This window comes from Sorex araneus, chromosome 3, assembly GCF_027595985.1.
Source record: "Sorex araneus isolate mSorAra2 chromosome 3, mSorAra2.pri, whole genome shotgun sequence".
NCBI lineage: Eukaryota > Metazoa > Chordata > Mammalia > Eulipotyphla > Soricidae > Sorex > Sorex araneus.
In genome coordinates this window covers 27,536,518-27,739,359 of record NC_073304.1, presented here as the reverse complement: position 1 = coordinate 27,739,359, position 202,842 = coordinate 27,536,518, and the positions used below count along the sequence as shown (strand labels likewise).

The 202,842-nt window shown below is 43.7% G+C and overlaps 2 protein-coding genes across 8 annotated transcripts; one reads left to right on the top strand and one right to left on the bottom strand.

The window, feature by feature from the left end:
• Positions 1-9,664: 9,664 nt before the first annotated feature.
• On the top strand, positions 9,665-41,067 carry PAPLN (papilin, proteoglycan like sulfated glycoprotein). The gene is made up of 28 exons (XM_055130741.1): positions 9,665-9,763; positions 10,730-10,877; positions 12,702-12,761; positions 19,090-19,205; positions 19,786-19,846; positions 20,014-20,116; positions 22,995-23,125; positions 23,761-23,884; positions 24,382-24,462; positions 24,559-24,731; positions 24,850-24,973; positions 25,294-25,420; positions 26,914-27,121; positions 27,500-27,682; positions 27,766-27,907; positions 29,293-29,373; positions 29,527-29,767; positions 30,714-30,834; positions 31,046-31,187; positions 31,993-32,293; positions 33,309-33,446; positions 33,566-33,687; positions 33,930-34,050; positions 34,553-34,690; positions 35,345-35,472; positions 35,565-35,673; positions 37,550-37,716; positions 38,666-41,067. The coding sequence occupies exons 3-28, from the start codon at positions 12,708-12,710 to the stop codon at positions 38,833-38,835; spliced, it is 3,606 nt and encodes a 1,201-aa protein (XP_054986716.1). The 5' UTR covers positions 9,665-9,763; positions 10,730-10,877; positions 12,702-12,707; the 3' UTR covers positions 38,836-41,067.
• NUMB (NUMB endocytic adaptor protein) lies at positions 40,490-187,737 on the bottom strand. Of its 7 annotated transcripts, none has more exons than XM_004612293.2 (12): positions 187,658-187,737; positions 148,676-148,806; positions 99,564-99,705; positions 85,889-85,963; positions 79,477-79,509; positions 58,641-58,715; positions 55,624-55,764; positions 54,616-54,820; positions 49,401-49,694; positions 47,060-47,209; positions 44,445-44,591; positions 40,490-42,933 (listed from the first exon to the last, which is right to left on the bottom strand). In XM_004612293.2, the coding sequence occupies exons 3-12, from the start codon at positions 99,687-99,689 to the stop codon at positions 42,218-42,220; spliced, it is 1,962 nt and encodes a 653-aa protein (XP_004612350.1). In that variant the 5' UTR covers positions 99,690-99,705; positions 148,676-148,806; positions 187,658-187,737; the 3' UTR covers positions 40,490-42,217. The 7 variants fall into 7 exon arrangements, with proteins under 7 accessions (XP_004612350.1, XP_054986712.1, XP_054986714.1 ...); XM_055130736.1 differs by lacking the exon at positions 44,445-44,591 and adding an exon at positions 113,930-114,014 and having other exon boundaries at positions 40,499-42,933; XM_055130737.1 differs by lacking the exon at positions 44,445-44,591 and having other exon boundaries at positions 40,494-42,933; positions 49,401-49,685.
• Between the last annotated feature and the right edge of the window lie 15,105 nt (positions 187,738-202,842).

Genomic DNA, 202,842 nt, shown 5'->3' with positions numbered 1-202,842 from the left:
AATAATCAAGAGATATCAGGGAGAATTCACATTCCTAAACACACATGCACTTAATTACGGACCAGCAAAATACTTAAGACAATTGCTAATAAGCCTGAAGGAAGACATTAGCAGAAAAATAATAATTGGAGACTTCAAACTGCTCTGTCGCCTCTTGAAGCTCAGTGACCTAAAAATTCACAAAGAAATACAAGATTTGAAGGAAGGAATGGAAGAAAGAGGCTTAGTAGAAAATGTCTAGGGCTTTTCATCCCCCACACATTATTCACATTATTCCCCAATGCACAAGGAACATTTTTCAAGATTCTGGACCACAAAATATGCATACACAAAATGAAGAGGATAGAAGTCATATCAGCTATCTTCTCAGACCAGCATGCACTGAAAATAGAACTTAATCACAAACATAATGGAGAAATAACTCAAATACCTAGAAATTAAACAGCTCACTACCAAACAACCAGTAGGTCAAAAAAATAAATAAATAAAAAGATTCCTGGAAACAAATGAGAATGAAGACACAAGCTGCCAGAATTTAGGGGACACAGCAAACTGGGTCTTAAGAGGAAAGGTCAAACCTTTCATCAGGAAAGAAGAAAGAGCCCACATAAATAACCTAACTGCACAGCTTAAGAAACTGGAAAATGACCCCCAAATGAGCCCAAAGCAGACAGGAAAAGGAAACAGTAAAACTTAGAGCAGAAATTAATGACTTGGAATTTTAAAAATCCAAAAGATTAATGGAACCAAGAACTGGTCCTTTGAAACAATAAAATAGGGGCTGCAGTGATAGTACAGTGGATGGGGTGTTTGCAGGCAGTCAACCTGGGTTTGATCCCCAGCATTCCTTATGGTTCCCCAAGTACTGCCAGGAGTGATTCATGAGTGCAGAGCCAGGAGCAACCCCTGACCATCGCTGAGTGTGGCTCTCCCAAAAAAAAAAAAAAATTTTTTTTTAATTAACAAGATTGATGGGCTGAAGCCATAGCACAGCAGGTAGGGTGTTTGCCTTGCACACGGCCAACCTCGGTTCGATTCCTCCACCCCTCTCGAAGAGCCCGGCATGCTACCAAGAGTATCTCGCCCTCACAGCAGAGCCGGGCAAGCTCCCCGTGGCATATTCGGTATGCCAAAGACAGTAACAACAAGTCTCACAATGGAGATGTTACTGGTGCCCGCTCAAGCAAATCGATGAGCAACGGGATGACAGTGACAGTGACAGAACAAGATTGATAAACCACTAGCAAGACTCAAAGAGAAAGAGAGAGGAGAGGCCCATCTCCCACAGTCACCGCCATGCTGACTCACCCACAGGCCCTGCTCCACCGATTTATGACAATTCGGGGAGATGAGCCAAGCAGCTGAAGTTCATAGACAAGCCGTTCTCCCTGGCAGAGAACTCCTGGGTGCTCACGAGAGGGAGGAACACCGAGCACCCACTCTGCCAAAGCCCTGGCAGCCACACCCATACTGCTGCAGCTACGCCAAGGCTCACCTCCACTGCTCCACTGATAATCTCTGCAGAAACACCAAACTGCGAATAAGTGTAGGTACCCTGGTGCCTAGGCTGAAAACTCTGATGTCTCCTCAGAGTGGGGGTGGGCAGCCTTCCCCACCTCACCTGTACTTCCAGCATCCCCGACAGCCACACACACCTCCCGTAGCTGTAACCTTGTCGTCGGCCCAGACCACAGCTCCTGAAGTCTCTGGACTGCACAGCCAAATATGTGGCTGTCAACATCACCTAACTCCTCAGTACTGAAATTCCAGTAAGAACACACCAAATTAGGTGAAAGATAACATAGAAGCCAGCTAACCTCAACAAAAACAGTAACACAGCAGGCTCAATCACATCAAACAGCTTAGTAAATCCTTTGATAAGGGCTTAAGGACCCCATGATGAGGATGAGATATAATAATTTTCACATAACAAAACTGAGTTTTTAAATGTATTGATTTTATTGATTTAGTATAGGAACTTTGTTATGCAATCAATTTCAACTCTAGAATTGTATTAACAGTTGTAGGTTTTGTCTACATTAAAAAATTAATTATTCAATTAAAAAAGAGGAAAAGAGTGAAACCTAACTAACCAAATAAGAAATGAAAGGGGGTATTTCACTGCATATATCACAGATATTCAAAGGATCTTTGGGGATTGATTTGAAAATCTTTATGCCATGTAATGTGAGAACCTAGAAGAAATGGATAAATTCTTGGACTCTTATGACCTCCCAAGGTTGAATCAAGAAGATATGAAATACCTGAACAGACCTATCACTGCGGAGGAAACCAAAACAGTGATCAAAAGTCTCCCCATAACACAAGTCCATGTTCAAATAGATTCACTAGTGAGTTCTTTCAAACTGTTAGACTTCCTGCCGGACCTTTTCAGCCTCTTTCATGAAATGGAAGAAACAAAAACAATTCCAAACAGTTTCTATGAACAAACATTACCCAGATACCAAAAGCAGCACAAAAAAAGAGTTACAGACACCCATTCATGATAAAGACTCCTAATAACATGAGGATTAAAGGCCATTTACCACAAGTTCACAGCAAACATTATAGTCAATAGGGAAAACCAAGACCCTTCCCTCTAATCGGACACAAAACAAGTTCCCACTCTCACCACTTCCATTCAGTATAGTATTGGAAGAGAAAGATATTATGGGTATCAAGGTAGGAAACAGTCAAGCTTTCACTATTTGGAGATGACATGATACTGTTACTAGAAACCCCCGAAGGCTCTACTAAAAAGCTCCTAAAAACAGTAAATTTGTATAGTATAGTAGCATTCTACAAAATTAACATGCAGAAGTCCTTAGCTTTTCTATATGCAAATAACAGAAGAGAGAGAAAAAAACTATTTGGTTTTGGGACCACACTCAGCAGTGCTCAGGGCTTACTCCTGGCTCTGTGCTCAGGGATCATTCCTGTTAGGCTCGAGGGACCATATGGGGTGCCGGATGTTGAACCCTGGTTGATTGAATTCAGGGCAAACTCCTTATTCACTGTACTATTGCTCTGGACCCTAGAAGAGAGAGAAATTTGAAAAAAAAAAAGATTTGAAAGAAAAAAAGATTTCATTCACAACAGTGCCTCAGAAAAACCAGGTATCAGCCTAACAAAAGAGTTTCACCTACATAAGGAAAATTACAAAACACTGTAGCACTGTTGTCCCATTGTTCATTGATTTGCTTGAGAGGGCAACAGTAACGTCTCCATTGTGAGACTTTTTGTTACTGTTTTTGGCATAACCACAGGTAGCTTGCCAGGCTTTGCTGTGCGGGCGGGATACTCTCGGTAGCTTGCCGGGCTCTCTGAGAGGGGCAGAGGAATTGAACCTGGATTGGCTGCACTCAAAGCAACACCCTACCTGCTGTGCTATCACTCCAGCCCTATAAAACACAACTAAAAGAAATAAGAGGACACAAGGGAATGGAAACACATCCCCTGCTCATGGTCTGGGAAGATAAACATCGTTTAAAATGGCAATACTCCCCAAAGCATTATACAGATTTAATATAGTTCCTTTGAGGATACCCATGACATTTTTCAAAGAAATAGATAAAAAAAAAAACCTCCTGAAATTCACATGAAATGATAAATCTCCACAAATAGTCAAAATAATCCTTGGGAAGAGGAATATGGGAGGCATCATTTTCCCCAAATTCAAACTGCACTACAAAGCAGTGGTAATTAAAAGAGGCATAGTACTGAACTAAAGACAGGCCCTCAGATCAATGGAGTAGAATAGAAAAGCCAGAGACAGACCCTCAGGTATCTGCCAGTTAATCTTAGATGAAGGGGAAAAAAATGATGTGCAAGAAAAGCCTCTTCAGCAAGTGGTGTTATAAAAACTAGTCAGCCACATGCCAAAAAATGAAATCATATGTCTTTCTAACACCATGTACAAATGTAAAATCAAGATAGATTAGAGACCTTGATATCAGACCTGAATCTATAAGGTACATAGAGGAAACAACCCAAGTGTCCAAGAACAGATGAATGGATAAAGAAGCGATGGTACATCCACACAATGGAATACTACTCAGCCGTATGAAAAGATGAAATCATGCAATTTGTTGAGACACGGATGGATCTGAGAGTAGCACGTGCAGTGAAATGAGGGAGAAAAACAGACACAGAATGATCTCTCACGTGTGGGATGTAACGAAACACAGTAGGGGAATAACTGGAAACAATAGAAACAGAGTGCGCTTTGCTAAGAAGCTTTCCCCTGCAGGAAGAAGGGACAGGTCAGGGAAAGGACCAGTAGACAATGACAGAGGGCGGTGGTCACTCTGGACGGGGACTGAGTGCCCAAAGGAGGTAAAGTGATATGCAGGATACCCTATCAGTAACAGTATTATAAACCAAGGTGCCCAAAAGGAAAAATGAAAAAAGTGCCTGTCATAAAGGTAGGCTGGGGGGGTGGGCAGAACTGGGTGGACGGAAGTGGACACTGGTGCAGGGATGGGTATTGGAACATTGTAGACCTGAAAAAACAATCATGAATAACTTTGTAATTTTTGGTGATTCAACCTGTGCCCCATACAGGCCCTCCCGGTGCTCTCCGCCCGCGTGGAGGCATGACTTCCAGGGAGAGAGTCACTGGGCTCCTGGAAGGTCTCCTGCAGGAGGTGTGACGGAACCCCAGACCACTTAGGATTTGTCCCTCTGCTCCAGTTTGTCACCCAACCCAGTCTCACAACATAGCTGGACTTTCTGCTGTCTCTCCTCTCCTCTCCTCTCCTCTCCTCTCCCCTCCTCTCCTCTCCTCTCCTCTCCTCTCCCCTCCTCTCCTCTCCCCTCCCCTCCCCTCCCCTCCCCTCCCCTCCCCTCCCCTCCCTCCCCTCCCCTCCCCCCCTCCCCTCTCCTCCCCTCTCCTCCCGTCCTCTCCCCTCCTCCCTCCCCTCCCCTCCCCTCCTCTCCCTCCTCCCCTCCCCTCACTCTCCTCCCCTCCTCTCTCCCTCCCCCTCCCCTCTCCTCCCCTCCTCTTCTCTTCTCTTTCCTTTTTTTCTTTCCCTTTCTTTTCTTTCTTTTTTTCTCTTTCTTTCTTTCTTTCTTTCTTTCTTTCTTTCTTTCTTTCTTTCTTTCTTTCTTTCTTTCTTTCTTTCTTCTTTGGTTTTCTTTTTCCTTCTTTTCTTTTTCTCTTTTTCCTTTCTCTCTCTTTTCATTTTTTTTGAGGGGGAATGGGGGGTACATCAGCCAGTGTTCAGGGCTGACTCCTGCCTCAGAGATCACTCCTGGCAGGGCTCAGGGGGGGATCATATGTGGTCCTCTGAGGACGAAACCTTGATCGACTGCATGCAAGGCAAGTTCCCTATTCACTGTACTATCTCTCTGGTACAGGCCATTTCTTTCTTTTGTGTTATTGTTGTGGACACTATTCCCATCAGAGCTGGATCGCAGAGGTACCTGGGAGTAAACAGGGCACACCCAGCTGTGCTTGGAGGGACCATGGATGCTGGGGTTCAAATCCAGGGCCTCGAACATGCAAGGCACATGCTCCACCGCCTGAGCCATATCCCGGCACTGGCCTTTTTTTTTTTTTTTTTTTTTTTGCTTTTTGGGTCACACCCAGCAATGCTCAGGGGTTACTCCTGGCTTTGCACTCAGGAATTACTCCTGGCAGTGCTTGGGGGACATATGGGATGCCGGGGAATCGAACCCGGGTCGGCCGCGTGCAAGGCAAACGCCCTACCTGCTGTGCTATCGCTCCGGCCCCGGCACTGGCCTTTTATGTCTCAGATTGAGAAGACCTAGATGTAGGAAATTCAGGATGTGTGTGCAGGAATCGTGGGGTAAAGGAATTAATTTCTACAGCGCCCTCAGACTCTTAAAGATCTTTAAGCTGCCAAAATCGGAAGCAGGAGACACCACTGAATGGCTGGATTCCGAAGACTATTTATCTGTTTTGTTTTGGGGGCCACACGGAGGGGTGCTCAGAGGCTGTTCTGGTTCTGTGCCTAGGAGTGACCCTGATGGTCCTCAGTTGACCATACGCAGTGTCAAGGATCAAGCCATCGCTGGTCCCGTACACTAGAGATAGTGCATTTATACCCTGCACTATCTCTCTGGCCCAAGGGATTTTATTTAAAAAGACAGAAAGAGGGAAAGGGAAGGAAGGCTCCTGGGGTATGGGAGGGGTCTCGCGAGCAGGACTCCAGAGAAAGGCGGATTTCCCTTCTCCTCTAACTAGGGGTCCGGCTGAGCCACTTCAGTATGATTCAAGCAGGAAGGCGGCAAGAGGGGCAGGAGGCTGGTTGGTGCTGGCTATAGGGGCCCGTCCTGACGTTCCACCTTCCACATGCTTGGGGTTCCTTTCTTTGGGGCGACTCTCCCTTTATCTGACCTGCCTGACCTCTTTGCCCCTCTCCCATGGAGGGCCCAGGAGGAGCTTTCTGGAAAGTCCCTGCCTGCTCCAGTGAAGAGGCGGAGGGCCCGGGGCCTGATGTGCCCTCGTGTGTGCATGGGGGAGGCATGGGAGAGCACCGCCCGCTGGGCTGTCTGCCCCCAGGACTGGGGCTCCGGCTCTGCCCAGCCTCCAGGGCCAGCGCAGGGGGAGGTTGCCAGGGTGTTAGTTGCCTTACACTTTGCCTGAATCTTCTTTCTAATCTGCCATGTTCTGGGTGGCCCTTTTAGATTCTGGGCCCTGACCCACCATGTCCATCTTCGGTGGCAGGTGACAATGTGAGGTTTAAAGAGAAGGACTTGAGGCCCAGAGTGATAGTACAATGGCTAGGGCATTTACCTTGCTCGAGGCTGACCCGGAGTTGGTCCCTGGCATCCCATATGGCTCGCCCTACCCTACCTAGGAGTGATTCCTGAGCGCAGAGCCTGGACTAAGGTTTGAACACTGCCAAGTGTGGCCCAAAACAAGAGAGAGGGAGGGGAGAGAGAGAGAGAGAGGGAGAGAGGGAGGGAGGGAGGGAGAGGGGGGAGGGAGGGAGAGAGAGAGAGGGAGGGAGGGAGGGAGAGAGAGAGGAGGGAGGGAGGGAGAGAGAGAGGGAGGGAGGGAGAGAGAGGGGGAGAGAGAGGGAGAGAGAGAGGGAGGGAGAGGGAGAAAGAGAGAGGGAGGGAGAGAGAGGGAGAGAGGAAGGGAGAGGGAGAGAGGGAGAGAGAGAGGGAGGGAGAGGGAGAAAGAGAGAGAGGGAGGGAGAGAGACAGGGATGGAGGGAGAGAGAGAGGGAGGAGAGGGAGAGAGAAGAAGGGAGAGGGAGAGAGAGGGAGGGAGGGAGAGAGAGAGGGGAGGGAGGGAGAGAGAGAGGGAGGGAGAGGGAGAGAGAGGGAGGGAGAGGGAGAGAGAGGGAGGGAGAGACTTACAGAGCTAGTAAGAACAGAAGCCCCTCGGTGCATCTGTGTCAGAGGAGGGAACTTAGAGGAAGTACAGGACCAGTGTGGAAGGACTCCAGGAGGGGCTGTTCTGGGATTCAGGCCCCCATCAGCCATTGTGCTGCATGCAGGGCAAGTGCCTTAACCTCTGTACGGTTTCTCAGCCCAGTAGCAGGGTTTTAGGATGGCCGAAACTATTTTCCATCTGTGCATGGATAATTTCACGCCCCACTTTCTGCCAAACCTTATCTTTCAAGAATTCTCACAACTCCTCCTCGGCCCCCGCTGCACAGCTGCTGTTTTACTCCCTCCGTTGGTGGTGAGAAATGGCCTATTTAAGACTCTTTAAAAAAAATCTAAGGGGCTGGAGCAATAGCACAGCGGGTAGGGCGTTTGCCTTGCACGCGGCTGACTCGGGTTCGATTCCCAGCATCCCATATGGTCCTCTGAGCACCACCAGGAGTAATCCTGAATGCAGAGCGAGGAGTAACCCCTGAGCATCGCCGGGTGTGACCCCCCCCAAAAAAAATCAAAGCATATTTGCAAGGGTGGAGGTGGGGCAGCAGGGAAATAGTGTAGGCAACCAGTCCAGGTGTGATCCCCAGCACCCCGCATGGTCCTCCAAGCCCCTGCAGGAGTGACCCCCCGAGTGCAGTCTGGAGGGAAATCTTGAGCACAGCCAGGTGTGGCACACAAAGAAACAACAACAACAACAACAAAAAGCATTTTGGACCAGGAGACAGATCGGGCGGGCTGAGTGCAAGCTTACATCCAGACAGCCCACGTTTAGTCCCTCACCTCATGGTCCCCTGAGCATTGCTGGAAGTAACCCCCAAGAAGAGAGCAGGGAGTGGCCCAGCTGGGTGTGGCCCTAAAACCAAAATCACATTATCACTGTCATCCCGTTGCTCATCGGTTTGCTCAAGCAAGCCACCAGTAACGTCTCCCTTGTGAGACTTGTTACTGTTTTTGCATATCAATGCGCCACAGGTAGCTTGCCAGGCTCTGCCGTGCGGCGGGATACTCTCAGTAGCTTGCCTGGGGTGGAGGAATCGAACGTGAGTCGTCCGCATGCAAGGCGAATGCCCTACCCACTGTGCTATTGCTCCAGCCCAAAACCAAAATAAAAAATCATATTTTGGGGGTTTGGTTTTGGTGGGCCACACGCAGTGATGCTCATGGGTTCGCTCTGGCTCCGTGCCCAAGGAATCACTCTTGGTGGTGCTCATATGAGGTGCCGGGGATCGAGCAGTGCGGGCTGCATGCAAGGCAAGCGCCCTGCTCACTGTGCTATTGTGCCGGCCCCAACAATGATAATGAGCATTTCCCCCTGAACATCAGTGACCGGAGAAATGAACTGCAAGAGCTGAGGGGCTTCAGGGGGGAGAGTGGTGGGAGATTGCCCCTAAAGCTAGTGGAGAAAATGGGCCAGTGGCCAGGGGTGAACAGGGGTCTGAAGACAGAAAGGGAGTCACCAGCCTGGGGTCACCCCCGCTTGCCCCAGGGCAGGTGTGATTTTTGCCTGGAGATAATTTCGAGTTCCCCCCAAAAGGATGGCAGCCAAGGGAGCACCGTGATTGAGAGAAAGAACCACAGAGAGGAGTGTCAAACTCATCACGCTGTCTCAAGGTCTGTGGCTGCTGGGCACAGGCAGCGGAAGATGCTGGGCTGGACACTGGGGTTCAAAGTGAGCATCAGCAGACAGGGACTGAGGGCAAACCTGAGCCCTCAAGGGTAGAGCTCGCTAAGGACAGCAACTCTGGGAATGGAGCCATAGCACAGCAGGTAGGGAGCTTCTGCCTTGCATGCGGCTGACCCGGGTTCGATTCCCAGCATCCTCTATAGTCCCCAAAGCACCACCAGGAGTAATTCCTGAGTGCATGAGCCAGGAGTAACCCCTGTGCATCGCCGGGTGTGACCCAAAAAGGAAAAATAAGAGAAGGATAGCAACTCTGCCTCTTGTGTGGGAAAGTTTCCAGGGCTTTGAGGCATGAGTAGGAGTTTGCAAGGTTGTTGAGATTTTTCCAGAGTGCTTCCAGGTGTGCAGAGAAGCTCCCCTGTGCAGGGCTGCATACCAGAAGGCAGCAGGACTCCTGGGGCAGGCTGTGTGCCCGGTGGGTATGGAGGGGTGATGGCACAGACAGACGGCAAGCCTGGGACTGGAGAGGTGAGTGGGGTGGGCTTGGGCTTGGGGGAGAAAAAACCTGGTTCTGCAGAGGGGAGGACAGGCCACATGGCCACGGCTCCAGGGCTGGTGGGGAGAGACGCGCGGGGGAGAGAAAGTCCCACCCCTACCCCCACCCCCTTGGGTAGGGTGGGGCCAGGCGGCTGGGCCCAGCGAGCCTGCGGAGAGAGGTAGGAAGGGGACGCGGCACGCTGGATCCCGCAGGATTCTGCCTCGCCGGGCTCCCGGGAAGACCAGGTGGGACGAAGTGGGGGACCCGGCAGGAGCCCCCACCCCACCCCCAGCTCACCGCCGTCCCCGCCTCCGTTCGCTCGGGTCGCGATGGAGGGAAGCGCCCGCCGCTCATGCCCGCCCACCTCCCCAGCGAGCGCGCCCGTGAGACCACCCACCCCGCCGATTCCGCTCAGCGGGGGCGTTTGGGGACTCACGGGCTCGACCCCCGGCCGGGCGGAAGCCGGGGGACCGGCCGCGGGGCTGACCGGGGGAGGACCCTGATGTGTCCAGACAAGGGGTGTCCGCTGGGGACCCTGCGGGGACGTCCCGGGCAGCGGGCAGCCAGAGCAGCGTTCCTGATGTGCTCCAGGGCTGCGGGGGGGGGGGGGGGGGGAGAGGGGGGTGCGGGGAGGGAGAATGGGGGTGTTGGAGTGTTGTCGGGGACGGCTGGGCCCTTTAATCGGGGTGTTTACCAACCAGGATGAGTTAAGTGACTTTTCTGGCTCCAGAGACTTGGGGGTTACAGGTGAGATGTGCTGTGGGGTCTGTGGGGATGGTACTAGTAGAAATTCTTTTTTTTATTTGAAAGGTGGGAGTGGTCCGAAATTACAGAGAGAGTAAGAAGGATTGTACCTGTCACAGAGGCAGGGAGTAGGGTGTGTGTGGGTGAGGGTGGCGGGTGGGACACTGGGAATGATGGTGGAAAATGTGCACTGGGGGAGGGATGGGTGCTCGAGCGTTATTTGACTGAAAGGCAGTCATGCAAGTTTGTAACTGTATCTCAGGGTGATCCAATAAAACTTCTTTAAAAAAAAAAGGAAAAAAGGAAAGGTGGGGGTGGGAGGCATTTTATCACTAGGAACTACTCCTAGTTCTGTGCTCAGGAGTGAGCCCAGGAGGCTTTCTGGCGTGCTGGGCCTGGGGCAGACCCCCTGGTGCCCATCTCTCCAGCTCGTTTTGGGGGTTTGTGTGTGTTTATTTTTATTTTAGGGCCACACTCAGCGGTGCTGGAGCTTCCTTCTGACTCTGTGTTCAGGGATCACTCCGGGGGGAACTTGGGGCGCCATACGTGTTGCGGGGGATTGAACTGGCGCATGCAAGGCAAGCGCCTTTAACCCCGGCGCTGTCTTTCCTCCAGGTACTGCAGAAACTCTCAATGAAGTTCATTCTTCCTGACTTTCCTCCATTCTCTCCCTGGGGGTGCTTGGCCCACCCTAAAGGCAATGAAAATAACTTGTCCTTAAGGGGTCCTGAGCCCCAGCAATGCTTGGTGCCCTTCCCCTTGCTGCAGAGGCTGGAGCACTCCCCCTCCGCCCCCCTCCACACCCCACCGCCCCAGAAATCCCTGATGTGACGGTAAAAATAATGAGTTAGTGAGTCACTAAGCCGAAGTGATGGGGCCCGTGTGTCGTTAAACGCACCAGGTTAAATCCTGCTGAACTGTGCTCGTGCATGCTCTGTTTTGTCCTTGGAAACAAAAGTCTTTTTTTAAAAAAATGAGAGCATTGGTAGAATTAACACTTTTTAACATGGACGCATACAGGTCACTGCCTGTTTCATAGTATGTGTCAAAAGGGGCACACCACTGTCATTCTCTTATCCAGTGACATGTGTATACATGTACGAGTACTGCACACACACACACACACACACACACTGTACACAAACACATACACAGCACCGCGTGAACGCGCTCACGTTCCACACACACAGGCGCTGCACAACACTGCGCTCTAGTGCACATGCTCCCCCTGCAGTCTGGGTAGCAACACAGTTACAGTATGACCCCTCCCCCTGCACCCCTCCCTCAAACTACCACATGGAGTATGCACGCATGCGCGAGCGCACACACACACACACACACACACACACACACACACACACACACACACACACACACACACACATGGCCCAGAGTCTGCACTCCCCCAACGCACAGAAATGCTGGCCTACAGCTGACATTTTGGACATTTAAGTTGAATTTCATTATCCTTGTTTGTTTGGGGGAGGGGCCCCATCCAAATGTGTGTGACCCTGCGCTCTAGTCCCTTGAGCTATACCTCACCCCCCTTTTAAAAGTGTGTATTGGGGGGGCTGGAGCGATAGCACAGCGGGTAGGGCTTTTGCCTTGCATGCGGCCGACCCGGGTTCAAATCCCAGCATCCCATATGGTCCCCTGAGCACCGCCAGGGGTGATTCCTGAGTGCATGAGCCAGGAGTGACCCCTGTGCATTGCTGGGTGTGACCCAAAAAGCAAAAAAAAAAAAAACAAAAACAAAAAACCAAAAGTGTGTATTGGGGCCAGAGAAATAGTACACGGGTAAGACACTTGTCCCGCATGCAATTAATAACACTTCCTGAGCATGGAGCCAGGAGTAAGTCTGAGCAAGCTGGGTGCATCTCCAACACAAACAGGCAAAGAAGTGCCTTCTGAGACTTTAAAATAAAAAGGGGGGCCTGACCCCATTTTTAGTGAAGAGGGCACTTGATTTTCATGCAGCAGACTTGAGTTCGACCCGGCAAGGCATCCTGTATGGTCCCCTGAACACTGCCAGGAGTAATTCCTGAGTGCAGAGCCAGGAATGAGGTCACACCCGGTGATGCACAGGGGTTACTCCTGGCTCTGCACTCAGGAATTACTCCTGGTGGTGCTCAGGGGACCATATGGGAATCAAACCCGGGTCGGCGGCGTGCAAGGCAAACACCCTACCTGCTGTGCTATCACTCCAGCCCCCATAGAAGTATTTTTAATTTTATTTCTTTCCTGTCCCATCTGAAACCCCGGAAGAAGTTATTTCTGATTTGTTTAGAAGCTCTTCCTCCCCCTTGGGCGCCAACTGCTCAGTTGTGTCCCTCTGAGTTGCCCATCCCTCCCCCCTCTGCTTGGGAACACCCCTAGCATGGGGTGGGGCGAGAGACAGGCCCCTCGTGCTGAGTGACCCCACCCTGTTCTCTCCTGCAGGCTGAGATGCAGTTACTCCTGCTCCTGCCCCTACTGCTGGCCCCGGCGCCGGGCTCTGCGGTGAGTGTGGCCCTGGCCAGACCCGGGCACCTTGCTGGGGTATGTGTGTCGGGGGGGCCAAGATCTGGGGGCAGAGGCAAAATCTGGGTGCAGAGGACTCTGAGCTTAGCACTCAGGGCTGCCCCTCTGCAGACCTGACGTCTGTACAGGCAACAGCCCAGGCGAGGGACAATGTTGAAGAAGATGGGGTGGGAAGAGCTGAACCCGGGACCCCGAACACCTTTAAAAAGAAATAACGCTGGACCAGAGCCATAGTGCAGCAAGTAGGGCGCTTGCCTTGCACGCGTCCCACCTGGGCTCCATCCCTGGCATCCCATATAGTCAGCACCAGGTGTGATCTTGAAGCACAGAGCCAGGAGTGAACCCCTGAGCACCGCCGGTGTGGCCCCTCCTCCCCCCAAGAATAAAGAAGTCATGCTTGGATGTCATCTGGCCAAGGCACCTCCAGAAGCTGCCCCACTTATTGCTGGAATAGCAACTTCCCCCACCCCCTGACGCTTTGAAGGTGCAAGAAATTGAGAGGTAGCTGCTAATTCTGGACAAGGCACCTCCTGGGGTGTCCTACGGTGGAAGAAGCGGGGTGCAATCGTGAGGCCAGCCGATGCACAGGGCCAGGGCGCTGTACCAGCAGACACCTGCCCGGGCTGTGTCGATGGCCTGCAAAGGGACTGAGGGTCCATGGTGCCACATCGGGCTGATGTTGGTGCTTTGTAAAGATTTGACTTTTTGTTTGTTTTGTTTTACTTTTCGGGCCACAGCCAGTGATGCTCAGGGCTTGCTCCTGATTCTACACTCAGAAATGACTTCTGGCAGTGCTCAGGGAACCGTATGGAGTGAGGGGGGGATTGAACCCAGGTTGGCCGTGGATAAGGCAAATGCCCTCCCCTCTGGACTGTCGCGGTAGCTCCTAGAGATTTGACTTTAGTCCACTGAAATGGGAAGAGCTCAGAGGGCTGCTGGCTGGGCCTGAGCACAAGTCTGAGAGCGACACCGGAAGTCAATGGATGGGCAGAGTCATTTCTGTGCAGGGCCTGGGGTCTTCCCTGAGAACTTGTGGGTCCTGAGTTCCTTCCCCTCAGTACCCCCTCAGGGATGGTGCTCTGTGCAGAGCTGGGCTGAGTCCTGTGCTGCCCCCGGGAGGCGGCGTTCGCCCACCTGACCCCGGAGAGAACGTCTCTCTTTACAGGCAGGCAGGAGGCTCTTATTATTATTTTTTTCACTTTTTTTCTTTAATTGAATCACCATGAGCTATAGTTATAAAGCTTTCATGTTTGAGTTTCCATCATACAGTGATCAAACACCCATCCTTCCACCCATGCACATTTTCCACCACCAATGTCCCCAGTATCCCCCCCATCCGACCCCTCCCCCTGCCTCTATGGCAGAAAAATTCCCCCATACTCTTATACTCTCTCTCTACTTTTGGGCATTATGGTTTGCAATACAGATACTGAGAGGCCATCATGTTTGGTCCTGTATCTACTTTCAGCACACATCTCCCATCCCGAGTGATCCCTCCAACCATCATTGACTTAGTGATCCCTTCTCTATCCCAGTTGCCTTCTCCCCCAGCTCATGAGGCAGGCTTCTATCCGTGGAACAATCTTCCTGGCCCTTGTCTCTACTGTCCTTGGGTGTTAGTCTCGTATTATGTTATTTTATATTCCACAGGTGAGTGCAGTTCTTCTATTCTGTCCCTCTCTTTCTGACTCATTTCACTTAGCATGCTACTCTCCATGACCATCCACTTATAAGCAAATTTCACTTCATTTTTGGCAGGAGACTCTTGAGCAAACCCCAGCTACTACCCTGGGGAGGGCAGGGGTGCAGCACTTGCGTGGAAAGCAGGGAAGAATCAGGGACAAGGGCATCAGGGCTGGGACAGAGCCCTGCATGAGACCCAAAGCCGTTTCCCCCACCTGCCCCCACTACAAGTCAAAGGCCTTCCGATCCTTCCTGATGGCCCAGCCCCTGGAGGGCCATGAGTGAAGTCAGGACCTTGGGGGACCTTTGTCCCCAGGAATACCTGAGAGGCCTCCCCTGTCTGGGACTGACCCCCCTGGGCCAGAGCAGCGCTTCTCACCCTGGACCTTACGGTGACAGTCACCTGGGTGAATGGGGAGCCATAAGGCAGGAGACTAAGAGACCAGCCAGTGGGACCGGGGACTATGGGAAGGGAGCAAGGTCAGAAGGGACCACAGGTGGAATCAGGCTGGGAACCCTGGTCTAGGCATCCCTAGACACCTAGTCTCTGAGAGACTGCAGTGAACGAGGTTGCGGGGTCCGGCTGCAGGGCCCTGGGAAGCTCTGTGTTGTGGGGCTGGTAGCTGAGGTGAGCAGAGGTTTGTTAGACTTGACACGGCCCGGTTTTTGGCCAGCCCTCCTCCTGCAAGACGGTCAGTCGGCAGGGGTCACTCTACCTTGCCCCACTCCAGAAAACTGTGGGAAACTGTGGGTGGGGGGTGCCAGTAGGGTCACTGTGCTTCAGGAACCAGTCTGGCATCCAAACAGGGATGGAGGATGAAGAGAGACCCTTAGGGGTGAGTTCAGGGTGAGGACTGCAGGCCCAGAAAGTCACAATGCTCGAGGGCTACCTACCGACAAAGGTGGGATGATGCTCTTTCGCTCTCTCGCTCTCTCCCTCCCTTTCTCTCTCTCTCCCTCTATCTCTCTCTGTCTCTGTCTCTCCCTCTGTCTCTCTCTGTCTCTGTCTCTCCCTGTCTCTATCTCTCTCTCCCTCTCTCTGTCTCTCTCTGTCTCTCTCTCCCTCTACCTCTGTTTCTCTGTCTCTCTCTGTCTCTCTGTCTCTCTCTCTCCCTCTGTCTCTGTCTCTGTCTCTGTCTCTCTCCCTCTGTCTCTCTGTCTCTCTGTCTCTCTCTCTCTGTATTTGGGATCAGGGTGCTGGTAATACTCCAAAAGTCATTTTCTAGCTCGACATTCAATATTTTTCCTCTTCAAATAGGAACTTGAGGGCCAGAGCGAGAGTACAGCAAGTAGGGCACTTGCCTTGCATGCAGTTGACCCAGGTTCAATCCCTGGCACCACATATAGTCCCCCAAGCCCCTCCAGGAGTAATTCCTGAGCACAGAGCCAGGAGTGACCCCTGAGCAACTTTGAGTGTGGTTCCCTGCCCCCCGCAAAAAAATAGGAACTAGATCCAAATCCGTTTTATTTATTTTTTTTTTAATTTTTATTTTATCACCATGTGGAAAGTTACAAAGTTCTCAGGTTTATGTCTCAGTTATACAATTCCAAATCCGTTTTAATTTCAGTCTCCTTGGGAGAAGACCGGTATTCTGGGGGGTGGGTTTTCAGAAGTGTGGCCACGTGACTCCCATAAGCATGGTGGGTGCTGATGTGGGGTCAAGCTTCAGCCCGTAAACTGTGTTCTGGGCCCTCAGACAGGAGTGATTTGATCCTGGGGAGTCTCATGAGGTGGTGCTAAGTTCCATTCAGGGGCCACAGAGATTGCCTAGTGGTTATTAAGGCATATGCCTTGCATGTGCCAGCCCTGATTCTCTTCCCAGCACCAAGCGCCGCTGAGTCCAGCCTGGAAGACCCCCAAACACTTCTGGGATGGCCCAGGATCTCTGGCACGTTCGGCCCAGTTAGCTGAGAATCACCAGGAATGGCCCCGGATTCCTTGAGCACTGCTTTGGGGCCCCCCCTCAAGTAAAGACCAAAGTCTTCCCAGCACACAGGTGTTCCGGCAGACCTGTGGAGTCAGGACTTTCGGGAGCCCCCTCCCACCTCCTTCCTCACAGCCCAGATAAGCCCAGGGGCTGCGGCTGACACAGATCCTCTGTCACGTCACACTCTCCTATTCCTCCCCTCCATCTGCCCCACTCATTTTTTTTTCATTTTATAAAGTCACAAAATTTGATTATGTCTAGTATTCAAACGCCAATCCCACCACCATTACACCTTCCCACCACCATATTTCGGGTGTTTCCATCCCGAACCCCAATCCCTGCCCCAAAGCAGAACCGAAATAATATATTTTGTATTGTTTGTTATGAAGAAATGGCTGAAAATGCTACACAAAAGTATCCTAGAGGAAAGAGTGTGAAGGACGTTGTCTTTCAACCAGGGGCCATTAAGCCCTTCTATAAGAGATCAGTAACATGTTGTTAAAGGTTGAGACTTGTGTGCTTTTATATGCATACCTGTAAAAAAAAACCATATATATATATGTATATATATACATATGGGGCTGAAGCGATAGCACAGCGGGTAGGGTGTTTGCCTTGCACGTGGCCGACCAAGGTTCGATTCCCAGCATCCCATATGGTCTCCTGAGCACCGCCAGGGGTAATTCCTGAATGCAGAGCCAGGAATAACCCATGTGCATTGCTGGGTGTGACCCAAAAGCAAAAAAAAAAAAAAATTCCTGCTAAGATTGTTTGCCTCCTACTTTAAACCCCATTTAATGTGGTGTGGTACTCTTGGAGTATGGGTAGGGCGTGTCCTATGAAGTGTCCTCTGCCGAGCGGTCCAGGGATAGGTTGATTTTTGGGTGAGGCTCAGCCCGAGTGTGTGGAGAGCATCCAAGTGTGGCGGTGGTTGAGTTCTGGAGGTTTTCAGCTGCCGGGGCTGGGTCTGACCCGCCCCGCTCTGGGGGGTGCCCCAGTGAAACAGCCTGGCGTGGGGTTTATCGGCATGGTTTATGGCGAGCGTCATGTTATGCTCCCTCAGGGAGAGAAGGTCCTGCTGCCTGGATGGTGGCTGATGACCAGATTATCTGGCGCCAGCCAGAGCTGGTTTATGGCCATGACTGCTGAGCTGCCTGAGACCAGGGTGGGGGAGGGGAGGGTACTGCAGAAGATCTTCGTTCCTGGTCCCATTGAACCCAGAGTTCTCAGTCACAAAGTCCCGCATACCTGGGTTTTCTGGGGATTCCCTCTTGGCTGAGGCTCCTCTGCCGCACTCTTGCCTGCACACTGGGGTCTGTGGATGAAACAAAGTTCATACATAGTATAGGTGAACCTTCATTATTTGCCACACCTGGTGGGGATCTGAGGTTACTTCTGGCTCCATGCTGGTGGGGGGGGGGGGGAGTCACTCCTGATGGTGCTCAGGGGACCCTACAGTGCCAGGGAGCAAATGTGGGCACGAAGGATGACTCAGTGGGCTGCATGCAGGCTTTGCATGTGGGGGACCTGGGTTTGATCCCCGCATTGCATGTCAGGAGCAGCCCGAGAGAGAAGAGCCTCCAGCATGACTGGGGGTGACCCCTGAAACGACAAGAACGACAAAACCTGGATCCCAGCCTGTGGAGCGGTTGCTGCAGCCCAGTTTATGACTGTCCGGCTCCAGCTGCAGGGGGACGGGTCTCCTGGGTGGGACTCGCACTGTGCATTAGGATTATATTCCTAGTATAGAATCCCAAATTACAGGTTTGCAGACTGGGCCCCTCTCCTGTAAACACCAAACGTCAGAAGTCCAGGGATGGCCATGCGCACAATTCCTCCAGGCTCCAGGATCCTTCTAGCTCTGCTCTGCTGTCTGACCTTTGTCCAGAATGACCTCAGAGTCCAGGCTGCCCCAGCTCCTGCCTTTAGGCCCGCCTCCAGCAGCAGGAAGGAGGAAGAGGAGAGGGCAGTGGGAGCTCTCTCTCCTGGGGACCCTGAGGCTGCTGCCCGCCCTTCACTTACCTCATCTTGGAGCCCGGGAGGGGCTCAGTTCCTGGCAGCTGTGGGGAGTCTGGGAACTGGCTTGTTTACTGTGTGGGAGCCACACCCAGTGGTGGGGGGTTCCTGCTGTGTTGGAGGGCAAACCCAGAGCCCGGTACCTGCAAGGCTGTGTCCTACCACCTGCAACAAGGGCAGGGGGGGTCAGCATAGTGGGGCGCACTCCTGGGGGCCTCCGCACAGACTGATGGAATCATCTCGCTGTCCTCACTGCCCCACTGAGGATCGGAGGAAGCTCCGAAATTTAATCGACCAGGTGTGGCTTTTCCACTCTAGGGCCTGGGCTAGGGTGTCTCTGAGGACACCCTGGCCTGTCCCCTGCCCCTACATCTCCCTCTACCCATCCCGGAGCTCCCAAGCTGGATGTGGGCCTGCTCTTCGAGGAGTTTCTCTGCTTCTATGCACAGACGGTGGGGGACAGGGCGAGCGGGCCTGCCCCTCCACCCCCCACCCCAGCCCAGCTCCCCAGGGGACAGCAGACAAGCTCTGAAAGGACCCGTATTGGTGCCAGCAGTCCCAGGCTCCTTGACCTGAGAGGCTGAGAACCTCTGAGTACATCTGGGGTGCATGCGTGCGTGTGTGCGTGCGTGTGTGTGTGGGGAGGGGGGATCAGTCCCAACACCTGTTATCTCTTCCAGGCCCCTAAGGGGAGGCAGCCCAGGGACACTTGGGGCGTCTGGGGTGCCTGGAGCACCTGCAGCCGGACGTGTGGCGTGGGTGTCCGCTTCCGAGAGCGCCCCTGCTACTCCCAGAGGTAGGGCTGGCGGGTCCGGAGGTCAGAAGTCAGGGTAAGCTGGTTCTTTCCAGGAGTAGCATGGATGGAGGATTTGCAATCGGGTTATCCCTTGCCCCCACACTCGGGCCACCTGTCAGGGGGATCAGAAGTTGGCAGGTGCAGGATGAGCTGGGGGTGCCCATCAGCAACACTTCTGTACCTCCAGGCTCCGTGGCCTCCCCTCTTTGTCCAGTGCTGAGGTTCCCTTTCCAGAACCTTACCAAGCACCTGCCGGCCCCGGGGAGGTGTTGGGGCAGGGGCTCCACCAAAGGGGCCTGTGGTGGGTTTAGAGTCACTGCAGAGACCCCGATGGGAGATGCTCCCTTTCTGGGAGTAGTCGGATCCCCTCCTTGGCCTTGTCCACCCCCCAGTCACATTCAGAGGCAGAGTGACCCTGAGTTAGACAAATGCCGCATGTGTTAAACTTCTAAGCTGGCTTCTCCCAAGTGAGCCCTCGGAGGGGGTTTCTGGGTGGGTGCGTGCACCCCCTCATCTGGCTGCCCCCGGAGAGGGCAGTGGTGTTGAGTGGTGTGGGGTCCCCCTGCTCTCTATCCCGCAGGCGAGATGGGGGCTCCAGCTGCGTGGGCCCTGTCCGGATCCACCGCACTTGCCACACGGAGGTAAGGTCCCCAGTGGGGGGTTACCCCGACTTCCCAGACCACCTGCCCAGCTGACAGCCCCTGTGCCACTAGTGTGGGGGTCCGCAGCCAGGGCTGCACGGGGAGTCACGCACCCCACCCCAGCCTGCTGGGGGTGGGCTCATAACTCCCCACTCTCCCCTCTGTAGAGCTGTCCCGAGGGTGCCCGTGACTTCCGGGCAGTGCAGTGCTCGGAGCTGGATGCCCAGGAGTTCCAGGGGAGACGCTACACATGGCTGCCCTACTACGGGGGTAAGGGGGTCACTCCTTCATGGGTGCTGCTCCGTCCCTACCCCCATCATTCGGGGTCTCTTTAGTACACTGGTCTCACTCGCCATCCTTAGTGCTGTGTTGTGGGTGCTTGGTAGAAGTTGGCTGGACCCAGAGGATCGAGTCTGCTCCTGCCGTCCTTCCCCTACTGCGGGCATTGCCAAAGCTGCGGCTGGGCCATGCTGGTGCCGTGTGCGCACCCTTCTTGTGGGGCACGGGGGGGGGGGTGCGAGGGGCAGTTTCCCAGATGGGAGCAGGACCCCCCATTGCTTTGCTGCTGGGGTCTGAGGGAGGGTGTGTCCAAGGAGGCTGTTCTAAGCCTTTGTTTATTCATTTGTTTGGGGGCCACATCCAGCTGGCTCAGGGCTTCTGACTCTGTGCTCAGAGATCACTCCTGGCAGGGCTGTGTGTGGGGTGGGGGGGAGGGGAACACGTGGGATGTTGAGGATTGAACCCGGGTTGGTTTTGTGCAAGGTAAACACATTACCCACTGTACTATCTCTCCAGTCCCCTAAGCCGCATGCTTATTAAATAACATAAAATTAAATTCGTAGGAGTGAAGTTATTATGTTACAGCAGCACCAAGAGGAGTGGAGGCCCCTCAGGGCTCAGGGGCGTCAGACTTTGCAGGCGTAACACCCAAGTTCTGTAACGCCCTGGCACATATGCCCTCCCAACACCACCAGCCGTGACTCTGGTGTCACCCTGGTGGTCCCCAAGCCCTGTTGGGCCTGAGCATTGAGCAGGCCAGCCGTGTTGGCCAAGAGGCACTGGGAGTGACCCCCAGGTACTGTTTGGGAGCAGGTGGTCACTGGGGGCACGGCCAGCAGTGCTGCTCGGGTCCTGCAGTATAAGGGACCAACCATGGCCTCTGCCACTGCAGCCACAGCCCCGGCCCTGCTGATTTGCAAAATGAGAGAATTAAAACAGCAAACAGGCCCACACTAGCTTGTGTGTAATTAAGTCATCTAGATGCGTCAGAAGCTGCTCAGGATAATCCTTTCTAGTGTCACTTTCTCCATTCACTGCGAAGGATGCCTGGAAATGTGACAGCTTTAGTTTCTCAATCAGTGAGGGTCCCTCTCCTTCCCATAATTGGTTAGAGATATTAATTTTTTTCTTTGATGATTTGTACTTTTTATTACACTGTAGTCATGTAGCTACAGTAGTGTTAGCATTTGGGATGTTGATGTACAAAGTTACAGCCCCCACTACCAGAGTGCCCAGGACCCCTCTCATCACCTCTAGTCCCCCTCGTCCTCCTCTTCAGTCCCCTGCATCCCTCTCCACAGGGCTCTGTGATCTCAGCTTTGTGATCCGAGGCCAAGGGTACTCCCTTATTTTATCTCTGCATGCCCGTCTGACTTATTTCACTTAGCATGATTTCATCTTTTCCTACGACTGCATAGTGTTCCATTATGTATATGTACAACAACTTTTTTTGTTGTTGTTTTTGGGTCACACCTGGCAATGCACAGGGGTTACTCCTGGCTCTGCACTCAGGAATTACTCCTGGCGGTGGTCAGGGGACCATATGGGATGCTGGGAATCGAACCCGGGTCGGCCACGTGCAAGGCAAATGCCCTACCCGCTGTGCCATCGCTCCAGCCCCTGTACAACAACTTTTGTTGTTGTTGTTGTTTTTGGACCCCACCTGGCGATGTTCAGTACTTACTCCCGCCTCTGCACTTAGGAAATCACTTCCTGGCAGTGCTCGGGGAATCATACGGGATGCCGGGATTGAACCCAGGTCAGCCAGGTGCAAGGCCTTACCCAGTGTACCCATTGTATTGCTCCAGCCCCATGTCCTGTGAGTGGAGAGGTGGGGCAACCCTTTAAGATTCATTCCTTCTGGAGCCTGAGTGCCGCAGTGCCACAGAATGACGCTGTCCCCCATATTATGGCAGTACTGGAATCCCGGGGTCAGAGGGAGCATGGGGGAACATTTCTCAGCCACCAGGGGGCACAGTCCCCAGTTCTGTGCTTAAACTGCATTTACTACACCAGTATAAATAAAAATAAAAAGTCAACACAAGAGATAAATGACTAGTGTGCCCTTCCTTAGGATCACTGCTAGCATTTTATTTTTGTCCTGGTTGCAGCATTTTCTCTCTGCAGGCTTGCATGCTTGGGACTATTTCACAGGACTGTTTTGCATTCTGTGATTTGTGTCTCCTCACCTCACGGTCTGGTCTTTCTGCTTGTAGATATATTACCTCATGGGTTTATTTTGGCAGTGCTGGGGACCAGTCCCAGGGCCTTAGCCCTTAAGGACTCTGTGTTCTGCCATGGAGCCACAAAATCACACGCCCTTTTGATTTTGGGCCACCTCTGGCTTGGAGGACCATGTGGTGTTGGGGATCAGATCTGAGCCTCCGGCACGCCAAGCCTGTGCCAGCCTCTTGGGCAATCTCCCCAGCCTCTGGTGGTTCTTTACCATATCATGAACACCGGGCATGCTCCGTCAGTGTTTGGCTTGGAGAGAAGCTGGGTGATCACCCTTGGGCCCTTATAAGCAGAGCAAACAGCTCAGAGACCTCTTCAGGCCTGTATCTCTTTCCTTAGGGGGTATACCTGGCAGTGCTTGGGGGGACCGTTTGGTGTCAGGGCTCAGGCCTGGGGGTCCCGCATGCAGAGTACGAACCATCTCCCTGACACCTTATTCTGGGGAGTTCCTTCCTTTCTTCCCTGGAGATGAGGCAGTTCTGTGAACAATCCCTTGCTTGCTGGGACTGGGTGGGACCTCCTGACACCCAGGGTTTGGGGGGTTGGTGGCGAGGAGCAGGCAGGGATTTTTCTAACCATTAAGGAGTCCTGGACCCTGGCCCTCACTGCGGCTCCCAACTCTCCCCTCCCTCAGCCCCAAACAAGTGTGAGCTGAACTGCATCCCACAGGGGGAGAGCTTCTACCACACGCACAGGGAGGCTGTGCTGGACGGGACGCCGTGTGAGCCTGGCCGGCGGGACGTGTGTGTGGAGGGGCATTGCCGGGTGAGCATCCCCTGACCACACCGGGCCAATCGGTGACCCAGAAGTCACCGTGCCATTGCAAGAAGACTCGAGTGTCCCCTCACCCCCAAGAGCAGCCCCTGAGGCGGCCAGTTCAGAAACCCAGCAGTGTCCAGCTGAGGGGGCAGGCTCTGAGGCTAAAGGAGGGGCCGCGGGGTGCTCAGGCCATGCTGAGTCAGGCAAGCTGGGAAATGTCCCCGTGTGCGGTGGGGGCAAGTCACAGGGGTTGGGAGACACTTGTTGGCAGTATCAGCTGAGCGCTTCTTCCACCGTGCCCCTGCGAAGGACACCCGGGAATGTGGTGGCACCTAGACCCACGTGTTCTCTGTCCCCTGTGGCTGCTGTCCCAGCTCCAATCCCAGCACTGCCGGCTGCCTGGCCTGACCTCTGACTTGGCGTGGGGTCTCCCCGAATCACCCTTGGAGCAAGGGGCTTACCCCACAGCTCGCCCACAGTCTGGGGTGCCCCATGCAAAGACAGGGGAGAGACACGGTCCCCCCGCATCTGGCGGGTTGCTGTGGGAGAAGGGGGCTGGTCGTGACTCCAGCGAGGTCCGGGAGACTCACCCCTGCCTGGCGAGTGGTCCAGTGACGCCCCTCTGCTCTCTCATCCTGCAGGCTGTTGGCTGTGACCTTAATCTGGACTCGTCCGTGCAGGAGGACAAGTGTCTGCAGTGTGGGGGGCACGGCACGACCTGCTACCCCGTCACAGGTGTCTTTGATGCCAAGGACCTCAGCAGAGGTGGGGCCTGCCTGGGGTACAAAGAGAGAGGAGGCCTCGGGCTGCCTGCCCGCTCCTCGCCTGGTTCCCACTCTGGCTGCAGGTCACAGCCAGGTGACCCCAGGAAACTCACAGGATTTGGTGGGAGGGTGTTGAGGTGAGGGGCGAGGGTCAGACTCAAAGTCCAGAGGTCAGGCAGCGCAGGTGGAGACAAACCCCCCCCCAGGAGCCTGGCTGTCCTGGCTCGTTAGGACCCTGCCATGGCCCCTCGTGGCACCACTGGGTGCCCCCTTTGCATCTCCTCTGTGGTCCCCGTCTGTCCCCTTCCCTCCAGTCTTTGCTGATGTCCAAGCCTGCCCGGCCCCGTGGCCTTCAGGGGGCTCTTTCCTCCTTCAAGAGCTTCTTCCCCGGCAGCCCGGCCCCGCCCGCGTCCGTCTGGCCTTGCCCCAGCTGCACGCCGGCACTGGCCTTCTGGGCTGGCTCCTTCCCTGGCTTCCCCACTGTCTTCTGTCCCTCAGGCTACAACCAGATGCTGGTCATTCCCGTGGGGGCCACCAGCATCCGCATCGAGGAGGTGGCCGCCAGCAGGAACTTCCTGGGTGAGGCAGAGACGGGGCTCGGGAGGCTTTGGAGCCTGTGGGTAGGTGGTTCCTGTCCAGGAGGCTGACGGGGTGTCCCCGCTCACCCCTGCACAGCGGTGAGGGGAGTCCACGGCGAATACTACCTCAATGGGCACTGGACCATCGAGGCTGCCCGGGCCCTGCCCGTGGCCAGCACCATCCTGCACTATGAGCGGGGCACCGAGGGGGACCTGGCCCCGGAGCGGCTCCATGCGCGAGGCCCCACCTCGGAGCCGCTGGTCATCGAGGTGAGCGTGGCAGGAGAAGAGGGTCTGGTGGGTGCCTCTGAGGCTGCCGGGGGTGGGGGGAGGCGGGCCAGGGGTCTCTCCGGGTCTCGTCTCATCTCAGCGAGCCCCTCCTGTACAGATCATCAGTCAGGAGCCCAGCCCCGGCATGCACTACGAGTACCACCTGCCCCTGGGAGCCCCCCAACCCCGCTTCAGCTGGAGCCACGGTTCCTGGGAGCCCTGCAATGCCCAGTGTGGAGGAGGTGAGGCCTGTCCTGGAGGGGTGCCCCAAGTCCATGGGAGAGGGCAGTCACGGAGGTCACCCTGGGGAAACCCAGCGATGGGAGAGGACTAAGGTGAAGCCCCCTCTCCAAACAAGAAAACCAGAGAGGACTTCCCGGAGGCCGTGGCGTCGCTGAGGGCCTGAAGCTGGTGCCCAGGTCTCCTGGCTGGGTCACTCACACATAAAATGCTGAGCTTCAGTGTCCTCTTCTGTAAGGGGGCTAAGGGGGCTACGCCTGGCCGAGTGGACATGCATGTGGGGTCTGTGGGCCAACCGGCACCTGCTGTGGCTGCCCCACAGGCCACCAGTCCCGTGCTGTGTTCTGCACCTCGGACAATGAGGCCTACCCAGACCACATGTGCCAGCAGCAGACCCGGCCAGCTGGCCGCCGCCCCTGCAGCCTTCAGCCCTGCCCTCAGACCCGACGGTGAGCCCATGCCAGTCCTGCCCTTGGCACTGGGGGACGTGGGGTATGGACCGCAGCGGGGTGAGGGGCGCCCTAGGCTGTCCTGGGTGTAAAGGAAAGAGGGCCTGCGGCCAAGGGCTTCCCACAACTCTCCACCCTGAGGAAAAAGCAGAGGAGGCACCAGAGCGTGACTGTCCACCCTCAATATGTCCATGTAGCACCCAGAAGGTCCAGACCTTGGTGCGGCTAGAGTGTATGTGGTAGGGCTAGAGTGGGCGTGGCAGGGGCAGTGTGGGCGTGGCAGGGCAGTGTAGGCGTGGCAGGGCTAGAGTGGGCGTGGCAGGGCATTGTGGGCGTGACAGGGACAGTGTGGGCGTGGCAGGGAAAGTGTGGGTGTGTCAGGGCAGTGTAGGCGTGGCAGGGACAGTGTGGGCGTGTCAGGGAAAGTGTGGGTGTGTCAGGGCAGTGTAGGCGTGGCAGGGCTAGAGTGGGCGTGGCAGGGCATTGTGGGCGTGGCAGGGACAGTGTGGGCGTGGTGGGGCTAGAGTGGGCGTGTCAGGGACAGTGTGGGCGTGTCAGAGCAGTGTGGGTGTGGCAGAGATAGCTTGGGCGTGGCAGGGCTAGAGTGGGCGTGATCATGCAAATTCCTTTCTCTAGAATCTGGTACCTTGATGGGGGCGGGGTGGGGGGGGCAGTTGGCCTTCTTGGGTGGTGGGGAAGGCTCTTACTCCTGGGCCCTGCACTCCCCAGCACCAGGCAGGGCCACATCTCACGTGGAGAAGCACAGCCCCTCTGGGGGTGGCACCCCCTTCTTGATGTCAGACTCAATGGGAATGGAGTCCACTGGCGTGACAGGGGCCCTGGGGAGCAGGGGAAAGGGGGTCCAGGTGAGGACAGAAAATTGAGTAGAGCAACGGGCTCTGGGGGGTGAGGGGGGGCAGGGAGCAATCAGAGTCATTGCAGGGGGGAAAGATGGATGGGGCTTGGTCTGTTTTTTGGGGGATGAGAGGTTGGGTCTCCCCAGCAGTGCTGAGGTGGGGGGTTGGGGGCCACTCCTGGGACTGTGGCCAGGCCCTGCGAGATTGTGATGTTCAGGTTTGGGGGTCAGACTCAGGGCCCTGTGTATGCCAGGTGCTGCCCCCTCCTCCAGCCCTTGCCTCCTTGGGGCTGGTCTTTGAGGATGGCTCCACCCCAGCCCTGACCGTGGAGAGGATGGGCGTGTGCGGGCGGGTGCAGGGGTATATAGGGTGGGCATGTGAGGGGTGTGCGTGTGCTGGGAGTGTGTGAGTGTGGGTGTGGGTGGACATGTGTGTGTGGGGAGATGCTGGCATGTGCAGCCATGAGCCATGTGCAGGCACGTGCGGGGTGGGGGCTTGTGTATGTGTTGCAGGTGTGGCCCTGTGTCCGTGTCTGTGTCCAGGGTCACCCTTCCTGTGCCGTGAGAGCCAGGCCCCGCGTCCGGCCTCACTTCCCCAGCCCTGGGCCAGCCTGACGGGATTCCTGGTCCCCTCTAGCTGGGAGACTGGCCCCTGGACACCCTGCTCGGCCTCCTGTGGGGGCGGCTCCCAGTCCCGCTCTGTCTTCTGCGTCTCATCTGACGGGGCTGGTGGCCAGGAGGCGGCCAGCGAGGCCGAGTGTGCGGGCCTGCCCGAGAAGCCCCCCGCCACGCAGGCTTGCCAGCTGCAGCGCTGCGCATTCTGGCATGCAGAGCCCTGGGGAGAGGTGAGGCCTTGGGGTGGGGGTGGAGGGCCGAGCCGGGACTGGGGCGGGGGGCAAGAGAGCAGACCTGGCCCAGCCGGCCCTCGAGTGGTGGCTGACCCTGGACGACGCTCTTCAGCCTGGGCAGGGCTGGAAGAAGGGCAGGAGGAAAAGCCGGCATGCATGTCACTCGGGCAGGGGTCAGGGCGGGCGCTGGCTGGCCACTCGCCCCTGCTTCTAGCCCCCTGACCGCTCACCGTGCCAGCGAGAGGGTCTGGTCAGCTCCACCTGGCCTGGTGACCGCACCCACAGCCAGGCCGCGTGCCCCGGGGAGCAAGGCCCTGTGTCTGGCCTGGGAGCGGTCCAGCAGGCGAGGGGCTCGTCGGCCCCCTGTTCTTGCAGTGCTCTGTGAGCTGTGGCCTTGGGGTGCGGGTGAGACGTGTCACCTGCAGGGCTGAGCAGGGCTCCCTGCTCCATGCCCCAGCCTGCTCCGCGGACGAGCAGCCGCCCCTCACGGAGGCCTGCGTGCTTGAGGACTGCCCCCACCACAGTGACCAGCCGTGGCTCGTGGGTGCCTGGGGTCTGGTGAGTGCTCCCTCCCCACACCCTATGCCCAGGCACGCCCTCCACGGGTATCTCCGCCCCTCACTCTCTTCGGGGGTCCCCAGTGCTCCAAGAGCTGCAACTCAGGTTCCCGGAGGCGCCAGGTCATCTGTGCCATTGGCCCCCCCGGCCACTGCCGGAGCCTGCAGCTGTCCAAGCCCGTGGACACCGAGCCCTGTAACACGCAGCCCTGCCACCTGCCCCCAGGTAAGGAGAGGCAGAGCCTGGCCAGCCCCCTCCCTGCTGCACACCCCTGCAAGGCTATCCGTGCCTGCCCCCATGCGTGGTCAGCCACCCGGAATGTTCCCTCAAATCTCTGCGTGCTAAAGCCTTTGCCACACATTCTGCCCAAGCCCGGGTACCATCCCTCAGGAACCAGCCTGTTCTGCCTCTCCTGAGTGACAGCCTTTCCCTCCCTGTCACACTGGCCTTGTCGCTGTCCTTCCTCACTCACTCTTGTTTTCACTTTGGGCACTTGTGGCTGTACTTGGGGGTCACTCCTGGCAGTGCTTGGGGACCATGTGGTACTGGGATCAAGCCCACCCCTTCCACATGCAAAGCCTGTGCTCACTCAGCCCGTTGAGTCATCTCTCAGGCCCACAAGTCATGAGTTTAAACATACAGTAATCGAAGAACCATGTGATGAGCAGTTAAGAACCCACAATCTGGGACTGGAGCAATAGCACAGCGGGTAGGGCATTTGCCTTGCACACGGCCGACCCGGGTTCAATTCCCAGCATCCCATATGGTCCCCGAACACCACCAGGGGTGATTCCTGAGATGCAGAGCCAGGAGTAATACCTGAGCATTGCCGGGTGTGACCCCTCCCCCCAAAATAAAAAAAAAACCCACAATCTAAATTCTACTATCAGTGTTTTCTTCTCCTGGCTTTTCCATGATCTACACTCTCCCTTTGTCAATCAATTCCTTTCTTTTTTTCTTGTTTTGTTTTTGGGTCACACCTGCCAATGCTCAGGGGTTCCTCCTGGCTCTGCACTCAGGAATTACTCCTGGCGGTGCTCAGGGGACCATATGGGATGCTGAGGATCCAATTCGGTGGGGCATATGGGGTCCTGGGGATTCAAACTAGGTATCTTCAAGTGCCTTAATCTCTGGACTATCTCTGGACTATCTCTCAGCCCTCGGTGTTAATCCTTATTAGAGGCACCTTAGTGGCTTAACGTGGAGTCTCATTGTGACTGACCCGTGTCCCTTCGTGACTGGTGGTGTTCTTGAACCTCTCTCCGTGTGCTTGTTTGGCCACATGTCTGTCTTGTCTGTTCCAGATCTTTGTCCATTTTCCAATTTTTTTGGTCTTCCCACTCCATCACAAACATCTCACACATACTTCTTTCCTATCTGCCTACCTGTGAGCGGCAGGCAGGCGCCCCCTTAACACTTTCTCCCCGCCCGATCCCCTCTAGCTGGGCAGGGGGGGACATGGGGTGGGGGGTGGGGTTGCAGAATGCTTACTCTCACTTCTCTGTCCCACCTCCCCTCTGCACCCCGGGCAGGGGTGGGGTGGTCAGGGCTGCCCCTGCCACCCTTCCCTCCTTCCCTCTGTGCCCCTCTCCCTCCATCTGCCCCTGCAGGGGTCCCCAGTGTGCCAGCTATGCACTCCAGCCCCAGAGACCCCCGGGTGTCTCTGAGTCCTCGGGCGGCCTCTGTCTCAGGTGAGCGAGCCCCCAAGGCCAGCCCAGCGCCTTCTGGTCTTGCGTCTCCAAGTGAGATGGAGGCGGGTTTGGGGTTATGGCCTGGTTTGGGGTCACAGAGGTAGGGAGAGGTGCCTGGTGGACACTATAGGACTCTCCGCTTCTTCGTCTTAGACCCCAGAGACCCGTGGTGGGCACCGAGAGAGCGAATCTCCACTCAGGGCGACCCCGCAGGAGACTGGGGCCCCCACCCGCCGCCCTCTCTGCAGCCGTCCCCCCGACGACAGTCCCCGGGGCCTGGATCGGGGGCCCAGGACTGCAGGCACAGCCCCCACGGGTGCTGCCCGGATGGCCACTCGGCCTCCCTGGGGCCGCAGTGGCAAGGCTGCCCCGGGACATTCTGTGAGCAGAGCAGGTGGGAGCCTGCAGGTCGAGGGCTGGGTGCATGGGGGCACCCTGGGTGGAGTTGGGCTGGTGGGCGGGGCAGGAGCGGCCCCCAGCGCTGTCCCTCTCTGATGGGGGGGGCCCCGGGCTCAGCTGGAGGAGGCACTGCACCTCAGGGCCGGAGAAGGCTGGCCAGCAGGGCGGCGGGCTCTCGCCTCCTCTCCCAGTCCCTGCCAGGCCTGCCCGCTGGGCTGTCCCCAGCTCCCTGCTGCCCTGTGTCCCCCACAATCCCACCCCGCCCTGACTTCCCGAGCTGGCCCTGGCTGCCCCCACAGGGCCTCTGCTATCAAACGGGGGTGCTAGAACCCAGCATGGAGGTCAGCTGCCCGCAGTGAGGTCCAACCACTGAACCGCTGCATGCTGGTGACCTGGGGCACGTGACTTCCCTTCTCTGATCCTGGCTTCTCTTTCTGAGAACTGGGGACAGTGACAGCCTCCACAGGGGCCCCCTGAGGGTGGAAGAGCTCAGGTCTTCCTCCTGAGGAGCTCTGATCACTCCCCACTCACTCACCTTCCGATTCCTGGTTGGAGGAGGTGAGGAAAGAGGGTGGGGGTTCTTACCACGCCTCCTTCTGCCCCATCTCCCTTGTCACTATTCTACTGGCCTCCCTGGGGGCTGGGCCCTGGGGCAAGCCCCGGTGGGTGTCCGTCTGTTTCCAGCTTTGGGCTGGGATATGAGTGGGGCATTTGTCTATTTCTAGGGGTGCAATTGCTCCTGTGGCTGTTGGAGGTGGGCAGAGACTGGAGTGCAGAGAGGGGTGCCCTGCATATGTGTGGGGGGGTGTTCAGACACCCTCGCCTCCTCACCTGGTTGGCCAGTATGGGGAGCCTCAGATCTGGGTACTGGCAGCTTTGGAGGGGCCCGGAAGGGAGGGCTGGGGCCGGGGGGGTGAGGCTGTCGGGTGATGTCTGTGCAGGTTTGGGTGCTGCCCTGATGGAGAATCTGCGGCTGAGGGGCCCCGCCAGGCTGGCTGCCCGCGCTCGGACCAAGGCGTCCCCCGGGGGAGCAGGCCGGGGCCCCGAGCACTGTCTCCTGAGGTACGTGCCCTGTGTCCCTTCCTCAACTCCACCATCACGCAGACTCCTAGCAGCTCTGGCTTGGAGAAGGGCCACGTGAGGGGCACAGCCAACTCTCTCCTGGTGCCCAGCCCCTCCGCTGCCGGTGGATTCCCTGCTCTTCTGTTGCCCCCACCCTATTGGCAGCCCGAACCTCCAGCGGGAGCCAGACCTCCCCGCAACCAACTTCCAGGTGCCCCAGGCCCAGCGGCCCCAGGCCCAGCAGAGCGAGGAGCCCCGTGAGTGCCGCAGCTCCCAGTTCGGCTGCTGCTATGACAACTCAGCCCCTGCGGCCGGCCCCCAGGGGGAAGGCTGTGTGGGCCAGCCCAGCTATGGTGAGAGGGCGCCCCCTTCCTGCCCACTGCGGGCTCTGCGCCCACAGGCTACCCACCCAGCACCCAGGGCCCCATTGGTGGGGGTGGGGGTGGGGGCGGGGGGAGGGATTCTAGTTCCCCAAATAGGGTGGTGGATCTCTATGTCTGTATTTCACTGCATCGGTGTAGAATTTGCCGAAGTTCTTTTTTTGAGTGTGTGTGTGTGTGTGTGTGTGTGTGTGTGTGTGTGTGTGTGTGTGTGTGTGTGTGTGGTTTTTCTTTCTTTTTTCTTTTTTGCAAGAAAGCAAGCAGGGTATGACTGTTATGTGAAGATTTTGGAGGGGAGAAAAGCAAAAGTTGTAGTGATGTTACTGAAAACAAAATAGAACAAAACCAACACAACAGTGAGGCAGTGACGCTAATGCAGGGAAATAGGGTTGGGCCAGATTGTTCTTGTTTCCAGGTTGGTCCTTGAGACCTTTCAGGAGAAGGGAAGTGGTGGTGGGGGGAGGAGAGGGGAGACTGGGGGGTGGGGATGGGGAGGTCCCGAGGCCAGAAGCACAGCCTGCTCCGGAGGACTCGCTCGAGGCTTCTGGTGTGGGGTGCTCAGTGGACAGGGTGTTCCCCGAGCGTTCCTGGGTGGGCCTGGACAAAGGTCACTGCGAGGCCGACATGGGGTCAGGGAGAGCCAGGCCAGGCTGGAGTGTGGGGACTGTGGGAGCTGGGTGCCTGGCTGGAGGGGGTCCTGGGGACAAGGGGGTCTTGAAGAGACGTGGTCTTGGGCCCTGAGGCATGGCCCAGCGTGACCCCCGTCCCCCGCCCTCAGCGTACCCGGTGCGGTGCCTGCTGCCCAGCGCCCTCGGCTCCTGCACGCACTGGGCCGCCCGCTGGTACTTCGTGGCCTCCGTGGGCAGATGCAACCGCTTTTGGTATGGCGGCTGCCACGGCAATGCCAACAACTTTGCCACGGAAGAGGAGTGCATGAGGAGCTGCCAGGGGTCCCAGCAGCCTTCGTCTTCCGGAGAGATGCCTCGCACCCCGGCCTTGGGGGGAGGGGCCTGGAACCAGGAGCTGGGGCACCGAGGCTCCGGGCAGCCAGCACCCCCTCCCCACGGCTCGTCCCACAGGTGAGGCCCACCATGTCCAGGCAGGGGGCTGATGCCGTGGGCGCAGAAGCCTGGACCACGCCTCAGAGATGGGCCCTGCCTTGACTCAGGCAGCCAGGAATGGGGGAGCATGATTCTGGGTCAGATTCTGCCTTTTGGGATTTATGATTTTGGGGGGGTGGGGCTTGAAGGCAGCACCCAGTGATGCCCAGGGGCTGATCCTGACTCAGTGCTCAGGTGCTGGGGTTGAACAAGCATCTGACCCGCTATACTGTCTCTCCAGCCCAGTGTGTGGGTGTGTTTGGGCCCTGTAGGCAGGGGTTACTCACTGCTGGCTGCTCAGACGTTACATCCGGCTCTGCGCTTAGGGGCCACTCGGGGTGCAGGGCTGGGGACCAGCCCAGGCTCCTGCGTGCAGTGCATGGGTTCCGCTGAGCTTTCCAGCCCGGCCTCTGGCCTCCCTAACCGCGCAGCCTGTCTAGCGGGTAATCCATTTTGTGGCCCATGAAATGGTGGAAATAGTTTTAGAGATTTGTGTTATCACTTTCAGGACTGAGTCACATGAGTGACATTTGGGAAGTTGCATTTTTTTGGGGGGGGTGTGCCCGCCGATAGAACCTAGGCCTAATGCAGGCTTCTACTTTGCGGCTGAGCCCCAGCCCCAGGTTTGGGAAGGCTTATAGTGAAATAGAGCAAAGCTTGACATTGCGAAGAGGCTGGTGTGGGGTGGGGCTGAGCCCATGCCTGGTATGCTTGAGGCCCTGGGTCCCGCCATCGCAGCGAGACCAGACAAGCAGGAGCCGCCCACTGTGCACCACCAGGAGCCCCCCGTGTGTGTCTCCGCCTGTCTCTCCACGCTGGCTCTGTGCCATGCCACAGGCTGAGGGAGGAGCAATGGAGGCGTTGTGGGGGGCAGGTCCCCGAGTCCAAGACTGCAAGTGCCCGTGAGGCGGCAGGAGGGCCTCCAAGCTCCCGGGGGAGGAAGGAGGTCCTGGCTCTCCCGCTAGTGGGGCTGCTCCCGCCGTCTCCTCTCTAGGGTGGACCTGGCTGGTGCAGAGCCATCTCTGGTGCAAGCGGTTGCAGGCCAGTGGGTGCATCTCAACTGCCCAGATGACTCCCCGTCGGACCCCCGTGCAGTGTGGTGGAAAGACGGGCGACCCCTCTCCTCTGAAAGGTGTGTTTGGTGGCCCTCGGAGCCCCTTCCCCACCCTCCACCTCTGCCCACAGGGAGTGTCCTGGGGCTGGGGTCTGCTCTGGTTGGGTCTGATGTGGCCCCCGAACCTCTCCCTGAAGGCACATGAAGCAGCCCGATGGCTCCCTCATCATCAGCCCGCTGCGGAGGGAGGACACGGGCACCTACAGCTGCGGCCCCGCTGGGCCCGGCAGGGACTCGAGTCTCCAGCTGCGTGTCACAGGTTGGTCCCCATCGCCAGGCGGCCACCGGGTTCTCATGGGCTGCAGGCCGGGGTGGGGGCTCCTTGGGCCCTGTGATCCCGTGGAGCTGGGGGTGCAGGGAGGAGGGTGCTTGCCCTGTGCACAGCCGACCCAGACGGGTCCCCACAGATGGTCCGGGGGGCCCACCGGGGGAGCCCTGAGCACAGCTGGGCTGGGGGTGGGGATGCCTTACCCCCGCCCTCTCACCGTGGTTTCCTGACAGGGGGTGATGGGGCAGTGCTGATTGAAGCTGAGCCCAGGTACCCTCAGACTGGAGACTCCAACCGCGCGGAGAATTCTGGGGGCCGGAGGGTCATCTCCTCACACCCCGGGCCCACAACCAGGTAACAGCGTGCCCCCTACCAGCTGCTCTCAATGGGACAGAGTCCCCGGGGTTTGGAGCCCCCTCCCCACCCTGTGGAGCTGTCAGTGGCTGCAGCCTGAGGCAGAGAGCACCGCACAGGCCCCTGGGCCCACCTAACAGTTGGGGAGAAGAAGCCCCGCTCCTTACAGCCCCCTTCGGGTGGGAAGGGAGAATGGGTGCGGACCTGGCTGGCTTGCCCCAGCCGTGAGGGTGGGAAAGCGTGGGCTCTGGCCTCTGGAGGAATGGGGCGCTCCCAGCGGGTGGGGGATAAAGCAGCTCTGGGCCTAGGAAGTGAGCCAGGAGGGGGAAGAATGCCAGAGCGAGGGGCTGACTCCTTCTGGGGAGCACTGAGGGGGGCATTTTCACCCAAAGGGGGGATTAGGGAGCCGGATCTGGCTGGGGCAGCTGTTCCAGGCACAGAGGGAATGGGGGCATGTGCCAGCAAGAGCCCCTTCACGCGTGGGGTGCTTCTTTTTCTGCAGGCTGCGTCTGGACCGGAACCAGCCTGGGGTGGTAGACGCCCACCCGGGAGAGCAGATCCTCTTGCCCTGCCGTGCCGAGGGTGACCCACCCCCAACCATCGAGTGGCAGCGGGACGGACAGACCCTGTATCCCCCCAGGTCGGTTCTCTCCTCTCTCCTGCCCCCATCCCGGGCAGGCCCGGGGGCGTGGGGGGAGTGCTGACGACGGGTGCTGTGGTCAACTGCCCTCTGGGCCTCTGGGGTGAGGTCAGCGGGTGGAGGATTCACAGGGGAGCCCAGGGAGGGCGTGCAGTCGGTGCTTTGCTGTGGGGCCCCTCACTGGGAACCTCCGCTGAGCCCCCGGTGAGGGGTTCACCCCAGCACTGCACGCAGGAGGTCCACGTCACTCAGCTCACAAAGGCGTGAGCCACCCGTGGCAGTGTGAAAGCACGGGTGTTGGTATCAGGACTCAGTCTTTATTGCCAGGCGTTCCTTTGTGTTTCTCTTTTTGGTTTGGGGGCCAAACGTGGCGGTGCTCAGGTCTCACTCCTAGTGGGGCTAAGGGGGACCATGTGGGATGCCAGGAATCGAACGTGGGTCGGCTGTGTGCAAGGCAAGTGCCCTCTCCTCTGTTATACGGTCACTCCGGCCCATATTGCCGGGCATTTCTGAGTACGTGGAGGTGTCAGTGGCTGCGGCCTGAGGTAGAGAGCACCCCACTGGCCCCTGAGCCCACCTGACAGGTGGGGAGAGGAAGCCCCGCTCCTTGCAGCCCCCTTGGGGTGAAGCCAACACAGTGTGCTTGGTCCCCAGATACCAGCTGCAGCTCGACGGCTCTCTGCTCGTCAGGGACGTGGCGCCGGAGGACGGGGGCTTCTACGCCTGCGTGGCTTCCGACGGGCGCGACCGGGACCAGCGGTGGGTCCAGCTGCGAGTTCTGGGTGAGGCACCAGTCCTGGGGTTGGGAGGATGTGGAGGTGCAGGGTGGGGACCAGGGGACACGGTGACTGACTGGGACCTCTCCTGGCCGCAGGGGAGCTGACCATCACAGGGCTGCCCTCTGCTCTGACGGTGCCAGAGGGTGACACGGCCAGGCTGCTGTGTGTGGTGGCAGGAGACAGCGCCAACGTCAGGTGGTCTCGGTGAGGTGCTCCCCGATGGTCTACCTCTCGCTCCTGCTGTCATCACCTCGCCCCTTCTGCTGCTCTTGCCTCCTGGGGTGCCGGAGGATGGGCTGTGGCCCCCTCGTCTCCTACAGTGGGGCGAGGACCCCTGGCTCCATTGATGAGGCCACATCAGGCTTCCTGAGTCTCCCTGTGAGCTTCCGGCCCGGCTGCTTCGGTTGTGGTGGTGGTGTTGATGGTTGGGGGTGGGCAGTCCTCCTGTGCCCCTCGGGCTGCTCACTGCGTCCAGGCCTTTGCCCAGAGGCCACAGTGCTCCCTGGGACTGAGCGCCCCATGGTAGGAACTGCACAGGACTTTGACTCAGTGGCACTCGTGTCCTCTTCCTCCTCACAGTTCCAGGGCGAGGCTGGGCTCGGGGGCTCGGGGGCTCTGGGGAACGAGCCCCTGAGACTCACTCCCAGGCAGGAAGTGGCTCTGGAGGTGACGGGGGAGCCTCGAAGGCTGAGGAAGGATGTCCTTGATGAGGCTTCTGGGAGAGGAGCCGGTTGCTCTGGGGAGGAACGGAGGGGGCTGCCTTCGTCCCTCCGGGAACCCCCGCTTTGTCTGGGTCCTGCCCTGCTCTTGCCAGGTCTCCACCCTCAGTCCCTCCCAGCAGTGAACATGGCTGAGGGTCCCCCACAAAACAAAACAGAACAGCAGCCTCGTTCTCCCCCTTGCCAGACCCTCAGCTGGATGCACTGTCTCCTCACATCTCCCACTGCTCGGAGAACCTGCCCTGCTTTGCCGCCCCCCGGTGCCCTGCTCAGTCGCCTGCCGACTCCCCGAAACGTTCCTCGAGGTCTCAGGAACCACACGTCTGCTCTCCTTGTCCTGGCTGCTTTCTCAGCCCCGTCACCCCTTCGTTGTTGCCTTAGGAGTCCACCACAGACTCTGTTCTCAGTCCTGTTTGTGTCACTTTTGTGTCACTTTTGTGTCATTTCACGGTGGGCAGATATACAGCTTCTGGGACCCACCAGTTTGGATAAACTATTCGAATAGGCCCACCAGTTTGGATAGACTATTCGGACCCAGACCTCAAATTCCAATGCCTTCTGGCATCACCACACAAGTGTGGGGGAACTGTAACCTCACCCCCACCCTGGGTTTTGCCAGGTGGGATGGGCACCCCCTTACCCTGGTTGCCCAAGTAGAATCTGTTGCCATTGGGGGTGTTGCGGATGTGTTATCGGGGACCAAACGGGTCACAGCATGCAAGGCTTGCCTTAGCCCTTGAACTGTCTCTGCACCCCCAGATTCTGATTTCTTCTTCCCAATATCTGACCTCACCAGTTTCATGCCACCTGTGTCCCCTGTGGCAGCCACTCAGCTCCCTGGTCTCAGCTCTCAGGCCCCATCCTGTGGGCCTTTCAGAGTACGGCCATTAGGACAGTACCTGCTTCCCTTGTGTCCCACCACACAGCCCTGCTCTGTGCCAGAGCCGGCCAGAGCCTCAGACGCCTCCGGCTTTTCGCCTGCCGTAGTCCATTTTCTCCTCCCGAACCCCGCTTCTTCCTCAGCCCCGGGTCCAGAGGCAGCATCTTCCATGAGAGAGAGACCCCTGACCAGAGTCCTGGAGACCAGAGTGCTTCTGTCGTGCACCCACACAGGGCCTGGCCCCTCCTGGCTGCTTATGAGAAGGGAGGCTGGGGTCCCCCTGTGGATACCGGGCAGGTTCTCCGTAACTGCTGAGCTCACCTCCCTTGGGAGTTATTTCGCTTTATGTTCTTTCTCACTCCAGTTCCCTTTAATGTTCCTTGAAGCGAGGGGTCAAGGAACCATTTCCTGACCTCTCTTTGCCCCAGAGGAGAGGAAGTGGTTGGCTCTGAAAGGTCTCTACCACCTTCCTCTCCCCCAGCAACGGGCTTCCGGTGATGGCCGACGGGCAGCGTGTGTACCAGTCTCCGGATGGCACGCTGCTCATCCACAACCTGCGGGCCAGGGACGAGGGCTCCTACACGTGCAGCGCCTACCGGGGGAGCCAGGCTGTCAGCCGCAGCACCGAGGTGAAGGTGGTCCCACCAGGTAACTGCCGACCCTGGGCATTTGCTTGATCTCCAGGGCTGGCTGTGTGCCATGGGGCGTGGATAAGGGCGCAGTCCCAGACTCGAGTCCAAATCCTGGCTTGCTTGGCCGTTACTGCCCAAGTGTGTGATGGGGGGGGGGGGGGGGGCAAGGGTTCTCCCTTTCCTCATCTTCCTGTGTCCTCCATGGTCTGACAACTACAGGGAGAGTGGCCAAGGGTGGGCCACTGGGATAGCTAAACAGGGGACATTGTTAATGGTCTGCAGATTTTTGTCTTGAGAAAGACTGGCGGGGATTTCTCTACAGTCCTTAAGGAGACCGTTAAAATGTCCGTATTCTTCCCGTGGCAGAGTGAATGCTCGCCGGCAGCTCGAAGGCTCAGATGCTGCCAGTAAGCTCTGAGGTTGCCAGATTGGAGGCCTGGTTCCCCACGCTGTTGTCCTATCTTCTGGCCCCAAGCTGTGTTTCCCCTGCTGGGGGAGGGAGAAGCAAAGCGAAAGGGGCTGCGATGACAGGGGCCCCTGCAGGTCTACCTGCCACCTGGAGGTTGCCAGGAACCAGCAAGCAGACAGCTCTCCCCAACTCCGAATCATGCCCCGGGCTGCGCCTCTCCCCGCTCCCCACCCTGTGGCCAGGCAGGCAGGTGCACTCAGCTTTGCAGTCTGGAAATCCTAGGTCTGCGCTGGGCTGAGGCCATGCACAGGACAAGTGGGAGACCCACTGCCTGCTGGGGCCAGGCCAGCGAAATGGTGAAGTCATGCCCCTGGTGCAGCTGGTCACTCATGCCGGGAGGGTGCGGAGTAAGCGCTCTTCTTCCCTGGCACTGGGACCCACAGAGCTGCTCTCCCTGCAAGACTCCACAGCACAGCGTATGGACCTTCCCTCTCACTCCCTTAAGGCTCCGGTGTGCATGGGACTGTTGTCACTTTTGTCTCCTGTTGTTTTGCAGCTGCCCGGCCCTGGGACTCCAGCAGGGACTGCACTGACCAGCCAGAGCTGGCCAACTGCGGCCTGATCCTGCAGGCCCAGCTCTGCGGCAATGAGTATTACTCCAGCTTCTGCTGCGCCAGCTGTTCCCGAGTCCAGCCCCACGCGCAGCCTGTCTGGCAGCAAGGCTGAAGGCTTGCTCAGCTCCGGCCCCAAACAACGTCTAGGGCCTAGGAGAGAAGGGAAGCCGGACTCTTGGCTACTCTGGCCCTAGCTGGCAGGCACTGGTCCTTTCCTCTTCCCCCACCCCACCCCACCCGAGTGGCTGCTGCAGCCCTGCCAGCTTCCTTGTGTTGCCCCCAGTGGCACCTCCTCTTGGACAAAAGTGCCACACAGAGATAGCTGTTGAGGTGCCGAGAAGAACATCTGGACAAGACGTGCCTTTCTTTACAGCCTCTCCCCTCCCCTTGATTTCTGTCATGCAGGATTAGCTCACTGCACTCTACAACATGCTGTCAGGGTTCTGACTTCATCTGGGGCAGGGTGGGGAGGTGTGTGCTGGGTTCACACCTATCTCATCCTGGGAACGCCCAGTGCTGCTGTGCCAGGGACTTACTCTTTGCTAAACTAGATGGGCTAAGCTGGGGTCACGCAGGGCCCACTGCACTCGTCTCTTCCTCTCTGGACAGAGCAGCGTCCAGATGTCTGGACATCTGCACCAGCGTCCAGCACCTCTCTGGACATTTCCAAGTCCCATCTGTGGTTGCAGTTACTGGCAGGCTTGCTCAGCGAAGCGGAATTGAGACTCGATGACTTGGGAGAAAGGGTGGCAGTCGCATTAGGATCCCAGCATGAAGCCACTAGACATGCTCCTCTGCTAGGAGCGGGAGCCCCGGGCCCTCGTGAGGCCGACACACAGCCTGGCTGTGGGGCTTGTCTCAGTGCCGCCAGCTGGTAGGCTCACTTCTGAGTGAGGCGGTGCTTCTCCTCCAGTAAGACTCTGAAGCAAAGTGTCTGCTGCCCAAAGCACTCTGTGACTGAAAACAGCATTAGCTGGGCTGGGGTGGTCACTGTTATCACTGAGCCGTGGCCTCAGCAGCGCTGGAATTGGAGGAACTCATCCTTCATTTCCTCAAACCTCACGACTCTTCACTCGGAAACAATGGGCCGCCATGCGACAAGCTTCCAAGTTGCTTTCCGCTTCCGCAGATCCTCTGGAGACTGGCAGGGCTGCACAGCAAAGGTCATTCTTGGACACAGGCAGGAGAGGGAATAAAGCTTTGCAACTGTACTCTTATTACTAACACACTGACTGGAAAAGTGAGAAACAGAACTGTACTTCTTGGTCTCTGTCGCAGTCCATGAAGGAACACGGTCCAGGGGCTGAGTTCTTTTTCTCTTTCCATTTAAAAAATGACTGAGAGCAGCTCCTGGCATTTACTGAGGCTGCCTTTGTTCCAAGTCCGTTTACTTGGATCTCCCAGTCCTGTAATTACACCAGAATCTAGCCTATCAGTGACCCACTTCAGAAAGGAAGCTGGCAGGCACTAAGCCAGCTCACTCTTCACAGGTAACCTGATCTACGGTTAGTGATGAGGCTGGAGAGAGAGCAAAATGTGCTGAGCACATGCCTTGCACGGAGGAGGCCTGGGCACCACATGGTCCCCAGCACCACCAGAAGCAACACCCAAGCACTTGCTCGGTACAGTTCCCCTAAGAGAACTGAGTAACACTTGCTTAAATCAATGGTTCTTGGCCCTTTTCTGCACTGGGAGCTTTTTTTTTTTTTTTTTTTTTAAACTGAACTGGTGTCCACAGAGATTTGGATTGATTAGAGTGTGGGCCAGACACAGATACGTATTTACTAGGGATGGATCCATGGCTGAGAGCCATCACTTCACAGACCGATTTCTCAGGAAGTGAATTCCAAGTGACTTAGCAGGGCTAGGGCTGGGCAGAGAGAGCGACTCTGTGCTTGGCCCCTAGGTGGAGTCCACACCCACTCGGAGCAGCAAGAACATGACATTAGAGACACGCTCAGGATCAGTGGAAGCCTGAAGTATACATATTAGAGAACAGAGGCAGCAGGATCAGAATGGAGGGAAACCAAAAGAACTACACATAAACTCATTTTGCTAATAAAGGGGAAAAACAGTTCTTCATAGCTAAAGGCTTCTACCACGAACATTTATTTTTGTTAAAGCAGATTATAAATTCTCATCAGTACAAATATATATATATATATATATAACTTACATTTGATTGTAAGGCCAACGTTCAAAAGTGAAAATGAGATGGGTTTGCACGTTGCTACCAGAGGTCAAGTGGCTGCAACTGGCCACGGGACATTGCTCCCTGGGAGGGGGAGTAGAAACGGACACACACACACACACACACACACACACACACACACACACACACACACACACCTAAGAAAACATAGCTTCCATCCCCACAGAACTCATGGGAACAAAGGACAGAACAAATCCCACCAAGACCCATATGACAAACCAGCACAGTGACCCAAGCTCCCTCTGTGGTATGATTCGTGTGTCATTGTCATCTTAGGGTTAACACAAAGGATTAACAGAAGGAAACTGCAGCCATATATAAAGGAAATACAGAGCCTCTAGAGAGCATATTTAGCTTGATTCCATTAAAATAATGACATTAGAATTCTGTCACAGGTTTTAAACCAGAACAATACTGCTCTTTCATTCTTATTTAAAACTACAACCTAGTGGTCATAAGCATGATTGTTGTTGCAATGAGCTACTTACAATGAATGACACCAAAGACGCTGGGGATCCTGTCTGCCACTTTCAACCTTCCCCCTTCATTTCAATAGGCATCAATGATAAATCAATCTTATGTACAATTTCTTACAGCTAACCCTTTTACCTTTGGCAAGATTACTTACAACTCATATGACTTTTTATTATTGAGAACTATTTAAAATATTCTAAATGCATAAAAATAAAGATTTGGCTTTTTTGATATATATTTATAATATTTATTTTGTTACTCAAAATGGAAGCTCAACTTTACCCCTAAAATATAGCTCTGCAGGAGGCTGCGGCCATGCCCTCCCAGAATTCTGGCGTCTGGCAGCATAACCCCAGCCTCAGCCGCCTCTCCTGACCTCTAAGACAGGCTGGCGGAGAGGAGGCAGGCGCGGGCCTGAGAAACAAAGATCATCTGGCTTCCTCGTTTTTTTCAGTTTCAGTAAATGTGCTTTGAGTACAGGTTTCTGTTGAGATACATCTGCCTCTCTGTTGCCAGAGATTTGTAAGGGACTGAGGAAGGGAGGGGGTGGGGAGGCAGGGGGCACCGTTTCCTTGAATTCTTTAGCCTAACGGCAAGACACCTCTTCCTGAAAAAAGGAATGTTTTCTTTTTCAGTCTTTCCCCTCCCCAAATAACACCTGACTGCACTCTGCCTAGTCACGCTCCTTTGAGACCTTTGGGTTTTATAGAGTATTGACCAGGAACACCTCGGTCCCTCTGCTCTTTTATCTCCCCACCCCTGCCCTTGCCTTAAGTGCAGACAAAAATACGTGAGCCACAGGGGCCCCTTAAAGTTCAATTTCAAACGTTTTCTGTAAGTCACTGGAGAAAGGGTTGGTGGGGGAAGGGTTGGTACGCTGCTTGGCCTTGCTCTCTAAGGCAGCCCACTGGGCCTCGAAAGGGTCCACCGGGCCGGTCCCCGCAGATGCCTCAGCGTGCTTGTCTCCTGAGGCCAGTCTGCTCGCATCTACCCCATTGAAGGCTGCAGACCCGTTGAGGTGCTGAGCAGGCGGCTTAAAGAAGGGACTGGCAGCAGCACCGCTTGGCTCGTATTGAGGGAATGTCTGCTGCTTGGCCAGGCTGGGTGACTGATGGGGGTGGGTGGTCTGAGGGTGGCCTGCAGTGCCAAATACATTGGCTACCATCTGGGATGGAGTGATGCCCACCACAGGCACATTAGGGGCTGGATAGGGCATCCCGTTGGTCACAGGATAGGGCTGGGCAGGGACAAAGGCTGGCTGCAGGGGTGGGACCACCCCCACTGGCACGGACTGAGCGGTGAGGAATGCGTTCCCTTGGAAAGGTGGCGCTGGCTGAGAGATGGCAGTGGGGTGAGGCGGCTGGAGAACGGGCTGCAGAGGGGCAGCTGGGGTCTGCGGCTGCTGGGCCCGGACACTCTTGGACACCTCTTCTAACCAGCGGTCAGCCTCAGAGGGTGTGCGTCTGTGACCAGCCTGCAAGAGACCTGGGGAGGCAGCACCGGAAGATTGGCCCCACTCGGTCCCTGGAACAAGAGGAAGAGAAGAGACTCATCAGAGGCTGCATTGCTCAACTGAGAACCGTGGTTATTTGAATGACCCCAAGGTGGAACAAGTCCCCTCAAGGGACATTTGGTGACCTGGGGAGGTGGGAGGGAAACCTCCATTACCAGTGGTGGAGGTTTGACAGAGATCCTCTCAGGCCACACTGAGTTGCTAAAGGAGGGGTCTACACACAGCTCCATGCACAGAACTGAAGCTGTGTCACCCGAGACCCTTGCCCGCTTGCAGTGGTTGCTCCAGAGTACAGAAACCAGCCTGCAGACTCGGAATGGTCTGAGGATCCTCTTTCTGACAGCATGAAAATAATCAATGGGGTGCCTGGGAGATAGCACAGCTTGTTAATGGGCTTGCCTTGCATCTTGCCAATCCTGGTTTGGCCCAGCCGCCTACAAGGTTCCCTGAACAGTAGCCAGGGATCACTCCTGGGCAGGCATGAAAAACTTTTGAGCACCACTGTTGTAACAAAATAAAGACGAAAACAAAAAACACCAAAAAAAAAAAGAGAAGAATCAATGACTTGGTGCCAATCTGTGGCCCTGCTGACCTCCAGACACATAATGCCTTCCTGGTGCACTGTCTTTATTACTCTTTCTAAAATGCTTGTTTTTATTTTTAGTTAACATGTTCATCATAGAGAAACTAGGAAGTACAGAAGAGCAAAACATAGAGTGCTTTCTGTAGGCCTGCCATGGTAGGAGAAAGACTCCCTCTGCCTCCAGGCATGCCACAAATCTCTAAATTCAGTGACTAACCCCCAGGTGAGGTCCAGGAATCTACAAAAGTTTGTGGGTGGGCTCTGTTCAGAGTGCTAAGGACTATTTAAGTTCTTCAGTCTCACTTCTTCCACCCTTTCATGATAGTACTTATTTCCAGGAAAGAAATACTTTTGTTTGTTTTCTAGCCACACACAACTTGGGGGCTACTCCTGGCATGGTGCTTGGGGGTGGCTCCTAGAGACACTCAGGGGACCATACAGTTCTGGGACTCAACCCTGGTCTCTGGCACACACAGCATGTGCTACAGTTTATTCAGTCTCTCCATGTATCAACTGAATTCTTTTTTTTTTTTTTTTGCTGTGGTGGGGGATCAAACCCAGAGTCTCACATTTGCGAGGCAACAGTTACATTGCCAAACTGAGAATATAACGTGTGTGTGTGTGTGTGTGTGTGTGTGTGTGTGTGTGAGAGTGTGTGAGATAGGTGCCCACACCCAGCAGTGCTCAGGGTTGAGTCCTAGTTCTGCACTCAGGAATCGCTTCTGGCAGGTTCAGGGGACATTATGGGATGCTGGGGGTTGAACCTGGGTCAGCTGAATGCAAGGCAAGCGCCTTACTTGCTATACTATCATTCTAGCTTCACATAACTTTTCTTACAAAGGCCTCTTCCTAGTCCCCACTCAGGTGAATAGCTGAATTTTCAAACCAGAGTCACTTTTCTGATCCCAGAATCCTCACCATCATCTGTGGCCACCTTACCCGAATGTGTGGCTGCAATTTCCTTGTTAGCAGGATCAGGGGTATGGGCCCAAGGGTTGGTGTCACGCACAGGCATTGCTACGGGAGCTAGAGCAGTATGAACTGGCTTAGCAGCAAGCACATGGAAGGCTGAGTCAGTGCCATTAGCTACAATGGGAGCAGACAACATCAATGGAGTTAATTCATGCAGGACGCACAGGTGACCCCTGAGTGCTGGGCCAACAGGCTGATGTGCAATACTGTGAAACAGCTAAGACAGAGAAATTGGGGTTTGGGTAATCATGCCATCTTGCAGTGGATATGCAAACCTGTGGGCAAAGAGGGAGAAAGAGATGGTGGCTAAATGGCCATGCTGACACTGTGGAATGGCTGTGTGAAGGACATATGTATGTGGGCAGAAAGGAAATGGAGTCGTGAAAACAATTTTAAATTAGGTTGAACGGAACTGCTTTGTCTTACTGGCAGCAAAAATCTAGCTGTTTTGATACAGCTTAGCCTTTGGCATAATGACATAAAGCATTTTCCTCATTTCCAAAAGACCAAATTATGCCTACGTCAAATTACACCAACAATAAATAACTCTGTTAGAGTTAATCTGATTCCTTATCATGCACTAAGCATCTTATTAATAGTGTTTTAGCATACATCATCTCATTTAATTCTCACTAAAGTCCTGTAAGGCTGATATTATCCTTGTATTTCAGTATTACAGATGAGCAATCAAATTTGATGTGAATCTTCATTTGCTTACAAAATCTGCAATGTGCTATAAATCAATCTTTCCTCCCCTTCCCCTTCGCTCAGGGTGGAGCCAGGTATCAATCTCAGGGTTTCTATATGCAAAGCATGCTCTAGTGCTGGGAGTTCCCTCTGGGGCTCACCTCTTTTCTATTTTTTTATGGTTTCCACTCCTCGGTAATGCTTTTAATACCTCAAAGTACCTACCTGTTATTTCCTCACCTTCCTTTATTAAAATGTAAGCCTTACTCTTTGGGGGTCGAGGTGCTATTTCACAGTCCAGCTCTCTACCTTAGTTATACAGAACAGACCAGCACCTTTCCCTCCCTGCACAATAATCATTCCCCCATGAGGGCTGGGCAGCCATCCTTTTGGTGCTGGTACTATTTTCCCAAGGCTTATCTTAAAGATTAGCTTGCCATACACTAGGAGCCCCCTAGACAGGGAAAGAACTATATTCTAGTCAGTTTTGCGTACTCACCGCCCAGTAAACAGGCATAGAAAATAATAGATACTAGTTAAAAAAGACCTGACTTTAAATTGTGTCATGTGATTTTAGGTAATTTACCTACCTTTTCTGACCTTTACTTAGCTTATCAATGATATCAACCATAACAAGACTTTTGTGGGGATTAAATGAGATGAGAAAATGCATGCCTCCTTACTGTGATGCGGTAGATGATTTGTCAAGTGCTTAATAAATCTGGTTTATTTAGTATTGGTATTTGCATATATTTGTTAGATGGCATGTGGTCATTGGCACATATGACTCTAAAAGCTTCTTAATTTTCAAAATGGGACTTCCTGGAGAAGAAGCTTCCTTCCGCTTCCTCCGAAGAACCAGGTACTATCTCTACAACAAGACTTTTTTTCTGAGCTCTCCCTCAAAAGAAATGGAGAAACAATGACTACAGGAGTTCACATTCTAAAAGTCAGTGATTTAAAAGTTATATAAACAATTTGCTCAGTGCCACCCATTATCCTCATAACTCTAAAAACAGAAACTTTTAGCTATTCTTTGATATTACAGAATCAGTTATTTTCCTTCCCTTTCACTAAGGCAAATTTTTTTTTTTTTTTTTTGCGTTTTTGGGTCACACCCAGCAATGCTCAGGGGTTACTCCTGGCTTTGCACTCAGGAATTACTCCTGGCAGTGCTTGGGGGACCATATGGGATGCCGGGGATCGAACCTGGGTCGGCCGAGTGCAAGGCAAACGCCCTACCGCTGTGCTATCGCTCCGGCCCCAAGGCAAAATTTTAAGACAGTTGCTACAGAAGATGAAATGAGCCTTTCTCTTTATAATACTCTTTGCCAGACCTTCTCAACCTTGGCACCGTGCTACTGTGAGCCAGGTAGTTCTCTGCTGGGAGGATATGCGTGGAAGAACAGTTAATAACATTCCTATCTCTACCCAGATGTCAGTGTATCATCAGCAGTTGCCAGATACACCCTATGTTGTAAAACCCAATGTCTCCAAGCAATAAATGGCTCATTTTCCCAGAGGGGGCAAATCACCGCAGGTGAAGAAACACAGTGCTAAGGAAACAATGCTGAAATTAATTCTCATGACTTGCTTGCAGGGACCTGGATGAAAACTCTAATCCTTGACAGGCAAGTGATAAATAAAGTGGGACTAAAGAAGATACTAAAAGAATAGGATGGAAGATGAGTGGGTACATGTAAAATGACAGACTTAGGAAACAAAAATGCATAAAGACTCTATCCTATAGGACTCTGTCCTACAGGGAGATAAACGCCTATGAGACACTCTCACACCAAGAAATTAAGTGATCTGACTAGTTCTTGGGAAAGCTAAGGACGACAACTTACAGTCAGTAATCAGCATCAAGCTGAGTGGCCTAAGAGGGCACCAACCTTGGAAAGCAGGAGACTGGGGGGCCACTGCTGTCACTGGTTTGGTCATTGGGGCCGATGAGAAGGGATCCTCAGAGGGTGTGCTGAAGGCATTGGTGATCTGTGAGCATAGGGAGCTGATACTCTCTGCTTCCCCTTCTACTTCTGGCACTGCAAGAAAAACAGGAAATGGCTCAAGACAAACTGAATAAACATGAATTATAAGAGCATGGCACTATGCAATTTATACTGCATCCCTAAAACTGACGAAGTTTCAATACACTATAAGGTAGGGCTACAAAAGCAACGTCAAAACAAAGAGAAACAGTATGATCATGATTTCACTGGCTTTCAGATGGGAAGGTATGACATAAACAATTCTTGTTCTGAGGGCTATCTGTCTCCCTTGTATATCTTGAGATTGCTTTATTTCCTCTTCTAGATGATACTGTTGAGAACTTGATATTCTTTTTTGGTGCCAAGATAATTCATTTACCTCAATCTTTTTGGAAGGTAATCTGCAATTTGTTTTCTGATCAGGTCCCAAGGCTATGGTTTGAGTAAATTCTGGAGCCATTAAGTAACAAAAAAATGAATTAAAGTCAGAGACCCGGCTAAGATGATAGTACAGTGGATAGGGCACTTGCCTTGCATGAAGGCCAATCCATGTTTGACCCCCAGCAACCAAGAGCCCACCAGAGTAAGGAGTAAGCCCTGAGCACTGCTGGGTACGCCCCCTACCCAGTCCCCATAAACAAACAGCAAGAAAGAGGCACAGTGCATGCTCAATCCATTTCATGGTATTAAATTAAAACAAAGTGAGTATCACTCATTTTTCTCTAAGATACCAAAATATGAAATATATACATTTTCTATATGTGAACTGAGTGAACTGAGGGGCCGGGATATGGCTCAGAAGGCTCAGTCTTTTTGTCAGGGGCATACCCAGAATATTTTAGGAACTATTTTTGGCTCAGTGCTTAGGGGACCATGAGGTACCAGGGGATCTAATGAAGACCTCCCAAAACATGTGCTTCAGCTATTGACCTATCTCTATAGCTCAAGAAATCTATTTAAATTGTATTTGTTTTGGGCCACATACTGTGTCACTCAGGGATCACTCCTGGCAGTGCTTAGTGGACCATAAATGGTGTCAAACCCAGGTTGGCCATATGTAAGGCAAGCACCTTACCTGTTATACTATTGTTCTGGCCCAAGAATCCTGGACTTTATCCCTGGTACCACATGGTCCCTGGAGCACACTGCATGTGACCCCCTGAAGTCCACAAAAAACCCAGAATCCCAAAAGAAGTGTGCAATTCAGGCCCTGTTTTTCACACTGATGCTGGGACAGAAATCTCTGTCACTGAGGAAGCTCATGATGTATGCCAAATCTTTGTTTGCTCAATTGTAAAGAGATGAATAGTTTTTGCTCCCCATCTGCTCCACGGGAGACTGAAAAAGAGATATCTGAGCATCAGGGGTTTCAGTTTTGTTTTTTTTTTTAAGTTGAGAGCTGGAAAAAGAGCCTCAGTATACATCTAGTTCATATGTTCTTAGTTCTATTTCAGCCATCAAAAGAATTCTGTGTTTTTCTGCCACAGTCAGTGAGAGTGCCCTATTGAGAAAGAGTTTCCTCAGACCAGTTACAGTACTGGCTCCACATGTCTCCGAGAGAAGAAAAGTAGGGCCCATAAAAGCAGAGCAGATCTGACACTTTAGCTCCAGATCTTAGGATACGGATAGAACTACCTGGGCTGGCTCAGTTATACAGAAGCCACACAAAGGCCTGTGTGGCAGTTCTGAAAGGTAATGAATATGTGTTAGCAAGCCCACTGTCTCTCATGAACAGATCTTAGATAAATACAGGACGTGGGTTTAGAGTTTCCTCCCCATGGAACTAACTGGCAACAAGTACAATGAGCATTTATCCATTTTGTGGGGTGCATCTGACAGTATGCTATTTAATTGACTATATTTCCAAAACCTTTTAAATTAATTTCCAGCTAAGTCCTAAATGGCAGAATAAGAAAGGAAACTTAAGACTCTTGATGTTAGGAAGCAGGCTAGCAATGAGGCAGTACACTTCAATGAAAACAAACCAAAATCCTGTAGTTCAGGCTAGGAGTTACTATCATGGCTCTTATTCTATTTATTGAAAAGAAATTACTGAGTCATTACCCCTCCACCCCCCACCCTCATGTACTTAGTTTTTTCCCAGTGGGAAATGGATGCAAGGTAGAACTGTCAATCAGCCTTAGAGAGAGGAGGCTAGTGTGATGGGATTAGTGTCTCCATTTGAAAGTGATGATAGCCCTTCAGTGCTAGTGCACTTAAGTAAATCAGTCAAATGCTGCATTACCTGCATTTTTAATAGGGAAATCAGTCTTCCTCTGCATAGTGGAAGGCAACTCATTGATGCGCAGGGAGAGCTGGCGTTTAAAGGGTGACATCTTCTGGCTAAGAGCAGGAAATCCTCGGAAAGAGCCTTGGCGAGCAAGTTGTTCAATAGGTGCATGCCGACGAGGAATGGCATGAGGGTTGTTCATCTCCAGAGAGGCAGTGGCATCCAAAGTGGGAGAGGTGGGAGAAGACGGGGATGGAGCTGTGTTGCCTGGGGTCACAGATGAACCAACAACTGTCTTATCTGCTTCAGCTCAAGAAAGTCAAGAGAAAGACGACCTTAGCAATGTCTTCAAACAATCTGAGCTCACACAGCTGAGGAACTCAAAAATCCTCTAGGTCCATTTAGTCACCTCCTTTCCAATGTCTCTTAAAAGATACATTAGTAGTAGTCTCAGGTTTCCCATTTTTTCAGGCAAGTAAATAATTTATTAACTAATTCTGTGTATATATACTACTTATTCACATGGTATATATACCTACTAAGACACAAATCATAGATCTAAGATTTTCATGCAGTGATTCAAAACTTAAGTCTTTGGATTAGTTTTTAAAAGTTTTCTTACAAACTCTGAATGTGAGGTGCTTTAAAAAATGGTATTCCCAGCCACTGCTTGCTGATTCACCCACAGGCCTTGCACTACCAAATCATGACTACATCTCCAAAGAGATATAAGCCAAACAGCTAAAATCTGGTCCTCAGGGCTGAAAACCGGGGCACCCTAAGGAGGAGGGTGGGCTGAGCACCTGCCCTACTGAAGCCCCAGCAGCCACAGCCACACTCCACCCACACCCCAATGCTGCAGCCATGCCAAGGGCTCAGCCCCACTGATTCACAACTATTCTCTGCAGAGACACCAAACTGCAAATAATTTCAGGTACCTAGTGCCAGACTGACAATTCTGGTATCATCTTGGAGTGGGGTGGGCCACTTCCCCTCATGCCCCCTACTTCCGGAAGCCCCAGCAGCCAGGCCCACCTCTCACAGCTGCTGCCATGTCAACTCATTGGTCTACATCAAGATCCTCAAGCCTCTGGACAGAGAAGCTGTGACACCTCCTAATTCTTCCATACTGAAACTCCAGTAGGAGCACACCAAATCAGACGGGAGAGCAACACAGAAACCAACTAGCCTCAATAAACAAAAACAATAACACAGAAGGCTCAATTAGCAACAAGCAGCTTAGTAAATTCTTAGAGAAAGACTGAACAACCCCGTGATGATGTAACAGTTTTCACATAAAAAAACTGATTTTTAAAAATATTTAACAACTTTAATACTGAAGCTTTGTTATCTAATCAATTTCAACTCTAAAACTGTATCAACATTTGTGGCTTTGGTCTACATTAAAATAAAAACAAAAGAATGGTAATTCATGGTTTTCAACGTTTGTTTGCTTATTTATTTAAAGTGGTAGCAATATTGAGTGTTAAAAGTAAGTAAAGGGTGGGGCTGGTGCAATAGCACAGCGGGTAGGGCATTTGCCTTGCACACAGCCGATCTAGGTTTGATTCCCAGCATCCCATATGGTCCCCTGAGCATGGCCAGGGGTAATTCCTGAGTGCAGAGCCAGGAGTGACCCCTGTGCATTGCCGGGTGTGACCCAAAAAGCAAAAAAAAAAAAAAAAAAAAGTAAATAAAGGGATATATCAGATATCCCTTTCAGTATCTGTATACCAAATTACAATGCCCAAAAGGAGGGAAAGAGGGTGAAGGGGAGAGAGGGAGAGGGGAAGGGGGAGAGAAAGAGGTGGGGGAGAGAGATGGGGAGAGGGAGAGAGAAAACTGCCTGCTATAGAAGCAGGCTAGAAGCGGGGTGGTGGAAGGAAAATTGGGAGCACTGGTGCTGGGACACAGACACTGGTGGAGGGATGGGTGGTGGAACACTGTCTGACTGAAACCTAATCATAAACAGCTTTGTAGGGGTCTATCTCACAGTGACTCAATAAATCTTAAAAAAAAAGTGACAACATCAGAAAGACTGAAGCAAGGATAAGTTTCATTAGATATCAAAGAACGTAATAAAGCAAAGACTTTAAATCATGCACAATATGCATTTGTGGCTCATTTGAATAAAAACATACAGAAGCAGGAGCGAGGGATATATGCCTTGCACACACAAGGCCTTGAGTTTGAAACCCGGTGCTACGTGCACCCCGCCTCACCCACAAGCACTCTTGGGTGTGGGACACTCAGCAGAGCCACATCACTGGGCCATGACATGGAACCAAATGATGTGTTTGGGTGAGTACTGCAGGGTATCTTGCCATCCATCAAACCTCACTTCCCTTGCCCAGAAAAAGCGTACAAATGTTAAACAAAAGTATTGGGGGAGGGACCATACCCAGCTCTATGCTAGGCTGGTATTTCTGGCTCTGTGCTTTGGGGTTGTTCCCGGCAGTGCTCAGGAGGCCATGTGGTGCTGGGGGCAAGCACCTTAACCTCTGGAATTTCTCTCCTATCCCAAGAAGTAAAGTTTTAAATGGAATTAAACAGAAACATATAAAACTGTTTGCATGTGAGTACCAGCTGAGCCCAACTGTGAATGTGCTAAAATCTCAACCCCCACAACTTTCATCATCCTCTGTAGGTATTAGGCTTTGACCACTCTGGCAGTTGCTGTACATAGTAAAATAATTATTTGATGTCTTTAAAGAATATGCTTCCAGGGCAGGAAGATAGCTCAATAAGCTGAGTACATGCTTTGCTAGCTTGGCTTGACCCTGACACTACTGGTCCCCCAAGCACTGAGCTGGGAGTAATGACTGAGAACAATGGGTATAGTCCAAACACACACACACACACACACACACACACACGCGCGCGCGCGCGCGTTTTCAGTTTGGAACTCTCTCTAGTATATTTTATGTACATATAAACATTATGTACACATATACACACATATATAAAATACATACTATAAACTGCATTATTTTTAAAATTAAATTGTATTTTTTTTGGTTTGTTTTTGGGGCACACCTTGTCTTGTTCAGATCTTACTCCTAGCTTTGTGCTCAGGGATCACTCCTGGTGGGCTCAGGGATCATATGAGGTACCAGGGATTGAGCCGGAGTCTTCTGTGTGTAAGGCAATCTCTACCCACTACTATCTCTCTAGTTCCCAGCTCTAATTCTTAAGCACAGAAATAATTACCCAAAATTAAATTACTGATGATGATTTCTCTCATCCTTTTACTTGGAAGGTGTTTGGGCCACACTCAGCAGTGCTCAGGGGACTCTCCTGACAGTGTTCAAGGGACCATAAGCAATGTCAGGGATCAGATTCTTTTTATCTATAAACATTTATACTAGAATATCAAAGAATAAAAAAATTCCATTTTGGGGACCAGACAGATAATACAGCGAGTAGGGTGCTTGCCTTGTATGTGGTTGAACAAGGTTCAATCCTCAGCAACCCATAAGGTCCCCCGAGCCCTACCAGAAGGGATCCTTGAGCACAGAGCCAGGAGTAAGCCCCAGAGCATGCCAAGTGTGCCCCCCTACCAAAAGAAGAAAAAAAAGAATTAGAGCTGTATTAGTCAGCAGATTAATATGTTATCTAAAAATGGCTGTTCAGAATCTGGAAACAACCCAAGTGCCCAAGAACAGAAGAATGGATAAAGAAACTATGGCACACCTACTCAGTGGAATACTATGCAGCTGTCAGGAAAAATTAAATCATGAGATTTGCCTATAAGTGGATGGACATGGAGAGTATCATGCTGAGTGAAATAAGTCAAAAGGAAAGGGGCAGATATAGAATGACTGCATTCATTAGTGATATATAAAAAATATATACAGCAGAAGAACAATATCCATGGCCAGGGAAAATGGGGGGTTAGGAGGACCGGTCAATGGTTGGAACTAACCATAAGTCTGTGTGGGGCTGAGGGTAGATGGAGAAGAGACCACTATGACAAAAATAGCTGGGAATGATCACACTGGACAAGACTTGAGGGTTAAAAGTACGTAAGGGATATTCTTAATAACCTTTCAGTATCAATATTGCAAACCACAATCCACAATGCCCAAAAGTGGGGGGAGGAGAGAGAGAGAGAGAGAGAGAGAGAGAGAGAGAGAGAGAGAGAGAGAGAGAGAGAGAGAGAGAGAAGAGAAGAGAGGAGAGAAGAGAGAGAGAAGAGAGAAGAGAGAGAGAGAGAGAGAGAGAGAGAGAAAGTACCTGCCACAGAGGCAGGCAGGGGGTGAGAGGGTGATGGGAGGGAACCTGGGGATACTGATGGTGGAAATGTACACTGGTGGAGGGATGGGTGTTGGAATACTGTATGACTGAAATCCAATCATGAACAGCTTTGTAATGGTCTATCTCACAGTGATTCAGTAAAAGCTAAAAAGAAAAGAAATTGAAAGTAAAATAAATAAAATAAAATCTCTAGAGAAAAAAAATGGCTGTCTTGGAATTAAAAAGATATAGTAGAAATTTAGCAAAGTTATATTAATTTTAACTGAACTATTTAATTCTAAAAAATTCCCTATTGGTTTTAACTCTAGCATATATAAGAATACAAAAAATTTCCTCAAACTCTATAACTTAGTTCTAAAATATGTCCATCCAGTTTCAAAAAACAGATTCCTGAGTAATTTGAGTGCTTGTACAGACATTTTTGCTATGCTACCTTATGTACCTGGAAAAACTCACATTCTGCAAAATCACCAAAATCTAGACATTTCTGAAATTAAAGCATCAAAACCAAACACCACACAAAAACCCCTGTGATGTCTAGTAAGCACAGCATCTCACTGAAATATCTGTCTACACTTGCACCAAGCATCAGTCAGCAAACCTCTGCAGGCCATCCCTGGGACTGTACTTCTTCCTTCAAGATGAAGGCATTTACTTCTCACAAATATCAGATGCATCAGAATTAAAGATGTCATTGCATACAGAACTTCTCAATTTTGTTTTAAAACACTGAATTTGTGTATTTTTATAGTTTCACCAACTGCACTCAGTTTTCCCAAATAGTCTGATATTATGGAAAGAATAACAAAGTTGAAAAAAGTAAGAAAAAGAAAAGAAGGATGCTGATTGATAGTTCTCGATGTTGCTGATAGTTCTCTCTGTGGGAAAACTTGCCTTTAATAACTCTGGAATATTAACCTGTTAGGAAAACCTACATTAAATCAACACAAGGTTGTGGTAGAACAGGATTTACCTTTCTTGGCTTCCTGGAGTTGTTTCATAATCTCTTCTCTTTCTGCTTGCTCGGTGGCTGTTGTGACACGGAAGGATCCTTCTCTGGTAAAAGTTGTTCGACTGGCATCAAAAGTAGCAGTCACTCCACATTCCTTCTCCCGCTTCTGCTTACGTTCTAAACAAGCTGCAAAAGCACAGCCCACTGCATGGCTCAATCTTTCACCCTGTATAGAACAGGAGTTTAAAATACCTTTTTAGGGTTATGGCATAGTAATTACAAATTAACATGGATCACAAGTTCATTTTCACATAAGGCACAATGTTTGGAATTCTAGGTTAAAATAAGACTTTAACATACTGATGACAAATTAATGTAAATGAGCTACCTTACATAATGCTTATGCTTTGTCACTGTGCCAAGCATGGGGTAAAGTGTACCCTTTCCAGGAAAAAAAAAACAACATTTGTTCACTGTCTCTAAATTATACCTGAAAGATACTAGATCTCACCACTGGGGCTGGAGAGATAGTACAGTGGGTAGTACGTTTGCCTTGCATGCGCCAGACCCAGGTTCGATCCCCAGTATCCCAGATGGCCCCCTAAGCACCACTAGGAGTGATCCCTGAGAGAGCTAGGAGTAACCCCTGAGCATTGCTAGATGTGGCTAAAAAAGAAAAATTATCCCTCTGTCCCCATACGGCTTTGAACAAGTTATTTCACTGGATATTACTTGCCAGTCAGCCCACTTTGGGAGCTGCAGGGCCACACCAAGAGTGTGAATGTCCTGAACTGAAGGAGTGAAAGAACCAGAGCAAGCTAGTTTAAGAACTTCCAAATGCTGTAACAGTACAAGCTTGATAAAAGCATAGGAAGATCAGGAATGAACCGCAGCGGTGAAGCTCATGCCTTGAAGTATATCATCTCTGGAACCAAAATCAAAGCAACAATATGCAGTAGAAACTGAGTCAACAAGGAAGAGGCGTAGCTAACCAAATTAGTCCTGGTGAAATCCACAGTAGGGACTTACCGTGTCCTTGACAGCCATGAAGCAATGGCAGATCCAACGTCGAGTGGTGCCATCCCGGCATATGTAAGAGAAAGCTCTATCGAAGTTCCTATCTGGAGCACAGAAAGAAACCTTTTCTATTGTCTGGTCAACGATGAGGTCCTAGAAAAGGGAAAGCACAAAGGAACAGAGGAATTAGGTTATTCAAGCTTCTCAAAGACATATGATATTCACAACATTACACAGAATCCCAAAGGCATAGCCGGATTCTGGTCTAGCAGTTTGATTACGGCACATGTGACCTAGGAGAGAGCCCCAGGGGTACTCTGCTCAGTTGCCTCCCTCCTCTCATGTGCAAGTTCTAAAGCATGTTTCCTGATTCTAGGTTATTGTGGTAGAGTCCATTTTCAACTTGTCAATATACTTAATCCATTATGTATATTTAGTAACACCCTTCCCAGAACATTCTATATATTAACTTAATAATCATTTAATTTTTTGTTTTTGGGCCGCACTCGGCAGTGCCCAGGTCTTACTCCTGGCTCTGCGCTCAGGAACCTCTCCAGATAAAACTTAGGGGACTATATGGGGTGCTGGGATTGAATCCAAATCAGTCATCTGCAAGGCAAGTGCCCTACCTGCTGTACTATTGCTCTGGTCCCTGATCATTTTTTAATTTTAAGTATGACTTTCTTGATAGAATACTTACTTGAAGGCACACAAAATACAAAGTGTTCTTGAAAATTTAGAAGTTCTGAGGCACTTTCTTAAGATACTTCAGTGGACTAGAACTCCCAGAGGTTATTGAAGGGTTAAGTGCCAAGATACAAAATCAAACAAAATATTATTTATATAGCATTCTTATAGAAATACCTATTGTTCCACAAACTTGTACATTTATTTAAAATATTTTACAGTCAAAAAAGAATTTTGCAGTTCTTGGTGGCTCATCATGATGTTATTACATGTGGTTACCATATATTCTTCAGTAAAGCGACTCTCCCTTTTATTACTTAAATACAAAAACTCTGTATTTTTTTAATATTAACCCTTTATAGGCTACATGACAATTTTTGGCAAATTTTTTTTTCTCTACTCATGACTGGTCCAAGGGACACAAGGCACCAATGACTATTGTTGAACATAGAACTAAACTAAATAATGTCAGTGCTAGATGGAGCCACCAGAGGGCAACATCATTTTCTAATCACATTATAAAACAAAACCCTCCATCCACAATGAATTTTATCCAAAACACTTAACAAAAATGATACAATTAAAGAAAAAGGTAATTAAAAAGATTATTTCAAATAGAAATATACATTTAAGATTACCACTTCCCTTGAACTTAAAAGAAGTTTTATTTAGATGGAAGAGAGATTTTGCCTTGCATGCAGGGGACCTGACCCTGGACGGTTCCCCAGCACTGCATATGGTTCCTCAGAGCCCTGCCAGAGTAACCTTTGGGTACGGAGCCAGAAGTAAACATTGAGCATGGCTGGTGTAGCTCCAAAAATCCCCAAATTAAAAACTCTATCAGGCAAGTTATCCATCATAATTGCTCTTTAATACCTGCCAGACTTTTTTCTTCTTTGTAGTTAACTGTGAAAAATTACCTTATTAAAAACTGATTCATAGTTTAGGTCTCTTGGGAAACTTGAATGATTAAATACCTCTCTCTGTCTGTCTCTCCTGGAGGCTCCTGTAGTATTTCTATAGGTCACTTTTTTCATAAATGCACGCTGCCCCTATGATTTTATATATTGTGTGGATGTTTATATAAATGTCCATCAGTGAATTAATTACTAGTCCTTAAGATTTTGAATATGGGCCAGAGTGATAAGGCATTTGTCTTGTATGCAGCCAATCTGGATTCGATCCCCTGCACCACATAATCTCCTGCTCTGCACCAGGGGTGATCCCTGAGCGCATAACCAGGACTAAGCACTGGGAACTGCAAGGTGTAATGTGGTGCCAAAACCAAAAAGAAAAAAAGGAAAAGGAGAAAATTCACTTAAATTGAATTTTCCATTAAATAGCAGGTAGCAATTTTTTGATAAGGTGAGGATTGGGTTTGGGGGCCATACCCAAGTATTTAGGGGCTCGTGCTTAGAGGGGACTCCTGGTGGAGCTTGAGGGCATTATAGGCAGTGCTGAGAATTTAGACCAAGGCTGTGGGCACTGCAGCACTGTAATGTAAGTGCCTTTATCTTCCTTCTTGTACTTGCTCTCTGGATCCAATCGTGTGTGTGTGTGTGTGTGTGTGTGTGTGTATGTGTGTGTGTGTGTGTGTGTGTGTGTGGTTGTGGGTATGTTGTAGGATCAGGGATGGGAACTGCATGCCATAGCAAACTATGGCATGCACTTTGCTACTGAGTCATATCCCTTTGTTCTAACTAGCAGTTTTATCAGTTCAACTCTTGAAAATACAGTACTTTGAGATTGGAGAGAAAGCTCAATGTTCTGAGTGCATTCTTCTTATACCGGAGACTTGGATTTGATCTCTAGCACTGCACAGTACCTGAAGCACTGGCAGGAATGACTGTCAAACCCAGAGCCCCCAAGCCCCATACTGCTGAGTATGGCCCCAAATGCCATTAAAAAAAAAAGTGAAATACAATATATTATTACAGAACCAGAAGAAATGTCATATATTGTTCATAATCTCACTATGTTTCTACTTTTTAACTGTGGCAAAGAGCCATCATTTTTTATATCAAATATGTGGGGCTAAACCATTTAAACATGTAAGAACAAAAATAGAAGTTAGATCTTAACACTAAATGCAAACGCTTAATATGCTAAACATGCAGTGTCATGTAGAGCAAAATGTTGAGAAAATTCTCTTCTATTTTTTTATAGTAAATGAGTAACCAAATTGGTTTTCTGAGTATTAATCTTTTAGAATACTTTAATTTGGACAAGTGAAGATAGAGTAACTGCAAGAGCTTAATGGGATTATATTTGATTATAAGGGATTTTTAAACAATTTTTTTTTAAAAAAAGAACAGTAACATTTAAATTTACAAAAATTTTACCTTAGTTTTTTCATCCACAACTCTGAGTCCATCTGCAGATACCCAAAGGACTGCCTTTACTGCTTTCTTTCCAGTCTTTGGAGAGATATAAAAAAAAAAAGGGGGTGGGGGAAAGAGATACACAAACATAATATTAAAAAAAGGTCATCTTCCATAGAAAACATCGATTTCTGCCTCCCCTAAACACAAGTACAGATGTCTGTCCAAGTTCAGTAGGGACACCCAAAGCCAGATATTCAAACTGCAGATACATTCAGGAAAAAACAAGCCAAAGCCATTAATTGAGAAACACAATGCAAAACAATAAAATTAAGGAGAGGGACAGATGGACTCAAAACCAAGATATCACATTCCATATGGGGCAAAGAATTCATAATTAGATTCTTCACCCACTTAAAAGACCAACTGAAAAACCAAGAGTGAGATAAATATTTAATACATAAGGAGTTACACCACAAGTAGCTTCTATGAGTGTATTTAGGGTAGAGAGTAACATGTCTGAATTAAGATGCTGACCATTCTACTATCCTTTGACCCAATGAGTAGCAAATTGTAGGAAGCTGGCCACCTGGAATTTTCACATTGAAGACTCAAGAAGTCTTCATAATTTTATCTTTTGGGCTTATTTTGGGGCCATATTTTGGTGGTGCTCAAGGATTACTCCTGGCTCTGTGCTCAGGAATCACTGCCAACAAGGCTTAGGGGACCATAAAGTGATGACAATGATTTAACCTGCGTCAGCCACCTGAAAGGCAAGCACTCTACCCAGTGAACTATCTTTTCATTCCTTCATCCTTCTATTATGAAAACATTAATCATTATTCTTTAAGAATTAACACAAAACTGGTTTAATCTTTAATTTGACATTAAATGCAGAGAGACATTTTGGGGACACAGGGGGATTAAAAATTATTGAAAAATAATAATTGCAACATGTATTCCTTTCACTGAAAAACAGAAGGTTTCTTTTGGAAAGCAGAATCATGTAAGAATAAGCTGATGTTTGATTTTATCTTGTGATGGACTGAAAATGGGTCGGGGGAGTTTGTAACAATAACAGTTTCCTTTACAAAAAAAGAATTATCCAAAGATCAAGCAAAATAAAACAAAAGCATAGTGAAGGCTGAGAACAGGTATCAGAACATGTCATCATTAAAAAGATAAAAAAAAAAGTTGGTACTAAAAATAACAGCAGCAGCCTTTAAAAGGGACAGAGGAGGATAAAGAAATGTCTACCATTCTCTCTGTTGTCCAGAAGCCCAGCACTCCCCTGCATGGAATGCATGGCTTTATTTAGACAAATTGTATGAAATCCACTCTGCACCAATCATCTCCACCAGTGGCACATAGTTGAGACCTGCCACTGTATCACTGTCATCTTGTTCACTGATTTGCTTGAGCGGGTGCCAGTAATGTCTCCATTCGTCCCTGTTGCATACTAGTATAGCCCAATGGCATATTGGGGGCTCTTTCAGGGTCAGGGGAATGAGGACCGTTGTTGTTACTGTTTTTGGCATATCGAGTACGCCACGGGTAGCTCTAGGAGTTCATAACGCATTGAAAGGTGACAGGTAAAAAATAATACACAGTAAGGGCCATAGTAGAATTGAAATGTCTACAAATGTTAGAACAATAACACAGTGGGTAGGGTGTTTGTCTTGCACGCGGCCGACCTGGGTTCAATTCCTCCGCCTCCGTCCCTCTCGGACAGCCTGACAAGCTACCGAGAGTATTCCGCCCACACGGCAGAGCCTGGCAAGCTACCCATGGCATATACGATATGCCAAAAACAGTAACAAGTCTCACAATGGATATGTTACTGGTGCCTGCTCGAGCAAATCGATGAACAACGGATGACAGTGCTACAGTGCTACTAATGTTAGAAAGAAGGCATGGTCAGATACATTTTGTGAACTTAGTTATTCCGAGGAGAAGATGAAACAGGGTACAAAATAATTTTCCTAGAGGCATCGAGGTGGATAGTGAGGCAAAGTAATGAAAGTAGCGGGCATGGCAGCAGAAGGAAAGTAGAGGACAAAAAACTCAACAATATAGCAAGCATGACTCTAAAAATATTTTGTTATGGCCTAAAAGTCTGGTTGCAACAAGGCGCGGTGGAAGACCAAAAGTGGGAAAGGTTTAGCAAGAAGGACTTGTATACCTGCTATGAAATGGACAACTAGGAACTACTACACGAATTTAAAAACCATTAGACAGACCAACAGTATGGTTGAGGGTTTGAAAAGAGACTATGAAGAGGCAGAAAGACTATAAGATCACAAGGGAGGCAAAGTGAAGGTTGATTGAGTTCTCTTGGTTGAGATAAGAATGGATATGAGAAAGTCTTAAAAGGTAAACGTAAGGGAGAAGTTCTGTATTTCTCTCTGGTTCCTGATTTCTATTACTGGCGGAACAGATGAGGGTGGAAGAGCTGCAAATCAAGTTTGAAAAGGGAAGAATAAAATTTCAATTTTAGACAAGCAAAGTTTGAGATGTTTATGCAGCACCGAAGTGGATAATAATGGGATATATAGGTCTCAGGATTGGTAGAAAAGTCTACAATGGAATTTTAGATTTAAGACATGAAGTTGTATAAGTCCTAGAAATAAGAGGAAAAATAGCCAGTGAGTCAGAATGAGGAAGAACTAGGGTTATGAAATGCCCAATGTCTAAGGTCTCTGGCAAGAGAAAACTGAAACAAGTAAGATACCAAACGCTGTAAAATGGTCAAGTAAAGAAAAATGTGAAGTGTCCATTTGGATTGATCAATTAATTATTAGGTTTCTTGGGTCACAACTGGCGATGCTCAGGTTCTGCACTCAGATATTACTCTTGGCTGTGCTTGGGGGACCATATGGGATCCTGGGGACCAAGCCTGGCTCGAAACACCCTACATGCTATACTATCACTCCAGCCCCATCTATTTAGATTTAGTAATAAAAATGAAGGCAGAGTGAGAGAGAACATGATGATTAATTTCATATTTCAAATCAGCTAGCCTATGGCTGCTCAGCTGCTTATTCAAATACTAGTCTAGATGTTGCTGTGAAGCTCTTTGTGGGTAAGAATAACATTTAAAATCAATTAACTTTCTATAAAGGAGATCACCTATAATAAGACAGTGGATCTAATCCAATCATTTGATGGAAGCTAGTGGAAATCTGTTTCTCCTGGAGTTTTCGTCCAGAAGAAATTCTGCCTGAGTTTCCAGTCTACTAGTAAGCCCTACAACCACATAAATCAATCATAGTAGTCTATTTGTTAACAGGACCCTGAATAATAGAGGTGAAAGTAGACTAGAATGGGTTGAGAAGTAAATAAAAATTAAGAAGCATGCATTATTAAATACAAATACTCTTATGAGGAGACTAAATCTGGCAGTGCTCAGGGCTTATTCCTGGCTCTGCACTCAGGAATCATTCCTGGAAGGCTTGGGGGATGATATGCACTGCTGGGAACTGAACTCAGGTTAGTCACGCACAAGGCAAGCACCCTACCCACTTTACTATTACTCTGGTCTTCAATTCTCAATCATATACATATACATCCATATATGTATGTGTATAAGATTAAAACCAAATGTATGTATGTATATGTGTATATTATATGTATATATATTTGGTTTTAGGGCCACATCTGGCAGTGCTCAGGGGTTACTCCTGGCTTGGCACTCAGGAATCACTCCTGGCAGGCCAAGAGGCCATATGGAATGCTGGGGATAGAATCCAGGTTAGTCATGTGCTTCTGCCTGAGTGCCTCAGGCAAGTGCCTTACCTGCAATATCTTCAGCCCTACCTTCACCCCTATCCTCCTGCCATACTCTCTTTTAAAAAGATTTTCTAGGGTCCAGATAGGTAGCACAACGGGCACTTGCACATGCTGACCCATTTTGATCCCCGGCACGGGATCCTCAGAGAATTGCAAGTACAATCCCTGAGCACAGAGCCAGAACTATAGAAAGCCCTGAGCCCATCCAGGTTTAGCTCCAAAAGCAAAAGCAAAAAAAAATTTTTTTTTCTAAAACACAGGAGCTACAGGGCAATGGGAAATAGAGGATCAATAAATCTATGATAAACAAGTTTGATATATTAGAAACATAATGGACTTTGGAGTAAGACATACATAAGTTTCAATGTCACAATTCATAAGCTAAAAGCAGTTACATAACTCTCAGATTATATTTTTCATCAGTAAAGAATATGAAATACAGGTATTTTCCTGGAAGTTAAGGATAAATTTAGACAATAAACTACTGGCAGTCATTTATTACTATATTCTTGTTTAAAAATGTTGTTTGATTTTGGGTCACATCTGGCAGCACTTCTGGTGGGGTGGGGTGGGTGGGCTACTTTTGATATCGTGTTCAAGAGTTGCTCCTGGCATCGGAACCAAGTGAACCAAATGGTGTTAGGAATGGAATTCATGACTCCAGCATGCAAAACCCTTTTGGACTTTCTCCACAGCCGTGTGTGTGTGTGTGTGTGTGTATGTGGTGTGTGTGTGTGTGCGTGTGCATGTGTGTGTGTGTTTGGTCCATGCCTGACAATGTTCAGGGCTTACTCCTGGTTCTATACTCTGGATCATTCCTGGCAAATACCTTTGCCCTATACTATCACTCTGGCACCCAGCCTTAATTATTTAGAAAACTTTTAAAATCTACTCCCAAGAGTAAAGTTTCTTGAAAGTGTGTCCACACAATAATAGGCTTTTAATGTTGAACAGAAAGTCTGTGGAAAGAGAGGAAGATCAAGAAAGAGAGAAATTCAGAGAACAAAATCTTCCATGAAGTGGAATGGGATGAGGCTAAAACAGAATTTTCAGACAGGGAGAGGGACATCCCTCCTTTGAAATGGAGGGATGACATGAAGCCAGGCAGAAATTAAAATAAGCTTATAAGGAGTGGTAGCTGAGGGATTTCATTTTGGAGAACCATAAATTCATCTGTGAAAGAAATGAAATTATCTATTTACTTTGCTTGGAAGGGTAGGGAAACAAGCAGAGTAAGTACTGACGATCAGAACAGCAGTACAGGAGTAGCATAGCACAGTGACTCAACTTTGGAACCAGGTCTGTCTGAACTTGCATTCTGGTTCTGCTACTTACTCGTATCACCCAGGGAAAATTACTTAACTTCTCTATGCATTAATTTCCATACCTATATTAAGAGGCTAGTAATCTCTCAAACTCAAGGAATTGTTAGAATTAACTGAATAAATTATATAAGAAATTTTGAACTAGGATGGGCATAGAATTTACTGCCCAAACTGGGATCCCATTTGAAAATGAGAGATGGCTACCACAACCCAGACACAGAGACTGTTTCTGGCAAACTAAGATGAGAGTCACCCCATCATCTACAGAACTGCCTATATCTAATCAACATTTATGTAGCATTAATTTTTTTCGTGAAACCTTGAGGGGAAGGTTTTTTTCCATATACATGGTTTGCTATTTAAAACTTAGATCAGTATCTGGCACAGATCAAAAGTTTAATATATTATTTATTTGGGGGCTGGAGTGATAGCACAGTGGGTAGGGCGTTTGCCTTGCACGCGGCCGACCCGGGTTCGATTCCCAGCATCCCATATGGTCCCCTGAGCACCGCCAGGGGTAATTCCTGAGTGCAGAGCCAGGAGTGACCCTTGTGCATCGCCAGGTGTGACCCAAAAAGCAAAAAAAATATATATATATATATATATATTATTTATTCAATAAACTACTTATTTAGTTGGAATTTTGAGTCACTGCTCGATACTAAGCCTGGTTATGCTTAGGGTCCATATGTGCCAACTGGAACTGGGGTCTGCTGCATGCAAAAGTGCCTTAACTCCTGTACTCTTTCCAGTTCAGTTTAAGAAATCTTTGGAAGAAATAAATTTGCTAAATATCTGCTATAGGTTACAGGAGAAAATGAACTAATGACATAGAAGACTGACAGCCCTGAAAATCCTATACTAAAAATTCAAATTTTTAGTTTTATTTTTGGGAGGACTTGGGGCCACACCTGGCTGTTGCCTTGGGTCTACTCTGGGTTCTGTGGGAGGGGGGGACACCATGTGATGCCAACGTTGAACAGGGATTAGCTGCTTAATTTAAGACAAGTGCCTTAACCCTTGTACTCCCTCTCTCTCTCTGGCTCCCTTTTTATTGATTGACTGCAGTGCCAGGGATCCAATCCAGGTATCCTACATATAAAACATGTACTTTATCACCAAGCCACATCATCAGTCAGCTCGCTCTCTGTCAGCCACAGACTTCAACATCTGAGGCAAAACGAAACTCTTCAAGGTAGGAAGGCTTAAGACAAATAAAAGGGCATTATAAGGGCCACACCTTGAAGCATTCAGGGCCACGTAGTACCAGGGATCAAGTTCAGGGACACACACATGCCCAGTATGTGTGCTACTACTTAAACCACTATCTATGTACCCAAAAGGCCATTTTAATAGACTGTTTTCTCAGTCTTCTCACTGAGTCAGGTAAATAAAACACTTCCTTGGTGGATTGTACTTTTATGAAAATATACCTGTTTTTTTTGAGGTGTGTTTTACAATTTTTATGATGTTATGTCAGTGTATCAGAGAGACATTGTATTTGTCGTAATTTACGGCCTATGAATTGATTGATTGTAGTGCCAGGGATCCAAACAGAGGAAGAAAACAGTTAATATGATTTAAAAATTTTTTAAAAATTTGTTTTGAGGTACCATGATTTATAAAGTTATTCATAGTTGGGTTTCAAGCACGCAATTTTCAACACCATCCCTCTACCAATATCTCCAGTTAGCTTCCTACTCCCCAGGATACCTCCTTAAAAACTAATGTTTTTAGTTAACATGATTTCTTCTTGTATTTGTTCATAAGTTGGGTGCTGGCTCTCAAATATCATAGCTGTTTGACACATTACAGTTACTCTGATCAAGTACCAGGCAATTAACATTCAAGGTGCATGAAGCTGAAAAGTAAGTCCAACATGCCCCTTACCTTCTTAAATATTCTCTGTAGCAATGTTATTTTTGTATATCTTAGGTCATTCAGTTAAACTAAATGGAGTATGAACACTTTTTAGAAAGTAGAGTTTTAGCTTTTATTTTCCCTAAAATTTTCTACTCAACTCAGTACCTTACCAGATAAATTGAAATGTATTTAACTAAAAGATACATGTTATATGTATGTATATATAAACTCAAAGAAAAAATCTGAAATGTAAAATTTACACATATCTTAGTGGCACTAAAACCCTTTTAAAACAAGACTAGTAATACTTCAGAAATTAATAAAAAATGTGGTAGCAACTTTTAAGTAACTTCTAAGCCCAGTTTGTAGCATGGATATAAGACAGTTTATCATCATTTTGCCAACATTTTCTATTTTACTTTTGTTTTTCTTTTTTTCTTTCTGAGTCATACCCAGCAATGCTCAGGGGTTACTCCTGGCTCTGCACTCAGGAATCATTCCTGGTGGTGCTGGGGGACCATATGGGGTGTTGGGGATTGAATCCATGTTGGCCATGTGCAAAGCTAATGTCCTACCCACTGCTCTGGCCCCTATTTTACTTTGTTTTTTGGCCATACCTTGCAGTGCTCAGGAATCACTTCTGGTGGGCTCAGGGACCATATGGGACGCCAAGGGTCAAACCCAGGTTGGCTGCATGGAAGGAAAGTACCCTACCTGCTATACTCTCTCCAGCCCCAACATTTTCTATTTTAATAATTTCAACTTTATAGATAGAATCAAACCAAACAGAGTCAGTGTATGAAAATCAGTTTTACAACAAAGAAAAAACTGCTTATTCTTTGGGAAGAAAATGGGTCTGGCCTATAAAGAACTTCAATAACTTCGAATTTAAGTCAGTGAAATTTAAGCTGAAAGATCAAGTTAACTGGAAAATGAAAGATGAACTCTATTCTAAATATCTATTAAAATTAGCATTTGCCTTAATTTTTTTTGTTTGCTTATTTCTAAGCAAACTAAACAGGCCTGGAATAGGGAGAAAATGAGAACAGGTAGGCAAAATAAGTCAGAATGAAAAAAGACAGATATAGATGGCCATACAGGTGCATAAAAGAACCAAAACAAGGGGACAGAAAACAAAATCAAACCACAGATAATGAGAACAGAACTGCGGCTACCTAAGGGAGCAGGGTGGTAAATAAGAGTCTTATAGGCTATGTGGTGGAAGGTTATTGTTCTGTGGTATGGTAACATTGCACCCCCATGCATATGAAAATCTTGACATTTATATACATACATGTTTATGTATGTATAAATACATATTCATATACATATATATCTTACATTCTTTTTTTTTTTTTTTGAAACAACTGGCATGCTCAGGGCTTATTTCTGGCTCTGTGCTCAGGAATCATGGCTGGCGGGTTTGGGAAATGTATGGGGTACCAGGGACTGGGATTAAAACTGTGTCAGCTGCATGCCAGGCAAATGACCCGCTGTACTATCTCTCTGGTCCCAACACTCTCGTAAACTAATTTTACCTTAATAAATTATATTTTAGAATGAAAAATGATAGCAAATACTAAGTTTGTTACAAATTATAAAATCAGGAAACATGTCCTGTAAGTAAAAGAAACACACAGGTATCTCAACATGGAACTAATAATAAAACAAAAACAGCTGCAAGAGTAACGAAAATAGTAACTATTTTCAAGGATGGGGGGTTGTGCATCCCGCTGTGTTCAGGGTTTACTCCTGACTTTGCACTAAAGATCACTCCTGGTAAGGTGTAGGGAACCATATAGGGTGCTGGGAGTTGAACCCAGGTCAGCAACATGAAAGGAAGCAAGTGCTCTGCTAACTGTACTATCCTCCAACTCCAGAAATAGTAAATTCTAAATCTAGATTCTAAGATTACTTTCCCTTACATATAAGAGCTGTTCAGTTTTTAAAAAAGTTGAAATAACTAATTAACAATAAAGAATTGCTAGCCACCTATCTCCAGATTATTATTACTATATTTTTAGTAGATATAAAAAAACTTTTTTTTGGGGGGGGGGGGCTTTTGGGCCACACTTGGTGCTGCACAGAGCTTAATCCTGGTTCTGCACTCAGGGGTCACTCCTGGCAGGACTCAGGGGACAATAAAGGTGCTGCAGATTGAACCCAGGTCAGCTGTATGCAAGGCAAGAACACTCCTAGCTGAATTCTATTTCTGGTTAGAAACCACATTTTAAAAAACTGTCTGTCAACTGTCATCCCGTTGCTCATCGATTTGCTCGAGCAGACACTGGTAGCGTCTCCACTGTGAGACTTGTTGTTACTGTTTCTGGCATATCGAATACGCCACAGGTAGCTTGCCAGGCTCTGCCGTGCGGGCGAGATGCTCTCGGTAGCTTGTTGGGCTCTCCAAGAGGGGCGGAAGAACTGAACCCAGTTTGGCTGCATGCAAGGCAAATGCCCCACCTGCTGTGCTATCATATGTAAATAATATTCCTAGTATACTGATAAGATTCTTATAGGTGCTTTTTCATTTTACATACTGGTTTTTAATCTCAGAAAGTACATGAGATAGATTCTATCTGGGCAAGTACATCAGATTTCTATCTGGACAAAATGTGATTGAATGCATTTAAATCAGGGACTGGAAAACGTTTTGTGAAAGAAAATAAGTTAACACGTTGTTTTACAACCAAAAGTTTCTATCACAATTACTCAATTCTATTACTATAGCAGAAACATGACTAGAAAAAATACATAAATGGGCATGACTCAGTCCCAATAAAACTTAAATTTACAAAAACAGTGGGCTACATAGCTTGCCAACCTTTGATATACTTATTATCCCCAGAAAGTGACCATTAATTCAATCTTTTTGAAAAATTAACTAATCATATTAAAATGAGGCATGCTTACAATTATATTTTTCTCCTTTAGTTTCCCCCCCCCACTTTCTTTATAAATGTGTTTATATCCTATCTATTATTTTATTTTATTGGGGGGTGGGTTTGGGCTACACCCAGTGGTGCTTAAGAGTGACCCCTAATAATGTTTTTGGGGACCATATGTGGTGCTGGGATTCAAACAGGTCTGCTGCAGGTAAGACAAGTGCCTTAACCTCTGAACATCTCTTTGGCCCAGTATCTACAGGTTTAAACTAAAAGATCTAGATCTCAAATCTAGATTCTACAATTTCCAAGATCACCAATGGGATAAGAGCATGCAATTAATTAACAAAAACAGAAGTGGTGTTTGGCAGAAAGGCAAACTGCTAGGCATGTGCAAACAAGTTAAGCAGATGTTCTAATGTAAGCCAAAACAGAAATGCTATAAAGACAAACGAAAGCATAATTTGGCACGGCTAGAAATGTTAAGAAGCAACAGTCAATCTGGACAGGAATGGCAGAGAAAGTCACTTTCTGAGAGTGATGTGTCATTCTATTAAGCAAAGTTCTTTCTGTTACAAACCAAAGAGGTCTTCAAGGGTACCCAGAGTTTAAGAATTGCAGGTCAGTCATTCTGTCCCCCACAAAAATAATCCAGTCATTACAGAGTAATAATGATAGATATATTAACAGGCTACCAGGATTTGGTGTGCCTTATGATACATGAACAAGAAATTTCTTCTATAGAGACACACACAGAACTCTCAGACCTGAGCAACTTGCGGCAGAGATGGCCTGGGACTTTGCAATAGGCCTCCTCCGCTGGGCCGCTCCAGATGGGGGCAGGCGCCGTCCCACTGCCTGCCCTCTAAGAGCTCCAGCAGTCGCCATATTCTAGAAGCTAGCAAGAAGCACCAGCTCCCACATGGCCACGATCCAGAGACACACACAGGAATGTCAGACATGAGCAACCTGCAGCAGCAATTTCTTCAGACCCTAATTATCAAAATCTTAGAATTCCTAAAGCGTGCAGCCATGATATCCATAACAAGCAATACAAAACACATTGTCTAGCAATTGTATTTTCAGCAGACATGAGGGGAGGTAGGACTGGTCTCGAAATATCAAAGGTAACTAAAGTAGAGAAAGAATACCTTGCAAATTGTCTGCCACACAAGCAGGGGGAGGTATGTAATGGGGGGGTGGGGGATACCGGGGATTTTGGTGGTAGAAAATGTGCACTGGTGAAGGGATGGGTGTTGGATGACCAGATGATAGAAGTTCACACATGAAATTTTTGCTACTGTATCTCATGGCGAATTAATAAAAAATAAAAATTAAAAAATTTTCTTCTACAGAAAACTCAACTTTTCTTTAAAAATATATATACATAAATACACACATACATGTATATATATATAATTTTTAAGGCCATATATATGGCCTTAAAGCTTATAATTTGATGATATAATTCAAAGAACAAAGAAGTGAAGGAAAAGTCAATCTTTCTGTTCTTTTGGGCCACATCTGGCAGTGCTCAGGGCTTACTCCTAGCTCTACACTCAGGGATCATGCCTGGAGGACTCAGGGACTATACTGGGATGCCACGGATCGAACCTGGGCTGGCCATGTGCAAGCCAAGTGGTGCAAAGGCAATTTGAAAATGGGTATTTTTCCATTAAAGGTATAGTAACTTTTAATGATTGTCACTCCAGCCCTGAAAATGCAATTTTTTTTGCAGGACTTGAGAATGGTATTCCTTCATTAAAAATAGAGTAAGTTTTAATCTGGGACACTAAGAAGATTCACTATGTCCTGCACATTCCCATGTGAGAGAAGTCTTTAAAGGCTTTCAGGGAAAAAGAAATATGTGTGATGTGCTATGAACCATAAAAGAAAGAGAATTTTGGAGGTAATTCTGCTCTTCCAGTTTTCCAAATCACTTTTAACTGAGGAAATGAAGAAATGCAGGAGATATATTCTAATATTAGTCCCATAATTCATTTGTTTATAGTATGTGTAGAAATGAAAATCAGACATCTCAAATCCAACCCATGCAATACTAAATACATCATACTCCTCACAGTGAATGATTTCATGGTGATACAACGTGGATATCATTTACGTCCTGAATTGCCCCATGACGAATGAATGAATGAGTGTTTCCTCTCATCTCAATGGCCTTGTCTATTCCTTCAGTCTAAAATAACTTTCTCCTCTTACTTTGGCTGGCACTGAGTTTTAGGTCTCAGACTTCAGTGTTAAGTCCTAGAAACCTTCTTCACAACTTCTTCCCTGCTCCAGTAGTATACTATTACTATTGTACAGTTTGGTAACTATATTTTGATTTGTATGACTTCTCCCACTACAAGGTAAATTTGACAGAAGATCTATAACTCACTTTTTCAGTCATTAAATGAAGGTCGTGTTTTGCTTTTGGGCCAGTGGTGCTCAGGCCTTCTGGCTCTGGGGGCTCAGGGGGCCATGTAGGATGCCAGGGATCCCTGGTTGGCCGTGTACAAGGCAAGCTCCCTACCCACTATACTATCGTCCTGGCCCTATATAAAAGTATTTTTGAGGAGCTAATATGGACACATATCAGTCTATGCATTGAAGATTTGTCAGAGCACAAAAGATGATGATCTCTGTTCTTAGAGGCCTTAAATCCTACAGAGGAAAAGATGAACAAGTAAGCAAAATGTATGCTTTATCATATAATAATTAAGTTGGCAATGAAAATAATGAGTGTGCATGCACGAAGGAGGCTTATTATTTGAAATTTGAAACAGGAATCTCAGTGAGGCACTCAATGAGAATGGATCTTCTGAGCAAAGGTTGGAAAGAGACGAAGAAGTGAGTCATGCCTGTATCTGTGTACATGCATTATACTAAATGCAAAGGCCCTGAGGTGAAAGCATATCTGAAATGTTTAAGGAATAACAAGGAGGCTAGTGAGGGTAGAGCTCAGGAACATAAGAAGAGGAAGCTAGCAGAGGAAAAGGGACAGAAGGAATTTATATACAATGGTCCAAATGCTTTGTAATGCTCAAAATGGTGTAGATGAGGAAACTTCTGAAGGACCTGTGGCAGTGAAAAACACGAATCAAATCTCTGTATTAAAAAGATCATTTGAATCAGTATCTGGAGAAGAAATAGTAGAGGAAATAACAATGAGAGCAAGGGGAGCAGCAGATTGTTGCAATCAGGAGAGCAGAAAATGGCTTGGACTGGAAATAGAGTATAAGAGAAATAAAAGGGATCTGGATCATATATAGAATTTCTAAATTCTGCTGGAATTCTGCAGAATACTGCCCTATATACTGATAGAAAGACTAGAAGAGAGTAGTTTCAGAAATAAGAATTAGGAATTTGTGATGTTAATGTAAGATGTCTACTACATACCAAAGTAGAAATGTTATTAATGATGATATCTAGTACCCACTTCAATAGGCTATTTTCTATATTTTTCTGAATCTTCACAATAATCATGGTTGGTATCCATGTTACACTCATTTTAGAGATGAAATAGTGAATTGTTGAGAATCTTTCCTAAGGTTACAAAGCTAGTAAATGGCTGCATGAGGATTAAATGCAAGAAATGTGGTCACTCAGAAGGTGTGCCCAACTCCTATGCTATTCTGCCTCAGACATAATATTATTATGAAATTCAGAAGAAATGTCTAGAAATAAAAATCTCAGTATCTGCAGCACAGAGGTGGTATCTGAATTCCTGACACTGGATGAGATCTTTAAGGGAGAGGTATTGGCCAAGAAGAGTCCACAGATTGAGAGCAGGCTGCAACACAAGGGAAAATTACAAATTTGATCCCTGAACTCCAAACAAAAAGTGTTTCAAGGTTTGGTGAAAGAATATGTCATGTCGGATGCTGCCTGAGAGTTTAAGGACACAGGACCACTGGAATAGTAACATAGAAGATATGACAAGAAGAATCTTGATGAAATTTTGTAGAATCCTCATTAAATGTGTTCAAAGGAGAAGGGAGAGCCAGAACTTAAGACATCAAGATGCAGACTTAAAAATTAACATATGGGTTACTTTTATGCTAGCGTAAATCCATTAGAGAAAAGAATAGTCCATTATGAAGGAGAGAGGAGGTGACATTGCTGGAATAAGAATGGGCATAATGCAAATCTACAGAAGATACAGGGTTTGGAGCACGAACACTTAGGAGGGAATATAATGCATGATCATGGCTACAGGTCTGGTACTAGATGTGGTTGGCATACATGAAAATTTTCTTCTGACTCCATTTTTTTTTCTTTTTCTTTTTTTTTTTTTGCTTTTTGGGTCACACCTGGCGATGCACAGGGGTTACTCCTGGCTCTGCACTCAGGAATTACCCCTGGCCGTGCTCAGGGGAACATATGGGATGCTGGGATTTGAACCCGGGCCGGCCGCATGCAAGGCAAACGCCCTACCCGCTGTGCTATCTCTCCAGCCCCCTCCATTTTTTTTTCAAAGTAGAAAAGTTTACTGTAGATAAAGTAGGAAAGTAGAAGAGAAAGGGAAAGTTAGCAATGAACTAAGTTCCAATTTTTTTTTTCAATAACAAGTTTTTTTTTTTTCAAAACGAGTGAAAAGAGTGAGTTAGAAATTCTAGAGGCTTGAAGAAAAATAAGGTGTCAAATCATCATCTAAAAACAAAGAGCTGCTGTGAATGTGGCTCAATGATATGGTGCCTGTCTGCACACTGGAGATGTGAGTGAGATTCCAGCACAGCAAATTAAAAAAAAAAAAGTAAATGGGATAAAACAAACACCAGAACAACAGTGAATATCTTGTTAATCTTTCTAGCTAGCTACAAACTAGCACAATCCCCAGCATGTTTTAGACAAAAAGAAAAATAAATTCTGAAGATACATTTATTAAAATACGAAGCTGGAGTGATAGCACAGCAGGGAGGGCGTTTGCCTTGCATGAGGCTGACCAGGATTCAATCTCCGGCATCCCATATGGTCTCCTGAGCACCACCAGGAGTAATTCCTGAGTGCAGAACCAGGAGTAACCCCTAAGCATCGCTGGGTGTGACCCAAAAAGTGAAAAAAAAAAAAAAAAAGAGAGAAGGCAAAATACAAAAAGAAAAGCGTATGGAAATTTAAGAGGAAAAAGGAAGAAAAGTGAAAATAGGTGGCAGATATTTTCTCTTTTAAAGAAAAGAACCAGAATAGGGGCTGGCGCGATAGCACAGCGGGTAGGGCGTTTGCCTTGCACGTGGCCGACCCAGGTTTGATTCCAAGCATCCCATATGGTCCCCTGAGCACCGCCAGGGGTAATTCCTGAGTGCAGAGCCAGGAGTAACCTCTGAGCATCGCCGGATGTGACCCAAAAAGAAAAAAAAAAAAAGAAAAGAACCAGAATGAAGATAAGCATAGAGGATTGATTTGAGAAATCTCCCACAACACAGTTGTTGTGAATATAATTTATGAATGCAGGTATAAATACTATGGAAGTTTTTATTTTGATTAATTAGGTGAAAACAATACAACCACACAGTACTTTTTAACCAGGATTTCTCAAAAAACTTAACCATTTATAATGGGTGTCATTTTATAAGTACAAAAATTGAGGGGGGGAAGATTTAGCAGTACATTAAAACAATCTGTTAGGATAGATGTGGTAATATTTTTGGTGTTCTATTTATTTATAAAGACACAGTTAGGAAGTTGTTATCCCAAAGGAAAATAAAATTTAGATGACATAATAGCCCAGGGAGGGGGAATTCACAAATTCAAATGCCTACAAAATGAAAAATGGGCAACAGAATAAATGAAGCAGGATGAGTGTGAGGACAATGAGTTGCAGGGTTTCTGCTAAATGGGCAACCAAGGGCAAAAGGGAATATGCCTCAGTTCACCAGTACTGCCACATTGCTGTAGCCAGTCCTTCTCATTCTTATTCTCATTTCCCAGCTTTAATGTGAAAGCAGTCAATGTTTGAAACACTGACCAGCTATGCGCAGGCCATACAACACATTTGTGGGCAGCACTCTAGTATCGTCTGTGCTAGATACTTCATCCTGTATACTTTAGCATACGCAAGAGAAGCAGATGACAACACCTTCCCATGAGAGAACATTTATATGGGGTAGGTGGAAGAAATCTGTACCAGGTTCCATAAAATCTTAGTTTTGGGTTATTAATATCAGAAACCTTAGTTTCTATTAGTAAGACATATACATTACCATTTCCTACTAGCTGGGTGGCCTCTTTGAGCATGTTTATGCATTTGTGAAACTAGGATAAATTATCCTATCTAAATCCCTAAGCTGTCAAGCAGCAGAAAATAGGTCAAAGCACATAATAAATTATAAAGCTCTATAGAAAAACAAGTAACTTTAAGAGGCCTAAGGACGTTTTATATTTATGTTCAGTTTCCATGAAACGGGAATAGAGATTTACTTTTGCTCATGGGGGTCCTCAAATATCTTAACATTATAAAATCTTCAAATATTAAGTGCCATGCAATTACTCTGTAATAGAGTTATTTGTCTGGTGAACTATGTAGAATAATTTCTGAAGTGCTGAGTGCATTTTTGGTTTTCCTAGGACAAAAAGCAATTAAGTATAGCTCATTTGGAAAAAGTTATTTCTCAGCTCTTTTCCCTTCTATTTTAAGATATGTGTAAGCTTTCATCAGGTTAATAACATAGTCCAGTAATAGATCCAGGTAAATTAGCTTCCTGCTGTTGAAGTTTTGAGAGGAACCTGTAAGTACTGCAGGAATAGGAAAGTTACTGGGTAGTAAGATCTAGGAGGAAACTTAAGGAAAACAGGAAGTCATCCTCTTGGCTGAGATTAAAAACTTCAAATAATCCAAAATTAGTCCTTCTATTTTCTTTTATTCAAAAGAGAGAGTTTACTGCAAACACTTCTTGGTATCTTTAAATTTTCTTTATCATGGACTATTAAATCTTAGAAGATGTTCATGAAGAATAAAAAAAGTCAACTTTGGGGCCAAAGTGACAGTACAGCAGGTAGGGTGCTTGCCTTTCACATGGCCAATCCAGGTTTGATCCCTGGCTCCCCATATGGTCCCCCTGCACCCACCAGGAATGATCCCTGAGTACAGCTGGCTGTGGCAGGAAGGCAGGCAGGCATGTTGGCTGGCCTTTATGAAGACCTGTAATGGACAGAAGCTCCCTATCATATACTTAGACTGTCCTATAAGATTCTTTATTTCAGCTTTTAACCAAACCTCAACTGACTCAGCAAATTTAACAAACCAAATCTTTTATCAGCCAATAAGCTGATCTTATAGACTGATGTGAAAATGAGCTGAAGAGTGGTAACTTGAGAGATGCTCAAAGCTCTAAATTAAGAAAATTTTCTCATTTAAAAGTAAAATTTTCATTTCATTTCTGGTGAGAACCTCCCTTTGTTTTCCCTTTTATTGTAATTTAAAATAATATGTAGTAAGATGGGAAGTCACCCTGCTGTAAATCTGTTTCTCCCTTTGGTAACATAACAAAAAAGTTCTGATAGTCACATTGTTCATGGATGGCATTGTTGGATCTCAGCATCTTTTAAGAAATTCACTAGTGTGATTTAAATTCCTCCAAATAGTTATCAGTCTCAACAACTGAGAAAGATTCTTTGATACTTTAACTTATCAAAAAAGTTGACTTAAGATAAAACACAAAGTTAAATTACTACTCTGGGGTGAGGAGGGGGTGGCTTTCCCAGTGATGCTCAGGGCCCCTGGAGCCACTCTTGGCTGGGCCGAGTGGCTCTGGCCCAGATGTCATGCTACTTGGGACCAGCATCCTGGAGGCCACCAGTGCCACAACCTGATGGGGCATGGGACATCATGCTGGCATCTGGGAAAGAACTCAGGACTTCACTATGCATGCCACCATATGCGTCAGCCTTTTTTGAGTTATCTCTCCATCTCCTACATTGCTATATTTTATTTTTCTCTTTTTATTTGATTCACACATGGTGGTGTTTAGAATCATCTAGAAGAGCTTAGGGGAACATGTAATTCCAAGAATAAAACTCGGTCCTCCTGCATGGAAAGCCTATGCTCATTCCATTGAATTATCTCTCTACCCCCAAATTACTACTTTTTAAGAAGTTAGAAAGGAAAAGTGAGTTTCCAAGAAACTTCTCCTTTACTAGCATTCTTTAAGATTAAATCTTGCATCACCATGAGTAATTCCTGAGTGCAGAGCCAGGAATAACCTCTGGGCATTGTTGGGTATGGCCCCCCCAAACCTTCATATATACATATATATATATATATATACATATATATAGTGAGGGTGATTATATAGCAGTGATTTTAAGTGTGACTCTAGAAATAAGTTGGCTCAAAGTCTAGTTTCTATCACTTCTGTGAATTCAGGCAAGTCATTCGATCCCTGTAAATTATTGCTTTCACACTAGAAAACAGGCAGAGTAATAATTCCAAAGCTATGGTAAGAATTAAGTGAGATGATTCATAATTTTTTCATGTCATATAAATTCATTATGTAACAAAATGAAGTGAAAAACAGGTAAGCAGCACAGTATTGGGACTGGGGAGATAGGTCACTGGACTGGAGCGAATGCACTGTGTGCTTGACCCTAGGTTCCATCCCTGGGACTAAATGGCTCCCTGAGTACCACAAGGAAAGACTCCCAAGCACTGAGCCTGGGAGTAGCCCTTGAGCACCACTGGGTGTGGCTCAAAACCCAAATAAATAAATACAAGGCACAATACTACTCAGTTCAGCTACACTGTAACTACAACATCATCATGTGCTTGTTATAACAGCTGTTAATTATGCTGACTTGGAATTAATTTTTAAGTGAAGGTTAATATCTTTCATTGCATAATTGTCACTGCATAATTATTGGTACCATCCCCCCCAGTAATACTGGAATTTTTAAAAAAGTGTAGCATAAAGAAATATAATAAGAGAATAAAAGACGGTGAATGGTAACAGACTCTGAACTGAACCGAGTTTGCTGAGGGATGGGGCTGGTGTGGAAAGGGTTCTAGTGGTAGAGAGACACTGACATGATAATAATGGGTATGCTATTAGAAAACTACATACCAGAAGCATTACTACTATTAACCGTACTGTAATTCACAATGCCAAAATAAAAAACTGAAGCGGATGGTGAGGATGAAAGTGCTTCACATAATAGTCTAATCCAACTTGATAAGGGAGGAAGGAGATAAAATCTGCAACAATGATACACGTGAATATAGTATCTTTGCTCTTTAACCCTAGGTTATAACCACTAAAATACATTTAACATGCTTCCCTGATTAATCAAAGAATGTACATATATGTATATGTACATATATAATGTATAATGTGTATATATACACACATATATGTGTGTACACATGTATATGTGTATATATGTACATATACACACATATACGAACACATATGTATGTGTGTGAGAGAGTTTTGGGCCACACTTGGTGATGTTCAGGGCTCTGCACTCAGGAATTACTCTTGGCTCTGCACTCAGGGATCACTCCTGGTGGTGCTCAGGGGACCATATGGGGTGCCGGGGGTTGAAGCTGGGTTGGACACATGCAAAGCAAGTGCTTACCCACTGTACTATCACTCCAGTTCTTCAAAGCATGTTTTCTACATCCTAACCTTCACAAGTTGAGACTACTGTACAGTGCCAGGGATTGAACCCATGGCCTCACACATGCAAGACCAGCACTTTACTACTGAGTCATATCCCTGTCCAGATAAGGCTGTTCTAACTATGGTAGATATGTTACAAGCGGATTGCTTAAACACAGACAGTAATTGTGGTAGTATATGAAATTGCTCTAAGAAATTCTATTTGGGAAAAAAATAAAGATTTCGTAAAAGTTTCCTTAACAACTACAATGCCTATTTATATTGATGCTAATATATATAGAATTAACTCTTTCTAGATATAGGTCCCACAGTCTATGAACCTTTTAGTTTAACTGAGACCCATAATGCTTACTAAAATTTATTTTTTTATAAATGGATAAAATTATTTGACTTTTCTTTTCATACTGACATCAGTAACTGAACAAAACTACTCAGTGTGATAGTCTTCAATTTGTTTACATTGTTATAAAAGTGATTGAAAGTTAGATTCCAAATAAGAACATGTAAGAATGAGTTAAAACTAAAATATTTAAATCACAAGGAAATAAAAACTATCTGCTCTTTAACACAAATTCCCAAAGTGACAAATCCACCTGAAGAAAAACTGTGATCTGATTTTTATAATCACATAAACCTTATGTAATTTAGATTTAGCTATCCAATGACAGGAGTTTTTCTCTTATATTATCTCAGTTTGAATTCTTTTGTAGCATTTACCCAAAGTTAAATAATTTGAACACAAAATGATACAAAGATGTTAGGAATGCATTTAACTATTCGAGTAGTCTCACCCTATAAGTTACTAATTCTAAGAACATTAATAATTATTATGTGAAAAACATCTGATGTTCATTCCACATCACAGATAACTGGTAGATAAATAGGTTTCTTATATTAGCAGAGTTATCTAAAAATCCCCAAATTTAAGTTTATGTGTTAGTACTTTCATCACCTAAAAATTAACTTAAATTGAAAAAAAGGTATCTGTACTGAATGTAAAAACTGGGTTACCCTTAATTTTCCTTTAATATTTTTTTCTACTCCTCTATCAATATTGGTTATGCAATATCTATTTGTTAAAAATAAGCAAATAAGCTTATCAGTTTTGCAAGATCAAAATTAATTTGACATCAGGTCTTGAGGAGATATTCCTTTTTAACCTACTTGATTTATTTCTTGAATGTTCCTATGAATTATATTTACTCAAGAAAACACACAAGGTAGTAATGCCATAGAAACTTTCCAATTCATTTATTTTCATACACAAAGCAATTCCTATATTATACAGAACTGAAAGTTGTCCTTAAAAAAAAAATATGTCGATGCTATACTAGGGGTGTAACTCCTTATAAAGCAAGCATGAATGTGGCATCAAACTTACTTTTCCAAAGAAGCCTTTGAAGAACTTCCTTTCCTGGAGGAACAGGGGGACAAGTCGAGTGCTATTATTGTATGGCTAAATGTCCCAAGGTTTCACACCAATAAGCACATACAGAAGTTGGTAAAGGAGAAAGTGGGAGAAGGGAGGGAGTGAGCGTTTTAAGGAGTTATCCATACCAGGAGTGACAGGGAAATAGGAAGGGTGCATGAAAATGTAGGAAACACACTGTATGGCCTAAGAATTCATAGAAAGAATGAGAAGACATCAGAACCAGTATCCATGCAGGGCAACTGGTCAGTTTATATTCTGTTTACTACTTTTAAAACAAATTATCCAAATTTGGCAGCAGAGACAAAAATCAGGACAGAATGATTTGGTGAAATTTGCATTTAAAATTCTGTGATATTGAGTAGTAAAAGACTCGTTCCACATACATTTCCAATTTAAAGAAAGTGGTCAATTATGTGAAAGTTATCAGTTAAAAAAAGTCTACATCCAAATGACAACACTCATGAAACATAATACATCCAGGGCCAGAGAAAGAGTACAGGGGTTATCCCCACAACTATGCGGTTGTCTGAGCATCATCCAGCACCACAGGGTTCAAGTAGCACTACTTCCCTGGGCCTTTGAATTGAACCACTGACATGGTTGGCCAAGAATTGCTGGAAGGGGTCCCCTGTTCTACATGGACATGGGTCCATGCTGAGTTCACTGAGTTCATGATATCACTTAAGGAATCCTTACTTAATGCGTTCATATAAACTGCATATATGTGCTAATCAATTCCACAATAATTATGCAAAAGTAATTGGTATGTTCCATTCCAAATATAAAATAAATAATCCATAAAGAACCTAATACTAATGCTCTCACTGAAGCTGAGGACACAAAAATATCCGAGACCCAAACCACATTGTGGACAACAAATAAAATGTAAGGAATTGGGTTTTATTTAGTTTTAAATACTACCCTTTTAAAATCAGGAAACATACACTGACATTACACAAGCAATCCTGAAACTATGTAGTTAAGAGAAAAAGAGTATCTATGGTTGCAGCACCAATTTTTGTTTAGGGGGAGGCGTCCTCAGGGTGTGTGGACCTGTAGTAATGCCAAGGATGCAGTGTTCTTGGGCTCTGTGGTGCTAGGGGGCACCAGCATTTAACCAGGAAGTACTCAAAAGACCATGTGATGACAGGGATCAAACTACGGATCTCCTGAATTCAAGGCATGTACTCTAGTCTTGAGCAACTTCACATATCACCTGCCAGCATTTTAAAATCATATACTAACTTTGAAAATTGCATATTTAAAATCTGAAGAACTAAAGCAATACAGATTGATTTTAACTCAATCGAGCAAGCATTTTATTTTCTGGTTTTGGCTGAACTACACTTTTCAGAATGTAAATGTTCAGAGAAACATAACTATACAGAAATATGATTCTCTCAAATTGTAAACTCATTCAATATTCTCAAACACTATTTTATTCTAAAATCTGAAAGTCAAAAATAGTATCAAAAACTGTCACAAAATATTTTGAACTTCAGTGGGAAAAAATGTATTTATACTGAAAAATGTATTTATACTGGAATATTTATTACAGAAATAAGACAGCTTGTTTCTGCTGCCAAGTTTGGCGACCCTAGTTTTGTTAGGTTGTAAGTAACTATCAGTTTTTAAGGATGCAGCCAAAGTTAAAAGATTTACCACTCTTTAGGGATTGGGAGGTGAGGGAAGGAAGTCTGTTAATATTTAATTTAGATCCCAGAAAAGCTCTTGTTAAACAGGAGTTTGCCTTCTTTTATTGTAAAAAAGACCTCAGATGTTAATGAAAAAAGTTGGTATGTAAAATGCATAAAAGATAGTTATTAGATTAGAGAAAAATATTAATATTTTAAAAAGATTAAATGATTCTTTTACCTGCTAAAACAAGAACATACATTAAAACAAATATATCAAATAGTGAATAAAAACTCAACATATTAGAAACTGCTAGTATAAATGAAACTAATCTAAAACCAAGACAGGGAGGGAGACATTTACAAAGATACTGGAAAGAAGAGACCTTCTAAAAGGAAGAGGATATTGGATCACCATCAAGCAAGATAATCAAAGATCCAATACACTTTTTATGAAATAGAAATGAAATATTTTTTATTCTACAATATATGATGCCATAAAGACACTGAAAATTCTATATAGTCTAAACTCCAAAGTGGGTAACTTGAGCTGAAAACAGCTGTAATTTTACACACAAAATAAAAATTTCTTTAAAAATGAACATTTATGCTCTAAGAAGCATATATTTAAAATACTACCTTGAATTAAGTATGCAGATAATTTCTAAGTGAAATTAAATTAATCCTGGAACCTGAGAGAGCTCATCAGACTGAGTTCATGCTTTGCATGCAGGAGACTCAGGCTTGATCCTTGGCACTGCCTGGTCCCCTCCCCTGAGCACCACCAGGAGTGACCAAAGCACCATGTTGGAATGGCATCCCAGCACCACTAGGTGTGGTTCAACATCAGAAAAAAACATTCCTATACTGAAGAAAATCACTTTGAAGAGTAAAATATGATACTTGGAAATCATTCTGCTTTCTTAATTGCCCATAAATGTAAAAAGCACTAACCAGCATGTTACCTTTTAGTTAAAAGACTAACTAAAGGTTCAGGTGATAGATTCTAGATGTCTGTTACTTAACTTGCATATATGAGCTAAAGAACTCTTTTCAGCTGGAGAGGGGACAATCCCAGTGGTGTTCAGGGGACCATAAGGTGCTGTGGGCCAAAACTGGGGCTCCACCAAGCAAAGAATGTACTCCAGATCTTTGAGTTATTTTCCAACCCTGTAAAATTCCTTGGATTTGAAAACTTTGGCTTTCAAGCCAGTTCCACTGACATGCTATTTCTTCTTTAATCTCCTGAAGGTTTGTGCACTTTTACATTTGCTTCCATTTATTTCAAACTCTTAGAGGAAGCTTTGACAATAGAAATTAAAAGCAAACAAACAACAACCACCTCCCAAAACAGTTTTGGCACAATGTAAGTATCCAGCAAAACACATTATAGATAGTTGTCAGATTAGTGCTTGGTGAGGGAGGAAAAAGGCCAACTAGAAATTTCTGTATAGTAATAACATGAAAAGACAAAAGTCATGAATTTTTATAGACTACAATGATCTGTAAGAATAATATCCTGAAGACTTCCAACTTTCTGAAACCTTCTCTGCACAGAATTAGAAAGGATATCTTTAAGAGGAAGTTTCAATGAGGATAATAACAGAAAATTGACCTGTTATTCCAAAATTAAATGTCATTTTTAATTAGCACATTTGCTTATGTAAAATGACATATAACATTTGCTCCAAGTATTCTGAATATGGGATGTCAGAAAAATTTTAAAGAACTTAAATGAAAAGTTCTGAAATAGTCAAATTTTCTCCCAATATTAAAATGTTTAGGTACATCCAGAAAAGCAATCAATATATAAATTTTCATTAGTCATAAAAGACAGAAAAATAAAAATGCTTTACAAGATACAGTGGTCTCATATCTTTAAAACTTTTTACTTTAAAGTATTAAACCTATGAAATGATTATGATGATTATCATGAAAAGCAATCTGACCAAATATTAAGGGCTGAATTACTTTTTGTGTAATCATTCCAATATATATTCTGAGTGGCTACTATATAACAGACATTGTTATAGACACAGGATTAAAATAAAAAATTTTTATGGGAATCACTTCTGGCAGTGCTCCATGGCAGTGCTTGCAGGGCTATGATGCTCTAGAAATGGAACTTAAGTCTATGAGTATGGTAGGTATACGCTCTACCACTTGAGCATCTCCTCAGCCCCAGAATGACTGTTTTAATGGTGATTTCATTGTTACTTTTGATAAAGAAAATATTCATAAAATTTTAGTAAACAGCTCTATAACTCAGATAACCATGCTGATGGTTCAAGATCTTCATTGTAAAAAATTAAAGGTTAATAGCTAAACAATATTCCCAACCACCTTCTTTTAACACTAGGCATATTTGGTGGGGGTGTCAGGTGACTCTGGGACCATTAGATTCACATCTCTTGCTACTCTGTAGGCTGGCTGTTCATTTGCTTTATACATACACACTCACATATGGTATTTTCAGTTAAAAGTTGGTTAGGAAAGAAACTAGACAGTGATGAGCACTAATTATGTGTTCAACAACTAAAAACCATTTCTTACTAACTTCTGGCAAATTTAACCATTCTTTCTTAGAACATGAGGCTATACTAATTGAATTAGAAGACTTTTTGTTTGTTTGGGGGGCACATCTGGAGATTCTTAGGGCTTATTCCTGGCTCTGTGCTCAGGGATCACTCCTGGTGGATTCGGGAACCACATGGGGTGCTGGAAGCCAGATTGGCCATGCTATATACTAAGTGTTCTCCCCACTGTACTATTTTTCCGGCCCCTGAATAACTTTCTGAAGGGTTGCTCTAAGACTTTAATAACTTTATAGTTTGTTTCAGATCTATCTAGTCTGCTCATTGATTTATCTTTTTCTTAGTCATTAGTCTTGTAATGTTGTAGAACATTTGTCTAGTAAGGCAAATCACTGCAATATTTTAAAATATTCTTAGTTAAACTTTCTCTAAACAGAATTATTTTGTTAAAGAACAGACTAAATTGATAGATCTTGGAAAACTGTACTATTTGAGATGGCAATTTTTTTTTTCTTTTTGGGTTATACCCAATGATGTACAGAATTTACTCCTGGCTCTGCACTCAGGAATTACCCCTGGCGGTGCTCAGGGGACCATATGGGATGCTGGGAATCAAACCCGGGTCCGCTGCATGCAAGGCAAACGCCCTACCTGCTATGCTATTGCTCCAGCCCCAAGATGGCAATTTTTTAAAATATTTTTTATGTTATTAAATCACCATGAGATACAGCATTACAAAGCTGTTCATGAGATTGTAATTTAACTGAAAATATATTCAGCCAGAATAGCAAATCTCTAAATTAGTTTTAAATAAGTATTAATATGTCCCATTAAGATTAATAATAATTAACTGGAGAGCACAGACAGACTAGAAAAGGGTTAGTTTTAGAATCAGAAATTGTTTAACTTAAAAGAATTAAAAATTTTAATTTCAAAGAATTTTTTAAAATTCAAAATGACCAAAATCCAAGATAAAGGATGGTCACATGTGCGCTGAGAGGTACACACACACACACACACACACACACACACACACACACACACACACATTTTGTTTTATGTGGCTGGGAACTGAACCCAGGCTGCATGCTCATCAGGCATACACTTTGCCACTGAGCTCTCTCTCTGAACCTACACTTATTTTTTTTTATCTTTGCATAAGAGAATCAGTTCTTTTCCTCCCCTTTTCCCTTAGAAAATAGATCCGGGCATTTGTTTCAAAATCAGATCTTCCTCTCTGTTGTTTCCTTAATTTTTATCTTTTACTTTGTGGAATTATAGATAAGAGGTCATACAAATTGTACCAAGAAGAACAATTTTAATTATTAAGCAAAATGAGGGGGGAAAAGCACTTAGTAGGCGAACTTGTGGCAGCTTGCCATATCAGCAAACCCAAAGCAACAAGTACTTAATGCTGCTGGGGCAAGGGCATGCAGAAGTAATGCAAAGGGGGAAAAGGCCACACACTGGAGAGAAAGAAGGTTGTGAAGAGGGCTATCAGAGTTTATGAAATGTTTTTCAAATCTACCCCAAATGTGAAATAAACACTTTAAACTGAAGCTCTATGAACTTTGAACTCATTCTCCCCTTTCACTAAATACACAGGTATGTGCCTGTGATGTGTCTATGGCATAATTGGCAAAAGTGAACATTTTCCTGAAAAAAAAATATTCTCCATTTCAAATATGAGTTTGGAAAAAGAAAATATGCTGTTTACATTAGCAGTGTAGAAAGAAAATACCAAGAAATTCCCCCCAAAATGTAAACAAACTTCACCAGCCATTATGTTTCTTTGCTTCTGCTTTGTTTTTTCCTGAAAAGCTTTTCCCTGTGGGAAGTTTAAAATTAGTACTTATAACCCAGTGATCACAGCTAAGATATTAACTGTACGAGTTTTACTATGTTGTTTTTAAAATTCATTTATAAATTCATGCCACTTATATAATATGGGTTCTGAATAAAAACAATTATTTGAATAATGTTTCACCTAAATTGAAGATGTTGGTCATTTGAATTTATACCTTTTAATGAATAAGATGAGATTAACAAAGTTATTAGTGAGTCTCTGTGTTTTGCCTTTTATCTTTAAAGAAACACTGTAGTGACTGGATAGTTGGTCACAATAAGTCAACAAGAAAATTTTTAAAGATTATTTTTAGCATATAAATCAACAAGTAACAATTAAATACATACAGCTTTCAATCTTTTTACAGCATCTTCACAGATGTGCATTCCTCTTGACTCATCAACTTCTACATGGCCTAGGTACTGCAGAAATAAAAACAAAAAACTATTATTATGTTTAATGATTAGCTACTATATAGTAGAAATTAGATGGTAGGAAATGGAATATACAACTTTTTACTAAAAAAATTCCCAGCTACTTAAGAAGAGTTAAGATATTATTTTACTTAGCCTCAGTGTCCTAATATGAATGAGACCTAGAATAATGTTCTCTGGGGTAATGGCTCAGTGGCAGAGTTTCTATCCTGTGGTATGAGGCCGTTAGGTTTGATCCCCACACCTTGTTAAGAGGTATGATCCTGGCCTCACTGCCATATGGAATCCTCAGTGCCATAACAAAGCGTGTGATTTCTGGTGCACTATAATCAAGTGTGCAAGTATCAACAATCAGTTCAATACAAATAGTAATAATTTTAAGATAGATTCCAGACTCAGTCATTACTTTTATCTCTTTTTTTCTATTAAGTTAGAAAACTTTAACTCAACATTACAGGTTGTCAGAAATGTCAAGTGTCTGGTGGTGCAACAAACTAGTTTTAGATGTTTAAACTGAATTTACATGCAGAAATAACAGAGTTCTTGTTACTTTTCACCAGATTCTATTGAAATAGACATTACATTCAAATTCTCTAAAGCTGCATTTTTTCAGCTTCTAAGTGATGACAGGCCTTTTAAATCACTCTGCTTACGTTAATTATATGGTAATGAAACTGGAAAAAAAATCACTCTTTAAAAGTTGAATAAGGCGCTGGAGCAATAGCACAGCAGGTAGGGTGTTTGCCTTGCACGTGGCCGACCCAGCATCCCATTTAGACCCCTGAGCACCGCCAGGCGTGATTCCTGAGTGCAGATCCAGGAGTAACCCCTGTGCATCGCCAGGTGTGACCCAAAAAGCAAAAAAAAAAAAAAAAAAAAAGTTCCATAAGAGAGACTCACAAATAAATCTCTCAGAAGAGAGCAACACGAGAGCATGCCGCAGAGATGCCTCCAGACTTCAAACCAGGCAGCTTGATTGGGGGAACCCTGAGGAAGGTGGGTGAAGCCCCCTACCTGCTCCAATAGAGTCCCAGCAGCGAAAAAACTCCAGAATTCAATTACCACCATGCTCACAGCCGATCTCCACAGGCTCAGATGAGCCTCATCAATAAGTGAATCTGCTGTAAAACCCAGGTATTCAGGATTTTCGACTGAAATCTCCAGGCTTGCACAGAACTGGGAATGAACAACACCCCCCCATCTCCTTGTGCTTCCGGTAGCCTGGCAGTCACATCCACGAAATGCCTTTGGTGCCATATAAGCTCATTAACAGCCATGACCTAGAGACTCACAAATAAATCTCCCAGAAAAAGAGCAACATGACAACACAAGAGCAACATGCCGCAGAGATGTATCCAGACCCCAAAGTCTCCAACTAGTTAAAAGTTTAACTCCAGCTATATCACCCCATCAAAATTTTAGAATTCCTGGAGTGGACATCTTATACTTGACACCACTGATGTACCAAGAGTAGCAAACCACATTTAATGGGGTGTAAAGTAGAATGTAACCAATCTCAGAAAAAAATATATATGTAGGTATTAAAACACAAGGCTCACCCTTTAACAACATGTTAGTAATCTCTTATACAAGGGCTTAATGGCTTCAGGGTGAAATACAACAATCTTCAAACACTATCCTCTTAGGAAACTTTTCGGATCGTTTTTATCAGATTATTCATAACAAGCAATACTAAAATAAATTATTTAGGTCCTGCTTTGGAGGCAGGCTTTGGTGTTGGGGTGGCAACACTCAAAATATGGTGGTGCGAAGGTGTAATCAGTGGGACTGGTGTTGGAATATTAAATGCAATAAATTATTGTGAACAACTTTATAAAAATAAAATAAAAAAATAAAAGATCAATAATATATTATTAATTTCTCTGTCCAAAAAGTAAAGGAACTCAATGAACCTTTCAATTATCTTCAAGAAAGCTATCACCCACCACGAATAGTACACATCTGGTAGTTCCCTGGTGTTCCACTGAGTCTGTGTAATGGAGACTGTCATTCACAAAGCCACCAACAGAGTAAAACTAGAATTTATATGATGCAACGGATTAGTCAGAAATTTTGTGCAACAACAGATCAGCCAAGCATGGGGTTCTGATCCTGGCCCATAACCAAATCCACCATCAAAGACCATTAATTCTATCCATGTGCATTCTTTTTGTGGAGGGAATTTGGATTTTGGGACTCGTTGTGTCAGGAATTGACCCCAGGGATTATACAGGCAAAGCGCGTACTCTACCACTAAGCTGTATCCCCAGCACTACTCTAGATTTAAGCAACTTTCTCTACAGGTTCTCTCATAGTCTATTTAAACTTTTCTCTTGCTACTTTAGTTAATTCTTTACTAGAATTAACTTTTTCCTGGAACATTCTTAAATCTAAAAAAATTTAACTGTTATCAGCATAAACTATACAGTATCCACACAGCTTACCCTCACCCTTCCCTTTGCTATTGTTGCTGTGGTGGCTGCGGGTGAACACATGCTTGACTGTGGTGCTCACCAGGGCTCACAGGTCTGGCCAACAGTGCTTTCCAGGGGTGGGGGGGCATGGGTCAGGGTGTCACACTTCTTTGGTTATTGGACTCCTGCACATTCAGGAGGTACTACACTCAGGGGTTACTGTGATTCTCACACACTTGCTTGCAGTAGCTGTACTTATGGTCACATATTTAGTTGTGGCGCTTACAGGGCTTGCACACTTCAGCTGCGATGCTAACACACACTTGGCTAGAGTGCTGTGAAAATCACAACTGTGCTGTAGCAACAGTTAGCAGAGTTGGGGCCGATGACTGGCATGTGTGGGAGGTACTAAAGATCGCACTTTTAAGGCAGGTACTTTTGTCATTGAGCCATCCCAGTGAGCCTCACAATTTCTTTGCTTAATTGAGTCTAGTTTCATAATTAAAAAAATTAGGAGCTTTAAAACTGAATTTTGGGTTTTGGGGTCATCCCTGTTATTGCTCAGGGGCTAATCCTGGCTCCACGATGAGAGATCAATCCTGGTGGTGCTTGGGAGACCATGTGTGATGCTGGAGAACAAACTCTGGTGAGTTTCCTGCAAGACAAGAGACTCATTGCCGACACTATCTCTCTGGCTCCCCATTTTCATATCTTTAGTATTATATATCTAACTTTAATATCACATGTATTTTCTATTTTTTGTTTCTAATGCTCATTTCTAGTACTACTCCAACATTACTTAATCTGTTTTCATTTTTATATTAAAGTAAAATCATAGAAATTCTGATGATCTCTGTAATATTTTGGTACTGAATAAGTACAGGTTTCAAAGTGTTTCTAAGAGATTTTATTTCATTACAGTATCAATTCAACTAGTTACATAGAGCATTTTTCAGCCAAAAAAGGTGGAGGAGACTTGGTGGGAAAAAAGCAAATTACTCATAAGAAGACTGTCTCTTAGATATATAATCTATTTTAGAAACGCGAAGATAAAAATCTGCCATGTATTTTATCAGATTAAAAGAAAAGCAAGCTATTTGAAATAAACATTATTAAAGAGATTTCTTCTTTGAGACACTAACTCACTAAAGAACTGTAGCTGAATAATGCTTTAATGGCTAAAATATTTGACAATGAGACTTCTTTTATCAGCTTTCTCAAAACTTCCTCTAAGTAAGAGACTTTTATTCACAAAAATGTACTTTGGAAAAACTAGTGTGTGGAATTTCATTCTTGAATGAATTGAGTCATTTTCCTCTTCTTGAAAAAAAATTATTTGAAAAGCAGATTCCCTCCTTGGTTGGGTAATGTTATCCATGAGAATGCAGAGCTCTGATGTGAGAGAATGTAGTGTCAGCAGTTTGCAGCATTTACAAAGAGTGACATAATAATAAGTTTTAAGAAGCTGTTAGATATATTTTCATATATACATAACTTATATTATGGTAACTGTAGGATGTAGATTTGTAAAATATGATTATCGAAGTTTGGGAACTTTAGTCAAAAAAGAATAGAAAAATAAAATAAAAATAGGTTGTTTATTAACTGTTAATTTGTAGTACAATAACATCTGGACAAATTGTAAGGTCCAAGCACATACATTATATCTAATCACAAAGTCTGAAAAGAAAACTCAAGAGATGCAAAAGCTTATCTTCAAATAAGATTTCAGGTGTCTATCAATGATCTAATTATCAAATACTAAAACTATTAATTAACAGAAAGTAAAGGAAACGGAGGAATATGTTCAACAGAATTTAACTTACTAAGGGGTAAGGAGTTAAGTGTTCACAACTACCCAAAAAGCAAATAGAGAAATGGGTTTCCAATCTGCTGTTCGATTGGAACACCAGAAGAATATCCTAGGAATGGAAGTAAACAATGGATAAACAGAACCTTGACAAAACTGCAATCTGGGGCCACCGAGTTAGAACAGCAGGTAAGGCGCTTGTCCCACATGCAACCAACCAGGGTTCAATTACCAGCAGCAACAGGAGCCCCATCAGGAGCGATCCCTGATTAATCCCAAGATTAAGCCCTGGCTATCATCCATGTGGCCCAAAACCCCCAAAGAAAGCGGCAATCTTGCCTGGATCCTTTATACAAAGACTGAAAGGACATTCCAAGAAAGAAATTTTTGCATATGGAAAGCCTGTGTTCAATCGCCATAATGAAATGACCCTGAGTTCTGCTGGAAGAAACCCCCAGACTGAGCTAGGAGTACTCCTAGCACCACCAGCTATGGCTAAAATAGACATGGTTGGAGCACATGCTTTATATGCTTGATCCCTGAGTTTGATTCTCTTAACCCATAGCATATCTGGGCATGGTCTTTCCTGGTAGCCCCAGAACTTCTGGGTCTAAGTGGCACTACATGGCTGCTGGAGTTAAACCATCTAGCCTAACTGGTCAAGTACTAACATCTGATCTGGCTGACCCAGTAATATCAGGTGTTGCTCAAGGTGCCCTAAAGCATTGCTTGGGGCTGCCTCTCCAAAAGATAAGTTTAGCAAAGCCACTATATATGTTTTTAACATAGAACTACATGTCTCTATTAACAACAAAACAGAATATAAAATTTTAAGAGATGTCATTTGTAACAGCATCAAAACAAAATGTTTGACCTCATTCTTCACAAATATATAGTGCAAGGGTTTTTTTTGGGCAGATGGGGGGTGAGACTCTATCCTGTTGTGCTATGGACTTACTCCTGGCTTTATGGTCAAGGATCACTCCTTGAGGGGTTTGAAGGAAGAAATGCAATGCCAGGGATTGAACCTAGGTTAGTTATAGGCAGGGCAAGCACCCCAGTTGTACTATCCCCCAGGTGCCGTTTTTTTTGGTGGGGGTGGAGAGTTTGGTGCTGTTGTTTTTATAGTGGGTGTTTTGTTTTGTTTCGACCTTTTCAATTTTCATTTAAGCACTGTGGCTGACAATGTTAAGTATTTCAGGCATACAATGTTCCCAAACCATTCTCACTACCATAGAGTCAGCATCCCTCCACCAATGTCTTGAGGTCCACTCCCATCTCCCACCACCACTGCTTAGCAAACAGAGTTCTACAGGCCAACCCTCAGGAACTATTACTGATTGTTTTTTAATCCCTTCCTATGTTTCTTAATACTCTTCACACGAGAGATCATTTTGAATATGTTCTTTCCCCTCTGACTGACTTCACTTATTATGACATCCTCTAGTTCTATCCCTGTAGTAGCAAATTGCAGAATTTCATCCTTTCTTTTAATAGCTAGATCATATTTAATTTGTATATATACCACAATTTCTTTATCCACCCACCTGTTTGGGGAAATTAAGGCTGTTTCCAGGGGCTAGAGCAATAGCACAGCAGGTAGGGCGTTTGCCTTGCACGCAGCTGACCCGGATTCGATTCCCAGCATCCCATATTGTCCCCTGAGCACTACCAGGGATGACTCCTGAGTACAGAGCCAGGAGTAACCCCTGTACATCACCAGGTGTGATCCAAAAAGCAAAATTAAATAAAAAAGGACTGTTTCCAGATCTTAGCTATTATAGTGTTATGATGAACACAGGAGTGCAAATATCTTTTCAAAACATCATTTTTGGGCTCTTCCGGTGGATGACAGTGATAGGAAGTAAATTCATTGGATCATATAAAAACTCAATTCTTTTGGGGGGGGGGAAGCACTGAGAATTAAGGGGGCTTTCAAGCAGTACTCAGAAGGCCCTTCCTGTGATTAAAGTACTCCGTATTCTGAGCCAAAATGCAGCAGTTCAACATAAGAGCGCAAGGATAAACTTAAAGTTCCAACTCTGCAGTGCCAGGGATTATGTGGCTCTACTCAGGAGATACATGTATTACTAAGATTGAACTGGGGTCAGCCGCAAGCAAAGGATGTGCCTTAACCCTTATACTCTCTATGGCTCCTGGAAGCTCAATTCTTAATTTTTTGACAAGTGCCCATACTGCTTTCATAGAGGTGAACCAATGACATTCCCACCAGTAGTATATAATGATTCTTTCCCCCTGTATTCCCACCAGCACTGGTTATTTCTTTTTTTTTTTTTTTTTGCTTTCTTTTTTGGGTAACACCCAGTGATGCTCAGGGGTTACTCCTGGCTTTGCACTCAGGAATTACTCCTGGCGGTGCTTGGGGGACCATATGGGATGCCGAGGATCGAACCCGGGTTGGCCGCGTGCAAGGCAAACGCCCAACCCGCTGTGCTATCGCTCTGGCCCCAAAGCACTGGTTATTTCTAACTCTTTTGATGTGTGCCAATCTCACTATTTTGATCATTTTTGATCTGCATTTCCCTGAGGATATGTGATAAAGAACTCTTGTTCATATATCTATAGGTCATTTACATGGGATCCCTGAGGGAATGTCTGTTCAGCTTCTCTTTTATTTTTTTGTTGGGGTTATTTTTTTTTTTGTTAGTAAGTTTTGTGAGTGCTTTATAAATTGTGAATATTACCCTTTGGTCAGATGTATGCTGTGCAAATACTTTTCAAATAATCAGAGGTGGTGTTTTTATTTTAGTCAACATTTCTTTTGCCATGTACTAGCTTCCTAATTTGATGCTGTATGCCCACTATCCCTTTTGAAAAATTTTTACTTTGGTTTGCTTGGCCAATTGCACTGAGTCATTAAAAATGCCTCCAGTCAATATGTTGCCTATTTTCCAGGATATTTATAATGGATACTTTTTTTTTTTTAACTTTTTAACGAATCACTGTGAGATAGACCCTTACAAAGCTGTTCAGGATTGGATTTCAGTCGTACAGTATTCCGACACCCATCCCTCCGTATTATGTATGAATACTTTTAATATGGATGGAATTCTTTAATCTATTTTGATTAACTTTTGTATACAGTGTGAGATAGGAATCAGTTCATTTGTGTATGTGTGCGTGTGCGTGTGCGAGTGCATATACCTAACCAATATTCCCAATATTCTTTGCTTAAGAGGCTTTCCTTGCTCCATTACATACACCTATATCCTATATCACCTATATCCAGGATATACCTAGACCCTGTGTCAAAAATTAGCTATCCATATACCTGAAGGTCTACCTCTGGACGGCTAATTCTATTCCACTAGTCTGAGAATCTGCCCTTAATTTCAGTACCAGACAGTTTTAATGACTCTAGCTTTATGGCATAAAGTGTGTGTGTGCGGGGGGGGGGAGGGGGGCCGGGGGGGGTGGAGGAGAAGGAAACGTAAGATGGAGTGGGGGGGTGGACCATCCATTTTCCCCAGGGTTTTTTGGCTACAAGTAAAAGTAGTTTTACTTTTCCATATAAATTTCAACCGCATTAAAAAACTTTGGTACATATACACAATGGAATACTATGCAGTTATTAGAAAAGATGAAATCATGAAATTTGCATATAAGTGGATCAACATGGAGAGTATCATGTTAAGTGAAATGAGTCAAAGAGAGAGGGACAGACATAGAATGACTGCACTCATTTGTGAAATATAAAGTAACAAATAGGAGACTAACACCCAAGGATAATAGAGATAAGGGCCAGGAACATCGCTCCATGGCTCCAGCCTTACATGCTGGGGGGATAGAGAAGGGAACACTAAGTGAATGATCCTTGGAGGGCTAGCTCGGGATGGGAGATGCGCGCTGAAAGTAGATTATAGACTAAACATGATAGCTAGATCATTGTATGACTGAAAAGTAATCATGAAAGTTTGTAAGTCTGTAACTATCTCACGGTGATTCATTAAATACATATAATAAATTTCAACCGCACAAATACTTACCTGGGCCACACCTGGCAGTGCTCAGGGCTTACTCCTGGCAGGGCTCAAGGGTCAGGGATCAAACTAGGGTCAGCTGTGTGCAAGGCAAGCACCCTACCTACTGTACTATCTATCTTACAACAATCTTATTCAAAATAATGTATGTCACCAACTCTTCCAAGTTTAACAGTTTAAAAATCATGGCACATTCCTTGGCATCTGTTTCTGAAATGCATATATTGCCAAATCTAATCTTTTTTTTTTTTTTTTACCTTTTGGGTCACACCCGGCAATGCACAGGGGTCATTCCTGGTTCATGCACTCAGGAATTAATCCTGGCAGTACTCAGGGGACCATATAGGATGCTGGGAATTGAACCCGAGTCGGCTGCGTGCAAGGCAAACGCCCTACCTGCTGTGCTATCACTCCAGCCCCCGCCAGCCCGAAAATCTAATCATTTTAAATATTATCAGTCCCACCTATAAACAAAATTTAGATTCTGACTCCTTGCTACTTTCATTACCAGCACCTTAATGTAAGCCACCATCATTCCACTTGGTTTTTGCAACGCTCTTAACTGACCTAATATCACCCTGACTCTTTTAGAGTTGATTCTGAGTATGTGTCATGCTGATCTTTTTAGTCTAGTCTTTTAAGCTAAGTTTTAAATAATTTAACTTCTCTCCTACAAACTGTCTGATGGCTTCCCATTTTATTCTAAATTAGAGTCAAAGTTCTTAACATTTACCCTCCCCCCTCCATCCCCCAAGCCTCCACCCTACCCCTTTGTGTGGTATATGGTTCTGGGTCACAGCCAGCAGTGCTCAGGAGCTATTCCTAGCTCTCTGCTCTGGAGTGACCCCTGGCAGTGATCAGGGGAACCATAAGTGGAATCGGGGAAAAAACCCGGCTCACAGCCAAAGCAGCTGCATGCAAGGCATTCACCTTACCTCCCATACCATCTCTCCTGCCCAACACCATTAAGTTTTCAATTATGGGTATTTAGGAAGTGGGAGCAATTTTGGTAACAAAGATTGAGACTGGGCAAGGGGCTGGAGAGAAAAGTACAGAAGGCAAGGAGTCTGCTTTGCAAGCACCCAACCCAGGTTTGACTCCTGGTACCACATAAGGTCCCTGAACTCTGCTAGGAGTGATTTCTGGGTGCAGAGCCAGGATTAAGCCCTGAGTACATTGGGTGTGGCCCAGAAACAAAACAGTAAGAACAACAGAAAAACACCCAAACAATGACTGGGAAAATAACTAATAAGTAGTGGGCAAGTGGCCACAGATAACAGACATCCTGCTTCCTAATGACATTTGGAAGCACTAGTGGACATTCATTTAGAACAGATAAAAATAACTTACTCTAAAATGGTGGTCACCAAAACTATGGAGCAGAAATATACAGAATAATACTAAAATAAGAAATTCCTAGCTCTCTGCTAGGAATTTCTAGCAAAGGGCTGGAGCAATTGCACAGCGGGTAGGGTGTTTGCCTTGCACACAGCCGACCCGTGTTCGAATCCCAGCAGGTAATTCCTGAGTGCAAAGCCAGGAGTAACCCCTGTGCATCGCCAGGCGTGACCCAAAAAGCAAAAAAAAAAAAAAAAAAAGAAAGAAATTGAGAGAAAATAACCAGGGGAAACCATATAAATGAAAGGGCAGTAATTAAGCCCCTTAGGGCAATAATCACCCTAAAATGCACAAAACTCACCAAGCAAAAGACAGAATATGGAGCAGGAAATGGCTCAGTGGCTAAAGCACTTGCCTTGAAAATCTGAAACTGTGCTCCGACACACCAGCATATTCTTTGCAGATCACCTTATTAAATGGTTTTTAATTTCTCTTTTTTTTTTGGATCACACTCAGCGATACTCAGGGGTTACTCCTGGCTATGCACTCAGAAATTACTCCCATACTCCCATACTCTCTACTTTGGGGCATTATGGCTTGCAACACAGACACTGAGAAGTCATCATGTTTGTTTTAGTATCTACTTTCGGCACACATCTCCCACCCCAACTGGTTCCTCCAGCCACCATTTTCTTAGTGATCCCTTCTCTATTCCATCTGCCTTCTCCCCTCCACTCATGAAACAAGTCTTCCAGCTTCCTCCTGGCCCTTGTGGGAAGTGGGGGTATACCTGGGATATTGGTGGTGGGGAATGTGCACTGGTGGAGGGATGGGTGTTTGATCATTGTGAGAATGTAACCCAAACATGAAAGCTTTTAACTATCTCACGGTGATTCAATAAAATAAAAAAAAATTAAAAAGAAAAAAGAGAAATTACTCCTGGTGGTGCTCAGGGGACCATAAGGGATGCCAGGGACTGAACTCAGGTCAGCCACGTGCAAAGCAAGCGCCCTACCTACCGTACTACTGCTCTAGTCCCCCGACCTTATTTAATTCAGTTTTATCGTTTAATTCAGTAGTTCTCAAAAATTTTTGTCTCAGAACTTATCAAGGATTGCAAAGAATCTTTTTGTCTGTTATAGCTCTTGATAATTACTATATTAAAAATTAAGGATAAGAATTATTTTAGGCATTTGCCCACATGTCTCCCCGAATGTAGGCTCTGGGGCACATTCTGGGGAAACAGTCTTCGCATCCCTCCTTGGGATGTGTACCTAGCACTTTCCACCCTGGGAAAGCCCATGTTCTCTCTTGAGCACTTATCTCTCTCTTTTCCTCCCTTTAATTTCCGAATAAGCTTATTTTACTTAAAAAAAAAGACTAATTCACTAAAATTATTTATTTCTGGGACACAATACAGCAGTATTCAATTTCTATTCCTACTTGGGTTTTGCTCCTGGCAGGGGGTTGCGGGGACACAGTGCTAGGGATTGAATTAGTCCACAGAGCTATCTCTCTGGTATCATAAATAAATCCTGGGTAGTTTCCCAAGCAGTGCTCAGAGGGCCCAGAGGTCACTCTGGGTGATACTCAATCAACGGAGCCAGATAGTTCAACACTTGGACCTAGTGGTATTTGGGAGTTACCAGGGCCACACCCTGTGCTTGGGGGTCTCCAGGACTATATACAACAGTGTTCAGGGGGTCTAGTGATGCCTGAAATTGAAAGCAGGGCCTTGAACATATAAGGCATATGTTTCTGATCTCTGAGCCCCACCCCCAACTTTTAATAGGGGCCACAAATAAAAATGTTATGTGGTGGGGTCCTGGGGTCACTCTCTGTGATGTGAATCACAGTGAATGCAAAATAGTTAGGTGCTTGGGGGATACCAAAGCTAAGTCCAGCAGTGCTCTGAGATATATGTGGTCCGAGGGATCAAACATAGAGTGTCTCACATGCTTAGCAAGTGCTCTTAACACTTGCGCTCTCTACCTGATCCATATGTCTTTTTAATTAAAAACAACAAAAATAACAACTATATTTCTTCAAGCAGTAATATTTATAAAAAAGAGCATCACTGTTTCTCCCTTTTTTGCAAATCTTTTTTACTATCAGGCCTAATGAAGAAAAATAAATAGTCATATTTATTCTACATTCAATCTGGTGCAATCTGTTGTTTTGATTGAGTTATTTGAATAAAATATGGCTTGCACAGGGATATAGGTGGGGAAAAGAAGAACTTCAGGATCCATGAAAAGGCTTTGGGGATCTCATTTTGAGAATCATTAGGTCAGAGGTGACCTAATTTATCTGGCCTATTGCCCCCTTTCTAGGTAAAGAAATCACTCAGCACCCCCTAAAAACCTACGTTCTTTAAGTGAACAAACACAAAGTGCACAGAAGTCTATTATCATCCTCCAGGACTATCTAGTGCCTCCAGGGAACAGAATCTCCCAATCTGGGAAGCACAGCACTATGTCTCGTTTAGGTCAAACTTTACTTTTGTTTGTTTGGGGTTTTTTTGGCTTTTTGGGTGACACTTGGCAATGCATAGGGGTTACTCCTGGCTCTGCACTCAGGAATTACCCCTGGCGGTGCTCAGGGGACCACATGGGATGCTGGGAATCAAACCCGGGTTGGCCGCGTGCAAGGCAAACACCCTCCGTGCTGTGCTATTGCTCCAGCCCCTCAAACTTTACTTTTAACATTAAAGTTCCTCCTCCAGGGCTGGAGAGACAGCTTAATGTTAAGGCTAAGTACACATTGTGCATGCAAAAGGCCTGGGTTTGAGTGTGGCACCACAAGGTCCACTGAGCACCAAGTCAGGAATAGCCTCTCAGCACAGCAAGGTGTGCCCCCCCACCCCCCAAAGTTCTTTCTCCGTTAGGAGGATGCATCTGTCAAAATATTAGTATAAATTTGTAAGATAATGGGCCGGAGCGATAGCACAGCGGGTAGGGCGTTTGCCTTGCATGCGGCCGACCCGGGTTCGATCCCCGGCATCCCATATGGTCCCTCAAGCACTGCCAGGAGTAATTCCTGAGTGCAAAGTCAGGAGTAACCCCTGAGCATCGCTGGGTGTGACCCAAAAAGAAAAAAAAAAATTTGTAAGATAAGCTCTGAAACCTACTTTAATCAATCATTATTAGTCTAATACTAAATTGTTATACTTAAATAGGCACAGAGTATTTTAAACAAACACAAGAGAGATCAAACTAATTATAGTTTTGTTTGATTACAGTCTACATACAGCATTCCTCTAAGTTGTTCTCTCCTATTCTCTTATGACTTTTATACTGTCTCCAAAAATTAATTTTATTTCTCTTCTCCTCAATATGTCATTATTTCCCATTTCCTTGAGAAAAAGAATTTTCCCCCCTCAGCCGACATGCTCAGGGCTTGCTGGGGACTGAGTGTGGGTTGGCCTGTGTGCAGGGAAAGTATCCTACCTGTGTACTATTGTTCCGACCTCAGAAAATGTTTGCACAATAAAACCCCATCAAACCCAAGTCATCAACAGCACAAATTTAGATGCATTTACACCCTATTTTCCACCTTTGTTACTGTTTAAAGAGCAGTATTCTTCCTCTAGTCTAAAATGAAATCATTTTTTACTTACCTCATTATACAAGTCTTTCTCACCTTTATCTTTTTTTGTCAAATCCAGCAGTGCCCAGGGGGCCATTCCTGGCCTGCTCAGCTAGAGACTGAACTCAAGGCTCTCATATGCAAAGCGGGAGCTTTATTCTTTGAGTCACCCCCCACCCCACCCCCAGCCCTGTCTCCCCCATTTTAAAAACAAAATTCCACATACAAATCAAACCAAAGGCAAATAAATGAGTAAGCCTTGTTATGCAAATCATACAAAATATAACTTTTTATTGCACTTGCAGCTGCATGCAGGGCAAGTGTTGTAATCATTGTATTATCCCTTAAGACCCAAAGGGTTCTTATTTAATTGCCCCAATTAACAAGATTTTCTCATACCAATTTTCTATCAATTCTTTCCACACATGAACTCTTACCTTAACTGGGAAGCTACATTTTCCAGTACGAACCCCTTCTTCATCTGTCTGCCATTGATGTGGACGACTGGCTTCTGGAACATAAACATCTTTCTTTCTTCTAAAACTTTGCCTTAGTTTATTCATTTTAATTTTTTACAACCTGCAGAGTAAAAATGTTATGCAAAAGAAGTTTATTGCCTTATCACACATTAAAACTTAGTATTAGCAAACTATTAAAAAACTAAGATGATCCAAACTAAAAGATTTTGGTTTATGGGGAAACAACCCTCAATTACTCCTAGAATAATTAGAAGTTCTCAAAAACAAACAAAAAAACCCCTTATTTTTAAAAGACATCTAAGATACTATATTCTGTAAAGCAACAATAACCTCTACTACTAGGTCTGAAGAGATAGTATTTCTGTGTGTGTGTGTGTGTGTGTGTGTGTGTGTGTGTGTGTGAGAGAGAGAGAGAGAGAGAGAGAGAGAGAGAGAGAGAGAGAGAGAGAGAGAGACCGAGGGAGGGAGAAAAGCAAGGTAGTTTTTATTGAACAAAACTTGCTTAGAACAAAAACACTTGCTTAGATGTGAAGGAGAGAATGAGAAGAAATTTGTTCAGCAGAGAACATAGGCTGCTCTAGACTGGTAATAAGCAAGCAAAGAAAAACAGAGACAAGGAGGCCCGTGTTTAAGGGAGAACATGGGCTTGAAGAGAAAGCCTATTCTAAGAACTTCTAAGCACTTCAGTTATGATAATCCAATGAGTATCCTAAGTTGCTTGACTTTTCTAAATCCATTCCATCTCTTAAAAATGAAATTTTTACTTATAAGTTAAATTATAATTTCTGAAAACTTTACAGTTAATACCAAAAATTTAATATGAAACACGAACATTTGGGACTTAGAGACTAAAAAAAGCAAGGAATACAATCACCTATTAATAAAAGATGTTTTAGAAAAAAATTAAGTTTTCTTAAAATAGATTTATGAAAATTCAATGAGGATTCAATTCTGAAGGCTCTTACAAAATGTATATCAAATGTACCTGCATGTGTAATCATGAGCAAAAGAGAAAAGTGATAGCTTTTAATAACAATGGTCAAGGTTTCATTATTAAATATACATTAACGTAGGTATTAAAGTAGATTCTAGTTTTGTTACTAAAAAGACACCTATAATTTCCAGAGGTACAGCAGAAATCACAAAACTACAGTGAAGGGAGGAGATCTAACCCAGAGTAATAGGACATTCAAGATTCAACGAACAATGACCAAGTATTCCTTTAAGGAGCAAATTTCAAAATCTGAAACTAATGCATCCAGTTTCTTTTAAGCAGCATGCTTATCCTTTCCCCGATGGATTTAAGCACCTCAACCATTCCTTTTTGGAGGGAGGGGGGTTCCGGAGGAAACACACTCAGTGATGCTCAGGGGTTACTCCTGGCTCTGCACCAAGGAATCACTCCTAGAGGTGCCCAGGGGACTACATAGGATGTTGGTTGGGGATTAAGTCTGGATCAGCCAGGTACAAGGCAAGTGCTTTACCTGCTGTACCTCTGGTCCCACTGCCTCAATCATTCTAAAAATGATCTTAACTTGAGAAAATGATGTGACAAGGCTATATAAAGGGAACATCCTCTCTGTCAGAACTGTTACATAGCAAAAGATTGAACATTAATTTCCACATGACACCAATGAAAGGCTTTAAAATTAAAGTTTGCATTCTGAGGATAATCATTTTTTATTTTAAGATGCATAGTGCCACAGCAGAACTATTACTAAATTATCTAATTTACAGAGACAAGTCAATCTTTCACACATCTTCTTAAAAGGTAAAAATTCAGACAAATGAATGGCAATGTAAAAATTCATTTAAAGTATTTCTCAAATGTATATTTTAGAGTTTACAAAATGTTATATAATTGGAGGACTTGAAAAGCAGGACGTCATTCCTGTTTTAAAGTAGATCACTGATTTCTAACCACCCTATTTGAGTGTCTATTTTATTTTATTTTATTTTTTTTGGGGGGTCACACCTGGCGATGCACAGGGGTTACTCCTGGCTCTGCACTCAGGAATTACTCCTGGCGGTGCTCAGGGGACCATATGGGACGTTGGGAATCGAACCTGGGTCAGCCACGTACAAGGTAAACACCCTACTATCACTTCAGCCCCCAAGTGTCTATTTTAAAAGAGATTTCTAAAACAGAATCCTATGGCTTTCCTTGATATACTCTTTTTTTTTTTTAAACATAACAGTCAAAATATAGGCACAGGGGTTGGGTAGAGCACCTATAGTATGAAGCCATTAGTTTATGTTTAGGAGCTATGTTCTGAGTAAAATATCTAGCTCTAGAATTATATGCATGTTCCTACTATGGAAAGCAAAAAGATACTGTACAGCGAAACTGAGTAGAACACCAGAAAGCATCTAAGACAAAATTTAATTAGATTTTAAACTTTTAGGGCCAGAAAGATGGTATAGGGTTTAAGGCACTTCCTTGCATGCAGCCAATCCAGGTTCAGTCCCACCACTGCATATAATCCTGCACAATACCAGGAGTGAGCCCTGACCACTCCCCACCAATAAATGTAATTTTTTAAACTCTCAATTTTATCTGATTGTTCTCTAAACAATATAGTTGAGTGCAAAAACACTCAATTTCACTGTATGTACCATACTTTTACTCCATAATTCTACAGAAAAAACTATAAGGAATTAAAACTACATTAATGTACATTTGCACTCCGTCTTAAAAAAAGTCCAGGGGCTGGAGTAATAGCACAGCGGGTAGGGCGTTTGCCTTGCACATGGCCAACCCAGGTTCAATTCCGAGCATCCCATATGGTCCCCCGAGCACCACCAGGAGTAATTCCTGAGTGCAGAGCCAGGAGTAACCCCTGAGCATCACCGGGTGTGACCCAAAAAGCAAAAAAAAAAAAAATACCAAAAACAAAACAAAACAAAAGTCCATCTATGAAAATCTAAGCTAAAAGTTCCATATTAAATTATTTTATTAAAAGAAAATAATGAACTACAGCATCAAATGTTCCTTTGGGGGAAAAGACCACCATCTGGCTCTATGCTCAAGGATCATTCCAGGTGAAGCTTGGTGAACTATATGTGGTGCTACGGATCCAACCAGGGTTGAGATGCATAAAAGATAAGCAAGCATCTATCCCCTGTACTACTTCTCCAACCCAAGTCTTTCATTTATGAACTGCTTCTTTTATTTTTAATTTTTCTTTGGATATGAAACTTGCATTCAAGATGTACAGTGCTTTTAAAATGCTTTCAAAAGTTTAGGTCAGAGAGATAGCATGTGGCTGATAAAGGTTGATCCCCAATACCACACAATTCCCCCAGCACTGCCAGAAAGAACTCTGAGCTGAATGGGGAGTAGTTCCTGAGCATCACCCAAACCACCTTCTCTCCCCAAAACATGAAAAGAGAAAAAAAAAAGAAGGGAGTTCTGAACTCTCAGCATGCCTAAGGAACTTGGAAGTAAGGCATTAACCAATAAATTCTAAGAATTCTGGATTACATTCATGGCATAATTTCCCAAGGAGAAAACAATTTATAACCGTTGTCACAGTCTTGGTGTTCACATAGGCAGTAAGTCAAATAAATAGCAACAAAACACAGCATCACCAACAGTCCAATAACTGTCAGTCCAGTGTTTAACTTAAGGGATTAAGAAAATCTATTTTAGGGGCTGGAGCGATAGCACAGCAAGTAGGGCGTTTGCCTTGCACGCGGCCAATGGGGTTCGATTCCCAGCATCTCATATGGTCTCCTGAGTACCACCAGGAGTAATTCCTGAGTGCAGAGCCAGGAGTAACCTCTGTGCATCACTGGGTGTGACCCAAGAAGCAATAAATAAATAAATAAATAAATAAATAAATAAATAAATAAATAAATAAATAAATAAAATGAATAAATAAATAAATGAAATAAAGATCTATTTTAAAGGTTCATAGTTTGAGACGAGAGATATAGCTAAATGAGCTGGGGCACATGCTTTGCACGCAGGAGGCCCAGGTTCATGCCTAGCATGTGGCCCCCTGAGCAATCTAAGGAGTGACCTACAAACAACAGACCAAGAAGCCCAGAGCACCATTGGCTGTGGCCTAAAAGCCAACAAGAGTAAGTGCATAGTTTTTGTAATGAATTAATTTACATACAGATTCATGAAAATAGAATGAAAGGGCTGGTTTTAAAACCAAATTCTTGGGCCAGAAATACAAGTACAGGTGGTGGGGCTTTTGCTTGCATGTGACCAACCAGCATCCAATCTCTGGCACTAAATATGGTCCCCCTTGACCTAGTAGGAGTGATTCCAGAGCATAGATCCAGGAGTTAGCCCTGAGCACTGTTTGGTATGTTTCATTCTTCCTCCCCCAAAACAAAACCAAACCTCTAATTCCCAAAGAAAATACTTTTTCAGTTCCTGTGTAAATCTATGTATCAGTGAATTTGAAAACTGTTTACATTTCAGTTCAATATTTATTCACATTTGATTTTATTAATATGATATCTATATTAGGGTACCCTGAATACTGTATTGCCCTATTTCAGAAATGTACCATCCACTGCATTTTCAAAGAAAAAATTTTAAGAACAGACCATTTCAATTTTTGAAGGTAAAACTAAAAATCATTTTGATTTATCAGCTGTCAGAACAGAGGTTTAAAAACAAAACAAATTAAGGGTTAGCAGTTCTAAAGATTGGTATTTGAGAAGAGAACATGTTCACTATTAAATGTCAAAACTCTGTCACATACTACTCATTCCTGATTACCATTTAAACCAGATGTTTTTAACCATGGCATCTTGTATCTCCTCAGACTCAGCAGTACCAAAGGTCATCTACAAATCTAAATGTGTATGGATCTCTGTGTACTTTCTGGAGCCAGATTCCTAAACAATTTTTAGAATCTCAGAGGATTTTCTATCAATTTTCTTTTCTTTTCTCTTCTTTGAGGTGAGGGTGAGGTGTGGCCTATTTACACAACAATATGCAAAAGTAACCTCCAGGTTGGAAAAGTCCTTTTTTCATGGTGCTAAGACATCAAATCCAGGGCCTCACATACTCAACAGCTGAACCATATCCCTGGTCCCCTAACAAGAAATTGTACCTTTCATTTGATCACTTGCCTTTCAACTGAGAAAACAATTGGTGAGCTGAATTCATCACTCAGCAATATTTCACTTTTAAGGCATGTTAAGACTTAATAAAAATACATATACCCATCAATCCTAAAGGGACAATATGCAAATGCATACACTAACTTCAATAGGACAGTATTCCTGAAGAATTAAACCACTACTTATAGAACAAAATTAATTTAGACTGATTTAGCAAGGAACATCTTGATGAAAAAGGGCAGAACTGCTGAGAATGCTAGCCTACTTTTCACGCTGACTTTCCTCTTCTAAGCATCTGTCAAGTGTGGGATGAAAAAAAAGGTGCCGAAATCTGGAGAGGCAAGCTAGAATAAAAACATTATTTGGTTCCAAAGATTTAAAGGAGAGTGAAAGAGAAACAGAAATGCCACTGGAAAAATTATAGAAATAAAGTTAAAAACAACTCTGCTTCCTTAACTGACAAATAACTTTGTTTCTGATTTTTTTAACTCCTTCTCTAAAGTGATTCTTTTCCTTAAAACCTTCTCCCCTTACTTCATCATAAGCATGAAGTTTATAAGATATATCTTAAATCTATTCACTGCTCTTCATATCCACCATCAAAAACATCTTCCAGAAAAACTGTCTCTTACCAAACTGGTATAAGCTACCAAGTTTCTTCCACTGTCTCCTTCTGATCAACTATGTACATAGAGTAGCCAGTGTAATCTTTAAAAATGTAAAATGGATCAAGAAACAGTTTACCAGTTCTTAATTTTCTAATGCATATTCAAATCAGCATCCAGGGATTCAGTCTGACATAATAATTCACAATGCCTAAGAAGTAGTAATTAAAACTGCCAAGAGTATCATAAATGTTCATAAATGGTAGCAAATCAAGGTAGAGTTCCTCCCTGCTTTTTGTTTTGTTTTTTTTCCTTGGTATTACACTTAATTATTTCTGTCTCCAGAAATACTGTATATATTTGGGGACAGCATTCGTATCCTCATTGTTTTTTGATCAAAGAGGTATTTTTTTATTTGTTTGTTTGGGGGCCACATCTGCTGATGCTCAGGGCTTATTCCTGGCTCTACACTCAGCGATCACTTCTGGCAGGATGGGGGAGCATACATGGTGCTGACGGTTTGAAAGGTTGGCTGTGTGCAAGGCAAGCACCATACCTGCTGCACTATTACTCCAGCCCAGTCAAATGAGTTCTTAATCCACATTTGAACTGCCTGCTTCTTAATTTGACATGAATATCCCAACTAAATATATACCTTTCAATAACTGCAAGCTTTTTCTCTCTTTGATACATGGTTTTTTCTACCTGATGCTTCTCTCTCATATCTTTTAAGTACTTCAGTTTCCAACATACATTAGATACCATGCTAAGTGATTTCTCACCAATAAGGTCTTCCTTCTAAATACCATTTCCTATCATTCTTTAAAGAAAAAAAAGAGGGGGGCTCACAGCTAGCTGTGCTGGGGTGGTACACCATGGCAGAGCACAGGAACACCCAGCAGTGTTGGGAATCCAACTCAGCCTCGTCCACACTCTGTAAATCTTTAACACTATCCTTTTCATCTCTGGGACTGTGCTTTATACTTGTGACTACTTTTGGGTGACGCTCTTTCTTGAACATTCAAATGACTAAGCATCCATCCAACAAATTAATTTGCTAAGTATATACTTATTTAAAGCCTTAAATTTGAATTCTATTCTACCCAAAATTAACTTAATTGAAGTATTAATCTCCTCTCATAAAGAAGCTAAAAAGAAGGGGGGGGGCAGTACTAAGGGCCAGAGAGAGAAGCCAGTGGGCACTGCCAGAAGTGATCCCTAAGCACAGAGCCGAAAGCAAGCCCTGGTAATAGCCAAAACAGGTGTGGCCCAAAAACAGGAAAGTAAAATTAGTTGCTAACAAAAGTATATCACAGCCTGTGTTATGATTTAATATAATTACACATGTCCCATATCTATTAAATAAAACCCTGCATCCAACAGAGTTGGTGTTGGAAGAAGGTAAAAGACCACTTCTTTTCTTAACATCTTAAACAATACAGCATAGGACAGAAAAGACAAAATGCAGGCATTTCAAGCAAGGAGTAGGGCAGAATGAAGAGTTATGGTAGTTAGATAAAAATGTCAAAGCTAAGACACCAACAACAGCAAAATGTTCCACTAAGAAAATAATACTGTCAAATTGATAATAATAGTTCTTTAACTGTAAAATACCATTAAAATAGTTAAGATGCATTCTAATATAAATGCCTTCCAGCTTCAGATGTTAAAAGTGTGAGGAAAAGAGAAAAAGGGAGGAGAATAGAAGGAAAAACTGGGAAGAAGGGGTAGGAGTAAGAAAAGACAATAGAAAAAAATTCTTTTTATTATCAACACAAAATTAATCTTCCAGAAACTTATTCAAGGATATATAATATTGGTTATTTAAAATCTGTGGAAGAAAGAGCCACTGAAAAAGTGGCCTCAAAGCAATCTTTGATTTCTTTTTTTTTTTTAAATTTATTTACTTTTTAATTAGTGAGTCACAGTGAGGGTACAGTTACAGATTCACACATTTTCGTGCTTGTTTTTCCCTCATGCAATGTTTAAGAGCCGATCCCTCCACCAGTGTCCATTCTCCACCCATGAACCCAGTATCCACCCCCCACCCCACCCCGCCTCTGTAGCGGGGCATTCCAATTTGATATCTCTCTTTCCTTTTGGGTGTTGTGGTTCCAAATAAGGGTATTGAGTGGTCATCTTGTTCAGTCCACATGATCATATCAATAGATGCAGAGAAAGCATTTGACAAGATCCAACATTCGTTCATGATAAAAACTCTCACCAAAATGGGTTTTGGAGGAACTTTCCTCAAGATAGTCAAAGCCATCTACCACGAACCTATAGCAAGCATTATCATCAATGGGGAAAAACAAAGGGCCTTTCCTCTAAGATCGGGGACAAGACAAGGATGCCCACTCTCACTACTTCTCTTTAATATAGTACTGGTAGTACTAGCAATAGCCATTAGGCAAGAAAAAGATATTAAGGGGATTCAGGTAGGAAAGGAAGAAATCAAGCTCTCACTATTCGCAGATGATATGATACTATATCTAGAGAAGCCTAAAAGCTCTAGTAAGAAATTGACATGTACAGTAAAGTCGCAGGCTATAAAATCAATACCCAAAAATCCATGGCCTTCCTATATGCAAACAATGAGACAGAGGAAAGGGACATGAAAAAAGCAATCCCGTTCACAATCATGTCCCAGGAAATCAAATACCTTGGAATCGCTTAATTAAAGAAGGAAAGGACCTCTATAAAGAAAACTATAAAACACTACTCCATGAAATAAAAGAGGACATGAGGAAATGGAAACATATCCCCTGCTCATGGATAGGGAGAATCAACATTGTCAAAATGGCAATACTCCCAAAAGCATTATACAGATTTAACGCGATCCCTATAAGGATACCCATGACATTCTTCAAAGAAACGGATCAAGCAATCCTGAAATTCATATAGAACAATAAATGCCCATGGACAGCTAAAACAATTCTTGGGGAAAAGATGATGGGAGGCATCACCCTCCCCAACCTTAAACTTTACTACAAAGTGGTAACAATTAAAACAGCATGGTACTGGAACAAAGGCAGAGCCGCAGACCAATGGAACAGAGCGGAATATCCCTACACACAACCCCAAATGTATGATCATCTAATCTTTGATAAGGGGGCAAGAAATGTGAAGTGGAGCAAGGAAAGTCTCTTCAACAAATGGTGCTGGCATAACTGGACAACATGCAAAAGAATGGACTTAGACCTTGACCTGACACCATGCACAAAACACAATCCATAAGGTACATCAAAGACAAGGTCGGCAAAACCCTTCACGATATTGAAGCTAAAGGTATCTTCAAAGACGACAAGGAACTAAGCAAGCAAGTAGAAACAGAGATAAACAAATGGGACTATATTAAACTAAAAAGCTTCTGCACAGCCAAAGACACAGTGACCAGAATTCAAAGGCAATCTACAGAATGGGAAAGGATATTCACCCAATACCCATCCGATAAAGGGTTGATATCAAGGGTATATAAAGCACTGGTTGAACTCTACAAGAAGAAAACATCCAACCCTATCAGAAAATGGGCCGAAGAAATGAACAGAAACTTTTCCAAGGAAGAGATACGAATGGCCAAAAGGCACATGAAAAAATGCTTTTCAGCTTTTTTATTTTCTGCATCACTAATCATCAGGGAGATGCAAATCAAAACAACCATGAGATACCACCTCACACCACAGAGAATGGCACACATCCAAAAGAACAAAAGCAATCGCTGTTGGAGAGGATGTGGAGAGAAGGGGACCCTTCTCCACTGCTGGTGGGAATGCCGACTGGTCTAGCCCCTTTGGAAAACAATATGGACGACTCTCATATTGTTAGAAACTGTCATAAATTAGAAACTGAGCTTCCATTTGATCCAGCAATACCACTTCTGGGAATATATCCTGGAGAAACAAAAAAGTATAGTCGAAATGACATCTGCACTTAAATGTTCATCGCAGCACTGTTTACAATAGCCAGAATCTGGAAAAAACCCAAGTGCCTGAGAACAGATGACTGGTTAAAGAAACTTTGGTACATCTATACAATGGAATACTGTGCAGCAGTTAGGAAGGATGAAGTCATGAACTTTGCATATAAGTGAATCAACATGGAAAGTATCATGCTAGATGAAATGAGCCAGAAAGAGAGGAATAGACATAGAAAGATTGCACTCATCTGTGGAATATAGAACAACGGAGTAGGAGACTAATACACAAGAATAGTAGTATATAATATCAGGAGGTTGGCTCCATAGCTTGGAAGCTGGCCTCACACGCTGGGGGAAAGTCATCCCAGATAGAGAGGGGAACACCAAGTAATATGTGATTGAAGATCCTGCTCGGGAAGGGAGATGCGTGCTGAAAGTGACTAGAGACTGAACAGGATGACCACTCAATACTCTTATTTGATTTCTTATTATCTCCATCTTGGTCTACAGTTTTATTTTTAGCTTTTCTAAATTACTTTGTTTTGGGGCTGTAGCGACAGTACAGTGGGTAGGGGGTTTGCCTTGCATGCGGCCAACCGGGTTTGATTCCCAGCATCCCATATGGTCCCCCGAGCACCGCCAGGAGTTAGCCCTGAGCATCAATGGGTGTGACTCAAAAAGAAAAAAAAATTACTTAGTTTTGTATACAACACATGGTCCAGTCTTTTTTTTTTAATTTATAATCCAAAAAAAATCTTGATTTTTTTCAAAAGGCAAAAGCTATAATTTCATTTTTAAAATATAAAAGACAGAGCTGGAGCAACAGCACAGCGGGTAGGGCGTTTGCCTTGCACATGGCCAACCCTGGTTCAATTCCCAGCATCCTGGTTCAATTCCCAGCATCCATATGGTCCCCTGAGTCAGGAGTAACCTCTGTGCATCGCCAAATGTGACCCAAAAAGCAAAAAATTTAAAAATTTATAAAAATGAAATATAAAAGGCAAAACTTTCTGAATCCATATATATCAGAAATCTTTACTGACTTATGAATCATTGGTCATATCTCCAAAAGCCTAAGGAATATTAAAATAGCAAATCAAAACACTTTAAACAGGGTGTAGTGCTGCCAGCAGGTCAAACTGTACTTGTGGCACGGTGAGTGCATCAGCAGTGATGGTGTTTTCAGCTTCCTGATACCCAAAAATTGCCGCTGTGCCTCTGGTCAGATTCCAACAACTTGGGATCAAGTCTCCCAAGAAATTAAATGGCCAAAGGTTAGGTATGTCAGAGCCGCAACGACAAACCACTTCTGACTCATTTATACAAGCTAATTTATCGGCTTTGCTTCTGAGATCCATAAAATCTCAAAAGAGATCAAAAGTCATAGTTAATCTCGAACCTATACACAGCTGAACAGACCAGGGTAAACTGGAGGAGGATGGGTCAGCCTTGTGCCCGCCCAAACAGACCTTCTGGCAGCACTTGTTCCCGTGATCCTAAATTGTTGCTATGCCCCCAGCCGGACTCCACAGTCTCAAGATGGAGCTCACCAAGATATAATCTGTTGAAAATTTGGGTATGCAGGTTTTGTGAATGAAATCTCCAGGCTTTCTCGGGGTCAGGATGGACTACCTCTACCCATTACCTGTACTCCTGGAAGCACCATTAGTCACTCCCACAAACCAACTCCAGCACCACTACATAAGCTCTGTTACCAGCCTTGCTTCAGAGACCCATAAATAAATCTCAAAAGAGATCAAAAGCCTCAGTTCCAGAAGTTTCAGCAGTCATGTCCCACACCCCAAAACTGCCACCCAGTTTGAAAAGTTACTCCAGCCTCATCTTCCCAATTAAAAAACTGAATGCCCTGAAAAAATAAGACCTCTAAGTACCTGTATTGCAAACCAGAATGCAACAAAAGAAGAGAGAGAAAAAAAAGAAAAGTTCCTGCCATAGAGGCAGGCGGGGTGGGGGGGGGGAAGGGGAGAGGGAATAGAGGGGTGTTGGGGGATGGTGGGAGAGAATCAGGGGACATTGGTCATGGGAAATGTACACTGGTGAAGGGATGGGTGTTGGATCATTGTGTGACTGAAACTCAATCATGAACAGTTTTGTAACACTCTATCTCACAAATATTCAATTGAAAAATACCACTTTAAATATGTAATACTGAGAACTGTTTCAAGACTCTTATTTGCTGGTTTTGGGGACACACTTGTGAGGCTTCAGGGTTACTCCTGGCAGTGCACAGGGAACCACATGGGATCCCAGGGATCAAGCCTGAGTCAGCTGCATTCAAGGCAAGCGCCCTACCCGCTGTATTATCTCTCCAGCCTTCTATTCAAGACTACTTACTAACGTATTGCTTTAAATGATTATTATATTAAAAGATGGGGCTAATAACCCCATCTTTTATCTATCTAAAGTTATCTATCTAAAACAATGTATCCCAAAGTGGGTAATACTGATCCATAGGTGGGGGCACTAGAATCATCCTGAAAGATGGTAATATCCTTAGGTGCAACTGAGGGCACTTTGTTTGCTTAAAGAGGGTAGATTTCCAAGGATGCACTGAGTAATGCTGTTTCTGAAATGAAGGAAACAGGCCAAATAACTTTGGGAACCTCTGGTAGAAAGGAATGGGGGGAGGGGGTGCAAGGAAAATAAGACACCACTTTAACACATAAGTAAGCTAAATTATTCACCCAACTCTCTCTTTGAAAATCACTAAAAGCGATAGGTTACCGGTCTGGGGCACATGCTTCGCAAGCACAGAACCAGAGTTCAACCCCTGGCACCACATTGCCCCTGGAATACCATAAGGAGGCCCCTGAGCACCACCAGATGTGCCCTGGTGACCCCTAGCACCACAGGGCCTGAGCAGCTCTGCATCCATGGGCCCTAGCACTGAACAACCTGAACTAGTTAACTGGGAATTCCAGGAGTGAACATGCATAGTAGACACCTCCCCCACCCACAAATTTTAATTTCCAGGCCCAAGAACATGGTTCAATGGCATGAGGTCACAAATACGACCCCTGGCACTGCTCCATATGTCAAGTGGCACTGTCTGTGACCCCTGGATCACAACAAAAAGATGCAGTTCCTGAATATGAGCACTACAACCAAGTGTGCAATCCACAGTGAGCAATGCAACCCAAGTGAGTATGAACCCAAACCAAGTGTATGACTTCATTTCAACACTACTGTGTGTGACTTCTGGTAACAACAGACAGAAAAAAAAAAGGAAAAAAATTACTTAAATGTTAAAAGCATTAAGGAACTGACAAGATGGCAAAGGAATAACCAAGTCAAAATTAATGCCACAACTGGACAAACACCAGGAGTGACCCCTGCACTCCCGGTGTTTCAAAACAACTAATAAAAATTCTAACAGCTGATGCTAGAAGGAGAGAAACTACACAGAAGGAGAAAAATACACAAAATATTAGGAATAAAATACGTATAGATAAGAGAAACATAAAGGATAACAAAATAATACTTTAAATAACTTTATATAAAATACTTAAAAACTGGGCCAGAGCAACAGTGAGCAGGTAGTCTTGCACCAGGTTCCATCCCCAGCACTCCATATGATCCCCCAATTCCACCAGGAGTGGTATTTGAGCGCATAGCCAGGAGTAAGGCCTGGGCGTGGTTTTGGCCCCAAATCCAAAAATACGAAAGTTTGAAAACTTCAAAACAGAATCCAGAAAGATAGTACAGAAGTTAAGGCACTTGCCTTGTACACAGCCAATCCCAGTTTAATCATCAGCACTGAATATGGTTCCCTAATCACTGAGCCAGGCAGAAATATATCCTGAGCACAGCTGAGTGTGGCCCAAAACACACATGTGAAAGAAAAACTATTGTTGTCAGTTGGTTAAGTTTGTGTGAGTGAAGATTTAGTACAGAACATATGATGAGTACATGCCTGAGTTTTAGTTAAATATACTGTGACTCCATGGTTTCAAAGGTCCATGAGTATATTCATCACAATATTAATTCTGACAACTGCTTCTAAAAATGAAGAATTGTTGCCAACATTTTATCTGACCCATTTAAGATTTTAATTCTCCATGATTACCCAAGACTTTGCCAAAATAACCTCTTTAACAGCCACTAAAACATGACATCTTCTGTATACAAATTGCATTTGTAAGAGGAAAACAGATGAAACAAATCCCTAGTACAAAAAATTACATTTAGGTTCACAGGATGTCCCTAGAACTTTATGAGGCTTTTTTACACATAGTATCTGTGTACATGTGAGACTTGAAAGCAGCTGCCCACTTAGAATAGATTTGAATTTGACCAAATTTTAATTTTCTTTATGACTAATTTATTAAAATTTATGTATGCATGTTAAATCATCTAATCTTTGTAACAACCCTATCTGGTGGACAATATACCAACATTTTACATATAAGAAAACTGAGGTACAAAAAAGCAAAACTTTCCCAATGTCACACAAGTAGAGAATCTAGGATTCACTCTAGCAGTTTGTCTCCTGATATCAAACTTTCAATGTTAAACTCTTTCACAATATTTAAGATATTTACAATTACTATGGACAAAAATATTCACTATTAAAAAACTGTAAGAATGAGACAACATTTAAGCAATTAATAGCCATATAATTTATTATAGGTTGATACTACACAGCTATTTCAAAGTTTCATGGCCATGATGAAGAGTTTTGAAGTTGGACAGACCTGGCTCAGAATCTTGGTTGTGCCCTTTACAAGCTGTGTGACTTTGGACAAATTTCGTAACTTCAACAAGCCTCAGTTTCCTCATCTGTAAAATGAGAATAATAAACATCTCACAAAGTTGTCAGTAACATAGGATTTATTCCAAACAAAACACACATACACAAAGAAGAGAAGGCGGTTCTTAACTTCCCTCAGAAAACAGGCTTTTATTTTAGTATCATAAAGATGATCACTCAGTCACTACAGCAACTATAAGATCTCATCACTAATGTAGAATCACATTCTCAAATACTCTGTTTAGGACCACAACCAATGGTGCTCAGCATCTATTCCTGGCTCACTGTTTTGGGGTCACTACTGGTGGTGCTTGGAGAAATCATATGTGGTAATGGGGACTGACCCCAGGCCATCTGCATGCAAAGCATGTGCTGCAACCTACTGAGCTATCTCTCCAATCCTGTCTCCTCAAATGTATAACAAATGATTCCCCTAGAAACTCAAATGGCTATGGGTAAATTACTGGATATCTGAAATATAAAATACTATGTATACATAAGGAGACAGGCAGATAAGATACTATTGAGAACAATCCCCATTCTGTAAATATATTTTAAAAGACTAGAAGTATTCCAGGGTCTGGAGACAGGAAGGCTGTCAAGGATTGATTCCTGGCACTGGCAGGAGGAATTTTTGTAAGAAGAAAAAAATAAATAAGTAGAGGGGTCAGAGAAATAGCAGGTAGGGCACTTGTCGTGTATACAGCGGACAAGTCAGGCTCAATGCTGAAATTCCCATACAGTCTCCTGAGCCTGCCAAGAGTGATCCCTGAGTGAAGAGCCAGGAGTAAGCCCTGCGCATCAAGCCTGAGCACCCCTGCCCCACCCCACCTCATCCCCCAGGAAAAGGAAAAAAAGAAAGAGACCAGAGTCTTGGGTTCAAGTCCTGGCAATGCATGGTCCCCTAAAAACCACTCTTGTGAGCACATTGCACCAAAACAAGCAAAATAATAACAGAAATAGGCATGTCTTCAAAGCACAGTAGAATGTGGAATAGAGGTTAAAGGAATGTAAGGGAAACTGTAATTAAAATTAACAACCAGGTTGCACAATCATATTAACATCCTCCTCTTCATGCAAATTAAAACAGAAAATTAACTCATTTTTTTAAACAACTCTTTTGTTTGCTGGGCTGGAGCGATAGTACACTGGGTAGGGCATTTGCCTTGCACATGGCCAACCCGGGTTCGATTCCTCCGCCCCTCTCAGAGAGCCCGGCAAGCTACCGTGAGTATCTCCCGCATGGCAGAGCCTGGCAAGCTACCCGTGGCGTATTCGATATGCCAAAAACAGTAACAACAAGTCTCACAATCAAGATGTTACTGGTGACCAGTCGAGAAAATCAATGAGCAACGGGATAACAGTGACAGTGACAGTGATGATGTTTTGTTTGTAACATGTTAAAAATTGGCCTGAAGGGGCCAGAGCGATAGCACAGCGGGTAGGGCGTTCGCCTTGCATGCAGCCGACCAGGGTTTGATCCCCGGCATCCCATATGGTCCCCCGAGCCCCACCAGAAGTAATTCCTGAGTGCAAAGCCAGGAGTAACCCCTGAGTATCGCTGGGTGTGACCCAAAAAGAAAAAAAAGTTGGCCTGAAGTTATGTCTTATTTTGCATATTTCTTCCTACCCCCAAAGAATTTAAGGCTTAGAAAAGAGTAAATATTACTGAGTTAATTTCTAGAATTGGAACATAGCAGAGGTCAGGTATATGGTGCAAAGGGCTGTAGCACATATCTGGCATGTATAAAGCCCCAAGTTTGATCCCCAGCAGTCCATGCTCTCCCAGCACCGTTAGGCCCTCTGTACTTCAGAACTGGGCTGAGCACTGAATCATCAAAAATTCACCAAAAGAGTATTGCTTCAAGTACCCCCTGGGTGCACTATCCCACCTCCCAAGCACCATTAGTGACCCCCTACTTTTATGCTTTTCCAAGTTTTGATCAGCAGTGCTGGGGGCCCCTCCCAACAATTCTAGGACAACCAGGCTGGTGGTTCAATGCAAAGACCCCAGAACACAGAATGTAGTTGCTAGGGCCCTGCAGGGCTGGGGATTATCTAAGCCACTTCAATACTGTGCAGGGTCCACCAGACCTATACCATACAATGCTTGGGGGAAGCAAATGTTGCTGGGGAATCAAACTGGGATTGGCTCCATGCAAGACATGTGCCCGAATCCCTGTGTTATCTCTCTGAGCCCTTGGCCTTTTATTAAAAGGAAAAGGATCACAAAGAGATTACATACATATTGTGCCATATATGAAGTTGACCAGTCCTTTAATTTAAGAAAGCAATTAGGATATTTTACAAAGCACCGCTATACACAATGTAACCACAATACATAGCACTAGAAGGGGCACAAGAAATCTCTAACCTCTAGGTTATAAAAGTCAAAGATGAGAATATGATGAGGTAGAACCTCTCAGATAAAATAACTGCAAATGATCTGAGAGCAACACAAATTGCTACATGCTTTAAGATATCAAGATAATTGAGGTGAAGTGAGGAATTACTGCACTAAAGATATGATATTTGAAAAGTGGTATTCTAACAACCCTAACTTCTAAATATAAAAACTAAAAAGTTTTCCTTCTGTTATCATAGAGTTCTCAATTACTAAAAAGATGAAAAGAAGACGGAAAAAGTACTAAAAAAGTCCAAAAAGTATTTTGGACAAGTTGACAATAACAGCCTTATTTTCCACTGTTATTTAACCTTTATATACTAGCTTAGATTTTATAAAAGAAATTTGAAAACTACAGAGGAAAAACCAAACATCTGAAATAACTGTGGCTATTCATTTACCCAGCTTCTTAATTGAAAAAAATGAAATTAGGCATTCGATTTAGCTCTCAGAATTAAAACAGCAAGACACAAAGGAATGGGAAATGAGTTACACAGAACTAGCTAATAGATAGAAGGCAAAATTATTCATCCTTTCCTACTTCCAAAACCAAAAGCTAAATTATAGATCTTTAAGAAAAGACACAAAGTGTCTTTCATAATGGATTTATCAAAGATACCAAAAATTTGGGAGTAAATCCTTATTGAAGTATAATGTATATAGAAAACAGCACACAAATTCTAAGTGCATCATTCAATTATTTTTCACAAAGAAATACCTTTATGTAACAAGAACCAGAGTTAGAAGAGTACTTAGTTCCATCCCAAAACGGCCTTCTTCTCGTCATTACTCCCTTGCTCAACACACAGATACCATAATCTTTACTATGTTAACTTCTTGACTACGTTAACATAAGTGAACTTTTGGCCTATTTTTAAATCTATTTGACAGTCCCCCCCCCAAAAAAAATTGTCCCAATAGTATGTGATATTGAACAACTTACTTTATTATAAAAATGTTTTAGATCATAATATTGTTTCATGGTTTAAGAAAATTAAACTACTGGGGCTGGAGTGATAGCACAGCGGGTAGGGCGTTTGCCTTGCACGCGGCCGACCCAGGTTCGAATCCCAGCATCCCATATGGTCCCCTGAGCACCGCCAGGGGTGATTCCTGAGTGCATGAGCCAGGAGTGACCCCTGTGCATTGCCGGGTGTGACCCAAAAAGCAAAAAAAAAAAAAAAAAGAAAATTAAACTACTAATTAATCTACTGGCTCACAATAGATGATATTCCAAAATAATGGTTCTCCTATTTTCATTCTCCCTAACCCCACCTGGTATTTTATTAGTCAAAACAAGTTCTACTAAAGCAAGAATGTCTGTCTGCAAGCTTCCCCCCCCCCATTTCTTTTTTGGGTCACACCTGGCAGTGCTCAGGGGTTACTCTTGGCTCTGCCTGCACTCAGGAATTACTCCAGGCAGTCCATGGGAAAACATGAGATGCCAGGAATAGAACCCGAGTAGGCTGAGTGCAAGGCAAAAACACCCAACCCACTGTACTATAACTCTGGTCCCAGTCTTCAAATTTTGTAATAAATTTGTGAAAGTATGTGACTAGAACCCAGGTGTGTGTGATCCCATCAACGGCCAACATCCAGAGAGAGACTTAAAAGCAAGCTCCCAGAAGCGATATATTGTAGCCTACTTCTCCCTCTGGGAGAAACTGGCAATCTTCTGAGAGTTTCCTTCCCCCATGGGACAGCCTTGCAAGCTTCCCATGGTGTATTCATATGCAAAATCCAGTAACAAGCTGGATCTCATTCCCCTGACCCTGAAGAGTCCCCAGTGCAACATCATTAGGAGGGCCAAGTCGAAACATTTCGTCAGGGAAAGGACGAAATGAGATGTTACTGAGCCCACCCGAGAAATCAGTGATTAACGGGATATTGTGATTGATTGTGATTGATGTGACTAGAATACAGGTCATCTAATTTTTACAAAGAGCTTACTCCTGGAGGCTCTGGGAATCATATGGGATGCTGGGAGGAAGGGAGGGAGGGAGAGTGGGAGGGTGGGAGGAATGAAATGGGATATTTGATCAGGAGACAGGACAATGACTAGAGCGCATGTGTACCCAATCCTTGTTCCATTCTGGCACCACATGTTCCCCTTAGCATTGCCAGATATAGGTTTTGAGGCCCTCAGGCATACCAGGTGTGGTCCTGGAAGCCCCCAGCCCCAGAAGGGTGGCCTGGGTATCCCAGCATTACAGGGTCTGAACAATACCACATTTTGGGGTTCTTACCCTGAACCAGGCCCATTTGGTCAAAAATGCCAGTGCAGTCTCCCCCTACCCCCCCAAAGACATGAGATTCTTATAAGGCCATGACATAATCCCAAACAGAAAGATCATATCCTTCTGTTTAGTAACCGAACAATTTGGAATTTTTCTCCTTTTCTGGCACTTTACTTTCTCTAAGTAAAAATAAATTTTCAATTGTTTCTTTTTTCACCCTATTTGTTTTGTTATTCTCTTCTTCACATATTTCTTCTGAACCATGCGAAAGTGAGTTGGAGATACTATTATTTTAGCCCTCAGTATTTCTGCATTTTTATCCTAGGAAAACAAGTATTTGCTTAATCACAGCACAATTAATCAAATTCAAATATCAAATGCTAAAATTTCTATTAATTAGTTAATCTTCAAGAGCCATTAGTTCCTTTTAAAATGTCCTCTGGAGGAAGGCTGGGAGGCAGGAGGAAACTGGCTACATTGGTGGAGGTTAGTGGATACTAATGAAGGGATTAACAGTGGCATATTGTATGCTTGAAATTCAATCATAATTAATGGTGATTCAAATAAATAAAGAAAAATAAAATGTCCACTAAAGCCATTGATTTCCCCCCAGTCTAGAATCTAATTCAGGGTCACATATTAGTTTTGGTGGTAATGACTTTTTAGAAACTGCCAATTGATAAAGCTCCCTAACTCTAACCCTAAAATATTCAAGTCTTTTACATCTTTTTAAAGCTGCTATTTCAAAGACTATAAACCAGCTATTTTATAGGCTGTCTCAATTTAGGTTTGTCTGACAGTCTTTTATGCTAAATTCAGACTACACATTTTTTTGCAGGAACGTCAAAAAGCAGTGTCCTCACTGCATCCTATCAATATGTAGTAGGTTCTATTATCAGCCTATCTTTATCACCATGAAGTTGTTTTTCTCTTTATAATAAATAAACATTTATTTTTATTAGTTTTGCATACGGGTGAAATTTATTTCTGGGCAACACCCAACGATGCACAGGGGTTACTCCTGTCTCTACACTCAGAACTACTCCTGGTAGTACTTGGAAAACCATATGGAATACTGGGAAATTAACCTGGGTTGGCTATATGCAAGCAAATGCCCTACCTACTGTATTATCACTCTGGGTCTAGGGAATTATTTTAAAGTTATTTAAATATATTCTTTACCAAAATTTCACCCAATAGCTTTGTTACTTGTAAATAATTTTTGTCTGAGAGCATTACCCTAACTTTCCCACAAGGATCATTTTGTGGGAAATGATTTTCCCACATCATTTGATCATTAGATCAACAGTTCTAATATATTTTCCACTTACAAGAAGAATTTTCTCTTCTCCCCACTATTTGTTCAATTAAGTATACTTAGTAACCCATCAATTCTTATTTTTCAATAGATTAACATCTATAACTATCATCAGTGGGATGGTTAAAATTCCTCCAAAATCTTTTTCATACCACTTAACATGTCCCCATCATTCTTTACCTTCATACTTTGTGAACAATAATGTTTGAGGCTCATCTTGTACCTTCTCTTAGCCATTTCCCCAACGAGTTCTAGTTTCCTTTCAGAGACAATGGTTTAGAAGCCAATATATGGGGGAGCTGGGTATGTCCACTGTTATGGGATAATCGATTACTTCTAAGCTCACTTAGCAAACAAAGTCTGAGTATACATATACACATGTGTATATGCATGCATATACATGAATGTAATTGATTTTACTTATTATATTTGTAAATGTAAACATACATACATATTGCTGTACCTTAATATAAAAATATACTAAAAAAACATGAGTTCATAACCTCCCAATTCAAACCCAACATTACAGGGTTCATTCTAACCTTCTCTTCTGTAAAATGCCCTTCTCCAACAATGAATAATCTGGCTGTCATTATCCTCAATACACTTATTCATTTGTTCAACCCTAAAATAGACAGAAAATTATCTCAAAATTGCCAATTCATGCCAGTACAAAAAGCCAGACTACAAACCAGAGTTATTTGTTTCTGGTTCTTGTATCTTACGTTTGAAAATTACTTGGATCAGGGTAATTATGTCATTAATTTGAAGAAGACTCATTTCTGTTTATATTTTAGGGTTTATCCCTCTCTTAATTTTATTTTCTGATTTCATTTTTTTTGTTATTTTGGCATCTATACTCAGGGCTTACTACTGGTGGGATCGGGGGATCATACAGGGTACGGGGGATCGAACCTGGGTCAACTGTATGCAAGGCAAGTGCCCTACCCGTTGTATTATCTCTCCAGACCCCCATTTTTAAAACTTAAAATACTACATGAAGATTTCTCTGATGTTCTAAATTGATGCAATCCCAAACACTGCAATATAGGTTTATGCTGGAAATGATTTTCATAAAAAATAAGCCTTTCATAAGTGCAGCAATATTTTCATTCAAGCTCAGCTGTGCTTGGTGAACTAGATAAAAGGAAATAATAAACTTTACTCCTGAAATCTCACATAGGTCACTACTGATAAGACAGTTTTAAAACTGTACTTAAACTGTGCCACAGGATAAAAGAAGGGCAGACCCCATGGGTAAAAACTTTGTCCCTGCCCTAACTTCAGTTAAAGCTGATACACTGGGGCTGGAGTGATAGTACAGCAGCTAGGGCATTTGCCTTGCACATGGCCGACCCAGGTTCGATTCCCAGCATCCCATATGGTCCCCCAAGCACTGCCAGGAGTAATTCCTGAGTGCATGAGCCAGGAGTAACCCCTGTGCATCGCCAAGTGTGAACACCCCCCCCATAAGAAAAAAAAAAAGCTGCTACATTGCCCACTTACTCAGCTGGTACAAACTTTATGTCTACAATCTAAGAATAGGCCATCAGACCCTAAAAGTCAATGATCAGTAACTTTGTAAATCATGGTTCTTTAATTAGATAAATTGTTTTTTAAACATAGGCTTTCAGAAAGACATGAAATGTTTTCTTTCCTTTTTCCTCCAAAGAACTTAATGTGAAAATCCAGAATATTGGGCTAGAGCAATAGCACAGTGGGCAGGGCAGTTGCTTTGCACGTGGCCAACCAGGGTTTGATTCCCAGCATCCCATATGGTCCCCTGAGCACCACAAGGGGTGATTCCTGAGTGCAGAGCCAGGAGTAACTCTCGTGCATTGCTGGGTGTGACCCAAAAAGCAAAATAAATAAAAAAAAATTAAAAAAAAATCTACAATATTGAGGGTTTGTTTTAAAAAAAAAATCAATTCAATTCAGTGCCTCTAGTTTCAAGCAACTATTTCTTCTAGACAGAGAAATAAAGCAAAGATAACTAAAAGGCTTTCCACTGATTTCAACTATAGAAATACTAAATTTTTCTTTAACTTATTTTAGTGGGAAACCAGTACAGGCAGTATCAGTGCTCTTCTAAATTCTTAAATTAAACCACTGAGCCAGGGAAATAGTACAGCATGTAAGAAGCTTGTCTTGCACACAGCCAAACTGGGTTTGATCCCTGGCACCACAGATGGTCCTCTGAACACTGCCAAGAGTGGTTGCTGAGTAGAGCCAGGAGTAAGCTCTGAGCACTGCTGGGTATAGGCCTTCCTCTTCAGCCCCTCAAATGATCTGAATTATACTATTATGCTATTCAAATCATATTATGGCTGCCTGAAGTTTTTAATGAACAAAAGATTAATATATTTTACTTTCCCCCTTGTGCTAAGTAATACCACTCAAAGCCTAAACAAGTGAGACTGTCTGAACCTAAGTGCAGAAATTTACAACAATCATAGGTGAAATTTAATCAATCATTGCTATGTACACATCATGTTTTAAAAGCATTTTGAGGGGCTAAGGACTTCTAGCTGAGTTGAAGAGCATATACCCTGTGTGTGTGTGAGGACAGGGTTATATCCTCAGCAATACACACATTAAAAGCTATGTGCATTACTGCTTTCAGACTTAATAACGATCTTATGTGATAAGAACTATCATTAGCCACATTTTATAGATGAAGATATAGAGATGAAAGATCAAATCAAGAGCAGAATGGGGATAGAGCTTCTACAGAGCAGAATAGGGATTAAAACCCAGGTGGTTTGTGCATGGGGGCACTAGAACCGGGCAGTTCTATCCTGGTTTCCAGCCTGCCCCTGACCCCAGAAGTTATGCCTTCAACTTGCCCCCGAAGCCATCTTGCTGCACTCAGCAGTGAAGAATCCTGGCAGCGGGCACCACAACACTGGAGAATGCTCCGGACCCCAAACCAAGCTGATAACACCAGGGTGCCCCAGATGGAGCAGTTGCAGTCTCCCCACCTTCTCCAGATGGAATCCCAGTGACCACGAGCTTCTACAAACATGGCTCCAGTATGTTGGAACCAGGAGTATTTTTCCAAATCTTTCCTGATATACAAAAAAAACCCGCTCAGGAATGGCTCCTCCGCTCCTTGGATGGTCATGATCCCAGAGGCACACAAACCAATCTCGGAACGCAGTGGCTGCTGGCAGAAATTCTCCTGGATTGTGAACTAAGCTACGGTCCCGAGCGGCCCCGGGAAGGAAAGGGTTTTTTTCCCTCGGCCTTTTCCCCTTTGCGGCCTTTTCCCCTTTGCGGCAGCATGATGACTGCCACTTTCAGAGGCAATTGGACAGAGAGGGAGGAGCTCGCCAGTCGGGTGGGAAATCTCGCAATGGAGGGGAGGGGGGGAGAACCAGCCCTGCTCCCTGCCTAGGTGAAACCCGAGCGGCCGCCCACTAACGGCACCTCCGCTCCTGAACAGCCATAATCCCAGGGGCACAGAAACCAATCTTGGAACGCAGCGGCTGCTGGCAGAAAGACCTCTGAACTTAATTACTAAAATACCAGAATTTCAAAACCATGCGGCCGCGACAGCGGCCATGCAACATCATAGGCTTTTCATTATCAGCAATAGAAAACAAATTATCTAAAGATGCCTTTTCGGCAGGTCTGGTTGTTAGGGGAAAATTCTAAATAATAACAGTGGGTTTTCTGTTGAAAATTGAATGTAATCAAAGTAAAGAGAGAGTAAAGTGAAAATCACCTGCCACATAGACAAGGTGGAGGGTAGGATGAGGGGTATACTGGGGTTCTTGGTGGCAGAACATGTGCACTGGTGAAGGGATGGGTGTTTGATCATTGTATGACTGAGCCTTAAACCTGAAAGCTTTGTAACTGTTCTCACGGTGATTCAATAAAAAAAGAAAAAAAGAAAAAAAACCCAGGTGGTTTGAACCATTATCTGAAAATACTAAACTGATCTCAAAAACTCTTTGCAGAATGCATACTAAACTCTATCTTGCTAGATTCAGTGACTTCATCCTGTAAAGGGAAAAAAATAGACTTCAATTTTGTCATCCAACACATATGCTATTTTTCCAGAATATAACTGAACATTTGATCAGCATCCCATGAAAGGGTTCAACTAAGCTATTAATAAAATGTGACTAGGAATATTAGCAAAAAGAACTGAAAGCTGGATAGAAAGAGCTGAAGAGCTATACAATATACTTATCAGTGGGATTTCATCCATATGCAAACCTAATTCAACATTTATCATTGAACTAGCCATCTTACTTAAAGTGATATACAAATTTAATGCAATGTTATCAAAATTCCAATGTTACTCTTTAAGAAAACAAAAGGAACAGAATTAGCAATAATACTAATACCACAAAAGACCTTGAAAAGTCAAAGCAAATTAGAATGGCAGTATTATACTCCCCAACATCAAACTGTTCTACAAAGCTACAGCAATTTAAAAAAAGGTATGAGGGGCTGGAGCGATAGCACAGTGGGTAGGGCATTTGCCTTGCATGCACCCGACCCAGGCTCAATTCCCAGCATCCCATATGATCCCCTGAGCACCACCAGGGGTAATTCCTGAGTGCAGAGCCAGGAGTGATCACTGTGCATCACCAGGTGTGATCCAAAAAGCAAAAAAATAAAGTATGATACTGAAATAAAAATAAGCAAAGAACAATGAAACACAATTAAAGGCTACAAATAAACCCACACATATTAACAGTTAATTTATGATAAAGAAACCAAGGATATACATGAAGAAAGTCAAAGTCTCTTCAAATAACTCTGAGAAACCAGACACCAATATGCAAAAGAATGAGCTAGACCACTATTTCACACCGTAAACAAAGATTAACTCCAAATGGATTAAATACTTACAAGTAAGTACTAAAATGCACATGAAATGCACATAATAGAGGCAATACATGTATTGGTATTGGTCTCAATGTCTTTGGAGTTCAATTCCAATGGCAAAGGAAGCAAAAGTGAAAAGAGGTAAATTAGATATTGAATTCCCATTTGACCCAGCAATACCACTGCTGGGAATATATCCCAGAGAGGCAAAAAAGTACAATCGAAACAACATCTGCACATGTATGTTCATCGCAGCACTGTTTACAATAGCCAGAATCTGGAAAAAACCCGAATGCCCCAGAACGGATGACTGGTTGAGGAAACTTTGGTACATCTATACAATGGAATACTATGCAGCTGTTAGAAAAAAGGAGGTCAAGAATTTTGTAGTCAAGTGGATGGGCATGAAAAGTTTCATGCTGAGTGAAATGAGTCAGAAAGAGAGAGACAGACATAGAAAGATTGCACTCATCTATGGTACATAGAATAACAGAGTGGGAGACTAACACCCAAGAACTGTAGAAATAAGTACCAGGAGGTTGACTACATGGCTTCGAGGCTGGCCTCACGTTCCGGGGAAAGGTCAACTCAGAGAAGCGATCACCAACTACATTGTAGTCGAAGGCCATGTGGGGGAAGGGAGTTACGGGCTGAATGAGGGCTAGAGACTGAGCACAGCGGCCACTCAACACCTTTATTGCAAACCACAACAGCTAATTAGAGAGAGAAAACAGAAGGGAATGCCTTGCCACAGTGGCAGGGTGGGGTGGGGGGGAGATGGGATTGGGGAGGGTGGGAGGGACACTGGGTTTACGGGTGGTGGAGAATGGGCACTGGTGAAGGGATGGGTTCCAAACTTTGTATGAGGGAAGTATAAGCACAAAAGTGTATAAATCTGTAACTGTACCCTCACGGTGATTCTCTAATTAAAAATAAAAAAAAAAATAAAAAATAAAAAATAAAAAAGTTAACCTGTAAAAAAATAAAAAAATAAAAAAATAAAAAAAAAAAGTGAAAAGAGGCAAATGAGACTCAAATTTAAGCACTCTGGCATAAAAAAACTGTAATTAAATTCAAATAAATATATATGTATATATACATTCTTATATTCACTGCAGCACTTTTTACAAAAGCTAAGATATGGAAACAGGGCTTTAAAGATTGTACAATGGGTAAGGTGTTAGCCTTGCAAGCAGTCAACCTGAGTTCTATCTCAAGCACCACATGTGGTCCTCCAAGTTCATCAGGTGTGATCCCTGAACACAGGACAAGGAGTACAGGACTAAACCCAAAGCACTGCTGGGTATGGCCAAAAACAAACAAACAAATATATGAAAACAATCAAAAGTTCAATGACAAAGGACTATAAAGCTATCATCTTGATCCACAAGGAATCTATTCAACTATTCAAGAAAAGGGGGGGACAAAAATAAAAACAGAAGAAAAAATTTTTAAGGAAAAAAATTTTTTTGCCATACTGGAGGTATTATCTTAATATGTTAGAAGAATAAAGACAAAATTGAATTATTTCATTCACACATAGAATACAAAGAAACAACGCAACAATCAAAACAAATCCTTAGATTCTAACTGCAGAACTGAGGTTATTAAAGGGGTCGGGGTATGAGAGCAAAGGATCGAGGGTTCAAAGGGACTGTGGTGGAGGGTTATTTTGGAGGTGAAGGAATGTAGTACCATAGATTTGAAAAGGCACAAACCTGTATTCTTCAGATTGCATGAGATTAAGTCTCATGGCAAGAAAAACTATGTAACTGGGGGACTAGCTCAGTGGCAAAATGATTGCTTTCCAAGGTTAAAGATGTGAGTTTAATCTCCAGAACTCACCAACATGTACCAAATGTAATCCTGGTAGCACTGCTACTTAAAATCCCTGGCACCACAATAGAGGTGAACAATTGCTGATGTGTCATAACCCAGTTTGTGTGAGCCCTGCAACTAAAGTGTGATGCACAACAATGCATGGTCAAGTGTGAGTGCTCCCCATCATCACAACAACAACAAAAAGGAAAGGGAGGGGGAATTTCAAAATAAAGAAAGCTAAAAACCTGGAACCCTGGATGGCTCAGTATAAAGAATCTGCTCTGCAGGCGTGAGACCTAAAGCTCCATGCCTGGCACTGTCCCAAAGGCAGAATGGGATTCCTGGTAGCAGTAGTTTGTGAATCTGAGGCTACAACAAAGGCAGGCAATCACCAGCACAACCAAGTGGTAGAAAGAGGACCCAAGTCACTGAAAAAACAAAGGGAAGAGAAAGAAGAGCAAACTGCAAAACTGAATTCAAAATGAAAAAAATGAACCAAGACAATCAAAATGTAAAAAGCCAAAATACCAAAGAAAATGAAAATTCACAGTTAAGTTTAACACATTCTTCACTACTTTTTTCATCATTAATTAACTACTTGCAGAGTATAGCTTTTGGCAGTCTCACTGGACACCAGAGACAAACACCAGAGTTTGGTGCTCATCAGGATAGGTGGGATTTGGCAGGATAAGATTCCAAAGAAATGGCAACCACAGAAAAGTGAGATCAGACATCCTGTACTGCTTTTCTCTCTTAGGTGAATCCTAATCTGCGTGAGGGCAAGAGGCCAAGAATCAAGAAAAGTGCCTATTTTAAAGCAAAAATGATAAGCAGAACTTCTGGTAGTCTAACAGTGCTAGGAAAAGAAAAATTACCATTCAGGACTTGCCAAGAGTAGGGCTTGGCAAACAGCCCAGGTTTCCATTTGCTACTTCTGAAGGACAACACTCTGGGAGTAAGAGGAAACTAGATATAAACCAGCCTAAAACAAAGTCTTAAGTCATCTCAAGCCTGCATTGGGTCAAGAGCATATACTCCAACTTTCAATTACCACCAGAAAATTAAGTTCTCTCTGAAGAGCAGTATCATCAACATAAGCCTCTACATATTCAGACACACAATACCTCATGTCACTTGAAAATTTATAAGAACGCTAGGAGACAGGAACAAATGATAGAAAGTCAAGATAGTCCAGTGGGGAGGGTGTTTGCCTTGCATATGGCCAATCTGGGTTCAATCCTGGCATCCCATATGGTCCCCCTAGCACCTCCAGGAGTAATTCCTGAGTGCAGAGCCAGGAGTAACCCCTGAGCATCGCCGTTGTGACCTGAGAAGCCAAAAAGAAAAAAAAAACAAAACAAGAAAAAAACCGGCAACAGAAAAAGACCAAAAAGCTCCATATATTGTTAATTATCAGATACAATTTTTAAAAGAACTAGATTACTATGCTCAGGAAAAGATATAACAAGATGAGAATTACGACAGGACTGGAATACATACAAATGAAAAATAATTAAACGTATAGAAGTAGAAGCTCTTTCACCAGTCATGATCCAGAGACTCATCTCTTAAGAGAGATCAACAAGATGCAGAGATTCATCCAGACCCTAAGCAAGGCTGAGTCATCCAGGGTACTCCAGAGGGGGGTGGGTGAGCTCACCACCTGCCCAAACAGAGCCCTGACTGCTGGAAAGCTCCACACTCCACAATTGCTGCCATGCGCTCAGACTCCACTGCTGACGAAAAATCTCATCCAGAAATTAATTGTTAAAAACTCAGGTATGGGGCCGGAGCGATAGCACAGCGGGTAGGGCGTTTGCCTTGCACGCGGCCGACCCGGGTTCGATCCCCGGCATCCCATATGGTCCCCCAAGCACCGCCAGGAGTAATTCCTGAGTGCAAAGCCAGGAGTAACCCCTGAGCATCGCTGGGTGTGACCCAAAAAGCAAAAAAAAAAAAACTCAGGTATGCAGGTTCTGTAACTGAAATCTCCAAGCTTTTACGGAGTCGGGGATGGATTACCTCGCCGTATCTCCCTATACTTCCATAAGCTCTGGTAGTCACACACATACCCCAAGATACAATCCAGTTAAAAATTTAACTCCAGCTGTATCACCTCAAACTCTACAACACTGATAAGCCAGGAATAGCATACCAGATCGGATGGGATGTAATGTAGAAGGCACCCAATCTCAGAAGGCTTAACTATAACAACATCTTAGTAATCTCATACAAGGGCTTGATAGCTCCATGGTGAGATATAGAATCTTCAGTAACTTTCTTCTAAGGAAACACTTTTTTATTATTCTTTTAGCAAATGATAACAAGCAATATAAAATAAATAAAAAGCCTGCTATAGGGACAGGCTTTAGGGGTAGTAGGGAAAATTACAGATAATGGTGGTGGGAAGATGCAATGGTGTGATTTGTGTTGGTGATTTGTGTTGTGTGTGGAATGTTTGTAACAAATCATCATGAACCACTCTGTGAACCACAGTGTTTATGTAAGGTGTGAGGGAAAAATAATTTTTTTTAAAAGTATAGAAGTAAAAAGATGCTAAATAACCAGCTAAACAGGAGCTTTTTAACAGCAAGTTTAACTGCTAAATGAACTCGAAAAACGGTAAACAGAAAAAATACAAATGAAGAACAGAAACAAAAAGGATGAAATATGCAGAAAACTCTTATGATACTCATAAGGGATAGACAGAGAAAGTTTTAGTATATAGATAGATATCTAAACTCCCAGAAGGAACCAGACAAGTGGGCAGAAGCTGGAGCCAGAAAGTTGGTTCAAGAGGGTAAGGCTCTTGTCTTGCATATGACCAGCCCCTATTCAATCCCAGCACCACATAAGGTCCCCCAAGCACTGTGTCCCCCAAGCACTGTCAGAAGTGATCCCTAAGCACAGAGTCAGGAATAAGTCCTGAGCACCACTGGCTGTAGTCCAGAAAGCAAAAAAAGCGTGCAGAGAGAAACAACTGACATTTTTGAATATTCCAAACTGACAAAGACATTTAAGCTAATTCAAACTGGTGTACAGAATACAAGAATCTTACATATAAAGAAAGTGATGCAAATGCATTGCTGAACACAGATGAAAATCAAAGATACTGCTTCTCTAACAAAAACAATAAAGTCCGGGGCAGAGAGAGAGCGTATGGGTTAAAGCACTAGCCTTGGACACCCAATCCCCATTCAATCCCCAGCACTAACATATAATTCCCCAAGTACCACCAGGAGCAATACATGAGAAACACCTCCAACTGTAACCCAAAATTTTCAGGAAGCAAAACAACGATGAACAACAACAAAGGAAAACAATGACGCCAGGCGACAATGGAATGATACATTTTAAATACTAAAACAGTGCTGGAGATATGGCTATAGGTTCCACTCCATCATCCTCACCCCATCCTATAACTGCTGGGAGAGGTCCCAGGCCTCCAGTACCATGAGGTGCAGTTACCACAATAAACAATATTTTAAAAATACAAATACTGAAAGAAAAGGAATTGTTTACCCAAGGAAAACATCCTTCATGAGTGAAACATTTTTAGGCCAAAAAAGATATAGTACAGGGATTAAGGCACTTGTCTTACATGTGCAACATCAAATTAGACCCCTGGTACAAGATGGTCACACATAAGCACAGAGCCTAGAGTAACTCTCAGCACTGCCAAGTGCAGAACAAAACCTAAATAAATAAAATGAAATTATTGATGAAGAAAGAAGATAATCTCAGATAGAAGAACAGTAACATAGAACAGAATCAAGAATTCTAGGGAGAAGAAACAGGGACGTAAAATTTATAACTATAGACTTTAAAGTGATAAAATGAGAACAAACAAAAGGAGAACAAGTAGAATGAAAAAGCTGTATGATACTTGTATTGTCCAGAAAATAGTAGCAGTAGACTACAAAATGGCACACAATAATCCTCCTAATCCTATGTACACTCTTTCACAATGTGACTTTGCTACTCTTCATATCAATGGGTAAAATCTTGGGGGTCTACTGACAATACTGAGGGTAGGGCGTTTGCCTTGCATGTGGCTGACCCAGGTTTGATCTGAGGTACCCTATATGCTCTCCCGTGCATGTCAGTAGTAATTCCAAAGCACAGAGCCAGGAATGACTCCTGAGCATAGCCGGGCATGCCCCATTAATAAAAAACAGGGTTGTTGAGATAGCAAAGAAGTAGGGTGCTTGCCTTGCACACAGCTTCCCCTGGCGCTGCATATGGTCCCCCAAGCACCCCAGGAGTGATCCTTAAATTCAGGGCCAGAAGCAAGCGCTAAGCACAGTCAGTTTGGCTCAAAAACAAAAGAAAAAAATGAAAAGAAATAGAAAAATCCTATCCAATAGAACTTTTTGCAATGATAAAATGTTTTCCATGCAAACCAATTTGGTAGCCACTAAGTCACCGCTGAATAGTAAACACTTCAAATGTAGACAATATGAGGGGAAACTATAGTGTTTTTTTTTAATTCAAGTTCTATTCATTTAAATTTATGCTGGTGGCATCTTAGCACAGCTCTAAGATTCAGAAGCCATTGATAGTTTGTAGTAAAAATCAGGGCTGGCTAACAGTAAAAACAACTGAGTTTGATAAAATAAGGGCACACAGTCATCTCCTGCAAATAAATACTTCAAACATTCTTTTACTAGTATCCATTTATCTTAAATGTAGAGAACTGATAGAACAAACTCAAATTATTTAAAATTTCAATTTTCTGCAACTCAAATGAAACTTGGATATGTTAAATGAAGAAAGTCAGAAGAAAAACACTTCTCTGTGGTATGTAAAATAACAGCACAAGTAAATGCAAGGTATCAAAGGTTAAATACTTAGATTACCCTTGACCCTAATTACAGAAATAAGAAAAACAAGGAAGGAAAGAAATCGAGGGAGGTGTAAGAAGGGGTAGACAGGAAATAACAAGAGCAGAGGTCAGGGGACTTGGGTACATCAGTGACTGTATAGGTGTGGTACGTATCTAAACCATACAGCCAACAATACCATAAGCATGAGACCCAAATAACAATAATCAAACTCAAAAATGTTCCCATTAAGGAGGCAGGCTTGGGGTGGGAGGGAACCTGAGGACATGGTTAAGAGAAACTGACATGGTGACAGGACTGATGTTGCAACATTGCAAACCTTAAACTCTATTAGGAGGAAACTTTGGAAATCACAGTACCTTAAATTAAAATTAAAAAATTAACAATATATTGACCACATCCTGGTAAAAGCAATGATCCATAAAACTAAAAGAATTTTCTAGGGGGCTGGAGTGATAGCACAGTGGGTAGAGCATTTGCCTTGCACGAAGCTGACCCAAGTTCGATTCCCAGCATCCCATATGGTCCCCTGAGCACCGCCAGGGGTAATTTCTGAGTGCAGAGCCAGGAGTAGCCCCTGTGATTCACTGGGTGCGACCCAAAAAGCAAAACAAAACAAAACAAAAATTTCTAAAATTACCTAGCCAGAAATTGAACCCAAGGTTCCTGAATGCAAAACACACATCCCAGCCCAGCTGAGCTCTCTAGCCCACCTATGCTTCTTTTCTAATGTAAAGTGATTTTAAGAGAACTACATTTTTGAGGCCTCCAAACGGTATCAATTAGCTGTGAATCAAATCATTTCAGGTAATTAAATATTCATTTAATATGCCATGTGTTAATTATTCATATATTATTCGCCTGAAGCAGTTCAACCTTATCCTCTTCTCTACTGCCACCCCATCCACCCCAAGTGGAGCAAGAAGTTGATCCAATCCTGGTACAATTCCACAGAATTTTTTTAAACTTGTCACCATTAAGTAGGTCAGTTTTCTGCTCTAGTGGGTGTCTTAGCAATAAGAATTTCGGACTAGAATACAGTGGCTACTCTGCCTGGTAAGCACGTATCACACACACACAAAAAAAAGACTTTGATTAACTCCTATAGCCGGCCTGACTTTCAGAAGAAATCCCTAAGTCTTAGCTATCAGGAAATTTTGCCAGAAGAGTCAAAGAAATAAACCGAATTTGAATTCAACATTTGTTCTATATAGTGAAGTTGAAAGAGTTTAAAGCCCCTTAGTGTCTATCAATTCACACTTTGCTGAGACTGATATATTCTAGTATCAAAAGAATGGTACAAAGGACAATCAAGCAGAAGTCTTGTGGAGAATTTTAACAATTCCCCACAAATGTGGGACAGAGTCTCAGGTGTTTGGGTACATGCCTCGCATACTTGAGGACCTGACTCTGCTCCCAGAGTGCTCTCTACCTCCCCTGAGTGCTAGTTGTTTGGTCCTGAAGGACGCTGAGCCCTGATGGGCCTGAGCAGTATTATGTCACTGGTCCCTATCACTGAACCATTGAGCTCACTGGCTGGAAACACCAAGAATGGCCCCCAGACCTCCAGAACACCACTTTGGGAAGACTCTTCTCCAAAAAAGTCGAAGAGAGCCAGAGAGGTAGCTCAGCGGGCAGAGTGCTTGCCTTGCACATGGCTGACCTGGGTTCAAACCTGGCTTCCCTATGGCCCCCTGAGCACCGCCAGGAGTAACTCCTGAGTGCAAAGTGAGGAGTAGCCCCTGAGCATCATCAGGCATGGCCCAAAAACAAGTTAAAAAAAAAAAAGTCTGAAGGTACGGCTTGTTGGTAGAATGTATACCATGCCTATAGAGTCTTCGAGTTCAATCTCTAGCAGCACTCCCCACCCCAAAATTCATTAATATAAACTATGTAAACATTGACACTTCTGTAAAAACAATTCTACCTAAATAAGAACTTAAAAAATAAAATTTGATGGCAGTCACACCCACAAACTGCATAGTGGCGCAATATAATCTCATCAACAGCCATGATCCAGAGACTCAGAAATAAAGCTCCCAGAAGAGAGCAATACAGACCTCATCCATGAGGGAATCTGCTGTATTCTAAATTTTAGAATTCCTGGACCTCTCATACCCTATACCACTGTTGTACCAGAAGTACCACACAACATTTAATTGGGTTTAACAAACATATTAGTAATTTCTTATACAAGGGCTTAATGGCTCCAGGATGAAATAAAACAATCTTTACATACTTTCATCTAAGGAAACTTTACTGGATCATTTTTAGTACATTATTCATAACAAGCCATACAAAATTAATTGTCTTGGTTTTGCTTTGGGGCTCACAGCTTGAGATTTGGGGTGGAAACATTCAAAATATGAAGGTGGGAAGGTGCAATGGTGGTGAGATTGGTGTTTGAATATTAAATGTAATGAATTATTGTAAACAATTTTTTTTTTTGCTTTGTGGGTCACACCAGGTGATGCATAGGGGTTATTCCTGGCTCATGTGCTCAGAATTACTCCTGGTGGTGCTCAGGGAACCATTTGGGATGCTGGGAATCGAATCCAGGTCGGCCGTGGGCAAGGCAAACGCCCTACCTGCTGTGCAATTGTTCCAGCCCCTATTGTAAACAATTTTATAAAAATAAAATTTAAATTTAAAATATAATAAAATAAAACTCGAGGGACTGGAAAGAGAGTTCAGTGGGGTAGAGTGCTTGCCTTGCACATGGCCAACCCGGGTTCGATCCGTGGCATCCCATATGGTCCTCTGAGCACCACCAGGACTAATTCCTGAGTGCAGAGCCAGGAGTAATGCCTAAGCATTGCTGGGTTTGCTCCACCCAAAAAAATCCCCACAAAATAAAATAAAATTTTTAAATAATATGGGGCTGGAGTGATAGCACAGTGGGTAGGGCGTTTGCCTTGCATGCGGCCAACCCAGGTTCAATTCCCGCAATCCCATATGGTCCCCTTAGCACTGCCAGGGGTAATTCCTGAGTGCAGAGCCAGGAGTGACCCCTGTGCATTGCCGGGTGTGACCTAAAAAGAAAAAAAAATTTAATTAATAATGATTTTCCTTAAAAAATTAAATAAAATAAAACTTGAGGGGGGGATGAGAAATGTCCATCAGATGCTGCAGGAGGGAACAGAACTCTCTGGTGGTGGTGGTGTTGGGATGATCACTGGATAAAAGTATCATTAACAGTATTTACAGTACCTCAATTTTAAAATTTATAAGTTAAAATTTGAGTAATCTATTTGTTTTGTTTGGGGGCCACTCTTAGAGGTGCTCAGTGTTACTCCTGGTTCCTCATTTAGGAATTACTCCCGGTGGTGCTTAGGTACCATTTGGATGGAACCTAGGTTGGCCACATACAAGGCAAATGATCTTCCCACTACACTATTGCTCAGGCCCCAGAATGTGAGTAATCTAAACAAAAGAAAATATTCTAGGAAAAAGTGTTGACTAAAATAAAACTAGCAATTAGAGATAGATATTAAAAATGAAGCCTAATGATAGTTGCGGGCTGGATCGATAGCACAGTGGTATGGCGTTCACCTTTCAACGAGGCCGACCCGAGTTCGATTCCTCTGCCCCTCTCGGAGAGCCCGGCAAGCTACCGAGAGTATCGTGCCCGCACGGCAGAGCCTGTCAAGCTACCCATAGCGTATTGGATATGCCAAAAACAGTAACAATAAGTCTCACAATGAGAGACATTACTGGTGCCCACTCGAAATCAATGAGCAACGGGATGACAGTGACAGTGACAATGATAGCTGCATGATGAATACATTGTATTGTTCTTTTTGCTTCTGTAAATTAAAGATAATTTCCAAAATTAAATATTTCTTTTTAAAAATCTGTTCAGAGCTAGAGAAATAAAAAAAGGAGTAAGAAACCTTCCTCAAACATAGTTCACCAGGGTTTAATTCCCAGCATGCCATACAGCCCCCTGAGCTGGCCAGGATTGATCCCTGAGCACAGAGGCAAGAGCAAGCCCTGAGCAAAGCAAGTATGGGAACACAGGGAGTGGGGGAAAGGAAGGAAGGGAAGGGAAAAGAACAGAGGAAAGGGGAGGGAAAGAGAAGTTGGGGGAGGTAGGGATCCATTGACTGGATTTAATAAACATGTATATAGCTCTATATCCTCCCAAAGCTTCTTCTCCAGTACACATGAGACATTCTCTAAGATGATGGGACACAAAACAAGGTCCAGAGAATCATGAAGATAGAAACCATAAATAGATGATTTCTACTTATGATAAGTAGTTTGCCTCATCCTTTGAGACCACAATACTAATAAGGTAGAAAGAAATAAACTATAAAAACAAAATTGGAGAGGGGCTGGGGCAATAGCACAGCGGGTAGGGCGTTTGCCTTGCACCCGGCTGACCCGGGTTCAAATCCCAGCATCCCATATGGTCCCCTGAGCACCGCCAGGGGTAATTCCTGAGTGCAAAGCCAGGAGTAACCCCTGTGCATCGCCAGGCGTGACCCAAAAAAAAAAAGAAAAAAAAATTGGAGAAAACCTCAAACATAAGTAAACTAAACAATACACTAGCAAATAACCATTGGATTAAAAAGAAAACCAAAAAAGAAATAAAGATACCTGGAACAACCACAAGGGTGATGGCAATAGTTACCAGAACATATGGGACACAGCAAAAACAGAACTTAAAAGGGAAATTCAAAGCAATAGGCTTTCATCAGAAAATAAGAACAGGTCAAGTAAATACCTAATCTCAGATTAAGAAACTACAAAAAAAGGACTAGAGAGGTAAATCAGGGGTTAAGGTGAATGTCTTGCATGTGGCATCACTGGGAGCAGCTCTGAATGGTCCCCAAGCACCACTGGATGGGGTCTAGAGGACTGCTGAGCACCACTGAAGTGGCCCTGCGCTAGAAGGGCCTGAGCAGTAACTGCATCCTTACACCCTAGGCATTGAACCACTGGCCTGGCTGGTCAAGAATCTCCTAGAAGGACACCTGAGCCTTTGGAGCACCATTTAGGAATGTCCCTTCCAACTTGCCCCCACACACCCCTCCCACACACACACACAAAAAAAAAAAAAAAAGAAAAAAAATCAATAAATGAAGCCTAAAGTAAGTAAAAAGAAGAAAATAATATTAGAGTGAAAATCAATAATACAGAAATAAAACCATACAAAAGATCAACAAAACCAAGAGCTGTTTTTTCTAAAGGAATAAATCAGATTACCAAACCCTGAAACTCACAAGGAACAAAAGAGGAAAATCTTTTCTGACTGGGGAGGTCAGCATACCTGGTAGTTCTCAGGGGCTATTCCTGGCTTTTTGCTCAGGAGTGGCCCCTAGCAACTGGGGTATCAGACGCAGTCCCTGAGATCAAACCACGGTCAGCCACTGCCAAGTCTAGTACCTTACCTCCCACACTAACTCTCCGGTGCCCTGAGAAAACTCTTAATCCTCTGAACTTGAAGCATTCTACTTCTCCCTGGCCCTGAAGTCTAACAGTGTACTCAAAATGCACCTCTCAGGGATAGCCCTGTTGTTACATATATCTTACACAAGCTATGCAGAATTATAAGTAAATAAAACTAAGTCACACGAACATTGTATTTAAACATTAGTCACATAACTAGTGGGAAGTTTTTGCTATTGAACTACTTATGGTTACCATCAGTTTTTGATAAAGAACATTTGAATAGAAAGCTCCATTGTAAATCAACTGCCTGAAGAAAAAAGAAATCTGTCTTTGGGTACATTTGGGAAGTATCTCCATTTGTTCACTTAAAGGTTGACTTCCAGGGTTCTTTCAGAAAGGGATGTGGGATGGGCAGGTCAAATAAGCTTGGCAACCTCTGACCTAGGCAGTGGTTCTCAAGCCTTAGCATACATCAGAATCAACCTGGCAGCTGGGTCAAACCAAAGAAACTGCTTGGGCCCATCCCAAGAATTCTGATTAGGGAAGTCTGAAGAGAGACCCCAGAATCTGCATTGCTAATAAGTCCAGATGTGGTCAAAGATGTTGATGCAGGGACCACACTTTGAGGATAAATTATCAGCAATCAAATTCAAAATCTTCTCCAGGATTTTTTTTTTTTGATGCCATGGGGAAGATGAATCTCTTTTTCTGGGTCTGCAATTATAAAATCAACATAAACTGAGCAGCTTGCTCTTCCTTTATTTACTTTCCTTATCTCTCCTTACTATATGAAAGAAATTATGTCTTAGAAGGAAAAAGAAATAATTTAATTAGGGTCACTGGGAAATAAAATATAAAAGTGAGAGTTCCTGACACAGTTTGAGCACCTAAATTGCTACTTAATCTATTGGTTAATATCATTTTTTATTATATTTAATTACTTGGACCAGTAACTTTTTAGTTTTCTGTTCTCTGCATTTGTAAGTAGATCTAACTAAAACTGTGGGATGGACGAGACAAAGGCACAAGGCCATAGGGTTTCCCAAAGAAGAAGATACCATATCAGGGGTACTAAAACAATTCAGCGGGATGGGGTTGGGGGGGATAGTGATAATAACCTTGGGTATAACTGGGACACTACAGAATAAAAATAAGGGGGCAGTAGAACATAGATTTTCTCAACTTGACTTCTATGTTTCATCTGTTATATATGAATTAAAATCATAGTGTTTATTTTCCAGATAAAGACACAAAATGTTCAACTGTGTTGATCAGTGGAAGTCTGCTGACAGGTCTTAACAAGCAGGACTGCACATTACACACTGTTGAAAAGTCCGGCATGCACCGGCAGGCATATGTACGTGTAATGACTTGTTTATGATATGATACTGAAAACAGACAGTACGTATGAAATCTAATTTCAACTGTTTTTTAACTGTGTGATAAACAGTTAACAATATATACAAATATAACTAACAATTCAAAAATTTAGTCAAGGAATCTTGCAGTTGTCTGCCATAAGGAATAGAAGGAAATCTGTTAACTGATGTCAAAGGGAGTAGGGAAAATACTAGATATCTCACTCATCTGTGGAATACAAAGAAACAAAACAAGAGCTCAGACAGTACTGAATGAGGACAAATCCCTGACCTTAGATTACAAAACTGGTATTGCCAAGCAGAGACGGTAGAGAGTGAAGGCAAAGAAAAGGCGAACTAGAAGTGATATAAAGGTGGAGGGTCTTGGGCACTTTGGCGGTAGTGAGATTCAATAACTATGTACGTCCAAACTATAAGCATTGACCTTATTGTAAACATGCTACCTAAACTATAATACAAATTATATTGGAAACTTTTCATTTTTATAGGTTATATAAAGCAAATTATAATTTTATTTCTGGGCTGTTAAGTCACACCTGGCAGTGCTAAGGACTTCACTTGGCTCAGCGCTCAGGGATCATTCCTGGTGGGCTCAAGAGACGATGTAAGTAAGATGCCAGCGATTAAACCTGGGTTAGCCCCGAACAAAGCAAGCACTCAACCTACCATACTATCTCTCTTGTTCTTTTTATGTTCTTTTTTTTTATGTTTTTTTTTAATTCAACTTTTTAAAAAAACCTGGGGGACACACTGGCTGTGCTCAGGACTTATTCCTGGCTCTGCATCATAGGTCATTTCTGGTGGGGTTTGAAACACCACATGGGGCCAGGTCAGGTGCATACAAGGGAAGCGGCCCTATCCCCCACTGTAATACCTCTCCAGCCCCCAAAGAAAATTATTTCACTGTTGTTCAATAAGCAAAATACACACAAGTATTTTCATTTTTTTTTAACATAACTGCTATGTTTCTGTGCCTTTTTGTGGTTACTACTAATAAAATTGTAGCAGGCTTGTGTTAGTACAATACCATAAAAAGTATACAGTCAATATAATTGTCTTGGACCCAGAGCAAGTAAGGCATTTGTCTTGCAGACAATCTGACCAGGGTTCGATCCCTGAACCCTGGTCCTTTGATGGTCATTTGAGTCAAACAGGACTAATCCCTGAGCACAGAGTCAGGAGTAATCCCTGAGCACAGCTGGGTGTGGCCCTGTAAACCACAAAAATAAGTCTTTTTTATTATAATATTAATGAAATTATAATAAGCACTAATGTTTATAATATATTGAATCATCTGTTAGTTGGTTAAAAAAGCATGTGTTAATAAGGAACAATTATTTAAGTAAGGGCCAAGTAAACTATCAACTGATTTTAATTGCATATTAATGTATTTTAATTATTTCTCAATAAATTTAGATATATTAACATTTAATATCAAATATATATTTAATGATGTAGGTATATGAACAAAATCCAGTTTATTAGTTTCATTCGTATTTTTATTTCTTAATCTCCTTTATGTTCTTTTTTTTTTGCTTTTTGGGTCACACCCGGCGATGCACAGGGGTTATTCCTGGCTCTGCACTCAGGAATCACCCCTGGCGGTGCTCAGGGGACCATATGGGATGCTAGGATTCGAACCTGGGTCGGCCGCATGCAAGGCAAACGCCCTACTCGCTGTGCTATTGCTCCAGCCCCTCTCCTTTATGTTCTTTTATTTTTTTTTTCAGTTACAAAGTTGTTCATGATTGGGTTTCAGGGATACAATGTTCCAACACCCATCCTTCACCAGTGTACATTTCCCACACTGAGGCCGGAGGGATACTGGGGACATTGGTGGTAGCAAACATAAACTTATTAATATTTTTGTTTTTTCTATCTTACACAATACCAGATGTTATAATTGTTATCCTACAACTGCTATGAAATATTTTGGTTCTAGTGAAAGAAACCGCACTTTTCCAACTATTTAAATTGTTATTTCTCTTGATAATTTTATACTCCTATTATGAAAAGCACATAAATTTGGGGTGGGAAAAGCCTCCCAAGCAGGTCCTGCTTAGCAGGTGCAGGATCTACTTCCAGTGATACTTGGCTAACTGGAGTGCTAAAGTCTAAGGGTGTGGTGATGCTCGGGTCTTGCCCTGCCAGGATCACTAAGGCTATCCAGCTATCCGCACTTAGAGACCTCCAGGAATATACTCATTGATGTTCAGGAGGCCAGGTAACGCAAGGGATTGAATAAGAGTTTTTGCATGTGCCCCAATCCTTGCACTATCTTTCCAGCTCTACCTTTTTTTTATCTTTTAAAATTTTTTTAATTGAATCACTATGAGGTATACAATTACAAAGTTGTCCATGATGGGTTTCAGTCATACAATGTTCCAATAACTTTCCCTTCACCAGTGTACAATTCCCACCACCAGTGTCCCTAGTCTTCCTCCCATCACCACCCCCTACCCAGCCTTTTAGAAAACACTTCTCTCTCTCCTTCCTCCTCTCTTTCTTTTTGGGCATTATGAAATTTCATTTTTTTAAATATATCTGAAACAAGAAAAAATGCAGAAAACTGAATATCGTGGTATTGAATATTTAAATGGTACTAAATATTTAAATACAGTGTTAAATATTTAAATATAACTATATTTAGTCACTGACACACATTATTGATATGCATGATTTACCAAAACCCATTTTATCAAATGAAACTATGAAGCCCTCATGATTACAAGAACATCTGAAAAAAAGTTAACTTTGAGGGCTAGAAAAATACTACAGCAAATAGGATGTCTGCAGGCAGCCACCCAGGTCTGATACCTGACATCCTATATTGTTCTGAATTACCCTATATTGTCCCCCAAAGCACCAGGAGTAATCCATGAGCAAAGATACAGGAGTAAATCCTGGCACAGCCCCAAAACAAACAAAAAATTAATATTAATTAAAAATATATAAGAAATCATCTTAAAAATTTTGAGAGCACCAACATTGGCAAAACTATTCAATAGCTATCCTAATAGGTGTGTGCTTCAACATTTTGTTACTGACTGCTGAACTAAGAAAACTGCATACATTTTGTGAAGAATATATTGGTGAAGAACTATTTCTTCTGGCTATAGCCTGTGAAATAATATGCACTATGCTATACAAGGCAGCATGTGACATTACCAAGAAAATATCTTTGAGCAAAGAAGAACTGGTAAAATGGCACACTATGTTGAAGACTCATTAAATGAATATTTAAAACACTCCAAGAGAGCTGGAAAGACAATACAGAAGATAATGTGCTTGCCTTGCACCTGGCTGACTCAGGTTCAATTCCGGTAGCCCATATGGTCCCCTGATCCCACCAGGAATGATCCCTGAGCACAGAGTCGGGAGTTAGCCTTGAGCACCACCAGGTGCTCAAAATATAACTAAAATAAGTAAAATAAATAGGACATCTCAGTTTGGGAAGTCAGAAAGACAATAGAAGTTATGGTGCTTGCTTGCATGCAGCCGTCCCTGGTTCAATCCTAGACACTGCATATGATCTCCTGAGTATGTTGCCTCAACCACTTCCACCCCCAACCAAAATATCCCAGTTGTCTATTCATTGTGATGAATCAACTTTACCAGGAAATGATGCCTTACTTTAAGCATACATGAGGTTCATAAAAGAAAAAATTGCTAATTATTATTAAGTAATACTAAAGTAGAGTGAATATTTTATGCATTAGAAGAGTTTTTGAAGAAAAAGATATTTCCCCTCGTATTATATCTTTTCAGTTGCTACATGCAACTGATGATACTCCAGCCATGATAGGGTGCTACATGTAGAGCTTTTCTTGCATATTTTAAAAAAAACAATTCCAGGCCAGTTGGAGAGAGTTTTATAAATGCTTTGGCCCAGTATTAGAGCTCCTAGAAAACAAAAATTATGCTTTATGAGCCAACATGATTGATTCAAAAAAATGACATTAAGTATCTGATTTGACAGACTTGTTAATAAATTTAATAAAACAGATTTACAGTGCCAAGGTAATGAGCTGAATTTAATCAAAACAAAAACTGCTATATCTGTGTTTGTGGCAAAACTTCCATACAAATTAATTTTGGATGAGGGGTATTCACTCACTTTTTAAATTAATCAATAGTAGAAAAACAAAGACTTGCTTATCTACTGTCAGCACTTGAAAGCTGTCCATTCTGACATCAATAATTTAAGAACAATTTTAAAATGAACATACCTGATTGGGTTTTAGAAACTTTTCCAAGTATAAGCATATGAGAATCTCTAAACTTATAAGAACTGATAGAAGTAATAACCAGGGAAAATAGAATCTACAATAAAGTTAATATAGAATTCATTTGGGAACAGAAAGTAGCAATCTTTTAGAATACTATTTGGCTATGTGTACCTAAAGACTTCTAAATTAATAATGATTAAGGAATTGTAGCACTGTAGCACTGTCGTCCTGTTGTTCATCGATTTGCTAGAGCGGGCACCAGTAACTTCTCCATTGTGAGACTTGTTACTGTTTTTGGCATATCGAATATGAGCGGAATATGAGCGGAGTTTGCCAGGATCTGCTGTTCGGGTGAGATACTCTCGGTAATTTGCTGGGCTCTCCGAAAGGGACGGAGAAATCTTACCCGGGTTAGCCTTGTGCAAGGCAAACGCCTAGTTAATCAGGCAATTTCTTTCTTTCTTTCTTTCTTTCTTTTTTCTTTTTGTTTTTTTGGGTCACACCTGGCAATAATCAGAAGTTATTTCTGGCTCAGCACTCAGGAATTACTCCTGATGGTACTCAGGGGACAATATTGGATGCTGGGGATTGAACCCAGGTCAGCTGTGTGCAAGGCAAAAGCTGTACCCACTGTACTGTACTATTGCTGCGGCCTGGTAATTTATTTCTATGCCAGAAGTTTCCAAGCATATCTACCCCCATTTCAGAAACAAATCACTCACCATTCCCCTGAAAATCTACCTACTTTAAAAGAAAACCAGAAAGTGTCCCCCTTTTCTCAGAAAACAAAAAAAAATTAACAGAGCTATACTTTTAGAGATACAGATATATTTATCAACAAAGTACTTTACACATTTACATGGATCTTAGAAGAGAGGCAGAGAGAGTAAAGCCCTGCTTATAGCAATTCCAATTTCCTTGATTCAACTGCTCCCACCACAGCTAATATCAAGCTACCAATAATCTACCACTGCACAATTCCTTAATTACTGGCTCTGGTGCCAAGGCTCGCTGGCTCAAGGACACCGCCTCAAAAACACATCTAAAAGAACATACCACTCTGCAGAAGCTCGTGTTCTATTTTGAACATACGTATCTCTCCCTCTCTATCTCTCCACATTTTTCTAAATTTCTTTAAACAAAACTGTTTTGAGCTACATAGACACAAAAAGATATACTGTATCTCACCACATAACTATAGGTAGCACTTGTTTTTAAGTAGTACTGGCACAATATTTTTTTTACAAAACTTCATTTAATGGTAGCCCCCCCCCTTTTTTTTTTTTTTGCAAAAATGACCTGCATAAAATCTGTGACAATAATTCGGTGAAATGTAGTTAAAGCAAAATGGTAGTAACAATTATTTTATTTTTGAGTAGGAGGAGGCTGGGATTTTTTTTCCCTTTTTTGCTTTTCTATTATTTTCCAAGTCATTTTACAGTAAAAATTCTGCTGTAAAAATCATTAATACAGTTAAACACATTTATAATAGTTACATTTATAGTTTTATATAGTTATCACTTTTCACCATCATCAAAGAACCCAAGACCGTCCACCAATGTCCTTCTGTTTCTTCTTATCCATCTCTTAGTTCCTCTCTACAGTGAAAATTCTTTAAAACAATGCGCTATTAGTCTTTTGGGGTCGGAGTGATTAGTACAGCAGGTAGGGTGTTTGCCTTGCACGTGGCTGACCTGGGTTCAATCCTTGGGACCCCATATGGTCTCCTGAGCCTGCCTTGCGTTATCCCTGACAGGAGTAAGCCCAGGGCACAACCAAGTGTGGCCCCAAAACAAAACAACTGCTAATCTTTTGAAAAAATAAAATGAAGTCATCAACTTAAAGTTCTTTAAGAGCTGAAATTCTGCGGCAATAACATTTAAATGTAGGTCTAAGTCCCCTCTTGCATTATCTTTTATGCTACACCAGCCCAACCAAAGTAGAAAAAAACAAAAGGGAGAAGGACTGCAGGGTCAGAGAGGTAGTACAGCAGGTAGAACACTTGCTTTTCTCACGCCCAAGATCCCCAGCACACTACTATATGGTTCCCTGAACTGGTCAGGAGTGATTACTGCGTGCAGAGCGAAGAATAAGCCCGAACATAGCTGAGTATGAACCAATAACCAAAAAAAAAAGTCTGGGAGAGAAGAATATAAGACTGGGGAATCTCTGAACTCTAGTACTAATACTTCAAATGCCAGGTTATCTTTATAAAATAGTCAACAGATGCCCTAGACCCAAGTAAAAAATAGAATGAGACAGTCTGCAACTTGTTATAAATTCAAAATGAACAAAAGCATAATCCCCTCTGTTGCCTCAAAATGTAGGTTTGATTAACAGTTCACCGAAGAATTAATGAGAAAAAAAACAAAAATAGCATAAGTGTCCTATGATAGAATAAATAACAAAGTCATAATGTTAAACAATGCATGACATGGTGACAGAAAAATTTCAACATAGGGAAATGAAAAATGTAACAGTGTTATAAAACCATGACATGTCTATTAATATTAAAAACCAAAAATATATAGTGAAAGTTAACAGCAATTGCCTCTGGATTAAAATACTACTGATTTTTTTGTATTTTATCTACTATGTTTCTAAAAATAGATATTTTTAGAATATTCTTTATATAATTTTTTAGTCAACATGCAGGTAAAATTTAAATGGTGTCAAGCAACTAAAGAGATGCCTAGTCTCATTCTCAATCACAGAAGTGTATAATAAAATAAAATATTACTTTATATCCATCAAAGCAAGACTAAGCATATAGATAAGTCCAAATGTTGATGAGAATTTAAGAAAATGGGAGCCCTAAAACACTGAAAGTGAGAGTATCACTGTATTACTGTCATCCCACTGTTCATCGATTTGCTCGAGTGGTGCCAGTAACATCTCTATCTGTCCCTGTCACGTGCTAGTGTAGCCCAATGGCATATTGAGGGCTCTTTCAGGATAAGGGGAATGAGGACCGTCGTTTTTAATGTTTTTGACATATCGAGTACGCCACAGGTAGCTTGCCAGGCTCTACTGTGAAGTGGGAAAACAACATGTAAAATCTAGTTAAATAATACATGTGTGTGGATCATCAGCTACTCCCCTCTACAGAGAATCCTTAGCACAAGGCAAAAGGAGATATAGACGGAAATCTATAGCAGTACTATCAGCATTAGCAGTTTTCATGTCATCCAGGACTATTTTTGTAACCATTATATTAAAACAATTTTGAACAAAATTACTTTGTTCCCACTGCATAATAGTATCTTCACTGTGCACCTCCAATATAGCAGATACTGCATTACATACATTAAGTAATTTTCACACTTCATAAATATCCTAAAAGTCAGATATTATTAACCTCACTTCACAGATGTGAAAATAGATGCTATAAACTCAAGTCATTTGTCCAAAATCCCAAAATTCAAACCAAATTTCACCTTAATAAAGGCTTACTTTCACAACTAAGATATTTTCCTCAAAAGACAGTATTATGTGAAGTACCAAAATAAAGTAAAATAAACACAATTTTGAAGTAAAATGAATGTAATCATGTATTTGTGGTGGATGCTGTTAACAGGTTATTCAAAAAATATCACAAATCTTTCCTCCCTCTCTGCTTCTCACTTTAGATGCAAAAGAGACATATATGTAGAGGTAACCACATAACCAAATTTTGATAAATGTGACATTAGAAGTGACTTACTAAATGGAAGCCAGAGAGAGGTGCAACAGGTAAGTCATAGGTTCTATCCCTGGCACCTTATATGGTCCCCAGAGCCCACCAGGAGTGATCCCTGAGTGCAAAGCCACGAGTAAGCTCTGAGCACAGCCAGAATGATACAAAAATAAAAACAAACAAAAAGAAGTAATTTATTAAAAGTATTGGACTGGAGTGGGTAGGCCACGTGCCTTGTACACAGCCAACCCTGGTTTGATTCCCCTGTCCCTCTCAGAGAGACTGGCAAGCTACCGAGAGTATCCCGCCCGCACAGCGGAGCCTGCCAAGTTCCCCGTGGCATATTCAAATTCAGTAACAAGTCTCACAATGGAGATGTTACTAGTGCCTGCTCAAGCAAATTGGGAGACTGATCATATAGGGTGCCAGGGATTGAACCTGGGTTGGCCACATGCAAGACAAGTGTTCTACCTGCTGTACTATTGCTCTGACCCTTTGAAATCACAAAGATATCATCTCCAACACTGCTGATCTACTGAGCAACAGTAACAACTGCCTAATTCCAGACTTTTTGAAGAAAACCAAAGCTCTCTTTACTGAAGTCTAAGAGTTAGGTTTCAACTACCTAGAGTTGGATAAGACCCTTATACATAAGAGAAACTACCACAGCTTTAACTGTAATTTCCTGACCTATAACTAAAAACAAAATTACATGCTAGTCCTAAATTGGACAAAATTATACTTATCTTCTGATAAGGACTATTCATGGTTATCTGCTCAAAGAGCTCAAAGAGCTTCTAGGTGACTGAATTAAGGGAAATAAGAGAGAGAACAAGTCAGAGTTGTCCCACAAGGTAAGAGCCCAAACTAAAAATATTCACAAGCATATCATCTACAGGGCCACGCCTCCTAGAACAATAACCTGAATATTCAAAAATTGTTGATAAATACTTTAAAACATAAATACCATTAAAACTGCTGTCACCCCAAACGACAGATTTTTATGATTATGACAATGGGTTTGGCATATATAGAAAACTAACCTGTTTTTATCAAATATTTACAACAATATAATGTCATCTCTTTTTTCTGGGGCACCATACCCAGGCATGTTGGGGGTTACTCCCAATGCAGTGCTTGGTGAAGACAGTGCTGAGGAGCAAACTCTGGGTTCCAAATACAACGCATGTGTGCTCCAGCACTTTGAGATATCTCAAAGGCCCCTATTATCTTTTTTGTTTGTTTTTGAGCCACACCCAGTGATATTCTGGCTCAGTACCCAGAATCCTGACTGGGTTAAGGAAACCATATGGGAGGCAGGGAATTAAACCCAGGTAGGTAGGCCACATGCAAGGCAAGCACCTTATCTGATGTGCTATTTCTCTAGACCCCCATCATCTTTTTTTTTTAAGAAGATGTACACTTATTTGGAAACAAAGTCCCATGTGTTCAATTTTCAAATGGTTTAGAGTAAAAGAGAATATTTGTATATGTATACACATATATTATGTAGTATGATATATCAAGTTTATCATAATATATTTTAAATTACTGAATTATCAGTGGGTGGTGTACAAATATTCAACATTCTATTCTTTCAACATGCTTATACATTTGATTCATTTTGGGGGGTGGAGGGATGAGGATAGATTTGGGCCGTATCTGTCTATACTCAGGGTTTACTCCTGGCTTGACTCATGGATCACTTCTGGAAGTGCTCATGGAACCACATGTGGTGCTGGGGATTGAACCCAGGTTAGCTGCGTGGCAAACAAGCACTTTATCCACTGTACTATCTCTCCAGCCCTCTTATACATATGAAATGCTTCATAATAAGTCAGAATTGATGCTGACTTCTTGCTTGGGTATTATGCAGTAACTATGAAACATGTACCCATTGGGAGCTGGAGAGACCCATCAGATCTTCCAAGCACAGCCCGGAGTAATACTGAGTGCAGAGCCAGAAGTAACCTAGCTTCCAGGCACTGAGCCACGCCTACACTTCCAGCCACTTCTCCACTTCACACTACATGCTAAAAATCACTAGCTGTCCTCACCATACAAGCCCTTTTCAAAATGCAGCTACATGAACAAAGGAGGAAATGTTTTAAATCACTAATTTTAAGGATTTTTTTCATGCAACAATATATAACCAAAAAATAAAATTGAGAAAATGCACAGAAAGCAAACGGAAAGATTAAGTCTCACTGCTACTAACATTTTGACGTTCAATATACAATCAAGAAAGTACTCTGCTTCAAGCACAATATATAATATGCTTTTGCCATGAAAAAGGGTTAAAGGCAGTTGTTTTACTCTAACAAGAACTAGAAAAAAACATTAGCATTAATTCTACTTTTTATCCTTATTTTCACTTACCTGTCTTATTTTTTTTTTGTTTCTGGGCCACAACAGGTGATGATGGCCTACTTCAAACTCAGAGCTTACTCCTCAGTGCTCAAGGAACCATTAATGCCAGGATCAAACCCAGGCCTCCCAATATGCACTCATTCCACTGAGCATTATCTCCAGCCCCTACTTACCTGTCTTAAGGAAAGTGTCTGAAGATGGCTGGCCCACCAATATCCCAATTTATGGATGTGGATCAAGATCCTGGGTTACACATAAGCTGTTCTGGTCCTCTTCCCTGGAAGAAGGGGCTTAACCCCCAAATCTGAAATTTTTAAAGACAGAAAATGCTATAGTCATTCTTTCAATAACATAATTCAGTACCTCTAACTGAATGGGAATTGACAAAGTGGGTTTTGATTACATAGAAGTGAATGCATAGGTTTCACTGAATAATGCAGCAGTAGGTAATATGGATAAAGTCCCAGTTATTTCTTAACTAGTTATATGATCTTAGTAAAGTCACAAATTCCCTGTGATCTAATCCTTATCATGATATAGATTAGGGCATGGCATTAAAATTTGGGGTGAGGCACACAGCAATGTTGGTGAATATCAGTGTCAGCTTTTTACCCACGAGCCTCATCTTTAACGTAGGGCATCAGCCCGTATTCCCCCCAAACAAACAGGATCCCCAGTTTCACAATATATGAAACTGGTGCTACAATATAACTGTGCAATACCAAACACTGAAACAAACAGCATCAAAAACTTAAGACGGGTATAAGATCTGGGTTCCAAATACAGTTATCATTCTGCCTTATCAAAGATAAAAACTTTGAGACTTCTCAACTCATATATACTTTAAAAAAATTTATTGAAGAACTGTGATTTAAAAAGTTACTGATAGTTGAGTCCTAGGCAAATAATATTTCAATACCAATCCCACTACCAGTGTCAACTTCCTTCCACCAGAGTTCCCATATTCCTCCCTCACCCAATCCCCATCCCATCCCTGCCTGTCAAACTTGACAAACACATTACAACGTTTCAGTGGTAGCAGCTTACATCTAATGTTTTCAGCTTTGTGTTTTGGATACATGGCTATATCACTCATCACCAGATACATCTCTTTTAAAAGGTCAAGTGTTGGAGTTGGAGAGATGGTACAATAGACAGGTACCTGCCTTGTTTGCAGCCATGTTGACTATGACCCTCATTCAAATCCCTGGCACCATAACCTGGATTCAATGGTTCCCTGAGCATTGCCAGGAATCACTCCTTAGCTTAGAAGCAGAAACATTCTGTGAGCACTGCCTGGTGTGGCCCAATTCCCTCCTAAATATTCTTTTAAAATAGATTTTAAAAATAAAAGGTCGGGGCTGGAGCAATAGCACAGTGGGTAGGGCGTTTGTCTTGCACCCGGCCGACCCGGGTTCGATTCCCAGCATCCCATATGGTCCCCTGAGCAATGCCAGGGGTAATTCCTGAGTGCAGAGCCAGGAGTGACCCCTGTGCATCTCCAAGTGTGACCCAAAAAACAAACAAAAAAAATAAAATAAAATAAATATAAAAGGTCAAGTATGCATCAGATAATGGTTCTTAAAATCTAATCCCTGAAACAAAATAAGTCTACAACTACTAACAATGTTTACAAAAAGTTCCTATTTTTTTGGAATTACAATGGCTTCCTTTATAAGACAATGTAATAAATAGTAGCAGCTGTTTTTAAATATCCTAAAATGTGGAAAAAGCTATAATCCTTAAGGCTGAAGAAATAACAGCAGCATAGGGAACTTGCCTTGCATGCAGTTGACCTGGATTCAATCCCCAGCATTCCATATGGTCCCCTTAGCCCACCAAGAATCCCTAAGCAGAGAGCCAGGAGTAAGGCCTGAGCACTGCTGGATGTGGTCCAAAACCAAATGAAAGTTTTTAAAAGTAATTTTTTAAAAAGCTATAGTTCCAGGTAAATAATCAAAAATTCTTTTTAGAAATTCTTGTGTCAGGCATTGACAGGGTCAGAGGGATAGTATAGTGGGTAAGGCGCTTGCTTGCCTTGCATGAGGCAAACTGGGGTTTAATCCCAGGATCCCATATGGTTCCTCCCCATGCCCATCCCTCCCTCCCCAACCCCACCAGCACTTCCAGGAGTAATTGCTGAGCGCAGAGTAAGGGGTAATCCCTGAGTACCACCAGATATAGTCTCAAAACAAAGGAAAAAAAAAACAAATAAACTGCTGGTCTAGTTGGTGGAAAATTGCTAAGAGGGGTCTCCAAGCCTGCGTATCAGTGTTTGAAAACAATAAATAAATGCAAGGCTAAACAGCTTTAAAATATATACAAATATGGTAAACTTAAAAGGAAAAGAATGATAAATATCAGTCAATGGAAGTCAAGAATAAAAAATACAAACAATAATGGTAGCATTATTTTTATTTTTTTTCCTTTTTTCAGTTAAGATTTCCTTAAAATTCTGAACAAAATGATTAAATTCTGAACAAAACTGTAATTTGTTACAAATCAACAATTTTTGAACAAAACTACAACTTATTCGTGGCTTACTTAATAGCTGCATTCCTGGAAAATCCTATGACTATTAAAACTACGTTAAAAAATATTTTGGGTTTAAATGCAAAACAGGGTTAGTAACATATAAGTATAAACCAGTTTTTTATCCACAAGATCTGGGAAATGTTCCAAAACTCATGTAGTTGTCTCATACCTTATGGGATATACAGCATTCTTGGTTAACTAAATTCTGCTAACTGAATGCCAAAGCTATATCCATCCCACAAAAAATGCAATCTCAAAAGTACAAAACTTCTTACTATCCCCATTGAGAACAAGTGACTTCAAAAGTAGCTAAGTTCAGGCCCAAAGAGTTATTGCAGGAGGTAAAGCATTTGTGTGCAACTGTGGTGGCAACAACCCTGGTTTGATTCCCAACATTGCACCTGGTTCCCTAAGCACTGCCAGGAATCATTCCAGAGCAGGAGCCAGAAGTGGCCCAATACCACAGAGTCCCCTGGCAGTAGCTTAGAGGACCATATGCATTACCAGAGATCACAGAAAAGGAGCCTCCTCCTTCCTCATCCCTCCATAGCTCTCCTGGATGAAGCCCGAAAACCAAAAACATAAATGAATGAATGAATGAAGAGGCCAAATCCCAAGGCAGTTACTAGAGAAGCCCTGTTTACATGGCACCATGATATTTATGTAAAGATAAAGTCTAACAAAGTTCTAACTTTGAAGAAGGAGGAATCGGGGCTGGAGTGATAGCACAGCGGGTAGGGTGTTTGCCTTGCACTTGGCCGACTCGGGTTCGATTCCTGGCATCCCATATGGTCCCCTGAGCACGGCCAGGGGTAATCCCTGAGTGTAGAGCCAGGAATGACCCCTGAGCTGGGTGTGACCCAAAAAGCAAAAAAAAAAAAAAAAGAAAAAGAAAGAAAGAAAGAAAGAAAAAGAAAAAGAAAAGAAAAAGGAGGAATCTTCATGCTTCCTCATACAATTCTCGTGTGTATCTCATAATATTCAACCTAAATAATACATTAAATCAAAGGCCGGCAGTCTTTTTTTCTCTCAAGAGTTTAGAAGTGGGCCGGAGCGATAGCACAGCGGGTAGGGCGTTTGCTTTGCACGCGGCCGACCTGGGTTCGATCCCCGGCATCCCATATGGTCCCCCAAGCACTGCCAGGAGCAATTCCTGAGTGCAAAGCTAGGAGTAACCCCTGAACATCACTGGGTGTGACCCAAAAAGCAAAAAAAAAAAAAAAAAAAAAAAGAGTTTAGAAGTACCTGGGGTCAATCTTGATGCTGTTTAGTCCAGTGGTTGCTGGCCTTATGGCTCAAAGATTGCCTAGTGACCCAGTATTGTTCAGCCCAACAGTACTTGGGTCTATCAGGGCTACATGCAGCAAAGCCAGCAGTCTTTTCATTCATAATGATAAAATATTTAAGGGCACTGTTATTCTTTTTCTAAAATACATTCAGTGACCCACTGAAACATACTAATACTCAGTGTATTAGGGCACATAAATGACCTTTTTATGGAAATCCTCTAAGATAGAAGCCATTATGTGCATAAAATCAAACATTTACCAATAATAAACTATATATTTTGCTTTTTGGGTCATACCCGGCAATGCTCAGAGGTTATCCCTGGCTTTGCACTCAGGAATTACCCCTGTCAGTGCTTGGGGGACCATATGAAATGCTGGGAATCAAACCTGGTTAGCTGTGTGCAAGGCAAACACCTTACTCACTGTACTATCACTCCAGCCCCCTAAACTGTATTTATTTTAAACAAAAATTTCAAGACCTGGGAGCCAGAGAGATAGAACAGTAGGAAAGATGCTTGTCTTGCGAGCAGCTGACCTGGGTTCAATCCCTAGCATCCTATATTGTCTCCCAAACTGCCAGGAGTGATTCCTGAGTGCAGATCCCTGAGCATTATCCAAAAAAAAAATTTTTTTTTAAGACCTCCACATTCCGTTATGCAACTAACCCACATTTAAGTTAAAATCTAAGGCAAAATCTCTACTTTAAAGGCACCTTTTTCCTTTCTCATACGAAGTTACATTACTCTTTTCTGAAGTAAAACTCCATAACAAATTCCTTAACTGCTAAGAAACTACACACACTGTGCTGAATTTTTTGTGGAGTGTATAATAGAGTGTATACACAGTAGACCATGAAAGAATATACAACATTTGAATATCTTTAAAACACTACCATCAGGTTTAAGTACAATTTGTAGGGCACTTGCCTTGCATACAATTGACCCAGGTTCTATCCCAGCACCACATATGGTCCCCCGAACCCTGCCAGGAATAATTCCTGAATACATAGCCAGGTGTAAGCACCTAACACTGCTGGATGTGACCCAAAAACCAAATTTTAGTGTTTTAATTTAAAATTTAAAACAGTATCATAAATACAAAATTAAACAGTTCAATATTTTATTATATTAGAAACTGCAATTCTTTCTGAAAATTATCCAATTCAAGGTTAGTACATAGATTACATCTAGATTTAAATGTAACTTAAATTACCTGAAAGCCTTTAAATATATCATATATGCCAGATCTTTGGTGGAAATTTCAAATGCTGACTCACAAATCTTTTGACTCACATGTAACTGTTTGTTTTTGGAGGGTGGAGGTCAGGCCATATCAGTCATACTTCCTCCTGGATCTGCGCTCAGAAATCACTCCTGCTGGGCTCTGGGGACCATATTGGGTGCTGGGGATCAAATTTGCATCATCCACGTGCAAGGCAAGCACTCTATTCCCTGTACTATAGCTCCAGGCACACATGTAACTCTTTAAGAAAAGCAACTGTCAACGAATTACAGAACTAAAATATAATAGCTAATAAAATAGCATATAGGATATTATATATAATATATTATAATAAACTATATGCTGGTCTAAAGATTTGATGTATCACTGTTTCACTGTCATCCCATTGTTCATTGATTTGCTCGAGCGGGCGCCAGTAACATCTTCATTTGTCCCTGTCACGTGCTAGTGTAGCCCAATGGTGTCTGCTCACTCCAGTATCACGAAGAGCATGTTGTTGTTACTGCTTTTGGCATATTAAATATGTCACTGGTAGCTTGCCAGGCTCTGCCATGAGGAAAAAAATAATATAAAATAAAAATAAAGAGGTCACACAGCTGCAAATGTGGCCACGCACTCCAAGAAAAATTGTGTCGCTCTCTTCTGGGAGCTCTGTTTTATATCTCTGGATCTTGTTGATGAGATTACATGGCGGGGGGCGGGGAGGAGTTTGTGGATGTGACTGCCAAGCTACTGGAAAACTGGGGATCTGAGTGGAGGAGGCCCAGTCCCTATCCGAGCAGGCTTAGAGATCTCAGCCACGGGTCCCACATACCTGGGTTCCCTCCCCGCCCCAAGCAGAGCCCCGACAGCCAAAAACCTCCAGAACCTCCAAAAGATTTATATATAACTATAATCCCATTTCGCTAGCACAAAGAAACACTAATAGAGAAGGGTTATAATTCCAGCTTTAAGAATGAAAACACATGGCTCTGAAAATGTAAAAAAGGTTCCAGTCAAGAAAACTCTATATAAATAAATGTATCAAATATATAAATAGTGCGTAAAACTGGCTCAAAAACATAGATGTCTCCCATGTAGTGAGAGTGGCATAAATGCAAAATGGTACACTGTTCTGAAGCAATAGCTCCTGAACTAGAAATAGGCAGAGGCAACTGAGAGTTTGGCCTCCATGGGGTACAAGGACTAAAAGCGTCCATATTAAGACAAAAGACCTATCAGAGCTAAACCTGAGCTAGGACTGATTATCTCACAAAGAAAAACTGCTTTCCAAGTCTACCTGGGTCGATTGTCTATAGGATACAATTCCTAGAAAGACCTCAAGGCTGCAGAACACTGTTTTAAAACCATGAAAGAAATGTGCTCACTCTGTGATTGAATCTATCCAGTATCTCTTGCAGATATTATTTGCACTATCACCTTTATTTAATCTCTAAGAGGCAGGAACTCTATGTCTGGTTCTAGAACTGGGGTCCAGAGGTGAGTATAAAACTATTATCCATAACAAACAAAACAAAAAACCAACTATCCAAAAAGGGAAGTGAATATAAAGGGACAGAAAATTAGTCAAGACCATTAAAACTGCTATTACATTATAAGTAACATTCCATTCTTCATTTCCTAATTGTATAACTATTTAGGAATGTTTCCAGGTAAGAGATGTAGTTCAGTGTATGAGACACTGCTTTTTATCCCTGGCACTGCAAAAACAAAGTTTCCAATGTTTCCTCACACCCATCAGAACAAAATAAATCCTCTACTGCTTATAGCAGATTTGGGTAACATTCAGCCCTTGGGCTACATAAGGCCCCTGGAAATCATGTGGTCAGGCCTGGTTCAGTGTTGGTCTGCACTGGCCCAACTCCCTGTATTGTATTGTATGGCTCATGGAAGTTATAAATATCCAGTGGGCCGGGGCCAGAGCGATAGCACAGCGGGTAGGGCGTTTGCCTTGCACGTGGCCGACCCGGGTTCAATCCCCGGCATCCCATATGGTCCCCCAAGCACCACCAGGAGTAATTCCTGAGTGCAAAGCCAGGAGTAACCCCTGAGCATCGCTGGGTGTGACCCAAAAAGCAAAAAAAAAAAAAAAAAAAAAAAAATCCAGTGGGCCCTTGGCTCCACTGACTTAAGATAATCTGAAAGACTAACATTATTTTCTGGGTTGGGAGGGCTTTGAGGGGGGCACTATGAGGGTAGTATTAGGGAATATGATAACATTGGTTTGTTCTTTCCGTCTTGCCACAGGGAACTTAGGTTTACTGGGTTACTCCCATCACAGTGCTTCCATTCCTGTGTTTACTTGTAACTTCTTTCTTTGTGCTCTGACGACTTGTAAATATTTTTTCTCTCTTCTCCTTAGGTCCTTTGCATAGTTAATTCAAAGCAATGTCCTTTTTTGTATAGGCACAAGAAGACAGTTAATGCTATGCTTTTGTAACTTGGGAGTTAATTGACTCTAGATATTACCTCCGGGGCATCTGTTTTCTTGATCTATGCCTCAATTACCCTTTCTTCCTAGCACCCCCAAAGCAGGGTCCCAACAAGGGACTGGATGGACCCAGGGCAAGCTGTGAGCTATGTACTAGCCTGGCATCGGAATGGGCCTGGCCAAAGGGCCATAATGCTTAACTATAAGTTAAGAGCATGGTCATGAACAAATGCTATCATGTTCCATAAGTAATAACTAGATTTGGACTCTGCTAGGGTTAGGAATGATTAATCCGGCCTGAGCACTGTCGTCTGAATCTGTGGTGAGATGTCCCCAGGAGAGTCACCCTACAAGCTCAATGTATCTCTTACCGTGTTCATACAAAATAACTAATATTAAGAAGAATTAAGATGTTAATTAAGTTATTGGACTAAGGAGAGCAGAAACACCCTTAAGTGGTATTTTGCCCTTGAGCAGAAGGGCTTTTGATATGTTGTGGCGGGGTGTGGTGGCTACCCCCAATGTGGAGAGTTGGAGAGAGACTAGAGAGAGACGAGGGCAGCAAGATGGAGTGCAGAGAGACTAGCAAGGGAGAGAGAGGCAGAAGGATGCAGGGGAAGAATTCAGGAGCAGGTGCTCGGAGAGACAAGAGATGAGGCTGTGAGATGGAGTGTGGAGAGATGAACGGGAGAGTAGGAGGAAACAGGAATGAAGGGTAGTGTAAGACTAGAATGGAGAGCTTACTGAGACTGGAACAGGCGCATGGGGAGAATGGAATAAATGGCAACTGACCATCAACCAGCTTGGCCCTTGTTTCCTCCTTCATCCACCCATAGCCTGGGCTGCCCTGATAGGGGAGTGGCCCAAGTCCACTGAATCCAAGTGACAAGAGGGAGAGCTTCCGGAGCTTTCCCTAGCCGCCCCAGTGATTATACACTAGGAACATTTGAATTTAGACCAGACATTTGACAAGTAGTGCTCTGCACTATTCCTCCAGGCCTAACACTCCAGAACCTAACACCACTCTTTTTTTTTTTTTTCATTTTGGGTCACACTGGATGATGCACAGGGGTTACTCCTGGCTCTGCACTCAGGAATTACCCATGTCGGTGCTCAGGGGACCATAGGGGATGCTGGGAATCGAACCTGGGTCGGCCACGTGCAATGCAAATGCCCTACCTGCTCCAGCCCCCTAACAAAACTCTTAAACTTCTACATTTCCAACAAATCATTAATCATGATGATCTGAAAAGATTTTAACACAATGTTATAAACACTTTCTAACTAGAAACTTGACAACTCCCAAACTAAACATTTTCTATGTTAAACCAGATTTTCTGGTTTAAAGAAGCATCTTTATAGCTAAATGTACCATGTCAAAGCAAACTTTAAGTACTACAGGATCTCTCAATTTTAGTCCTTCCTATTATCAACCAGACACAGGGCTTTCCTACACTAGGAAGGGAGTGGTTTCCAGTTTTAAGAGTACACAATTATAAAGTTCTGAAAATAAAAATAGTCTCTATAAAAAAAGAACTTAGAATAGAAAAATGAATTTTAGTAAAATAAGCAAGTGCTTAAATTCGGGATCTGCTTCTGTCACAAACTAGCTGTGTGACTCTAGCCTAGGCTGGGTCCAGACAACAGATGGGACCCACTCAGGATGGGTCACTTTCCTCTGCATGTGGCCAACCCGCACTGGATTCCCAACCTCACATACCCTGAACCTGCCAGGAGTTATCCCTGAGTGCAGAACCAGGAGTAAGTCTTGGCCAGGTGTGGCTCTAAAAAACAAAAGAAAAGAAAATGAAATCGCCTAGGCTTCAAGTTGTTTATCTATGAAACATGAACACTTCAAATCTCTTTGATTCTATTCATTCTAACAATGTAACATTCTTTTAAACATATGATAGGAATGCTTGCTAAATGTAGACATATTCAACTTTTCTAGTATTTTCAAGAGCTTCAAAGATCTTTACAAATGCTAAGGATACTTACCTACCACTTTCTCAAAAAATGTCAAACAGGGGCTGGAGCGATAGCACAGCAGACAGGGCATTTGCCTTGCACACAGCCAACCAGGGTTTGATTCCCATTATCCCATATGGTCTCCCGACCATCGCCAGGGAGTAATTCCTGAGTGCAAGAGCCAGGAGTAACCCACATGCATAGCCGGGTGTGATCCCCCCCAAAAAAAAAGTCAAACAGGAATTTTAACAGTACATTTTGTGATTCAATAAAAAAAGAAAATTAACTACTTTTAAAAAAATCAGTGATTCAATTAAAAAGAACATAAATGTTTTAAAAGGACGATTTGTTGATAGTCTTACTAAATCCCAGTGTATATTCATGTATGAATACATATAAAAGGCATATATTTGATTTGAGACCACAGCCAACAATGTACTAGCCCCACTCCCCAGTTGATTGAGGGTTGCTCCTGAAGGTACTCAAACAGGGGACCATGTAGTGGCAGAAACAGAACCCAGGACTTCCACATGTAAAGCATATGTTCTATCTACCTTTGAACAATCTACCCTGCCCCAAGAATACTTTAAATATAGCAATTCATTTCCTAGGTGCCAAGGACGTGATGGCATACTGGCACCAATTAAATAAAGTTCATCTGATATACTTTATTTACAGAATATAATAAATATATTCTGAGACTGAAAAACATCTGCAGTCATAAGGGCTTGGAGATGACTCACAGGCCAAAGTGCCTGACTTGTAAGCATGAGACTATCATGAGTGCAATCCTGGATGCACAATATGCATAAAGTGTAATCTGGCATTTCTATGTTTTTGTTTTGTTTCGTTTTGCTTGGGAGCCAAACTGGCGGTGCTCAGGACTTACTCCTGGCTCTGGCTCTGCACTTAGGGATCATTCCTTGCAGGACTAAGAAGACCACAGGTGGTACTGGGGATCAAACCTGGGTCAATTACATGCAAGGCTAGCACCCTACATACTATACCCATACTCTGCCCATGATCTAACAGTTCTGCTGTCTATGTCTAAGAGCAGTGGTATCTGTTGTGTGTGGTTTTTTTTTTGGGGGGGGAGGGAAGGGGCGCACACCTGGCAGTGCTCAAGGCTTACTCCTCTGCGCTCAGAGACTGCTCCTCGAAATGCTCAGGGGGCCATATGAGATGCCAGAGATCAAACCCAGGTCAGACACACGCAACCCAACCTGCTGCACTATCGCTTTGGCCTTGAGCAGTGGTGCCTGCGATTCCCAGTCCCACAAGCAATTTCGAGTCATACTATATCTAAAAGGTCCAACTCCTGGTAAGCATAGCAATTAAAAGATGTGCAAGTACCACAACCAGAACTGTGAATCTCAACAAGTATATGTATTAGCACCGCAATTAAATGAGTGCAATCCTCAGCAGCATGTGTACAAATACACAAACACGATGCATGATACCATCCATGAGCAACAAAACTATATGGGCAAGCACCACAATCAACATGTGCATGATCCACATTTGACACTATCAACTGAGAAAAAGGGACAGAGGTGAAAAACACATATAGCCATGCACATACAGCCATGTAACCATCACTAACTACAACAAGGTAGCACTGTAGCACTGTCAAGGTAAAGGAAACAAACAGAAAATACAGAATACCACCCCCAAAAAAATTTCCTCATGCATTCTGTACCAAACTGTTTCCCTGCTCCCTAGCAACCACTGTACTTTTATACCAGTCCCTATACTTTTTCTTTTACTAAAATATCTAAAAGTAGAATCATATAGGATGTGGTGTTTTGGGGGGAGGAATGGCAAGGGGGGGGTGTGGTATTGGGCAACACCCAGGAGTGCTCAGGGTTAACTCCCGGATTTGAGCTCAGGGATCATTCCTGGTGGGCGTGGGGGACCATACAGGATGCTAGCGATCGACCTGGGTCAGCCGTGTACAAGGCAAATCACTCCAGCCCTGTATATGGTCTTTTGAGTCTGTCTTCATTCATTTAGCATGAAGCATTTGCTATCCGTGCACATTTATGCTTATATTGCCAAATAGTTTACTTTATGGTATGAATGTCAATTCACCAGTTGAAGTATATTTCAGTTTGGGACGGTTATAACATAAGCATATAGCTCTCTGAATGACTCCAAGCTATCATTTCACGAGTATATACCTACAAATGCACCATTAGATCATTACAGTAAGATCATTGTTATTATTATATAGTAAGTTTTCACTTATTATTCTATTTATTTATTTATTTATTTATTTGCTTTTGGGGTCATACCTGGTGATGCATAGGGGTTACTCCTGGCTTTGCACTCAGGAATTACTCTTGGCGATGCTCAGGGGACCATATGGGATGCTGGGAATCGAACCCAGGTTGGCCGTGTGCAAGGCAAATGCCCTACCCATTGTGCTATCACTCCAGCCCCCAAGTTTTCACTTCTTAATGTGATCAAACGTTTTTGGAAATTGTAACTTCAAGCAAATATCACAAATGCAATTTTATCATAAGCTAATTGTTCAGGGGGGTTTTGTTTGTTTTGGTTTTTTGGTCTGTCTGATATTTTTTTGTTTGGGAACCACCCTGGCAGTACTCAAGGATCACTTCTGCAGCCTGGGGATTCAAACAGGGTCAGCCACAAGCAAGGCAAGCATCCTACCTACTATACAATTTCTCTGGCCCCTACCACAGGCTAATTGATATAAACAAGAGTTAAGTATTTAAACAAGATGAGATTTCTTTTTTTTATTAATTTTTATTTTTTTCTATTTTTTAATTAGTGAGTCACAGTGAGGGTACAGTTACAGATACACATATTTTCGTGCTTGTTTTTCCCTCATGCAATGTCTAAGAGCCCATCCCTCCACCAGTGTCCATTCTCCACCACCCATGAACCCAGTATCCCTCCCACCCCCAGTCCCATCCCCCCACCCCAAAAACATCATCAAACTTTGAAAGACAAAAACCCAATTCTAATATTAAACAATATATTTTTTTTTTGCTTTTTGGGTCACACCCAGCGATGCTCAGGGGTTACTCCTGGCTTTGCACTCAGGAATTACTCCTGGCGGTGCTTGGGGGACCATATGGGATGCCGGGGATCGAACCCGAGTCGGCCGCATGCAAGGCAAACGACCTACCCGCTGTGCTATCGCTCCGGCCCCTCTAATATTAAACAATATTGTGTATCGATTCACAATTCATTTATTCCAGTTCAGAGTCTCAGGTGGCCACAAATGATCCCAGCAGCTCAGGGGACATAGCAGGATTCACGATGCCCTTTTATTACAAATCAGGAGCATGCACAAACATACACACACAAAAAAAAATTATTAAAGATACCAGCAAAACTGGGCTGGAGTGATAGCACAGCGGTTGGGCTTTCGCCTTTCACTCGGCTAACCCGTATTCGATTCCTCCGCCTGCTCTCGGAGAGCCCGGCAAGCTACTGAGAGTATGGAGCCCGCACGGCAGAGCCTGGCAAGCTACCTGTGAGTATTGAATGTGCCAAAAACAGTAATAAGTCTCTCAATGAGAGACGTTATTGGTGCCCGCTCGAACAAATCGATGGGCAACGGGATGACAGTGACAGTGACAGTGACCAGTTAAACTAACCTGCACAACTCTGGAATGCAAAAAGAAACCAAACCACAAAAAGAAAATCCACCAGTATTGGAATACCTGCAAACTCCATTCTTCAGACAGTGGTCCCAGCCAGAAATTAATTTCCCCCTTTTATCTATGTTTATAATAAAAGAATATTGAAACAAATACCATTATCCAACTATCTGCTTTGCATAAGAACCTAACAAATTGTTTTCTAAAAAGACCAAACAATTAATTCAGAAGTTTTAAGAAAAATAAGTTTAGATATTATGTTAAAAATTTCATAGCAAGATAATAAATAGACACAAATATTTATAACAGGCATTTTCCTGTGTCCTGTGTATAGAAAATGGAATTAACAAAGGAAGCTGATTTGGCAAATATTTATATTTACCAAATACACAAGGATTTTTTAAGACTTTAAAAAGTTATATGTTATATGTGGGGGGATAGCCTGAGGAAGGACATGCTGGTTGAGGTTGTGAAGTTGGCACACTGTTATGTAAAAAACCTATCATTAACAGAATTGTAAACCACAATGCTAAAATTTTAAAAATTAAAATAATAAAAATTAAAAAGAAATTTAAGAGTTGATGAGATAGTACAGCCGGTAGGGTACTTGCCTAGCATGCAGCCAACCCAGGTTCAATCCTGGTACCCCAGTCCTTCCAGGAGTGATCCCTGAGCACAGAACCAAGAGTAAGCCATGAGAACTGCCAGGTGGAGACCCCAAAACAAAAAATAAAATTTTAAATACTACCACCAAAAACTTAAAACTCATGTTGGATGAGGAATAGAACTCAAATACTAAGAGTACAAACCTCGTAAGTGCAAGGTCTTAAATTCAACCCCCCTCCCCATCCCCATACCCTGTACTCCTGGGTGCAACCCTGGTGAATTCCTGAGCACCACTAGAGTAGCTGTGTACCCACAGAAACACTGGGTATGGTCTGTATAAATAAAATGCAATAAAAAATAAAAAGTCTAAAACAGGAAAATATCTCAAAATTCTGGCATACATACAGTACGTTCATAGGACCTTAAGTTTGATCCCCACATGGCCCGTCAGCACTGCTAGTATATTACCTGGTGATTCCCTGCAAAGATACACCTAAGTAGTACTACATCATCAGACTCTATCACTGAATTGGCCCTATCACAACTGCTAGAACTAGAACTACAGTAAAGAAGGTAGGGCAGTTGCCTTGCATATGGGCATCCCCAGCACCCAATAGTCCCTCAAGAAGTAATTCCTGACACAGAGCAGGAATAATCCCTGAGCACTGCTGGATGTGCCACCACCACCCCCGCCCCCGCAAATAAAAACAAATAAAATCCACAACTTCGAAGTCAAGTATCATAAGGAGTAGTACCCAAGCACTGTTAAAGAGGCTCCCAAAAAAAAGTTTTGTGTTTGTTTCTGAGTCACACCTGAAGGTGCTCAAGTTTTACTCCTGGTTCTGTACTTAGGGATCACTCATGGAGCCTAGGAAACCATAAGTGCTAGTGATCAAACCCAGGTTGGCCATATGCAAGGGAAGTGCCTTACCACTGAGTCACATCCCTGACCTCACTTTCTATTTTATCCATTTAGATTTCACAGTTCATCCACAGTCGTTTTACATTTCCTAATTTAACTTCTCCCATGTCTCTCTTCTTGAGTTTCTGAACAAGACTACAGTTAATCTTCTCCAAACTGTTACCAAACAGTAACATCAATACCGAAGAAAAATTACACATTTATGTATACAGGTTTTTGTCATAAATGCAGCAAAGCTAATAACTTCAACTACAGCAATATTACTCTAAAAGCTCCCTATACTTGCTGTTTTATATAGTTTCTTCAACCTTAAACATCTAACCTCTCCTCTTTTCTATATCTCCACCCCTCTTGAAATTTTTTTATTTGCTCACCATGATTTATAAAACTGCTGATAAAGTTTCACGATGGGACTGGAGCAATAGTACAATAGACAGGACACTTGCCTTGCACACAAGAGACCCAGGATAGATTCCCAACATCCCATATTGTCCCCAGAGCCCTGCCAGGAGTGATCTCTAATCACAGAGCCAGGAATAAGCCCTGAGCACTGTCAGGTATAGCACGTTCCCACCACCAAAAAGAGAGAAAGAGAGACTTTTGGGCATTCAATGTTTCAACTCTAAACCTACCACCAGTGTCAATGTCCTACCAATGCCAAGATTCCTTCTCTCTCTGCACTTCACCTTCTAGCCTCTCACCTGATACTTTAATTGCTCTTACCTCGACATTTCAGGTATTCAATGTTCCAATTCAAAACCCACCACCAGTGTCAGTGACCTTTCACCGATGACTCAAGATTACTTCCCTCTCTCCATTTTACCTTCCATACTCTCACCTAATATTTTCATTGCTCTTGCTTTGCACATGGCAAATACAAAGGTTAACCACAGTTTGATCCCCAGGGCTGTATATGGTCCCCTGAGCACTACCAATTACGTTCCAGTTCTGCCTCTCTTCTCTAGTTTCTCCCATATCCTAACATCATCCTTTCTTTTTCTTGAAAATTTACCAATCCAAAGCAGGTTTACTGATCCAAAGCAGGAATATTTATTCAGCTTACTGGTCCCCTTAAAAAAATAATAATAGGGGCCGGAGCAATAGGACAGCGGGTAGGGCGTTTGCCCTGCATGCAGCTAACCCGGGTTCGATTCCCAGCATCCCATATGGTCCCCGAGCACCGCCAGGAGTAATTCCTGAGTGTAGAGCCAGGAGTAACCTCTGAGCATAGCCGGGTGTGACCCAAAAAGCCAAAAAAAAAAATAATAAATAAATAATAAATAAAAAGCTATTTTCCCATAGTACTCCCTCGATTTCAATAAATACCAAAAAAGAATTTAGAAAGTAATCCTTGATTTCTTTTTCTCCTTCACATCTAATCTAAAAATTATTGGCACTGTAAAAACAAAAACATTTAACCTATCAGTAAATCTTAAAAACTCTACCACTTGGGTGTGGTGTTGGAACATTGTACGTGTAAAACTCTATTATTAACAGCATTGTAAAGCATGATACCTAAATAAAAGTTGGAAGAGAAAAATTTTTTCCAGGAGTGGCACTGAGCACCAGGCTGAAAGTAGCCCGAAGCACAGCCAGGCCTGACCCTCCCCCCCCAATGAAAAATTGGGGCCAGAGAGATAGTACAGCAAATAGGGCATTTTGCTTTGCATATGGTCAAACCGGGTTCAATCCCAGGCATCCCATATGGTTCCCTAAGCACTACCAGGAAAAATTCCTGAGTGCAGAACCAGGAGTAACCCCTGAACATCGCCAGTGTGACCCAAAAAACAAAATAAAACAAACAAAAAAAATTTACTTCTACCAAAAAAGCTTTTTAAATCTACCTACTTCTATTTCTACCTTTACCATCTTTCTAAATTGCTCCTTTCTAAATTTACCATCTTTCTAAACTGCTTTCCCTCAAGCTCTCCTATAATTCAATTAACAGCTTACAGTCCACAAGAGTGTTAATCAAATGTAATACCCTGCTTAAAATCTTTTAATTGCATTTGGGTGGAGCAAGGAGGCCCACACCCAGTGGAGCTCAGAGAATCATGTGGCACTGAAGATCAAATCCAGGGCGCCAGCATGCAAGACATCTTGTGGCTAGGCTCCAACCCTTTGAAGACATCTCCCTGATCATCATTCCAGTGGAACAGGAGCAATAGTATAGTAGGAAGGTTTCTTGCCTTACACATGGCTGACCAGGGTTCAATTCCCAGTATCCCATATGGTCCCCTGAGTACCACCAGGACTAATCCCTGAGTGCAGAGCCAGAAGTAAGCCCTAAGCATTGCAGTGTAGCCCCAAAACCAATAAATACAAACAAAATCTAAATCCCAGAGCCCGATCTCTGGCATCACATGTCCCTCTCCAGCAAAACCAGATGTAGCCCAAGGGACCTGAGCAATGCCAGGTATGGCTCTGGTAGAACCCAGCACCAATGCATATTCTGGCCATAGCCCAGTTGACCCAGTTGGTTAAATATCACCAGGAGTAGCACCTAGTTCCCCTCTGCACTTGGGAGGCCCTTCACTCTCTAAAAAAAATCCAAACCTCCTACAGGAACTGCATGATCTGGTCTCTTTATATGTAATCTTATCTTAAAAGCTATTACTTCGAGGCCAGAAAGACAGTACAGGCACTTAGGCACTTGTCTTGCACACAGTCAACCAGAAATGACCCCAAAGCACCAAATCCAGAGTAGCCCATGAGCACTGCCAGGTTCAGCCCAAAAGCAAAGAAAAATAGACTAAGTCAAAGTCACAAGAATTTTGTTCTCAGTATGTGCATAATCTAGGAGGAAAATTAACTATAATAATGTATAATTAACTATAATAATGCAAAGCAGAGAATATGCCATTAAATGCTGATACAAAGTGCTATCAAAAAATAAAGGGGTAGCAAAGTGACTCAGCAGTAGAGCACATACCAGAGTCAATTCCTGGCAGTGAAAAAAATAATGTGAGAAGAAAGTGATAAGGAAGTCCTTATGTAAGAGGATGGTTCTATCATATCTTCGAAGATTAAGAAAGTGAAAACATTCGAAACATGCCAAACAGCTCAAGAAAAATACAAAAAGGGAGAAAATAAAAGGCACAAAATTGACCTGGAGGAGAAACACAGTAGCCTAAAACTCAGTAGCTAAACTCCTGCCTTAAGAGATAAAGGAAAAAAGTACCACAGAGGCAAGCTGCGGGGGTGGGGCTGGGGAAGGGCAGTTGGGCAGGAAACTGGGGACACTGGTGGTGGAAAATGTGTACTGATGAATTGGATGGGTGTTGGAATATTGTATGACTGAAGCTCAATCATAAACAACTTTGTTGGGGCCCAAGCGATAGATAATACAGCAGGTATGGCATTTGCTTTGCACACAGCCAGGTTTGATCCTCAGCACACCATATGGTTCCCTGAGCACTGCTAGGAGATTACTGAGCACAAAGCCAAAAGTAAGCCATGAGCACAGCAGATATAGGAAGGAGAGGAGGAGAGAGGAGGAGAAAGGAGAGAGGAGGGGGAACAGTTACTCAATAAATTATTTTATTTTAACAGGAAAAAAGTCATGAGGGAGGAGAAAGAGAACACAGGCTTCTGGGCGGGGAGCCAAAATGTTTTTGAGGGGTTATTACAGCAGGTAGGGGTGCCTGCCTTCATGCGGCCAACCTGGGTTCAATCCCCAGCACCCCATAAGGCCCCCTAACCCCCATCAGGAGTGATCCCTGTGCACAGAGCCAGGAGTAAGCCCTGAACACCATCAGGTGTGGTCCCCAAAAGGAAAAGAAAATTAGTTAAGAAATCTAGCCCTCCTTGCAAAGATTAATCTTATTCTGGGGCTGGAGAGATAGCACAGCAGGTAGGGCATTTGCCTTGCACACGGCCGACCCGGGTTCAAATCCCAGCATCCCATATGGTCCCCTGAGCACGGCCAAAGGTAATTCCTCTGAGTGCAGAGCCAGGAGTAACCCCTGTGCATCTCCAGGTGTGACCCAAAAAGCAAAAAAAAAAAAAAAAAAAAGATTAATCTTATTTAAATCCAAGCTAATGACAAAGTAGAATTCCACGTTAAGTAGGGGATTCCAAATGCAAGAAAAATTTTAAATGTTATTCTTTGTAAACACATCATATATACTATAGCTATCAAGTATGTAAGTAGTGCTGTACCAAGTACATTTTGCAGACACAATTTCCATCAACCTCATATCTCACTAAGAATGTTAAATATTTACATTTTGTGATCTTCACAAAGATGAGTTAAACAAAATATTGCTGAAGACTGTCTGAAAGTAGTTGCTACACACCCAAGACCAAATTAAGGTAAAAAGAAAAACGACTCTTTTAGGAAAGACTCAATCACATGTCACATGAGTTGCAGATTCAACTGCAGTAAATTCAGACTGAATTTTTCTTTCAGGACCCAAGGCAGTACAAAGGTTAAGAAAGACACTTGCCTTGCATGCAGCAAACCCAGTTTGATCCCCAAAACTGCATATAATCCCCCCCAAACACCACCAAGACATATCCCAAAGCACAGAGTCAAGAGTAATCCCTGAGCACCACTGGATGTGGTACAAAAAAACAAACAAGAAAACACTTCAATAAATCACTTCCTGAGGTACAAGAGAGAAGTAACAAATAAGGGAGGGAAACTGGTAGAGAGCTTATTTGCAACTTGAAAATCTCTATTTAAACTCTGGCAACAATTAAAACATGCATAATGTGTTTCATCAATTTAGCAGCAAGGTTTTAAGAGTATAGGCTTTGGTGTCAGACTACTTAGGTCTGTCCCTGTCCACTACTTAACATTTCACATTGCTTAGTCTCTGTGATTCAGATTCCTCAACTAGAGAATAAGGACAATAATAGTACCTACCTACATCAGGACTTCATTACATAGATTACATTAGTGCATGTAAAGCACTTAGAACAAGACCGGGATATAAGAATGCATTAGCTGCTGCTAGTATTGTAGTTGCCTGATAGCTCTGCTGACTATCAATTTTCACATCTAGTTCAAACACACAATAGTTTCCAAGCCAGATCATGCAGTTTTAATGTTCCTAAATCAATAATTCACATACCAAATTCAAAAAGTAGCTCTATTAAATGAATAGATGTCACTGGCAAAATAAAAACAAAAACATTGAGGCCAGAGCGATAGTACAGAAGGTATGGTGTTTGCCTTCAACAGTCAACCCACGTTCAATTCCCAGCACCACATATGGCTCCCCTGATCCCTGCCATCAGTGATTCCTAACTGCAGAACCAGAAATAACCTCTCAGCATCACCAGCTATGACTCATAAGAGAAAGAGAGAACGCAGTCAACCCAGGTTTAATCCCCGGCATCCCATATAATTCCTGAGTGCAAGGCCAGGAGTAACCCCTGAGCATCGCTGCATGTGCCCCCCGCAAAAACACACACACACACACATACACACACACACACACACACACACACACATATACGTATATATATATAACACATATGGAATATTACTCACTGTAAGAAAAGATGAAATTCATGCAATTTGCTGATACATAGAAGGATCTGGAAAGTATGTATCATGCTTAGTGAAATGAGTCAGAGGCAGAGAGACAGTATGATCTTACACATATGCAGGATATAAAGAAATATATTAGGGAAACAATGCTCAAAGGCAATGGAAATGAAAAGCAAGAGAACTGTCCTCAGTAGGAAGTTTACCACTGGGGGAGGAGAGACTATTGGCCAGAGAAGGGAACACTATAATGAAGGGCAGTGGTCACTCTGGATGAGAAGTGGGTGATGAAAGAAGGTAAAGTGATATGCATGATACTTATCAGTAACAGTATTGTAAACCAGAGTGCCTGAAAAAACAAAAGAAAAAAAGTGCCTGACATAGAGCCAGACTAGGGGTGGTAAAGACTAGGGGACACTGAGGGAGGGAAGTAAAGTGACTGGTGTTGGAATACTGTACACCTGAAACTCAATTATAAATCACTGTATCACTGTCATCCCGTTGCTCATTGATTTGCTCGAGCGGGCACCAGTAATATCTCCATTGTGAGACTTGTTACTGTTTTTGGCATATCAAATACGCCATGGGAAACTTGCCAGGTTCTGCTGTGCAAGCGAGATACTCTCGGTAGCTTGCTGGGCTCTCCGAGAGGGGTAGAGGAATCGATCCCGAGTCGGCCACATGCAAGGCAAACACCCTACCCACTGTGCTATCACTCCAGCCCTCAGACCTCATTAAATAAAAATAAATACAAATATATTAAAATATATATATAAGGGCCGGAGAGACAGAACAGTTCAGCCCCTTTGCCTTGCATGAGACAGACTTGGATTCGATCTTTGGTAGCACATGTGGGGTCCTCCGTGCACTTCCAGAAGGGATGTCCGAGCACAGAGCCAGGAATAAGCCCTGAGCCCAGCTGAGTGTGACTCCAGACCAAACCAAACCAACAACAACGACAAAAAAGCGACACAGGCACTGTGACACCATTAATGAACACCTCCAGAGAAACCACCATCTTTCCCATTTCAGCTAATAAAGAGAAAGATAAAATGGGGGTCACCACCCATTAGTGAGAGTTTCAAAGAAACAGCCCCAGAGAGATGAATTCTTGGTCATATTCAATTCAGGAGTATGGACATAGGCAATTTCCTTGCACACAGTAGACCGGGGTTTGATCTGCAGCATCCCATATGGTCCCCCGAATACTGCCACGAGTAATGCCTGGGCACTGAGCCAGGAGTAAGTCCTGAGCATCACTGGGTGTGGCCCAAAAGTCTAAATAAATAAATAGCTTTTTCCAGGAGTGCCTAAGACAGACCAAGGACATAATTCTACAGGACAGCAACAGCCTTACCTATATGAGGCCCTGGGTTCCATCCCTGGTATCAGAAAATAAAAAAATAAAGACAGGAAGTGCCAGAGAGAAATGAAGTAGCATGTTCAAGCAAATATCTTTGGTTTGAACGAACCCTCGGAATCTAAGACAGGACAATTATAAATAACTTTGTAATTTACTTTAATAAATTTTTAAATGAGTATATTTAAAATTCTATGTATTCTATTATTTTATATATGGGTTGACTTATGATTTGCGAAAGTAGTTTTTAAAGTAAAACACCATCTAGTTGGTGGGTGGCCACGTAGTCTTTTGACGTCCCGTGGAATCCAGTCGGTAACAGCTCTAGTCCAGCGGTCATCTCTGAATCACATTACATGTCCGACCCATCTGATTTTTGATGTCTTGGCAAATGAGACAGCATCCCCGATTCTTGATCATCGATGAAGGTCGGAACTCCGGATTCCTTCTCTCACTTGAGTAAGACATGATACTCCTAGCATAGTTCTTTCAAATCCTCTTTGGGATACCCGAATAGTGTTCTCATCCTGTCTGTGTAGGGCCCAGGTCTCTGAGGCGTACGTTAGCACAGACAGGAAGAACGGTGGAATTGAAAAGATGTGCCCAGAGTCTGAGGTCCTTCGTCCTCTTAACCACTTCTTTGACACTCTTCAAGGCGTTCCAAGCTACTCTCTTCCTCCTGCGCAGTTCTGGCACCAAGTCGTTCCTCATGTTGAGTTCTCGACCCAGGTACACATAGCTGCTGCATTTGGAGATGTTCGTTCCATTGAAAACTAATGGAGCGTCGGGGACTAGAGATTTTTTTTTTTCCAGAAAGCTCTGTGTCGGTGATATACATTTCTCCAGTTAACTAAACAGTAGGTATTAATACTTGCTAGAACTTCATAAGGAGTCTTCAGGCTGTTTTGTAGAGCTATTTTTTGTTGTTTTGTCTTGGGGCCATACCCAACAGTGCTTCAGGGCTTACTCCTGGCAGTGCTTGGCGAACCATATGGGGTGCCGAAAACTGAATCCAGGTTAGCTACAGGCAAGATAAGTGCTCTACCTGTGGTACTACCACTTTACTTTTTTTTTTTTTTTTTTTGCTTTTTGGGTCACACCCAGCGATGCTCAGGGGTTACTCCTGGCTTTGCACTCAGGAACTACTCCTGGCGGTGCTTGGGGGACCATATGGGATGCCGGGGATCGAACCCGGGTCGGCCGCGTGCAAGGCAAACGCCCTACCCGCTGTGCTATCGCTCTGGCCCCACTACCACTTTACTTTTTTATCCAGTCAGCTGTCTTGAGCACACAGGTTCTTACCAGAGTTTGTGCCATTGTGAACAGTGCTTCAACGAACACAGGAGTGTAAATATCTTTTCTAGAGTGTGTCTTTTGGCCCTGAGGGTACATTCCCAGGAGTGGAATGGCTGGGTTATATGGAAGCCCAATTCCTAGTTTTATGGAATGTCCATACTGTCTTCCAAAAAGTCTGGACAAATCATTCCCACCAGGAGTGAAGGAGGGTTAACTTTTTCCCCATATCCACACCAACACTGGTTATTGTTCATTTTAATGAGTGCCAATCTCTCTAGTGTGAGGTGGTATCTCATTATTGCTTTGATTTGCATTTCCCTGATGATTAGCGATGCACTTTTTCATGTGTCTTTGGCCATTTGTTTAATTCCTCCGTCCCTCTCGGAGAGCCTGGCAAGCTACCGAGAGTAGCCCGCCCACATGGCAGAGCCTGGCAAGCTACCTGTGGTATATTCGCTATGCCAAAAATAGTAACAACAAATCTCACAATGGAGACGTTACTGGTGCCCGCTCAAACAAACCGATATACAACGAGACAACAGTGCTACAGTGCAGTGCACAAAGTTTCTATTTAGCTCTTCTCTCCATTTTTTGATGGGTTGGATATTTTTTCTTGTACAGTTCTACCAGTGCATTATGTATCTGGGAAATTATTCCTTTATCAGATGAGTAGTGGGCAAAAGAATTCTCCCAATCTGTGGCTGTCTTTGTATTCTGGTCACCTGTTCCTCTGAGGTATAGAAGCTTCTTAATATAGTCCCATTTGTTTATCTTTGCTTGCACTTGTTTTTGTCAGTAGCATTTCATCCTGAGTGATAGAACAGCGGGTAGGGCATTTGCCTTGCATACAGCCGACCCTGGTTCGAATCCCAGCATCCCATATGGTCCCCTGAGCACCGCCAGGAATAATTCCTGAGTGCACAGCCAGGAGTAACCCCTGTGCACCGCCAGGTGTGACCCAAAAAGACAAAAAAAAAAAAAAAGTCTGTAGCTAGGGGCTAGAGCAATAGCACAGCGGGTAGGGCGTTTGCCTTGCATGTGGCTGACCTGGGTTTGATTCCCAACATTCCATATGGTCCCCTGAGCACCTCCAGGAGTAACTCCTGAGTGCAGAGCCAGGAGTAATCCCTGTGCTTCGCCAGGTGTGACCCAAAAAAAGAAATCTGTAGTCAGTGTCATGGAAAGTTCTGCCTCTTTTCCTCTACAAACTTTATGGATTCAGGTCTTCATTTTGATTTGATTTTTGTGCATGTTGTTAGAAAGAGGTTTGAGTTGGGTGTTTTTTGTTTTGTTTTCGTATGTGGCCAAGCAGTTTTCTTAACACCACTTATTGAAAAGACTTTCCTTGCTTCTCTTCATTTGTGCTCCTTAACAGAAGATTAACTGACTATATACATGAGGGTCTGTCTCTGGAATTTTCAATTATATTTCTTTGATGTGAAGGTCTGTCCTTATTTCAGTACCACACTGTTTTAATTGCTTCTGATTTGAATTACAGTTAGAAGCTGGGGAGAGTGATGCTACCCATCTTCTTTTTCACCAAGAATTGCTTTGGCTATTCAAGGTGGTTTATTTTTCCAAATAAATTTCAGGAGTGTTTGATCTATTTCTTTTTAAAGTGTCATGGGGAGAGAAGGGGGATGGGAAGGAAGAGAGAAGGGGGAGAGAGGAAAAGAGAGGGAGGGGTAGAGAAAGAAAGAGACAGACAGAGACACAGCGAGTGAGAGAGAGCAAGCAAGAGAGAGAGAGAGAGGTGCCTACCCTGGAGGTGGAAGGGTGGAGAGAAACTAGGGACATTGGTGGTGGGATATGTACAATGGTGAAGGGAAACATATTGGAACATTGTATGACTGAAACCCAATCATAAGCAACTCTAATTGTGCATCTCACTATGATTTGATTTTTTAAAAACTAAAGAACAAATAAAATAAAAAGTGTCATGGGTATTTTTATAGAGACTGCAATGAATCTGTATAACGTTTTGGGGGAATATTGCCATTTTGAGATGTTAATCCTCCCAATCCATGAGCAGAGATTATGTTTCCATTTCCTCATGTCTTCTCTAATTAGTGTTTTGTACTTTTCTTTATATAGGTCTTTCACCTCTTCAGTTAAGGTGATTCGTACATACTTGATTTTCTGAGGCATAATTGTGAGTGAATTTTAATATTGTGTCTTCTATTTCATTCTTTACATATAGGAAAACCATAGAATTTTGGGTGTTAATCTTGTAGGCTGACACTTTACTACACAAATCTACTGTTTCTGGGGCTGGAGCAATAGCACAGCAATAGCACAGCATCCCATATGGTCCCCTGAGCAATGCCAGGGGTAATTCCTGAGTGCAAAGCCAGGAGTAACCTCTGTGCATCGCCAGGTGTGACCCAAAAAGCAAAAAAAAAAAAAAAAACAAATCTACTGTTTCTAGAAGCTTTTTTGTAAGAGTCTTAAGGTTATTCTAAATATAGTATCATGTCATCCACAGATAGTAGGATCTTACTTCTTCCTTTCCTAATTGGAGTGCTGTTAATATCATTTTTTTACTTAATTGTAATGGCAAGTACTTCCAAGGATGTACTAAATACAAGTATGAGAGTGGGCAACCTTGTCTTGTGCCTGATCTTAGAGGGAAAGCTTTCCATTTTTCTCCAGAGTTTTTGCCGTGGGCTTCTGGTAAATGGCTTTATGTTAAGAAAGGTCCCTTCAATTCACATTTTTAGAGCTTTTTTAGAGCTTTTATCATGATATGGGTCCTAGATCTTGTCAAATGCTTTCTTGACATATATGATTTTAATTTTTCCTTATATTAATATAGTGTTTTATACTGATTGACTGGTTTATATTAAACTATCCTTGCATTCCAGGATGAATCCTACTTGGTCATGGTATATGATCTTTTAGATAGTTGTTGGATCCAATTTGCTCATATTTTATTGAGGATCTTTGACATATCTGCTCATCAGGGGTATCAGTCTAATTCTCCCTTTTTGTGTTTTGTGTTGTTTCTGTCTGCCTCATAGAAATGAGAGTGTTTCTGTTTCTTCGTTTTCCTGAAAGAGCCTAAAATGAATTAGTAGTAGTTCTTTAAAGTTTTAAAAGAACTCACTAGTGAATCCATCTGGGCCTGGGCTTTTGTTTTAGGAGAGATTTCTGATTAACATTTTGATTTCCTCGATAGTGATAGGTCTGTTCCAGTGTTCTGTATCTTCATGGTTCAGCCTTGGTAGATTATAGAAGTTCAAGAATTTATCCATATCTTCTAAATTCTCTCACTGCATGGGATAAAGATTTTCAAAGTAATCCCTGATGATACTTTGAATTTCTGTGGTATCTGTTGTTAACAGGGATTAAACCAGGGTTGGCCACATGCAAGGCAAGCACCCTACCCACTGTATACTATCACGGTGGCCCCAAAGGCAACTAGATTTTATACACTGCTGGAAGAGAAACACTAGGCAGCAGAACAAATAGGGAAGGAGGGGGAATTTTTTTCAGGGGTGGGCCGAAGAGATAGTATAGGAGTTACGGCACATTCCTTGAATGTAGCAGATTCAATCCCTAGGTTCAATCCCCAGCACTGTCTCTGAAGCCACCAGGAGTGATCCCTGAGCAAAGAACTAAAAGTAAGCCCTGAACATAGCCAGGTATGACCCCCAAAACTCAAAAAAGTTTTCTAAGAAGTAAAATTAGGACCACTCAAAAGAAACATAGACAAAGAACAGGAATATAAATTTACTTAAAGGAAACACTTAAAGATTAAAAACTTATTTTAAATGTTCCACTAACAATCAAGTAAGTACAAATTTCAGAAACAAGTAACTATTTATTTATCAAGAGAACAAATTTTTTTTTTTTTTTTTTTTGCTTTTTGGGTCACACCCGGCAATGCACAGGGGTTACTCCTGGCTCTGCACTCAGGAATTACTCCTGGCACTGCTCAGGGGACCATATGGGATGCTGGGAATCGAACCAGGGTTGGCTGCATACAAGGCAAACGCCCTACCCGCTGCGCTATCACTCCAGCCCCAGAGAACAAATATTTTTAAATAACATTACTGGCAAGATCTATGTATCGATCTCATACATTGCTTATGAGAATATAAATTGGCCTTGCCTTTCTAAAAAGCAACTGTTTTGATCTCAAGTGCCCCAAGAAAGATATACTTTGCCCTCCACTTACAAATTTCTATCTTTGACCAGAAAGCAAAGCAGGTAACGCATTTTGTCTTATACGTACACAACTGATGTGGGTTTGATCCCTACCATCCCATATGATCCCCAGAGCCATGAGTAAGTTATGAGCACTGCCAGGTGTGGCCCCAAAATAAAAACAAATAAAAATATCTATCTTAATTTAAAAAAGTAAATATCTGTTGAACAAGTCACCAAAGTTTTGTTTTAAATACGAATACACAATAAATGTAAACACTATGGAAATGGTTTATATGCATGATAATATATCTATTTTTAAGTTTTAAGTTTTTTCTTTTTCCTTCTCCTTATTGTTTTTAAGACATTTTTTCTTTCCCCCCCTTTTCTTTATTGTTCTTCTGCAATGACCAGGGATCACACAGGCTAGTTGCAATGCTTGCACACTCTGTTGTAATGCATCACAGACTGCACACTTTACTGTGACACTGGGAATCCCGATAAATTGAGCTGTTGGGACTACATTTGTGTATATGGAATAGTGTTGGGGATTATTCTCTTCCTTCCCACGCTGGCAAGACAGGTGTCTGACCAGTACGCCATCCCTGGGTCTCCTGATCCTAAAGAATCAGCTCTTCAATCAGTGGGGATCTTGTTTAGTGCAAGGGGCAGGAAGGGACATAAGGCTTGGAGCCACATTCAAAGATACTAAGGGTCTTCTCTGGCTTGTACTCAAGTGATTACTCCTGGCAGACTCAGGGGACCAAATGGGATGCCAGAGTTCAAACCAAATCAGCAGGATGCAAGGCAAGCATCCTACCAGTTGCACTACCGCTCCACTCCCTATTTATTTATTTTTATTTCTGGGTCACACCCAGCGATGCACAAGGGTTAATCCTGGCTCTGCACTCAGGAATTACTCCTGGCGGTGCTCAAGGGACCATATGGGATGCTGGGGATTGAACCCAGGTTGGCAGCGTGCAAGGCAAACACCCCACCCGCTGTGCTATTATAGTTCCAGCCCCTCCACTCCCTCTTTAAAAAGTGTTTTTAAGTAATTAGAATGATACTAAAATTCATATTTAAAAATAGCAGGTTTCAAAATAAGATATATAGTGAAAATATGCGCTAGGGGAAAATATATTCAAAATGTTATTTTGGGGTGAGGCTGGAGAAATAACAGGAGGTCCAGGTTTAATCCCCCAGCAACTCATAGTCCCCTAAACTCTCAGCAACCACAATCATGGTAATAACTGCACTAGAAAACCAAATTACAATAAAACCCAGCAATTCCACTACTGGGTGTATATCCAAGAGAAAAGGAATATGTCCACATAAAAATGAAATATTTATAGAAGCTATATGTGAATAACCAAAATACTAGAAACAATACCAGGTCTTTTGTGATACAGCCATTACCAGTTAAAAGGAATACACTACTGAAACACGAAACATCACAGCTAAATAGCAATAAGGAAGAAAAAAGAATCCAGAACCTTCTTCTCAAAAAAGGAGTACACGTGGGCCAAAGTGATAGTACGGCAAGCAGAGTGCTTGCCTTCCATGTGGCAGACCCAGGTCGGTTCCCCAGCATCCTTTAGGGTCCCTCAAGTACCACCAGAAGTAATTTCTGAGTGCAGAGTCTGGGTAACACCGAGCATCACCAGGTGTGGCCCAAAAACTAAACCAAAAAAAAAAAAAAAGGAGTACAGGAAAAGAACATGATGCTGCTGAATTGTCCTAGGTAGATGGGTCTAGGCTAAGAACTCTGGGGCCTTCTCGGAAGGGAGGTAGCAGATTCCCTTTTCTCCCTATAGGCCCAGCAGCTCCCAGACACACACAACATCACCAGCATAGAAATGGCCCAACTCCACAAAAAAAACCTTATTAAGCCGCCAAATTATTCCAGCTCCATAGCTCCTTAAGTGTACTCACTCTCCAACTCCAAATTTCATAGCTCTGACAACCCAGTAGGATCACAACTAATATGATGGGGAGTTACATCGAGAACCAAGAGTTCAATGAGTGAAAACAACGCGGAAGGCTCAACTAACAACAGCTCAATAAATCCTCAAGACAATGACTTTAGTAACACCACTGTAAGATATAACAATTATCACAAATTGACCTTTATTGATATATATTTTGATAATCCCATTCCCTTTTTATTGTAACATGCAACAAATAAAATCTGTGCCTGCTAATGGGGCAGGTGTGGTTGGTGGTTGATGATAAGCTGAGGACATAGATGAAGAGAAGATCACACTCATAGTAAGATTGGTGCTGGAACACTGATTTCCATAACAACTCTATTATGAATAACTTTGTAAATCACCATGTTATAAATGTTTTTTAAAGGAATAAATGTTTTTTAAAGGAATACAGGATCAGGGAAATAGTTCAAGTGTTAGAGCACATATCTGATACATGCAAGGTCATGACTTCAAACTGTAGACACTGCATGGTTCCCAAGCATCACCCAGGTGTTCCCAAGATACCCGGGTGTGACTTTCACAATAATTTTGAGGCTTTAAAAAAAATAAGATTTTTGGGGCTGGAGTGATAGCACAGCGGGCAGGGCGTTTGCCTTGCACTTGGCCGACCCAAGTTCGATTTCCAGCATCCCATATGGTCCCCTGAGCACTGCCAGGGGTAATTCCTGAGTGCAGAACCAGAATTAACCCCTGTAATTCATCAGGTGTGACCCAAAAAGAAAAAAAAAGATTTTAATTAGGTCTTACATGTGGCCAACCTATGTTTGATTCCTGGAACCCCATATGGTTTCCCTAGCCCAGTCAGAAGTGATCTCTGAGCTCAGAACCATGAGTAAGCCCTAAGTACCACTGTGTATGGTATAAAAATGAGACAAAACTAAATCCAAATAGTGCAGGGCCAGAAAGACGTGAGTTTTGTACACAGCAAGCCCAACTGTAATTTTCTTACACTGAAATTGTTTAAAGACAAATATTTGTAATTCATCTACTAAGCAAAGCAGCATCAAAGTAACAGGTATATTTGTACATAGGAAACAGGCTAAAAGCACCACTTTTATTTTTCCAAGGTCCAATGTAGCCAAAGTCAACTAAAGTTAGGAATTTTGCTTTTATCAATGCTTCTAGTTTCCTGACTTTGCCTTTATTCAGAACTTAAGCAGCGTTCTACAATTTGAACTCCTTCTTCCCTTCCTAAACTAAAAGGAAAAAGGAAGTTATTTTCCTAAGTAATTAAGTATCTTAATATAAACAAGTTAACCACATTTAAGATCTTACTATCTAATGAGAGAATTTGGACTGGAGTGATAGCACCGGGTAGGGCGTTTGCCTTGCACGTGGCCAACTCAGGTTCGATTCCTCCGTCCCTCTCAGAGAGCCCGGCAAGCTACTGAGAGTATCCCGCCCGCACGACAGAGCCTGGCAAGCTACCATGGTATATTCAATATGCCAAAAACAGTAACAAGTCTCACAATGGAGATGTTACTGGTACCCGATCAAGCAAATTGATGAATAATGGGATGACAGTGCTACAGTGCTACAATGAGAGAATTTAAGCTTTTGATCCTGGTTAGAAAAATGCAAGGTATTAAACAACCAAACCTAAAAAGGTCCCTATCAGCAGCAGCCAAGCCCACATCCCACCACCATCACCGCCATAAAAACGCCATGTAAATTCATCTACCAGTCATGTTTTAGAGATTCATAAATAAATCTAAAGAGAGATTAGCTGCAAAATTTCTTAGGTGCCCATTCCCAGCTGAGACCTCTGGGGGAACTAGAGAGGTGGGCATGGCAGCACCCAACCCCAACAAAGCCCAAAGCCACAGCAGCCACTCCCACACACCAAAGCCACTGCTATGCCTCTGGCCAGACTGCCCAGTTAAATATTCTGGATTTTTAGGAGCTAAATCTCCAGACTCTACAACACTGACATCCTAGTAGTAGCACACCAGATTGGATGGGATATAACATAGAAGTCAACCAATCTCTAATAACAAAAACATTAAGGCAGGTTTCCCTTGCAACAATAGCTTAGTAAACCTTCAGTCAAGCACTTAATGTCCCCATGGTGAGATACAACAATTTTTACAAGTTTTCTTCTACAGAAATATTTTTTTGATCATCCCATTAGCCATTTAGTGGTAACAAGCAATATAAAATAAATTATTGTGGGCCTACTACTTGGGCATACTTGTGGGGTGGCTGGGAAAACCGAGACAATGATGATAGTGGTGACGGAATTGGTGTTGGGATACTGAATACCTGTAACAAGCCATATGAACAACCTTGTAAATCACAGTGTTTAACTAAAGTGGGGGAAGGGGAGAAGTACATGTCAAGATGGCAGGCAGGAGTAGGGGTGGAATGGCAGGCTGGGGTGAGGGTCTGAGGGTAGGAGAGGAAACATTGGTGGAGGAAAGTTGACAACTGGTGATGGTGTTAGTGCTGAAACACTGTCTAAAATTCAACTATGAATAACTTTGTAAATCACAGTGCTTTAATAAAAATTTGTTTAAATGTAAGGTATCAACTACATTTAAACCATATTGGTGAAGAAAGAAGGGACATCACCACATACAATGTAGCACAGCTCCTAGATTAATCCATTTAAGATGACTTAAAATATATTACTGCCGTTAAATCCCAGGTCCCTTGGAAAGAAGAAATGGTAGCAAAGTCTAAGTTACCTATGATTGCTGCAGATCTACTTCCAAGAACTGCTACTACATACAAGAGATATCTATCTTACTTCTAAATTCAAACAGTCCTACCCAAACTCCTAACCTTTAGGATCAGCACTTCTCCATTTTTAAAACGCTTTCCTGAGTGGAACAAAATAGCAAGCAGTGAAAATGGCAAAAAAACGCAAAATCTGTCCCTGAGAGAATGGTGCGAATAGGATCATCCTCCTTTACATATGTCACTCCAGGAAAACTGCCAAGAATGGTTCACTCCTCTAGACACACTTCCTGCAGATCCTTCTGACTCCTTCTTAAACACATGTCAGTATTCTCATTTTCCTTTAGTTTCAATCTTTCTGTTGCCAAGTGCACATTTTTTATTGCCAAAAATATATGACAATATCATATCTATTTATTGACATCTATTTATCAATCCTTATGTTTTATATCTCATATCTTATGTCCTACATCTGAACAAATATCCTAAAGCCTGTAATACCATATAATTGTATATAATGGCACTTCTACCTTTAATTATATAATTTCCTCTATGTTGTATAAATAAAATCTCTTACAAATTAAAGATTTATCACAGAGTTGAAATAACAAAATAAGAAAGCACAAAAGCTCTCCATTTTGGGTTGTTTTTGTTTGTTTGTTTGTTTTTATTAATCATATCCAGGATGCTCAGGGCTTGTTCCTGGCTCTGAATTCAGGGATCACTCCTGGCAGTGGTGAGGGACGCCAGGTTAGCACATGAAAGGCAAGCTCCTTGCCCAATACACTATCTTTCCAGCCCAAAAAACTTTTAATTTGTAGACTTATTTCCTTTTTCTCTAGTCCTATTAAGAAAACATATCAGAAATCAGCCTAATTCATGAAGTACTCTATGGTAATCAAAATCTATTAAATATAAAGATGTGTTTGGCAGGTCCAAAGTAAGATGTAGCTTTTCAAATATTCTATTAAAGACTTTTTTAAGGTTATAAATTTACCAGGGAACCTTTTCTAATAAAGGAATTCTCCCAGAAAACTAAAAAACAGGCATAAGATTTTTGTACTTTTACAGAACTAGATTTTTCTGGCACCAATCTTTCCATTGTAATTTGCCATATGGTAGTTGGCAAGCCAGGAGAAAAGACAAGACATGAGAAAGTATAAAAGATAGAACTTTACTAAAATAAAGTATATTAACTAATTTCCCTAAATAAACTAATAATAAAATGAAGTCTCACTAAATTGTATGCTTAGGAATGCTCCGTTCCTTTAGAACTTAAGAACCACCATTAATTCAACTACAGTACAAATTAACAAATCTCACTGTAAAAGGAGTTGAGCAATCAGAGCTATTCATAGATAAGTATGATTAAATTATGGATGAATAATAAGCCAAGTGAATAAAGTCCATTTATTAAAAAGCGAGTAATAATCAAAGTGGGCAATGTTCACAATTATAAAGAATGAACTTTCATATTTTTCCCACACTCAGATTTTGCATTTCTCAATAAGCTGGTAAAGAATTGAATGATCTATAAAAATGTGCACACCAACCGTACAATGACTTATAGAACAGCCATTTTGGTTGCAGTCTCTAATATTCCCATTTAATCAATGCAAGGAATTAAAAAAAGTTCATCCTTGGAAACTGCCACAAATAACACATCCATCTTGTGAAAAAAAATTTTATACTTTTCAATTTAAACATGTGAAAACAGGGGGAGAGGGGGAGGTATACTGTGATTCTTGGTGGTGGAATATGTGCACTGGTGAAGGGATGGGTGTTCGAGCATTGTATAACTGAGACTTAAACCTGAAAGCTTTGTAACTTTCCACATGGTGATTCAATAAAAGAATAAATTAAAAAAAAAAAACCTAATTCCCATCATACTGGGAATAGAGAAGAAAAAGAATCAAGAAAAGTGGCATATGAGGAAATAAACTGACAGATATATAAATTTAGATATTATACAGAATATGAATAGGTTATGCTTGGCATGGGATTATTTTCTTTAAGTTGTATTAAGACAAAACAAGGGCCGGAGCGATAGCACAGCAGGGAGGGCGTTTGCCTTGCACGCGGCCGACCTGGGTTCGATCCCCGGCATCCCATATGGTCCCCCAAGCACTGCCAGTTGCAATTCCTGAGTGAAAAACCAGGAGTAACCCCTGAGCATCGCTGGGTGTGACCCAAAAAGCAAAAAAAAAAAAAAAAAAAGACAAAACAAGAAAAACCCACCATGCTTCTAAATCCAGAGACAAAACATTTACTTTATAACCACGCATGGTGTTTTATCTTGATTCTGGCCTAGATATTGTAAAAACATTTCTTTTTTCACTATTTTCAATGTTATTTTTTTAATTCAATCACTGTAAGATACACAGTTGAAACACTGTATGAATGAACCCCAACTATGAACAACTTTGCAACTGTAAAAACATTTTCAAAACAATGAAAAGAATCAGGTTCAGGTTCTATACAGGGTATGGACAATATTAAGGGATTATCATTTTCACTGTGAACATATTATTGAGGCTACATTAAACATGTTCTTATTTGCCCAAAAATAAATGTGAAAACAAAGGGAGAAAACTGTAAAAACAAAATGGTCATGTTTTATAGTCTTCCAAACAAAAATTAAAATATTAAGGAAAAATAAAAATCTGAAATAGAACTAAAAATTATGTCAAAGACAAAAAAAATTCTTACATAAGCTACACCAAAAGTTTCTTAACAATTTAATAAAACATTAATGAAAGAGTTACACCTATCTCATGGATTAAAGATTTTTAAAGGAGCTGCAGGAAAATGTTTCAAACTGTTTTCTCTGTTCCTATATCCAAAAATACAGACCTAAATCAACTGTTTCTAAAGATAAACCATCTAGTGTTTAATAAAAGGAAAGATATCAGATAGTGATAGTACAGCAAATATTGCTCTTGCCTTGTAAGCGACCAACCTAGGCTGATCCCAGACACCCCATAAGGTTCCCTGAGCCCAGCCAGGAGTTATCCTTAAGGGCAGAGCCAGGAGTAAGCCCTGAGCACTAACAGGTGTGACCCCCAAAAAAAAAAAAAACTATCAGGTGCTGGAGAGATAGTACGGTGGTAGGGTACCTGCCTTCCATGTGGCCTACACAGATTGAATCCCCAAAACCCTATATGGTCCCCTGAGCCCTGCAAGGAGTGATTCCTCAGCACATCAGGAGTAAGCCCCGACTGATCCCTGAGCACAGAGTTAGAAATATGCCCTGAGCACTGCTGGTGTGGCCAAAAAAAGAAAAGAAAAAAATTAAATCAACAGGGGGCTGTAGTGATAGCACAGCGGGTAGGGCGTTTGCCTTGCATTTGCCTTGCACGCGGCCGACCCAGGTCCAATTCCCAGCATCCCATATGGTCCCCTGAGCACCACCAGGAGTGATTCCTGAGTGCAAAACCAGGAGTAACCCCTGAGCATTGCTGGGTGTGGCCCAAAAAGAAAAAAAAAAATTAAATCAACAACAGCAGAAGTGGAGAGATAGTACAGCAGGTAAGGTTCTTGCCTTGCAGGAGGCTGTCCTGGGTTCAATCCCCAGAATCCCATATGATCCCCTGAGGACCTCCAGGAGTAACTCCTGAGCACTGATCCAGGAGTAACCTCTCAGCATCACTGGGTGTGGTCCAAGAAACAAAACGAAAAAAATCAAACAGCAGCACATGGTCTTTGGGGGGGAAGGGGGAGAGGAGGTGATAAGGGGGAATGCTTGAAGCCATGACCAGTGGGTGCTCAGAGATCACTCCTGGCAGTGCTGGGAGGTAAGAGAAAAGACCATATGCAATGCCCAAGATCAAACCAGGGTCAGTTGCTGGCAAAGCAAGTACCTTAGGCCCTGTACTATCAATCCAGCTCAACAGTCTTAATATAGCTTAAATTAAGTATTATAAATAACATTCAGATCCTTCAAATGAGTTAAATTTATAACATGCCACACCCAGTTCATTCTCAAGGGAGTAAACCATGAAAACAAAAGCTCCTGCTTACTACTTTGTAGTTAAGCCTCTATCCCAGGTGCGTTGTATTCAGTATTACCACTCTTTCATCTCTTTTCAAAAGCCAACAATTCTAAACTGTACAAGTATGTCTAGTTCCCTTAAAAATACCTTTATATTATATTTTGTGTTCAAGGCCATGCCAAGCTTTCAAATACTTTTACTCTAAAAAGGAAATTCCTTTTCACTTTCTTCACTGAAATGTGTCTTCTTTGGTTTTGCTTATTTTCTATACAAGAAATGTTCTCAAATCAGTGTTTCAGTTTTAGCTGTTTACTAATAATACCTCTGTGTAAACTTAGGTTACTCACCAGACAATGCCTTATAATACCTGGATAAAAATGAAAGGGTAAACAAGAGGGCATAATGAAACAAAGTACACCACATGTAAGCAACTCCATTCAATTTTATCTCTGCCTCAAATTCTCTTAAATAAACTCATGTCAAAGAGTCTCAGCATCTAAAAAGAGGCACAACAGTGTATGTAAGGCAGACACAGAAAAAAAAATAGAAACTAAGATTCAAATATAACCTAAGAAAAAATTCCCACAAAAAGAATAAATATAGCCAAAGAGATAGTACAGCAGGTAAAGCACTTGCTTTGCTCGAGGCCAACCCCAGCCAATCCAGGTTCCACTCCCTATGGTCCCCTGAGCCTGCCAGAAGTAATCCCAGAGGATAGAGCCAGGAGTAAGCCCTGAGCACAGCTGGGTGTGACCCAAAAATAAACAAAAAAGAATCAAAAAGAAAAGAAAAACCATGAGCACAGAGCTCAGATACTGCTACTGAATGCTTTGCTTTTGCTGCAAATCAAAATCAATTAAGTGATCAAAATAATTTCTCAAACTCTGACTTGAAATATAATTAACACTGTGATGCAGTACAGTAGTTCTCAAAGCTGACTGCACACTGGAATCAAGTGAACAGACTTACAAATAGTGACGCCTGAGTTCCACCCTTGAAGATTATTCTGATGTAATGGTTGTTTTCTGACCCTCAATCATGTTATTAGTAATATTAGAAACTCTGAAAGCTCTCCAGGTGATTCAAGTAAGAAGGAAAGTTGAGAACCTCTGATGTAGTATACAAATGAATAAGAAGTTTCCAAAAACAATTTTTCTCATCAAGTGCAGTATCAGCAAATTAATTTATTCGCTTTCATTTTATTTTCAATGCTAGTGTCAGTCTACTAAATTGGGGTGTTTTTGCTCAATATTCTACAGTTTCAATTTTACTATCTTTTTTTTAGAGGTGGGGAGGTAGAAGATGCCAAGGATGGAACGCAGGGCCTCATAAATGTGAGACATGTCTCTACCATGATAAGACCAACCCTTTCAAATAGATTTTATAAACTAAAATCATCACCATACTCTAAAATACAGACTTAAATAGGATATCCTTTATATTACAATCTTTTTTTGCCACTTGCCTCAGTTTCCAGCAGAAAGGGCAGATTTTTTTGTTGTTGCTTTGTTTTAGGATCACACCCATCGGTGGAGGGAGGGGGGCTGTTGTGATTAACCCTGGGGAAGTAGCACAGCTCAAGGGCCCGGCATTGCTAAGAAAGAATGGTTTCCACATACAAAGCATGCTCACTTGTGCATAGGGCTATCTCCCAGCCCCCATAAATGTTTTAATGTTACTACATTTCTGGTTTCACTAAAAAAATGGTTCTTAAAGTGTGTGGTTTCCTAACCAGCATAAGCATCACATGAAATAAAGCCGATTACCCAGGTCCCTTCCAAATCTACTGAATCAGAAACTGGATGTGAGGGCAGTGGTCTAGTTTACTCAGCCCTCCAGGTGATTTGATGCGGGTTAAGGTTTGAGAACCACAGCACTGAAGAACTCGGGTTTCTCTGTACCCTCTACCAACCCAGTACAGAGTTTACTATGCCATACAATATTCTAAAAGTCCTGCACATTTAATTTGTGTGAAGGGGGAAAAAAAATCTGAAACGTGAACATGAGACAGATACAGATGAAACTTTTGCACATGGCCTTTAAATTGCCGAGAAAGTGGTGGCACTAGAACTTAGACTTTATTCTACTTTGGCAAAGGGACGCCCTAACCTTTCCAGGACTCCTCTTTCTGATCAAGTTCCCCACTTACCTCTCTGGTTAGGCTACTCCTCCCCTTTCTCCTTCAAAGGGTGCATTCTGCCCATGACCTTATTTCCCATCCCAAAACAAACGTCTCAGGGCAGGCACCTGAACGCCAATCACTTAATCCTGCTTTTAGGACCCTCTCTCGGGTCCGAGATGGCATGCCGGTATGAGGACGCTGAAGTTTATTCCACTAGGGCAGTAGGAAGCTTAAGTGTTCCAGTCCTCTGCGGAAGTCCCAAGAACCGACTCCTGGCCCCACTGTTCCCGTTCTCCAGCTCTGACACCCCGGCCCGCTTGCACCAGCCCAAGCCCTCTTCCCGGTCAACTTCCTCGCGCCCTCCTGGACCTACCAGGAAACTATTTCTCCCCGTCCGCCTCCCGGGGCATGCATGTCATCTGGCCCGACTCCTCTCAGTAGAGAGCATTTCCTCACTCCCCAGGCAGACCCTTTCTTCAGCCCCGTCTCAAACCCGAGCTATCCCTCGCGGATTGTTTGTTGTTGCTGCTGCTGCTGCTGCTGCTGCTGCTGCTGCTGCAGCCGCTTGCACAGACCCAGGAACTCCCAAGCCAGCCCCGACCGTCCCAAGCCGGAGCAGCTGGGGGGGGGGGGGGGAGGACAGGGGGGTTGGGCGCTCGGGTTCCTCTTCCCTGGAGCTGCTCAAGGTCTCCGCCCGCCCGACCCTCGCACGACCCGGCCGCCCCTCAGCTCCCCGGCGGGCACCCTCCTCCCGGGGACGAGCTGCCTGCCCGGCGCTCGAGGGTCTCCACACCCCGTCCCGCCCTTCCTCACACGCTCTCGCTCGGACGCCGGCCGTTTCCTGTCACCCGGGACCCCGGGCGGCCCTCGGTCTTCCCGCCGCCCTTCTCCCTCCGACCCAGGCCACTCCCAGTTTCCCGGCCCCTCCGGCTGCCCGCGCTCCGGACGGCTCCCGGGCGTCCCGGCGGCGTCGGCTCCCCGGCACCCCGGCCATCCCGGGTCCTCACGCCCCAGTCACTCCGTCCGCCCTCGGACCCGGGCGTTCCGGGTGGCCCGGGTCACCCTCTCTTCTCTCGGGAGAGCTCAGCAGCTTTCGCCTGCCCCCCCCCCCCCACACCCGCGCCCGCCCCTCAGGGACCTGCCCCTCAGACGCCGCCCGCGAGGCTCGCTGCCTCAGACCCGACCCGGCGACCTCCCCTCCGAGACGCGCTCGGGTCCGGCGCCAACTCCGCCGCCTGAGTCGGGCCATTCTCCCACCAGCCCCAGTCAGCGCGAACTCGCCGCCGCCGCCGCCGCGCCGCCGCCCCCGCCCTGGCCCCGGCCAGAGCCGGCCCGAAGTCTGGGGCCCCCTTCCTCCAAGTCTCCAACCTCCGGAGTGTCCAACGGGACTTTGCAGCCCGCGAAGCTCCCCGAGTCCCAGGCCCGCTTCCCTGGCACTCACCTGCCGCTGCCCCCGAGCACAACTCCAGCGCCACTGCCTCTACCGCGGCCGCCAGTAGCCACCAAGCGCCACCACCTCCCCCATGACAACAAGCCCGCCCCGTTCCATACTTCCAATCTTCCCATTGGCTCGTGGGACAGAAACTCTCCGCTATGATTGGCCTAGTTTACCTGCCCGTCAGAGCTTCATTGCCGCCCCTTTTCCTGGACCCGGTATTAGCACCCGCCCGGACCTGGAGCGTCCTAGACAAAATTTTAGTTGTTATTGGATGGTGGTTGGGCATTTCGAAGTTATGATAGGCTGCCGGTAGTGCCTGTTAAGTCAACTGGCAAGAGATGTGACCGCCGGGTTTGGTTCAAGCTCAGAAAGATTGGTTGCGCAGCAGAAAGCTGAGAAGCGGCTGAATCTCTGATCCGCGGTTACCGGGGAAGGTGGTTAACTCTTTGTTGTTGAGTTGACTCTTTAAACTCCTCTCTTTCTCCCACTCCCTTCCTAGAAAATGTAGTTTAGCACTGCTAGCTTATTCATACGACGGCACTTACAAAACACTAACATGTTGTGTTTAAAAATATATCTTCAGTCCCTTGGTTTGGAATTTATTTTTACGTAAGAGTAAAAAAAATTACCCATCTTTTTTTAAATTCCATTGAGTCAAATTTCCTTGAAGTTCTTCCCAGAAGTCTCCGTGGTAAAGAGAAAAGAGCAACCTTTCTATAGCAGAAATAGGTCCACTTTGGTAGTAATTATAAACGTCATTATTAAACTAAAGTGGAATGTGAGGGTTCTGCAGCTTCTAAACTCCATCCAAGTGACTCCTGCGAAGTGGTCTGGCGGCCATCAGCAAGTTTCCACTAAGCAAGTCACTGTTTGCCCTTGTGATGAGAATTCCGCTCCTCCTGTTTGGTTTTTACGTTCAGCATTTCTTAAATAATCCTACTAGATGTGTCAGATATTTTAAAAGCTTGTCCTTTTTTCTAAACCTCTTTTCCTAATAAGCTAAATTAGAGCCATTGAATAAATTGCAATTCTTTTCGCACATTAGCGCAATGCACAAGAATACACAATTGCATTTTTTTTAAAACTTCATTTGGGTACAAATCACAGTAGGCATTTTTGAGAAATCTGGTGTTGCTATAAAAACTTGTGCTCCTAGAAATATAGTCATCATTTGCTTTTCTTTTTCATTCCACCCACTTTTCCTGCTCCTGAATAATAAATTGCTGCCCCAATTATTCTTTCCATTCCTAAATCAGATTTAAATGTTACTTCCTCACAATTCCAAGGATAAAACACATATACATAGGCCATAAAACGTAAGCAGGGATGGATTAGGATAGGACAATTTGCTCTTCCCCTCACAAGCTTAGAATGGTTAATTTATGCTTAGAATGGTTCTGTAGGACTAAGAGTCTAAACTTAAGAAAGTTTGTGCTTTGTGGGCTAGAGCGATAGCACAGCAGGTCGAGTGGTTGCCTTGCACATGGCCGACCTCAGTTCAATCCCCAGTATCCCATACGGTCCACCCCTTCCCACCACCACCAGGAGTAATTCCTGAGTACAGAGCCAGGAATAACCCCTGTGCATCACCGGTATGACACAAAAAGCCAAAAAAGAAAAAAAGACATTTTGTACTTTGTCCCTTTTCTTTGTCCAGCTCTTTGCCCCATATCACTTCTATTTAACCTTTAGTCCTTTGCAAAGTAAACTAAACTTTTTGGAAACCTAAAACTTCACATTGGTTACCCAGCAGGGAAAAAATGGTTTTCAACGTACATTTTTAGCCATTTGAATAAACTACATATCTATATACCAAACTAAGCGGAAATTATTTTTTTGTTAACTATACATAACAACAAGGTGTCTTTTCCTAGTTATTTTCCGGAACTTTCCTCCCCCTTCTCTCATCCTCACCTTCCAATTTAGAAATAACCTCCCCTTCAATTCAATGACTCATAAAAAGCCTGTAAAAGGAAAAGTGGAAAAGTAAAAATAACTTCAGAGAAGTCTGAATCATTGTATTGGAAGAAAGATCGGACATTGACCATGATAAGCTGGAAGCCATGATAAGCTTAAGCAAGTCTAAGCTAACATGGCGTAACAAATGAAGCAACATTGCAGATGTAAAGATGCCACAATGAGGAGGTCTGAGTGTGTCCTTCTCACCACCTTTTATACATTACCAGCAGCTTTCTTCTTTTTAGTCTTGACAGGGCTGCCTACCTACCAATTTTAGAGCAAGTTAGAAGGCAATTAATGTCCTGGCAGATAGGAAACAATAACGTCATAGGAGGGCATGGCCATTATTATTGGACTTTGAGTAATAATGGCTCTTACACAGGCATAGTGACTAGGTGCCATAGAAAACATAGAATTAGGCCAGACTCACTAGGAGGACTTGTCATCTAGCTCAGGAATTCACAAAATTACTATCTCAAAACCAGGAGAATTACCACAGGTCAGTGAGTGATTAATTCTATTCCGTAGAGTAGAATTCCACTTGGGGGGGGAAAGAACTCATGAATATTTTTACTCATACATGCCTATGTGCTTCTTCCACTCCCAATTCTTGTGAAAATCAGTGAAGAAAAGAGACAAAAAATAAACACAGACCCCCTAAGAAGAGAGAAAACCTTAAAGCTGGAAGGTTTTCAGGACTAGTCTTTGATCTAACAGGGGGCTATTGTGTTATGGAAGCCCAAAGGTTATTGCTAGTCTCCTGCATTGTGATTTGCGTGCACAAGGTAACCTTATAACGTAATTAGTTGGCCCAGCTTTTCTTTGCTTTCTTGCGTTCTGTGCTTCTCCACCACTCTCAAGTCTGCCTTCTAGAAAGCAAGACACTGGAGTCGGTGAGTCTGTGGCTTTGTGCTGTGTGGCCAGTTGTGGAGGTGGTGTAGATGCTATCTGCGCAGAATCACTTGAACAAGATCAGGATGATAGGTATATTAAAGGCGAAATAGCCTTTCTAAATCCTGATTGTGTGGAAAATAAAAGACTCAGAGTACTGGCCCCAATGTCTAAGGAGTAAGTATAGTTTGCCTTGGGCTTTGCTGTACGCTGATGAACAGTTTTGCTCTCTGCTACCTTGCCCTCTTTTCAAAGAAGAAGAACCGGTATTGAGTTTTATTTCAATTTTACTTGGGGCTCGTGGGGTAGCAATCTTCACTGAGGAAAAGCTATATTGTCGATTGCTTATTTTCCTCCTGCAATTGACATACCGGTCCCAAATGCAGTCTTAGAAACAAGTAACTGGGGGAAGAAGAAGAAATTCACAAACAAGGGCCAGAACTGCCTGCAATGAGCCGGGAGGCCAGCCAGGATATTTGATAAGAGGCAGTTCCCTAAGTTAGGGATACCCTGAGGGGGAGATGCTAACAAAGGTGAAGGGGTTAGAGACAGGGAGGAAAGAGAGGGAGGTAGAGACAGTAAGAAAAGTTAGGAAGACAACCAAGAGGCCCCTTTCAGAGTGCTGAGCCAGCTTAGAGTCCTGCCCCCCACTCCTGTGGACTTTAGACCAGATTGCACAATTACACCAACCAAGTGTAGCCTCTGCCTCGGGTTGCAAGGGAAGCAGTGCCAGAGTTTGAGCCTATGGGACCTTTGCTCTACTGCAACCTGGAAGTCCTCCTTGACCTCAAAACCTGCTGCTCTGGCGCCAGTGCAAAGCTGACAAGGAAGAACACAATCATGCAGCCAGCTAACAAGTGTATCTTCATTTGATTTCATAAAAATGATCACTGGCACGAAGCTCTGGCTGAACAGAGAGAGCCTATCTAGGAGAAGACAGCTTTTGCTTTCCCAAACTGGGCAGCTTCCAACCCAAGGAAGAGAAGAGAAGTGTGCCTGGCCCTCCACTGACCTTGCATTTTATAGGTAAGATGACTTAAGTGTTTGTAAAATGGATGGGCTGAAATTCTTAGCACTGCAGTTGTGCTATTGAATGCAGTCCCTGGTTACTATCACCAGATCTATGGGTGGACCAGCCATTCTTCTGCAACAGGGTGTAGGCCTCTCAAAGTACTTACCACCATTTAAATTTTTGTTCATCCCTGTTTTACACATACAAAAAGAATTTCCTGGAAACATGGCTATACTCCAAGGATTTCAGGATGCCTTTTAGAATAGTTCCCCAATCATTTGGAGTCTCATAAGTATGCAGACTTGAACTCAGGCTATTGAACCTAAATATGTTTACATCCTACTTCTGCATCTTCTAGCTGTGTGATTCTCAGAAAAGAGATTCATCTTCCTAACCTTTAGTTTCTTCATATATAAAATGGAATATGTATTCATTTGATTTTGTTTTTGCTGCATAACAATTTACTGAGCTGGAGCGATAGCACAGCGGGTAGGGCATTTGCCTTGCACTCGGCCAACCCGGGTTCGACTCCTCTGCCCCTCTCAGAGAGCCCGGCAAGCTACTGAGAGTATCTCGCCCGCACGGCAGAGCCTGGCAAGCTACCCGTGGCGTATTCGATATGCCAAAAACAGTAACAACGAGTCTCACAACGGAGATATTACTGGTGCCCAGTCAAGCAAATCAATGAGCAATGGGATGACAGTGATGACAGTGAGCAATTTACTAAACAATACTTTAAGGATCAAAGATATAATGCAGCGGGTAGGGCACTTGCTTTGCATGTGGCCAATCCAGGTTTGCTCCCCAGAACCATCAGGAGTGATTCCTGAGCAGAGGCGGGAGTAAGCTCTGATCACCACTGGGTGTGACCCAAATAACAAACACAAGTAATAATAATAATTTGAGCATAAATTACTAACATTTATTACTTCTGTGGCTCCAGAGAGATACAAAAAGGGTTAAGGCATTTTGTTATGCATACAACTGACCCCAGTTCGACCCCCTGGAACCACATATGATCCCATACGAACAACCAAGAGTAACCCCTGAGCACAGAATTAGAAATATTACCAGGATGTGACCCAGCTCCTCCATACCCAAATCATCCTCAAATAAATAAGGGTCAGAAATACTGCCGCACCATATCTGGATCTTTGTCTCTGGGACTCCAAGAAGCTCCACTCATTTCAGGGCCCATTTAGAATGGATTTGTTTCCCAAGGAGGCAGAATTGTTAGTGCGTCCTTGTGAACAGAATTCAGCAGTTCACAGGCCTTAAGCTAAGGCCTTAGATCCTCGTGAACTGTTGGCCAGAGGCCTCCCACAGTGTCTTATCTGGTGAGTTTCTCACAGTGCATCTCAAAACAAGGCAGCCTACTTCTCAGAGCAAGCAAGCAAGCAAGCAAGCAAGAAGGCCATCAGGGGAAAGATGGTTGGCAAAATAGAAGTCAGACTTGTAATCACAGAAATGGTAACCCATCATATTTGCCACATTCAATCAGTTAGAAGCATTAGGTCTAACTCTCAAGAAGAGGGGGGTTATACAAGCCACAAATACCAGATAGGAGATTATTTCGAAGCAACTTAAGATAATAATAATAATAATTCTACTTGCAGGGTTCATTTAAATATAGGAAGAGAGAATGCATTCCATTCATAGCCCAACATTTATTATATAACTGGTTATATAATAACTATGATTACTCTAGTGTTATTAGTAAGTATATAATGACTAGTTTTCTCTCCCATTTATTAGAAGGAAACCTTTTATGAAGGATAAATTAGATAATCTACACAACTTGGGATGTGGCATATAGTAAGTGCTCAGCAACATTAGTTATTAGTAACTTTGTGTATGTGATTATCTGTTTACCTTTCCAGGTTACTGCAGATTTATGCTATGACTCCAGTACTTTTTCAGGATGATCTTATTTTCAAATGTTTTAGCTCCTCTATCCATATGTGTCCTATACTTGCAAGACCACAGTTCTATGCTTGAGGTTCATAACATTTGACCAGTTGGTCAAACTCAGTCATGAATCAGAAGGCAGAGATGTATCTCAAATATAGAACACTTACCTTGCATGCATGAGGCCCTAGATTCAATTCCCATCACTGCAAAAAAAAAAAAAAGTCACAAACCGGTCTGATTTTCTACCTCACCTGCCCTATCTAAGCCCGACTCTATGAAAGTTGCAGAAAAGGGGAATGTGTCCAGGACAAACAGGATTTGGCTGGATGACCATGGTCATGTTCAAAGGAAGGTAGTCACCATGCTGTCAGCTCAGTCTTCCACTGAGGGCGAGAGGAGGGTTTCCACCCTTGGGTCAGGAACAGTAAGAACTAAGAAGCTGAAGAAATAACAATTTTGCAATTTGAAAGTTGGAAGAAGATAGTCCAGTTTGCAATGAAAGAGAGATCACTCAGAAACTTAAGTGACCCGACAGGGCTGGGTCCAAGCTGTCTTCCTTATTAGGAAGGAGGCTATTGAAGGACTGGCTTGTGGCCAGTGAAAATGAGGAACTATAATCAAGGAAACCCCATTATTTTGGCTTTGAGTCATTTCTCAGGGCTCACCCATGATTATTGTAGGAAGAAAGATGGGGGTGGGGACAGGAACAACTTTAAAGTATCAGTAACCTTTAATGAAAAAAATATTGTTGCCACAAAGGTCCAAGCTCAGTTTACCTAAGCTCCTCTCTAGAGGTGGGAGATTATCTATTCATATTGTCTCCCCCCATCTTCCTGCTTCCGGGCCATCCCCTCCACAATATTTGTGCGTGTTTTTTTCCTTCTTGTCTGTGTTCCATGCAGAAGTACAAACTATTCTCCCAAGGAATTCCTGGGATCACTTAGGCTGGAATTGTTTCTTTATCCAGTCATGCGGTTTCTGCTGCGAGGTGACAAAATCCAGGAAAGAGATAGATAATGACAATGTACACCTCTGCCTCCATGCAGGGCACTCGAGTCCAACAGGTCTGCTGATTTTCCACCTTTGAGATAAGTTCCCAGACATTACCAAACTCGTGCAAAGAAAGGCTCTAAGCAGAAGTTGCTGGAAAAAGTCGGAGAGGTGAAAAGAGAGGTTTGTAGCAATACTGAGTTCCTCTTCCTGTGTCTCTTGTCTTCTCTCCTTTCAACTCTGTTTCCTCTGCGTGTCAGAGTGAGGAGAGCTGGTCACAATACCTCTCGGTTGGTCAGTCGCCAAAGAAGGCCTCTCTCTGCTCTTCTGCAGGATGAGCCATTGTGAAAGGGAAGAAGGGGTGAGGAGATGAGGACTCGCCCCCCGGAAAGTGTGGCGCCACAATAGGGCTGGTGGATTTATTTATTCAGCCCTTTCCTACCAGCAGCCAGAGCTGCCATTTCATTTCACCCTCAGGAAGTGTATTTAGTGGTCGGATTTTTTTTCTCTCTCTCTTTTCCTGTTAGTTTCCTGCAAAAGAACATCAGTGTCTTCCTCAGTGCACCAGCTGATAAGAACTGGATGTTGCTCAAATGGAGAAAGACAGACGTGTTTCCCGTCACAGACCAGACTGTTCCAAGGGTGTAGAGATTCGGGTTCGGGTGTGGAAATAGAAAAACCTGACCTGGGGCCGGAGCGATAGCACAGCGGGTAGGGCGTTTGCCTTGCACGCGGCCGACCCGGGTTCGATCCCCGGCATCCCATATGGTCCCCCAAGCACCGCCAGGAGTAATTCCTGAGTGCAAAGCCAGGAGTAACCCCTGAGCATAGCTGGGTGTGACCCAAAAAGCAAAAAAAAAAAAAAAAAAAAAAAAAAAAAAAAAAAAAAAGAAAAAAAAAAAAGAAAAACCTGACCTTTGTGCTTCAGTCCCTGGTGCCATCTTCCTCGATGAAATAGTCTCTCCAGTGAAACATTTCCCGCTGTGTAGACTTTCACCCTTACCCAGGGTACTGGTGCCATGGTGCTCAGGCAGAAGCCCTGGATTTGGCATAAGCTGGGAGTGACTGTGGTGGGTTAATAGGAGGCGGCAGCTTTGATGTTCTGGGAAAATTACGCAAATTGTGTAAGTTTGATCTATGTTGGCTTGTATTTATTCTATAGATCTCAGTTTCAGTTCCAGAGAGATAGCTGGAACCTGCTCGTCTGGAGCAAGTTTGTTTATGGGAGACTCAGGACTCTGTCACTGAATGGTCCCCAAGCACTGCCAGAAACTACCACCACCCAACACCCACCAAGCAGAGAGCTGGAAATAGCTCCTGAACACCACCAGGTTATCCCCCGCTTCTCCCCCAAAAAACAAACAAAAAACAGATTTCATTTTCAAAGCTGAGGGATAGCTCAAAGGGCAGGAGTTCATGCTTTTTATTTTATTTTATTTTATTTTTTACTTGTTTTTCTTTTCTTTTCTTTCTTTCTTTCTTTTCTTTTTTTTTTTTTTTTACTTTTTGGGTCACACCTGGCAATACTCAGGAGTTACTCCTGGCTCTGCACTCAGGAATTACTCCTGGCAGTGCTCACAGGACCACACCGGGGATCAAACCCAGGTCAGCTGCATGCAAGGCAAATGCCCTACCAGCTGTGCTATCCTCCAGCTCCAAGAGTTCATGCTTTGCATTGCAGAAGCCCCATGTTCAATTTCAGCAGGCACTCAGTGGTCCTCTGAAGGATGGGGGGACGGGGGAGTTGGGGATAGCCCCCCCCCCACTTCCCCACCAAAAAACCCACAAGGAAGCAAATTTACTGCTCCAGCAGCCTTCTGCTATCCCTCTCCCAGTTCCCCGTGTGTTCTTCTTTTACATACACCACACTTCCTTTTTGGAGCCATACATCCAATCTGTAGACTGACTTCTTGCTTGTCCTTCCTGTCGCATGTCAGCGTTGTGATGCCAAGAATCATATCATGCGTATATCCATTGCCTAGCACAGGGCATGACCCACAGCAGTTCACTATGTAGTGAATGAATGAATTAGGAGCGATCTGTAGAGCAGCCTTGTCACCCTACACCATCATTTATTTTGGGGTGGAGCTTGGGGAGTTATAAAAAAGGCATGTGCTAATTATCATATAATGATCACTAATGGTTACAGTGATTAGTAGGTAAAAGCACAGTGATCCAAATAAAGTCCTCCAAAGTGGATATAGACCTGCCATGCACTATGAGTTGGGAATTCTCTGCCTGTCTACTGGGCTCTATAGATAGGGTAACTCCTCTGAGGAATTTCTTTTTTGTTTGTTTTTGATTTGGGGTCATAAACAAGGGTGTTCAGGGATTACTAATGGTGATGTTCAGGGAACCATTTAAAGTGCTAGGGATTAAGCCCAAGTGGGTAGTATGCAAGGCAAGTGCCCAACAACACTGTACTATCTCTCTGTCCCCTTCAGAAAATTTGTTCAAAGTTACAACCACCAGCATCAAGTAGAACTCACTTTCCTCTGACTCAGTGAAAAGGCTCTGGTCTGAAAATTAAAATACTGACTTCACGGTATTCCTTAGCTTCTTCTCCTCAGGCTCTGAGATGAATTGTCCCATGAAGGGGCTTTAGACTGATTCATCGCCCACACCCCACCCCACCCCCCACCCCCAACAATTAAAAAAAAAAAATCAACTCCCTCAGGATGAGTGATGAAAACAAAGATTCATCTTGCTAATCTCCTTGGAGGCCAAGGTTCATGGCCTTAGTCCCCTCCCTGTAAACACGAGGGCTATTTGAGAGAAAACAAAAGATTTTTCCTTTCTATCTGTTCCTCCCTCAGAAGATCTATGTCTGTGGTGTGATTTTGGTCTCTGACCTTGGTGTTGTCTGCTAAAGGGAAGTGAGGTGGACATTGAGAAAGAGGAAGTGGAAACCAGAGGACTATAGCAGTCAGGGCTTGAGACTATCAGGGGAGGTGCCAAGAAGAGTCCTGGAGAGTCTTCAACATGTCTCCCATCCTGGACAAACCAGATGCAGCCTAGTTGCCAGGACACCAGAGAACCAGAAATGCAGTCAGTAGGAGGTGAAGACAGTCAGGAAGCAGACAGATCTGATCCACAAGCCCTGCCAGACAACTGTGCCCTGGGGCAACACCACTAATGCTTAAGACTGGTCTGTGCAGAAAGAGTGGGTACGGACTGCCAGGCCTCTCACTCAGGAGACCAACAGTCTATTTCCAGCTCAATCATCAATTTACGGGCAAGCAAACGATGCACATTTGAGAGGTGGCCTAATCAGTCACATATCCCCACAGGGTAAAAAGAAGTTTGTGAGATACTTTGAAACCTCTGCATGAAAAGAAAATCTAGGAATAAGTATTTTCAGTGTTGATCGTTTAGAAGCCAGAGCATGTCTGAACAACTGTTGGAATCAGAGGTCATGGTATTTTCATCCTGGGTGAATCAGTCCCTGTCTTCTAATGATCTCTGAGTCGGAGTCATTGCTGAGGTCTGTATGGAATTCAAGCAGAAATCTCATCACTGGAGTGTTAAAATTTCTAACTCAGCTTCAATAAGGTGTTTTTTTTTGTGTGTGTGCAAATTCAGTCCTCTCTTGCTTTGAGACATGGGTTAGAGGTTAATGACCTCTCTCTTATCTCTCTATTTCTCTCTCCCTTCCTCTCTCTCTCTCTCTCTCTCTCTCTCTCTTACTGTGTTCATACAAAATGACTAGAAATGTTAGTAAGAAGTAAATTTACTATGATTGTTTAAATGGATTACTAGCTGAGGAAAGGAGAAAGCAATACACCCTAGATGGAATCTCGCCTTTTTTTTTTTTTAGTGAAAGAAGTGTTTTTTTTATTATCGTGTTTTTCTTTTTAAAAAAATAATTTATTTATTTTTTAATTGGTGAGTCACAGTGAGGGTACACTTACAGATTCACACATTTTCGTGCTTGTTTTTCCCTCATGCATTGTTCGAGAGCCCATCTCTCCACCAGTGTCCATTCTCCACCACCCATGAACCCAGTATCCCTCCCACCCCCCATCCCATCCCCCCCACCCTGCTTCGCCTCTGTGGCAGAGCATGGAATCCTGCCCTTGAGCGGATCTCCTAGTAATCTGGAGTGCTGAGCCCTCAGATGAGATTTTGTCCTTGAGTTAATCTCCTAGAACTTCCCCTGCAGGAGTGGCTTTACCTCTGTTTGTTGTTATGACAATATTCAACCCCACTTTCATGTATCCCTATCCTTAGTGATTTCTATATTACTATGCTCTAGGGATAAGAGGGGACTAGAAAGATGATAACTTTGGGACTTCGAGGTCTTTGAGGACTAGAGGGTCTGTAAAGACTAGAAGGTGGATGAGACTGAGACTTTGGAGACTTTGGGGCTTTGGGGACTAGAAGGAAGAGTAGATGATGATGATGATGATGATGATGATGATGATGATGATGATGATGATGATGACTGGAAGTAGAGGACTATGAGACTGCAATGAGACAAGGAAGAAAATGTAATGAGGTAGAGGACTTTGAGGTCTATGAGGAGACTAGGATGATGAAACTATGATGACTGGGACTACGGCCAAAGCTACAACATGATTGTGCAGTAAGGGAGAGATTGGACTACGTGGGGGAGGAGAGAGAAATAAACTGTCTACCAGCAAGCCTGGGGCCCAGTTCCTATTTCTCCATTCCCCTGGTTCTTTGTCCATCCATTGCCACTGTGGGCCAGCCAGGGGAATGGTTCTCAGCTACTTATCACTCCAGTCCCACATATGCCCCCATGCCTTTTTCTCTTGGAAACTCACACTCAACATTTTGACTTCATCAAGAGACATTTGGAGATTCTAGAATGTTCTACAGAATGACGGTTCTCCAGTTCCAATCACTGAGACTATTTCTTTTAAAAAAGGTTAAAGCAGACACTTTTTATACTTGACATATACATGAATGTGTATTCTTCTCTACCCAAGACCTATGCATTTTACTATAAATACTCCTGTCTCACTTCCTCCACTGTTCTCTGTTCTTCAAACCAGATTGTCGTTCCCAAGGGACTATGTAATTCATTGAGCCCTTAAGTGAGAGTATATTCCCCTTCCTGGTCTCTTTAAAAGCTAAATGGACTTCAACCCAAGAAGCAATAAGTACTTACCTGTCCCAAGTGGCCCAAGCAGTAGTCATCCTCAGTTATAGTAGTTACATGCATAGATATGATGTGCTGCTATTTGTACAATGTGGACTAAGGTTGCCCAGGTGACTCATAATGGATCGCTGGATGAAGCCAGAGCTGCTGGTAAACCAAGAAAAATCACAAGAGGGGCTAGAGCAATAGCACAGCGGGTCGGGCCCTTGTCTTGCACGCGGCCGAACCCGGGTTCAATTCCCAGCATCCTATATGGTGCCCTGAGCACCGCCAGGAGTAATTCCTGAGTGCATGACCCAGGAGTAACCCCTGTGCATCGTCGGGTGTGACTCCAAAAAAGCAAAAATAAATAAATTAATTAATTTGCTGAGGTCAGGGCCTGTATTTTTTTAAAGAAAAGAAAAGAAAAGACAGGAGAAAAGAAAAGAAAAATCACAAGAATGGGCATGGGACTGTTAGACACACTTTGGGGGAAGCTTCACTGAGTATCACATGTAGTATGGGTAAGAGCAACGTGAACTAGTTACTCAAGTTCCCCAACCTTAGGATTTCAGTCTCATTCACAAACTTCCAGTAGAGTCAAAGCTAAGACTAATAACATTAGTAAATACTACTTTGAATGGTAGATAATAAGTGCAAAGAACTCATTACCCAGGGAAGGAAGGAATATAATCAGAGTGCAGAAGAACTTAGAGCAAATCTACAAATTGCTGATGTATTTGTGAGTAAATGAGGCATTTTTTATTCCTGGTCCAACAGCAGAACCCCAGAGCCCTCTTCTAGTTCCAGGAATTTTACTTCATAAGGAATCTGTATTTTATCATAATCCAGGAATTTGTATTTTGTTTTTGCAAAAGCTCCTTCCACATGATTCTGATTTATAATGAATCACTTGATAAGCAGGCTTAAGGAAAATACTTAAATTACCTTCTTTTAAAATAAAAGGACAGTCTGTCTATAAGCCTGGAAATTGCTGTGGTCCTAGTGTCCAACTTCTTGAGAGAATAATTTGGACATAGATGTAGCTGATATCCTTGTGACATGGGACAAACTTCTGAGCAGCTAATAGACTCTGGGATTGTGGGTCAAATCTAGAGGAATAAGAGTTCTCTGATCCTACAGGTAGAACTCTTCATAACATTGAAGCTAAGGGTATTTTTAAGGATGAAATGCCACTGACCAAGTAAATAGAAGCAAAGATAAACAACAAATGGGGGTTCACTAAATTAAGAAGCTTCTGCACCTCAAAGGGAAGAATAACCAGAATACAAAAACAGCCCAAAGACTGAAAAATTATTTTCCCACCACTCATCTGACAAAGATTTAATGTCCAAGATTTATAAAGCTCTGTAGGACTCTACAAGAAAAAAATCCAACCCTTTCCAAAAATGGGGAGGAGAGATGAACAGTAATTTCCTCAAAGAAGAAAAACAAAAGGCAAAAAAAATTTTAAAGGCTCTGTACCAGTAAACATGAGGGAAATGCAAATAAAATGAGATAAAACTTCAAAAATATGTGATATGATGATATATTGATATCACAATTACACCAGAAAGACTGGCACGCAGCAAAACAACTACAACAACCAACAATGAGGGGAGGAGGAAAATGATGCTGGTGAAATGTCTACAGGTCCAGCCTTTTTGGAAGACAATATGGACATTCCTCAAAAATCTAGGAATTGAACTTCCATTTGAAATTCAACTCCCGGGTATAACTGCAAGGACCCAAAAGCATAATGCAGAAAAGACATTTGCACTTTTCTATTCATTGTAGTTCTATATAATAATAGCAAAAATGTGGAAACAACCCAAACGCCCATGAATAGATGATTTGATAAACTAGAGTACATCTACACAATGGAATACCGCTTGCTCATAATAAAAAAATGTCCATGAACAGATGACTGGATAAAGAAACTATGATACATATACACAATGGGATACTACTTGGCCATAAAAAAGATAAAGTCATGCAATTTTGCTTTAACAAGGATGAATCTGAAGAGAATCGTGTTGAGTGAAATCTGTCAGATGGAGAGGAACAAACTGCATGATCTTTCTCATTCGTGGGCTACAAAGAAATGTCACGGGGGCCGGAGAGGTTGTACAGTGGGTAGGGCATTTGCCTTGCACACGGCCGACCTGGTTTCGATTCCCAGCATCTCATATGGTCCCCCAAGCACCGCCAGGAGTAATTCCTGACTGCAGAACCAGGCATAACCCCTGGGCATCGCTGGGTGTGGTCCCAAAAGCAAAAAAAAAAAAAAAAAATCTCACAGGGAAATAGCAAATGCCCAATGACAATGGAAATGAAGAGCAGAGACTGATTTTCAGTAGGAAGCTTGCTGCTGGGGCGGGAGTGGGAAGCAAAAGTCAAGGGAAGGAACACTAGGGAAGGAGAAAGTGCCTGCCACAGAGGCACACTGTGGGTGGGAGGGAGGGAAACTGGGAACATTGGTGGAGAAAAGTGGACACTGAAAAAGGGATTAGTGTTGGAATAATATATACCTGAAACTCAAACACAAATATCTTTAAAACTTTACAATTCATAGTGATTCAATTTAAGAAATTTGACTAGTGGGACTGGAGCAATAGTACAGCAGGTAGGGCGTTTGCCTTGCACGCGCCCGACCCGGGTTCAATTCTCAGCATCCCACATGGTCCCCCTAGTACCACCACGAGTGATTCCTGACTGCATGAGCCAGGAGTAACGCCTGTGCATCGCTGGGTGTAACCCAAGCACCCTCCCCCCTCCCCCCCCAAAATTTTTAACTAGCAAAAAAAAAAAAAAGGTTCTCTATTCCTTGGACCGGAGACAAAAGGCTGCTTTGGCTTACCCTGGTTCAATCCCTCTACCCTCTGGTCTCTGACTCTCTGGGAACCTTCTTCAAGGTGGTGAGACTTTCTAGAGACAACTTAGTTGGGTCATCTTAGAACAAAGTACTGTCAGGTTTCAGGAGATAGTTCAAAGAACTGAAGGGGCATGCGCTGCATGAAGGAAGCCCATACTTGATCCCCAGAAACCCATGTTCCCCCAGCAGTTCAAGAAGTGACCCCAGCATCATGTCAAGAATAGCTGCTCAGTAGTTACAGGTGTGGCCTCGAACACACACAAACAAGACGGCATCAACGAACATCAGCTAACCCTCAGACCCACCCACACTACTGGGCCAGATAACACAAGCCCCTGGACCCCTAGGCAGGGGAGCACCCCTGGGCCCCTATTTCCACACAAAAAATAAATTAAAAAAAAGAAAGAAAAGAAAGAATGAGCTATAGACGTCTTCAGGCATTTTGC

What these genes read in the sequence shown, in the direction of transcription:
- PAPLN (XM_055130741.1), top strand. Translation starts at nt 12,708, where the DNA reads ATGCAGTTACTCCTGCTCCTGCCCCTACTGCTGGCCCCGGCGCCGGGC. An exon ending in TCGTGGGTGCCTGGGGTCTG is followed by an intron (nt 27,683 to 27,765) that starts GTGAGTGCTCCC and finishes GGGGGTCCCCAG; the next exon opens with TGCTCCAAGAGCTGCAACTC. An exon ending in TCTCCAGCTGCGTGTCACAG is followed by an intron (nt 33,688 to 33,929) that starts GTTGGTCCCCAT and finishes GTTTCCTGACAG; the next exon opens with GGGGTGATGGGGCAGTGCTG.
- NUMB (XM_004612293.2), bottom strand. Translation starts at nt 99,689, where the DNA reads ATGAATAAACTAAGGCAAAGTTTTAGAAGAAAGAAAGATGTTTATGTT. An exon ending in AATGTAGCTTCCCAGTTAAG is followed by an intron (nt 85,964 to 99,563) that starts GTAAGAGTTCAT and finishes TTATTTCTGCAG; the next exon opens with TACCTAGGCCATGTAGAAGT. An exon ending in AATTGCAGCCACACATTCGG is followed by an intron (nt 42,934 to 44,444) that starts GTAAGGTGGCCA and finishes CTCTTGTTCCAG; the next exon opens with GGACCGAGTGGGGCCAATCT.